The 252155-nt window shown below is 41.2% G+C and overlaps 3 protein-coding genes across 5 annotated transcripts; 1 reads left to right on the top strand and 2 right to left on the bottom strand.

Moving 5' to 3' along the window:
- Positions 1 to 63626: 63626 nt before the first annotated feature.
- On the bottom strand, positions 63627 to 155519 carry CHD1L (chromodomain helicase DNA binding protein 1 like). Its single transcript, XM_070938354.1, has 23 exons — positions 155412 to 155519; positions 154250 to 154362; positions 154047 to 154150; positions 151480 to 151594; positions 149569 to 149600; positions 149107 to 149188; positions 148329 to 148491; positions 140776 to 140931; positions 138436 to 138528; positions 132208 to 132304; positions 130372 to 130445; positions 125026 to 125136; positions 108978 to 109092; positions 106152 to 106305; positions 98615 to 98777; positions 92379 to 92524; positions 91667 to 91830; positions 89621 to 89823; positions 80631 to 80729; positions 80231 to 80301; positions 79760 to 79874; positions 66205 to 66313; positions 63627 to 64256 (listed from the first exon to the last, which is right to left on the bottom strand). The coding sequence occupies exons 1-23, from the start codon at positions 155506 to 155508 to the stop codon at positions 64193 to 64195; spliced, it is 2640 nt and encodes an 879-aa protein (XP_070794455.1). The 5' UTR covers positions 155509 to 155519; the 3' UTR covers positions 63627 to 64192.
- A 1348-nt stretch (positions 155520 to 156867) lies between these two features.
- Positions 156868 to 211238, top strand: LOC139313033 (uncharacterized). Its single transcript, XM_070938359.1, has 20 exons — positions 156868 to 157104; positions 158768 to 158824; positions 160036 to 160073; positions 179988 to 180128; positions 180700 to 180762; positions 181613 to 181733; positions 181943 to 182035; positions 183495 to 183655; positions 184333 to 184418; positions 184580 to 184663; positions 185153 to 185215; positions 187731 to 187808; positions 187911 to 187999; positions 188235 to 188271; positions 189328 to 189476; positions 190858 to 190920; positions 194945 to 195020; positions 205076 to 205160; positions 206824 to 206911; positions 210463 to 211238. Exons 1-20 carry the CDS (start codon positions 156940 to 156942, stop codon positions 210571 to 210573), a joined length of 1848 nt encoding a protein of 615 aa, XP_070794460.1. The 5' UTR covers positions 156868 to 156939; the 3' UTR covers positions 210574 to 211238.
- A 4580-nt stretch (positions 211239 to 215818) lies between these two features.
- On the bottom strand, positions 215819 to 250867 carry TMEM39A (transmembrane protein 39A). 3 transcript variants are annotated; one of them, XM_070938356.1, is made up of 9 exons: positions 250685 to 250867; positions 245002 to 245186; positions 235159 to 235381; positions 222260 to 222343; positions 219621 to 219775; positions 218869 to 219217; positions 217623 to 217810; positions 216339 to 216459; positions 215819 to 216129 (listed from the first exon to the last, which is right to left on the bottom strand). In XM_070938356.1, the coding sequence occupies exons 2-9, from the start codon at positions 245112 to 245114 to the stop codon at positions 215896 to 215898; spliced, it is 1467 nt and encodes a 488-aa protein (XP_070794457.1). In that variant the 5' UTR covers positions 245115 to 245186; positions 250685 to 250867; the 3' UTR covers positions 215819 to 215895. The 3 variants fall into 3 exon arrangements, with proteins under 3 accessions (XP_070794457.1, XP_070794459.1, XP_070794458.1); XM_070938358.1 differs by lacking the exon at positions 250685 to 250867 and having other exon boundaries at positions 245015 to 245062; XM_070938357.1 differs by lacking the exons at positions 245002 to 245186; positions 250685 to 250867 and having other exon boundaries at positions 222260 to 222436; positions 235159 to 235234.
- Between the last annotated feature and the right edge of the window lie 1288 nt (positions 250868 to 252155).

Raw genomic sequence — 252155 nt, 5'->3', positions numbered from 1 at the left:
CTACAGAACCGGCAAATACCGGTAGTAAAAAAATTTGGATTTCACCACTGGTCTTTCCCTTCGGCACTTACCAACTTTACAAAAATTGACCTTGCAACATTGTTTTCTGCCACATTTCCATGATGTTGCATTTGTCTTATCCTGGAAATTTCTCATGAGTGACACATGCTTGTCATCTTTGCTCTACCAATGATAGTGTTTCTCCATTTATTCTGTCCAAGGAAAATGTCATGATGTGCTATGATTGATAGCAAATTTCATGTTTGATAGATGAATTAATACTTTAATTCAGCAATGGGGAAAGTCCCAAATATAGGGTCACAGAATATGTTTCTTACAAGCTTTTCATCACTCTTACTGGTACATTGAAATTATTAGTTGAAATGAACTGGAAAAAAATGGTTTTTCAAAATGCAGTTATTTATTCACCCAACTTCTTGATTTCAGTCTAAACATCTCATACTTATTTTTAAATGCCTTGGGGTTTGCCTCAAAATGTTTTATGACATAGCCCTATTCTAATTTCTCCAAAAGGGGAAGTGAGAAAGGATTGTATTGTCAGCTTGGTCTGTAGTGCTGTCCATGCTGTTCGTATTATTTGATTCATGTATTGTATGTTTAGAAAAGGTCACCTTTCTCAATGCAACTTTATTGCTTTGCCATGTGATTGGATCTCCAATTGTGCAGGGGTTTCAATTGCATTAAACATCTGCAGCCGATAGGTGGATGGGGGATCTGAGTTTGATCCAATTCCCCCACCCACAAATTATATGGTAGTCACTAAGTGGGGCACCACCATGTTCAATTTTATGACGTATTAAGTAAACAATGCAGTTGTTAAAAGAATGCTGCAGTCATTAAGCAAACCTGGCAGTTGTTAAGCAAATCTGTTTTCACCAATGGGCAATTTTGCTGAAAATTGTAAGTAAATACCAGAAACCAGCAAAATCTGCCAAAAATTGCAGTGATGTGATCACAGGATACTGCAAACAGCTGAAAATGAACTGGTTGTTAAATACCCAAAATGTGATCCTGTGACTGTGATAGGTGACGCAGGTCATAACTTTGAAAATGGGTTATAAGTAGCTCTGTGGAGATCTGTCATAATTTTGAATGATTGCTAAGTGACTGGTCATTAAGTGAGACCTACTTGCATTAGTATTGTTCTTGGAACATTACCCTGAAACTGTTAATTGCACTGAGTCAGCACCTGAGTCAGCTCATGGCTTATGATTTCTAAGCTTCAGCCTCTTTTTTCATACCATGAACTATGTTGAATCAGGACCAGTGAATGAGATCCCAGTTCAGTGTTTTCTTTTACCAGCAGTCATTAATCAAGAACACTGCTGCTTAGCAAATATTGGACATTGTGCCCACAGGTCTTCAAAAAGATAGAAGTTATGACTATTCAGAAGAAAGAGAAGTAATGCCTGTTTGTCCTGTTCCCTTGCTTAAATTGGTTTGATATTGCCGGTGAATAAGTTCCATCAGGATCCTACTTTTGTTTGGTTTTCGTACAAGTGATATCAAAAGCACCTTGGCCGTGAGGATAAAAGAGTGATGCTCTTTTATCCTGCTCTCAGCTGTACCCATGTAACACAATCCTATTGTCCCAGGCAAATGTCAAGTAATTTTGATGCCCAAACATTAACAATAAGCAAGTACTGCATTTAATGTCATTGTATTGGATTTTGATTTGTGAGGCACTGTGCATTGTTCAAATTATCATCTTTGAATGTCATTTACTTGGACACAGATAACTTCTGTTGAGAGTTACACACTGTGCTGAGCCATAAAATGATTGCAATTTTAAGGATTAGGGAACATCTGAGTCCAGTTAATTGTGGCTTATGCAAGGTTAAGCAAACCATATGTCTTTGTGCTATTCCATCATTCTCCCACAGGTATTTTTTCTTAACATAATGCTGCTATAAGAACTATGAATCTGATTTTCATATATATATGGTTGTCAAAAATCTGAAGTATTATAACTTCACACATTGCAATGAAGATCTAAAAGAAGAAAATATGTTTTGATGCTTTATGACAAAGGAAGTAGTTGTAATCAAGAATTTCCTCATTGAACTATGATATTTGCAGTTCTGTTTACCGTGGCTAATTCTTGCTCTCATTTTTCTTAGATGTGATTAGAAAGTATGTTGCAATATTTTCAGGATCAGACTCAATAAAATTAGTGAGAGTTAAAGGTTTAAATATACTTCCTTTTATTTACAATAGGCATTCTATATTCGCTGAATATTCACAGATAGAAGCAAGGAAAAGGGTGTAGGTGGCTCCTTATATATACAATGGGTGGAGCTATAAGTGGGAGTGGTGAATTATGAATACATTAAGAAGTGAAGAATAAGTTAACCCCTGATATCCCATTCATATACTATTTACACATTAGAGAATAAGGCATTTACATCTGACAAATCCCCCTCTAAATGCCGATTCGTTATACAACACCAATTACATTCTGATTCAGGACAATACAAGACATACAATTTAGATGTTAAATATTTGTGTTGCTTAGAAGGTAAAGGCTTTGTCAATATGTCAGCTAATTGTTCTGAAGTATCACAATGCACTGCTTTAATAAATCCATCCTGAGATAATTGCCTCACATGTTTAAATTTTATATCTATATGCCTGGACCTTTGCCCAATGGCATCAGATCTAGATATTTCAATGGCCGCTTTATTGTCTTCATGCATAACAAAAGGCAAAGCAGGTTTTTTCCAAACATCTGAAATTAAATCATTAAACCATACAAGGTTATTTGCAGCTCTGGATAAACAAACATATTCCGCTTCTGTCGTTGAAGTGGCTACTAGTTCTTGTTTACCAGTATACCAGTAAACTGGACAGTCATTTAAGAGAAAAATATAACCAGATGTACTTTTTCTGCATGATGTGTCTCCAGCCCAGTCCGCATCTGCATAACATGCAAGCTTTGGTTCTTTATTATCACTAGGTTCCAATACCAAGCAAAAATCTAGTGTACTTTTCAGATATCTTAAAATTCTTTTAACAGCTTCCCAGTGATACATTGTTGGTTTGCTGACGTGTCTGGATAATAAATTGAGTGGTAAGGCGATATCTGGTCTAGTCCAATTAGATATATAAAGAAGTGAACCTATGATTGATCTATAAAACGTGTTATCCTTGAATTCAGGGGAAGATTCATCAGTATTTCTAAGAAAATCAGTTTGCATAGGAGTATCACAGGGTTTGGCATTGTTTAAATTGCATTTATTTAAGAGTTCTATAATCTTATCTCTCTGAGTAAGTTTGAATCCCCTTCTAGTCTTATTAATTTGAACACCAAGATATTTGTTCACTTTACCTAGAGATTTCAACGAGAAATGTTCATTTAACTTATTTACAAAAGTTTCTCTTCTCTCTTTGTGTTTTCCTATATATAAAATGTCATCTACATAAATCAACACAAATTCAATGTGATCATCACCCTTTTTTACAAAGAAACAGTTATCAGCAGTGGTAGCGTTGAAATCCATGGTCTTAAGTACTTTTACTAAACAGTCATACCATCTTTTACCAGATTGTTTTAATCCGTATAAACTCTTGTTCAACAGCCAAATTTCATTTTTGTTGGTGTATTGACTGTGAGGTGCTCTTACGTATATTTCCTTATCTAGTTTTGCGTGTAGATACGCAGTCTGTATGTCATATTGAAATACATCAAGATTGAGTGCTGATGCTACCACTAGAGCTGTTTTGACACTCTCTGTTCTTACAGTGGGGGAATACGTGTCAGTATAGTCCTCCGGATATTTCTGTGCATAACCTTGTGCAACTAATCTAGCTTTATATAGAGTATTGCCTCCTTCTAAGTTCTTAATTTTATATATCCACCTGATACCAATAATTGTTTTATCTTTGGGTGCAATTGCAGGTGTAAATACATTTAATCCTTGTAAACTTTCCATCTCTTTTTTCATAGCTAATTCCCATTTTTCTTTTTCTTCACGAGGGAGTTTTAACATTTCCTCATAAGTATTAGGTGTTATTGGCTCACCATCCATATGCATTATGTAATCTCTGTATTTATTTGGCATTTGATTTCTGTTGTTTCTAATGACTCTTTCAGGTTTGCTATTGTTATCATGCAAATATCTTGCTTCTTTTTTTGTTAGTGTGTCTGTCTTTATTTTGTGTTGGCTATTTGTCCAAGTTTTGGTTTTGCTTTTATATTTGTTGATATCCTGTTTTTCTATGGTCCCTTTCTCATGAGATTTTGTATCTTTACATTTATTTGGAAATATTTCATTAAGATGTAATTTAGACCAGTTGGCCTGTTCATGGAACACAGCTGTTCTGGAAACTATAAATTTGTTATTATTATCAATGAATCTGTACCCTTTGGTGCCAGTTTCATATCCCATAAATCTGAGTCTTCTGGATACGTTTTCTCCCTTTCTTCTCAACTGCTTAGGTATGTGTACGTCTGCAGTGACTCCAAATATGTGCATGTGTGCTAATTTTGGTTTCCTATTATACATTACTTCATATGGTGTCTTATTTACAATACTGGACCAGGTTCTATTTTGTGTGTAATTTGAATAATGTAAGGCTTCTGACCAAAATTGTTTGCTTAAGCCAGCATCCTCCAATGTGCATCTAATCATGGTTTGTAATGTGGAATTCTTTCTCTCTGCAATCCCGTTCTGAAACGCAGAAAATGGACTAGACGTGTAATGTAGCATTCCTCTATCCTTTAACCATTGGGAGAATTCTTTAGACATGAATTCACATCCCCTATCTGTCATAATTTGTTTTATTCTGATATTGTGTTGTGTTTCTATGCGTTTGTAAAATTCCTTAAATTTTTGAAAGGTTTCATCTTTGTGTTTTAATGTATAAACAAACCCATAACGACTATAATCGTCTACTATTGTCAGGAAGTAACGTTTTCTATAGGTGATTGATGGAGTTAATGGGCCAACTAAGTCCATGTGTACTAAGTCAAAAATTTTGTTAGTTGATCTAGTAGATTTTCTTGGCCTGGGAGTAGTTTTTAGTTTTGTAGATTTACATACTGAGCATTCCAAATAGTTTTCACAATTTTTTATTTTGACACCTTCTGCGTGTTCAGTCATTTTTTGTACTACAGGAAAACTGGCATGTCCTAACTTCCTATGTAAGATGTGAGCACACTCATCATGAATTGGTTTACCTATTTTTGGTTTTTTTTCATTGTGTGCATCTGCGTGATCATGAGATATTTTACATTCATCATTGTCACTGTTACTAATATTTTCATCATCTGCTTCAATACAATCTTCCATATTTGAATCAATGTTATGTAACCATTTTTCCTTCGTTATCAGGTAAGGTAGGCCTCCTTTAATCATCACAGTGCCTATATTTATTTTATTCTTCTCCAAAGTCGCTTTTCCCTTTGAGAAAACTATATTAATGTCAGAATCTCTACTTAGTTTTATGGCACTTAGTATGTTATGAGGTATTTCAGGTATTAACAATACCCCCTCTATTTTTCCTAGACCAGGCAAGGTTACATTTCCTCTGCCTAATACTTGAACCTTTTCTTGGTTAGCTACCTTTATTACAAATTTATCTTCTGTAAATGAAGACAATATATTTTTGTTATTAGTGGTGTGATTAGTTGCTCCAGAGTCAATAAGCCAATTATTGTTCTCATTTTGCTGTATTTTAGTGTTGTCTTGTTTATTTAATCCATTCAGTGAACCAGATTTTCTATCCTTTGAATTATCTCTGCCCCCTCTATTCTCTTTGTAATTTGGTGGGCTTCTATATCTATGTCTATCTATGGAAGACTGTCTATAATTGTATTTGTTCCTATATTCTGACCTATGTCTTTCCTTTGAAATTTTGGGACAATCTCTTCTATTGTGTTCCCTGGATCCACAATTGTGACATTTAAATGTTTCATTATATTTTTCTTGGAAAGCTACTTTCCTATAAGGTTTGTGTTCTGTGTGATTGCTAGAACGATTTCTTCTTGAATTGTCTTCTGCTATCAATTTATTGGATAGACTTTCTATGGATAAATATCCTAGATTGATAGTGTCTAAATGTGACATAAAACTGTCCCAAGATGAATCAAGTGAGTTGATAATAACACTTTTCATTGTTTGGTCTGAAATCACCTCCCCCCTCAATTGCAGCTCAGCTCTTATTTTGTTTAAAGATATTAAATGCTCACTTATGGAAACCCCTGGTTTCACTCTAGATGAAAAGAAATCCTTAGAGATTCTTGTGGTGGTAGCCACACTATCGCTGTGAAACAAATTAAACATGCATTGAATAATTTCTGAAACAGTCAGATTAGGTTTGATGCTATGATACATTGCAGGAGACACACTAGATATTATTAAGAAAAATGCTCTATGGTGTAAACAATCTATTTTTAAAGTCCAAGGTCTTTGTGGGGGACTAGTGATAAAAAATAGTAAATTTTCTTTCATAAAGACAACCTGGAGCTGTTGATACCATTCTTGCAAATTAATGCCATCAACCCTTAGTTTTGGGAAGTCACTGGGTAAATTTCCGACATTATTTTGTCCATTACTTACGACCTGAGGTAGTCCGTGGTCTCGCAAGTGTAGAAAATTGCAAAACGGCATGGGGATGCTTGCTACGAGTCTGCGTGGTTCTCTCGCCAGTTCATGTCTTCCCGGACCGTTTGCGTAGTTTCGCGCATGCACGTTGTCCATTTCTTCTTTGGAGTCGTCGTGGAAGGTTCTCTCCATTGCGGCTCGCTCGCTCTGCTCTGCTTCAGACGAGTCGGTCTCTGGTTCGGCCTTGGGAGTTCTGACGACGGCGGCTGCTCTTCTTTTTCTTTTGGGGGCGTTGGCACTTGCTTCGGTCTGTGGTGTAGGGCGGAATCGACAAGGCTCTCTGGGTTCGGGCGTCGTCGCTTTCGAAGTCAGGATGGGAGCGGGCAGGTCTTGAGGTATCGGCTTGCTCGCTCGCTTCTTCGGTGGCTCTTTGGTAATTTTTAGTTTTGGCCCAAATGCAGCAAAAAGTGTTTTCATTGCTGATTTTATTTGGGATTTTGTTGAGTCATCTTCACTTTCTGATTCTGATTCTTCTGAGGAATTCGAATCTTCTTTTTCATTTTCGTTGTCTGATAACGTTTTTCGCGCCAGAAATTTTGAATTGAGCATTTTGATTGGCTCTGCTTCGCTCACCTTGGAGGCCTGTTGAAACCAAGATGGCTGCCATTCAAAATTTCGCGCGGGATCACTGTTTTTCTTCTTCGTAATGACTTTCTCTGCGGTCATATCACTCACTATTTTTGGGTCTTTAGACTTCTCATTAGTGATGTTTTTCTCTCTCGCTGCTCCGCTGTTCTTCAGCATTTCTTGGAGGTTCGCGATGAGGCTTTCATCATTCTTCTGGCTTTTTAATAGTTTTAATATCTCTGACCTGAGTTCATTATTCTCTATTTCGATTTCCTCCTGGTCATCATTTTCGTCTATTATTTCTTCGTCTTCAGTGGTGTATTCTTCGGATTCTCTCGAAATTGCGTTTGTGGATTCGTTGATTATTTCTTGTTCTGTTTCCATTTCTTTGCTGTAGGCCCTGGTGTTGGGCCTATCTTTCTTAGACATTTTTTAAGTTTTTTTATTGAGTCAATTAACCATCCTCTGCTACCAGCTTGTTGCAATATTTTCAGGATCAGACTCAATAAAATTAGTGAGAGTTAAAGGTTTAAATATACTTCCTTTTATTTACAATAGGCATTCTATATTCGCTGAATATTCACAGATAGAAGCAAGGAAAAGGGTGTAGGTGGCTCCTTATATATACAATGGGTGGAGCTATAAGTGGGAGTGGTGAATTATGAATACATTAAGAAGTGAAGAATAAGTTAACCCCTGATATCCCATTCATATACTATTTACACATTAGAGAATAAGGCATTTACATCTGACAAATTATGAAGCATGTCACTCATCTCAAGTGACTTTTGGTTGATGGAGGGTATACATCTAAGAATTATGCATATGCGGCTAACACACACATTTCATTGTTTCATTATTTGACAGTTATTTTAATATAATAGGCCAATACAGTGTGAAATACATCCAAATGGGAATTAATATTACATATAAGAAGAAAAAACTTCTGGATACTGCTAGGAAGTAGCCATGAAGATATTGAAAGGTATTTTGGCCTGAAATGTTGTCATTGTGTCCTGATTGCAATGTTTTCATGGTAAATTCTGCACAATTACTCTGAGAGGTAGCCAGGTAGAATTTTACTTCACAGAAACATACCTCTTCTTTTTTTTTTCTCTTTAATTTATATGCCGCCCTTCTCCGGAGACTCAGGATGGCTTACAATGTGTTAAGCAATAGCCTTCATACTTTTGTATATTTATACAAAGTCATCTTATTGCCCCCACAATCTGGGTCCTCATTTCACCTACCTTTGAAAGGATGGAAGGCTGAGTCAACCTTGAGCCTGGTGAGATTTGAACTTGCAGTAATTGCAAGCAGCAGATGTTAATCTGTTAATAACAGTGCTTTAGTCCACTGTACTACAGACTCGTTCTTAAGGCTGATACAAAAGTTTGATACAGCAATATACTTGGCTGTAGGAAAATGTGGTTCAGATACTAAACACTATATTATACCATGATAGAAATGGGTAAAATGACTGAAAAGTGATTATGATAATTTAGGTGAAGGTATCTGCAGTGGGATTTAAGAGATACTGTATTTCAGTGGGTTTGCTCCAATACTTACAATACAAGAATAGAACAGTGGCTGGAAGAGAACTGATTTGGCTCCTAGCATTTAACAGAAGAACAGAATAATAGAGGTGAAAGGGACTGCGGAGGTTTTCTAGTCCAACCCTCAGGCTTAAACAGAAATTCCTATACCCGTGATGGCGAACCTATGGCATGCGTGCCACAGGTGGCACACGGAGCACTCTCTGCGGGCATGCAAGCCATCGCCCAGCTCAACTCCACTGCGCATGTGTGCGCACTTCCCGCTGGCCAGATGATTTTCAGGTCTCCGCCCTGCAAGTGGGAGACGCACCCGCATGCGCAGGGGGGGCTACCTTTCTCCTCACTTTCTGCTGCCCATGCCTTCCCAGAACTCCAGAGATTCCCCTCCCAATGCTGTTTTGGGAGGCAAGGCTTTTTCCCCCTCCCAGCCATTTTGGGACGTGAGGCTTTTTTTCCTCTCCCAGCTGTTTTGGGAGGCGAGGCTTCCCCCCCACCACCACTGTTTTGGGATGTGAGGCCAAAAGTGGGGGTTGCATGCACATGCACAGGGGGAGGGGAGCACGTGTGTGTGTGTGTGTGTCTCTCTCTCTCTCACCAACAGACTGCAGCACGAAACGCCGGGTGGCTACTTCTGGCCTTTGTTGGTGCTGGACACACCTCGGTCGCTCAGGGAGATGCGCAACCTGCTCTCTGCCCCAAGACACTGGCTCGCCCTGTGCCACAGCCAACGCCGCTGCTGTTGCCACGGGCGAGTGGGGCAGGGTCGCATTGTGGCTCCATGTCGTAATGGGCTCCAGGAGGAGGGGGACCCTGTCTCCCCCATTGTGAAGTGCGTTAAATTTCACTGTGCTGTGCAAGGCGCTTTGAGAGCAGCGGGCAGACCATGGAGGGGGCAACAGCAATGGCATCGGCCGCTTCTCTTCACGGCAGAGGAATGAAAGGAGGAAGCCTCAGCAGAGGGTTAAAAAAGCCACATGTGGCTCCAGAGCCATAGGTGGCTGCCCCCTGCGTTATACCATCCTGGTCAAATTGTTGTCCAGTATATTTTTGATATCAATCTATGTCTGACTGTCTAACATCCATATGTATCTATATATATCTAACCTTGACTATCACTAAGAGTTGTATCTTTTTATTCTTTATGAATGTATTTTATTCTCCTTATGTACACTGAGAGCATATACACCAAAGACAAACTCCTTGTGTGTCCAATCACACTTGGCCAATAAAGAATTCTATTCTATTCTATTCTATTCTATTCTATTCTATTCTATTCTATTCTATTCTATTCTATTCTATTCTATTCTATTCTATTCTATTCTATTCTATTCTATTCTATTCCAGCAATGAGTTTCCAATGAAGATGGTCAACTAAAGACTACAGGACACGCCCAGACAGAGATCTCAGTGGCTCCCTGAAGTATTTTTCCCTGGACTGTCTCTTTTTCAACTTATTAACTGAAGGAACCGGCATTCCTTTAGTTTATATGACTCTCCTAGGTTAGGGAGATTCCTAAAATCATCCCACAAGATCCTCCATACAGCAAAGGTCTGCAAGTAGTTTTAGGAGCTGTGCTTCGAAGCAGCCTGCATGCTGACAGCTTGGGGGGGTGGGGTGGGGAGCTGTTTGTTTGTTGAAAAAGCAACAATTTTGGAATTTATTTTTTCAACTGACAGTAAATTATGCCTTAGTTTCTTCATCATTTTAAAGAACTATTAATCCTTATTAAACTAATAGGGGCTCTCTTTAGCCACAGCCTGTTAGTCCTTTTTGAAGATCTGTGCCATTTTGAGGATTTCTTCTTCTTCTTCATTTCTTCATTAAACAACAAGGAAGAAGGCTGCTGAAGAAAAGCTAAAATAAGGAAGTGTGGACAAAATGATAGAGAAATATAAGGGTAGAAAGTTGTGGTTCTAGTTTATTATTTTTAGTTACTTGTAGCTTGGTCTGCTTTGCTGTAGGTGGCTAAAACTTTTTAATTCTTATCAGAAAGTTAAAACAAAAAAAAGCTACTCTTTGACTAAAGCCCAACAGTTCATAGACCAGCTATGCTCCAAGGATGTTAAAAAAAAATACTCAAACTACTTCAGAGAAGCAATTATATGTAGAAAGTTAACAAACCACCGAAGCAATTTCACAAGTAGCTGACAATGTTAATTTTGTTTGTCAATTTTGGAATATATATTTATATTTTGGAATATATATTTATATTTTGGAATATAAACTCGACACCAATCTTTATTATGATGGTTTAAATATAAATCTCCCAATACAATTGAAAGAAGAGTTCCAAGAAAATCTGCAACTTTCAAAAGGACTGTCACAAGTAAATGCCTTATTCTCAATTATGTAAATAGTATATGAACGGGATATCAGGGGTTAATTTATTCTTCACTTCTTAATGTATTCATACTTCACCACTCCCATATCTAGCTCCACCCATTGTATATATAAGGAGCTGCACACACTCATTCCTTGCTTCTATCTGTGAATATTCAGTGAATATAGAATGCCTTATGTAAATAAAGAGAGATATATTTGAACTCTTAATTCTTAAATGATTTATTGAGTCTGATCCTGAAAATATTGCAACAAGCTGGTAGCAGAGGATGGTTGAATTGACTCAATAAAAACTTAAATATGTCTAAGAGAGATAGGCCCAACACCAGGGCATACAGCAAAGAAATGGAAACGGATCAAGAAATAATCGATGAGTCCGCAAATGCGATTTCGAGAGAATCTGAAGAATACACCACTGAAGACGAAGAAAAAGTAAATGAAAATGATGACCGAGAGGAAAACAAAATAGAAAACAATGAACTCAGGTCAGAGATATTAAAACTTTTAAAAAGCCAAAAGAACGATGAAAGCCTCATCGCGAACCTCCACGATATGCTGAAAAACAGCGGAGCAGCGAGAGAGAAGCACATCGCTACTGAAAAGCCAAAAGATTCAAAAATAGTGAGTGATACGATTACGGACAAAAACGCTGTGAAGAAGAAAAACGGTGATCCCGCGCAAAATTTCGAATGGCAGCCATCTTGGTTTCAACAGACCTCCAGGGTGAGCGAAGCAGAGCCAATCAGAAAACTTGATTCAAAATTTCTGGCGCGAAAGACATTACTAGATAATGAAAATGAGAAAGAAAAGTCCCATACCTCAGAAGAATCAGAATCGGAAAGTGAAGGTGATTCAACAGACACACAAATAAAGTCAGCAATGAAAACGCTTTTTGCTGCATTTGGACCGAAACTAAAGATTACCAAAAAATCAACTAAAAAGCAAGCAAGCAAGCCAACGCCTCAAAATCTACCCGCTCCCATCCAGACGACGAGAGCACCGACGCCTGAACCCAGAGAGCCCTGCAGATACCATCCCACACCGCAGATCGATGCAAGGACCAACGCTCTCAAGAGAAGAAAAAGAACAACCGCTATCGTCAGGACTCCCAAGATCGAGCCGGAGACCGATTCATCTGAGGAGGAGCAGAGCGAGCGAGCCGCAACGACGAGAACCTCTCACGACGACTCCAGGAATGAAATGAGCAACACGCATGCGCAAGACCACGCAGACGGCCCAGGAAGACATGAGTTGCTAAAAGGATCGTGCAGACTCGTTGCGAGCATTCCCACGCCGTTTTGTAATTTCCAGCATTTACGAGACCACGGACTACCCCCGGTTGTAAGTAATGGACCCAATAATGTCGGAAACTTGCCCAGTGACTTCCCAAAGCTGAGAATAGATGGCATTAATTTACAAGAATGGTATCAGCAGCTCCAGGTTGTCTTTATGAAAGAAAACTTACTGTTTTTTATCACTAATCCCCCAAAAAGACCTTGGACTCTAAAGTTAGACTGCTTACACCATAGAGCATTTTTCTTATTAATTTCTAGTGTATCTCCTGCAATGTATCACAGCATTAAGCAAAATCTGACTGTCTCAGAAATTATTCAATGCATGTTCAATTTGTTTCACAGTGATAGTGTAGCTACTACCACAAGAATGTCTAAAGATTTCTTTTCTTCTAGGATAAAACCAGGGGTTTCCATAAGTGAACATTTAATATCTTTAAACAAAATTAGAGCTGAACTGCATTTAAGGGGGGAGGTGATTTCAGACCAAACGATGAAAAGTGTTATCATCAACTCACTTGACCCAAAGAACACAATAGGAGAGATTGCCCCAAAATTTCAAAAGAAAGACATAGGTCAGAACATAGAAATAAATACAACTATAGACAGTCTTCCATTGATAGACATAGATATAGAAGCCCACCAAATTATAAAGAGCATAGAGGGGGCAGAGATAATTCAAAGGATAGAAAATCTGGTTCACTAAATGGACTAAACAAACAAGACAACACTAACATACAACAAACTGAAAACAATAATTGGCTTATTGATTCTGGAGCAACTAATCATACCACTAATAATAAAAGTATATTATCTTCATTTGTAGAAGATAAATTTGTAATAAAGGTAGCTAACCAAGAAAAAGTCCAAGTGATAGGTAGAGGGAATGTAACCTTACCTGGCCTAGGAAAAATAGAGGGGGTATTACTAATACCTGAAATACCTCATAACATACTAAGTGCCATAAAACTAAGCAGAGATTCTGATATTAATATTGTGTTTTCAAAAGGAAAAGCGACTTTGGAGAAAAATAAGATAGATATAGGTACAGTAATGATTAAAGGAGGTCTACCTTATTTAATAACAAAGGAGAAATGGTTACACAACATTGATTCAAATATGGAAGATTGTATTGAACTAGATAATGGAAACATTAGTAACAGTGACAATGATGAATGTAAAGTAGCTCATAATCACAAGGATACACATAATGAGAAAAAACCAAAAATAGGTAAGCCAATTCATGATGAGTGTGCTCATGTTTTACATAGGAAGTTAGGACATGCCAGTTTTCCTGTAGTACAAAAGATGACTGAACACGCAGAAGGTGTTAAAATAAAAAATTGTGAAAACTATTTGGAATGCTCAGTATGTAAGTCTACAAAACTAAAAACTAGTCCCAGGCCTAGAAAATCAACAAGGTCAACCAACAAAATTTTTGATTTGGTACACATGGACCTGGTTGGTCCACTAACTCCTTCAATCACTTATAAAAAACGTTACTTCTTAACCATTGTGGATGATTATAGTCGTTATGGATTTGTTTACACATTAAAACATAAAGATGAAACTTTTCAGAAATTTAAAGAATTTTACAAACGCATAGAAACACAACACAATATCAAAATAAAACAAATCATGACAGATAGGGGATGTGAATTCATGTCTAAGGAATTCTCCCAATGGCTGAAAGACAAAGGAATGTTACATTACACATCTAGCCCATTTTCTGCATTCCAGAACGGAATTTCAGAGAGAAAGAACTCAACATTACAAACCATGATTAGATGCACATTGGAAGATGCTGGCTTAGGCAAACAATTCTGGTCAGAAGCCCTACAATATTCCAATTACACACAAAATAGAACTTGGTCCAGCATTGTAAATAAAACACCATATGAAGTGATGTATAATAGGAAACCAAAATTAGCACACATGCACATATTTGGAGTCACTGCAGATGTACACATACCTAAACAATTAAGAAGAAAAGGAGAAAATGTGTCTAGAAGACTTAGATTTATGGGATATGAGACAGGTACAAAAGGATACAGATTCATTGATAATAATAACAAATTTATAGTTTCCAGAACAGCTGTGTTCCATGAACAGGCCAACTGGTCTAAAATACATCTTAATGAAATATTCCCAAGCAACAACACAGGTACAAAACCCCAAGAGAAAAGAACTATAGAGAAGCAAAATGACAACAAACATAGAAACAAAACCAAAACATGGACAAACAGTCAACACAAAATAAAGACAGATACATTAACAAAAAAGGAAGCAAGATATTTGCATGATAATAATAGTAAACCTGAAAAAACAATCAGAAATACCAGAAATCAAATGCCAAATAAGTAGAAGGATTATATAATGCATATGAATGGAGAATCAACGACACCTAATACATATGAGGAAGTGTTAAAACTTCCTCCTAAAGAAAAAGAAAAATGGGAATCAGCAATGACAAAAGAGATGGAAAGTTTACGAGGATTAGATGTATTTACACCTGCAGTTGCACCAAAGGACAAAACTATTATTGGCACCAGGTGGATATATAAAATTAAAAATTTAGAAGGAGGCAATACTCTATACAAGGCTAGATTAGTTGCACAAGGTTATGCACAGAAATATCCCGAGGATTATACTGACACATACTCCCCCACAGTAAGAACTGAGAGTGTCAAAACAGCTCTAGTTGTAGCATCAGCACTCAATCTCGATGTATTCCAATATGACATACAGACTGTGTATTTACACGCAAAATTAGATAAGGAAATATATGTAAGAGCACCTCACAGTCAATACACAAACAAGAATGAGACTTGGTTATTAAACAAAAGTTTATACGGGTTAAAACAATCTGGTAAACGATGGTATGATTGTTTAGTAAAAGTACTTAAAACTATGGATTTCAGTGCTACTACTGCTGATAACTGTTTCTTTGTTAAAAAGGGTGATGATTCCACAGAATTTGTATTGATCTATGTGGATGACATTTTGTACATAGGTAAACATAAAGAAAGAAGAGAAACATTTGTAACAAAGCTAAATGAACATTTCTCACTGAAATCTTTAGGCAAAGTAAATAAGTATCTTGGTGTTCAAATTAGTAAAACTAGAAGAGGATTCAAGCTCTCTCAGAGAGATAAGATCATAGAGCTCTTGAACAAATGTAATCTAAGTGATGCTAAACCCTGTGACACTCCTATGCAGACTGACTTTCTAAGGAATGCAGATGAATCATCCCCTGAGTTCAAAGATAACACATTCTATAGATCAATCATAGGTTCCCTTCTTTACATTTCTAATTGGACCAGACCTGATATTGCTTTACCCCTCAATTTATTGTCCAGACATGTCAGCAAACCAACAATGTACCATTGGGAAGCTGTCAAAAGGATATTAAGATATTTAAAGAATACCTTAGATTTTTGTTTGATATTAGAGCCTAATAATGTCAAGGAGCCAAACCTCACATGTTACGCAGATGCGGATTGGGCTGGAGACACTTCATGCAGAAAAAGTACATCTGGCTATATATTCCTCCTTAACGGTTGTCCAGTTTACTGGTACACTGGCAAACAAGATTTAGTGGCCACATCAACAACAGAAGCAGAATATGTTTGTCTATCTAAAGCAGCAAATAACCTTGTATGGTTTAATGACTTAATTTCTGACATTTGGAAAAAACCCACCTTGCCTTTTATTATGCATGAAGATAATAAAGCGGCTATCGAAATATCTAGATCTGACGCCATTGGACAAAGGTCCAGACATATAGATATAAAATTTAAACATGTGAGACAGTTATCTCAGGATGGATTTATTAAAGCGGTGCATTGTGAGACATCAGAACAATTAGCTGACATATTAACAAAACCTTTGCCATCTAAACAACATAAATACCTGACTTCTAAGTTATATGTTTTGTATTGTTCTGAATCTGAATGTAATTGGTGTAGCATATCGAATCGGCATTTAGAGGGGGATTTGTCACAAGTAAATGCCTTATTCTCCATTATGTAAATAGTATATGAACGGGATATTAGGGGTTAATTTATTCTTCACTTCTTAATGTATTCATACTTCACCACTCCCATATCTAGCTCCACCCATTGTATATATAAGGAGCTGCACACACTCATTCCTTGCTTCTATCTGTGAATATTCAGTGAATATAGAATGCCTTATGTAAATAAAGAGAGATATATTTGAACTCTTAATTCTTAAATGATTTATTGAGTCTGATCCTGAAAATATTGCAACAAGGACAAAGTTTGAACTTTTTCTTCATGGGCACTAACACGGTTGAGAAATCCTTGAGTAAAACAAAAGTTTATAACTACTTGATACACATTGCAGAGAAGGAAATGGTTTTACTTCATATTACTTCATAATAAGTCAATTGGCATTAGGATGGATTTTTATTGGTCTGATATTTGTAATTGAAAGGAAGTTTTAATGTAAAGTGGATTTGAAAATGCATTTTTTACTTTATAATATTTAAGTAATTTTTAAAGTTGTTTTTTTTTAAAAAATTTGATTTATATGCCGCCCTTCTCCGGAGACTCAGGGCGGCTTACAATGCGTTAAGCAATAGCCTTCATACTTTTGTATATTTATACAAAGTCAGCTTATTGCCCCCACAAACTGGGTCCTCATTTAACCTACCTTAGAAAGGATGGAAGGCTGAGTCAACCTTGAGCCTGGTAAGATTCGAACCTGCAGAAATTGCAGGCAGCTGTGTTAATTACAGGGTGCATTAAACCACTGTACTACCAAGGCTCTTTTAAAACATTACTGACTATTTGAAAGAGAAAGTTAAAGAAAAGATGTCAGAGAAAGTTAAAGAAAAAGATGTAGCAGCTTAAAGAAAAGTTTAGAGTTTTAAAAACGATATATATAAGAATATTTTTTTTATTTTATGAGGGTAACTCGAAGAGAGTGATTTAAATTTAATGAGTTAATTGGTGTTAGTTGGAATTTTATTAGTCTGACTGTAAGTGAACTTTAAAGTATGTATGTTAAGAGGAAGTTTTTTTAAAAAAAGAACTTTTTGATCTCAGACATGTTTTTAAAGAAAAGCTTAATGTTTTAAAATGGATAAAAATATTTTTCCCTTTAAGGTTAAAGAATCTGAAAGAATACAGTGAATTTTGTTAATATAAATGGTGATAGTTTATAAAGATTAAGTGAAAAGAGATATATGTATTTTCATAGCGAGGAAGAAAAAGCAGAAATTGTTAAATTGATTGCTTTATTCAAAGAGGAGAATATATTTATGTTTTTCATTTGGAAATCACTTCTGGATTTTATGCTTGTGATTAAAAAAAATGAAATTTAGACTTTGGTTTTGCCAATTAGATAGATTTGATGTTATAGAAATGGCTAGTTATATACCAATGTGTAAAAGTAAAAAGTTGAGACTGTAATGTTATCTTCTACTGTGCTGAAAAGAATCTGAAGTCAATGCTTTTTTTTCTTTTTTCCCTTGTGCTCCATATTTTCTTTTCTCCCTCTTTTTTTCCTTCCCCTAATTTCCTATTTCTATTTTCCTTTATATTTTATATTTCAATAAAACAACAAAAGTCAGAAATACAAAGATATTCCAGCAATGGAGCACCGACAACTACGTGAGGCCAACTATTCCATTGATTAATTATTCCCTCAAATTGGATCTCTCTTTAACAAGCTTCTACTCATTGTTTCTGCTTTCTGTCCTGCCCTCTGGTCTTTGGAGAATAAGCCAATCCTCTCTTCTCTGTGGCAACCGTCATATACTGGAAGACAACTATCATATCATCACTAATCCTACTTTCAATAGGCTAGACATACCTACCGTAGCTCCCTCAACCGTTCATCATACAATTTAGCCTCTGGATTCCTTTTCATGTTTGTTGTTGTTCTCTGCACTTTCAAGGTTTTTTTTTTTTGTATTGTTGTAACCAGAATTGGATGGAATATTCCAAGTATGACCACACAAGTGCTGTATAAAATGGTACTATTACTTCTTGTGATATTGATGCTATCTCTCTGTGGATGCAGCCTAGAACTGCATTGGCTTTTTTGGCAGCCACAGTATACTGCTGGCTCATAATTAAGTGGTGGTCCATTAGGACACCTAGATCCCTCTTACAATAAGTACTGTTGAGTCAGGTACTGCCTATTCTATACCTGTGCATTTGGTGTTTCTTGTCTGCTTTTCTCACTACTGAATTCCATCTTTTTGGATAGGACCCAATGCTCAAGTCTGTCAAGATACTTTTGGATCTTAAGTCTATCTTCCAAAGAGTTAGCAATTCCTCCCAGCTTGGTGTCATTGTAAATTTGATGAGTTCCCCTTCTATCCCCTCATCTAAATCACTTATGAAGATGTTGAAGAGCACTGGCCCCAAGACAGAACCTTGAGATATCAGCCTTAGCATAAACTGTTCAACTGTACTATGATTCTTCCTAGAAAAGTCTGAGTTATCTAATGTCCATTTTGAGGAAAATAATAATGTACAGAGCTGTGTATGATAGGCATTTAGAAAGTCATTTTACAATGTATTTATTATATACAATCTTTATTTCCTGGATTATAGGTACAAGTGATATTGGAACTCCACAAAGAACTGCATCTAGGTGCTTCAGGGCCCTGCTTTTGATGTTTAAAGATACAGTAGTTAAATGAAAGTCTGGGTCCTGGCCTTGGGAAAGAATTCTTGCTTCTGTTTGTGTTGTTTCTGAGAACTCATCTCTGGGTATTAAAAGTAAATTTGCTGTCTTCCCAGCTTGCTTTTTTATTGGTAACACACCTTTATTGTGAGTTTTCCAAATACTGATCTAGTGAGGAATAAAAGGCAGAACAAAATTGCATGACGAGTTACTGAAAGTTAAGAGGACTCCCTGATTGTATTGAGCAGCTAACACATTTAGACATCCCAAATCCCCATGATTAATGTTAGGATATGCTCAAAGCATGAAATACTTCACATGTAACTATTGCTAGTGCTTAATGACCTGCTGTAATTTGAAATTTTCCTAGGAGTAAATATCAGATTTAAATGCTATTAGTTGCATATTAATAATAATTCAATCACTAGGTGGAATATAATTGATATATTGTACATACTTGTGAATAAGCTGAGAATTTTAGGGTCCACATTATACTGCAAAACTTGGGTTTGGCTTATCCTTCAATCGGTTTATATATGAGCATATTCAGTAATACTTTTTTTGAAGTATCCATATATACTTAAGGATAAGCCCATCCATGGATATGCTGATCCTCAAAGTTTTCACAATTGGCTTATCAGATATGGCACATTTTTCATGGAATTTGGGTTAGAAAGTTGAGTGTTGGTTTATCCACAAATTTATACAGTATTTGTAATAATTTTATGGAATAGACAGACACAAACAGTCCATTAAGTAAAGGGAATATTACAGTATCATGTGAAAACAACATATAAAATTATCAAAACTGAGGAGGCTATTATACATGATAGTAATTTCAAGAACATGCAGTGGCTGCATGCACAGAGTTACATCTGTATAAGTGGAAACTTCCATGTAAGTACTTGCCCCAAGTTCTATGACAACAGTGTAGTGTGTTGAAGAAGAAATGGAAGGCATTGCTTTAGCTTATATGGCATGGCAAGGGCAAGGAAGAGGGAAAACTGTAAGCTTTGCACAGAAATATTCAGATCCAGCTTTGCTTATGCTGTAATTGCTTGACTTTCATAAAAGTGAAACTTTCATTTCCAAAATGCTAACTTGGTACAAGCCTGACAAAATGTTAACAACAAAAGTGTTCCCCATTCTATCCTTCCTGCAATTTACACTTCCATTTATTCATGCAAACTCTTGTATGTCAGAAATACAAAATACTGCAACCATATTATTATTTTTCTCAAAATGCAAATTCTTAGTGTCAACTTTGTTTTTTATAGAACAAATAAGGCTGGTTATACCCAGATGCATATGTGAAGATGGATCTTTTCTGTTTTGTAATGATTGCTAATTCAATCACATGGCCATTCTGGGCAATATAAAACCCTTTGGCCGCCATCCACTCTCCACAGATGTCAATCAGTTCCAATCATTGCCCCTATTATTCAGTTGGCTCCTGGTCAAGGAGTGAAACATAGAATGGTGGCATTTGTAGTACAGACTGAATTTTCTTTAAAAATGAAGCCTGATAAAATAAATTATTGACAATTATATATATATGGCTTTTTATGACTGGTGTGCCAAAAACAATTGGCTGGAAACTGTCAAGGCAAATGAAAGTGTCAAATATACACAGTGTAAATAAACATGGGTAAAATAATCTTCATTTTACTTACTTTAAGATGATGAGGCTTAAATGTCTGAACTGCTCAACTATCGTATCTAGAAAAAAAAGTTCAAATGGTGTATGCCTACTTCACTTGCTAATGGAGCTACTTGGAGAAGGTTCATCCAAAGGAAGAATTAAGGCCAATCCCAATGCAAATGCCCCCAACTTGAGGAACTCCAATTGGCAGCACTTCGGTGGCAGTTTGAAGACCTGCTGGCCGATCGAAAGGCCAGGGATCACATAAAGACCTTGTGGCAAAGGCACAGGATGTGGCAGAATAATGGAGGAATTTTGTGACCTTATGTGCCACCTCAAATGGCCAGCAGACATCATCGTGAACTGCTTCAAAGTTGGGCTGAACGATGACCTGCATATTGCTTGTATTGCAACAGGGGCTCTGGCCCGCTTTCATGACTGGTGCGTGCTGTCCGAGGAAGTGAAGATTGTCCAAATCCGAAACAAGTACCACACAGCCAAAGTCTGGAAAAAGTCACCTCTGGAAAGGAAGAGGGACGCGGCCAGAACTCAAGCCCTGCAAACGTGATCCACTGCCTGCTTCAAATGTGGCAAGGAAGGCCACCAAGTCATGGAATGCAGAATTAATTGTCCAGTCAAGAAAATAGATCAAGCCCCTGGGGAGAAAACTCCCAAGATGCAACCTCACATGAGAGAGATGGCACTGAAAGGAGTGGGGGTCGTGGTGCTCACTCCCTCACCCAAAAAGACGGAGGAAACTCCAATCCCACAGGATGATGACCAAGGGCTAGCTGATACCAATGACGATGATGACCCCTTGGTAAGTGGCTTAATCACACCTGTGACTGTCCCCATAGAACTCCATTTCCCAGGGTCAGGACTGGAAACCACCCTGAGAGCCTTACTAGACTCAGGCTGCACCAGGTGCTTGGTGAACCCAGCTGTCAGAGTTCCAAGTAACACCCCCACTGAAAGAAGACTCTGAGGCTTGCTGTTCCTCAAAGTTCCATTTTATTAGAGATGTCATATTGGCACATCTGGGAAACCCCAAATCTGAAAGCTTCCAGGTTTTCCCCACCCAAAGGAAAGTCCAAGTCCCTGCCCAGCACCCACAAGTCCATCACATGGCCCAATCAAAGCACCATCCCAACTGGAGATGCCTCCCAGTTCCAGCCCTCCAGGTGTAGGGCAATAAGTCCTTGACTCTCTGAGAAAAGAATGTTGTTGTAACTATCCCATCTCCCAGTTTCCCACAGTAGTAAATGTGGCAGGCCTGACAGCCACCCCCCATCAGAAGATCGTGTCCTGCAACGAGACTAACACGGGGTTAATTCAGAAGACTAACCACCTCTTCCCCTCCCCCCCCAGGAGGATCTTTGGGCTTATCAGGGTATTTATCATGGAATTGTTTTACTAGTCTGTCTGCTTTCACATCCCAGCTCTTTACCCAAGTAGCTTCAGACAAAGGGTACCCCTTCCAATGTACTAGATATTGCAATCAACCTCTATATAATCTGGAGTCTAAAATCTATTTTACTTTTACTTCGTAATGGGTTTCCTCTTGCACCAACATAGGCTGGGGGTGGGGGTGAGCCTGCAGTCTTAATCTGGACCCTATGGCTGGCTTCAGCAGACTGCAGTGAAAAACAGGATGCACTTTCCCTAGAATGCAGGGGAAGTTAAGTTGAACTGTTACTGGGAACGGACCTAAAAACTTAGTTCCTAGCTTCTTACTAGGCAGCTTTAGTCTTATGTATTTGGTCAATAGATAAACCGGATCTCCCACATGGAAGGGAAGTTGAAGAGATTGGTGTTTGTCCACTTGCTTTTTATATGCCTCAGTGGCCTCTGCTAGCACTTTTTTAGTGTTCTCCCGCCCTTACTCAATGACTCCATCCGCTCAGGTCATGGAGGAGGGGGGTTCTCTGGGCAGTTCAGGCATGGGTACAAAGTCCATGCCACTGGTGACCTGGAAGGGGGTTAATCTGGCACTGCTGTACATGTCATTGTTATAAGCCACTTCTGCAAATGGCAGCAGGTCCGCCCAGTTCTCTTGTTGATAATCCACATAGCATATATTGTTCCACCATTGCATTCGCTTGTTCCACAGCTCCATTCATACTCAGATGGAAAGCCAAGCTAAGTCCTTGTGTTGATCCTACCGATCTCAGGAACTCTCTCCAAAATTTAGCTGTGAATTGGACTCCACGGTCTGAGATAACTGGCGGGGAGTTCCGTACAATGGGTAAATCTGTTTGATGAACATGTTTGCCAGTTTCTTTGCTGATGGTAATCCGGAACAGGCTGTGAAGTGGGCTTGCTTTGAAAGTAAGTCGGTTACTGTCCAAATGACTGTATTCCATCTCTGGGAATGCAACTATGAAGTCCATTGCAATTTTTTCCCAGGGTTGGCTAGGGCTGGCTACTTGCTGGAGGAGCCCAGGAGGTTTACCTGGTCTCATTTTTATGACAGCACATGTGGAACAGCTTTTCATGTAGTCCTCTACATCAGCTTTCAATTTTGGCCACCAAAATTGTCTCCTGAGCAGGTGCAGGGTTTTAAAGAATTCGAAATGGCCAGCCAGTCTGGAATCATGGCTGTGCTGTAGTACTTCCAGTCTCAAGCCCTTCCAAGTGAGTCCATCTCTCATGGTCAAGATATCCCTATTCTCTATGAGCCATGGGTCAATTGGAAGCTGTTTTCAGTGCCGCCATCAGCTTGTCTCGGCTGGGATCAGGTTGTCGTCTGTTTTGACCTCTAGTGGTGACTTGTGCGGCTGATTGTGAGGGGGGAATGATGGCGTGGACGACTTCTTCCATGCAACTATTGAATTGGGGTTTTCTCAATAGGGCATCAGCTAGTAGATGTTTTCCCACTGGGATGTATTTCAGCTTGAATTTAAACTATCTGAGGTACTGTGCCCAGCAGATTTGTTTCGGAGATAGTTTTCTGGGGGGGGGGGGGTTAGGGCTTTGAGGTTTTTATGATCAGTCCAGACCTCAAAGGGCATTTCACCCCCTTCCAGAAAATGCCTCCAGAAGAGGAGAGCCCAGCGGACTACGTAGGCTTCTTTCTCCCAAATGGCCCACTTCCTTTTGGTCTCAGTGAGCTTCTTGGACACATAGGCACAGGGTAGAAGCTGTCCTTGTGGGTCCTTCTGTAGGAGCATGACTGCCATGGCTATGTCACTGGTGTTCACTTGGATGATGAACTGTCATTCTGGGTCTGGGAGTTCGAGGATTGGCGCCTCAGCAAAGAGCCATTTTAATTTTTCAAAGGCTCTTTGACCAGGCGAGTGGTTGGTTCAGCTGTGGTGCTGCAGGAGGAGGCCCTGTTTTTAACAGTTCTGTTAGGGGCAGGGTGACTTCTGCAAAGGCTGGAATAAATTGTCTGTAAAAGTTTGCAAACCTTAGGAAGCTTTGAAGCTTCCTGCGAATGCGTGGGGCTGCCAGCCTATCACAGCTTTCACTTTTCCTGGATCCATTTCCACCCCTCCACTGGATATTCGGTAGCCTAGATAATCTAGAGAGGTTTGATGGAATTCACATTTTGACAGCTTTCCATAGAGTTTTGCAGCGAGGAGTTTTTTCAGCACTTGCCGCACTAGCTTTACGTGCTCCATGAGAGTTTTGCTGAATATGAGAATGTCACCCAGGTAAACTAGGACCCCTTTGCTCATGCAGCACTTCATTAATTAATTGCTTGAAGACTACTGGGGCTCCCTGCAGGCCAAATGGCATGACTTTGAATTGAAAGCTGCCAAGTGGATAGTTAAAGGCTGTCTTCCACTCATCTCCTTCTCTGATTCATATGCAATAGTAGGCTTCTCTCAAGTCCAGTTTGGTGAACACCTTGCCCTTGGCTAAGTGGCTTAGCATGTCCTTCATGAGGGGGAGGGACAGGGGCAGGGGTGAAATCCATCAGGTTATAACAGGTTCTGGGGAACCGGTAGCAGAAATTTTGCAGTTTGGAGAATTGGTAGTGGAAGTTTTGAGTAGTTCGGAGAACCAGCAAAAACCACCTCTGGCTGGCTCCAGAGTGTGGTGGGAATGGAGATTTTGCAATATCCTTCCCCCAGGAGTGGGGTGGGAATGGAGATTTGCAGTATCCTTCCCCTGCCATTCCAACCAAGCCACGTCCACCAAGCCACATCACACCCACCAAGCCACTCCAACAGAACCGGTAGTAAAAAAAATTGGATTTCACCACTGGGGAGGGGGTAGGTGTTGTCCACGCACACGGCATTAATTCTGTAATAAATGTCCACAGCAGTCCTTGTGTACCTGGATGACTTCCTTATTTTCACAGAGACCCTAGTGGAGCACATTAAATTGGTGTGCCAAGTGCTGAAAAAACTCCTTGTGGCTAAGCTATCAAAGTGTGAATTCCACAAGACTAACCTAGACCCTATCTGGGCTACCAAGTGTCAAGTGAGGGCGTAAAAATGGACCCCCACGCACACGAAAGCAGCTTCAGAGCTTTTTTGGGGTGCCAACTTCTACAGGCAATTCATCCCCTCCTTTTCTGAAATTGCCCTGCCCATCACAGAATTATTAAAAACAGAGAGGGGGAAGGGTCACAACTACAACCAAGCCAACCCCTAAAATGGACCCTTGAATGCCAGCAGGTGGTATCTAGCCAGATTAGCAAAGATGTTCCCCAACATGCACCCAAATTGCTGGAAATGGTCAGGGCACCTTCTTTCACATGTGGTGGACATGCCCTGAAGTGAAAAGATATTGGAGTAAAATTTGGAGATGGTCACAAGAAATTATTGGAGAAGATATTGAATTGACACCGGAAATATTTCTCCTGGGAATAGTAAAGAAGGGGTATGGAAAGAAAATGATTCACCTATTAATACATATAACCACAGCTGCCAGACTGGCTTATGCACAATACTGGAAAGAGAAAGCCCTGCCACCAGAAGAACCTATAATTAGGAAAATACTGGAGTGCGCAGAGATGAGCAAACTAACCCATGAAATAAATAATGATGAGAACTCAGATTATTATACTGTGTGGGGAAGGTGGTATGAATGGATAAATGATAAAATAAAAGAAGGAGTAAAAGGTGTGGTAACTAAATAGCAATAAACAGCACAAATGACACCAGGTACATATCATGTATTTATGTATAAACAATGCATATCTGACGTTAAATAGAAATGTTACTATATTTTATGTATGTATATAAAGTCAATAAACTATCGACTTCCGGTTGGCTCCGCGAGCTTTGCTGACACGCCTCTGTGGGTGTCCGATCCCCGGCACCGTAAAAGCTGCCAGAACAGCCAAAAAACAGCTGTCTGGCAGCTTGGAAACCTCTCCCCGGGCAAAGGGGAGAGAGGAGAGCTGACAGGCGAAGGTAGAGCCCCCCAAGTGCCCTAGGAGAAATCCTGGGGCGCGAAGGGTGAGAGCTCCCTAGAAGCCTGTCAATCTGCTCCGGACCTGGGACGACTCCACTAATTAGCGGAGCTAGAAGCCGCGACCAATTTCTGCTGAATACAAATGAGGGATTTATATCTTGAATTGCTGCAGGCAGAACAAGCCAGGAGAAGTTAGACTGCAAGTATTTACACTTAACTCCAGTGTTTATAGCCTCCTTCGGAAGTAACAATTAAGCAATTAAGCAATTTGCAACAAAATGGCGATTGAGGCTTGAAGAGGCATGGATAGTGAAAGTTACAGGGAAGTTTCGTTTCGCTGGCAGCCTCTTGCCTGATAAGAACTTTTGTACTGAGAGAAGGAGGACTTTAATACGTTAATTTATGATTGGGGAAATCCTTTGACTTTGAGGAACTTTTCTTTTTGGCTTCTGACTAAAATATAAAGACTAATTTAAACTGAAATGGCCTCAAAATCTGTAAAGACTGTTCCTATTAAAGGAACTGGGAGCGCTGGAAGCTCCCCAGCTCACACTTCTAGATTACAAGCCTCTGCCCCCCCAACAGACCCACAGACTCTAATGTTTGAGATGATACAAGCAGCCCTACAAGCCACACAAGATAAAATTGCTACTGTGATTAATGTAAAAATTAATGAAACCAATGAAAAAATACAGGCTGTTTCAGATGAAATCTCAATTTGGAATCAGGAAATTAGGGAAGATATATTACTGGCATTCAAATGTTTGGCAGGTGATATTGAAATGATGGATGATAAAGTTCAAGAAATTAAGCAATCCACGGAAATTTTGGACAATAAATTAGGAGAAACTCAGAACAGAATTGAAATGGCTGAAGCTGATGTAATGATGATACAATACAGAGATATGGAATTTGCTTTAAGATTTAGAGGGGTGAAGGAGAATAAACAAGAGAATTTGAAAGAAATTATGTCAGAGGCATTAGCTGACAAAAAATGAGCTGGGTTGGCAGATTGACAAGGCATACCGTGTTAACTCTTGGGTGGCCAGACAGAAACATTTACCAAGAGACATTGTAATATATTTTACCACAAGGAGACTACGTAATGAAATTTTACAGGCTACTTTTAAAAACAAGCTTCAGGTTGAAGGCCAGGAGGTGATGACAATGAAAGAAATCCCCCCCAAGATCTTGAGAGCCAGAAGGGAGTATGCTTTTCTGGTGGATGAATTGAAAAAACGCCAATTACAGTATAGATGGGAGGTGCCAGCCGGCCTAGTGGTGACTTATTCGGGAGAGAGATATCGGCTTAACATAATATGGAAAGCAAGAGATTTTTATACCAATGTATTAAAGGCTGTGATACCCAAATCACCAGAAGGAAAAAGAAAGAAGGAAGTAATGGAAGGAGAGAGAGAAGAGCTACTGACAGTAGTTCAGGGGGGAGCTTCGACTGGTCAAGAAGAACTGTTACAAATCCAGATGGCTGTTCAAGATTTGGACTTAATTGACATATTAGAAGAACCAAAGGATCAAAGACAAACCAGAGCAGCAACAGCTAAGCGCAAGGAAGAATTAAGACAGCAACAACTTCAGATGGCAACCCAAGAAACTACCAAAACAGAAGCTGTGGGGGGAGCAAGACCTAAAGGTCAACTGAGGCAAGACCATCAGAAATTGCTCCAGATGCTTCAGAGGCCCAGAGATGGGAACTAGATTTTTGACCTGGAATGTCAATGGTTTGAATTCTCCACAGAAGAGAAGGAAAATATTTCACTATCTTAAACAATTTAAGAATGAAGTAATTTGTTTACAAGAGACTCATATCAGGATACAAGATCAAAAATATCTGATAAATTCAAGATTAGGTACACATTATGTAGCAGCAGCACCAGAGAAGAAAAATGGTATAGTTATATATTTGAAGAGAGACTTAATTTCTAAATTAGTTGAAGCGGATGATCAAGGAAGATTTTTAGCAATTGAACTTTTAATAAAAGGAGAAAAAATACTTGTAATTGGAGTTTATGCCCCGAACCAACAACAAGAAAAATTGTATAATTTACTACATTCAAAGTTGACACAATGGGGATATAAAACTTGCATCCTATTGGGGGACTGGAATGGTGTTTTGGACGTAAAGAAAGTCAAGAAGGGACCCAAACAAAATGTTTTAACAAGAGCAAAATTGCCCAAACCATTTTGGGAGATGATGGACGACTGGAAGTTGAGGGATATTTGGCGTGAAAGAAACCCAGAAGAAAAAGATTTTAGCTTTTTTTCGGATAGACATCAATCTTTTTCAAGGATTGATTTTATATTAATTACTAATGATCTCTTATCTAGGGTGAAGAACATGAAGATTTGTTCAAGAACATTGACAGACCATAGTCCAGTCTGGCTGGAATTGGAGTATGGAAAAGGGCCTAGGAGGTCCTGGAGGTTAAATGATAACTTGTTTAGATATGAAGAAAATGTAAAAGAGTGTAAAAAATTTATGAAAGAATTTTTTGCTATGAACATGCAAAAGGGTACATCTATGGAAATGGTATGGGATGCAAGTAAAGCATATATGCGAGGAATTTTGATATATTTGAACAATAAATATAGAACGAAACAGGGGGAAAAAAGAAAAGAATTAGAAGATGAGATTAGTAAACAGGAACGGGCTTTAATAGCCAACCCAACAGATAAGAAAATTAAAGAGGCAATTAATTTATTGAAGGGTCAATTTAATATGTTAATAGCAGATCAAGTGGCAACTAATTTACAATATGCAAAACATAATACTTTTTGTAACGCTAATAAACCAGGCAGGTGGTTAGCATATTTGTTAAGGAAAAAGCAGAAATCAAAGACAATAGAGAAAATAAAATATAAGGGTAAAGAGGTTTATGAGCAAGAATTGATTAAAAAATCTTTTTTAGAGTTTTATTCAAGGCTGTATACTGGTGATAAAATTAAAGATATAGATATAGATAGATATCTGCAGAAAGAGAACATTTATACAATTTCAAAAGAGCAGAGGGATAGTTTAAATCAATTGATAACCTCCAAGGAAATTTTGTTTGCAATTAAGCAGTTGAAAGTGGGTAAAGCTCCTGGAACGGATGGTTTGACAGCCATTTATTATAAAAGCTTACAGGAAGAAATGGTGGAACCATTGAAGGAATTATTTAATAATATACAGCAGGGAGGAGGGCTACCTCCAACTTGGAAGACAGCATTTATTTTGTTGATTCCAAAAGATGGGCAAGACAATACAGATCCTAAAAACTATAGGCCGATTTCACTTTTAAATACAGACTATAAGATTTTTGCTAAAATTTTAGCAAATAGATTAATGACAGTTATGCAGCAAATGATTCATCATGATCAAACTGGTTTTATAAATGGGAGACAAATGAAAAGTAACGTAAGACAAATTGTTAACTTATTAGAGTATTTGGGAAGGAACAACCAGGTCCCCGCAGTGCTAATTTTTTTGGATGCTGAAAAAGCCTTTGATAGATTGAATTGGCAATTTTTATTAAAATTAATAGAAAGGATGCAACTTGGAGAACATTTTGTACAATCTATTAAGGTAATATATCAAAAACAAACAGCGCAAATAATAATTAATGGTGGTTTAACAGATATTTTTAATATAGAAAAAGGAACAAGGCAAGGCTGTCCCTTGTCTCCGTTATTGTTTATTTTGACGCTGGAAATTTTATTAAGTAAAATACGTGGGACGGATACAATAAAGGAAATTAAAATTAGACAGCAGGAGTACAAGCTACGAGCATTTGCGGATGACCTGGTTATTACCTTAGCCCAACCGGTACAATTGATTACAGCCTTGATGGATATAATCTGCTCATATGGATATGTATCTGGTTTTAAAATAAATACAGCTAAAACAAAGGTAATAGCTAAAAATATGGTTAGAAGCCAGAAAGAAGAGATAGAAAGGTTAACAGGATTTGAAATAGTTAAGAAGGTTAAATATTTAGGGGTTTATATTTTGACTGCAAATATGAAATTGTATCAGTATAACTATGAACCGTTATGGCAAAAAATACAGAAAGAGATGGAAAATTGGAAAAAATTACAACTGTCTTTGCTGGGAAGGATAGCCGCTGTAAAAATGAATATTTTACCAAAATTTTTATTTCTTTTTCAAATGATACCTATACTTAAGAAAGATGAAAATTTGAAGGAATGGCAGAAGGGCATAAACAAGTTTGTGTGGGCAGGGAAGAAACCGCGAGTTAATTATAAGATAATGCAAGACACCCGAGAAAGAGGTGGTCTTAAAATGCCTAATTTAAGATTGTATTATGAAGCCGTGGCCCTCTCAGCAATTACAGACTGGATAAATTTAACGGAGGAAAAGATATTGAATATTGAAGGATATGGTCTGGTCTACGGCTGGCATGCTTATTTATTATATGATAAGAAAGTAGATAAGACTTTTAAAAGTCATATATTAAGAAATGCTCTATTGCGTGTCTGGAAAAAATATAAATATAAATTAAATGATAAGTTACCAATATGGACAGTACCCAGACATGCGATAGAGAGCATAAATTTGGAGCAAAAGCAAGATAAGATTACATACTTTATAAGGAAGGAGTCAGATTACAATTAAAATCTATGGAGCAATTAAGAGAAGAAGGAATTATTAGGACTTGGTTTCAGTATGGACAGCTGCAGGCCAGATGGAGAGAAGATCAAAAAACTGGTATTTTGCAACAGGATGAGAATTTGATAAAGCAAATAAGAGATAAAGGTCAAATGCATATAAAAAGGTTGTATAATGTATTAGTGGAAATAGATTCAAAAACAGAGCTAGTTAAGGATTGTATGATAAAATGGGCACAGAATATAGGTGAACCAATAATGATGGAAACATGGGAAAAGATATGGGTTAGAAATGTAAGATTTACACAAGCTCAAAATTTAAGAGAGAACTTTTATAAAATGTTTTATAGATGGCATTTAGACCCAAAAAAACTAGCCTGTATGTATCCAAATTTACAACCTAAGTGCTGGCGATGTGAGTGTGAAGATGCTACATATTTTCATATATGGTGGACATGTAAAAAAATTAAGGCTTTTGGGATAAAAATATGGTGGATTATTCAAAATATTTTAAGGAAAAAAATTAAATTTACACCACAGTTCTTTTTGCTGGGAATAGTTACGGATTGTACTGTAATAGAGACGAAATTGGTTTTGAATTTAATAACAGCTGCCAGATTACTGGTGGCACAGTACTGGAAGAAGGAAGATCCACCCACCATTGAGGAATGGACACTAAAAGTTGTGCATTTGGCTGAGATGGCAAAAATTTCATCATATCTTAAAGACCATTCAAATGAAAGATACATATCGGAATGGAGAAGATGGATTGACTATATACAAAAGAAGTATCCGAATAAGAAGATTCATATAGCTTATGAATGAAATATTTTTAAGTAGTTTATGTTTATAGTTTTTTGAGTTATAAGGAGTTAAAGATCTAGGGAAAATATGAATGCAATAATTTGTTAGCATATTTTAGTTTTACGTTTGTGAATGTCTATACCCTGTGCTTGTTCTGGGAAGTCTAGGGAGGGGGCTGGGGGGGGAGGGGGGGAAGGGTGGGGGGGAGAAAATGTTTGTATTTCTTATAAAACTTTTCAATAAAAAAATAATAAACTATCTATAAAAAAAAAGGAGACAGGCAAAGTGACAAGTGACCATGGGGGGGGAGGGGGGGAGGATGATCCAGAAACTAAAAGATGAGCTAGCATCGAAGTCTGACATTACTGCTGTTTGCTGAGGTGGCATATAATAATGTGGTGCATACCATGTTTCCCCAAAATTATGACATGTCCCAAAAATAAGGCCAAGCCTGATTTTTGGGGTGGGCATAAATATAAGCCCTCCTCTGAAAATAAGCCCTAGTGAAGGGGTGGGTGTGGCCAGCACAGGAGGCAGCCCTTCCCTTCCCTGGTCACCACCTGGAGGTTCAGCCCCATAATTGCTGCCTGCTGATCAGATGAGCCAGCGAGGGCTGTGCAGCTCAGCCCAGATTTCCAGAGCACCTCCCCAGCTGCCGGCCTCCTTCCCCTTTTCCTGCCAATCTTTCTTTACTTGGGATCGCAGCACAGACACACATCCCCAAAGTGCTTCATCCGAAGCCTTTTGTCTTGAAATCCTGGAAGGGGCATCTGTACTGCGATCCCAAAGAAAGAATGGTGTGTGTGTGTGTGTGTGTGTGTGTGTGTGTGTGTGTGTGTGTGAGAGAGAGAGAGAGAGAGAGAGAGAGAGAGAGAGAGAGAGAGAGGGAGAGAGAGAGGGAGGGAGGGAGGGAGAGAGAGGAAGAGAGAGAGAGAGAGAGAGAGATCCGATCCAACCTTGGAGAGTTATCCAGGGCTGGCACAATGTTCTCTCCATCCCCCTTCCCCCCCAAACCTCCCAAGGCAGCCACATCCCTTCACTAACCTGCTTTCCAACTCCGTTCTCCACCGTCACATGCAGGGCAAGAAAAGTACTGTATTTTTCAGAGTATAAGACGCACCTGAGTATAAGATGCAGCTTAGTTTTTGGGGAGGAAAACAGAAAAAAAAATCTGCCTGCCAGGTATTCATCTGACTAGCGTCCTTAGTTTGGTCAGTTTCAGCACATTAGTTTGCTGTTTTTTTATCCTCTGCTTGGGGATAAAAAACAGCTTCTAAGGCACAGCTGAGAGGAAGCAGCAATGAAAAATACAGGCAAAGCAGGGGGGGGAGGAGATCGCTTCACTCAGCGAGCACCTAGTTAGGGCTGAAAAAAAGCTTCTAAATAACAGCTGAGAGTCAGAGCAAAGTATGGAGATCACTTCACTTGCTAGCACCTCGTTAAAGCTTAGAGTCGAGGGAGCAGGCAAAGCTGGGAAGATTGCTTGCTAGTGCCTCATTAGCACCTCATTAGGGCTGAAAAAGAGCTTTGAAAAAGCTACATTTGGAGTATAAGACGCACCCAAATTTTCAGCCTCTTTTAGTAGGGAAAAAGGTGTGTCTTATACTCCGAAAAATATGGTAGTCTGTGAGACTACGGTAAAAACACCTTCCAACTTTGCAAGATTTTTTTTTCTTCATGAGAAGTTAGAAGGTCTGAACTACTGGTATTTTTTTTTTAACCCTAATCCAACAGACTACTTTTCTTATCCTGAATGTGTAGCAGAGAACGGAGCTGGAAAGCAGGTTAGTGAAGGGATGTAGCTGCCCTGGGGGGGGGGAGGGCTTGGCATGGGTGGCTTGCTTGAAGGGCCTTCAGGTAAGCCAATGCAGGCCCTTGGGGCAGCTCTGCAGCCTCTGCCTTGCTTTGTCATACACACACACACACACACACACACACACACACCCTGCCTTGCTTTGTTCTTTTTTGCAATGTGCAGCCTCTCACAGTAAGGAGAATTGCCTGCAATTCTCCTTACTGTGCGAGGCTGCACATTGCTTCTGGGCAGGGAAGGCTTGGTCCTCTTATCCAGTTCTCCTCCACTGTTTCTCTTTTTCTCTCTCTCTGTCGCTCCCACACACACACACACACACACACACACACACAGATATTTGATCTCTTGAACTGCTGCACTTTTCGCCCAGAGGGAGATAAAGCAGGTGAAAAGTGTTTGGGCACCTGATAGGCACCAGCCTGCATTGTCAAATGTTTGGGCTGCTGAGCGCCGGCCTGTATGCCTATTTGGTGTTGCAGGGGCTGGCCTACAGCTATGCTGAGCCAGGCACTTTTCAGGCTCTGGCCTTGGTGGCCACTGCAACTCTTGTGCCAGCTCTGTGCACAGCTGGCCTGAGAGCTGCAGCACCCACCAGACCCAGGATTGTAGCCTGGCACCTGCAGCACCAAGTAGCCCAAAGGAGACGCCTTCCTGCCAGAATTTCGTGTCCAGCCAGGGAGTGGTTCCCAGGACTGCCCAATTCTCAACCAGCTGGCTGCATGGTAGGAGGGGGCTCCCTGCCCACCTGAAAGAGAGGCTGGGTTGCGTAAAGGGGCTTTCCCCCCAAGACCCTCTCAAGCGCTCGGCTGCGGGCTCCACCACAGGGAGCCTCAATCGGGGCCAAGCTCTTGGCAACCAATTAAGATAAGACTGTTCTTGAAGGGGGCACGAGACACGTAGGGCTTCCTGCTGCTTTTGCAGCCTCAATCGGCTGCAAAAGCAGTTGTGATTCTTGCCGTCTCTTCTCCCACCCCACTCACCAGGCATGGCAGGGCTTCCTATCCCTTGCTTCTTCCCCTCCCCTCCCCACCTGCCACCCCCAAATTGTGCCCCAAAATAATAAGACCCCCCTGAAAATAAGGCCAAACCATTATTTCGGGGTTCAAAATAATATAAGATAGGGTTTTATTTTTGGGGAAATATGGTAGCAGCACCGGCCTGACCCCTTTCCAAATCACCAGTGGCATGGAATTTGTCCCCATGCCCGAACTTCCCAGGGAACTCCCCTCATTCATGTCACTAAGCGAATGGATAGAATCATTGAAGGGAAAATACCAAGCACACTTTGCGAGAAGTGGCAGAATCCTATAAAGTGCAAGCCGACAAATGTTGCAGTCCCCAGATGCCATTCCAAATCGGGAATAAGGTTTACCTCTCCACAAAGTACTTAAAATTGAGGCTCTCTAGAAGAAACTAGGACCAAAATTTATAGGGCCTTTCCCTATAGTGAAAGTAATCAACCCAGTTACGTTGAAGCTTAGATTCCCCCGCTTGTTAGGGAAAGTGCATCTGGTCTTTCACAGCGCTTGTTAAAGCTGGCAGATCAGGTCTGTAGATCAGGCAGCCCCAAAACCAATAGTGGTACAGGGGGAAACACACTACAAAATGGGTGTCAAACTCAAGACCTGTGAGCCCGGCCTGGAAATATCAAAGGACTAGCCCATGTTTCTGGCCTCCATGGTCTCCATGGCCTCCTGCAGCACTCTGCTACCAAAAAACGGTCTGTGGAGGCTCCACAAGGCCCCTGTGTGGGCCATTTTTGGCTGGCAAAGTGCTACAGGAGGCATCCATTCCAGCTCCCCCCCCACACACACACTTAACTGCCACCGGTTCGCAGAGGAGAACTACAATGCTGATCCAGCCCTTGAAGAAATCCAGTTTGACACACTGGCACTATGAGGTAAAGAAAATCCTAGACTCTAGGCTACATAGAAACTGGTTGCAGTATTTAGTACACTGGAAAGGGTACCCACTTTCCGAAGTTACTTGGTCAACAACTGGGATTGGAAAGCAGATAGGTTAGTCATGACAAATACCCTCAGAAACCCAAAAGTTTCCCCCAAAGGGGGAGAGGGAGGGGGGTAAGTTGAGTCTTAACTAACTTCTTTGTAATTTCTTTCCTTTGCAGGAGGTCATTTTCAATTAAGGGGGGCTGCCTGTCAACCCTGAAGATGGCCTGACCAAGGCCATGTTGTGAGCTTCAGTGTTGCCACACTGGAGCTGAGGGATAGGGAGGGGGGAATAGAGATAGATGGAGTTTGTAGCCAAAACAAAATACTTTCTCCTGGGAACCAAGGACATTCCCACAGGTGGTTAGAGAGAGGAGGAGTGAAGTTACTAGGCAACTAGAAGACACAATGATTGGACCATGTGACTGATTGTTTGGGGAAGGGGAAAAACCTTTTACTTTTAATTAGGTGAACAGTATTACTTGGAACCCAGACAGGTGGCAGAAGGGAGAGAGAAAGATGAAGCTGGGAAAGAGGCTCCCTCCCCCAGCAAGAGTCTTTGGAGAAGCTGTACAACAGAGAGTAGGGGGAGGGGAGGCCGAGAATTTGAAGGCCACCTTGGAGCAGCTGCCATGGATTCTGTTCAGTTCTAAAGAGTACAGAGACCTTGAGAGGTGTTCAGTGAAAAGAATGCAATGTCCTATCTTCCCATCGTCCTACTGACTGCGCCATCAAAATCCTGCTGGGAGTGAAGCTCCCCAAGCCGAAAATGTACTCTATGACCCAAAAGAGATAGAGGAACTACATAGAGAAAAACCTAGCCTGGTGCTTTATTCAGCTGGCTAAATATTCAGCTGGTTCCCATGCGGCAGCCCCAGTTCTGTTTAAGAAGGATGGGTCAATGAGGCTGTGTGTGGATTTTAAAGAAATCAATGAAATATGTGTAGATAACATATACCATACTTTTCAGAGTATAAAATGCACTTTTTTCCACCCTAAAAAAGGGTGGAAATGTTGGTGTGTCTTATACACCGAATATAGCCATTTTTGGCTTCCCGAAACCTCACCCCACGAATCCCGTTTTTGCCAAAAACAGGCCTGTTTTTTGTAAAAACGGGATGCACAGAGGGTTTGGGAGGCCTGCAGAGTGCTCTTGGGGGCTGAAGAGGGCAAAAACACGATGGGTGGGAGGGTTGAGAGGCCAAAAGCAGTCCCATTTTTCATGAAAAGCAGGCCCTTTTTCACAAAAATGGAGGCATTTTTTGCCCTCCCCAGCCCCCAGGAGCACTCTGCAGGCTTCCCAAACCCTCTGCGCACCCCATTTTTGCAAAAAATGAGGCCGTTTTTATGAAAAACAGGCCACTTTTGGCATCCCAAACCCCCCACGAGTCACGTTTTTGCCCTCCTCAGCCCCAGGAGCACTCTGCAGGCCTCCCAAACCCTCTGCATGCCCTATTTTTATGAAAAACATGCCCATTTTTGGCCTCCCAAACCTCCCACACATTGCATTTTTGCCTTCCCCAGCCCCAGGAGCACTTTGCAGGCCTCCCAAATCCTCTGCATACCCCAGTTTTGCAAAAACGGGCCTATTTTGGCCTCCCAAACCCACCACGAGTCACGTTTTTGCCTTCCCCAGCCCCAGGAGCATTCTGCAGGCTTCCCAAACTCTCTGCATACCCCGTTTTTGCAAAAATGGGCCTATTTTGGTCTCCCAAATCACCCATGTGTTTTATTTTTGCCCTCCCCAGCCACCAGGTGCACTTTGCAGGCATCCCAAACCCTCTGCATACCCCATTTTTGCAAAAACGGGCCCGTTTTGACCTCCCAAACCACCCATGTGTTGCATTTTTGCCCTCCCCAGCTCCCAGGAGCACTCTGCAGGCCTCCCAAACCCTCTGTGTGCCCCATTTTTACAAAAAAGGAGTCATTTTTGCAAAAAACTGGCCTGTTTTTGGCCCCCCAAACCACCCATTCATCATGTTTTTGCCCTCCCCAGCCCCCAGGAGCACTCTGCAGGCCTCCCAAACTCTCTGTGCAGCCCGATTTTGTGAAAAACAGGCCCGTTTTTTGCAAAGGCCTGCAGAGTGCTCCTAGGGGTTGGCGAAGGTAAAAACTTTTTTTTCTTGTTTACCTCTTTGAAATCTTGGTGCATCTTATACTCCGGTGCATCTTATAGTCTGAAAAATACGGTACCCACTTCCAGTGGTGGAATTCAACCAGTTTGCACCACTTTGGCCGAACTGGTTGTTAAATTGCTGGGTGGCCCCTCCCCTCCCCACCCCTTCCGGAAGTCCCCACGTGCCCCATTTTGGCTCCCAGGTAAGTGCAGGGAGGCCTACTAGGCCCAGAACAGGGGGCAGGGACACAGCGTGGCCCCCCATGGCCCGTTTTTGCTACCAGGAGGCTGCAGGAGGCTGAGTGTTGCCTGTCACACCCCCTGGCCATACCCACCATGGCCACACTCACTCATCTGGTCATTAGGGCAGAGAACTGGTTATTAAATTATTTGAATCCCACCACTGCCCCCTTCCCCTAATGAAGGACATGTTAGGTCACTTGGCCAAGGGGAAGATCTTCACCAAATTAGACCTGAGGGAGGCGTATTATAGGGTGAGGATCAAAGAGGGCCCCTGACCTTCTTTCCTTCCATCGCGAGCTGAAGACGTGGCTCTTTCGTCAACTCAACTGATCCGTTTTGGGATACACTGTCATAATTTTAAACTGTTTTTAATAGGGTTGCTGATTTTAATTTTATTTCATTGTGATTTGTATTGGAATTTGTCATTTTGTAAACCGCCTTGAGTCCCTAGGGAGAAAGGCGGCATATAAATCGCAATAATAAATAAATACTGAGAAAACCACCTTCAGTTGCCTGTTAGGGAGCTTCCAGTTCAAAGTGATGCCAAAGGCGGTCACCCCAGAGACTGTTTCACATTGGAGACAAAGTGTATCTATCCACAAAGTACCTGAAGCTGAAGCTGAAGCTGCCCTGCTGAAAGCTGGATCCAAAATTTATAGGGCCTTTCTCCATAGTGAAAATCATAAACCCAGTGACAGTAGAGTTAAAATTGCCATGTCTGCAGTTTGCTTAAGTCAGTGGTAGGGTCAGAACTGAGGTCAGTAGCCAGGATAGCTCCAGGTCCAATCATAGTGGTGATGTTTTAACATTAAGATGTTAAAAGGATCCTGGATTCCAGGTTATACAAAGGAAAACTCCAATACCTAGGATATCCAATGTCAGAAGCTAGATGGGTGAAAGCACAGAATGTAACGGCAGATCGATTGATCAGAAAGTTTCTTGCTTGCTGGGCATAGCTTATTGTAATAAGATAACTTTGAAATTAGACAAGTATATGTACAAATGTAAAGGAACTAATTAAGCTTAGTTGCACTTGCAACTTGTTTTGCTTTTTGTCCGAATAACACAAAAATTAAAAAAAATTGGCTAACTCTATTTTAAAAAGCTTCAATTTTATGACATAATTGGCATAGTTGGCAGGATTCTTGGTTTGCATTCAGGCAAGAACAATGGCAAGCGGGTTCTTGTTGGGAAAAAGGAAAGACAAAGAGAAAGACAATGTTGCGATATTGTGAAGAATAAATTAACCCCTGATATCCCGTTCATATACTATTTACATAATGGAGAATAAGGCATTTACTTGTGACAGACAAGAAAAGAAGGAAGGGAGGCAGATCATTTGGGTCTTACCTCCTGATGATGAGGGACAAGCTGGTTGTTACGATGGTATGTTGCCTAGTGCTCAGCAGGGTTTAACTGGAACCCAGGAGGCAACAGAGATATTAGAGAGAGGTAAATCTTCTGAGTCTATTGGTATTCTAATGAATGAAGTAAAGTTCATTAGTTGATCCTGGAGAGACATAAATCTCCTGCATCATAAAACTATTTGGACCCACTTGACATGGAAAGCCATGAAGAAAGTAAAGTTTTGTTGTTCTTCCCACGAACATGTAAGTTTAGCTTGTCTGAATTGGAAGTTGGAATATTGAATATTCAGATAATTTGGATGTGACTTCTGGTTTGTTGATGTGTCTCTATGATAATTTCCTTGATGTTAGCAGAACTGGAATTGAATTGAATTAAATAGAATAGAAAAGGAGATAAGGCTTGTTAAAATTTTGTGCACATGTATGGTCACCTGAAGGTACCTTTGAATATGTTTACATAAAAAATTCTTTACCCGTATATAATTTCAATTAGGCAGCCGCAAACAAAACAAAACAAAATGAAAGAAAAGAAAACAAAAATGAAAGAAAAGAAAAAAATGTTGACATGTTTGGCCAGCCAACAAATTAAAAATTGGGCTTCTTGACTTGGCTTAAAGCCAAGTGGGGAATAGGCAGGTACTAGTTAATCCCAGGGATGGGATTGAAAAATTTCAGTAACCGGTTCACTGCCTGGTTGCTGGGTGGGCATGGCCATGGAGGTATGGCCTACTCGGCCTCCTGCACCATGTTGGGGGGGCATTTTCACCCTCCCCAGGCCCCAGAGGCTTTCTTCAAGCCTCCAGGAGGGCAAAAACGGCCTCCCCCAGGCTCCAGAGGCCCTCCGGAGGCAGGAAACATGCCCATTTCTGGACTTCCAGTACTTCCAGTAGGTCCGTTTTTTGCCCTCCCAGAGCCTCTGCGTGAGCCCTGTGCTTACCTGGCATCTAAAATGGGCCACCTGGAGACTCCTGGGAGGGGTGGGGTGGGCAGGGTCAGCCAGTCCTTGGAACAACCAGTTCAGCGAACCAGATTAAAATTAACATCCGAACCAGTCCAAATCAGCTGAATCCCACCCCTGGTTAGCCCCCACCATCACATTTTTATTGGAACCACTCCTTGTATTTTTCCCGTTGCCTGGGGAACAAGTCACAAGTTGCCTCAGGAAAAGTGGAAATTTAAAGGGACAAAACCTCCACAGGTCTGGAAATGATTTTAAAAAGTGTGTGTGTGTGTGTGTGTGTATGTGTGTGTGTGTGTGTGTGTGTGTGTGTGTGTGTGTATTTTTGTATTGGGTCATTTCTAAGACCTGGGAGAGCAGACATTCTAATAATACTATACAAGACACAACAAACAAACAAACAAACAAACAAAATAAATAAATATAATAATAACAATAATAACAATAACAACAACAACAATAACTTTATAATGACAATTTTACATGGGCATGGCTTAAAATGGGAACCATCCAGAAAGAAACGGAAGGTTTAATACTTGCTACTCAAGAACAAGCACTACAAACTAATGCCATGAAAGCAAAGATACAAAAATCCACCGACAATCCAAACTGCTGACTTTGCAACAACAAAGTTGAAACTGTTTCACATTTAATATGTGAATGCAGCAAAATCGCACAAACTGATTACAAAGCTAGACACGACCGGGTTGCTAAATTAGTCCACTGGTCATTATGTTAAAAATATGACTTTCTTGTATCCAAAAAGTCATGGGAACATAAAGTGGAAAAAGTTATAGAAAATGAGAAGGTGAAGATCTTGTGGGACTTTTGAATACAGATGGATCATCACTTGAAACACAACAGGCCAGATATCACAGTTGTTGAAAACTGAAATGTACAATTTATTGACATCGCGGTACCAGGAGATGCCAAAGTCCAAGAAAAAAAGCTGGAAAAAAAATCACAAAATATTGCTACCTGGCCATCGAAACTACACGACTATGGATGAAACATGTAACAGTGAAACCCATTGTCATCGGGGCACTTGGTACCATGTCCAAGAATTTTATAAGATACATCAGCAAATTGCAGCTTCCTGCAATAACACCAGTGGAACTGCAAAAAACTGTGCTACTTGGAACATCATACATCCCAAGCTACTCGACGTGATAGCCACGGTGGCAGTTGATACACCCAGGCTTATGGTCATGGGTGATTTCAATCTGCCGTCCGTTGGTGAAACGTCAGAGATGGCTCGGGAGTTCATGGCTTCCATGACGGCCATGGACCTGACCCAGTTAGTTCATGGCCCCACTCACAGGGGGGACACACGCTGGACCTGATTTTTGTCTCTGGCCAGTGGTTGAGTGGTCTTATTATAGGGGATATAGACATGAAACCCTTGTCATGGTCAGATCACTCACTCCTTCGTCTGGACCTTCGAACCGCTACACCCCGCCGCAGGGAGGCGGACCCAATTAGATGGATCCGCCCCAGGCGCCTGATGGATCCTGATAGGTTCCAGACGGAGCTTGGGCCAATTCCTGAAGATCTGGCACACGACTCGGCCGAGGACCTGGTAGCTGCCTGGGATCGGGCGGCTGGTGGGGCCTTGGATCGAGTCGTGCCTTTGCGGCCTCTGACCTGGTGTCAATCCCTCGCGGCTCCTTGGTTCACCGAGGAGCTGAGGGAGATGAAACGCCCGAAAAGACGCCTAGAGAGCGGTTGGAGGGCCAGTCGCGCTGAATCTGACCGAACACTGGTAAGGTTGCATATTAAGACCTACCTAGTGGCGATAAAGACGGCAAAGTTTAATTACTTTTCCGCCTCTATTGGGTCATCAGGGAATCATCCGACTGCCCTGTTCAGGGAAACCCGCTCCCTGCTCCATCCGGGAGCGCGGGAGGATCCCTTGGAAGGCAGGGCGGAGGATTTCGGACAATACCTGTATGACAAAATCGCTCAGATCCGGGGGGATTTGGACTCTGACTGGGTAGATCAGGGCAGGGTGACAAGGAATAGTCTTGAGAATGTTATCTGGGAGGAGTTTGATGCTGTGACTCCAGATGATGTGGACAGGATTTTGGGGAGACTTAGTGCGGCCACATGTTTACTGGACCCGTGTCCCAGTCAGCAGAAGTAGCTTGCAGTACTGCACTCTAACCACTGCACCACTATAATCCTATTATGTCTTGAGGAGTCATGTCTTAATCCCATCATCCTGGAGCTGGAGGTCTTTTGTTGATAGGCTGGCCCAATCTTTCTCAATGAACAAAAATAGCTGCTGGGGGCTATTAAGAAAGATTTGGGGGCTGCTTTCTGTCTCCAAGAACACATTTCTCTATTTTTCCTTTAGGGAAATAAAATATTCTGCCTTTTTAAAATTTCCTAAAATATTTCATTCTTCTAGAATGAAGAGGTGGGTGCTAACTTTCTACATTATCTTTTAGCCAACTCACTGGTTACATAGTATTTGAGATCTTTTCTGAAGGAATTATTTTCTATCCTCCCTTTCTTAAATTAAGAAACATCTGCATTATGTTTGTGGTGATTTTATTAATTAATTAATTAATTAATTTTATTTATTTGTCAAATATGTACAAGATAACAAGTATAGGTAAGAACATAAACAAAGGAAGTAAATACAAATAAATGGGGACAGTAAGACAGGGACGATAGGCACGCTGGTGTGCTTATGCATGCCCCCTTTAGGGACTTCTTAAGAATGGAGTGAGGTCCATGGTAAACAGTTTGAGGTTGAAACTGTGAGGGTTTGAGGCTGTAACAACAGAATCGGGTAGAGCATTCCAGGTGTTGACCACTCTGTTGCTGAAACAGTATTTCCTGCAATCAAGTATGAAGACATTTACCTTGAGTTCGTATTGATTGTTTACCCGTGTACTATTGTGGTTGAAACTGAAGAAATCGTTGACAGGCAAGACCTTGTAGCAGACAATTTTTTGTACTATGCTTAAATCGGACCGCAGGCAGCACAATTCCAAATTGTCCAACCTCAAAATATTAGGCCTGGTGGCATAGGGAATTTTATTGTGAGTAGAGGAGTGGAGACCTCTTCTCGTGAAATATCTCTGAACCCGCTCAATCATGTTAATGTCTGAAATACAGTGTGGGTTCCAAGTGGACAAACTGTATTCAAGAATTGGTCTGGCAAAGGTTTTGTATGCCTTAGTTAGCAATACAATATTACCGGAGAAGAAACTTTGAAAAATTAGGTTAACAACTCTTAGTGCCTTTTTGGCAATGCTGTTACAATGAGCTCTGGGGTTAGATCATTTGAGATAAGTACTCCTAAGTCATTGACAGAGTGAGGGTCATCTACAAGATTGCTTCCACCCAACTTGTATTTGGTGTTCTGATTTTTATTGCCAATGTGTAGGACAGAGCATTTATTAGTTGAAATTTAGAGTTGCCAATTACGCAACCATTCTGACACAGTCAAGGTCGTTTTGTAGGGCAGTAGCATTGTCAGTGGTGTTAAATAACACTCCTCCCCTCCTAGTCTGAAAAACGTCCATCACAGTCAATCAACAATACGTAGTCACACAGGTAGGCGGGACGCCTGGTGGTTCTGGATGACCTGCGCAGTTCACACTGAGCTTCGCCGCCGACCTGGGCAGGCGGGGCTTCTGTCCTCTCCGGCCCCCGATCCGGGGTGGACTGGAGTCCGGCCGTTGAGTGTGCGGGCCCTGTCCCAGCACCTCCGGCCGCAACATCTGGAATTACCCGCTGGTGTCTCTGGTCCTTTCCCTGACCGGAAACTCTGGAACCTCACGGCTGGACATTGCTGACGATCGGTGGGTGCCGACTGATGTCCGGTAAGTCCATTGGTTTCCCTTTGCCTTTCTGTTGATGTTGGGGTCGCAGCTGCTTCTGCTGCTGTTGTTGTTGTTGATGATGTTGTTGTTGTTGTTGATGTTGTTGTTGTTGCATCTCCGTCTGCGTGTCGGCTTGTCATGGCAGGTGGCCGACCCCGCCGGGGGGGGTCTTCCGTCTGTCTTGTCAGGTCCGTGCAGGTCGACCTCACCGGAGTGGTGTTGGTCGACCCTGTCGGGGTGGTGGTGATGGTCTCCCTCACTGGGTGGTTGCAGGCCAGTCTTGCCGGGGCATTGCGGGCCTCCCTCCTTGCATTGTCCCCTGTCTACCGTGTGGCGGCTCGGGTCTCCCTCACTGGGGTGTTGTGAGACCACCTCGCAGGGGGTGTGTGGCTCTCCCTCCCTGGGTTGTCCCTGGTCTACGTTGTCATTGAGGTGGAGGTCTCCCTCGCTGGGGTGATGGCTGGACCCCTGGTCAGCACGGTGCGGACTCCCCTCTGGCTGCAGGTACTGGTCTACTTCCCTCGATCGCCGATGGCTCGTCTCACTGCGGTGGTGCCGGTCTATCTCGTCCAGGGTTGACTGTCCTACCTCGTTGGGTTGTGGCAGACCCACCTCGTAGGGTTGGGGCAGGCCTACCTTGCGGGGTTGAGGTAGGCCCACCTCGTAGGGTTGTGGTGGGCCTACCTCGCCGGGGTGTGGTAGGCCTACCTCGCTGGGCGGTTGCAGGCCTACCTCTTCGGGGTGTTGTAGGCCTGCCTCGTCGGGTTGGTTTCGACCCATCTCCCTCCACCTTTTCCGGAGCTGGTCGATGTGACGTCTACAGACCTGTCCATCTTCCAGCTCCACTCTGTAGGACTTCGGGCGGTTGTGCTCTCTATTCTCCCCTTCAGCCACTTCGGAGAGCCGTGAAAGTTTAGCGCAAACACCGGGTCTCCTATGGCGAAGGTGCGAAGCAGGTGGCTGGCCATTGCTGACACTTCAGGGTTGTACTGAGGGTGTAGCCGGTCCAAGGGTGACCTCAGTTGTCTGCCCATCAACAATTCGGCCGGGCTTTTTCGGGTGGTGGCATGCGGCGTGATGTGCTGGGTGAGGAGGAAGTTGTCTATTCTTTCCTGCCAGTCGCCCATGCCCATCTTGGTCAGTCTCACCATTCTTTCAGCTTGTCCGTTGCCAGCTGGCCTGTAGGGGGCCGAGAGGGCATGGCGGATGCTCCATCCGGCCAGGAACTCCTCCATGGTCTTTGAAGTGAGTTGAGGTCCGTTGTCCGAGACCAGGACATCTGGCAGCCCGTGCGTTGCGAATAGGCGCCGGAGCGCCCTGATGGTGGCTTCAGATGTGGTAGATGCCATGGGGATGACCTCCAGCCATTTGGAAAACGCGTCCACCACTATCAGGAGGTACTGCCCTTGCATTGGACCCACAAAGTCGATGTGTACTCTTGCCCAGGGGCTGCTCGGCGTCTCCCATTCCGACGGCCGGGTTTGGGCTGGTGCTGGGCGCACTTCCTGGCACGGGTCACATCTGGGACCCATTCTTCGATGTCTTTGTCCAGGGATGGCCACCAGACGTAACTCCGTGCTAGCCCTTTCATTCGCACGATGCCAGGGTGCCCGTTGTGAAGTGTTTACAACGTCTTTCATTGCAGGGAGCTGGGAATCAGCACTCGGTCTCCCCATAGCAGACAGCCTTTCATAGTGGACAGCTCCTTTTGCTTCCGTGTGAATGGGCTGAATTTTTCTGCCGGTTTCTCGGTAGGCCAGCCTTGCAGGACCCAGGAGGTGACCTGTTTGAGGATGGGGTCCCTCTGCGTGTGGGCTGCCACGTTAGCTGATGTGACTGGACAGTCTCTGTCGGTGTCGATGTGGAGCAGGCTGAGCATGGGTGCGGGGTCTTCCACTGGCTCCTTGGATGGGCATCTGCTCAATGTGTCTGCGTTTCCGATGGACGTCCCGGGTCTGTGGATGAGTCGATAGGCGTAGCCAGCCAGGAATATTGCCCAACGTGTCATTCTGGGTGACATGAATGACGGGGTGGGTTTGTCCCCAGCCAGGAGTCCCAGTAATGGTTTGTGGTCCGTTACAATTGTAAAAGTCCTGCCATATAAGCAGGGCCGGATTTAGATGAAAAGAGGCCCTAGGCTATTCCACTTATGAGGCCCTTTCACCTCCCATTTTTAAGTTTGTAAATTACATGAGAGATAATAAAATACATCATTACTTTGATATATATCAATATGTTAAATGAAACATGTTGTGATTGGTACTAACCTTTATAAAAAATGTGGCACGGATAATAAATAAAAAAAAGTCGAGAACACTTATTTGGACATTTATTCTCAGCACCATATATAGTACTTGTAACAATAACTAATCAAACATAACACACAACATTTACAAAGAAACAAAATTCAAATAATGAAAATCTTTGACTACAAAAATAAAATGCGCAATAAAAATTATCATATTTTCTATCAAATTAAATTAAATATATTCAATACATTGAAGATTAAACCAAATTCAATTCAGATAAATTTATTTCATAATAATTCACATTTAAAGTTTAAGTATGAATTATTATGAATTTTAAGTCTTAAACTAAACCAAAAATGGAGCTTTATTCAAACAAAATCCAGATCACAAAAAAGAAAATATCAAATTGTATATCATATTAAATTTTATGTTAATAGTTATTTTATTTAAGAACTGATTCAATCCAAGTATACATTTAAAACGAAATAGTAGATTAGAAGAATTTCTCTCTAAACTTTTTCACACAGAATTCTTCTATAAGTTCATATAAGTTCTATAAACTCTCTCTCCCTCCATCCCTCCCTCCCTCCCTTCCCTTCCTCCTGAAATGCCAGCAAAACCCACCACTTTGCTCCTAAAGTGGTCTAGGGCAGGGGTCACCAATCTTTGCAGCTTTTAGTCTTGTGGACTTCAACTCCCAGAGTTCCTCAGCCAGCCTTTAATGTGTCCCGCTTCCCTCCCCAAAGCCCTCAAGGTGGCTGCAGGAGGGGGGAGAAAGAAAAGAAAAGGCTTTGAAGGGGTGTGTGTGTTTGGGAGCGCTGAAGTGAGCCACGCGATCCTGCCACCTCTGCCTCTTCCTTCTCTCTGCCTCCATAGAAGTCGGAGGGGAAAAAGCAGTTGCTTTGCTGAGCACTTCTCCATGTTTCCAGTGAGGGCGGCTGACTTGGGATGAAATGCGGAGAAACGCTCCTTTTTCCTCTCTGACTTCTGTTGGCAGAGAGAGGCAGAGGTGGAGGCAGCAGCGATCGTAGCCGGCGTTGTTACCCAGCGGGCTCCCTTCACGTGGCTCACTTCAGTGCAGTCAAACACACACACACACACACACCTTCGAAGGCTTCAGAAGCCAAGGGTTTTTTTTTCTTTTCCCCTCCTGCAGCTGCTTGGAGGGCTTTGCGGCGTGGAGGACGCCGCCTCCCAAGGTTTGGGGAGAGAAGCAGGGTGCATTAAAGAAAGCTAAAAGGGAAGCGGGGTGGGGGTGGATGGCAAGCTGGGGACACCTGGAAGGCAGCCTGGAAGGCAGGCAAGCATAGCAGAGCTTCGGGGAAGGAAGGAAGCTGCTAGCTCTCTTCCCCACAGCCGGGTGGCCCTGCCATGCTTGCCTGCTTTCCCGGCGGTCCCGGGAGCCAAGCCCGCTTCCCTGCCTTCACAAGCTGGTCTCGGGGACACTGGGAAGGCCACGTGGAAGGCAGGGAACCATGGCAGGGCTACGGGCTGTGGGGAAGGGAGTAGGGGAGGCAGGTTGGGATGGTGGGGGCGGAGGGGGGCCAGGGGCAGCTAGGTAGGCCGCGACTCGCAGGCGCAGTACTTCAGGCAGGCAAGCTGCAAGCGAGGACCCACACAGGATCAGTGAGGAGTGACTGGGTGGAGGGGGAGGGGTGAGCGAGCGTCGGGCGGCTGGGGCGAGCGAGTGGGACCGGTTCGGGGGAGGGCCAGCCAGCAGCAACCCACCACTGCTGCGAGGCCAATAAATTAAAAAAACACCGAACCGTTTGTTAAATTACTGGCTCGCCCAGCCCCGCCCCCACTATTTATTGGCAAGGGGCGGGGTGAGCCAACAATTTAAGAACTGGCAGAATCCCACCACTGTGTAGGCCCCTCTTGATCTTGAGGCCCTAGGCTGAAGCCTAGTTAGCCTATAGGAAAATCCGGCCCTGCATATAAGTATCCGTGGAAGCGTTTGGTGCCCGCCACGATGGCCAGTGCTTCCTTGTCCAGCTGACTGTAGTTTCTCTTGGCGCTGGACATGGTCTTTGAGAAAAATGCAATAGGTGCTTCCGTGCCATTTGGAAGTTGGTGGCTGAGGACTGCTCCAACTCCATAGGGTGATGCATCGCAGGTCAGCAGTAGTGGGAGCGTCTCATGATTTTGAATGAGCACGCTGTCTGAGGAGAGTAGCCCTTTGACGGTCCGGAAAGCTGTTTCCTCTTCCTTCCCCCATTTCCACGGTACCGCTTTCCCCAAGAGGCGATGGAGTGGCTCAGCAGCTGTGGCCTTCTGTTTTAAGAAAACACTGTAGAAGTTCAGCAGTCCCAAGAAGGCCTGAAGCTCCGCTTTATTTTTGGGGGCTGGAGCTTCGTGAATTGCTTTTACTTTAGATTTGGTAGGGTGTATGCCAGTGCCATCTATGAGATAGCACAGGAACTCGATCTCCTGGACCCCAATGATGCATTTGTCTCTCCTGACTCTCAAACCCTTCTCCTTAAGGCGCTGGAGGACTTGCTTCAATCGCTCAAGTAGCTGGGTTTTAGAGTGTCCGGAGATCAATAAATCATCAAAGTATGGCACCACCCCTGGAATGCCTTGGAGAAGGCGTTCCATCATTGATTGAAAAATTCTGGGGGCTGCGCTGACTCCAAATTGGAGATGGTTACATTTAAAAGCGCCCCTGTGGGTGACAATTCTTTGAGCCTCCGCAGTTTTTTCGTCTACTGGCAGTTGCTGGTAAGCCTGGGCCAGGTCCAGTTTAGCAAAAATTGTCACACTCCCTAGTGAATGCAGCAGATGTTGCACCACTGGAATTGGGTATGCGCTCTGCTGCAGGGCCTTATTGATGGAACATTTATAGTTGGCGCAGATGCGCACACTTCCATCATGCTTCATGGGGGTCACAATGGGCGTCTCCCATGTCGCATGATTGATTGGCTCCAGGATGCCTTGGGCTATCAGCTTTTCTAGCTGAGCATCTACTTTGGGCCTCAAGGCAAACGGAACTCTGCGGGGCTTAAGCCTAATTGGTGTAATTGCCCTATCAAGATTAAAGGAAATGGGCTTTCCCACAAATTTCCCCAGCTTACCATCGAAGACTTCCTTGAACTCTTCGAGGAGGGTGTCGAGTTCATCCTGCCGGATTTGGTTGATCCCTTTGATTTCGAGCCCTAGTGGCTTGAACCACTCCATGCCCAGCAGGGTCGGTCGGCTGTGGTTGACGATGGTGATGGGGAGGTCGCCTTGGAACTCACGGTAGGAGATCTGTAGTGAAGTTCTTCCCAGGACTCCGATCGGGTTTCCTCCAAAGTCGACTAGTCTGGAGCGCAGGGGCTTCAGGTCTTTTTTGCTGACGCCGGGTTTGATGTGCTTGAGCTGCTGCCAATCCATGATGAAGTAGATTGAACCCGAATCTACTTCCATGGTGCAAGGTGTCTCTTCCACGTGCACGGTCCCATGGCACTTGGTGGCGGAGTCGTTGTCGTCGGAGAAGTCGATGGTCGTCTGGTGGACCGCTCTCCTCCAGTTCCTGTCGCTCTCGCCGCGTCTGGACTGGTAGGAGGACCGTCTGGATGATCGCGCGTTGTCCTCCCAATTTTCACGTGGCCGGTGGCTGGATGGCTCTGGGGCTGGCTCTTCGGCTCTGCAAGCTTCAGCGATGTGACCCCTCTTGTTGCAATGTCTGCAGGTCACATCCCTCCACTTGTAGTTAGCCCTGGCATGGTCTCATCTGCAGCTGGCACAGTGCTCCCCCTGGTCGCTTTTTCAAGCGGTTTCCCGCTTCGGGGGTCTGGAGACTTTATGGACAGCCTCTTTTTCCTCTGAGCCCGATCCAGCTGTTGACTCTTCTGTGGATGACTGCGGGGATCTGTGGATTTTGTGGATCCCCTTTGCCCGGAGCATCGTGGCTGCTGCTTTTTCGGACGTTTCGGCAGCTGTGGCTTCCTCCACGACATCCTTGAGCACTAACTTCTTTCTGCTCAAGAATTTCTTCTGTAGGGCCCTGTCCCTCATGCCAAAAACAATGCGGTCGCTGATTGCGTTGTCCACATTGTCAAACTCACAGTTGGCAGCTATTTGGCGTAGGGCAGCCACGAATTCTTTGATTCACCTTCTTTTTGATCTCTCTGGTGGAAGGTGAAACGATTCGCCACCGGCATTCCCGTCGGTGCGTAGTGGTCCTGCAGGATTTGTTGCAGGTCCGGCCACGGCATCTCCTTGATGTCCCTTGGCGATACGAGGTCAACGGCCATCTCCAGGACTTCGGTGCCACAGTGGGCTAGGAATAGCCCTCTTCTCCGGTCATCGTCTACGTCCTTGATGTTGTTGCCTCTCAGGAACTGCCGAAACTGGATCATGTAGGATGACCACTTCTCCCTTCCTGGCCGGAAAGGGGTGAGGGTCAGCAGCGCAGTCTCCTGTGATGCCATGGTCTGGTAGATTGATGTGTGACTTCAGCTCAAAGTGATCAGCTCTTCTTTATTGGCTTCGTGCCACGAGGTTTGTCACTTGGTTCTTTTAATCCTTCATCGCCAGTGTTAGATCGGCGCAGGGAAAGAAAGACGCGACCAGCACTTCAGACAAATGTTTATCCAACATCTTCTTAAAACCTTCCAGTGTTGGAGCATTCATAACTTCTGGAAGCAAGTTGTTCCACTGATTAATTGTTCTGTCAGGAAATTTCTCCTTAGTTCTAAGTTGCTTTTCTCCTTGATTAATTTCCACCATTGCTTCTTGTCCTACCCTCAGGTGCTTTGGAGAATAGCTTCACTCCCTCTTGTTTGTGACAGCCCCTGAGATATTGGAACACTGCTATTATGTCTCCCCTAGTCCTTCTTTTCATTAAACTAGACATACCCAGTTCCTGCAACCTTTCTTCATATGTTTTAGCCTCCAGTCCCCTAATCATCTTTGTTGCTCTTCTCTGCACTCTTTCTAGAGTCTCCACATCCTTTTTACATTGTGGTGACCATAACTGAATGCAGTATTCCAAGTGTGGCCTTACCAAGGCATTATAAAGTGGTATTAACACTTCACATGATCTTGATTCTATCCTTCTGTTTATGCAGCCTAGAACTGTGTTGGCTTTTTTGGCAGCTGCTGTACACTGCTAGTTCATATTTAAATGGTTGTCCACTAGGACTCCAAGATCCCTCTCACAGTTACTACTATTGAGCGAGGTACCACATATCCCTCAATACTTTCTCATATAGCTTCCCAGCTTTATAAGATTTTATTCTGGAAATTATCAAAAAATTGGAAAGTATTAAATACTATTGGAGCTCAAGTAATGGCCACTCCCAATCTTGCCTTAGCTATAGGCAGCTGCATATAGTCCTATCACAGCATGGAGCCTGCTCTGCAGTTATGCTGATATGCCAATCCCTTACTAAGAGGAGAGGAAAAGTCTGCCTAGCATCTTTGTCTTACGTTGCATGGTTATGTACTTAAATCTAACAGGATTCAAGGGCCAACTATGGTGAGTTAAGTTCAACTAAGTTTGGATTCCCCCCCCCCCCGCCCCATCCTTAACAGTGAATTAATCTGTTTGGACATTGAACCATTACAGGTATTTTGCCAACAAGGTAAAAGGAATATGTGGAATCATGGCAAAAGGAAGGTGGACACTTCAGGTTCTGATGAACTGTGGCTTGCACTCACTGTACCTGTGACTTCTCGGGCACCTGTGGCAACAGGCTGATGTCCAAATTCTTACCAAATTCAGAGGCTGGAGACAGCCCAAGTCAATTATGGCATTTATTATTTTTTGTAAGTTTTTTTTTTAACAGCTGATTTGTCTCCTGTCCGACCATGGGTCAATCAAGGGGAGCCGGGCATCTCACCTAGTTTATGCAACTGAAACCCCCAGGGAAGAAGGTTTGCATACCCCATGTGTGGAAGGAAGAACCTGATTTCCTGCTGTTGGACACAAAACAGAACTATAGCAACAGAACAGAAAATGCCTGATAATATCAATATGGAATCTGAGTGGAAATACCAATAGATGTGTGGGTAGTGCTAATAGAACCCTGGTTTCCTGGAACTAATGACTAGTGATTGTCTTTTGATTCAGTCAACTTTAATAGGAACCTCTGAGGAGAAACTACAGCCACTTTGGGAAGAGTTGTCCACATTACTGAAAACTATACAACAATGGACTTGGTTACATTTTCCTGCTGATCACTACAGATGGTGAACAGACTGATTAGCATTTCAGCTACAAGATTTGCATCACCGCATTGCCATATAATGGACTGACTTTGTTTTAGGACTGATGCTATATTAGCTTCATGGAACAGTGGGATGGTGGACATTTGAGTATTGATTTGTATGTATGTAACTACCGTGTTTCTCCGAAAATAAGACATGTCTGGATAATAAGCCCAATCGGGCTTTTCAGCATGTGATAATATAAGCCACGCATGCAAAATAAGCCCCCCCACCAACTACTTACACGCATGTGCAGCCAGTCCCGCCATTTCTTCTGGTTGCTTGCCGCACAACCAAAATGAGTTGAGATGAGGCTGGGGTGGGGAAGGGGGGACACATGCTCTTCCCTCCCTGTTCTTTGTGCTGACTGAGCAGCCCAACACATCCCACCCCACCCCAATGGCAACAGTAGCCTGGCTGCTTCCCTTCCCTGCCATCTCTTTATTGAGAGGGGTGGCAGATGGGGCGGGGGAGAAGCAAGATGCAGGGAGCAAGACGTGACTTCCCTTGCTGTCTTTTCTCCCCCCCTCGCTGGGCATGGTAGAGCTCCTGTCCCTTGCTTAGCCACCCGCCCCCTTTAGGGATGCAATTTGGGGGTGGCAGGTGGGGCAGGCAAGCAAGACACAGATCTTACCTTTCAAGCTCTGTCACTTTCCTCGCTGTTGTGTCCAGGGAAACACAATCAAACTTCTTGAACTCACGATAAGGCTTTCTTTTACAGCGTGTTTCCCTGGACACAAAGGCAAGGAACATGACGGACGTCCTGCTTCTCACCTGTCCTACCTGCCACCCGAAGTTGCATCCCTAAAGTGGCAGGTGGCTAAGCGAGGGGTAGGAGGCATGTCATGCTTGCCAAGAGGAGGGAGAAGCAATGGCAAAGGGAGCCACATCTCGCTCCACGCATCTTGTTTCTCCTCCACCCCACCTGCCACCCCTCTCGATAAAGAAATGGCAGGGAAGGGAAGCAGTTGTTGCCATTGGGGTGGGGTGGGACGTGTTGGGAAGCTCAACCAGCGCAAAGAACAGGGAAGGGAGGTGACACTTGCCACGTCCTGCACCCCCCCCAAATAATAAGACCCCCTGATAATAAGGCCAAGCCCTTATTTGGGGGGGTCAAAAGAAAATATGACCCTGTCTTATTTTCGGGAAAACATGGTACTTGTATGATTTCATTGCTTGTGTGTATTTATTGTTGATGTTCCATGTATTTAAAATGTATTTATAGACAAGCTACATCTTAAGAGAAACTCCAGCAAGTGAATCTCCAGGGAATACTGTGGAAGATTGGGTATTGCAGATTATGAGAGTAGTAATTTGTGGGGATAATTGACCTTGTATTTATGTTTTCTTTCTACAAAAGGATTTCCATAGCACAGAGGGGCTGCAAAGAATGGAATTTGCTCAATTAGATGGCTGATATTACACCAAGTCACCTATTGACTTTGAAGGCTAATTTTTTTTATTCAAATGTCCTCTAACCTTGCTGTACATTTAAAGTTGGCAAATTTCTGATGCCATAGGTGGTATGTATATACCACCTATGGAGTGCATCCTTTTTTCAATATTGAAATTCAATATTGAAATAAAAATATAAAAACCAATAAAATCCCCTTTAAAAAACCTCTTCAGTCCAATCCGGCCAGGGCAAATAGCCATGTTTTGAGGTCACAGCGGAAAGAGCGTAGGTCAGGGGCCATCCGGAGCTCCAGAGGGAGCTGATTCCACAGAGCTGGCGTGCCCACAGAGAAGGCCCACTCCCTGGGAGTCACCAGCCAACACTGTCTGGCCAACGGGACCCCAAGGAGGCCCTCCCTGTGAGAGCACACCGGGCGATGGGGAGCTGTCGCTGGCCGCAGATGGTCTGCCAGGTACCCCGGGCCTAAGCCATGTAGGGCTTTATAGGTGATTACCAGCACCTTGAATCTCACCCGAGGGCAACCAATAGCCAATGCAGGTCCTGCAGGAGGGGTGTAACATGAGAGTGTCGGGGCACTCCCATCACTACCCGCGCGGCCGCATTCTGCACCAGCTGAAGCCTCCGGGTTGTCTTCAAGGGCAGCCCCATGTAGAGAGCATTGTAGTAGTCGAACCGGGAGGTGACGAGTGCATGAGTGACTGTGCGCAGGTCATCATGGTCCAGGTAGGGGCGCAACTGGCGCACCAGACGAATCTGAGCAAATGCCCCCCTGGTCACGGTCGTAACATGGTCACCCAGAGTCAACCGTGAATCCAGGAGGAAGCCTAGATTGCGCGCCCTTTCTACAGGGGACAACACCGCACCCCTTATAGCCAACGATGGAATATTCTCTTGGAACCGCGATGCCGGTATCCACAGCCACTCCGTCTTGGCAGGGTTAAGCCAAAGCCTGTTCCTCCCCATCCAGAGCCGCATCACTTCCAGGCACCGGGACATCACATCGAGGGCATCACTGGGCTGATTCAGGGTGGACGGATGAAACCATGGATGATCTCCCGCAGCGGCTTCATATAGATGTTGAACAGAAGGGGAGAAAGGACCAACCCCTGAGGGACCCAACACGTGAGGGGCCTCGGGGCCGACCTCTGTCCCCCCACCAACACCACTTGCAAACGCCCCGAGAGGTAGCAGGAGAACCACAGTGTCTCCCACTCCCAATCCCTCAAGGCGCCGCAGCAAGATACCATGGTTGATGGTATCAAAAGCCGCCGAGAGATCTAATAGGACCAGGACAGAGGAATAACCCTTGTCCCAAGCCCTCCAGAGATCATCTACCAGCGTGACCAATGCCATCTCCGTGCTGTATCCGGGCCTGAAACCCGACTGGTATGGGTCCAGATATATTGCTTCATCCAGGGCCAACGGGAGTTGACGTGTCACCACGCTCTCAACAACCTTCGCAATAAAGCGAAGGTTGGAGACAGGACGGAAGTTATTCAAAATAGCTGGATCGAGGCGAGGCTTCTTGAGGAGGGGTCTCACCACCACCTCCTTCAAGGCGGCTGGGAAATTCCCCTCATCCAAGGAGGCAGTTATCATTGTCTGGATCCAGCCACGTGTGACCTCCCGGGCCGAATAAATGAGCCAGAAGGGGCACGGATCCAAAACACACGTGGTGGTACTCAGCTTCCCCATGATCCTGTCCACTTCCTCGGGAGTAACAGGATCAAACTCGTCCCAAATCACCAGACCCATCGCCACCTCCCCCATCGACTCTGGCCAGTCAGAGTCCAGCCCCTCCCGAATCTGAGCAATCTTATCCCGCAGGTGTTCACTAAATTCCTCGACCCGCCCCTGCATAGGGTCATCCTCTGCTCCCTGATGCAAAAGGGAGCGGGACACCCTAAACAGGGTGGCCGGGCGATTCTCTGCGGACGCGATGAGGGTGGAGAAGTGAGCCCACTTCGCCGCCTCCATCGCCACCAGATAAGATTGAGTAAAAGATCTCAACTGTGATCAGTCAGATTCGGAATGGCTGGATTTCCAACAGCTCTCCAGACTTCTCCTCCAATGCTTCATCTCCTGGAGCTCCTCAGTAAACCAAGGAGCCAACCGGAATCTGCGTCAGGTCAGAGGTCGCAAAGGCACAACCCGGTCGAGAGCTCTGGCAGCTGCCTTTAGAGTTAGTTGTTTTTGTAGATTTTAACTTAGGCTATGTTTTATATTGTAATATGTGTTGATGCCTCTTTTCCCATCATTTTTAAAAATGAAATTTACTCCTTCTTGGTTATCTATCTTGACATAGTTGGCATTATTTTTGGTTTTTTTTGATTGATACATTAGGGGTTTTGCTTTGTTGTTTCTTACTCAGGGTGTCTACTCAGTATTATGCCATTTTTGTGAGCGGGTTTCCACAAGGCTTCTATTATTATTTTTTGGATGGTTGAAAAATGTATTTGTTGGAATTGTTTTTCTGATATTTTTGATTTTTATCACTTGTTGTATTCATTGTTCAAGTAGACCTAACAATCTCAGATTTTTCTACTTATTCCTTCTATCCTGATGGACCATATTCAAGTCAAGTTCAGTTCTCAATTAGGCAATAAGGCCAGCTACTTCCTTTTCTTCAGAGGTTAGAAGGAAGAGAAAGGAAAGCATCTCAAAATAAACTCATACTTTCTGCCTGACTTCCAGTTTGGCGTCGGATGAGATGGTCGAGGCTAGAGGGGCTCCACAAATCCTGACCGATCCTTCTTCATGAGGAGGCCCCAAGGGGCTAAAGTCACCCTGGAGGGATGACAAAGAAAAGAGAGGAGCCTTGTCAATCGTGGGAGAAAGGCAGCTCTCCTGCTGGATCTGAGGCACCCTTCCAACCAACGAAGAAGAGAAGGCCATTATGGTCGGACCAAAGCTGGGACAACCGAAGAAGCACTTACAAGCTGTTGGGGAACAGAGTATTGGAACTGGGTGAGACGATTTTCAACTTCTACTTTAGAGACCTATCCCCAAATAAAATAATTTTTGAAAGGTTTTCCAAAACGTAGAGAAAGCGGTGAATTAATACGGAGGTAAACTACGGACCCAAAAGAGAAATGAAACTTTAATGGGACACTATTAAGTTTTAAAATATAGAACAGTGATGGTTAACCTTTTTGGCACTGAGTGCTGAAACTGGAGCATGCGTGTGCATATGCACCAGAACCAGGAAGAGAGCAGCTGGCCAGTGGGCATGTGCGCCAAACCAGCTGGCCGGCATGCATGTGTGTGATGGAACCTGGAAGAGCAGCTGGTGACTGCGTGCATGCCCACAGGGAGGGCTCTGCGTGCTACCTCTGGCATGCATGCCATAGGTTCGCCATCACAGATATAGAAGGACCGGACTGGAATTTACAGTATTGTGAAAAGTGATTTAAATTAGCAGATAACATTATTTGACTATTGGAAGAAATTCCACAAAGAAAAATGAACTTTTTGACTGCTTGACAATCAGCTTTTATCTAACTGTTTTAACTCGACAATCGAGTTAAAACTGTTAGAACTGGGATGACACCTACTGGTGAAAAAAGATATTCTATTATATAATTGGAAAAGATCTTGAAAGGAAGCCAGGATTGATAAGAAGAAAAATAAAGTGAAGAAAGGCAAACAATATCTGGGACAATGGACTATTTTAAATAGAATTCTGTACAAGTGGAAAGAGAAAGAATAGGGAGAACAACTATTGGCAGACAAGAGAAAAAAAAAGGCACCCTGCCCGAGCTACTCGACGTCATTGCCGGGGTGGCGGTCGATACCCCCAGACTTATTGTCATGGGGGATTTCAACCTCCCATCCGCGGGTGAGGCATCAGAGGTGGCTCGGGAGTTCATGGCTTCCATGACGGCCTTGGACCTGACCCAGTTAGTTCAAGGCCCCACTCACATAGGAGGACACACTCTGGACTTGATTTTTATCTCTGGTCAGTGGTTGAATGATCTTGGTAGAGGGGACCTAGATATTAAACCCTTGTCATGGACAGATCATTCACTCCTTCAACTAGACTTTCCTACTGCCTGCCCCCGCCGCAGGGAGACGGAACCGACCAGATGGTTCTGTCCCAGGCGCGATGGATCCCGAAAGGTTCCTGATGGACTCTAACACACGACTCGACTGAAGAGCTGGTGGCCGCCTGGGAGAGGGCGGCCGCTGGAGCTTTGGACCGCGTCATGCCTTTGCGGCCTCTGACCCGATGCCAATCTCAATTAGCTCCTTGGTTCTCCGAGGAGCTGAGAGAGATGAAGCGTCGGAAAAGACGCCTAGAGAGTATTTGGAGGACTAGTCAATCCGATTCCGACCAGACACAGGTGAGGTTTTATATCAAGACCTACCTAGTGGCGATAAAAGCGGCAAAATCTAACCATTTTTCCGCTCTTATCGCATCTGCAGAGAACCGCCCAGCCGCCCTGTTTAGGGTGACCCACTCCCTTCTTCGGGGGGGGAGTGCGGGAAGATCCCTTGCAGGGTCGTGCTGAGGATTTTGTGCAATTCCTGCACGATAAAGTCGCTAAGATTCGGGATGGCTTGGACTCCGATTGGATGAGTCTACGGGAGGAGACCGGGGCAGGTCTTGAGAATGTTATCTGGGAGGAGTTTGATCCTGTGACTCCCGAGGATGTAGACAGGGTTCTGGGTAAGATTAGTGCCGCCACGTGTTTATTGGACCCGTGTCCCTCCTGGTTGGTACTGGCCTCCTGGGAGGTTACACGAGGCTGGCTCCAAGGGATTATAGGTGCTTCTCTGAGTGAGGGTGCCTTTCCTGCCGCCTTGAAAGAGGCGGTAGTGAGGCCTCTCCTCAAGAAGCCTTCCCTGGACCCGGCTGAATTAGCCAACTATCGTCCAGTCTCCAACCTTCATTTTGTGGTGAAGGTTGTTGAGAGCGTGGTGGCACGACAACTTCCCCGGCACCTGGATGAAGCTATCTATCTAGACCCGTACCAGTCGGGCTTCAGGCAGGGGTACAGCACAGAAACGGCATTGGTCGCGTTGGTGGATGATCTCTGGAGGGCTTGGGACAGGGGTTGCTGCAGCGATTGAGGAGGTTAGGAATAGGGGGCACCATTTTGCGGTGGTTCTCCTCCTTCCTCTCCGACCGCTCGCAGTTCGTGTTGGCAGGGGGGCAGAGGTCGACCTCGAGGCGTCTTGCATGGGGAGTGCCGCAAGGGTCGGTCCTCTCGCCCCTCCTGTTCAACATTTATGTGAAGCCGCTGGATGAGATCATCCGTGGTTTTGGGGTGAAGTGCCATCTGTACGCTGATGACACTCAGCTGTACATCTCCACCCCAGACCACCCCAACGATGCCCTTGATGTGATGTCTCGCTGCCTGGAGGCCGTGCGGGTCTGGATGGGGAGGAACAGGCTCAGACTCAACCCCTCCAAGACTGAGTGGCTGTGGCTTCCGGCGCCCCGATATAGTCAGCAGGTGCCATTGCTGACTATTGGGGGTGAATCTTTGCCCCCCACGGAGAGGGCTCGCAATCTGGGTGTCCTCCTGGACGCACGGCTGTCTTTAGAAGAGCATATGACGGCCGTGGCCAGGGGGTCCTTTTATCAGGTTCGCCTGATTCGCCAGTTGCAGCCCTTTCTGGATCGGGACGCCCTGCACACGGTCACTCATGCCCTTGTTACTTCCCAGTTGGACTATTGTAATGCTCTTTACATGGGGCTCCCCTTGAAGAGCACTCGGAGGCTCCAACTGGTCCAGAATGCAGCTGCGCGGGTGGTTATGGGCGCAACCCATTGTGCCCATGTGACACCCCTCCTGCGCGAGCTGCACTGGCTCCCAGTGGTCTTCCGGGTGCGATTCAAGGTGTTGGTTACCTTTAAAGCGCTCCATGGCATAGGACCCAGGTACCTCCGAGACCGTCTTCTGCCACCAATAGCCTCCCACCGACCAGTTCGCTCCCACAGAGAGGGTCTCCTCCGGGTGCCATCGGCCAAGTTATGTCGGCTGGCGACACCCAGGGGGAGGGCCTTCTCTGTGGGAGCCCCAGCCCTGTGGAACGAACTGCCCCCGGAAATTCGTAAGATCTCCGACCTCCGGGTGTTTCGCTGTGCACTGAAGACCCTGTTGTTCCTCCAGGCCGGACTATCAACATAATAGTTTTAAATTGGGGTATTTAAATTTTTGGGGGTTTTAAATCTGAGCCAATTTATTTAATTATTTTAAATTTTATATTGCTGTTTTGTCTGTGTTTTTAAATAGGCTGTACACCGCCCTGAGTCCTTCGGGAGAAGGGCGGTATAGAAATAAAATAATAATAATAATAATAATAATAATAATAATAATAATAATAATAATAATAATAATAATTATTATTATTATTATTATTATTATTATTATTATTATTATTATTATTATTATTATTATTATTATTTGCTTCCTGACTGTTTAGGAGTAAATAGTGAGCTTTTTGAAGATTTTCAAAGTAGTGTGAATTGTAAACAATACGGTCCTTTTTGGAACTGCCTTGAATTGCCCTTGAGACTGAATAACTGACACTGGTGGATTAATGAGATATGAGGGAACTTGATGGGCCATCCTGGACTATAAATACTATTTGATAGAATATTTTATGAGGCAAAAGAATAAAAGTTAAACAAGACTTACAAATTTGGACAATTTTGAGGAAGTAAATTGGTAAATTCTGAGGACCTTAAATATAGTTGATTCTGAGGAATGGTTCCGGGAGTGAACAAAATCTTCTCCTATTGGCTGTTTGGTGTTCTGGACAACTGGGACATTGGGGTTTTGGTGGATTATTGAGCAATTTCCAGCCCATTAAATCAAATTAAGATGTCACAACAGGGAAAAACAAATATATTTCCAAAAGAAATACAATTGATGTTTCAATATATCCAGGAAGCCATGATAAAGAATCATAGAGATGAAGAAACAAATGCATGACATAGATGTGAGATTAGAAAACTCACAGCAAATGACAACAAAAAATGAACAAAGAATCCAGAAAATAGAGGAGGAATTAGAAGGAGTGGGGGAAAGAATAGAGTAGATAAATCAGCAACTGATACAAGCTGATAAAGATTTGGAAAAGCAAGGAATAACTCTTGAAAAGGAGAGGGCAGTTTATTTTTTAAGATGTCAAAACATTGATGACGACAAAGAGGAAGATCTGCCAGAAGAGATGAAAGAATTATTGGTGGGTGCCCTTGAGACTGGAACATGAGAGGTAGACGTGGAGGCAGATGAAATACTTAGATTAAATATGAGTGATGTGAGGAGACATAAGGTCCCAGGGGAGGAACATGTGAAATTCATTAAAAAGTCAATAAGAGTCAAAATACTAGAAAGAGAAAGAGATGACGGATAGATAACAGAATACTTCTTCATGTGAGAATTGTTTTATTAATGGTTAGAAAATAGAAGTAGAAATTAGAAATTGGGAAAATATTATGTATACTGCTACATAATACAAAACATTATTATTACTACTATGTATACATAAATATTAGAAGTTGAAAGATTATTACTATGTATGCGTAAATAGTATCATTAGTATTATTATTATGTATAAAGTAAATTGACCCAGACAATACACTGTTCACCAAGCACCTATGGATGTTAAAGAAAAAAATGTGTGTGTGTGTATGTATATGTGTTCTGATTGGGTGGAGGTGTGTTCTGATTGGTTGGGGATTTGGCTGTGCTCTGATTGGATGGGGGGTTGGCTGTGCTCTGATTGGCTGGGGATGTGTTCTGTTTAGATGGGGGCTTGGTTGTGCTCGGTTTAGTCTGAGTTGCAGGGGGATTTGAGCTGGTGAGCTGCATTGCTGTTGTTTGGCTTCGCGTTCGTGGTCATGCCACATCTTCATGGTGGGTGTCAGTTTGCTTCATGTATGGATTAGAGGGGTTTAAAGTGGCTAATGATGTAGCTGTGGTCTGACTTCTGGTTTGTGGTCGTGCCTCATAGGTGTGGGTTTGCTTTTTGCGTAGATGTGTGGTGGTGGCATCCTGTGTGGTTTTCGTGAGTGTGGGTCTGGTGTCTTTCTTTGTGTTAGGGACTCGTTTGTCAATGAGGGCGGGTTTCCAAATGGCTGGTAGGCCGGAGGTATCATCTCGTTTATTCATGCTGTGTGGGCGTTTTTCTATCTCGATGGCTTCTCTGATTATTCTGTTGTTAAAGTGTTCAGTTTTGGCAATAGTTCTGGTCTTTTTAAAGTCAATATCATGTCCTGTAGCTTTAAGGTGTTGGACCAGGGAAGAAGTTGGTTCCTCTTTTCTGACTGAATTCTTGTGTTCTTCAATGCGTGCACTTATTCTTCTGTTGGTTTGTCTCATGTATGTGGTGGGGCAGGCGGTGCATGGGATTTCATATACTCCTTGATTTTCTAACTCAATTTTGTCTTTGGGTTTCTTAGGATGGTGGATATTTTTTGGTTTGTGCAGAATGCTGTCTTGATGTTGTGTTTGCTGATTCTGTCTATGGTGCCTTTTATGTATGGGAGGAGGGCTTTGCCGTTTTCTTGTTCTCTGTCTTGGATTTTAGTGGGGGTTTCTTTTTGGATTAGGTTGGTAATCTTATTTCTTTGGAATCCGTTGGATGTTAGTACGTTAGTGAGAGTGTGTAGTTCGGTTTTTAGCTGTTGTTCGTCAGCTAAGTGTTTTGTTCTGGAGATGAGTGTCTTGGGCTACTGAGTTGATCTGTCCTGGAGTTGATCTGACTTCATCGAAACGTTGCCAAGACACTTCCAATTTTACGCGGGAGAAAACCCGAATAACCAAACACACACACACACACACACACACACACACACATATATATGTGATATATATATATATATATATATATATATATATATATATATATATACACACACACATATATACATATATACATACATACATATATATCTCGTCGGAGTATTAAACTACCATTACACAATACACAGCTAATTACAAATGGGAGACAGCTGGAAGGGCCTATTACACGTGCAATGGCAAAATTGATTAATGGCATATAAAGGTAGAGATCTCTGTAATGGTAGTTTAATACTCTGATGATGTCAGCAGATGGCTGATGAAAGCTTAGTAGAATTTTAAAATTTTAAGTTCTGGAGCTGGCAGAATTTCTACTTCTTTCTTTACATGCATGCACGCACGCACACACATATAAGATGTATTTCCAAAGGTAAAATAAAAAATTAAAAAATAATCATACTTCCTAAATAGATATCTGGATTCTTAATAATTAAACCTTTCCTATCAGTGCTTTCTTCAGTGAATAGATGTTATAGCTACTGCCTAGTAATTTTGGATGCAAACAAAATGGATGCACCATTTATTGTTTTCCTGCTGTTGGGTCAAAAAATCCACATAATTGGCACCATTTAACTGGTAGGTGCTTATAAATTTTGATGTCAGGCGTGATCCCCCAGGGCCCTTGATTGTTGGAGGCCAGACCCACTATGAAGTACAGCGAGTTCTCGATTCGAGGTGGCACAGAGGGCGCCTCCAATACTTAATTAAGTGGAAGGGTTACCCCTTGTCAGAAGCTTCCTGGGTGAAGAGCACAAACATCCAAGCTGACTGCCTCATAGCTAAATTCCATGCAGATCACCCGGACAAGCCGGGAGGGGGTGGGGTACACCCTCGGACGGGGTAAGGTACTAAATTTATCTCGTGCAGGCCTCATGGAGAGAGTGAAGGGAGAGGGGCCGGATGTCAGTGTTTCAGTGCTGACATAGAAAGGGAGATAAGCCCTGGACTTTTGCCTGCTAAATCCCTTTGAAGCTCAGTCTCCGTGGAAATGAAGAGGAGGGGGGAACATTCCTGTGAAATGACAAGACAAGAAGTCAGGAGAGTGACTTGGAAGATAGCCAATAAGAAGCAGAGAATTGGGGATCGGAAAGGGAGGGATTGGGGGGCAAAAGGTCAGTCTTGTCTGCACGAGTCATGATCTGGTTGCTGTACTCGAATAAAGAGAAGATTTCCTTAAAGATTGGCAGTTTGGAAATTCATTTATTTTGAGATAGCATTGAAGTCTGACATTTGATTTGATTTATTGAATATTGAAATAGCTGTGGGTCCACAGCATTTTAATTAGCCTTCAGAAAGAATAATGCTTGTAAACTACAACACTGCCCTTCCTAATACACTTGTAATCTATGACAATGTATATTATTTAAAGTATTTTAAATATATACTCTCCATTTCAAATGAGCTAGAGCTTTAAAAATCCCTGAAGTAACAGTCACGCACACTTGAATAGTAAAACTTAAAGCTCCAGCAAATCATTTAAATGCTAATTCTATATTGGTTTCAGATAATTTTTTTATTGTGTAATCCCTCTTTTTATCAAATTTCACTTAACTCTTCATTTTTTCAGATCATCTCTGAAGCTTTGGATATTTTTTCTAAAGCATAATTTGCCCCATTAATATAGAAATTACCTATAACTATAAAATACAATTCTAATTAAAAACAAAAATTAAGAAAACTAAATAAAAGTATTTAATTCAGTTTATCCACTGAAAATGTCAATTTCTGTTTAATTGTTGAAAAACTTTAAGATTGTAGTATTGTGGATTCTTTTGAAGAAGACGATGCTTTAATTCTTGGAAAGTAGTATCTGAAGAACATAGTTAAGGAATTGCCAATTATTATCAGCTTAACTCAATCAGTAAATTGCTCTCTTATATCCCATGCCTGTCATAGAGCTAATTTGAAAATAAGCTTCATTTAATGTTGATATTTTTTGTTACTGTTACAAATATTAGAACAGGGAAAGATCCCAAAATATTCACTAGAGTTTGTTCTTAGCAAAGGTTGTTAAAAGGCCTTTTATAATCCCCATGTTATATAAAAAATAAAGAATCAAATGATTTTGGAAGGCAGAATTTATATGTCATCTTTTTGCATCCAAAAAGAGAAATATCTTTCTGGAATGCCTTTGGGAATGCTTCAACTAGGTAATATCACATAGTGTTGCTATTCCCAAACCGATAAATACTTCCATGTTCAATTTGTACAGTAACCATGTCATCCAGCAGTTTTGAGTTTTTAAAGTATAATTTTTGTTATATGCTCCATTATTTTGCCTCAATGTTTGCTCTCACTAGGAAAATAGGAGAAAAAATCAAACCAGACAAGTCTTCTGTGAATACATTTGCTCAATTGTAATTAACATTTATAGGAAGACTTCACACTAATTAAAAGAATCGGAATACACTGTTGTTTTAGATCTGCAAGCTGAAATACGTTTTTGCATGAAAAACCTAAAAGGGGAGGGAATCATTTTGGATTGTCTATAGCAGGGGTCTGCAACCTTAAACACTCAAAGAGCCATTTGGACCCATTTCCCACAGAAAACACCGGGAGCCACAAAACCTGGGTGGGTGTGGTCAACTCGTCACTCCCACCCAGTCACATGACCCTTCCAGCCACGCCTACCCATATTTTGTGGCTCCAGGTGTTTTCTGTGGGAAATGGGTCTCTCTCTCCCCCCTCCCTTTCATTTCTGTTTTTCTTTTTCCTTTCCCTTTTTTCTTTCCCTCTCATTCTCTCCCTCCAGCTCTCATTTCTGTTCCTCTTTTCTCATTTCTCTCATTTTTCTCCTTTTCTCTCATTTCTTTCTTGTTTTTTTCCTCATTCTCTCCCTTTTTCTCTCCTTTTCCTTATTCTCTTCCTTTTTTCTCTCTTTCTCTCTCATTTGTTTCTCTTTTCCTCTCATTCTCTCCCTCCATCATTTTCTCATTTCTCTCTCCCTTTTTCTCTCTCTCATCTTTCTCTCTTCCTTTGCCACCCAGAGGACACTTTTCAATAGCCGGTGGCATCACTCAGCTGGAGGAGTAAAGAAGCTCAGGGCAGCAGGAAAAGGGAACTGGCCCCGCCAAACCTCACACACCCATCCAGGGGATCAGGCTCGGAGAAAGCCGGAGTACTCTCGCCAAAAATGCTAGCCCATCAGCTGGTCAACCCGCCCGCTCCGTGTGCCTTTGCTGTGCTTTGGCCAAGCCCAGCTGCTCGCTTGAGGCTATCCCCACTTGTGCACATACTCCTGGCCTCACAACAGCTGGCCAGGGGGTTGCGTGAGGAGGAGGAGGGTGGTCTTTGGAGAAGTCGCAGTGGCAGCTCGTCTCACTCTTCAGCTGCGGCCTGTCCCCCTTTCCGTTGTACTCTCCTCCCAGATCCCATTCCCACCCTGCCAGCCCTCGTGTTAGCGAGGTTAGTGTTGGCCCCGGCCAGGTTGGGCCAGTGTCTCAGAGTGGAGAGCAGGTCTCATGACCGGGTCAGCAGGGAGCCGCAGGAGAGGGGTCAAAGAGCCACAGGTGGCTCTGGAGTTGCGTGTTGCCAACACCCAGTCTATATCATCAAAATAAGCAGTTATTCATGTCTCAACAAATGTCTCAAGTCTTCACTCATCAGTTCTGTTGTTTCAATAAACATCTTTGTCTAATTTCCTTAGCCTGTTGAGTAAGTAAAAGCAATTCATTGTAGTGTGGTTCTTGGAAAGTCTTAATTCACTGTGAAATACAGAAATATAGTTATTTTCAGCAGTATAAGATGTGTAAGGATACACAAATGCAGGAATTCCTCTGGATCCCAAGTATTTACGAATGAGGCGTTCTGTTCCATACCAATTAAAGCCTTTGGTTGAATATCCAATGCGAGGAAGATGAATGCTTGCTGAGGTAAAGAATAAAGAGAAAATATCTGACATGCAGCACCAATAACAATGTATTGGTGTAGAAGGAATTAACTAGTAAGTTATAAACAAAATGATTTATTTTCATAAAAAGACAACACTTGGAAGCTCATTTTGTTGCAATGTATACTGTAACAGAGGCTAATGTTCATTTTAAATCTATTCCAATATGAATAGTAGCAGAACTTTTGACATTTCCTCCTTGTTATATATTCCAACTGAATAGTCAGTAAAAACCAAGTTGTGGTAACATGTAAGTAACACCTTCAGATTTCTCTGGTGAAATTTAACACCAAAATGATTAAATTTAAGCTGTATAATTATGGCCTGTTCTTCAGTGGTGCTTGTGCTCTTAAGAATGGAAATGGAAACAGTTTGAAATTGTCAGACCACACAGTCTTACCCTATCCTTAAAAACAACAATAAATAGGCTGTCCCAGCATTGGACAAGAGTCTTCTCTTCTTCTGAAATCTTCCTAGATCTTCTTTCATTTAAAATGTTAGCCACCATTCCCAGTTTTGTGCCATCTGCAGGCTGTAAATGTCCCATCAACTGCCTCATCAAGGTTACTGGTTAGCATAGGGCTCAAGGCAAACTCTATGACACTCCACACAATACTTGCCTAACTCTTTGGGTGCCAATTGTGAATCCACCCAACAATAATATCATCTAGTCCTTGTATTAGTTCCCTAGCTTAGAATCATAGAGTGTTAGGTCTGGAAAGGACCTCCGAGGTCTTCTAGTCCAACCCTCTGCCCAAGGCAGGAGACCTTATACCATCCCAGACAAATGACTGACCAATCTTTTCTTGAAAACCACCAGCAATGGAGCATCCATAATTCTAGAAGGTAAGCTGTTCCACTGATTAACTGCTCTCACTATCAGGACATATCTCTTTAGTTTCAGGTAAGATCTCTCTTTAACCAGCTTCCACCTTTTGCTTCTTGTTCTGCCCTTACGAGCTTTGGAGACTAAATCAACCTTCTCTTCTCTGTGAGTGCTCCTCAAGTACTGGAAAACTGCTATCAAGTCACCCTAATGCTGACACCCTAACAATTTAGCATTAGTGGACTCATGGAGATATATAAATGGAGATGCCAGAGAACATACCTTCTTTGGAAGACATAAATCTTTTTCAAGGATTGATATGATATGGATATCTAAAAATCTTGCAAATAAAATTCTGAAAGTGGGCACTCTGCCTAAATCTTTCTCAGACCATAACCCAGTGCTTTTGGTTTTAAGAGGAAAGAGCTCAAGTTTCAGATGGAAACTAAATGAAGCTATTTTGCAAAAGGAAAGGATTGTAAAAGAGTGTAAAAAGAAATTGCAGGAATACTTTGAGAATAATTTGGAAAAGGGACAAGTTTAACGACAGAATGGGATGCTAGTAAAGTAGTCATGAGGGGCTATTTCATACAATACAATCGCCTAGAGAAGAAAAAAATCCCAGAAAAAGATGCAAAGGATAATGGATGAAATTAGACAGAAAGAAATTCACTTGCAAAAGACACCTATAGATACTAAAATTTTACACCATATTAAACTGTTATGGCAACAATTATCTATGTTAACTGTACAGGAAATAGAAACAAAATTGAACTATGCAAAACAAAGACATTTTGAATTTGCTAACAAACCAGGCAGATGGTTAGCATATAAATTAATAAAAGAAAGAGAAAAGACAATAATTGGAAAAATTTGTGAAGGCAGTAATGTGCTAACAGACAACATTAAAAAGTCCTTTCATAACTTTTATTCAAATTTTTATAAAAGACAGGAGATTGACATATTAAAAATAGATGAATACCTTTCAAGACAACAGTTACCAAAATTTTACAAACCCAGAGACAACTGATGAATGATCTGATAACGTTTTTTGAGATTTCAGAAGTTATTTTAAAAATATGAGGCCAGGAGAGGGACTTCCGGTTTGGCATTGCTGCAGGACAGTTGTAGGGAGCGGGGCTCCGTGGACTTAGGCTAAACTCTCTTTATTGGGGGGCCCTTAATGGGCTAAAGTCACCTTGGAGGGGTGACGAAGAAAGGAGGGATGACTTGCAGTTCACAGAGAGTGACAACTCACCTTGTTGATCCAAGGCTTATTCTCCTACCCAACACCAAAGAAGAGAGGCGGCCATTATGGCCGCCATGAAGCTGGGACAACCGAAGAAAGAAATGTGTTGGAGTGGTGTGTGAACAGTGGACTGGACAGTGGACTGGAGCTGTCCACTCAACTTCTTTACCAGAGACTAAACCCCAAAGAAAAAAAAATTCAAAGTGTTTAAAGTGTTAAAAAAGCGGCGAATAAAGATTTAGGGAAAGATTATAGATCCGAAAGAAAGTGAAATCTAAGAGAGAATATAATCCTTAAAACACAGAAAGAGTGGACTTGAATACTTTATTGGAAACTTTTTGAAATAGCATTTTAAAATGCTGGAAACATTGGGCTGATTATTGGAAGAAACTGAAAGAAATTATTTGAAGGAAATAGGAATAGATTCCTAGCTGTCAGATTGGGTACAACGTTGAAATTTAGGCGATGGTGCCATCTACTGGTGAAAGAAAGAAACTACACTATATTTTAACAAAGCTGGGAATGTCCTTGGAATAATTATCTGCAATATAGAGTCGAGGTTAAAAAACATATGGAAGACTGTTCTTTTCTCATGCATATTGTCTAATACCTATTTGTTTCATGACTAAGGAGAAAAATCTTTGAGACTTTTGAAGATTGCTAAATAGAGGGTTCATAAACATTTGGAATTATCATTGGAATTAAAGTCCTGACTATGTCGCTGATAAAGACAAGGGAAACCTGTTGGATCATCTAGGAGTATAAACGTCTGATAACAGCACAAAGAGGTGAAAGAAGTAAAATTAAAAAAAGAAAAGAAAAAAGAAAAAGGCTTTTTGGAAAGCTTGGAATGAGTAAACTGACTGGTGGAGGACTATAAATATTGTGCATCTTGAGGAATAATTCTGGGACTGAGTGAATAGTTTTAATATTAGCTTTTTGACGTTACAGACAATGAAGATTTTGGAACCTTGATTAAGTAAGTTTTGGATTTATTAAAATAAGACAAAATGCTTCAACAGGAGAAAATAAGTATATTTCAAAAAGAAATGTCACTGATGTTTCAAAGCGTCTATGAAACTATAACAAAGAACCACAGGAAGTTAAAGGGTTTGGTTGTTTTAGTTGCAAGACTAGAAAATGTCCAGCAAACAACAATGAAAAATGAACAGGAAACCCAGGAAATAGAGGAGAAAATAGAAAAAACAGAGGAAAGGATAGAGCAGATAAAACAATGAACGAATTTAGAAGACAAGGAGAAGGAAGAGATAATTAAAATGAATTAAATAGATCAAGTTGACTATACATTAAGAAACTTAAAAATAAAATTGGATGAGCAGAAAGACATTCCTAAAGTGAGGATAGAGACATTGATAGGTATGTGAAGATTTGGCAGCGAGAAGCAGAGGCAGTGACAGAGGTAACATTTAGACCAAATATGAATGATACATGGAGATATAAAATTCCAAAGGAGGAATATGGAAAACATGCTAAAATTGACTTCCGGTTGGTGAATCCCAGCGATATGGCGCTGTGACAGCGATCGCTGCTTGCAGCGCCACTTTTTTGTTGCGTTTTGGGGTCCCTTCGAGGCGTGGGAGCTCGGAAAGCTCCGCGGACGATAGCGGGGTGTCAGCAGGCAGAGCGGTGAGGAGCAAGCACTCTCTGCTGGACCGACTACCGCTGTCAAACTAACGCGGCGCGTCTGCTTTAAATGGCAGACTTGAAGCTGTGATAGCCAACAAAAGACAGGAAGCAAGAAGATTTCGGTGAAGTTGGTGCCTATGATCATTCGTACTACTCTCCCTTAAACACGCTCGGAATGAGTTCAATTGGATTGTGCTGGCTGCGTCGGATAAGAAGGATCCTGGAAGGAATTGGCGGCGATTGTGAGGTTGGAGGAGATTGGTGGGAGACGAAATCGCAGACGTGCTGGTGAGACTGAGGATACTTTTAGAAAGGGAGACGGAGCCTTCAGTGGATTGGATTGATACTTTGTTTTGAGCAAACAAACTTTGGAAAGTTAAGAGTGTGGAATAGACTAATTGAATAAAGGAACTGGATTTTGGAAGTGCGGTAGCTGTCAGGACTAATAATAAGACTGTCTTGAGCTGAGAGACTGAGAAGGAGCACTTGGGGAAGATAACATGGCTGATGAAATCTGAATGACAATGCAAATAGAGAGTGATTGAACTTAAGAGCAACGCGAAGCAGATCATACAGCAAAGCGTGCCTGCTGCATCATTGTAAAAGAATTTTTTTATATTTTTGATTGCTTTTCCCCTTTGCTCTTTTATGACTGAGTGAAGTTATTGAGCAATTAATCAATTAATCAATTAATTAATCAACGAGTTGGGCAAATAACAACAAAAAAAAACATTAGAAAATTTATATATCTACAAGTATATATCTATATTAATATTATATATATTACATATTCCATTTTAGATAATCTAAATTAATTGTGAACTTATTTAAAATTTATTAAGTACTTTTTAGATTTTTTTATTAAGGAATTTATATACGCTATAATCTTTTATATTCTATAATTGGATTTTTCCCTTTCTTCTCCTCCTTTCTTCTTTCAATTATTGATTCTTAATTTTGATTAGCTTTTTATAACTTAAAATATTGAATATTGAGATTGCATAATTAATTATCTATATGTGTACTTAGATTGCTCAAGATATATTAGAAAGTCATCAGTGCTTAAGTGTTAAATAAGAGTAGGTAAAGATAATTTGCTTAAGTAGTGGTAGCAGGTGAGAGGGTTATCTTAGTTCAAATTAGTTTAACTATTAATTGATTAATAAGTGACTTATTACAAGATAGGTTTGTGCAACAGATAAAAATTTGAATTATTGATTTATTGTATTACTAAACAATATTGAATAGAACGGAAGGGAACGATTTAATATAAATTCATTTGATAGAGGCAGTTAAATATTGGTGGATGACAATTTGGAAAAACATTGAAAATATAACAAGAAAACAGAAAAAGGTATTAAAAGAGATGATGAGCTTCTCATCCACGGTGACAAAAACAGGAAAGAAAACATCCTCAAATCCCACAATCACAACGACATCACCTGCTACACAGAAATTGACTGAAGGTTTCTCTAAAATGGAGAAATCAGGAATGCTACCCACAATGCAAGCAATGCAATCAACATTGACAGCAATACAGGACACGATGATTATGTTACAAGAAAAAATGTCTAGTAACCATACTGAACAGATACTAAGACAGATATTAGGGCATTAGATCAAAAAATGATTGGTATACAGGAATCGATACAAACTAATACACAGAAGATTAAAAAGATGGAAGTTAAAATGGAACAACAGGAAAAAAATTTAGATACGGTTGACCAAAAACTGATGGAACAGAACAGGGAATTGGCAGACTCAATTACCCAATTGGAAATGGATTGAGCCTCCTTCTATCTCCGTTTCCAAAACATTGCGGAAGATAAAGAAGAAGATCTGTGCCAGGTGATGGCAGAATTAATTGCTGAGGTGTTGCAACAAGATAAATTGGATATTATAAAGGAAATTGACGAGGCGTACAGGGTCCAGACAAATTATGAACGAAGAAATAAATTGCCAAGGGAGGTGCATATAAGATTCGCAAGGAAGAAGGTAAAGAATATCCTCTATAGTATGGCAAGAGATGAGCCAATCATGTATAAGGGAAAGGAGGTGATCATACTGAAACAAATCCCAAGGAGGGTAAGGGAGATAAAGAGAGATTATAGGTTTTTGGCTACTCAATTAAACAAAAGAAATATTCTCTTCAGGTGGATCTTACCAGAAGGCATGTGGATCACGTGGCAAGGGAATAAAGTTAAGATAGATAGCTTAGTAGCAGCTCAAGAGTTCCTGGATCAATTACGAGCGTCTGAAGAGGATCAAAGTAGTAAAGAGGAGTTAGAGGCGGAAACATCGAAAGAAGAAGTAACCTAGCAGATAAGAGAGAAAGAAGGGACATCGAAGGAAAAGGAGGAGGAAGATAAGGATAGTAAGGAGACAAAGAAAGACCAAAGTCCACAAAGAGTCACACGTGCCAAGAAGTATTAGGATAGTATACAAAAATTAAGAGATGGTTGATTGGAAATTGATATCAGTTAACGTAAATGGCCTAAACGATAACAAAAAGAGGAAATTTTTTTTTACAAAATTAGCTAAACAAAATATGGATATAGTGTGCCTTCAAGAGGTCCATATTAAAAAGGAAAATCAAAAATATTTGGAATATAAGAAATTGGGGAATCTTTATGCATCCCTAGCTGATAAAAAGAAAAGGGGAGTAGCATTGTACATCAAGAAGGAAATAAAAGCCGAACTAAAATATGCAGACCCGAAGGGAAGGGTATTAATAGTGGAAGTTAAAAGAGGCAACTGTCCAATCTTATTAACAGCAATTTATGCCCCGAATGAAAACCTAGGAGACTTTTATAAAAAATTAGGAGAGAGATTAAGCATGATGGATGAGTAAGATTTGCATAATTGGCGATTTTAATGGGGTAATAGATTCAAATAGAGATTATAAGGGGACCAAAGGTAAAAAGAAAAAGAGGAAAAATTTACCAAAACCATTCTTTGATATGGTAGAAGAACTCAATCTAGTGGATATTTGGCGGGTTCTGCACCCATATCAGAGGCAGTATACATATTATTCTAATCCTAAGAAATCTTGGTCTAGGATTGATATAATGTGGATAAGCAGAGATATAGGGTTAGATATTAAGTCAACAGAAATCATGCCCAACATTTGGGCAGACCATAATCCATTAGAGGTTAAATGGGAATGTACGCACAAGAGAAGAAATACAAGATGGAGATTAAATAATCAATTTCTAAAGGACAAGCAAAATGTAGAGAAAGTAAAAAAAGAATTAAATCTATTTTTTGAAGTAAATGAAAAGGAAGCAACATCTCGAGGTATCATATGGGATACAATGAAAGCGTACATAAGAGGACTAGCAATATCGTATAGTGCACACAGGAATAAGGAAAGAAGAGAGAGGCAGAAGGCACTGATAGAAGAATTAGGGAAAGCCGAGAGGGAACTACAACATAAACCAGATAATAAGGATGTTAAAGAAAATTGGATGGTTATACGGCACAAATTAAACGTAATAGATCAAGAGAAATTGGCGTACAAAATGAAACGAACCAAACAATATTATTTTGAAAATGCAAACAAACCGGGCAGGTGGCTGTCCTATAGGTTAAAAAAAGAAAAAGAGAAGGGCATAATTCATCAATTGGAAGACCCGGAAGGCCACCTCAACAATAAACAGGAAGATAAATTGGAGATTGCCCGAGAGTATTATGCGGCTCTGTATACGGAAGAACAAATTCCTAATGAAAAGGTGGTCCAATACTTGTCAAAAGAAAGTCTTCCAAAAATCGGGGAAGAGGATAAAGAAATACTTAATAAAGAAATAACGATGACAGAATTAAGGATGGTAATATCAAAACTTAAAAAGAACAAATCCCCAGGCCCAGATGGACTTCCAGGGGAATTTTATAAAAATTCGGATTTGGGAGAAATTTTGTTACCAAAGTTGTTAGAAATTTATAATGAGGCCCTAACAGAATCCAAAATTCCAGAATCATGGAGAGAGGCGTATATTACTCTCCTCCAAAAAGAAGGAGAAGACCCAAAATTAATTAAAAATTACAGACCGATATCCCTCCTGAATACGGACTACAAAATCTATATGGGTATTTTAGCAGGAAGGCTAAAAATAATTTTGAATAAATTAATACACAGTGACCAAAATGGATTCCTCCCTGGGAGGCAAATCAGGAATAATACAAGGATGATAATAGACATATTGGAATACTATGAGGAACACCCGAACAAAGAAATGGCATTGGTCTTTGTCGACGCCCAAAAGGCATTCGACAATCTTAATTGGCAATTTATGAAACAACAAATTATCCAAATGGAATTCGGATTAAATTTTGTCAATACGATATCCACAATCTATCAAAAACAAAAGGCTAATATATTACTGAATGGAGAACTAAGGCTTTTCAAATTAGAAAAGGGGTCCGACAAGGGTGCCCTCTATCCCCACTTCTATTTATCTTAGCACTAGAAGTATTCTTGAGAAAGATTAGGAAATAATCTTTCTCAAGAAATAAAGGGTCTGACAATCAGAAAAGAGATATATAAGACACAGGCATTTGCAGATGATGTGGTATTAATCATGGAAGAACCATTAGAATCAGGCACTAAAATTCTGGAAGAATTGGGCAATTACGGGGAGGTAGCAGGCCTTAAATTAAATAAATCCAAAACTAAATTATTAACAAAAAATATGACGGAGGTAAGGAAAAAAGTACTGGAAGAATCAATGGAGATCCAAACCGCCAAGAAGGTAAAATACCTGGGGGTCTGGATTTCATCAAGGTGCTCGGCCCTCAGAGAGGATAATTATTTACCATTGATTAGAAATATTAAACAGGATCTGGAAAAGTGGGGAAGACTACAGATATCATTATTAGGCAGAATCGCGGCAATAAAAATGAGCATATTACCCAAGTTATTGTATCTATTCCGAACGGTCCCTGTTAAATTAGATAAAAAATTCTTTCTGGAGCTCAATAGCATCATCAGGAAATTTATTTGGGAGGGAAAGAAACCAAGAATAGCAATTAGGAATTTACAGGACAAGAAGGAAAGAGGGGGTTTCGGATTACCTAAATGGGAGTTATATCAAAAAGCTGCAAACCTAGTATGGCTGAAAGAATGGGCAACCCTGAGAAATAAAAGACTGTTAACTTTAGAAGGGTATGATCTCCAGAAGGGTTGGCATGCATATCTCTGGGATACTGGGAAGAAGATAAAAACTTACTTCCATAGACATAAAATAAGGGAGATCTTGATACAAATATGGGGAGAGATGAGACAGAAGCACTATAGGAAAATTCCGAGATGGCTTTCCACCATGGAGGCTATAATATATCCAAATGTATTAGAAATGGGTAAAACGGTCAGATACAATGAATTATTAGATGGGGGAGGGAACCTTAAAACAAGGGAAGAATTGATGGAACAAGGTATTTCTATAGACTGGTGGCCATATAACCAAATTAAATCCAGATATAAAAAAGATAAGGAGGAATTTGGCATTGAAATGAGCATAAATGGATTTGACAAGATATGGATGGGTACGGACGACAAAATTCTAGCTAAATTATATAATTACTTATTGGAGTACTATATGGCAGAGGAAGTAGTTAAAGAACCGATGTTAGCATGGGCCAAAAATATAGGACAGAATATAAATCTGAACGAATGGGATTCAATATGGAATAATAACCTTAAAATGACAAAGGCGACGGCTTATAAGGAAAACCAATACAAGCTGTTTTATAGATGGCATATGGCCCCAGCTAGGATAGCGAAGATCTACCCCAATTCGAGCCCTAAATGTTGGAAATGTGACCATCAGCAGGGTACTTTTTATCATTGCTGGTGGACATGTAATCAGGCACAAAAATTCTGGAGGATGATATGGGTGTGGATTAGAGAAATAATAAAAGAAAATTTTGATTTTGACCCAAAAGCTTTTCTCCTGGGAATTTTGAAAACTGAATATGCAAAAAAGAAAATGTATTTAATTATACATATAATTAAAGCCGCTAGAATTTCCTTTGCCCAGTATTGGAAAGAAAAACAAATACCACCTCAAGAACATGTTATTGGAAAAATATTGGAGTGCGCCGAAATGAACAAATTGACTTCAGAAATTAATGACAGAGAAGATTCAGAATTTTATAGCGTGTGGGACATGTGGTATGAATGGATGGGGGAAAGAAATAAAGAAGGTAATAGAGATTAAATATTAACTAATTAACAAAATCTATATGAATAGTATTAGATTTAGTCTTAGAGAGTTGAGCACTATTATCTTTAAGTGTTTGAAATTAAATCTAGCTTTAAGAAACAATATCAACAAAAGACAAGCAATAATGCATGTAGATGTATATATGTATATAATTGCACCAATGAACCGAAAATGTACCGATTGTATCACTATATGTTATAATAAAAATCAAATTAAAAAAAAAAAAGGAAAACATGCTAAAAAATCAGTAAAAATTGAAATATTGAAGCGAACAAGAGATGAATTTCCACCAATATAAGATTTGTGCTATCAAAACTTAGAATAGAGGTAGGAATTAGAAAGAGGGATAATATTATTTAATAGATTCTTATATAATGCCTTAAAATTAGTATGTAGAGGAAAGGATCAGAAGTTGAAAGATTGTATTATATACTCTTAAACAACAGTGTTAAGGTTACTATGGCTATTAGTATTGTGTAATAAAATATTGGAAAAATTAAGATGATCAGGGATTAGATATATGGTGGAGTAAATATAATGTTAACAATGTTAATTGTAATATTTATAATGTTATTATAATGATGTGGAAAACATGCCAAAGGGAAAAAAAAATTAACAAGAACTGAAATACTAAAATGGAAAAGAGATGAAGGATAGAAATAGAGTACCTACCAATATAAGATATAGAATAGAGGTAGATATTAGAACGGGGAAAAATATCATTTTGCATATTTCTATATAATATGTTAAAATCAGTATGTAGATGAAAGGACTAGAAGTTGAAAGATGATTGCATTATGTACAATGTTACTATAATGATGTGAGTATAATTAATGTAATTAAGGCTATCAAAATTATTAATTTCATCATTATTTGGTATCATAATTAATGATACTCAGATGCCACACTGTTCAAGTATTTAATACTGTTTCCCTGAAAATAAGACATGTCCAGATAATAAGCTCAATTGGGCTTTCGTGCGCCATGTGGTAAAATAAGCCCCCCCCAATACTTAGACACATGCGCGGGGGGGGGGGGGGGAAGGGAGAGGGAACATCAGAGCCACTGCTGCCCGACATCAGCAGGCCAGAAACGGTGAGCCGGACGCAGTGCTGTCACTTGGGAGAAGAAGAGAGAGAGGAGGTGCTGCAAGAGCACCCATTTCTCACGTTTTCCTCCTCCTGGGCAGCGGCAGCGAGTTCAGCTCCCCAAATCTGGCTTGCTGATCTCGGCTAGCGAGGGTCAGTGGCAGGTGGGGTGGGGGGGTGGCGGAGAAGCAAGAATTCTGCCGTTCACCCAAACCCCAGATCTCCTGTTTGCCCTGCAAGCTCTTCAAGAGGAAGGCGATCGAGCCAGTCCGTGGCTTTTGCAATCCAAGCCAGCACTTCTTCTCCTGCTCCCCTTTCTCCCCCCTCTCCAGCGGTGTGTAACTTGAGAACCAGCACCTTGGATTCTCTCTTTTAAACTCTTCCTGGCCATCCTTTTGTTCTCTGCTTCGGCTCCAGGAGCTGCAACCAATCCCCATCCCAACCCATCCCTGGCTGGGGGTGGTGGTGCTCAGGAGAACTTCGGCAAGGCTGGCCGAGCGACCCTTGGGACGGAGACCCTCACCCCGGCCCCCTTGGCCACTTTGAGAGCAGCTGTGCAAGCCCAACCCAGCCCAGTCCAGTCAGCCTCCTTGGTTGGCAGACGGGGGGGGAGAGAAGGTCCAAGAAGACCCCTGGGCTGCCCTGCCGCGCTTCTCCTGCCCCTCGCCCTCCTTTCACATATTGCCTCGGACAAGACCCCTCCCCAAGCCACTGGCCCCCTCAAGCTTTCTCCAAAAGCTTGCCAGAGCTTGCTTGCTCCCAAAGCTTGTATGGAGCTTGCTCGCATACAGGCTTGCCAGAAACGCCGCCTCCTTCCTGCTTTGTGCTCCATAGCCTTTCTCGTCCAGAATGCTGTGGAGCCCGGTCGAGCTGGCCGGAGAGGCGCTGGCTGGCTATCAGCCACGGGCGAGTTGTGTTGTTGGCCTTCACGCCCTGCGCCATGTGAGCCCCGCTTGCTTCCCTTTTGACCTGCTCCACACCGGGCACTGCCTCAGCTCGGGAGTTGGACTCGGGACTCTCCTTCGGGGCATCCTTCCACCCAACTGAGTCCTGCCAACTTTACAGGAGTGGGGGATGTGTGTAGAAGAAAAGTTTCCGGGCATTGGGGAGCTGCTACGATTGCTAAAGGCAGCAGCCTTAGCAGCACTGGCAGAGCAGCTGGTCGGCGCTCCTGCACCAGTTCCACACCAGTATGGAAGAGAAGACTATCGTGTCCTGAATTGTTTTGCTTTCCTGCCCAGTTGCTTATGGTCTCTGGTTGTATCGTTCATCCAAACATGAAAAAGAAGAAACAGATAATAACCAGACGGCTTGATTATTTTGGTAAGTTCTCTGTCACCTTTGACCTTAGCTCTAGGGAGACAAATTACCTCCCTCAACAGATTATCAGGTCTATAGAAGTTCTGCCCCAGCTACGGACCCTAAAGAACACAGCACACACAAAGTCTGTACAAATCTTAGTTTACTAAATTAAATCAGTCTTTTTGAAACAAAGGCTGTTAATTAACTTTCTTAACAGCCTAAAAGAATCCAAAGAATAATAATTGTAATCTTACTATGGTTGGCAGAAAGCCCAGAAGCAATTTGCAGAGAACTAAGATCCAGACGCGAAGGAGAGTGAGCAAAGTTGTTCCCTGCAAATTGCCTCAGTCGTCATCCTTCCTTAAATAGGCTAAGGGAGTGGCCAATTAGCCCCAAGCCTTACTCTCGAGAAGACCTCCTTCTGAGGAGCCACTCCTGCCTTTTGGCAGCTCTGTGTGCCCGTGCATCGAGAAGAGGCTCCTCCTCTTCTTCCTCTTCACTTATGGGAGCTTCTGAAGGCCCTGGCAGAATCCCCGCCTCTGGCACCACATCTTCTCTAGCCTCCTCATTGTCTGACTCGAGTGCCAGCTGCACAGGCTGCTGGCGCAGCACCACATCAGCTTCCTCGCTGACAGAATCAGTTACTAGCTGCACAGGCCGCTGACAGGCCACAACAATAGACTGCTGATTCTGTTCCTCTAAGAAATAAGTCACCTATCATCAACATAAGTCTTTTTTACTCCAGGGAAGACTGAGCTACTGGAACGCTTGAAGGGGACTCTTCTGTCAATGTTTGCATGTTTTCCTTCGGGAGGAGATTATAAAATGATTGTTCAGCTTCAGCAGTTGTGGGGACAGCTGTTATTTTTTCACCTGCAGCATATAGGCTAGCTGTTCTTTTTTCGCTAGAATAGTAGTGGTGCCATTAGTTCAATCCTAGGTGGAAGCAAATTTTGCTTCGGTGCTATAAAGCAATCTTACCCAACATGTTCATTTGCAATATCTATCACCCCTGTCAAAATTCAAAATTTTGTATACAGAGAACTATCAGATTTCTTCTGTCTCAAAAGCCCTGCGACAGGCATGCTTACCGTTTCTTTTCTTGGCTTCTTGATAAATTTTCTTTAATCCTTTTTCTAATGCAGGAAGCTTAATTCCAGATAAATTGTTTGAATGGTCCCGGTGCTGAGCTACAATAAGAGCTAGCTAGAAAGATATTACATTTTGACTAGTGAGCAAATCAAGTACACAGAATGGGTTGTCCAAAAAAAAAAAAAAAAATTCTCATCCCTTTTTACAAATGCTATGTCTTCTGAACTTTGAACTAATCCTGAACTTTTACTGATATTCAGCTATGCATTTTATAGGGTTCTATCTGCATAGAATACAATTTAGAACTACTTAAAGAAAAATATATGTTTGTGCAGCTACCAAATCTGTCCTTTTCCCCCTAGATTTCTTATTATCAATGCAGAATATCAACTACATATTTTATTGAGTTCTTATTTGTGTAGAATGCAATTTAGAATTATTTTAAGAAAAACATATTGTTATGTAGTTACCAAATCCGTTCCTTTTTTTCTGGATTCCTTATCATCAATGCAGAATAAAAGAGTTCCTCCTAATGTCAGGTCTGCAAAACAATTAACAGGGATGGAAACATTTAGTCCTATTTAGATTTAAAATGAGAGAAAATTTTTATGAATAGCTGAATAATGAAGATTAAATTGTCATATTCTTTTTCATTTAGCATTATTATGACTTTCCTTAGATAAGGAAGTAGCAGGCAAAGAAAAATAGCTTCCTGCAATATTATATATGGGCAGGGATTATGTGCTTCTTTTAAACTCATTCCTGTGTAAAAGACTGGCTGGAATTAATATTTGAATAAGTGGTGGCAACTCAGCCTTTGGATTTGCAAAGCTGGGTGTCATCTACTAAAATAATGAAAAAGTGACTTACCTTTCATCTTTCCTGCTAGTTCATATATTTTCTTTGGTTGGTCAGAACGATTCCCGAGAGCTGTGAATAAACCTCCTTTTCCCCAGTGGCCAGAATCATCTGAAAAAAGAATTGTTATGTTAAGACGTTTCACTTAAAAGTTCAGGAAAACTATTCATTACTTATTTGAAATAGAGTGGTATTTTCAGAATGGTTTCTTTTTATTCTTCAAGGAAATTGCAACAACAAATGCAGACAATTTAACAGTTCCATTCGGAATTCAAAAGATAGGAAACAGAACCATTATACTGATAAACTGACGGCACAGTAATTTATATTTTTGAGTTCCCTTCATTTAAATTAGCTTTGATAAGTAAATCCCCAATTCTGGCTCCTTATAGCACAGTAGTTTGCCTGCACTAAATGTTATAGCTGATTGAATTTGTGCTCAATATTAAGATATAATTTCTGACTATTTGTTTGCATTTTCTCTCCCATTTTTTTCCTTCTGTATATTTTTTTCTAGACTTTGAGAATAGTGATTATCTTTTTTATATAAATTATTTATTTATTTATTTATTTATTTGTTTAAATTTCTATACCGCCCTTCTCCAATGTAGGACTCAGGGCGGTGAACAGCCAAAGTAAAAACAAGACATATATACAAAACATACAAAATCTAAAACTGTTTAAAATAATTAAATAATTTTGGCCGTAATTAAAACATTCCAATTTAAAATCCGTTTAAAATTTGGCTCAAGCCAGCCCAGCTAGTTGAAATAAATGGGTTTTCAGGGCCCGACGAAAAATCCGGAGGTCTGTTATTGTACGTAGCTCTGGGGGGAGGTTGTTCCAGAGGGCGGGCGCCGCCACAGAGAAGGCTCTCCCCCTGGGGGTCGCCAGCCGACATTGTCTGGCGGACGGCACCCTGAGGAGGCCCACTCTGTGGGAGCGTACTGGCCGGTGGGAGGCTATTGGTGGCAGAAGGCGGTCTCGTAAGTACCCCGGCCCTAAGCCATGGAGCGCTTTAAAGGTGGTCACCAACACCTTGAAGCGCACCCGGAAGACCACCGGGAGCCAGTGCAGCTCGCGCAGGAGAGGTGTCACGTGGGAGCGCCTCGTCGCCCCCAAAATCCCCCGCGCGGCCGCGTTCTGGACCAGCTGGAGCCTCCGGGTGCACCCCAGGGGGAGCCCCATGTAGAGAGCGTTGCAGTAGTCCAGGCGGGAAGTGACGAGTGCCTGAGTGACTGTGCGTAGGGAGTCCCGATCTAGAAAGGGGCGCAACTGGCGTATCAGGCGGACCTGATAAAAAGCCCCCCTGGCCACAGCCGCCAAATGATCTTCTAACGACAGCCGTGCATCCAGGAGGACGCCCAAGTTACGAGCCCTCTCCGTGGGGGCGAGTGATTCGCCCCCAATAGCCAGCGATGGCGTCAGCTGGCTATATCGGGACGCCGGAAGCCACAGCCACTCGGTCTTGGAGGGGTTGAGTTGGAGCCTGTTTCTCCCCATCCAGACCCGCATGGCCTCCAGGCACTGGGACATCACTTTAAGGGCATCATTGGGGTGGCCTGGGGTGGAGATGTACAGCTGGGTGTCATCAGCGTACTGATGGAACTCCACCCCGAAGCCACGGATGAAGCCAAATTATTCTAGTTTGGTCTGAAAATGGATGATATATATTACTAAAACTCTGTTTATTTGTGCCCTCCAATTAATCCAAATAATCAGTGGTGAAATGCACTTACCTTAGTTACCGGTTCGGGAGTGTGAGCGTGCATGTGCCTCTTCTGCGCATGCGCAGAGGGTAAAAAACGGGACGTAATGATGTCCCGGCGGGTGGGCGGAGCCTCCCGCTGCCGGTGCTACTGGTTTGCATGAGCCGGATAGATCCGGCCGGATTTCACCACTGAAAATAATGTATTATGCAACAACAATTTTTGAACTTTAAGAATGCATAAAAAATCTGGGACCCATTACTCCTCTGGAATTGAAATTTCCACAGTGGTCAGACTACACTTTTATTCCCAAAATTCAGACTGTTGCAATATTCCTGCAATCATGAGATTATGATTTCCAATGCTCCCTGCTAGCTTCCCACAAGTAAAGTCTATGGGGAAGCTGGTAGGAAGTCAGAAGTTGCTCCTGCTGCATTATATTGCAATAATTTTTCAATCAAGCCACCTCAAATCCACTTAATCATCCACTAATCATCACTCCTGTGGAGTTGAAATTTCCACAATATTCAGACCAGTAAAGTTCTAGCCGTTGCAACACCTCTGCACTCATATGATATAGATAATCTTCTGACGTGATGACTCAGGGTGAAAAAATAACATCACCCTAATTATGCTATGTGTTAAGGTGGTGGTGGGGAGGAAATATCTGCACTGCCTTTTTCTCAAAGCATGACTCAATGGATCATAGGTTGTCCTAATGAATTAAAACAATTAAATATACCATATTTTTTGCTCCATAAAACACACTCCCCTCCCTCGCAAATGTGCATGGTGCCCGTCCTTTGGTGAATAACAACCAGGCTGTGGTGGCGGGGTCCTTTTACAGTGTTGAACCTTGCCTCTTCTGTCTTTGTCACTACCCGTCTCTTCTGTCTCTTTTCCGTAGTGCAGGAGTCAATAGGCAAAGCTGGCACATGAGATGACACCTATCTGCGGTCCTCTCAGGCTCCGCCTGATTTTTTTTCTTGTTTTCCTCTTCTAAACCTAGGTGTGTCTTATGGTTAGGTGTGTGTTATGGAGCAAAAAATACAGTAAGTATTTCATTTGATTTTAAAACTCAAAATACCTATGCAGTTTACCAATAATTATAGGACTATACTGTAACTTAAGCTAAGCTCAAACTGTGTATTGGCATTCAAAGCATAGTAATAAAAAAATAAAAATAATTGTGGCCATCTCCCACTCTGTGTCAAGGGGACAATTTCACCTCCCTCTCCTCTCCCAATTCTGCAAACGTAATCTATATCAATATTTCATTAAGAGGGGGAAATCTGTTAGCTTAAAATATAAATTAGGTAGTATTTCTATAAAGTATTTGTATTTTCATGTTCTGGAATTCCGTGCAGTATTTAAATGGAAGATGTCCACCGAATTCAATATTCTGCAGTAACCAATGATGTCTAGCCAGATCATGCTACCTAGCTGTTTAGGACAGATATACTTTATTGTAATTAACAATCCAACTGAATGTGATAAAGCATGACAATGTTATACAACTGCTATATTTTTGCTGGTGTCCTCTATATTAGAAGTGCCCAACTCCCACGTTACGGATCAGCACCAGGAACCGAGACTCACAAGTGAGTGAAGCCCCACCTGAGCATGTGTGGGATCCAACCAGTGCCCCCCCGGTTAGAGGTTAGAGGTGGTATTTAGCTGGTTTGGACCAGTTCAGGTGAACCGGTAGCGGAAATTTGGACTGGTTCGCCGAACTGGCAAATACCACCTCTAGTTGGCTCCACTCCCACCTGCCTGCCCCGCCCAGTCACCCTTCACTGTTTATGGGTCATCGCTTGCGCATGCATACAGCCTCTGCTCTAAGTTGTCTGCCTAAGTTGCCTTCCCACCCGGTGCGTGCCTGCTGCGCCCCAACTGAGCGGCGCTGATCTGCCTCCTCCTGCCTACAGGTAAGCCTGCGAGTTGCGGTAGCTCCTGCCTCAATGTCCCCGGAGCTTGCAGGCCCCCCCACTGTCCCCGGAGCTTGTCTTGCTGGCTTCACTGCCGGCATGGCTCCATCCCAGGTGGTAGCACTGGCTGCTGCCTAGCTAGCTGCCCTGCCCCCCACTGTCCCTGCCTGCCTTCCCCTACTCCGTTCCACCCGGCCCGCAGCCCCGCCATGCTTCCCTGCCTTCCCCGTGGCCTTCCCGTTGGTCACCAACTCCCCATGGCCAGGCCCGCTGCCCACACACCTAGAGAACCCTGGCCAGTGCCCTGGCCTCAGTGTTCCTCCCTCCCCCGGGTTGAAGCAATTTACTCGGCCTGTGGCCTATCACGCTTGGCCGAAGGGCTGCGGGGGGGGTGGCATGGTCTCAGATGGGCTGAAGCAGTCTGGAACCTACCTTACCGAACCATTTGTAAAGCGCTGCACAGTGAAATTAACTTTAGCAACCGGTAGTTGCCACTTTGGGTTCCTCCTGTAAGTCCCACTCATATCTGGAAAACGCTGCAGGGGGAAGAGAGAAACAGGTGCTGGGTGCTTCTTTCTGCCGCCCGCAGCACTTTCCCGATGGGAGTGAAGTTGGACCCAAAGCTAAATTTTGCTGTGCTTCACAAGATGCTTTCTCAGCAAAAGCATCAGGGGAGAGAAAACAGGTCGCCGGAAAACACGTGGAGCAGCTCCATGTACTCTCCAGGTCAGCGGCTGCTTCTCTCAGCCACTGCTCTTGCTGTCAGTACCCATTTCTCTCTGCTGCCCGCATTTTCTGGAGTGGGACTTAGAGGAAGACCCAAAACAGCAACTCCTGGTTGCTAAAGTAAAGTTTGTGGCACGGGCTGGGGAAAAATTTAGAAAACTCATCTTCATAAATGGGAAAAAACAAACCAATGGGGAAGCAACGTGCCAAGCATTAAAAAAAAAAAAAAAAAATCCTGCGCATGCGCGCCCCGGGGTGGATGGACATATACCATTTTCCCACCTCGCGAGGGTACGAAGTGAGGCGGTGCATGCAATGATGGAGGTTTCCGAGTGGTTGCTTTCACCACTCCCAGAGTTGCCACATCGGTTGAGTTGCGCCTGCGTGCTGAGAAGTTAGCCGGAGCTTGTCTGGGAGCCGGTAGCGTGGAGCAGTGGGAGAGTGTATGCGACGGAGAAGCGTGAGCGAGGGATGTGCATGCTCGATGGTTGTTGAGGAAGGGGGAGATGGTGAGGCGGGAAAAGAGGGAGCTTTTGCGGTCTAGCCCTGTTATCTGCTTTCCCAACAGAAGGTGCACTCGCTGGGTAGCAAAAGTGCCTCTGACCATGTACAGAGCGCCTTCCTTTCCTCAGATTTGACCTTGTCCTCACTAGTGCCTCGTGTCGTTCCTGATTGTGTGAGGGGGAAATTCGGAAAGTTTCTGCTGAGCAGCCAGGCAAATGCCGCAGTTTGGGTTTGTCCGGGATTCCTGCGGGGTTGGAGCGGAGCTTCGGTGAGGAGGAGATGCTTTCCCAGCAAAAGCAGCAGGGGAGAGAAAACAGGTCACCAGAGAACATGTGGAGCAGCTTCACGTGCTCTCTGGGTCAGTGGCTGCTTCTCTCCACCACTGCGCTTGCTGGGAGAGTGAGAGCATCTTTTGCAGCACAGCGAAATTTAGCTTTGGGTCCGACTTCACCCACTTCGTGAAAGTGCTGCGGGCGGCAGAAAGGAGCACCCAGCACCTGTTTCTCTCTACTGCCCACAGCGTTTTCTGGATGGGAGTGGGATTTACAGGAGGACCCAAAGCGGCAACTCCTGGTTGCTAAAGTAAATTTCACTGTGTGCTTCCCAGGGCCCCAAGGGCCGCTCTCTTGGAGCGCTGCTAGCATCGCTCTGGAGTTCTCCTTCCATCACCGCTGCCATATCACTTTGGAGCTCGCCTTGGGGATGGATCAGTAAGTTCTTGCTTTGTTCCCCGGGAAGGCCTCCGTCGTGGAGGGCTGTGTGACCAAAACAAGGGAATTTGCTTAAATTGAGTGTGTGTATGTGTGTATCTTGGGTTGAATAAGCCGGATGCAATGACTGGTTTCATCCAAAGGAGTTTTTTTTTCAGGTGGATCTCACTCTCCTAGCCTTTGAAGGAGAGAGGGAAGGAGGAAGAGAAGGGAAAGTAAGAGAGAGAGAGAGAGAAAAAAAAGAAAGAAAAAAGAAAGAGAGAGGAGAGAAAAGAAAGAAAGAGAAAGAAAGAAAGAAAGAAAGAAAGAGACAAAGAAAGAAAGAAACAAAAAGAGAGAGAGAAAGAGAGAGAGAGAGAGAGAGAGAAAGAAAGAAAGAGGGAGAGAGGGAAGGAGGGAGGGAGAGAGAGAGAAAAAAAGGAGACCACAAATCCTGGCACTAGAAGATGCTTCAGAAGACACTTTGAAACAGCACAGCAATCTAGGGCTGGAAGGGATCTTAGAGGTCATCTAGTCCAACCCCCTGCTCCAGCAGGAGATCCTTACAGAATAACAGAATAGCAGGGTTAGAAGGGACCTTGGAGGCATCTAAGCCAACCCCCTGATCCAGCAGGAAACCTTATATGTCTGGATTATTTTGGTGTCTCTAACAGAGAGGAAAATTGCCAGAAAGGAGAAGGAGTTTACTAGGATAAGGCAGAGGAAGGCCGAGATAGTCCTTGACTTATAACCACAATTGAGCCCAAAATTTTGGTTGCTAAGCAAGAGCGTAGTTAAGTGAGTTTCACCACATTTTACTCAATCCATGACATCTCCTGGCTCTAACAGTCATGTGCAGGCTAGGGAAGAACATCTGAAGGTGTGTGTAATGTTTTAATGTACAGAAGTTATAGTTAAATGTGTGGCAGAAAGTTGACTTGTGTTTGTGTTTTTCCAAATGTAGTAACTGAGGTTGAATGTGTATAGTTTTAGAAGAGCTGTGTGTGTGTGTTTGTGTGTACATACACATAGAATATATATAGTAGATAATGTATCTTTTTGTGTGCCTATACACACTCTATACTATGTAATATATATGTACACATATGGCATATATACATAGGATTAAATGTATTTTGGATGTTCAGTAGTAGTAAATAAATAGACAGGGAAATTGTATCTCGTTGAGGCCTTTGAGGCGAGGAGAGGCCAGGCAAGGCACCCGTTGATGTGAGTGACGTCAAGTTGGCCACGCCCACCTAATCACATGACCACCCAGCCACACCCACTCCAGCCACATGACCACCAAGCCACGTCCACAGAACCGGTAGTAAATTTTTTTTAATCCCATCGCTGCCCCCGGTCTGCGGAAAAACTGTTCCCAACAGAACTGGTCCCTGGTGCCCAAAATGGGGTTTAGGACTTTTCACCTCCTATCCTTGGCCGTGCCTCCTTCTCTGCCAGGCTTCCACCCCAGGGGATTCTCCTCTAGCTTTTCTCCTTGGCTGACACACCCCTGCCCATTTGGCAATCCAGGGTTGGAAGGGACCTGAGGTCATCCAGTCCAACCCCCTGCTCCAGCAGGAGACCTTATATCATCTTAATATAATAAGATGTGCCTCTAACACAGAGGAGAAATTCCCAGAAAAGGGAAGGAGTTTACTAGGCAAGGCTGCCATGCAGAGGAAGGCAGCCTTGATAATCGAGATAGTCCTCGATTTATGACAACAATTGAACCCAAAATTGTGGTTGCTAAGCAAGAGCATTATTAAAGTGAGTTTTGACGCATCTTACTTAATCCATCCTTAACTTATGACCGTCATGGCCAGCCGTCACCGATGTTGTATGTCCGTACCTAAGATTCTGCTCTTTCCCCACCCCAAACCTGATCCTGCAGATGGGCTGCTGTAAAAAAAAAAAAAGTTGGGCACTAGAAAAAGGGACTTATGACTGTTTTTCACACTTAATGACTGTTGCAGCATCCCCATGGCCAGGTGATCCAAATTCAGATGCTTGGCAACTGACTCTTACTTATGACGGTTTCAGTGTCCCAGAGTCACCCGATCCCCTTTTGTGACCTGACCAACTAAGTCCACAGGGAAGCCGGATTCACTTAGCGATTGTGTGACTCACGAGCTGCAACTACTCGCTTAACAACAGTGGCAAGACTGGCCGTAAAGTGGGAGAAAGCTCACTGAACAGCTATCTCCCTTACCAATGGAGATTCGAGGCTCAATGGTGGACACACAGTAAGTCAAGGGGTACCTTTACCCTTCTCTTACCAGTAATCCGGCAGGCCTTTGCTTTAAAATTCTAAATCTGGCCCACAGTGATTGACCTCCACTGTTGGAGGATGGACTGAGTAAGATGTGTCAAAACTCACTTTGCTTAGCAACCAAAATTTTGGTCTCAATTGTTGTCATAAGTCGAGGACTATTTTTGCCTTCTTCTGCATGGCAGCCTTGCCTTGTAAATTCCTTCCCTTTTCTGGGAATTTCTCTGTGTTAGAGGTACATCTAATTATATTAAGATGATATAAGGCTCTCCTGCTGGAGCAGGGTGTTGGACTGGATGACCTCGGAGGTCCCTTCCAACCCTGGATTGCTGTGCTATTTCAAAGCATCCACTGAAGCTGTGTCTAGTGCTAGGGTTTATGGTCCTTCCTTCCTCTCCTTTTCCCCTCCCTCCCTCCCACCTTTCTCTTTCTTTTCTTTCTTGTCTCCCTTCTCTCTCTCCCTTCCTCCTTCCCTCTCTCTTTCTAAGGCTAGGATACCCACCCAAAATAAAAACTCCTTTGGATGAAGCCGGCTTCTGGCTGCCAGCATTGGCAACTAGCCAATTGGCTGGAGGCTAACTGTCCCAGGAGGCGAAAGGTCTGGGACTAACAGTGTGGCGTCGAATGGGCTGTGCCGAAGCATGTGGGACTGAGGGGCCGTGGCGAATGGGTGGGGGCGTGTCAGCCGAGGAGAAAAGCTAAAGGAGAATCTCCAAGGCGGAAACCTGGCGGAGAAGCAGGCGTGGCCAAAGGTAGGAGGCAAAATGTCCCATTCCGCTCTAGATGTATGCAATGTTACAACTCTCAGAATCTCCAGCTAGCCAAATGCCACAATAATATGAATCTAGGAACTAATGTAACACGACTTCTGAAGAAGAGTAGAATAGAGAAAACTGCTGCAGAGAAATGGCTACTGTATAAATTTCACCTTTTACTTCAAGCTAAAATACTATTAAAGAAATTTCCAAATATTTAGACCTTTTTTCCTTTCAGGTAGTTATAGAGGAAAATTATGATAGATTCCACATGCAAATTTCTCTCTCAATAAAGCAAATAATAAATAAAAATATGTTTTTGGATCTATACTTGCAAAAACATTCAATTAATCCACTGAATTAATTAACACAATGCACAAAATATAGGCTTTTAACCTAAAGTTTACTTAACTTACCTACACAGTGAACAATTATGGCATCCTCATCTCCTACTATGGGATGGGTAACATCACCCATAATATACTTTATAGAAGTCTGCTCAGGGTCTGTATATTCTAAATCCAATAGACTTTTTTCCTCTTCTTTGTCTTCTTCTTCACTGCTTTCTTCTGACTCAAGGCAGCAAGACTGATAGTGATTGGCTTCCCACAAGGCTATCCTGAATTAAATGAAAAAAAAAATCCCTTTATTTTGTATAAATAATGCAGTGTTTATTTTAAACTTAAACATCAGCTGAGTTTCAATCCTGCTTCAGCACCATTGAAACAGTAGTATGAAAGCAGCCCATATTCTACAGAGATTCTAGATCAGGGGTTGGCAACCCACGGCTCCAGAGCCACAAGCGGCTGTTTGGGCCCTCTGCTGTGGCTCTTTGGGCCCTCTGCCACGGCTCCCTGTCTCATCACTGGTTGGCCCCGCCCCTTATTTTTTGGGGGGACTTCAGCCCGAAGTGGCAGGAAGCAAAGGCTGCCTTACGCACAAATGTGGCATGAAGGCAGGTACAGGGCAGCTTCGCTCCTGCACTCTCCTTCTCTTCTTGTGAACTCCTGGCCGGCTATGGCTGAGCTGGGAGCGTGCGCACACGTGGGGAGACCCTCCTCAAGTGAGCGCCAAAGCTCAGGAAAGGCATGTGTGGGGCGGGCAGCGGCTCGCTTAAGGAGGGTCTCCCCATGCGTGCGCATGCTCCCAGCTCAGCCACAGCTGGCTAGGGGTTACGAGAGGAGGAGGAGGGTCACCGGAGAGTGCAGGAGTGAAGCGGCCCTGTAGCTGCCTTCATGTCAGGAAGCCTTTGCTTCCTGCTGCTTCAGGCTGGAGTCCAAAAAAGAAATAAGAGGGGCGGGGCCAACCAGTGATGGGACAGGAATGGAAACTCCTCACTTTGAAATGGCAATACAAATCCCCAAGGTAATTAATTACTCCTTATGTTATATAAGAGAGAGAAAGTAAAATATTGCTTTGCCAATTCACATGACTTCCTAATATGCCACTATTACATATCCACATCAGGGATGAAATGCTCCCGGTTCGGACCGGATCAGGCGATTCAGTAGGTTAATAGGTTGTAATAAAATGCTTTAAAAAAGTAAAAAAAAAAAGAAAATTGGCCACGCCCACCGTCACATTACACCCCCACCACCAAGCCACGCCCACAGAACCGGTAGTAACAAATTTTACATTTCACCACTGATCCACATGAACTTTTCAATTGCCTCAACACAGTTAGTTACTCCCTCAGGAAAGACACATGCATGTTCTCTCTCTCTCCCTCCGCGCTCGTCTGAAGAGCTGCTGGGGGTGGACAATGACATGGCAAGGCGATGACCGGAGCATTAGTGCAGGAGAGAAGCAGCGTCCTGTTAAGACCCTCCTTAAGCTAGCAGCCGCCCACCCTGTGTGCGCTTTTGCTGTGCTTTGCTCCCGGCCAGGGAGTTACGAGAGGAGGGGGGAAGGAGGATGGTCGCCTGAAGGGAGGGGAGGGAGAAAGACACACACATATACAGAGAGAGCAAGAGACATAGAGACACACACAGAGTGATACACAGAGAGACACATACAGAGTGATACATGGAGAGCAGGTGAGAGAGGGGAAGAGAGGGAGAGAGAGAGATACAGAAGGAGAGAGACACAGGGAGATAGAGGGAAGATAGGGTGAGGAACAGACACAGAGATACAGAAATGGGGGGAGAGAGGGGAGAGACATAGAGAATGGTTTTGTGGCTGGGTACGTATGGCTGAGTGGGACTGGGTGGCTGGGTGGGAGTGAGCGACATCGAGTTGGCTATGCCCACCCAGGTTTTGTGGCTCCCGGTGTGTTTTTTTTTCTGTAGAAAACGGGTCAAGTGGCTCTTTGAGTGTTTAAGGTTGCCGATCCCTGTTCTAGACCAACAGAGTATAGAGAAATGAATGGCTTCTAGTAACGGTATGCTAATTTTAAAATGCTCTTTCATTGAAGCCCAGAACAGGGTCAACAGCTGAGGGAACAAAGCATGCAAAAAACTTACTTTTTCTGCTGTTCAGTCTCTGCTGCCCTCTGCCTCTTTTCTTCTCTGAGCCTTACCCTCTTTGCTGCTGCTTCCTGCAATTTTTTCTGCTGAACTCCCAGCTCTTCTGGGCTCAGTTTACGCCTTTTTTTACTAGGTCCCATATCAGCGGTCAAAAGAAGAACCTAGAAAAATAATCTATGGGATATAATCTTTTTTATCTCAAATTGCTTTTATATTCCTCTTCATCCAATACCATCAGAGGTTCTTCTGATCAACTCCCAGATACTTTTTCAAAACAACAAGAACACGCCACTGCATTGACCAATATAAGACTTTCCAGATTATTTGGCCTGAAAATTCAACTGAATATTTATAAATTGCTACCCAGTATCTATATTTGTTGAGATTTTAAAATTCTGGTTGACTAGAAATTGATGGATAGAGTATCCATAGAAACTGGAGAATAAATCCAGTCAAACAGGATAAAATTTGGCTTGATCTTTGCTGTAATTTAAAATATACAGATTGATCCATAGCTAGATTTTTTCCCCAGCATGACTCTTTTTTCAGTTGTCTGCTTGGTTATATACGGTAATCTAAAGGGCATACTATGGAAGTTGACAGTAAAAATTATATTTCCTTCCTACTTCCTGTTATGTTTGTATATAAACTTCAAATAAGCTTTTTCTGGTACACTAATTAAAGTATCAAAATGTCACATTATTCTTACGTTTTCTTTATTTCGGAGAATTCTTCCTCCTTGACTGAGGTCTTTAAGGAGAGCTTTCTGATGTTCTAGCAAATGATCATATGCCTTCTTGTCCCCTTGGCTAGTTTCCTTGGAGTAGTCTTTGCCCTCAAATATGTACATATGGCCTTAAAAACAAAATGAACCATCACATATGACATACATTTTAACTTTAAGATTAGCTCCAGCATTCTAATACTTCTTACAGTGACCCTCTTCTGAGAAACTATCCCTTCATGATCTTAGCATCCTATGGAGAAAAAAAATACTGCTGGACTTTAATTCACTATCTATATTAAACAGGAAATCTGTACCATCACCAACCTGAAAATAATAATAATAATAAAAATTTAATGAGAGACATATGTAAAAAAGAAATTTATTCTTCAATGTCCTATATTAACTCTTTTCTAATCAGCTTTTTTATTTTTGAGACAAAGAAATGTACTGTAAGAAATTCATGAGCGATTCTAATTCTATGAGTGATCTAATTCTATGGTATTCAATGGTATTAGATTGGAGGATCTATTTTCTACAATATTATTTTGCTGTTTCATGCTCAAGCCAAGTTATTTTAAAATGTTTTGCCATTTAAGAATTCCCCAGTTATTGATAAATGTCCTTATCTATCCAATCAAATTTTGATATACTTTACTTGAATAAATCCATAAATCAGAAGAAAATTTATTTATTTTATTTTATTAGTCATATTTCTATGCCGCCCACTCTCCGAGGACTCTGGGCGGCTTACACCAAAGACAGTATACTAAATAGCATATTGCCCCCAACAATCTGGGTCCTCATTTTACCCACCTCGGAAGGATGGAAGGCTGAGTCAACCTTGAGCCGGTGAGATTTGATCCACTGATCTGCTGAACTAGCAGTCAGCTGAAGTAGCTGTAGTACTACACTCTAACCACTGCGTCACCTCGGCTCATTAATTTAGATACATAAATGGTAAAAATTCAATAAAAATACTTCCTTCCAATTTTATTTCTATACTCAGTGCATCCAGTTATCTTCTAGTTGTACAGTAGGTGTGATGGGGCAACTTACATATTTTTTTTGTTTCTGTATCTGCTCTTTTTGTAGGGTGGAAGGGGAGAAAGAAGCTGTTGTATTATAGGGTATTTTTTTAAAGATAAGACTACATTGGAACCGCCAGTTCACTTCAAATACAAGCAAAAAATTAAGTTGCAAAAAACATTTAATTAGGGCTCCTGAAGGGCTCAATTCCAAGTATTATTTCTTTTAGCATCCCCTCTTTCTATGAGTTAATGGCAGTGTACACAGTATTTCCACTTCCAATTTTCTTCAGTATAATCACATGTAGTATGATGGGCTGGCCACAAATCCATCAACCAGCCATGGCTAAGGGTCAGATCAGGTCTCCTTGCTCCCAGATCAACACTTTAACCACTATACTACACTTCTTCTATATACTGTACATCAAATGTTAGAAACTCCATGGATTTAATCCACTATGCTAAGCTATAATATTGCTTGCTATATTTAAGCGATGTGCAAACCCCACTAGTATTATTTATAAAAAGCAGAATTTCTTATAAACAGTTTTAAAGTCAGGAGTAGCATTTAGTCTTAAACTGGCATGAGAAGTGCCATACTCTGAAAACTAGATCTTGTAAAGGTATTTACTAAGATTGATTTAAACAAATATGTTTCCTCTCCATGTACTTAATGATAGCCTCCTTCTATTTCATAAAAAATACTTAGCATCAATGTCAGCAGCAGCTTTGATAGCCTCACCCAAGGCATTCAGAGGCTGTGTATAATTCAGAGGTCTCAGGCTCCATGTAGTTAGCTTGGTCTAGTAGTTAAGGCATCAGGCTAGAAAGGAGACCGGGACTGTATGTCCCACCTTCACCATGAAAGCCAATTGGGTGACTTTGGGCCAAATCATTCTCTCTCAACTCAGCCCACCTCATAGGATTGTCATTAGGGAGAAAATAGAGGAGGGAGGTGTGTTGGATATGTTCACCACCTTGAGTTATTGGTAAAATAATAAAAGCGAGAAACAAACAAATAATGAGTAAAGCAGACCATCACAGTTTATTCAGCAAAATGAGAGAGATGGCATGCAGCGAAGAGGGGGTTGAGAGGTTTTTTATTTAAATTTTTAAAGAAAATTTTAAGGGGACCCGGGAGGAAGGGAGGGGGTTGTAAAAGTGGACCTGGGGGGGGGGTCCAGATAGCTACTGAGTGGGGTGATAGGTTGATTGGCTGCAGCAGAGGGGTCAGGAAAGAAAATTTATCCGGGGAGCAGGGGGATAACAAGAAGGGCAATGCAATTGTAATAATGAGTGGGAGGGGCAGGTATGACGGGCGCAGGGGACCATATCATGTGTCGGGGGTGTGCATACGCTGTTTACGAGCAATTGCGCACTCCGGCCCCCAATGCGCGACTCGTGGCCTGGGTTGTGCAGAGTCTCAGGCCCAGGGTCCACGGCTGATGTTGTGTAATGCCAGGTCGGTTGTTAATAAAGCCCCCCTCATCTGTGATCTTATATTGGAGGGGGGTGCGGACCTGGCAGGTATTACAGAGACCTGATTGGGCCAAGAGGGGGGAGGTCCCCCTCGTTGAAATGTGCCCACCAAGTTTCCGTACATTTCATCAGCCAAGGGCCCAGGGGAGGGGTGGGGGAGTGGCGGTGATTATTAGGGAGAGTCTTTGTCCGAGGGAGACCACTGTTCCTCAGATAGCTGGATGTGAGTCCCTCTTTGTGAAGTGGGGCCGTGGGGTGCAGATGGGTTTGCTGACTGCGTACCTGGCTCCCTGCCACATGGCAGCAACCCTACCCGAGCTACTCGACGTCATCGCCAGGGTGGCGGTGGATACCCGATTTATTGTCATGGGGGATTTCAACCTTCCATCCGCGGGTGAGGCGTCAGAGGTGGTTCGGGAGTTCATGGCTTCCATGACGGCCATGGACCTGACCCAGTTAGTTCAAGGCCCCACTCACATAGGGGGACACACTCTGGACTTGATTTTCATCTCTGGTCAGTGGTTGAATGATCTTGGTAGAGGGGACTTAGATATTAAACCCTTGTCATGGACAGATCATTCGCTCCTTCACTTGGACTTTCCTATCGCTTCCCCCTGCCGCAGGGAGACGGAACCGACCAAATGGTTCCGTCCCAGGCGCCTGATGGATCCCAAAAGGTTCCTGACGGAGCTTGGGCCCTTTCCTGAGACTCTGACACACGACTTGATTGAAGAGCTGGTGGCTGCCTGGGAGAGTGCGGCCGCCGGAGCTTTGGATCGTGTCGTGCCTTTGCGGCCTCTGACCCGATGCCGATCTCAATTGGCTCCTTGGTTCTCTGAGGAGCTGAGAGAGATGACGCGTCGGAAAAGACGCCTAGAGAGCATTTGGAGGACTAGTCATTCTGATTCCGACCGGACACAGGTGAGGTCTTATATCAAGACCTACCTAGTGGCGATAAAAGCAGCGAAATCTAACCATTTTTCCGCTCTTATCGCATCTGCAGAGAACCGCCCAGCCATCCTGTTTAGGGTGACCTACTCCCTTCTTCAGGGGGGAGTGCGGGAAGATCCCTTGCAGGGTTGTGCTGAGGATTTTGTGCAATTCCTGCACGATAAAGTCGCTCGGATTCAGGAAGGCTTGGACTCCGACTGGGTGAGTCCGGGGGAGGAGACGAGGGTAGGTCTTGAGAATATTACCTGGGAGGAGTTTGATCCTGTGGCTCCCGAGGATGTGGAAAGGGTTCTGGGTAGGATTAGTGCCGCCACATGTTTATTGGACCCGTGTCCCTCCTGGTTGGTACTGGCCTCCCGAGAGGTTACACGAGGCTGGCTCCAGGAGATTGTAACTGCTTCTCTGAGTGAGGGTGCCTTTCCTGCCGCTTTGAAAGAGGCGGTGGTGAGGCCCCTCCTCAAGAAGCCTTCCCTGGACCCGGCTGAATTAGCTAACTACCGTCCGGTCTCCAACCTTCGTTTTGTGATGAAGGTTGTTGAGAGTGTGGTGGCACGACAACTGCCCAGGTACCTGGATGAAGCTATCTATCTATCTAGACCCGTACCAGTCGGGCTTCAGGCAGGGGCACAGCACAGAAACGGCATTGGTCACGTTGGTGGATGATCTCTGGAGGGCTCGGGACAGGGGTTGCTCCTCTGTCCTAGTCCTATTAGATCTCTCAGCGGCTTTTGATACCATCGACCATGGTATCATGCTGATCTGTCCCCGTCCCCACACACACACACACACAGCCAGTCGAGGGTTAAGGAAACACTTTGGAACGCACCCAGTTCTTATCTCCGACTTGGCAGCGATAGACACACCGTCTGCCAAGTTACTTTATTTTCACAAACAGACAGATAAGATACGAACGTTCAAGAAAGTCCAAACAGAAATAATATTCCTCCCAGCAGTTCCGGACGAGGCTTTAGTGACTGTCCAAGGTTTTGCTTTGTTCGTCACAAAAGATCCTTGACTACCACTCTCTATTATATAGTCTCTGGGGTGTGGTCTCTGGGGTGTGGTCCAGTGACTCAGTTCTAATCCCTAGCACGCCTCCCAAGCTGCTGCAAACGTTTATCACGCCTTCGGAGGCGTGCGTCCAGGAATGATGTGTCATTATCACTTTGACTCGAATCAGCTGTCTCCTCTCCCTCGGCCGGCACTTGAGACAATGCCAGAGGGGAGGGGCCTGGAGAGGGAGGCCTGGCTGACTCCTCTTCCTCATGCTCGGAGCTTTCTTCCTCCGATGGGACAGGCTCAGAGGGCGGGGCCACAACACATGCTGCAGCGGTTGAGAGGGTTAGGAATAGGGGGCACCGTTCTGCGGTGGTTCTCCTCCTTCCTCTCCGACCGCTCGCAGTTCGTGTTGGCAGGGGGGCAGAGGTCGACCTCGAGGCGTCTCGCATGGGGAGTGCCACAAGGGTCGGTCCTCTCGCCTCTTCTGTTCAACATTTATGTGAAGCCGCTGGGTGAGATCATCCGTGGTTTTGGGGTGAAGTGTCATCTGTACGCTGATGATACTCAGCTGTACATCTCCACCCCAGACCACCCCAACGATGCCCTTAATGTGATGTCTCGCTGCCTGGAGGCCGTGTGGGTCTGGATGGGGAGGAACAGGCTCAGACTCAACCCGTCCAAGACCGAGTGCCTGTGGCTGCCGGCGTCCCGATATAGTCAGCAGGTGCCATCGCTGACTATTGGGGGTGAATCTTTACCCCCCACAGAGAGGGCTCGCAATCTGGGTGTCCTCCTGGACGCACGGCTGTCTTTAGAAGAGCATATGACAGCCGGGGCCAGGGGGGCCTTTTATCAGGTTCGTCTGATCTGCCAGTTGCAGCCCTTTCTGGACTGGGACGCCTTGCACACGGTCACTCATGCCCTTGTCACCTCCCGGCTGGGCTATTGTAATGCTCTCTACATGGGGCTCCCCTTGAAGAGCACTCGGAGGCTCCAACTGGTCCAGAATGCAGCCGCGCGGATGGTTATGGGCACAACTCGTTGTGCCCGCGTGACACCCCTCCTGCGCGAGCTGCACTGGCTCCCAGTCGTCTTCCGGGTGCGATTCAAGGTGCTGGTTACCACCTTTAAAGCGCTCCATGGCATAACTTCGAGACCGTCTTCTGCCACCAATAGCCTCCCACCGACCAGTCCGCTCCCACAGAGAGGGTCTCCTCAGGGTACCATCAGCCAAGTTATGTCGGCTGGCGACACCCAGGGGGAGGGCCTTCTCTGTGGGAGCCCCAGCCCTGTGGAATGAACTGCCCCCGGAAATATGTAAGATCTCCGACCTCCGGGTGTTTCGCTGCGCACTGAAGACCCTGTTGTTCCGCCAGGCCGGGCTATCAACATAATAATTTTAAATTGGGGTTTTAAACTGGCCAAATCTATTTAATAATTTTAATTTTTAATCATTGTTGTGTCTTGTGTTTTTAAATTGGCTGTACACCACCCTGAGTCCTTCGGGAGAAGGGCGGTATAGAAATAAAATTATTATTATTATTATTATTATTATTATTATTATTATTATTATTATTATTATTATTATTACATAATACCAACTATGGTTTAGCATAATGTGCATGTTCAAAAGAAACTTTGGCAAAGAGAATACAAAAATATGGACAGCTTATACATAAGTAATGTTAATGTTCAAAAATAAATTTGAATGTCAAGTGAGGAGTCTGATTTCTATTGTATTTTATGTTAGATTCATCAACTTACTTTCCAAAGTATCTTCTTCATTTATTTCTGTGATTGATTGCACTGGATCCATTGACCATATTCCTCCCTTTGTCTCTCCAAGAATAGTTTTCAAGTCTATATCACAGACAGTACTCCCTTCTGATGACAATTTGTCCAAACCATACTTCAGGTTTTCATTTAGCTTTTTTTAAAAAAGAAAATATAGTGGCATTTAAAAGATCTTACTCTTATTTCCCTATTTTTTTTAGAAAGTTGATCTAGACCAGTGTTTCTTAAAGTGTGGCCTGAGGACCCCTAGGGATCTCCTAAGATCCCCTCAGTAGTTCATGAAATTATTTGCCAGTTTATGTTGACAAATAATACATTAAGACCCTTTCAAACAATTTTGAGAAATGGTAGTGGCAGCAGTACATCAATTTTAATTTTTAATATGGTAAATATTAATAAATATAACCCATACAAAATCTATTTTGCAGTCCTCTATAATTCCATAAAAGTAGAAAGGGGTCCTGAGAGAAAAAAAGTTTAAGAAACACTGTTATAGAGTAAATCAAAGCATTCCTTATTATATTACTATACTGTAATATACTGTGGGACATCACATTTATTTAACAACATACTGGAATATAAATATAAATATGCTGGTAAAAACACTTAGGAAGAAAGGACATGTCAGGATGAAGATGATTTGTCCCTATAGCAAATTAAATAAGGATTCTGCCAACAGGATGGAAAATTCACTTGCTTGTGATGCAGAGAAAATGATAATCAAGAATGGCAATTTTAGATTAAGAAATGGAAGGTTATAGAGACAATTTCTTATCAAAGATCAAGCTTAGAATATGATGAATAATTATTCTATATAGGCACATTTTGCACAGGAATTAGAAAAAAGAACCTTTACAGGAAATTAAGCAACTTTAAATCACTATTAGATTTAGAAATAAGAGAGTTTGTGATGCGTACCAAAGATAACCAAATGTTGTATACTTCATGCACAGAATTTTGATACTTTATAGAATTAAAAAAAAAAAATACAGAAACACCATTTATTTTTATTTTTTTAAAAAAAATAGAATATTTTTTTAATATTTAATTGAATATTTTACATTTTTAAAACCAAAAACATAATAGAAAAAGAAAAAAAAGAAAAAAAAAGAAAACATACATATACACCAAATCATAAATAACATTATATAATATTTTACAACTTTCTGCATCGACAATTATCTTTACTTTAAAATTCAATCTTCCTAATTATTCTCTTATTCTTGTGTAACCATATTGAGCATTCTTATAAGCAAAATTGTTTATATATACTTACATCCTGTAAGTATATATATATATACTTACATCCTGTTTATTAACATAGTCAGTTTCTTATCCTTACCAGTATTCAATACTCTTAGATTCCAATTAATCAAATTTCAATTTACATTCTTATTTCTTGTTTTGATTTCTATTTTCTAGCCACATATAGAATCTGTTCCATACTTTACAGTAGTCCGAATCATCTCTTTCTTTAATCTCCATTGTCATTTTATCCATTTCAGCACATTCGAGGATCTTTTTAATTACTATTTCTTCAGGTGGTGTATTAATCTGTTTCCACATTTGCGCCAGAGCAATTCTGGCTGCCATTAATATATGTAATGTTATGTAGTACAGACTTTTCTCCATTTTCTTATCAATCATTCCTAGAAGAAACAACTCTGGTTTGAAATCAATCTTTTGGAGTGTAATCTCTTGTAACCACCTTCTGATTTTATACCAAATTTTTTTAACACTGGGGCACATGCACCACGTTACTAACTAATTGGAATGTTCCTAATTTATGGCCACATCTCCAACATTTAGTTGATAGGTTGGGGTGCATTTTTGCCAATCTCGCTGGTCTAAATGCCATCTATAAAACATTTTATGGATGTTTTCTTTATATGTTAGTGCTATAGTCAATTTATAATTCCCCCCCCAATTTTTCCCATTTTTTCAATTCTATAGTGTGTCCAAAATTCCTAGCCCAACTTATCGTTTCTTTCACTGTTCTTTCTTCCAATTTGTATTTTAATAGGTAATTATAAATATTTGTAATCATTTTTCTCCCCAATCCTAATAATATTTTATCTAGTTCCAGTTGTTCCCTGTCTATGCCAAATTGTTCCGTATCTTTTTTAAATCTAGTTTTGATTTGTAAATATGGCTACCATTCCAGATTTAATCCTTGTTTTTTCAGGTTTTATACTGATTTTAGTTCTCCTTTTTTGTCTAATAATTCTATATATCTCACCATTTTGTCTAAATCTGTGATATTTGAATGTATCATTGCTTCCATTGTAGACAACCAAATTGGGACCTTCATATAGTGATTCTTTTTAATCTTTTCCCAAACTTTCAGTAGGGCATCTCTTAACATGTGTCTTTGAAAGTAGGTATGTGATTTATTGTTCCCAACCCAGAGAAAGCCATGCCAACCAAGTTGGAGGTCATGGCCTTCTATCATTAGTATTCATTTATTTTTAAGTTGTACCCAATCTTTAAGCCATGTTAGGGATGCCGCTTGGTAATAAAGTTCCCATTCTGGTAAATCGAAACCTCCTTTTTTCCTGCTATCTTGCAGTAATTTGAATTTGATACGCGTTTTTTTCCTTGACCATATAAATTTTGATGTCATTTTATTTAATTGTTCAAAGAATTTTTTCCTTAATTTTATTGGTACCATTTGAAATAGATAAAGTAACTTGGGTAATATGTTCATTTTGCTTGTCGAAATTCTGCCAATTAATGATATTGGTAATTTAGTCCAATTGTCCAAATCTTTTTGTATTTGTAATAAAAGTGTATCATAATTATCCCTCTTTATTGTGGTACATTTTTTCCAAATTCCTAAATATTTAATTTTCTTTGTTCTAGAAATTCCCAGCTTCTCCTCTAGTTCTTCTCTCTGTCTGTTGGTTAAATTCTTATCCAATTTTTTGGTTTTGTCTTTATTCATTTTAAATCCTGCTACCATGCCAAATTGGTTTATATCTTGTAATAAACTAGGTCCAATACCAAACCGTCTGCGAATGCTTGGACCTTATATTCTTGTGATTTAATTTTTAATCCATTTATTTCTGAATTATCTCTAATTTGTGACATTAATGTCTCCACAGACAGAATGAATAACAGATGTGATAGGGGGCAACCTTGTCTTACTCCTTAAGCTATCTCAAAGCTTTCTGTTTGCTCCCCATTTATTATTATTCTTGCCCTCTGTGTAGTGAATATGGCTCTAATCATTTCTGTAATTTTTTCTCCAAAATTCATTATTAATTGGTTTATCATAAAGTCCCAATTTAAGTTGTCAAAAGCTTTTTGTGCATCCAAAAATATCACAGTTACCTGTTTTCCAGGGTGAGCTTCATAGAATTCTAAAGCATTGATGATAATTCGTATGTTATTTTTTATATGTCTGTTGGGTAGGAATCCATTTTGATCCGAATGTATAATTTTGTTTAATATAATCTTGATTCTATCTGCTATTATAGCCATAAATATTTTATAGTCAGCATTTAGCAAAGAGATCGGCCTATAATTCTAAATATTCTGTTGTTCGTTATTGTTTTTGGGGATGAGAGCTTCCGTCCAGGATTCTGGTATCTTGGCCTTTTCCAGTACTTCATTATATGTTTCTAATAACAATTGTTCTAATGGTTCTTGAAATTTTTTATAAAATTCAGCAGGGATTCCATCCGGGCCTGGAGTCTTTATTATTTTTTTGCTTTTGAATTGCTCTTTGTAACTCCAGTTTCGTTATTTTCTCATTTAATACTTCTTTGAAGAATCCTTTTTTGGAGCCTTTTTGGAGCTTTGAATATCTTTCCCTTCAATTTTTTCTTGACTGTATAATGTTTGGAAATAATTTACTGCTATGCTTTTCTTTTTTTCTTTCTGGAAGTACATCATCCCGTCCTCATTCTCTAATTGTTTTATTAATTTCTTCTCCTTTTCTTTAATTTATGGGCCAACCATCTTCCAGGCTTATTGGCATTTTCAAAATAATTTTGTTTAACTGCTCTAATTTTTCCTTCTGCTTGGGTTATTAGTTGTAATTTATGTTTAATTAATTCTTTTTCTACTTTGATTTCTTGATTTTGGGGTTCTTTCTGTGATTTAGATTCTAATTTTGCCACTTTTCCTTGGAGTTCTGTAAAATATTTCTTTTTAATTCTGTTTTTCCTTATTATATATGCTATCAATAGACCTCTTACATAGGCTTTCATTGTATCCCATAAATTTTGCATGGTAGTTTGTTCATTCCAATTTTCTTTTAGAAAAGGGCCTAATTCTTTTTCTATATGTTGAATAAAATTCTTTTCTTTCACTATCCTTTGGTTCATGGTCCATCTTCCTTTCCTCCTGACTTCTCCTTTCCATCTGGGTTGTGGTCTGCCCAGGTATTAGTTGCAATTTCTATTTCTGCAATGTCTTTCCTTGTTTCTAGGTCCATCCACGCCATGTCTATTCTAGACCATGAATTTTGGGGGTTAGAGAAGAAAGTATATTGCTTTTTGGGGGGATTAATTTCTCTCCATGTATCTTTTAAGTTAAATTCCTGGGCCAATTCAAAGAACGTAGTTGGTAATATTTTCCTTTCATGGTTTTTATTTTTTCCGGTTTTATAATCTTTTTTGGGATCTACCACTGCATTGAAGTCACTTAATATGCACAGGTTATCCGCCTCTGATTCTATTAATTTTTTATGTAATTTATTATAGTACTTTCTCTGATGTGTATTAGGTGCATAAATAACTAGAATTAATATTCTTTTTTGTTTTATTGAAACTTCAATCATTAGTGTGCTTCCCTCATTATCTGCATAAATTTGTTTGGGGTTTATAATTTATATAAACTGCTATCCCTCTTTTCTTAGATTCTGCCAATGCTACAAATAATTTTCCTAATTTGGGGATTTCTATATAGCCACTCTTTCCTTTTGGGATATGCACTTCTTGTAAGCATACTATTTCCATATTCAGTTTTTGAAGTTTAGTAATTATTTGTCTTCATTTTATCGGTGCATTCAATCCACTTATGTTAATTGATATTAAATTCATCTCCTCCTCCATTAAATTTCTTATTTGTCCTTCTTGTTTCCTTTTTTAGTTTTACTTCTCTTTGCTGTCTTGTTCTTACCTCTTCTCTGTCTTGACTTTCCATATCTAACTGCTCTCTTGATTCTCGGGCTGGTTCATTTTCTTCTATCTGTTGTTCTTCTTGACTCTTTGTTTCTAACTCCTCTCTACTGTCTAATTTTTCCCCAAAACATTGCTCAAAAAATTCCTGGGCCTTTTCTACCGTATCCACTCTTATTTTTTTATCTTCCGAGATTATCAGCATACCTTCTGGTATTAACCAGCAGAACATTATTCTATGTTTAATCAGTTTAGAAGAGATAAATTGATAATTCCTACGTTGATCACAGATTCTTTTTGGTAATTGTTTAAGTATTATAATTTCTTTTCCTTTATAAGTCAATTGGTCTTCTCTTGTCTTTCTGTAAATTTCATCATATACTGATTTCTTTGTGAACCTAACATGAATTTCACGTGGTAGTCTGTGTCGTTTCGCGTAAGTTGTGTATACTCGATATACTTTGTTAATACTGTTCCGTAGTTCCTGTTTATCCATATTCAGAGGCTCTGCTAGCAATTCCACCATGAGTTTATAGAGATCCTCCTCTTTATTCTCTACTATGTTTTGAAATCTTAGTTAGTGGGAGGATCTCTTTAACTCAAGATGTATTACTGTCTCTTCCAACTCCTTATTCGCCGCTATCAATCTCTCCACAGCTTCCAATTTCTTTTCAGTTCTTTCTGCTCTTGCCTCTACTACTTTTATTTTTTGTTCATTATCTGCTATTGATTCCTGAATCTTTTCCATTCTGTCATCTAATTTCTTTATGTCTCCCTTCACCTCGCACATTTCCCCTTTCATTTTTTCATGATTATTATTAATAGATTCCTGCATTTTCATCATGACCTCTTGAATCATGTTCAGTGAGGTTTGCATGTTTCGTACAGTTGATGCTGATCCTAATTTTTCAGTGGTTGGCATATCTGTTATTAATTTCTGACCTGCAGGTGAGGCCGTCATGGAAATTATCTTTTTTACTGTTTTTTTGACAGCAGTTGTATTTTAATTTTTTGAAGGAGACTATTCCAAAACACTTTATATATCTAATTTACTATTCCAGTCTATGTCTATATCTCTTTCTATCTCTAGTCTTTCTTCTTAAGCTTATTAAATACAAATACAATTACAACATAATTTATCACTTTAATCCAACTAATTGTATCAATCTATTTTCTACATCCAATCAATTATATAAAGCACCATTCTGTATTTACTATTTATATTCAATATTTACTTAATCAGTAATCTCAGTCCACAATTATTTTCAAATCTATAATAGTAAGAGAAAAATAGATGTATTTCCTATTATTAGAGTATTTAAATTATTTAACAATAGCTATAAAGAAAAAAGATGAGACCAATAAGTAATAAAAAAGAAAGGGAAACCACAAAAAGGTAACCGAATGTATAACTATGCTTAGTATTATTTATATTAAATCTTAAATATCAAGTTCCAAGATTATATTAAGTATTAAATCTGAAGTTTCATATAGATCTCACAGGGGTAGGTTAAAAATCCATTACCAATCCATATGCATGATTTGTTTGATGTCTCCAGTCCATAAATCTTCCTCCAAAGTACCAATATTCTTTCTTTCTCAGTCTCAGTTCCTTCCCCCCCTCCTATATCCCGTTCTCCAAGCTTGAAAATGGCAGCTTCCTCTGATTTGCCCAGTCACTGTCCCTTTGCTGCACTTCCTCCATCTCTATCTCCAAAAGTAATTATTTTCTTCTTTCTCTGATCCGTTCACCACCTCCGCACACCTTTAACACTTTCTCAGTCTCAGTTACAACTTTCTATTTGATTTTCTCAACAATTCAATCCCTCTCACCACCGCTCGTAAAAGCACTTTCACTCTCTATTTGTCTTCCTTCTGTTCCTACCACTAAGGCACTGCTTTTTGCTCTTTGGAGACTCACTTTATTCCTTGTCTGCAACCTCCACAATTTCACTGAGATAGTTTGGATATTTCACCACTTATAAAACTCCTTTCGCCAATGCTTCTTGTTGCTTCTCACTGTTTTGCTTCCTCATTATACATTCGGGCTGTCACGTCTCTGGACCTGGCTCTGACAGCTGGTCTCTTTCACGCTGGATTTGGGGGGTTCCACCCTCCGTGGTGGGAGATCGCCTTTCTCCTCACCACCTCTGACCTATCCCCTTTCAATCGCTGTCCTCTCCAAGGTTCAGCTTTGCCATTACTGGCTTCTAAACGTGAAAAATCGGACAAGAGAAGCGGAGCCTCCGATTCCCTGCACCACACCAGCGTGACGGTAACCCTGGAAATCTCAGAAACACCATTTAATCTCTAGGATTACCCATCTGTATTTCCTCTGCTGTTCTCTGAAATTTGTGAAGGTGCTTTTTGGCATCTCTTACCTGAACATCTGATATATCCCGAGTTTTGTGTGCTCCAAGTGCAAACTGCCCCCCTTCAATAACAGTATTAGTTAATTGGAGTTTTGATATTGCTCGTCGGTAGATAATTTCTTCTACAGTGTCTCTCCCAATCAAGCGGATGATTTTCACTGGTCTTTAAAAAAGTACAATAAGATTTATATTAATATAATAATTTGTAATCGTGTATTGCAGCAGGTTATGGCAAATATCTCTCAAGTCTCATTGCTTCAGGATTTTTAGTTTTGCTTCCACAATAATGGAGGCAACAGGTTTCCAAAACAGAGATGGGACTCTGTGGCCCTCCAGTTATTTTTGCACTCCAACGTCAGTTACATTGAAGCATTTTGGACAGTAAGAGGACAAACTATGTATTTATGTAAATTGTAAAATACAGTTTCCAAAGGTGCTTTTTTCAAGAGGCAACTGGACTTTATTTTTCTTTGAAGACATTTTGCTTCTCATCCAAGAAGCTTCTTCAACTTTGACTGGATGGTGGAGAATGGAAGGATTTATACTCCTTGCAGACAGCTGGTAATTTGCATTATTTTGCGAGTTGTTGAGGCCACCTATGGGTTTATCTTCAAAAGAGTGGCCTTTGTCTTTTAAATGTAGATGGATTTTTGAATCTTGTCCTGATGTGTTTATTCTCCTATGTTTTCCTCACAGACACAGAATCAGCCATCAGGAACAATAAACTGGCAGAACCAGAGGCAGAACAATTAAAAGTGAAGGTATCTGCAGCCCTTGCCAGTGCCAAAACACCCCCTTCCAACCTCACAATTCAAGAAAGGAGAGCAGTGACATCTTTGGGAAGAGACCCAAATATCACCATCCTGCCAGCTGATAAAGAAAGACGCACAGTCATCCTGAACACAGATGGCTACAAGGCCAAGGAGAAGGTTCTTCTGCAGGACACTGCTATATATGAGACAGCAGTTACAAGAAAAAGGTCATTGATTTCTTGCAACACCTACTGAAGGACAATGTCATCGACAATATTATATCTGCATTTCAAAGACAAAGGCCACTCTTTTGAAGATAGAAAAGTCCACATTTTGGACAGAGAGGACCGCTGGTTTGAAAGAGGGTCAAAGAGGCCATCTGTGTCAAAATTGAACAGTCTTCTCTTAACAAAGGGGGAGGGATACGACATCATCTAATTTCAGCGTACAACACAGTCCTTTCAACAGTTCCAAGGTGGCTCCATACCCATTTGCACTACTCAGGTGACCCTGATGACATAGATAAACCTCCAGGTGGCCTCAATGACTCACTACAAGAATGCAAATCACCAGGTGTCTGCAAGGAATATAAATCCTTCCATTCCCCGTCATCCAGTCAGAGCTGAATAAGTTTCTTGGATGAGAAGCAAAATGTCTTCAAAGAAAAACCAGAAAGTCAGTTGCCTCTTGAAAAAAGCACCTTTGGGACAACCATCTGGATGACTGAGAATCTCCACTCTAACACAGTTGATACTTTTTTGAATGTTTTCGAATTTTAACTAATTCCATCCAATATACCACTGAGATAGGACTACAAAAATTGTAGCTCAAATATGGCTGTTGCCTGCATTCTTTTCTTCAGGCATTAGTGCTACTGCATTTTCTTCTTATTTCCTCCATGAGTTTAAGGCCAACTGAGACCATTTATAAAAACATTCATAAAATATTTTTCAAAAGATTCAAAATGATAATTTACAAAGGTAAAATGACTGAAAACAGTAATCTTGTTGGACACATATCCTTGCAAACATTTAAAACTTTGAAGCTTATTACAATAATTTTCTCTGTCATAGATTTCTCCCCAGTTTTCTTGATAAGTCCATTTTTGGAGCAAAGATTTTTATAAAGAGAATTAGTGAAGTCTCCTAAACAGTTTGTGGCACATGGTCATATTGCTGATAACCAGAGAGCACTGTATGGAATACTTAAACGAAATACTAATGTTACACTGTTTCTTAATGTGCTTCAATGAGTGTTACTAGACAGAGTGTTCATAATAGTTTCTGGATATCACTTTCAAGCCTACAGTCTTGTGAGGTGCCCTCACAGTCACATAAACAAAATTCAGATGCTTGGCAACCAGTTGGCACTTATGACTGGTTGTAGCAATGTGATCATCACTGCCAACCTTCTCTGCCATCTGCCTAAAGTAAATGGGGAAGCCAGCAGGAAAGGTCACAAGTTGCTCAGGTATGTCTCCCCAATCTTCCTTTGCACCCACCAGTGCTCTCCTTCTCCCTTTACTCGCTTCAACTCACCAGTGGTCTCAGTCTCTGGGCCTCTCTGTGCTCATACACACCAGCATCCTCTGTTCCCAGCCTCCCTGCTCTTGTACATGTGCACTCTATGCTTTTTTCCTGACTTGTCTGAGCTTGTGCTGCGGTGCAGCACCATTCCTCAACTCATGCCCAGCCAGTGTGGTGCCCCCCTTGCAGTACCCCCATGCTTCTTACTTGGGACTACCTTCACTTCCTGCTTAACGACGACCCACATGTCTTAGAGTTAACAACAACAGGGACTGCCTGGATTGCCATTGCTAAGTAATGTGGCCATGTGATGTTGCACTTTATGACTCCATTGCTTAGCAACAGCAATCCTAGTCCCAATTGCCACTGTAACTCGAGTACATTAACTAGTGCTATACTCTGAATCGAAGACATACCTTAGCTGTAAATGTGCTTTTTAGTGGTCTGGGGAGGGACTGCAACAATGTAGCAGGATTTATAAAATGTGCCCTTATGAAAAAAAAACAAAAAAAAACCACCCACACATTTACATGCAGAAGCCACCCATTTTTCCTCACTTCTTCTGGCCAATCCTATGGGCTCTGGCTGCTGCTTGCACATCATTTTGTGGATTAAAATCACTGTCAACAAAAATAACTGTATCTGCTGCTGTAAGATTGATACCAACTCCACCTTGGAAAATAAAGGAAAATATTTATAAATTTTAATAAAAAAACCCCAGCCATTCTGTAGCCTTAATTCAAGTGAAAAGTATAAAGATTAATATTTCATTTGATAAACAATAAAGTACAGGTCTGTATTATAAATGGGTAATAATATTTTCATATTCCACTTAATTAGATGAATAGATTATCTGGTCTCAAAGAAAAGCATCCTATTCTGGATTGTATTGGGCACATACTTAGATGAGCACATTCTATCTGGGCTCTAGGCCAGTACAGATAGTCCTTGACTTACGGCCACAATTGAGCCCAAAATTTCTGTTGCTAAGTAAGACAGTGCATGTAAAATTGTTAAGTGAATTTTATGATCTTTCTTGCCACAGTTAAATGAATCATTGCAGGAGTTAAGTTAGTAACAGAGTTGTTAAGTGAATCTAGTTTCCCTATTGACTTTGCTCATCAGAAGGTCGCAAAAGGTGACCATGTGATGCTGGGAACCAGTTGCCAAACATCTGGATTTTGATCACGTGACCATGGCGATGCTGCAATGATCATAAGTGTGAAAAATGGTCATTAAGTCACTTTTTTCAGTGGTGTTGTAACTTCAAACAGTCACTAAACAAACTTCTGTAAGTCAAGGACAACCTATAACGGCTTTCTTTTGCCTTCAAAATATAATCAGAACTTTGAAACATTGACTTTTAAAACCCTCCATACAGTGGTGGGATTCAGCCAGTTCGCACCACTTCGGGAGAACCGGTTGTTAACTTTCTGAACAGTTTGGTGAACTGGTTGTTAGAATAAATCATTAGGGCAGAGAACTGGTTGTTAAATTATTTGAATCCCACCACTGCCTCCATACTTTGGCTCTTCTATATCTCCAAAAAGTATTTTCTTCAAGCAGTCTTGATTCATCTGACACAGATATCCATTAAAAATGTTAAATGATCTCATTTTCATAATTAAAAAAAAATGTTTACAGGGACTGCTTATCTATTGCTGCACCCGCTCTGTGCAATAGCACCTTTTTGCGATATGATCAGACCCCCATTGTATTAGCATTATAAATTGCTCATAATGGAGTTATTTAGAAAAGTATTTGAGGCGATTGCTGTTGCCTATTTATTTTATTAATAAAATTTGAAATTTGTTTTGGGTATTTTATATAAGATGATAGCTCTAAGATGTAAAGTCTTTTGACTGCAGAAGATAACAAATTCAATTCAATCCATTCAATCAATAAACTATTCATTCAACATTTATGCAGTATTTCATCTTTCTAGTTTTGTTTAGCTATTTCAAGCCCTTACAGAATTGCTTAAAATTCATATGGAAAGTATGTAATCACAAAGAAAATAAAGTACCATGTTTCCCTGAAAATAAGACCCTGTCTTATATTTTTTTGAACTCTGAAATAAGCGGTTGGCCTTATTACCATGTGCTCTAAAATCCGATTGGGCTTATTATCAGGGGATGTCTTATTTTGGGGGAAACAGGGTATTATTTTAGAAGACAGACATTTTTATTCCCATAATTTAATATATATATTTACTTTGTTCTTCTTTCTTCTTCAAAATATGGAGAATCAAAAAGCAATAAAATATTCAGTGTAATTTCGTTTGCTTTGCAGCTTGGTATAGCATTCTTATCTTCAGCTTATACTTGAGCCAACTTTCCCAAATTCCAAGGACAGAAAGACAATTGTTTCTTTTACACTGGGAATGAATTTTGCCAACAAGCTGCTTTTCATTTAGCTGAAATAAATTTTCTTCCTTGTGGCATTAAAATAATTAGTTTAAATGGAAATTCCCACTGATAACAAATCTTGTTCTACATAAGGTTTTCTGTAAATGATTTAAATTATTTTCTTTTGTTACAGCATAGCATGCCAATAACTTGGAAAAATACTCCCACCATCCTATTTGATCTTCACAACCTCACATTTTTCTATAATTTTATCTTTTTTGTTAAAATAGCTGGCTTTTGGCCAAAAAATGGGACTTAACAAATATAATTGTTACAGGTCCGGTTACAGCATGGAGACGGCATTGGTCACGCTGGTGGATGCTCTCTGGAGGGCTCGGGACAGGGGTCATTCCTCGGTCCTGGTCCTATTAGATCTCTCAGCGGCTTTTGATACCATCGACTATGGTATCTTGCTGCGACGCCTCGAGGGGTTGGGAGTGGGAGGCACCGTTTTATGGTGGTTCGCCTCCTACCTCTCGGGTTGTACGCAAGCGGTGTTGGCAGGGAGGCAGAGGTCGGCCATAAGGCCCCTCATTTGCGGGGTGCCCCAGGGGTCGGTCCTCTCGCCCCTTCTGTTCAACATTTACATGAAGCCGCTGGGAGAGCTCATCCGTGGTTTTGGGGTGGGGTATCATCAGTACGCTGATGATACCCAGCTTTTTATATCCATCCCGAACCAGCTGAGTGATGCCCTCGACGTTATGTCCCAGTGCCTGGGAGCGGTACGGATCTGGATGGGGAGTAACAGGCTTCGACTCAACCTGGCCAAGACCGAGTGGCTGTCGATACCGGCATTTCGTCCCGAGCAAGAAGTTCAATGCTGTCTATTGGGGGCAAGGTGTGGCGTGCAACTTGGGCGTCCTCCTGGACTCACAGCTGAGTTTGGAGGGTCATATCATGGCTGTGACCAGGGGGGCGTTTGCCCAGGTTTGCCTGGTGTGCCAGTTGCGCCCATACTTGGACCGAGATGCCCTACATACAGTCACTCATGCACTAGTCACCTCCCAGATCGACTACTGCAATGCTCTCTACCTGGGGCTGCCCTTGAAGACTACCCGGAGGCTTCAGCTGGTACAGAATGTGGCCGCGCGGGTTGTTGCGGGAGGGTCCCGATACTCCCATATTACACCTCTCCTGTGCGGCTTGCATTGGTTGCCGGTTGCCCTCCGGGTGAGATTCAAGGTGTTGGTGTTAACCTATAAAGCCCTTCATGGCTTAGGCCCAGGCTATTTGTCGGACCACCTGCAACCAGCGTCAACTTCCCATCGCCAGGTGCGCTCTCACAGAGAGGGCCTAGTCAGGGTGTCGTCGGCTAGACAATGTTGGCTGGCGACCCCCAGGAGTAGAGCTTTCTCTGTGAGCGCCCCCACCCTTTGGAATCAACTTCCCTTGGGGCTCCGGTTGGCCCCTGACCTTCGCACCTTCCACTGTGAATTGAAAACCTGGCTATTTATGTCCCCCAGCCTGGACTGATGGGGTAGTATATTTTAATTTTTTAAAAAAAAATTAAAAAAAAACTTTTTTATATTTTTTGTGTATATTTGATGATTTTAATAGTTGTTGGTTGATTGTTGTGTGAGCCGCCCTGAGTCCTTGGCGATAGGACGGCATACAAATTTTATAAATAAATAAATAATAAATAATTAAAACACCCCCTAGGCTTCCTCATGAATAAATCTAACGATTATACTGATCTTTTTATATTACTATACAATATCAATATTATATGATATTGAACTTTTCACAATAATTTTGGACCAGAGCAAGATAAACAGTAATTTCTGTAGTCTCTGGAATTTCTTTAACCCTTAAATTATCTCTGCTATTATGATTTTTTATATCTGCTAACTCAGTCTAAATTTCAGAAATATTCTTTTGAGCTTTGCTTATCTAAAGAGCATTTTTATAGCTGTATCATAAGCTTTGCTGGACAATTGAACTCTTATTTGCTATTTGACATAGCATTTTAAAAAATTGTTCATTCATTTGCTCTGATATGCACTTTTAGTTGTTTTTTTAAATGTATAGTTAAGTCCATATCAGGCATCTGTGGGCAGACCTTTCTTTCTCTATTGTGTCTTCATTACAGAATATGCCTATCTATTCAATCAACTGTCTTTTTTTCCAGTAAGCTTTAATCCTCTTTCATAGAAGACTCCTTTCCAAACATCTTGCTTTAATAATTTTAATACCTAATCAAAAAGCTACCAGAATCGTATATACATTCCACTTTTCCTTAAATTTTCAGAGCAGAAAAATTCAGAAGTTAAATTATGTCCTGCCCCAGTACCCTGAGTTTTACATGACTCCAAGTTTCATTATTTTTATTACACATATATCTTGTGTGGAATTTTTAATTACATTGACTACCAGGAGACAAGATGAGACCAATTTTATTGGGGCTCCTCAGATATGAATAACCAGATATTAACTTTTACTCACATCTGAGGAGTCTCAATGAGGACCAAAGTGATCATGTGGTGCCTCCTAGTAATCAATGTAACTTAACTGGCTTAAAGAAAATGCTGTGTTTGGGGGGAAGAGTAGAGAGCTCATTACATCATCTTCAACAGTGGTTAGTTTTTGTACATGACAACTGCAGTGAGGTTATTATATCATCAAAAATGGAAAGGTCCAACGCTACCCACAATAGAAGAATGGTTGGTAAAGGTGATGAAACTTGCAAAGATGGATAAAGACAATAACTATATTAATAGCTGACTGGAAATCCCTTGCAGATTTTTTAAATGAGTAGAAAGAAATGCACTTATGACTTATGATTTCGATGATCAGAAAAGAATATAACTAGAAAAAAGTGAGCTTTTCTTTTGTTAAATTAAAAGATAATTTTGTAATCATACTTCAATTTGCTGCAAAAAAAATTGGAAACTTTTAAAAATTCTTTTTATTGCACTTTTCTTTTTCTTTGTTTTCTTTATTCTGTATTAATATTTGTTAACTTTTATCTTCTTTTTAAAACTTTTAATAACAATTTATAATAAAAAAAAACCAAAGGGCCCGAGATGGTATTAAGAAGCAAACATGGATATTTGATCTAGGAAAAATCAGTGTTAATTCTTAGGATGATTTGGGATAGTTAAGAAGCTGTGGTACATTTTCTGAATTGATTACAATAATGATAACTTGTTGACAGGGTTTTCTGAAATTTTAATCTTGTCTTTTTATTATTATTGTTCTTCTTGCGAACTATTTTGTAATTAACATAATATATAGGTTACAGGTTAAGAACTTGCAAATAGAATTAGTAGTTTAATAGTTTAAAATTCTTTGGGCCTGTTTCGTAAAGGATAGGAAACTAATATTGTTGTAATATATAAATTAGTATTCAAATAGGGGGGACATTATGTGTATATGTATTAATTTCTATTGCACTTTTTAGATGCCTTTATTTTATTTATTTTCTTTGCTTCTTTAAATTTTTTTTGGTGTTTTGTATTTTAACTTTTTCTGAATAAAATAAATAGATTAAAAAAACTTCCTTTGATTTGGATTTGGATTTACAAAATGACACAAAACATCATAAATATTAAAGGACATCTTTGAAGAATGTATCCAGAAATTAGTAGTTACAATATCAGTTATAGCTTCTATAGATAGACAATGTTTAAATAATGTTAATGAAGGAATGACAGATGTGAAACAAAACTTGCTTGATGAAGAATCAGAGTTAATCTGTATTATGTTCATAGACCACCACAAAAATTAAACATTAAAATAAATATTCTCTAAAATTATTGGAAAATAACTAAGCAAAGTAGTAATATGAATAAGGATCTTTAATTCTTTAGGTGTTTTTTCCTTATTATCATTGCAGCAACACAAAATTTTACTACTTCAAGAATGGTAGCTGGATTTGAATCCTGAAGGAGATGGTGCATTTAGAAATTATCTGATTTCCCTAGAAATATCTCCAATAGAGGGAGGATATATGTTGATCTGATGTCCCTGTAGAACTTGCAGCACAATAGGACACGTGAAATATCTTCAACTTCCCCATTGCCACATGTACACATTTGCTCAGCTATTGGGGTTTTATCATACCTGCCCTGAAGAAGTGCTGAGGGGAAAATATTAGGTCTGGCTCTAAAAAATGCTATTCTGCTTTTAGGAAAAGTCATGTCTTTCAGATACCTTGCTGGTTTCCACACACCCCATTTAATCAGATTTCTGCTGTGGAAAGATATCCTGTTAAGTTCTAGCTGGAACTCCATGTCTCTTATTCTATTGGTAACTACCGTACTTGCTTGTCTTGATCCTAGGGATATTAACAACAGTGGAGAAGGTCCATAGAAGGCCAGTTTATGCTCTATTCCCATGATGGCAAACCTATGGCACATGTGCCCAAAGTGGCATGCAGAGCCATCTCTCTGGGCATGTGAGCTGTCGCCCATTGCTCTTCCGGGTTCTGGTGCGCTGGGTGGCTGCTCATCCAGTTTCAGGCGCACGCATGCAGTCCTCCGGTTTCTGGCGTGCATGCGTGTGCGAAGACCAGCTGGCCGGTGCGCATGTGTGCACCAGAAACCAGAAGAGCAGCCACCCTGCACGCACATGTGAGCCGGGCGGCTGCTCTTCATGTTTCCGGCATGCGCGCACGCTCCTGTTTCGGCACTTGGTGCTGAAAAGGTTCACCAACATTGCTCAATTCTATCACCTGTCTCCATGGAGAGGGAAAGTTGTCTATCAGGACTAAAGGGGTCAAATCCTCTGGGAAGAATTGAATTTTCAACCAGTAAATTATCGTCATCTTCCAGGCCCTTACTTTAATTTGAGGCATTCCTGTTTCAACTGTCAACTGGGCGTTTGATGTCCCGCTAGGTGCAGCTAAAATGGATCTGAGGAATTTTGTTTGTATGGTTTCTAAACTCTTTCTTAAAAAAAAAAAACACACTGTTTTTGCCCCATACAGAATTTGTGTCAGTGTTGTAGCCTCAAAGAGTTTTAAGACTACGAAGACTAATTGTCCTCCACCTGTGTGAAAAAAGCATTTAATAGCATTTGAGGACCTAACGGCTGATTGCATGGTGTGGTTTAGATTTGCCTTCCAAATACTTTTCGTATGGAAAACCATCCCAAGGTATTTGAATGTATTGGCCTGTTCTAGATTGTGTCCTTCTACTTTCCAACAATATGTTACTGGGGAAGAGCAGAGGGCTAGTACTATAGTGCCAGAAAGAGTGAAGTGACTGGGCCAAAGCCGAAAGGACGCTCAGATGTGGATGTATCTGGTGGTGAAAGGAAAGTCTGATGCTGTAAAGATCTATTCTCCATCAGGACCTGGAATGTAAGATCCATGAATCAAGGCAAGCTGGACGTGGTCAAACAAGAGATGACAAGACTGAACATCGACATCTTAGGAATCAGAGAACTAAAATGGACAGGAATGGGTGAATTTAATTCAGATGATCATCAGGTATACTACTGCGGGCAAGAATCCCTCAGAAGAAATGGAGTAGCCTTCATAGTCAATAAAAGAGTAGGAAAAGAAATACTGGGATACAATCCCCAAAATGACAGAATGATCTCAGTTCAAATCCAAGGCAAACTATTCAATATCACAGTAGTCCAAGTCTATGCCCCAACCACTGGTGCTGAAGAAGATGAAATTGACTGGTTCTATGAAGCCCTACAGCACGTTATAGAATTAACACCAAAAAATGATGTCTTTATCATCATGGGGGATTGGAATACTAAAGTAGGAAGCCAAAAGATAACCAGAATAACAGGCAAGTTTGGCCTTGGAGTACAAAATGAAGCAGGCACAGGCTGATAGAATTTTGTCAAGAGAATACGATGGTCATATCAGACACTCTTTTCCAACGATCCAAGAGACGACTTTACACATGGACATCACCAGACAGTCAACACAGAAATCAGATTGACTATGTGCTCTGCAGCCAAAGATGGAGAAGCTCTATACAGTCAGTAAAAACAGGAACAGGAGATGACTGTGGCTCAGATCATGAGCTTCTCGTTGCAAAATTTAGGCTTAAATTGAAGAAAGTAGGGAAAAGCATTAGGCCACTCAGGTATGAACTAAATCATATCCCTGATGAATATACAATAGAGGTGACAAATAGATTTAAGGAATTAGATCTGATAGACAGAGTGCCTGAAGAACTATGGATGGAGGTTCACAACATTGTACAAGAGGTAGCAACTGAAACCATTCCAAAGAAAAAGAAAGGCAATGTCACTGCATTTTTGTATTTACCAGATGAGCTTTTATTTTTGGACTTTCAGACTTACCATAACTTGCCAAGTTTTTATCAGTAACTGATACTGCACATGTCTACATTCTGTCACTTTCTTCTAACTCTTTTCTTTGTTCTCCGGCCAAGAGAGGTCCGGCCGGGAAAGTTTTGCCAAGATGTAACTAATTAGACTAGTGAGATGTTTTATTTTCTTTATAACAAATAAATGAGTTTTTCTTAGAAAATATATCTTCGGGTTTATTTTCTTAAAGTATGCTTCAAGGGAAAAGCCTCGATCCACTTCTCTAAATCAAGGTGCAATTACCCAAAAGCAGAATGGGATTAATTAGCACTCTGACAGGCAAGAAAGCAAAATGGCTGTGAGAGGAAGCTTTGCAAATAGCTGAGGAAAGAACGGAAGCGAAAGGCAAGGGAGAAAGAGAAAGATACACCCAATTGAATGCAGGATTCCAGAGAATAGCTAGGAGAGACAAGAATGCCTTCTTAAATGAACAGTGCAAAGAAATAGAAGAAAGCAATAGAATAGGGAGGATCAGAGAAAATTGGAGATGTGAAGGGAACGTTTCATGCAAAGATGGGCATGATAAAGTCCCAAAATAGCAGGGACCTAACAGAGACAGAAGAGATTAAGAAGAGGTGGCAAAATTACACAGAAGAACTATACAAGAACGAGCTTGACATCCCTGATAACCACGATGGAGTGGTGGTCACTGACCTTGAGCCAGACATCCTAGAATGTGAAGTCAAGTGGGCCTTAGGAAATCTGAGCAACAAGAAAGCTAGTGGAAGTGACAGTATTCTAGCTGGGCTATTCAAAATCTTAAAACAATGCAGTAAAAGTGCTACACTCAATTTGCCAGCAAATTTGGAAAACTCAACAGTGGCCACAGGATTGGAAAAATTCACTTTACATTCCAATTCCAAAGAAAGGCAATGCCAAAGAATGTTCAAACTATCTCACCATTGCACTCATTTCACATGCTACTAAAGTTATGCTTCAAATAAAGATTTTGAAGAGGCAGAGAAACTAGAGATCAAATTGCCAACATACGCTGGATCATGGAGAAAGCTAGGGAGTTCCAGAAAAATATCTACTTCTGCTTCATTGACTATGCTAAAGCCTTTGATTGTGTGGATCACAACAAATTGTGGCAAGTTCTTAAAGAGATGGGAGTACCAGACCATCTTATTTGTCTCTTGAGAAACCTATATGAGGGTCAAGAAGCAACAGTGAGAACTGGACACGGAGCCACTGATAGGTTCAAAATTGGGAAAGGAGTCCAGCAAGGCTGTATACTGTCGCCCTGGCTATTTAATTTATATGCAGAGCACATCATGAGAAAGGTGGGGCTAGATGAATCAAAAATTGGAATTAGGATTGCTGGGAGAAATATCAACAACCTCAGATATGCAGGTGATACCACTCTAATGGCAGAAAGTGAAGAGGAACTAAAGAGCCTCTTGATGCGGGTGAAGAAGGAGAGTGTAAAAGTTGGTTTGAAACTCAACATGAAGAAAACTAAGATCATGGCATCGGGCCCTCTCAATTTCTGGCAAATAGATGGGGAAGAAATAGAGATAGTGGCAGATTTTATTTTCCTGGGCTCCAAGATCACTGCAGATGGGGACTGCAGCCAAGAAATTAAAAGACGCTTGCTCCTAGAGAGGAAAGCTATGGCAAATCTAGACAGCATACTAAAAAGCAGAGACATCACCCTGCCAACAAAAATGCGTACAGTCAAGGCTATGATGTTCCCAGTTGCAATGTATGGCTGTGAAAGTTGGACCACAAACAAGGCTGAGCGCCAAAGAATTGAGGCCTTTGAACCAGGGGTGAAATTCAAAATTTTTCCCTACCGGTTCTGTGGGTATAGCTTGGTGGGTGTGGCTTGGTGGTCATGTGACTGGGTGGGTGGTCATGGCCAACTCAATGTCACTCCCACCCAGTCACATGACCACCACCCCGAGCCACACCTGCCCAGGTTTTGTGGCTCCTGGTGTTTTCTGTGGGAAATGGGTCATGTGAATGGGTGGGCGTGGCCAACTTGATTGGTCTCACCCTTAGGAAATTTCTTAGTCCAACTCACAATAAAATAGCACAATAAAATAGCACAGTTCCGATATTTAGAATAGAATAGAATAGAATAGAATAACAGAGTTGGAAAGGACCTTGGAGGTCTACTAGTTCAACCCCCTACTTAGGCAGGAAACCCTACACCACTTCAGACAAATGATTATCCAATCTCTTCTTAAAAACGTCCAGTGTTGGAGCATTCACAACTTCTGGAGGCACATTGTTCCACTGATTAATTGTTCTGTCAGGAAATTTGAGGGGCTCCTGCAAAAATGAGGTAGATCCAAAGTGCTATTTTCCAAAGCACCAAAAGGCACAACAAGAAACAATGGATGGAAAGTAACCAAAGAGAGAAGCAACCTAGGACGAAGGAGAAATTTCCTAATGGTGAGACCAATCAACCAATAGAATAGCTTGCCCTCAGAAGTTTTGGGTGCTCCATCACTAGAGGCTTTCATAAAAAGGGAAGTACACCCCAAAAGGACAGTGCCACTAAACAATGCAGAAAACTTAAAACAGCCATTCCCCTTTAAAAAAAAAGTCAACCCCAAAGCAACTGCAGCAGCTGAGAGGGAAACTAAGAGCAGCTCCTCAGGCTAACTGAAAGCCTGGGTGTGCTGCCAAAAGCCATTAACCCTTCCAACTCTATTATTCTATGTTCCCTATGTTCTAATACATGTTCCCTATGTTCAATACAGCTGGCTGGACCACACATGCATTAAATTCACGGCCTGTATGATTAAGCTGCATCATTGTCCCCTCCTGTATCTTTTCCCCGAGGAAGAAACAAGAAGTAGCCAACATTGCAGCAGCTATAAAAAGTCTTGGGAAACTCCAGGGAGTATCAGTTGATCACAGAAGTGTTACTTAATACTCTTTATAATGAAAATGTTTGTAATCTTGTCCTTCTTCCTAAAGGGAAGAGGTTAATCCCATCCCTAGATGGGTGATTGATGGGTTTTCCTGCCCTAATCCTGTCAGTTTCTATTGTTTATTGACTTGATTCAGTATGTATTGGCTGCATTCCAGCTGCAACTGTTAAGTGGAGCTATTAACCGAAGGGAGAGAGAGAGAGAGAGAGAGAGAGAGAGAGAGAGAGAGAGAGAGAGAGAGAGAGAGAGAGGGAGAGAGAGAGGGAGAGAGAGAGAGAGAGAGAAAACCCTCTCTTGCACTTTATTTTTAACCGGTTCTCTGAACTGCCTAAGCAATTTACTAACGGTTCAGGCGAACTGGTGAGAACTGGCTGGATTTCACCTGTGCTTTGAACTATGGTGCTGGAGAAGACTTCTGCGAATCCCTTGGACTGAAAGGTGATCAAACCGGTCGATCCTAGAGATCAACCCTGACTGCTCTTTAGAAGGCCAGATCCTGAAGATGAAACACAAATATTTTGGCCACCTAATGAGAAGGAAGGACTCACTGGAGAAGAGCCTAATGCTGGGAAAGATTGAGGGCAAAAGAAGAAAGGGACGACAGAGAATGAGGTGACTGGATGGAGTCACTGAAGCAGTAGGTGTGAGCTTAAATCAGTGGTGGGTTCCTCCCAGTTCGGCCCGGTTCTCCCAAGCTGGTAGCGGTGACGATATGATGTCACCGAACCAGTTCTGCCCCCCTGCCCCCTGCATTATTCTTACCTTTTATTTGGCCCCACCCCCAATCTATTGCTGCCTCCTGAGTCCCAGCTAATGGCTAGAGGGAAAAAAACTGTTTAAACTCTTGCCGCGGGGCTTCAAAGGGCCGCCCTACAGCTGATCAGTGTTAAAAGAAAACAAATGAGTAGACCAGTGCCTGCAAAAATACATGAATAGATCAGTGCCTGCAAAAATAAATGGGTAGACCAGTGCCTGCAAAAATACATGAGTAGATCAGTGCCTGCAAAAATACATGAGTAGATCAGTGCCTGCAAAAATAAATGGGTAGACCAGTGCCTGCAAAAAATAAATGGGTAGATCGGTACAGCTCTGCAAGCAGTTAAAAGCCTGGTAGACCAGTACCTCTGCTAAATCCTAAATAATTGTCACATGACCATCAAGCCACTCCCATAAAATAAGCCACGCCCACAGAACCAGTAGTAAAAAAAATTAGAACCCACCCCTGGCTTAAATGGACTCCAGGGGATGGTAGAGGACAGGAAGGCCTGGAAAAATGTTGTCCATGGGGTCGCGACTAACAACAACTCTCCAAGAGTATTGAACAGCTCTTTTAGCAAAAACTAGAATTTTAAATTTATCGAAATTGAAGATTAGATTGTTTTGTCTACAGTATTATAATCTTGCTGAAATAGCTCTCTTGAGTCCAATAGGAGTTTGTGAATTAATAGCGGCAGTATAAAGAAGTATTGGTATTTTGTGTTGTGCTAAATTTCCTGATTGCTTATTTGTACCCTATGACTATCATTAAGTGTTGTACCTTAGAATTCTTGATGAACATATCTTTTCTTTTATGTGCACTGAGAGCATATGCACCAAGACAATTTCCTTGTGTGCCCAATCACACTTGGCTAATAAAATTCTATGGTTTTATGGAAGGATGGGTTACGCAGAAGATCAAACAGGAAATTAATATAAAGTTTGAAAAGGAAAGGGCCCAAGATACATCCCTGGCGTACTCTTCTTTGTACACTTATTGAGCCAGATATAGTCCCTTATGGGTTACACCTTACTTTGAAGGTGGAGTTAGAATATAGTTTTTGTATGAGATAGGGGAGGCGTTTATCAATAGTAGTACTTTTTAGTTTAGTCCAGAAAGTACTTCTGGATATCTAATCAAAGGCTTGTTTAAAATCAAGGAAAGCCACAAAAAGAGAGGATTTCTTTTTATATATATATTTTTGTACAAAGTGGTGAAGTAACAAAATATGATCAACTGTTGATCTCCCTTCCCAGAATCCAGCTTGTTCGTCTTTAATTATGCCGTCTGAGATTATCCAGTCTTGCAGTTTGTGATTTAAGTGCTTAATATACAACTTGCTAACAATGCTCAGCTAGACTCATAGGCCCATAGTTACATGGATCATTTTATTGCCCTTTTAATAGCTTGGTACTATAACTGTCATTCCCCAATCTCTTGGCATATACCCAGTTTGATCTATAAATGTAAAGAGAGATGGTAAAGGGGATGTCCACCAGCTTTTTAATTATTTTTGGGAGAACCCAATCAGCACCGGAAGCCTTATCAAACTTAAGGGATCCAATTTATTTCAAAATAGAGAATATATTTAAAGTGGAAATATAAGTAGCAGGCCAAGAGAATTATCTGGATAAAAAATCTTTTATGGATATACAAAAGAAGCAGGTTGAAATTTTAAAAATTAAAATAATATATTTTTTTAAAATGCTCAGACTCATTTCTGATTATATAAATTACATAAATTTGATAAATAAAAAATTAAAGAGAAACACAAATGACAAACCAAGAGAATGAACTGTATATCTACAGTGGGGCAAAAAAGTATTTAGTCAGCCACCAATTGTGCAAGTTCTCCCACTTAAAAAGATGAGAGAGGCCTGTAATTGTCATCATAGGTAGACCTCAAGTATGAGAGACAAAATGAGAAAACAAATCCAGACAATCACATTGTCTGATTTGGAAAGAATTTATTTGCAAATTATGGTGGAAAATAAGTATTTGGTCACCTACAAACAAGCAAGATTTCTGGCTCTCACAGACCTGTAACTTCTTCTTTAAGAGGCTCCTCTGTCCTCCACTCATTACCTGTATTAATGGCACCTGTTTGAACTTGTTATCAGTATAAAAGACACCTGTCCACAACCTCAAACAGTCACACTCCAAACTCCACTATGGAGAAGACCAAAGAGCTGTCGAAGGACACCAGAAACAAAATTGTAGACCTGCACCAGGCTGGGAAGACTGAATCTGCAATAGGCAAGCAGCTTGGTGTGAAGAAATCAACTGTGGGGGCAATAATTAGAAAATGGAAGACATACAAGACCACTGATAAGCTCCCTCGATCTGGGGCTCCATGCAAGATCTCACCCCGTGGGGTCAAAATGATCACAAGAATGGTGAGCAAAAATCCCAGAACCACACGGGGGGACCTAGTGAATGACTTGCAGAGAGCTGGGACCAACGTAACAAAGGCTACCATCAGTAACACACTACGCCGCCAGGGACTCAGATCCTGCAGTGCCAGACGTGTCCCCCTGCTTAAGCCAGTACATGTCCGGGCCCATTTGAAGTTTGCTAGAGAGCATTTGGATGATCCAGAAAAGGATTGGGAGAATGTCATATGGTCAGATGAAACCAAAGTAGAACTGTTTGGTAGAAACACAACTTGTCGTGTTTGGAGGAGAGAGAATGCTGAGTTGCATCCAAAGAACACCATACCTACTGTGAAGCATGGAGGTGGCAACATCATGAATGGGGCCATGTATCGTGAGACTTTGAGTGCAAACCTCCTTCCATCAGCAAGGGCATTGAAGATGAAACGTGGCTGGGTTTTTCAGCATGACAATGATCCCAAACACACCGCCTGGGCAATGAAGGAGTGGCTTTGTAAGAAGCATTTCAAGGTCCTAGAGTGGCCTAGCCAGTCTCCAGATCTCAACCCCATAGAAAAACTTTGGAGGGAGTTGAAAGTCTGTGTTGCCCAGCAACAGCCCCAAAACATCACTGCTCTAGAGGAGATCTGCATGGAGGAATGGCCCAACATACCAGCAAGAGTGTGTGCCAACCTTGTGAAGACTTACAGAAAACGTTTGACCTCTGTCATTGCCAACAAAGGATATATAACAAAGTATTGAGATGAACTTTTGATATTGACCAAATACTTATTTTCCACCATAATTTGCAAATAAATTCTTTCCAAATTAGACAGTGTGATTGTCTGGATTTGTTTTCTCATTTTGTCTTTCATAGTTGAGGTCTACCTATGATGACAATTACAGGCTTCTCTCATCTTTTTAAGTGGGAGAACTTGCACAATTGGTGGCTGACTAAATACTTTTTTGCCCCACTATATATGCAAAAAAGCTTAATTAAGGCCTTGAAAAAAATCTAAATGATGGGACAAAGAATAATTAAAAAGAGATCAAATCCTACAACAATATTTAAATGAACTAAAGATTAAGATTTTCAGAAGTAAAAGAAAGGAATATAAAGTTGATGTCAGCTTTGGAAGCCATATTAGCCCCAGAAGCTTCCACGCTGCCACTTTCTTGTTGTGTGGGAAAGTAGGAGGAAGGATTTAGTAGAGGGAATATATTTAAACAAAATAGCATTCTTCCTTTCGGTCAAGGTCAGGACAATCCTGCATCTGGAGGAGTGGTTGGGATGATGTCTCGAGATGGGACGGATGGTGATTGGAGCATGTGATGGACTGATGAGTGAGGAGATGGTTTTTGGAGGTTTTGATTTACTGAGGGAAAATCTGGAACTCTCAGATTCGGGTTTTCCCAGATGTGCCAGTATACCTACTCTAATAAATGGAACTTTGAGAAAATGCTTGCCTCAGAGTTTTTAGTTGGAGTTGGGGTTTTCTGGAACGCTGACAGTTGATTTTATTTGATCAAGGTTAAAATAAGACATATTTTTAAATGAAATTTTGGCAATCCTTTTAAGACTATTTGCTGATACCAGGCCTGAAAAACTGAAGTTTTATGGATTTGTTTATAAATAAGGGAAGGGTTATGAGAAGAAGAGATATTGTTTGTAACCTTATGGGGAATAACGAGCTACCAAACATGTTTATACTTGTGATGAAGATTGGAAGACACACACAGCCCTCTCTTTCCTTTTCCTTTTCTTTCTTCTTTTCTAACTTACTTTCTTTATATTTTTACTCATTTCAGAATACTACTAGTAGCCCATTATTAGTTTTCAAATTAACAGAATATCAAGCATAGTACATAGAAAAGCCTTGGTTGCTCACCTGCCTTGGTACTCAGAAGGAAAACAAAAATAGGCTGCTGAGCAAAATTGTTAATGGCAAGATGTCTTTCTTCACCTCGGACAGATCCATCCAGGCGCTCATAGCTGTAACCTTTTCAGTTTTTAAAAGAAACATTAAACATTCATGAGAGATACATCATTCCTGTTTGAAAAAAGTATATAGCAAATTATTAGGAAAATATGTGCTTAGACAGGAAAACGGGAATATTTGTATAAGAGGGAGGGAACGAGAAACAGCTTTCAATATTCTGTTATTTATAACTTATATCAACAAAGTTCTAATATTTCTTGTAGTATCTGCTTTCCGATTTGAAATCAAGGGATCTGATAGTATTTTTGCCGACTATCAAACTTGAACTCAGAAATCGTGTAAGGTCTCCTGCTTGGGCAGGAGGGTTGGATCGATGACCTACAAGGTCCCTTCCAACTCTGTTAATCTGTCAATACCTTGGACTGATTAAAGGGCATAAAGCATTAGTGAGCTGCAATTCATTTCATCAGATGCACAGAGTGCTCTTCCACTGAGAAAGAGGTTGTTGCTGAATTCACATACATCAAAAGACATACCAAACAAAATAAAAAAAGGTCTTAACAATACTTTTTTAACACATTACAATAAGGCAATATAACCTACATCTGCACAATTAATCTATCTTCCCTACCTTTCTCCCTGCTCTACTCCAATTTAAAGTCTATATCAGTATACATATTCTATGCATCTGATGAACTTATGCTTTTTAATAACATTTGTTACTTGATATTCAAGACTTCTCCAGACTTTTGGCCTGACATTCTCCCTCTTTTTTTCACATTAAAAGTTTTGCCAAAAAATGTTCCAAAATTATTTTCTGCTTTTTACTTGAATTATCACATAATACTTCCTGCTTCAAGTCTGTTCAAAACTTGACATCATTGGTTAAAAGGCTGTTGATTTTGCACCTAGACCAGAAGATACTATTACATTAGAAAACCTGTTTATTTTTGGCTTTCACAGCCTACCCTGAGCACTTTCTGATTAATTACAACCAAGTTTTATTTCAAGTTGGCCAAACGTTGGGCCTTCTCCTAATTTGTCCTCATTCCACATTAAGCAATGCTGGAAATCTTTCTCCATTGCATTGCTTCTCGAGCTATGCTGGACAACTATATAGGTTCAGATTTTTACTTTTACGACAGCATTTATAAAGATAATCTTTGTTTCCCAAGGGATGTAAACTTTAGAAGGGCTGTCTCAAAGGTGCTTTTTTAAAAAGGCAACTGGACTGTTTTTTCCCTTGAGGAAGAAGTTTTGCTTCTCATTCATGAAGCTTCATTGGTTCTGGCAGGATGGTGGGAAGGATGGACAGATCATCCCCACCAACCTGCCAGAACCAATGAAGCTTCTTGAATGAGAAGCAAAATGTTTGAGGGGCTATTACAGAGCCCTTTTGCTTCAAGGGAAAAAACAGTCCAGTTGCCTTTTGAAAAAGCACCTTTGAGACAACTATGACCTGGATGACAAAGAATCTCCATAGACTTTAGAAGGGCTATCATCTGACAACAACAAAGAAGTATCAACCATGTATCTAAATTAAAGAGACCTATAAATGCAATTATTAAGTATATGTGAACTCACACAGCCCACTTACTTCATCTCAGATAATTTCTCTGTCATTCAAACCCATTTTGGTGACTTTAGAAACTGAAGGGTTCAGCAATAGCTATCTCTAGTAACATCCTATATGTGGGATCAAGGTTCCCACCAAATGATAGTCTATGTTTTAGAAAATCCCAAATGGGCTGTCCTATGGATGCATACCAGTAATTCATGTATGGGAATTCAAACATGAACATGCAAAGAACCCACAATCATAGGTAAGAAACCAGGTTTATTTTAGGATTTTCCAATACAAAGTATTGTTTTATTCTCAAGAATAGTAACTCTGAAAATAAATCCAGCTGCATCATAAAACATTTATCATTTGAAATTGTTTGGGATGCGAGCAAGGCCTATATGCGGGGGGGGGGGGGTACTGATTTATATGAACTCTAAACATAAATCAAATTGACAAAGAAAAAGCTTAGGATTGGAAAGGGAGATAAAGAAAAAAGAGCAGTTGCTTATAAAAAATCCAACGGATGAAAAATTACAAGGAATTATAAAACTTTTGAAAGATCAATTCCACATGCTTACAGCGGAATAAGCAGCAACTAATTTACAATTTGCGAAACACAATACATTTTGCAATGCTAATAAACTGGGCAGGTGGTTGGCTTACACATTGAGGAAACAGCAGTGTACTCGGACTATTGGTAGCATTGAGTATAGAGGGAAGGAAGTATTTCAACAAAGACTAATCAAAGAAGCCTTCTTAGATTATTATACTAAATTATATGCCAAAGATGATATACAGAATGAACTTATAAATAAATACCTAGAAAAAAAGAGAGTTATAAAAATTTCTAATGATCAAAAGGAAAGAACGAGTTTACCAATAACAGCCGAGGAGATTACAGTTGCTATTAAACAACTGAAAACAGCTAAAGCTCCAGGAACGGATGGCTTAACTGTGGTGTATTATAAAACTTTACAAGCAGAAATGATTGAACATCTTAAAGATTTATTTTGTAGCATACAACAAGGGGGAAAAATACCCCCTTCATGGAAAGCAGCTTTTGTTTCTTTGATACCGAAAGAGGAGGCAGGTTCTACAAAACCGGAAAACTTCAGACCAATATCTCTCCTGAATACGGATTATAAAATTTTTGCGAAAGTATTAGCCAACAGATTAATGCCAGTTATTCAAGAGGTGATTCATCATGATCAAGCAGGATTTATAGAAGGCAGATATATGAAGGATAATGTTAGGCAAATTATAGACTTATTGGAATATCTTGAGAAGAATAAACAGATCTCTGCAGTGCTGGTATTCTTGGATGCGGAGAAGGCCTTTGATCGAGTGAATTGGAATTTTCTATTAAAGACTTTAAAAAAGATGGATTTTGGGGATCAGTTTGTACAGGCGGTCTCAGCAATTTATCAAGACCAAACAGCACAAATTATTATTAATGGAAGTTTAACTACTAATTTTAGTATAGAAAAAGGCACAAGACAAGGTTGTCAGTTATCCCCGTTGTTGTTTATTCTAACTTTAGAAGTCTTGTTGAATACAATACGGGACTCGAGCATTTTGAAGGGAATAGTGATAAGGCAAGAGGATTACAGAACAAGGGCATTTGCAGATGATCTGGTTGTTGCCCTAACACAGCCGATGGAATCAACAATTCAGATGAAAGACATTATAGAAGAATATGGTATGGTATCAGGATTTAGACTGAACCAGAAAAAAACCAAGATGATAGTTAAAAATATGACAGTTGATCAAAAGAAGGAACTGGAAAGGAAGGCAGACTTTGAAATAGTATCAAAGGTGAGATATCTAGGAGTTCAAGTTGCAGACTCAAATATAAAACTGTTTCAAACCTGAGATTGTATTATGAAGCAGCAGCGTTTACACAAGCAAGTGATTGGTTTGGCAGGACAAAGACTGGAATATTGAATATTGAGAGTTATGATCTTGAATTTGGTTGGCATGCATATTTATTTTATGAAAACAAGGTGGATAAAGTATTTAACAGCCATATACTTAGAAGCTCCTTGATGAGAGTATGGAAGAAGCACCGACTCAAATGGGATTATAAAATACCGTTGTGATTGGATCTTGGTCACATTATACGGAATATAAATATAAAGTCACTCGGGGGGGTTTTATACAAAGAAGTACTTTTTAATGATGGGGGCAGATGGCAACTAAAGACATTGAATAAATTGTTGGAAGAAGGGATTAACTTAACTTGGTTACAGTATGATCAACTTCAACTGAGATGGAGAGAAGATCAAAAAACTGGCCTAATGTTGCATGAAGAAGAATTGGTTAGACAGATAAAAGAGAAAGGCCCAATGGCTTAGGACCTGGTTATTTACGGGACCGCCTACTACCACCAATAGCCTCCCACCGGCCAGTACGCTCTCATAGAGAGGGACTCCTCCGGGTGCCGTCAGCCAAACAATGTCGGCTGGCGACCCCTAGGGGGAGAGCCTTCTCTGTGGGGGCACCTACCGTCTGGAATGAGCTCCCCCCAGAGATACGGAGGATCCCGGATCTGCGCACCTTCCGCCGCGCTGTGAAGACTCTTTTATTCCATCAAGCAGGCTTGGCCTAATCTCCTCCCTCTTTTAATACATAAATTTTAAATCTGTTCTTAAATTATTGGGGGGTTTTAATTTGTCTGGGCCAAAAAATGATTTAATTCGATTTTAACTGGTTTTTTAAATTTTTGTATTTATGTATCTTATTGCTTGGCTGTTCACCGCCCTGAGTCCTTCGGGAGTAGGGTGGTATACAAATCAAATAAAAAAAAAAAAAAAAAGCATATTAAGAGGGTTTATAATGTTTTGTTAGAAAGAGACTCAGAAAATGAATTGGTTAAAGATTGTATGATAAAATGGGCGCAAAATTTTGGAGAACCAGTTATGATGGAAACTTGGGAAAAAATATGGGTTCAGAATGTTAAATTCACACAGTCGCAGAATTTGAGGGAAAATTTTTATAAAATGTTTTATAGGTGGCATTTAGATCCTAAGAAATTATCATGTATGTATCCTAATGTTCAACCGAAATGTTGGAGATGTGATTGTTTAGATGCTACATATTATCATATATGGTGGACCTGCAAGAAAGCGAAGGCTTTTTGGATAAAAATTTGGTGGGTTATGCAAAATGTTTTGAAGAAAAAAATTCAATTTTCTCCTCAATTGTTTTTATTGGGTATAGTTAAGGGTTTTTCAGTGGGTGAAACAAAATTGATATTGTATATGGTGACAGCAGCTAGGTTATTGATTGGTCAATATTGGAAAAGGGATGACATGCCTACAATTCAAGAATGGACTTTGAAGATGGCCAGTTTTGCAGAGATGGCGAAGATATCAGCATACTTAAAAGATCGGACTCAAGAAACTTATGCGTGGGAGTGGAAGAAATGGATAGATTATGTGCAGAATAAATATCAAACTAGGAAGTATCAGATAGCTTTTAGCTAAATGTTGTGTAGAAATGTATAGTTTATAGGGGGCAAAATAGCTTATTGTTATGTAGAATTGTATACTACACAGGGGGGAGAAGGGAGGGCTGGTAAAGTGTGATATAATATAATGTGGATGGATTTCACCTTGGGGAAGTCATGGGGAGTGGGGAGGGTTTGGGGGGGTAAGGGAGGGATGGGGGAAAAAGGGGGGGAAAATTGATGTTTGTAAAACTTTTTCAATAAAAAAAAATAAAACATTTACCTCTATAATCCATGTAATCTTGCAGAATATCTAACATTTGGGTCATTTGTGAAAACAACAGAACACGATGCTTACTGCAATAAAAAAAAAGAGAATATTTTGACCTTGGTTCCACCTTCTCACAAAGCACATTCAAAATAGATACTGTATCATCTCTATACATATCATCCTCTGAATTCAATAAATATAGGATATGAGATACTATTATCTCCATGCTACACAGAGATGCCTGGGATTAATCATTTGAGGATAGGGGAGATAGCCCATTTTATTACTGGCACTTTTGTTGTGATATTCTTTGGAGAGAAGTGACTAAGCCATAAACCTGTTTTCACAGTTTGTACTAACTCTGCAGTTAGTACAGTTAGAAAGAGAGTTGATCTTTATTTATTTCTATGCTTTATTGGCTTCATGGACACCAATATCACTACCGAGACTGGCTCAAATTCTTTTCTTGTCACTGGATAGCATGTTTAAGCCACTGAGACTGAGTCAGAGGGTGGGATGGGTAAGGACTGTAATGATTTTTTTCCATTTTCTGTTTGGAGGCTGATGCAAAACCAAAACCTAACAGGAAGAAAAGATGATAATCATGCTGAATCAGGGCTGAATGATCTATAATGTTATTTTGTTTATCTCTCAGGAAGTCTTGGGTGAACATGAACTCATTACAGAGAGACAGGATATAGCAGCCAGAAACCAGGTAATTTCCCAGCAGAATTTAGAGTTGGAGGAGACTTTGGAGGTCTTGTAGTGCAACACTCTGTTTAAGCAGGACACCCTATAACATTCTGGAGAAATAGTTGTCCAATCTCTTTTTAAAAATCTCCACTGATGAAGCCCCAACTTCTGGAGGAAAGCTGCTCTACTGATTAATTGTTCTCACTGTCAAGAAATTTCTCCTTAATTCTAGATTGGATCCTGTCTTTGATAAACTTCTATCTGTTATTTCATGTCCTGCCTTCAGGTGCTTTGAAAAATAGGCTGACCCCCTCCTCTCTCTTACTGCCCCTCAAACATTGGAAGACTGTTACCATGTCACCACTCATCGTTCTTTTTGTTAGACTAGACATTCCCAGTTCCTGCAATCATTAATCATATAGTTTAGCAGTCCTGCCTTTTGGATTTAGGATTGAAGGTGTGGAGCCAGAAGGGCCAATACTAAATTGCCCATTTTTCTTCCTCTGCAGTATCCTGCTCTATCCTTCCCTCCACAATTTCTCTTTGTTGTTACTACCAAGATCTGTTCATCTTTATTTTTTCCTTCCCTGCACTTAGAGGCAACTTCTAGTATCTGCCTGCAATTATAGTCTGCTGAGATTGCTGCAAGGCTGTAATTGTCGTGAGCCATACTGTTGTCCTCCCATTCAAAACCCATTTTGCATTCACAATCTGGTGTACAGGCAATCTGGCCAAGCTACTCAAGTTTGCTTGAAGCTATCTAGTATAGCTTCTATTCATATTACATGTCTCATACTCAATTAACATTTCCTTGTTCTTAATGTTTTGAGTTTTAGGGACCCTAGGGACCAGTTTAATATAGCAATTAATATGTGGAAAAAAACCAAAGCTTTACATGTAGGCAGGAAAAACCAAAAGAATTCCAAGCCCTGATTCCAATAGTATGAATTAATAATGCATATACATTTTTCATTAAGGTAAGGAAAACATTTCCAATATATGTTTTCTTCAAATAATGTCTTTGAAAGTCTCTACCTTTCTCTAAAATTGTTCTTGTGCTAAATTATTCCCTCACATTAATCAGTTTTTTTCTCAAATGCTATTGTTTAAGTTTAAAAAAGTAACACTTCATAGAATAGAAACTATAAAACATACCCATCATACAGGAAAGAAAGAAGTTTATCCAACAAGTTCAATTTACCACTGGCTTCAATGAGATGATCTCCAATGACAAAGGGCTCTGGTTCAATACCTAGAAAGAAAATTAATTATTATGAAACACCTCTATTAAAAATTGTGTCTAAATATGCATTGTAACAGAAAATACTCCAGTAGTAGTTCCAAACAAACAGAAGGGACCTAGGCATATTGTACTGATTAATCCCTTTCACATATTAGAATAGGTTTACATATGGTGACCTGGATCTGAGACTACCAGCAGAGAGGTGAAAGTACATTTGTTCTAGAGCTAACTTGAGGGCAGATTTTGAATTGATCATAGCCTTGTAAGTATGGCTTTTACTCAAATGTAATTGTTATTCCAAGAAATAAGTAATAAAAAAGTAATAAAACACAAAATTTCTATAAAATACACAACCTCAAGATAAAATTAGAAATAATAGTGCATCTACTGTAACACTCATTTCTCTTGGGTTTAGATATTCTAAGCCATTTGCGAAAACACTAGGAAATAATATGCTAAAACATCTTCCTGAGAAAGAAAATCTAGAGAGAGAAAAAGGGAACAATCAAAGTCATTCAAGACCACATCATGTATAGTTTTTTCCCATGAGGGGGAAAAAACCAGAATAACAACAAGATGAGGCCACCAAAAAGAACAAGAGAGAATTATTTCAAACAATCTGAGCAGATTTAAAACCATAATGCCATTGCTTTGTAGCAAGCTAAGAAGCAAATTAATAACTACTGCTTATCCTTAAAATCTAATGCTATATATTTTTCTGGACCTTTAAAGATGCATTCAGGATATTTACTTAAATGTTTACTTAAATGGTACTTTAATTAAAAAAAAAACAGATTTCCAAAACATACTTAAAATTGCTTATATTAAGCTCAATGCAGTGACCAGTGCCTGTGTATTCAATAGGAAATCCTTTTTTAATCTGCAGAAGAAACTACATATTGTAATTACTGTACTTTTTAGAGTATAAAACGCACTTGCTCCCCCCTAAAAGTGGGGGGAAATTGTGGTGCATCTTATACACCGAATGTTGCCAAAGCCCTACCCGCCCACCGGTCATTTTCAGCCTCCGAGCATCACGTTTTTGGTCTCCGCACACCCCTTTTTAGACCTGTTCCAGGCTGTGGGGATCACCATAGCACATCACTGCTGATTGCCTTCTCCATGTGTCGCGTTTTTGGCCTCCGCATGCCCCATTTTTGGCCTCCGTGCGTCACATTTTTGGCCAGTTCCAGGCAGTGGGGAGTGACAGCGGCGGCGATCCCCGCTGCTTTTTCATGGTCTAGAAAAAACATCTGATCCTAAACAACTGAAAATGCTTTCTAGAACTACTACAAATGATCTTAGCAGATTTTGTACCATTCTGGGCATTAAAAAAAAAAAGGTAAAGAATTAATTGCACCCCTTCTAATCACAAAGGAAAGTTTTTCTTCTACAAAAAAATATAGGAATTATACTGTATATAGTAGTATTGGCAAGATTACTGTACTCACAAATATGGAAAAATAATGAGATGCTCACAATAGATAGGATTGGAGGATGGAGCTTGTGGAAATGGCAAAGCTGACCAGTTTGATCAGTGAAAAGTTTGATCAGAGAAAAAGTTTGATCAGTGAAGTGCCTTGGTAGTACAGTGGTCTAAAGCACCCTGTTATTAAGACCAGCTGCCTGCAATTACTGCAGGTTTGAATCTCGCCAGGCTCAAGGTTGACTCAGCCTTCCATCCTTTCTAAGGTAGGTAAATTGAGGACCCAGTTTGTGGGGGCAATAAGCTGACTTTGTATAAATATACAGATATATATATTTTCATCAGGTTCGCCTGATTCGCCAGTTGCGTCCCTTTCTGGATCGGGACTCTTTACGCACGGTCACTCATGCCCTTGTCACCTCCCGCCTGGACTATTGCAACGCTCTCTACATGGGGCTCCCCTTGAGGAGCACCCGGAGGCTCCAACTGGCGCAGAGTGCGGCCGCGCGGGTGGTAATGGGAGCGACATGGCGTTCCCATGTAACACCTCTCCTGCGCGAGCTGCACTGGCTCCCGGTGGTCTTCCGGGTGCGCTTCAAGGTTTTGGTTACCACCTTTAAAGCGCTCCATGGCTTAGGACCCGGGTACTTGCGGGACCGCCTACTACCACCAATAGCCTCCCACCGGCTGGTACGCTCCCATAGAGAGGGGCTCCTCCGGGTGCCGTCAGCCAAACAATGCCGACTGGCGGCCCCCAGGGGGAGAGCCTTCTCTGTGGGGGCACCTACTATCTGGAACGAGCTCCCCCCAGAGATACGGAGGATCCCGGATCTGCGCACCTTCCGCCGCGCCTTAAAGACCTTACTATTTCACCAGGCCGGCCTGGCCTAATTTTCCCCCTCTTTTATAAAAGATTTTTAAAATTTTAAATATCTTTTAGTATTTATATATTCAATTTTAAATTGGTTTTAAAAGTTTGGGGTTTTAAATTTGTCAGGGCCAAAATTATTTAATTTGATTTTATTCTATTTTTTAAATTTTGTATTGTATGTGTTTTTATTGTTTGGCTGTGCACTGCCCTGAGTCCTTCGGGAGTAGGGCGGTATAGAAATCTAATAAATAAATAAATAATAATAAATAAAATAAAAGGATGAAGGCTATTGCTTAGCACATTGTAAACCGCCCTGAGTCTCCGGAGAAGGGCGGCATATAAATCAAATTTTAAAAAAAAGAAAGATTTTTTTTTTAAAAAACTGGAAGTCTCATATAGACCTTATGTTGAAAGAAAAAAAGTCTGAATTGATGATTTATGGATCTGGGGATTAAAAAGGGTCAAAGAGGAAGGGAAAGAATAAGATGGCAATTACTCAAAGAAAGAAGAGAAGAAATCATAATTTTCTTTTCTTTTTTCCATTCTTTTCTTTGTCTTATTTTGTATTTTTTTCCTTCTTTCAATTTTGTATACTTTTATTGTGCAGAAAAATTCCAATTTAAAAAAAGAAAGGGCTAAATTTTTGCATCTGTTAGAGAAATATTTCATCTTTGATGAGTTCAGCTGCAAAACACAATTTAGTAATTACATTTAGTAATCATAATTAAAAAAAGCAAGAAAATGAATCTTGCATATTCAAGTATGTGTATCCTAAAAATACAATAAAACCATGGAACAGTAATCTTAAAAAACTTGATAGAACTGTTAGAACCATCTTCTGGTGACCAGAATGGCATCTCATGGAAAATGCTGTTCTCTCACAGAAAAGAGGCAATAGAAAAACAATATACCAAAGTTAATATCCTGGGTGGGCCACTGTAATAACTTCTGAAGGACTGTGTAAACTACCTGTTCTGTGATTCCCCTCACAATGAGATGAAAAAGAGTGCCTCCTAAAGGCAGACCTACTGAAGAGAGTAGTTTAGCACTTAAGTGCCCAAGCCCTTATGCCAACAGTCAATTGCCATAATAAGCTAGACATGAAGAGAACCTAGTGTTTCCTTATTCCAAACGTGCTCCTTGGGATGGCTAGGATTTGAACAGAAATTAAGTAATACTATGCTCCCCTTCCTTAGCAAAGGGCTCTAAAATTGGACTCACTTGCTACTCTCAAGTACAAAACTGGGTAACTGATTGCTGGCATAACAACAACAACAACAATATGGGCATGGCTTAAAATGGGAATCATCAAGAAAGAAACAGAAGGTTTAATACTCGCTGCTCAAGAACAAGCACTACAAACTAATGCCATGAAAGCAAAGATACAAAAATCCACCGACAATCCAAACTGCTGACTTTGCAACAACAAAATTGAAACTGTTTCACATTTAATATGTGAATGCAGCAAAATCGCACAAACTGATTACAAAGCGAGACTCGATCGAGTTGCTAAATTAATCCATTGGTCATTATGTAAAAAATACTTTTTATCTGTATCCAAAAAGTCATGGGAACATAAAGTGGAAAAAGTTATAGAAAATGAAAAGGTGAAGATCTTGTGGAACTTTCGAATACAGACGGATCGTCATTTGGAACACAACACACCAGATATCACAGTTGTTGAAAACCAAAATGTACAATTTGACATTGCAGTACCAGGAGATGCCAGAGTCGAAGACAAAGAACTGGAAAAAATCACAAAATATTGCAACCTTGCCATTGAAACTACCCGATTATGGATGAAACATGTAACAGTGATACCCGTTGTCATCGGGGCACTTGGTACCATGTCCAAGAATTTTGTAAGATATCAACAAATTGCAGCTTCCTGCAATAACACCAGCAGAACTGCAAAAAAACTGTGCTACTTGGAACATCGTACATCTTAAGAAGGTACTTGGACACTGGCAGCAACCCGTATCAACCATTACCACCAGCTAATGGTATTTGTGATGCATTTTTTAATGTTCAGTTGACTGACTTTCATGTTTAATGAATAAAGTATATAATCATCATCATCATCTTGAGCACGTAAATGCTAAAATGGCCTCCACTATCCTCTCCAGTAGTCCACTTTCAAGAGTCTGTCTGCCGCTGGCCCCTCCAGCAGCTGAATCAGACGAGGAGGCGTTGCAGTCAGGGTCAGCATCAAGGCAACCCGAGAGCTCAGAGGGTGAAGAGGGAATGGAGCTGTCAGGGAGGGAGAGAGAGAGAGACAGAGGTGGAGCCTGGGCTGTCCGTCAGCCTTCAGATGGAGAGTTACAAGCCCTCAGGTCTATAGGTGGCTGATGAGGAAGAGGAGGAATAGCCACTGCTGCTAGCGAAGCCCCACCCTAGCTCTGGGGATAAAAGGCAGGAGGCAGAGATGAATAGATGTGGCAGACAACTATTCATCTTCCTGCCGGACAGACTTGTTAGCCTGCGTTGAGAGAGAAACTTTTTGCTGGAGCTGCTGGTGCTCCTAATAAAGGAATCATTGATTTAAATACAGAGGGTTTATCTTGTTTGGGGAGCTGGGTCAGAACACCCTGTTCAAACTGAAGACTGTCCAAAATATTAACAATGAATTGCACTATTTTGGCAAACTTGCTAAATGGTTCTGTAAATGTTTAGAATACAACAAATCTTTAAACAATGCACATGCCTAAATCATGCCAGAGGCTAGCACTGAGACTCAATTGTTCAAGGCTGCTTTCTCACAGGACCAACTGCCCTATGTTCAGTTGAGTCCACTAGAATCTTACCTTTTTCTCTCTTGACCACCGCTTTGATAACAAGAGATACAAAAAGTTCATTGCCTGGAAGTCAGTTTGATGTGGCAGTTAAGGTGCAGGTCTAAAAACCAGGAGACTGTGAGCTCTAGACCTTTCTTAGGTGTGAAAGCCAAATGGGTGACTTTCAGTGAGTTGCTCTTTGCTTTCAACCCAACTTCCTTCATAGGATCTTTGTTTGAAATCTAAAAGCAACACAGGCCATCCCAAGCTATTCTGTATACGATCAGGGAAGAGATTCCATGTCGTACATACTGACAAAGAGGGAAGGGTCTTATAGTTAGTTAGATCAGCCGATTCCTTCTTAGTAATTTCTGTGAAAAACAACTGGAAATGGAATCTTCAGATTAGTCCTAAATATAGAAATGAAACCCACTGCCAACAAAGTGATCCTTGAATTTCACTGTCGTAAGAACAAATGCAATCAACATCCTGCTTGGCCCAAATGGAGCTAAGAGGAAAAACCCCTTAGTCCTTTTTTTTTTTGGGGGGGGGGTTAAGTTAAAAAGTTTATCCTTGTTTCTGACTGGGAGGGCTGAAGTAAATCCTTTCTTGTTGGATCGGTCCTCAGTGAAAGAGATTTTGGTGATCTAAGACTGATAAGAGTGCCAGTTTAAGGTAGTGGTTAAGGCATCAGGCAAGAAACTGGGGCACCATGAGTTCTAATCCCACTTTAAGCATAAAGCCAGCTGGGGGATTTTGGCCCAATCACTCTCTTCCAGTCCTAAGAAGGAGGCAATGGCAAATCACTTCTGAAAAATCTTTCCAAGGAAATTGCAGGGACTAGTGCAGGCAGTTTCCAGTAACTTGAAGGCATCTCTCATATAACTCAGCCAAAGAATAATAATAAAAAAGATAGACAATCAGAATAATTGTTAAGATCTAAGTCAGTGTGTCTCTTCCTTCTTTTATTTGACTGAGATATAGGATCTGCTTAGCCTACTAATAGAATTGTTATGCCTACCTCACTTAAATTAGTAGCTTCAACAATGCTCCTGTTCATAATTCTTACCAATGAATAGATATGGGTGTGCTACACATTTCCGTAGTTGAATCAACACATTTTGGAGGTTAGCTTTCTTTCCCGACTCATTTTCAAATGCATCTGAAAAAAAAATATGAGACATTTGCTGCTTTTGATACATTTAGATATCAAGACTTAATCACACAAAACAGCAGGCAAAGAATATTTGAATTAAAATTCAACATTATAGTATCTTCAATTCAATATCTATGCTTTAATAGAAAGAGCAAAAAAAAAAAAAGCCATTGCTAACAATTGTTAAAGGTCCTTAAAGTTTTAAAATATATTATTTTCTTATGACCAATTACATTAAATGGCAGACAGTGCACTGTGATACTAAAATCCTGAAGTTGAAAGTTCTAACAATTTAATTTCTAATCTCATGCCAATGTTTTGGTCATCTACTGCAGAGATGAGCAGTCTTTGACAGACACCATCATACAATCTGACAAGATGTTCTAAATATAAAAACTAACTAATGTGTAGACAAGATGTTCATAAAAATTATGTTAATTGATAAGGGGTTCTAGTAGCTTTTAGCAAATACTGTTTTAAAACTGATCCCCCTAGGAAATGAACCTTCTTGCAACATTTCTGACCCATCCTTTCTTGCAATTTCATGGAAAGTTCAAATAATTAAACAAACAATGCATAGAGTATTTAGATTCTGAGATTCATTTAACTATCATCCAAATTATACTAGCCCATATCAGCATGTGTTTGTTTTTCAGTAGTTTCTCTTACAGATTAGCAGAACCAAAGTCCTGTACACAGATGAGCTGCAGGGCCAGGAGATATGTACGCTTGACAGATGATTTGACAATTTGTGACAACTATATTGAATATAACTTGTCTGCCGGTATCAAAACTTGCAGTTCTAATGAAGGAGGAAATGGCAGTTGTAACACATGATTACACAGAAATGAGTAATTAAGACTGGAATTCTTATTTGCATTTTCAGAAATGTTAATCATTCCAACCATAGCACTGCGGCGGAGAGAAGTGGCCAGGTCTGATTCTCCGGCACCTCATATCTTGCTGGGTCTTGCTACCCAGCAGTCAGGTTTTTGCAGCAGGAAACGGGGTCACATTATGTCTCGGGGTGCAGAGCAGGTTGTGCGTCTCCTTGAGTGATTGAGCATGCCCAGCTGGACAAACACACGCCAGAAGTACTCGCCCACCATTTCCTGCTGCAAAAATCTTTTAAAAAACCCTGTCTGTCAGGCAGTGAGACCCAGCAAGAGATGAGGTGCCGGAGAATCATATCCAGCCACTTCTCTCTGCCGCAGTGTTTCCTGGATGTGGCTTACAGCTCTGAGCCTGAAGCAGCAGGAGCTGAGGGCTGCCTTGAGTGCAAATGTACCGCGACAAAGGTAGAATGCTGTTGCCGCGCAAAGGCAAATACAGTGGCGCTTCGCTCCCACACTAAGGCTTTGACCATCACCACCACCACTTTGGCCACTTGCGCCACCCCACCTTGGTGTAACAGCACCATTACCTGATTCCAGCCGGCAAGGGCTACGCTACTCCTTGCACCACTTCTTGTACCACTCTCTACGGCGGAGATTTCCAGCCCCACCTAGAGCGGGTCTCCCTCCCCCACTGTCGCCCTTACCTTCTCAGGCCAGGCAAGGAGTGACTGGGAGGGGAGGGGCCAGCCAGTGGTGGGATCAGCCAGTTTGCCAAACTGTGCAAAAAGTTAACAACCGGTTTGGTTGAATCGGTGCGAACTGGTTGAATCCCATCACTGACAATGACTATATTTTACATATTAATATTAGAAACTGTCCAAGTCAAAATGAAGTGCAAATCACATTAATTTTAAAATGAGAAAACATAACTACCTGAAAAATTCAAAACTTCATGAACAGAAAAAACAGGATACAACTATTGCTAGGTAAAATTCTCTGGAAGGGAGAAAGAAGAAAAAACTACTGTCTTTTATAAGAAATGCTGCCTTTATATTAATGATGGAAAGTTCAAGTACTAATTCAATCAACTAATAAAATCCTCAGAATTGCTAGGGATAGAAATATAAGAAATGTAAGAAAAATCAAATAATGTTTTGGGTTTACTTTTTCCTTCCTAGCATAACAAGCATAGCCTTAATATGGAGAAAAATCACAAATGTGTCCCACTAGGGTGAAAATGTAATTAAAAAATTGAATAGGATATACACTGAGATCAATGGGATTTGATAACTAAATTTTCATTATTTGAATGGTTTTCAAAATATGATTCCGCCTTAAAACTTCGTGTCTCAATTTACCAACCAAATTATTACCTGACTTAATGGCCAGTGCCAAAATCTATTCGTTTTATTTTTACCTAGGTCTTTCACGAGAAGAGCCTTATAAAGTTTTTTCTGCAGTGCTGACATTCCATGGTAGAGAACCACTTCTACCTTCTTTGGAATTTCTTCTGAAACTTCTGCCTTCACTCTCCTGAGCAACAAAGGCTGCAACAGACTATGAAGTTCTTTGACTTAAAATAGAAACAGAAATATCCAGTTAAATGTAAACAGGATGAAAAAAGTGGACAAGTTATGATTCCTAAAACTGAAAGAAATTTAAGAGGAACTAGGTGATCTACCCCTTAATTTACAATCACTTCACCATTTAGATGGTTAATGCTTTGGGTGTATGTTTGTAGGAAAACTTGTAAATCTTCCCACAGCTTCAAGTAATAGAAGCTAACTAAAAATGGATCTATGTAATATACACATCTTAATGAATTCTAGTAGAGATAGTTAAGAAATATTGTAAGAAACAATTTCCCAACTTGAAGTAGAAGGTGAAAGGCCTGACCATTTCAAATAAGCCATCAATCATCCACAATCAGTCTATTCAACTGACAAGAGAGAGATGTATAGTAAATGAAATAGATGTACAGTATATAAGATTGTCATATCACATAATTAGATTAACAAATCAGGGCACCAGTATTACAATAATGTATTTATCTTTTATATTTTCTACATTTTATATTTCAGAATATTGGGCATTGGTCTTACCTTAAATGCCAGATTTCTTGAGGGGGGTGACATTGTCCAGATGAGGGTTGTATCAGTCGGATCTGATGCTGGCTGAGTCATAATTTTTGACCACTCCCCTTGCTCCTCCCCTTTCATGCTCAGTTTTGATGAAGGAAGGCCACAAGAAGGATCTCCAAGAGGAACCACCATGGTCAGGAGGAAGTAAACCGGTCCAACGGGACAACTGGAAAAAAACTACTGAACAAGAACAATAAACCGTACAGGCACTGAGACAGAGGGAGGGGCTGGACAATGTCACCCCCCTCAAGAAATCTGGCATTTAAGGTAAGACCAATGCCCAATTTCCTTGATGAGGGTGTGACATTGTCCAGATGAGGGACATACCAAAGATTTGGCAGTCTCAAGGACGGGATGTTGAAGGGCCTGGAGAGACCCTCGCACGATGCACCTGCTGCAAAACCCTCCTGCCAAATGACGCTTCAGCAGAAGCAAAGGTATCTATCTTGTAGTGACGAATAAATGGCGAGGGGGTAGACCAGGTGGCTGCCCTACAGACCTCCTCAAGGGAGGTCTGAGTCGCCCAAGCTGCTGAGGTAGCAGCACTCCGAGTGGAGTGGGCAGTAATGCTATTGGGAACAGGAATTTCCTGGGCCTGATATGCCGAGGCGATGCAAGCCCTGATCCATCTACCAATTGTGGCAGAAGAGACTTTGAGCCCTAGGGAGCCTGGCAAAAAGGAAACAAACATGGCCTCTGATTTCCTGAAAGGAGTAGTCCTTTTGATATAAATCTTTAGGGCCCTTCGTACATCTAAAGTATGCCACCTTCGTTCCAAGGCATGAGAGGGCCGGGGACAGAAGTTGGGCAAAATAACCTCTTGGGCCCTGTGAAAGGGGGAATTAACCTTGGGAATAAATGAAGGGTCCAATCTCAAAATAACTGTGTCCAGCCGGAAAACACAGAGATCCTCCCTAACCGAGAGGGCTGCCAGCTCCGAAATGCGACGGGCTGAAGTTATGGCTATAAGGAAAACCACCTTAAGGGTGAGAAAGCGAAGATGAACCGTGCGGAGGGGTTCAAAGGGAGCCTCAGTTAAAGCGTTAAGGACCTTGGGCAAATCCCAAGTAGGGTATTTATGAATCGAGGAGGGCCGCAAGAGCCTGGCTCCTCTCAAGAACTTTTTTATCACAGGGTGCTGAGTGAGTGGCCGTCCGGATGGACTGGACAAGGCCGTAGACAGGGCCGCCACATGTCTCCGGAGGGTACTATGGGCCAGACCACGGTCAAACCCATCTCGGAGGAACTCCAGGATCTGGGCAGGTGAGGCTGAAACAGGATCTATCTGTCGGGAACGGCACCACCTATAAAAAGCAAGCCAGGAGATATTGTAGAGTCTGACTGTGGATTTACGTCTGCAGGCTTGAACAATGTGAATCACCCTGTCTGAATAATTGTCCTGCCTTAGACGGGCCCCTTCAAGCGCCATGCAGTCAGTTGGAGCCACTGAGGGTCCGGATGAAGAAGGTTCCCCTGACGCAGTACAATCTCGTCTGGTGGAATCCTCCAAGGGTGAGATGTGGAGAGACTGACCAGGTCTGCGAACCACAGACGGCGTGGCCAGTGGGGAGCCACGAGGATAATTTCTGCTCTGTCGGCGATGACCTTCCGAATCAGGGCCGGAATCAGAGGCAGCGGCGTGAAGGCGTAGTGAAACCCGGCGGCCAGACCCGGCGTTGACCCCTTCCGTCCCTGGCGTCGGGAACCTCGAGAAGAAGCAAGGAAGCTGATTGTTCAGGTGTGTGGTGAAGAGATCTATGGCTGGGATGCCGAACCTGTTGCACATCTGATGGAAGATGTTGGGATGAATCTGCCACTTGCTGTTGTCCACCTCTGTCCTGCTCAGGAAATCCGCATGTGTGTTTTCCGACCCCGCAATGTGGTCCGCTCTGATGGAGAGGAGGTGTTGTTCTGCCCACTTGCCCAGGCGAAATGATTCCTCCATGAGGCGCTTTGAGTGGGTGCCCCCTTGATGGTTGACATGTGCCTTCGCCGCCATATTGTCTGTCAACACCAGAACATGACTGTTTTGTACAAACCGGTGAAAGTGCATGAGAGCGAGACGAATGGTCTTCAGCTCCAGCCAGTTGATAGGGTTGGCGAGGTCTGATGCAGACCAACGGCCCTGAGCCACGTGTGATGCGAGATGAGCCCCCCATCCATGAAGGCTGGCGTCTGTAGTGAGTACAAGTCGGTCGTGATTCATGAAGAGACATCCCTTGTCGAGAGAAGGCGATGTCCACCAACATAGTGATCGCCTGACTGAGAGTGGAACTTTGACTGTTGACATGGTGTGAGCTTGGCGTTTCCTTTGAAAAGGAAGCAGGAACAACTGCAAGTGGCAAGCATGAAGGTGTGCCCATGGAACAATCTGAACGCAGGAGACCATCTTGCCTAAGAGCTTGGATAAAGTGGCCAATGGAACTGATGGAGTTCTGCGAATGTGAGCTACTATGTCCTTGATGTCTGACCGTCGTTCCAAGGTTAGGTAGACAGTCCCTTGGGCTGCGTCTATGATGGCGCCAAGATGGGTGATCCTGGTGACTGGCACTAACTGACTTTTTTTGTAGTTGACCAAGAACCCATGGTCGTTCAGGGTTTGAATCGTGAGGTGTAGGTTGTGTAAGGCTTGTTCTTGAGTGTGAGCCTGAATCAGAATATCGTCCAGGTAAGCCTGGATCCTTACCGGTTGTTGTCTCAGGTGAGCCGCCACGACCGCCAGGACCTTTGTGAAGACTCTTGGTGCAGATGCCAGTCCGAAGGGAAGAGCCCGGTATTGAAAGTGCTTTCCTGTGTAGCTGAATCGGAGATACTGTCGATGCTTTGGCAGGATGGGAATGTGAAGATAAGCCTCCATGAGGTCTATGGAAACTAGAAAATCATTGGGACGAATCCCTTGAAGAATAGAGGTTAGTGAACACATTTTGAATCTGCGATACACTATGTATGAGTTGAGATTTTTTAAGTCCAGAATGGCTCTTCACCCCCCTGACCGCTTTGGAACTACGAACAGGATGGAATAATACCCGTTTCCATTGATCGTGGGGGACCTCCTCTATGGCATGAATCTGTAGTAGGTGCTGAACTGCTTGGTTCATTAATTGACGTCTGGATTCGCTTTTGGAAGTTGGACATTGAAGAAATGTCCAGGTTGGAGGCCTGGAGAGAAATTCCAGGGGGAGGCCGAATTTCACAACTGAAAGAACCCAAAGGTCTGATGATGACCTTTCCCACTTGTCCGCAAAGAGGGACAGGCGACCCCCTATTGGAGGATTTGGTTGGGAGTCACTTACGACTGCGGGACTGGCGGAAGCCAGAACCCCGAAAGGACCGTTTGGGCTGGAATTGTCTGTTCCTGTCCCGAAAATATTGACGGTCCGAGGATCAGTAGGATCCCTGAAGATATTCCTGCCTGGAGGGACCACCCTGGGGGTAGGAACGAAAGGAAGGCCTTCTGTAATATGGAGAGGGTCTTCTTTCAGCCCGTTTGTATGTAAAAGGTAAAATTTTTCGCTTATCCCGGGTCTCTACAAGAAGAGGATCAAGTGATTCCCCAAATAATTTGTTTGCAGAATATGGAGCTGCAGCCAAGCGCCATTTGGCCTTAAGGTCAGCAAGCCATTGGCGAAGCCAGAGCATTCTGCGGGCTGAAACTGTAGAGGCTAAGGCTCTGAATGCAAATTTGGCTGAATTCAAGGTTGCATCAGCCGAAAATTGAGTGGCAGCAATGATTTTATTAATATCCTGATGAAGGCGAACCTCACTGGGGGGGTACCCTTGCCTGTAACTGTTGAAGCCAAAGGATGGTAGTTCTATTAAAAAATGAGGCTGATGAAGCTGATTGAATTGCCCATGCTGAAGCCTGATGGTTCTTTTTAAACAGAAATTCTAACTTTTTGTCTTCTGGCCTTAGACCTTCAGAAGTATCCCCAGCTACGTATGAAGAAGAAGAGGAAAGGGCTGCTACAGGGCTGTCTACAGGTGGAACTTGTAAGAGTTGAGCAAACTTTGGAGCAACAGCATAATATTTCTTATCTGAACCATGTGCAGATGCCATGGTTGCAGGCCCAGCCCACTGTTTCTTTACCACGTCTATGAACAGTTGTGGAGTTGGTACATAACAAAGTTTGGGGGGGGGCTCAGAAAAAGGTCCCTGTAGTCCACCCTGCTGGGCCTCCTGCATCTCTTTAAAATATTCATCTTCCTTTAAGGTGGCTATTAAGTGAGCCTTATGCAATAAAGACTTGAATTTATTAGGGGGAAATAAACCTGTAAAGGCAGGTTGATCTTGGATTATCCCCTCATCATCTGATAGGCCAGAATGTCTCTCTTCCTCAAACACAAAGGCTTCACTAGGGGTCATTAATTGACTTGCAAAGGGGTTTTGCAAATTGCTTTGGTCTTGTTGAAGAACATTACCCTCTCCCTCCGAAGACCAGGCCTGGCTAATAGTTGAAATGGGAGGAGGGGGGTAGATGGGGGGGGGGTCCCTTTACCAGGCTCAGTAGCAGGCACATCGCTAATTTGCTTCTCTAGAGATTTATGCCTCTTTGTTAAATCCTTCTCCTCAGGCTTAGAAAGGTGCTTATGTTTGGAAGTTGATTTCTTCCCAGTGTACATAGTATTTTCCTCCCCGTGGGAAGAGCGATCCGCCATCTTTAGTATACTCACTGTGACCACGATGTTGACTGGAGAAAAAGCTTTTAGTTTCGCCACGTGAGTTGTAATTTGAGATGGCAACGACTCTGGCGTTAAACACAATGGCTGCCAGGTCACACTGAGCAGGAGGAAACTCTGCTCCAGAGGTATCTGTCTAGGCAAGCCTAGAAACGGACCTCCTCAGCGCCTCCGCAGCCACGATGAGAAAAATAAGTAAATAATAACTAAACACTGGCTGGAAATGCCACAGGGAGAGGCAAGAAGAAACTTGCCACTCTCCCCAAACTTGCAGACTCGTTGGTGGCAAAGCGGCAAAAAACTCCTTTTAAAATTGCTGCGGCGCTTCAATTAACCGCTCTACAGCTGATCAGCGGTTTCGGGATAGCTGTAGTGTGGGCGGTGGCCCGATTTGGCGATTTCCCTTAAAATTAGGGAATCGCTATTATTATTGGTGGTATTGTGGTCTAGGCCCCCTTAAACAATCGTTGGTGGGATAGATCAAAAAAATCCCCCCCAAAAAAGACAGGGAAAGAAAAAAGGAAAAAAGTTCCCTTTTAAAACGGGGCTTTCAAAATGGCCGCCGCCAGGAGCATAGCAAAGCCTGGAAGCCCAAGACGCTCTAGCAAGGCAAGACCGGCAGGCTACAATAGAAAGGGGGGAAAAAAATATAGCCTGGTAGACCGGTACCTTAGAAAAATTTAAAGGGGAAGTAACAATTTTAAATTAGAGAAATAAAAAGGTGGTCAAAAAGACTTACAATTCTGTGATATTGAACAGACCTGGGCTGTATAGCCAGATCTGTAGGAGATGTTTCTCTCAGGCCGACTGAGTCTAAACTGGGCATGAAAGGGGAGGAGCAAGGGGAGTGGTCAAAAATTATGACTCAGCCAGCATCAGATCCGACTGATACAACCCTCATCTGGACAATGTCACACCCTCATCAAGGAAATAATGCCAGTATCATTAGGTTAAGGCTAGGTTTAGCTAGTTTGGCTACATCTCCTGAGTAATGTTGCATTTGATTACAGGTAATTACAGGTAGTTGACTATGTTGGATTTTAGGTTGTTTATTTAATAATTACTGACCTTAACAAATGAGATTATGTAATTTGATACTTTAAAAAAGAGCTTCATATAATAAATATAGAACTCATCACTATAATTGTTGTGATTGAAAACATAATCTTATTTAAGGATAAACCTACTAAAATTAATAGGGCTAGAGTTATCAAAATTAACAATTTCCGTAATTTCAATTGGTCAATTTAAGAATTCCATGATTCAGCAGCATGACATAAGACTGAGGAAAGCTGTTGTATGGGGAACAATGCATGTTGTTACTGCAAATACACAAGTGTCATATTACAACATATTCAATGTGTCATTTAAATTCCAGGCACTAATTATGCATGCAATGATGATCCATAACCTTACTGGAAATTGAACTCTTTTTCTCACATATGCACCAAATTCAGTACCTTTTAGAAAAAAACTTAAAATTATATGTGGTTCTTGGGACCTAGCCAGTCCTCAAAATTGCAATGTTCACCATGTCCCCACAATCATGTGATTGAAATTACAACAGTTGCAATGTGTAATGGTTGCACGATTACCATTTGTGACATTCACTGCTAGCTTCCAGTAAGCAAAGTCAATGTGGGAATCCGCAGGAAGTCACAAGTTGTGGTTGCACAATATTGTGCTTTGTATTCTGCATAATTTGCTTAATAATTGCAACCAGAATTGCAGTTAAGTCAGCATGGTCACACAATATTTTGCTTTAGGACCATATTGCTTAGTAACAAAGTATTCAGTGCCAATTACTGTCATTAAATGAGGATTATCTATACTTAAAAATAAGATTGCCTAAGAGACTTTGCATTTCCCTGGCGCAGCAATTGTATACAGTTGTATATAGCTACATAAGTTAAAAAGTAAAAAAAAAACCACCCTAAGCATATATACATCTCTTACAACATTATTGAAAAAAAACACAGCAAAAAGATGAGGTCCATGATATCATAGGACACTGAATTCTTAATTAAAAATTGGAATGTTTTTGGTTCAAGCACAGGCTATACACATTTCTTTAATAACAGTAGCATAATCAAAAAAGAAACCTGAATTCCAACTGTTCACATTCTGCAATGAATCTCAACTTTCTACTTGCCTATTTCAGTGTCTTTTTCAATTTCATGGTAATAGCAAACAAATTCATCTGCAAGTTCCTTGGGAAATATAGCTGGTTCAATAAAAGTAAGCATGGAATATAACTCTTGAAGATTGTTCTGAATTGGAGTACCAGTCAGCAGGAGACGGAAATCTGTTGAATACTAAAAGATGTCCTGTAGTTTAGCATTTATTTTTTGCATTATTTGTTAGACAATCAGGGATGAATCTATTTAAAAGTAGCAAAATTCTATTACATTATGTGCAACCTTTATCTACAAATGATCACCAATTGATGTTATGGTTAATTTTCCTTTGTATGTATCAAATATATTTTTTATTGCTCAGTGATCAAAATAAAAGTTTCTGTGTGTAGTTTAGACACTGCTGAAGGGAAGAATTTGATTCATTGTATATAACTGTTAGACCCATACATGATTCGGAACTTTGCGATATTATTTTGCAATTAGAGGTTAGGATCCATTCCCTTTTTAGTAAAGTTGGAAAACTTGTGTCTTCTGAGAAAATTGTGTTTTTATTCCAGAGATAAATTGAATATTTTAAAGTTAATATTAATGTTGCTTTTCTTATTGAAGAATAAAAGTGCCAATAATTTATTTTAAACTCAAATTGGATGTCTCCTCACATCAAACTAGAAATAGTTTGTTGAACCCTTAAAGATAATCAAGAAACTGAAATCTCCCCAAATGACCAAGAAGGCAGTTAGGAAATATTCATCCTCTAAAATTTGAACAAAAGAAAATGTACTATTCTTTTACCTCAGATAGTGTTTTATGAAGCAATGAATCCTGATTCTTCAGTCTCTGAGCTTCATCCACAATAAGACAAGTCCAGTTAAAACTGAACATAAAGAAAGACCAGAAATAGGATGCATTCAGATCTATTATTTGCTTACTTTATTCACATAGAGGAATTGAGATTTATTAAGGTTTAAGATATTAAGGTTTTATTTAGTAGCTCAGAATTAGAGACCTTGAGAAATACTATATAAGGTTTCCTTCTCCTTGGTCATATTTGAATGATTCTCTTTAAATTTCTTAGATGTTACATTAATGTGTACCACCTGTCTTTTCTTCTCCCCAGTAACTGATTCAAATAGGTAAAAGCACAAAAAGGAGACAACCTTTGTAAGAACAGGCTTCATTCTAAAAACTAAAACAACTCCAAGGTCCAAATAGCTTTTATGTTGAAAACATGATATTTGTACTCAATGTCCTCACCGTTTTAGAAAAGCTGGATCTTTGAGGCACATCTGTAACCAAGTGAAAGAAAAGTTTTGTTTATACTGTAAGTTTATATGTTGCATATGAAACTCAACTATGCTTTATTAATATAAGCAATATGAATAGTAAAATTAATAGAAAAAGAAAGAAAGAAAGAAAGAAAGAAAGAAAGAAAGAAAGAAAGAAAGAAAAAGAAAGAAAGAAAGAAAGAAAGCAGGCCAATGCATAGGCTCCATCAACAGAGGGATAGCATCAAAATAATGAGAGGTGACAGTATTGCTCTATATTATACTAGTGAGGCCACACCTGGAATGCTGCATCCCATTCTATTCACCATGATAAAAAAAAAAGCTCTAGAAAGAGTGTAAAGAGCAGCAACAAAAGGGGTCTGGAGGCTAAATTGTATATGGAACAGCTAAGGGAATTAGGTGTCTAACCTAATGAAGAGAATGATTGGGGTGACATGATAGCTGTCTTCTGGTATTTGAGGGGCTATCACAGAAAAGAGGGAGTTGACTTATTCTCCAAATACAGGAGGACAGGACAAAAAGCAATGAGTGGAAGTTTGTTAAAGAGAAATCCAATCTGGAAATAAGGAAGAATTTCCTAACAGTGAGAACAATTAAATCAATGAAACAATTGTGGGTGCTTCATTGCTGAAGAAGTCCTGAAGAAGAGATTGGACAGCCATTTGGGATGCAATAAAGTCCCTTCTGTCTTGGGCAGGGGGTTGGATTAGAAGACTTCCAAGGTCCCTTCTAGCCCTGTAATTCTATGGTCAAGAGGCATGAATGACAATGTTCCTAAATAAACCTTGAAGTTGTATACAATCATTTTCCATTCACCTCCTCCTATAGTCAGGAGTTTGTTACATTTGGTGTGACTTTCAAAGCATCAGAATTCTAGCTTTATATTTCATTTCAACCAGAAATTATGGTTTATTAATAATATAGTTAAATAAAAATAAATTGATTAATTAAATAATTCCAATCATTATTGCCTGGGTTCACATACATCTGTGTGAATCCAGCCATTTTTGGCCTGCATTTATATTTCACTACTATTAAAATATCCTGCCCAGTATAATGCGTGAATCTAAACTACTGCTGGCTAGATTAGAAACCAGATAGTTATTTTAAAGTTTAGTTTAAAGCATACTCAACTGAAAGATTCTTGAAGAATTTTTTAGAAAAGGTTTAAATTGAACAAACCAAACTTAATAACCTATATTCTATAATCTGGTTTCAACAAACTCATAATCTACCTTTCTGAATATCTGGATGTTTTTCACAGCCATCTATTTCTGTTATACTGGAAAAAGAATATACAGAGCTTTTCCTTCCCATCAATCTACTTGTACATCTGGCCTTAATTAGATGAATATAAAAATAAAACAATTTATCAGACCTTAATGAGTGAGTGCAGGAAAAAGACTCTACAGAATAATTTCAACTGAGGACAAGTTTAATTTTCAGAGAAACTATTGCAGAAATAATTTTTATCTATGGAAGCAGAATTGCCAGAATGGGCCAATCATTTGCTCCCTTCCTCCTATAGGATCTTCATATTTTGCAACGTATCTCCTCCAATAGTTGTCTTTTTGCATTTTAATTTAAACTTGCATAATTACAATCACAGGTAATAGTTGTATGGAAGAAAAAAAACTTTCCAGTACAAAAACTTCCAACAGATCAAAGAAACCTACCCACTCACAGACCTTGAGATACAGAGTCAGTCAATCAGTCAATCAATCAATCAATCAATCAATCATTTTTTAGCACAGTCACAGATCATGAACATTATGATGGACATGGAGACTGGTTAAATAAGAATAGTCAAATGCCCTGTCAAAATATTAATTAAAACATATATATTTATACACAATATTAATTAAAACAAATGATATACCTCATAAGTAGTCAGCAAAATGTGGAAACAATGATTTGACATCAAATCCTGTTGTAGTTCAGCTCTTTCTTCTTTGCCTCCCAAATATATGACAGTGGAAAGGTTCGGAGAAAACCTTTTTTGAATATTTAAAAGAGCTATTGATCAATATCTCTCTTCTAATCAGAATTATAAATTTACAAACTGCATTGGTTCACTTATTCCAACACAATCTATTCTGTGATGTCAGACACAAAACTTGACATTTTGTGTGCAAACTACCTCTTTTCCTAATGTAGCAAATTTCTGAAAATAATTATCTTATAGAGACAGACATAGGTAATGGAATGCTATGGCTAAATTTGTAGATAACTGCATTTAAAAGAAATGGGTTGCACTTCATTCTGCATCATTTTTCTCAATCCAAATTTTACTATATTCTTTCTTATAAATAAAAAAAAAATCAGAGGAAGTATGGGCAGCACCTTTTCCAACTAAGAAATGTTAAAAAGCTTAGCTCAATTCAGCATATATTCACTTCATCATAGACTCACACACTTCATCTACAGTTGCAAGAAAAAGTATGTGAACCCCTTGGGATTACATGGAGTTTTGCATGAATTGGTCATAAAATGTGCTCTGAACTTCATCTAAGTCACAATAATAGAAAAACACAGTCTGCTTAAAATAATACTTCACAAACATTAGATGTTGCCATGGTTTAATTGAACATAACATGTAAACATTCACAGTGCAGGGAGGAAAAAGTATGTGAGCCCCTAGCCTAATGACGTCTCCAAGAGCTAATTGGAGCCAGGAGTGAGCCAACCTTGACTCCAATCAGTGTGATGATATTGGATGTGTTGCTGACAGCTGTCCTGCCCTTTAAAAACACACACCTGTTTTGAGTTTACTGGTTTCAAGAAGCACTGTCTGATGTGAACCATGCCTCACAGAAAACAGCTCTCAGAAGACCTACGATCAAGAATTGTTGACTTGCATGAAGCTGGAAAAGGTTACAAAGTATCTCCAAGAGCCTTGATGTTCATGTGTCCACGGTAAGACAGACTGTCTACAAATGGAGAAAGTTTAGCACTGTTGCTACTCTCCCTAGGCGTGGTCGTCCTGTAAAAAAGACTCCAGAATGCTTCATGAGGTAAAGAAGAATCCTAGAGTGTCAGCTAAAGACCTACAGAAATCTCTGGCACATGCTAACATTTTTGTTGACACATCTACAATAAGGAAAACATTAAACAAGAATGGAGTACATGGGAGGACACCACGGAGGAAGCCATTGCTGTCCCAAAAAAATATTGCAGCACGTTTGAAGTTTGCAAAAGAGCATCTGGATGTTCCACAGCACTACTGGCAAAATATACTGTGGACAGATGAAACCAAAATTGAGTTGTTTGGGAAGAACACACAACACTATGTGTTGAGAAAAAAAGGCACAGCACACCAATATCAAAATCTCATCCCCACTGTAAAACATGGTGGAGGGAGCATCATGGTTTGGGGCTGCTTTGCTGCCTCAGGGCCTGGAGGGATTGTTGTCATTGATGGGAAAATGACAATGACCCAAAGCATACAAGTAATTCAACAAAAAAATGGCTTCAACAGCACAGAATACCCCTTCTGGAGTGGCCCAGAGTCCTGACCTCAATCTGATTGAAATGCTGTGGCATGACCTTAAGAGAGCAATTCACACCAGACATCCCAAGAATATTGCTACACTGAAACAGTTTTGTGAAGAGGAGTGGTCCAAAATTACTCCAAATCGTTGTACAGGTCTGATCTGCAACTACAGGAAATGTTTGGTTGAGGTTATTGCTGCCAAAGGAGGGTCAACCAGTTATTAAGTCCAAAGGTTCACATACTTTTTCCTCCCTGCACTGTGAATGTTTTACATGTTATGTTTTTTTTTTTAAATTTGATTTATATGCCGCCCTTCTCCAGAGACTCAGGGCAGCTTACAATGCGTTAAGCAATAGCCTTCATACTTTTGCATATTTATACAAAGTCAGCTTATTGCCCCCACAAACTGGGTCCTCAATTTACCTACCTTAGAAAGGATGGAAGGCTGAGTCAACCTTGAGCCTGGTGAGATTCGAACTTACAGTAATTGCAGACAGCTGGTGTTAATCACAATGCTATCAGTCTGCTGAGCCACCAGGCCCATGTTCAATAAAACTATGGCAACATCTAATGTTTGTGTAGTATTATTTTAAGCAGACTGTGTTTTTCTATTGTTGTGACTTAGATGAAGTTCAGAGCACATTTTATGACCAATTCATGCAAAACTCCACATAATCCCAAGGGGTTCACATACTTTTTCTTGCAACTGTATACATCTGATAAATGTGTTACACCTCACAAAATATTTTAATAAAATATATTAGTTGGAAATATGCTACTAGATTTCTGATTATCAACAGGCATAACATACAGTATATGGTAGTTTGTAATAATGCCACCAATTCTGTATTTAGGCACTGTCTAACTCCAAATTGACTCTGGGCAGCACACAAATTACATTTGAAACTTGCCAGAATGTCCTTCACGAAATGTAAAAACTCTAGAATGTTTACCTTTTTAATTCATCTTTCCAGCTGTTTAACACAGAGAGAGGGCAAATGATCACAAAAGGTCTCCTATGAAGCTTCCCACTCAAAAAAACAAGCAGACAAATAGTCTGAAATAGATTTTAAACATATTTTGGATTTATTTTAATAACATTCATTTTTCTTTTGACAATTAGGAAATCATACATTTCATAAAGACAAAATAATACCTGGCAAGTCTTCCCCAGTCCCATTTCATCACCCAGAATACAGCCATGCCCAGTTTCATAGCAGCTTATCATCCAATTTATACCTTCTATCTGATAGGGATACAGATGAATAGCTAAAAATAAGAAAGGGAAACTATTGCATAGGAACTCTTAACTTACATAAACAGCTGTTTGAAATACAATTAATCTAAAGAATTAGACATTATACTTTGATTATGCAAAAGGAGTTATCGTCATTTTCTTAGAACTTATTTCAAGATAGCTATTTTCACTGACATTCTAGAAGGGGAGCAAATACAGTGCAGCAGTTTTCTCAAACCTGGTGCCTTGTTTTAATTGGCATTTCAAGATATGTGTAAACACAGAATTATCTTTTTGAAGATATTTCATTTTAACGCATATTTAATACATTTGATTATTACCCAAAGGGTAAGAAATTATACCAAGCATTAAGAAGTTACCATTACTATTCTCACAATTCTCAGCCAACATATCCAATGGGAATTCCTGGAGTTAATTCTAGCAAGTCTAAAGCTGGTAAATTAAGTGGTTTCACATCACATATAACCTGTTACATTGATTCCTGTATTCATGGGATTGCAATGAGAGCAGCTACAATTTACATACTAGTTGTAAGTTGTACAGGACAGACAATCTAATTTATGGAATAGCATAACTATTCAAGAGAATTTACTTTTTAAATCCAAACATAGGAATGTCAGTGTAACAATATATTTGTTATTTTTTAAGACAAGGGATTTTAAAGAAGATATCTTATACCTCTTCCCTCTGAACAAACAATATGTAAATTCTTGATTTGGAAAACTACATAAGTATCTGAACCACTTAATACTGAATTAATAAGGTACTTATTCATTTTAGGTTATCTTTGCATCATCTGGCTTTTTGAACAGGCAATGAACCAAAGTACTTTGTACATTAATCCTATCAAGCTGAAACTAGTTTTTAATATACAGTACTTAATTACCATTGCTTGCTTTTTATACCTTTTGCATTTTGATAGTTTTAAGTAAAAACATGCTCTCGTTGAATTAATTCAATTCCCTGGCTGCCCCCAATACAAACTAGCTTATCAATAGATCCTAAGTAAATTAATCTATGGATTCCATCTTTAGGAAAAATGGCTCCAAACGAAATTTACCCGTCAATCCCCATTGGAATAATTGTTCCTCTATAATACTTTCGCTTCCCTGTCTGGATCTGTATTTGTTAGAAAGAGTTTGGAAAAAGCAAGACATCACACAGGCCTCAAAGCACCAAGCTCCAATTCCTCTTCCTTTCGCAATTTTCACTTTCCAAAACAGTTACCGGAAAGAAAGCAATAGGCAGGCTTATATGGATTGGCTGGTTAAGAAAGAACATTGCGCCGTAATTGGCTTTTACGGGAACCTGGGCGTGTTCTAGAAAGAGCATCATTCCGTAGGACAGTGACGCTGCTCACACGGGCCTTTTAATATTTTGTCTGCGGTGGTGTTTTTACTCTGCATTGCGTTTTCTTGTTGGACTAAGTCGACAGACTGTATGCCTATCTGTATACAGTATAATATTATTGAATTAATAACCTTAAAATTAATCCTATCTAGAACTATGTAATATGATTAAGATTGTGGGTTTTCCCCCCAAGAACAACGACGCGTCCTCTAGCAGATTTCCTATTGGATCGATTCCCGCCCAAAGTTGCTGTACATTTTTAATAAAAATAATCGGCTCTCCAACCACATTTTAGCTTCTTATGTCGAGTGAATCCAGGCCGTATGGATTTATTTTGTAATACTACCACCACCCCGCCTCACCCCAAATTCAAGTGAAGTGTTGGCATTTATCGGTCATCGATAAATGAACAAGTGAAACTAGGTGGGGACTTATCTGAAGAGCTTGAAGAGAGCAGCGTAACAGGACAGAATGAATGTCCTGTATTAAAAGTAAGATCCGCCTGTCATGTCCCTAATTACGCTAGCTAGACTAGTTCCTTTGCTCTGGCCGTTCCGCCCTGCCCAGTTAAAGATGGTCCGTTTTGCCATTCTCGGACTTCTATAATAGCAACGTCCCGCTGCAGGATCAGAGCGGAATTGTGCGGGACTCAGTTAATATTGCCTATCACTTAAATTTTGTCCCCTCAGACAAAAATGTGCCTGCAGAAAACAATTGCCTAGCAAATCAAGCTGCTACCACTAAACCATTAAAAAAAAGGTAATTTATGACAATCCAATTCTTGCTATTCTGCTGTATGTCGGCGAACCAGGAATAAAGAGTTAATTGGAGAATCCATGGGTAGCTTGGTATGCTAACAAATCATTGTCTAAATGAAACTAAAAAGGCCGCAAAAAGAATAGAAAAATATAACTTCTGTTCTGTGCATCTTTTAAAATCTCTCAGGGTTTCTGTAACACAAATCGCTTCTCCTTTGTAGTTTCAGAGTGGTGTCTGTGGAGATCTCCTCCATTGGCGCAAACATGCGATTAACCGAAAGCGAGGCGTTGGGCAGGTGGCTATTCAGGCATGTTGCCCGATGGAATTACGGAAAAATACCAAGATGAGGAAATAGCTGCTTTCATCAAGCTCCGCCTCCAACCCAGTAAAAATCTGCGAGACGGAGGGAAGCATTTTGTACTCTTCTTCGGCTTTCTGCTGATCTTCTCGTTTTCCGTGCGGCACCGGCCACCTGAGCCATGAGGGACGAAGGCTGGCAACTATCGACGATCGCCTGGGGAGCTGCGCTTTTCGTTTTGTTTTATTTAGGTTTCTTGCGGCGTGTTACTGGTGCGGCTGGCACAGCTTTTCACCGCCGGCGGTCGGACCGCTTCGAAAAATCTTGGCGACCTCCCGTGGACGTGGTGAGTGAGGTCGTAAAGACAATTGTACAGTTTAGGGACAATATTCATTCATGCTATTTCTGGAAGCATGGATTATCTGCATGAGAGGAACATGGTGAGTGGTGAGCTGTATAGTCGCTGAGATTGGACACGGCTGAATGGCTGGGGACGACAACAGAGGACACTTACACAAGCTGGTACTTTTCGCTGTAGCCATTATAGGAGAGTTGTGGTGGCAGAAAATCAGAAGTGTAGTTAACTTCCAATTAACCCATTTTATGGAACCGCGTAGGCTTTCCTGGGTATCTGATGAATCTCAGGAAAGCTTGTGCGTTTTTATAAATTTTGTCTTCAGGACAAAAAGAGCAGATATAAATGGGCATTTTATCTGGAGGTCATTTTGAACATGAGCAATAAAACATGTGAGGTGGGCCCCTTTGCTGTCCCAGGAACTCTTCAGCAAAGGAGCCCTGGAATACTTTCCTTGGACAGTAAAGGAGACAAACAAGCAAGTATTGGAGTATATAAAACCAAGCTGGAAGGCAAAATCACAATGACACCTTACTTATTTCAGCCATGTTATTATGCAAGCAAACTCATTGGAAAAGGCAGTTAATTTGGAAGAGTCAGACCTCCAAAAACATGATGGGTATAAAATCAAAGCTGACATAGCATAACACAACTGAAAGAAGCTGTACAAAATTGGAAAATGTGGAGAGAGCTGGTCCATAGAATTGCCTACAATTGGGCATGATTGAATGGATAGTATCACTAATAAAGTATGTGGTGTACTTTATGGACGATCATGTAGTGTTTCCTTTTCTATAAGAAATAGCAAAGATAAAAAAGTAGATAAAAAAGCTAGTAAGCCTGTGTAAATTAAATTAATGTCTACTTAGATCATACTGTTTTCAGCTAATATTTAATACATAATGTATGTCTTCAAAACACACACATTAAAATGACATTCTAAATCTATTGGTAAAAAGAAATTGTGACCACTAACAAAGGGCGGGGGGATGGAGTAATAATATATGTGAAAAGTTTACCATAGACTCTCGAAAAAAAAAATCAGAGGGGAAGAAGATTCATAATAGTAAGCTTTCAGACTGAATCTGGAAAAATAACAATTACAAGTACCTCAGTTTGTGTTAACAAAATTATATAAAAGACATCAAAGTAGATTTCTTTATCCCTGAAAAAATGAATGACTTTTTCCCTACATGTAGATATAATTATTTGATCTCAAAGGATTTCCAGCAAATTCCCCTGAACACTCCTAACTCCCTCTCAGCCTGTATGTCATTATCATCGTTTTTTGGATATATGGAGATATCTTACATCTTACAGAGAGGGAATATATTATTTTATATAGAATAAGACATTAGGTTAAATACTTAGGAATTTATTTGACAAACATGATTTCTTTAAAGGATTTCTTTAAAAATATACACAGAGCTGAAAAAATGTAATTTCTAGTTTATCAATGCCAAATTATTTTTAACTCTGAACTAAATTGTATTTAAGATTTAGATTAGATTTAGATATCTTTGCAATTACAATCATATGCTGTGGTAATTATTTTGGAGGGGCAGCAGTATTAATTTGATTTAAAAACAACAGCTAATGGATTTATGCTGACAATACTTTTGTAAACCAGTATGTTTTTTCTCTTTATTTCTAGTGGTCCCCCAGACTATCTGGCTTTCCTCTACAGCTTTGCGTGCACCTGGTCAATACAGTAAGTATCCAGTCTTTTCTTCCTCCTCCTTCTTTACTTCCTCTTTTACTGCTTCAGATGTCGAGGGAGATACAAAGTTCTAGTGGTATCAGCCATTGTTGCACTTCTAGTGGCCTCAACCATTGCTATTTGATGTTGTTGTTATGTGTCTTCGATGCCTCTCCATCTTTTTCTGCGTCTGCCTTGTGTTCTTTGGCCTTCTCCTCTTTTTGTATATTTCTTTTATAGCATAGAATCCCAAGACCAATATGTTTAAAAGTTGTACTCTACAAACTACAACTTCTATATCTATAGCATATCTCTTGATTTTCAGTAAGGATTATCAAAGGTAAGCTTATCCATTTTGTTGAATCAAATAACTTACCAAGTTCCATCAATAAACAGGGGAGAGAAGATGGATTATGACCCATGGGTACAATGGAAGGTCTTCCAACCAAGTCCTTGTTTGGCCCTTTTTATAATGTTTCAGTACTCTCTACTGTAGTCTACAGTACTTTAGCCTCCTCATTCATTGTTGTTGAGCCAGATACTGTTTCATGGGATGGGATGTTTAGCTGCTGGCCAACTTCCTGCTTATTCTGGAATCTGTAGTTTTTATATAGCCAAAGCTACATTTTTTGGGATGCCTTTTGTTGTTTTATTCATTTTTTTACTTGGGTTATTGTTTCTATGTCACACTATTGAGTTCAGATGGAGTCCATCATTTTTGTAACTTCCTCTGTGCAACATGTTAGACTTCAGTTAGGAATAATGCCAGATTTCTCTCCACTGGCTAAGGAAGAAACAGGCATGATTTAAACTCTATGAAAGAATTCCCTGAGATGTTATGTATCCAGTACTATTTTTAGTAAAATAAAAGTTTATTTTATTTATTGATCAAATTTATATGGCTGCCTCGTGGAAAATGTCTCTGTGCAGCATACAACAATTACTGTACCTGTTTCCTACCGTGTGTGGTGTAACAGGTTTAAAGCCACTTTTGAGAACGGGGGAAATGATTTTTGCTATAACTGATTCACTGTACCAGATCAATATTGTGCAGTCTGGCTTTGGTGAAAGCAGAATGGGTAAGCCTTAAATTCAGTCTAGAGAAAGATGCTATCTGTATGTGTTTTCTATTTGGCCCTTTAATGCCCAATTATGTTCAGTCTTTGTTGAAAGAAGACTCAATATAGAACAGAGAAATAAAAATTCTTTTTTTTTCATTGTAGGCTTTTGGACAACTTTTTTTAGTGCCATTTTTAATGCAGTAAGTACTATTTTACTAACTGAATTACATAATAGAGGCAAAGTGCAAGCAGAGTAAAATGGAGAACATGAAAAACAAACTCAAATTGAATGAGTCATACACTGTATGGGAGACAGAGAGCTTTTTCACTGTAGCACTAGATTTTCTAGGCTAACAATCTGTTCTCTTAAACAATACATGTGGGAACATTTCAATTTTACATACACACCAAGCAGTACAGTTTCTACAATAGCTTCTTGATGTGGTTTTGTATTGTGTTTGGGGTGTAGAGTTAAAGATCTATGAAATATTAAAAAGTTCAAAATTTGTATAACATTCAGTAGTTGAACATACCGTTCATTCAGCTAGGCCAGTGGTTCTCAACCTGTGGGTCGCGATCCCTTTGGGGGTCGAACAACCCTTTCACAGGGGTCGCCTAAGACAGTGGTCACCAACTGGTGGTCCTTTGATGGTCTGCGGAGAAATTTTCGTATTTTTGCATTTTTGCAGGTGGTGCAATACGGAAAAAGGAGTGTAGCCCTCGCCATCTGGAATGAATGGTGCTGTTGTAGTGGTGGGGGAAAGAGCGGCAGAAGTGGGAAGAAGCAGTGTTTGCGATGGCTGGAAGCTGTGAGAGCGAAGCACTACTTTCATTTGCACGGCAACAGCATTCCGCCTCAGTATATTTGTACCAGCCAGTGGCCCAAGGCAGCCCTCCTCTCCTGTCGCTTGGGACTCAGAGCGGTAAATGGCGTCTGATCCGAGGAGCAGCCGGATTTTGCTCTCTAATCCGGACGCCAGATCGGCCCCCTGCAAGCTCTCATCTCTCGAGGAGCGCTCCCTTAAGCGGGGCTGGAAACTTTGGTCAGTCTCCTCGAGAGACGAGAGCTTGCAGGGGGACGACCTGGTGTCTGCAATGAAGAGCAAAATCCGGCTTCTTCTCTCCGCTGTAAGTGCGGCATCAGGATTCCGCCTTGGTATATTTGCGGCACAAGGCAGCCCTCATCTCCTGATGCTTGGGACTTGGAGAGGTAAATGGTGACTAGTCTGGGGAGCAGCTGGATTTTGCTCTCCATTGTGGATGCCAGATCGGCCCCCTGCAAGCGCTCGTCTCTCGAGGAGCGCTCCCTGAAGTGGTGCGGGAAACCTTGGTTGGGCTCCTCGAGAGACAAGAGCTTGCAGGGGGCCGATCTGGCGTCCGCAATGGAGAGCAAAATCCGGCTGCTCCCCGGACCAGTCACCGTTTACCACTCTGAGTCCCAAGTGGCAGGAGATGAGGGCTGCCTTGCGCCGCAAATATACCAAGGCGGAATCCTGATGCCACACTTTCAGCGGAGAGATGAGGGCTGCCTTGGCCACCGGCTGGCGCAAATATACCAAGGCGAATGCTCATGCCGCGCAAGTTCAAGTAGTGCTTCGCTCCCACACTTCTTCCGGCCCTCGGTCTTTCAGGGAGATGTTTGACTTCCTCTCAGCCCTAAAACACTGGCTGGCCCATGAGATGAGAGAGAGAGAGAATGAGAGAGAGAGAGAAAGAGAGAGAATCAGAATGAGACAGAGAAAGAGACGAAGAATGAAAGAGAAAGACAGAATGAAAGAGAATGAGAGAAAGAGACAGAGAATCAGAGAGAGAGAGAGAGAGAATGAGACAGAATGAAAGAGAAAATCAGAATCAGAGAGAATGAGAGAGAGAGACAAAATGAAAGAATCAGAATGAGAGAATCAGAAAGAGAGAGAGTGGGGGAGAGAGAGAAAGGGGGAGAGAAAGAGAATTGGGGAGAGAGAGAAAAGGAGAAAGAAAGAGTGGGACAGAGAGAAAGAATAAGAAAGAGGGGAGAGAATGAGAGAGTGGGGGAGAGAGAGAGAAAGGGGAAGAGAGAAAGAATGATAAAGAAAGAGTGGGAGAGAGAGAAAGAGAGAGGGAGAGAGAGAGAGAGATAATGAGAGAGAGAAAGAGATAATGAGAGAGAAAGAGTGGGGGGGAGAGAGAGCGCCTGAAGGACCCCATCCCGTCATTGGGAGTCCAGGTGCTTCAGCAAGCGGCCCACTGGATTCGTATTAGTGGTCCGCAAAATTTAAAATTATGAACTTGGTGGTCCCTGAGGTCCAAAAGGTTGGGGACCCCTGGCCTAAGACCATCGGAAAACACATATTTTCGATGGTTTTAGGAATAACTTCATGGTTGGGGGTCACCACAACATGAGGAACTGTATTAAAGGGTTGCGGCATTAGGAAGGTTGAGAACCACTGAGCTAGGCCTACACTGACACCAACGATTTGCCATTAATCTGAAACTTCTGAACATATGGAAGATGCTTAAGATACTGCAGATAGTCTTTGACCTATGACCGTTTGGTCAGTTACTGTTCCAAGTTATGATGTTGTTGCACAAATGGTGATTATGACTGAATCTTGGAGACCGGCTGTTCCACTATCTCCACAGTGATCATAGTCTGGGTGTTTGACAACCTTTTAGCACTTACAATTGGTTGCCAAGTATCCTGCAATTACATCAGAGGTGGTATTCAGCCGGTTCAGACTGGTTTTCCCGAACCGGTAGCAGAGATCATGGGTTGGCCTGCCCCCCCCCCCGCCTGGCGCTATGCCGTCCTATGTAGGCACATTTTCGAGGCTGGGTGCATGCGCAGAAGGGCCGCTCTTGTGGCGAACCAGTGGTAACAATATCTGAAACCCACCGCTGAATCACATGATCTCTACTTGCTCAGAAAGTCAATGGGGAAGCTGGCAGGGAAGATCACAAGTCACTGAGATAAATCTCCCCCATCCGTTCACCCTCAGTCAGCCCTCTGCACTTATGCAAGCCATTCATGCACTTTTCCCCATCTGTGCTGCATCTCTGAGCACCCGCCCAACCCTTGTGGCACCTCTTGCACAGTTCATTACAATCTTTCTGATCTGTGACATGCCTGTTGCACAACTCCATTGCTTAACAACATAAATTCCAGTCCCAATTGCTACTATAGGGACAGCAAGGACTACCTGTCAAGGACCTGTTAAGCTTAGCATATGGTTTCGACACGAAAGGTAGATTTGGTACTGTTATTATGTCCCTCTTTTCATCCTTTGAAGAAATGAAAAGCTTCCTATTGAAATTACACCTTTGACAGTGGCTACTATTTAAACCAAGCCATGATCAGAATCTCCTCATGTTTTACATATGAAAAAAAAAGGAAGAAAAGAAGAAAGAGAGCCCCAGAATTGCTTCCTTCTCATTACTTACTACTAATCCATAGTTTTGAAACTGGTTTGTAAGTAGCCTGGATGCTGAAGGCAAATGGTCAGCTTGCTCCTTTCACTCTGCCTGATCAAAGGACTCTTTTTTTTTTTTTTTTTAATTTGATTTATATGCCGCCCTTCTCCGGAGACTCAGGGCGGCTTACAATGCGTTAAGCAATAGCCTTCATTCTTTTTGTATATTTTTTTTATACAAAGTCAGCTTATTGCCCCCACAAACTGGGTCCTCATTTCACCTACCTTAGAAAGGATGGAAGCTGAGTCAACCTTGAGCCTTGGAGAGATTCGAACCAGCAGAAATTGCAGGCAGCTGTGTTAATAACAGGGTGCATTAAACCACTGTACTATCAAGGCTTTTAAATTCTAATACTTGCATTACAGATAATGCAAGAAGAATACTAGATTTACCACCATTCATTCAGTGACTATTTGATGTTACAATGGCACTACCCTGTTTCCCCCCAAATAAGACATCCCCTGATAATAAGCCCAATCAGGCTTTTGGGCACATGGCAATAAGGCCAAGCGCTTATTTCAGGGTTCAAAAAAATATAAAACAGAGTCTTATTTTTGGGGAAACACGGTATATGAAGGGACTTAAAATCAGTCTCTACTGGCAGCTTCAGAGACAAGGTGAGATGGCTGGCATCTTGAGAGACAAAGTCAAGGGGGAAGCCAGCAAGTCATTAAGAAAATCTTGCCACCATCGTTTTTCATTCATATGCACATTTTATTCACATTTTATTCTCTCCTTTGTTCACTTGCAGTCACCAAAGCGCCTTTCCTCCAGTCTCCCTACATTTGTGTCAAGAGTTTGCAGCAATCCAACCAGCACACAAGTAAACAATTCAGCACGATTCATTTATAGAAGAAACTTATTTATATACAATAATATAAAACATGATGCATGTATACAATACCCATGCAGCTCTTGCAACGTGGTAGCAAGTACAAGGACAAGAAGCTAGAATCTAGAAATCACAGAAGTCACAGAATCACAGAAGCTACTCTTAAATACAGACCAGTTAAGCTAAGCCGCACCCAGGCTCTGAGCCATCTCCCATGGTTCACAACAACTCCTGTTTCTTAGTCACCAAATAGTTCCCGTTGGCTGACTTGTTGTTATGGCTATCCCAGCTCATAATTTCTTATATGCTGACACTCCTCCCTTTATGACTGGAATAGACATAAAATCAAATAACTGTCAGGTTCCGTAAACTATGGGGAAAAAAAAAACCCTCAGCATGTAAAAGCAGTAACCAAGTTTGTTTATCCTGATATCGGTACTAACTGACCACCTTAAAGTGTTACAGAAAGGAATCTTTGTTGGAGCCGACGCTCCGTGCTGCTCCTTTAAGCAGCATACAGCTCCACCCCAGTGCAATCACTCAATTACCTAATTAACCCGTATCCTCCCTCTCTCTCCCCAATCCATTGCAAGTTGCTCCAGTTCCGTGCTGCGCTGTCTTTCTTTAAAGTGATGGGAAGTAATATTCTTCTGAAGAACAGTGAAGCAAGCTAATTAATTTATATTTGATGGCTTCTCTTACATTACAATATTTAATATTCACGTGCTTGCTTTCCTTAAAGTGATGGATGGTGAGAAACTGCTTCAGTGCATGCCCCTGAAGTCATCTAGCATGTGGCTGGGGAGTCGAAGTGAGAGGTATGCCTCGAGGCTGACGACCCAGCAGGGCAGGCACACAGGAAGGGTCATCAGCGAAAGCGTGCAGCAGCGGAATGGCGATCTCCACACGAATGGTGGCCCCAAGTACCGTTGCAGGGCTGGGGCTGACATGCGGCCCCCTCTACCATGGAGACGGTATCTAAAATATAGGAACAACAGTGAGCGATTTAAGAAGATAAAGGCCCCAACTTGTCTGGGTACCAACGGTGGTACTTGGCAACGAGCCATGGGGCGGTTACATCACCCTCCCAAACCCATGAAACCTCGGACCAGGAATACCCTTTCCACAAAACGAGGTATTGTAGGACCCCTCCCCCCCCATGCAGTCTGGTGTCTAATATTTCCTCTACCTCATATTGTAGGCCACTGACAATAAAATGAGCCTGCTTCGAAAATAGATCTATGACAATCCATATTACATTGTGACCCTGACTGTCTGGTAATCCCACAATGAAGTCCATCGTGACCTGCTCCCACAGTTGTGTGGGGTTAGCTACCAGCTGTAACAATCCAACAGGCTTGCCAGGTCGACTCTTCTTGGTAGCGCAGATAGTACAGCTCCCTATATAATTTTCGATATCCCGCTTCATGGAAGGCCACCAAAATTGGTGGTTAATTAGGTGCAACATTTTTACAAAACCAAAATGGCCCGCTGAACAGACATCATGGCACTGGGGTGAAACCTCTAATCATACTGATGGGTACATATAGTTTGGTACCCTTCCAAACGAATCCATCTCAATGTGTGAACAGAGCCCGGTTCTTCTGGTAGAACTCATCTTTGACTAGAGCAGTGGTTCTCAACCTTCCTAATGCCGCGACCCATTAATACAGTTCCTCATGTTGTGGTGACCCCCAACCAGGGGTGGGTTCTAAATTTTTTTACTATCAGTTCTGTGGGCATGGCTTATTTTGTGGGTGTGGCTTGGAGGTCATGTGACCGGATGGCCATGGCTATGTGTATAGGGACTACTCAGAGGGCTGAAAAAAGTCATTTCTGACAGATCCTTGCACTTTTGACTGGTCCTCATACTTATGACCATCCTCACATTTATGCCCGTGCAGCATTCTTAACAACCATGTCACCCATTTCACAACTGCTTCTCTTCACCATGGTGATAAGATAGGGCAAAAAACGTAAAATGTGAGGACAGTCGTAAATTCGAGGACTGGTCAAAAGTGCAAGGACCAGTCAAAAATAATTTTTTCAGCCCTCTAAGTAGTCCATGTGCACAAAAGGACTACCCAGAGGGCTGAAAAAAGTGATTTCTGACAGGTCCTCGCACTTTTGACCAGTCTTCGCACTTATGACTGGTCATCATTTATGCCCATTGTAGCATTCTTAACAACCATGTCACTCATTTCACAACTGCTTCTCTTCACCATGGTGACAAGATAGGGCAAAAACCTAAAATGTGAGGACAGTCGTAAGTTCGAGGAGTGGTCAAAAGTGCGAGGACCAGTCAAAAATAACTTTTTCAGCCCTCTGAGTAGTCCATATGCATAAAAGGATACAGCAATAGAGAGGGATGAAGGAAGGGAAGGGAAATTAGAGTAGGAGTGAGGGTAAGAGGGAGGAAGAGAGGAGGAGAAGGAGAAAGGAAGAGGAAGTAGGGAGGAGAAGAAGGGGGGGAAGAGAAAGTAAGAAGGAAAGAAAAGAGAGAGGTGGTAGGTTTGAGGAGAAAGATTGCTGTACAATAAAAAAGATGAAAGGGAAGAAAACCAACCCCAAACAAATATAAAGATATTAAGATAAAGAATGAATTGTTAAACTTTAAAGAATAAAAGAGAACAAATATGAATAAATAGCAATAATTAGAAACACACATACAAACATACAATGCATTTTCTTTGAACAGAGTATTTGGCCGTTTAACAAATTTAAACAGTGTTTAGTCATTTCAATTAAATTTACAATTTCTATATTTCCTTTTTGCCATATTTATTCCTCATCTGTTTTTTTAAAAAACCAATATTACCCTTCATCCTCATCTCTAATCTTAATCAAATTCAATTTTTCCCTTCTATATTATATCCCTTCCCATTGTCATCTATTTTTATATCCATCCTCACATTGGGTAATTATGTAATTATGTAATACAGTTGTTTAATACAAATTCAACATTTTAATATAAATCAATTAGTTATATAACTATCTTTTTTGTATATCAATCAATATGAACATGAATATTCCAATTATTTCCATGCAATCCAATTTCTTACAAATCAATTAATTATATTTACCAATAATAATAAACCAAATAATTTCCCCCATATATTCCTCCAAACCACAACTTAACCATTTCTGCTTTCAACACAATATACAATTAATAGTATCTCAATGATTACAATTCCCTAGTTAAATAGAGCTTTTTTTCTTTTGTGTTTTAAAATCTTGAACCTCCTCTTTTGCCCTAAATTTCCCATTGTTTGCAGTTTTGCACCTACCTTTTTTGGTGAGGAAAAAGAAAAAGAAATCTCTCTTTGCCTCATTTTGTCACGTTGCAGCAAAGACCCTTACTTTCAGTTTCGGTTTTTCAGCGTAGCTAGGGGGAAAAAAAATCTGCTCCTCTCTTTGCAGCTAGCAACAGAGCCCTCCGCAAAACAGCTGAGAGCAAATCAGCTGAGAGTCCGGAGGCTGATCAAATCAACTTATGGTAATTAACCTATGCTGAAGCTGAAAGGGGCTGTTTTTTTTCTATTTTTGCAGGCACCGGTCTTCTCATTTGTTTTCTTAACACTGATCAGCTGTAGGGTGCCCCTTTGAAGCCCCACGGCAAGAATTTAAACGGTTTGTTTCCCTCTAGCCATCAGCTGGGACTCCGGAGGCAGAAATAGATTGGGAGTGGGAAGGGTAAGCGAACGGCGAACGGCGATCCAACAGAGGCAGAGGGTGAGGGTGAGTGAAGGCGTGGGGGGGGTGAGAGAGGGCTTTGGCGACCCCTGTGAAATGGCCGTTCGACTCCCAAAGGGGTCGCGACCCCCAGGTTGAGAACCGCTGGACTAGAGCAATCTGAACTGCCTGGGCTACATCAGTAGATGGCTTCGTGCGAGCTACCCCCAGTTTCATGAAAATCCTACCCTCCTCTAACTGGGCCAACATGTCGTTCATGAGTGGCAGGGGATAAGGATGCTCTACACAAACTGTATTAAGGCCCCTGAAATTCACACATAAGCAAAATCCTCCATCCTTTTATTCCCTGAACAGGACAGGAGCTGCCATCCTGGACCTGGTAGGTTCAATAAACCCCCTCTTTAGGTTTTTGTCAATATAGGCCCTCATTTCTTTCATCTCCTGGGCGGGTCATTGAGTACATTTTAGGTTTCAGGAGAACAGCCACAGGGAGGATTTCTATCCCACAGTCAGTGGCCCTGAGGTAGGTTGTCACACTCCTGTTTATTGAAGACCGCTTGCAGGTCTTTGTATTCCACAGGGTAACCGACTTCCATGGTGGTGTTTACTGGCGCCCTATTCCTCTCCCCTTTGGTGATTTGCTCTGGGGACAAACATCTGTCTTCATGTGCCGGTGGTGTGGGTCCTATGCTGAGCCTCAGATGCCTGCAACCACCCTCTCACCATATAGTGGTGATTTGATGGATTTCTGAGCGATACTCTGCTTCAGCCTGGGAGTTCTGGGTGATGGTCTTGTGGCCGTCGTAGTACACTCTGCTGCCTGATGCCCCGGCTTCCCACAGCGAAAGCATGTGAGTTGTGGCCTGGCTGGAATATCTGTCCCTGTTCTCGTAACCAGAGCCTTGATTCCAGGGGCTGATTTACTACTGGTTCTTTAGGCCTAAATTTGGTCCCGGACCCTGAAACCCAGCAGCCCCATACATTTCTTGCAGGACCTCAATGGTCTGGCTACCCACAGCCGTGGAGTAGCTCCAACAATCTGTCAGGTTCCGTAAAGTATGGGGGAAAAAAACCCCTCAGCACGCAAAAGCAGTAACCAAGTTTGTTTATCCTGATATCGGTACTAACTGATCACCTTAAAGTGTTACAGAAAGGAAACTTGGTTGGAGCTGACGCTCAGTGCTCCCCATCACTCTTTAAGCAGTTCCAATCCAGTGCAATCACTCAATTATCCAATTAACCTGTATCCTCCCTCTCCCTCCCCAATTCTTCGCAAGCCACTCCAGTTCCGTGCTGCTCTGTCTTTCTTTAAAGTGATGGGAAGTAATATTCTTCCCATGTACACTCCACTCAATAGCTTGGTCATATCTGCCAAATTGTCTTCTGAAGAATAGTGAAGCAAGCTAATCAATTTATATTTGATGGCTTCTCTTACATTACAATATTTAATATCCACATGCTTGCTTCTATTTTTTACTGTGTCACTTGTTGCCATTTTAATGCAAGCAGCATTATCCTCAAACACCATTACAGCTTCATTTACATTTACATTTAAATCCTTTAACAGTTGTACGTATCAAGTTACCTCTAAACAAAGTTCAGGTAGAGCAATAAATTCTGCCTCTGCTGTAGAAATGGCTACAGTTATTTGTTTTCTGGACTTCCAACCAATTAAAGCCCCTCCAAATAATACCACAATCCCAGAATTGGACTTTCTGGTTTTTACATCATTGGCATCATCACTGTCAACATAACATTTCAACTTCAATTCTTCAGAGATCTGTATTTGAAGACCCAAATTCACAGTTCCCTTCAAATACCTGAGAATCCTTTTTACACCCATCCAATGCAATTGCGTTGGTGCGGCAGTAAAGTGACTTAAGATGCTTACTTCATTGTTGGATAGTACTTCCTTTTTGTACATACACTTACATCCTATGGCTTTCCAATCTTGTGGCAAAATCATAGATGTGAACATTTTACGATCACCCATGGATTTCATTTCTTTGTCCATGGCTTCTTTCCACTTTACTTGTTCAATTTTGGGTAATGTCAATACTTCCTTATAGTTCCTTGGCTCATACCACACATTACACACCTTTACTTCACTAGCAGAATACCTCTCAGGTGAAATCCCTTTGTTCCATCATTCTGACCTGCGTAGCATTGACTGCTTTTGTGTTTCAACCCTTTCTTGCCTCTATCTGAGTCATCATCTTCTCCTGACTCCTTTTCTTGTTCTTTTTCAGTTTCTCCTCCCTGAACGCTGACACCATCAGTGAGTTACTGTCACTAAGTGGATCATTCCAGAAATTTGCATCAATTCTGTTCCAATTTTGCTCTGCAAACCTAGCAGACCTGGAAATCACTATTCTTTAGCTCCCATCTTAAAGCGATAGCTGTTTGAGTCAGGATCATAGCCCGTAAACCTGAGCTTTTTAGCCTTTGGTTGACCTTTTATCTTTTTTTTTAATTTTTTAATTTTATTTTTAATTTGATTTATATGCCGCCCTTCTCCGAAGACTCAGGGCGGCTTACAATGTGCTCAGCAATAGCCTTCATCCTTTTGTATATTTATACAAAGTCAGCTTATTGCCCCCACAAACTGGGTCCTCATTTCACCTACCTTAGAAAGGATGTAAGGCTGAGTCAACCTTGAGCCTTGGCGAGATTCGAACCCTGCAGTAATTGCAGGCAGCTGGTCTTAATAAGCTTAATAACAGGGTGCCTTAAACCCCTGTACTACCAAGGCTCTTTTTTGCTTTTGGAATTTGCACCCATGCTTTGCTTCCAAACACCCTTAAATGTGGCAGAGATGGCTTTGTCCCATATAACACTGCATAGGGAGTATCATTAATAGAGGAACTCCACAGCCTATTGATTAAATAATTAGCAGTCAACATGGCTTCACCCCAGTATGATCTGCTCAGACCAGAATCCTCCAGCAATGAGTCCTTCATTATTTATAAGACACCATTCCGCCTCTCAGATATACTATTTTCAGCTGCTGTGTACGGATTTGTGCGTCTGTGTTTATTCCTAACTGTCCCAACCACTGCTGAAAACTTACTGGCATGAATTCTGAACCTCTGTCAGTTTGCAGCTGACATACCTGTTGTTTATATCTCCTTTCTACAGAGCTTACCCATTGCTTAAATTTCTGTAGCACCTCTACTCTTCAAGTAAATAGCAGAAACCAAATCTGCTGTAGTCATCTACAATGACCAGCACATACTTTGCTCCTCCCAAACTGGTTTGCATAGGGGCCCAACCAAATCTGCATGTACCAGCTCCAGCGCTTTTGTTGTCTACCTTGTGCTACTCCTGCTTACTGGGAATGCTTTGGACTTTGATGATTTATATACTGCACAGTCCAAGCATGCCTTACACCCTTTTAAGTTTAACCTTTGTCCAAACTGTTGCATATTTTGCAAATTTCTGAAGCTGACATGGCCAAGGTTTCTATGCAAGAGATGAACACATGAATCATGTTGTGCCACATATCCAAATGTTTGGGCACATTGAACCTTTTGTCCCTGCAACACATAAAGATTATCCTGTTTTATGCCCTGTGCGCATACACTCCCATTTCTTTTTATGAGACATCTCCCATTTGCAAATATTGTTTGTCTAGACCTTGTTTGTCTAGACTAGAGACACTCAGTAAATCATGCTCCATTTCAGGCACACATAATATGTTACTAAACTTTTCCTCCGGACGTGGAATCAGCACACTGCCTTTTCCTGTGACTTTAGCTTTCTGGCCATTTGCTAAGGCTATTGCATCTCTTCTGGATGATTCAGAATGGAGCTGGATCCATTCTGAAAAACTATTTAGAATTATTAACAATTGTTTGACTTGCCCCACTGTCTATTAACTATTTGTCTCTGCTATTAAAATAGCTAACTTTTGTAACAGCAGCTTGTCCATCTGTTGTTTTTCTTCCTTGCAAACAATGTTTCTTTAATTGAGTCTTACCTAGTGGTGGAATTCAAATTTTTTTTACTACCGGTTCTGTGGGCGTGGCTTGGTGGGCGTGGCTTGGCTTGGCTTGGCAGATATGTGACTGTGGGCATGACTTGCTGGTCATGTGACTGAGTGGGTGTGCTGGGTGGTCGTGGCCTTAGACGAAACAGATTTTCTTGAGTTGCTGGAGTCAAGTAGCATACAAATTTAATAAATTATTATTATTATTAATTGCATATATATTTCTCCATGCTTGGTGACAAAAAGGCTGCCTGCCTTAACTATTCAGAGGCTTTATTAACCATCATTTAGTTTGGAAGTAGCAGAGCAACTTCTGTTTGAAATCATTTTACCCTCATTAACCACCAGTGGTGGGATTCAAACATTTTTACTACTGGTTCTGTGGGCGTGGCTTGGTGAGTGTGGCAGAGGAAGGATTCTTTAAAATCTCCATTCCCACCCCGCTCCAGGAGAAGGATACTGTAAAATCTCCATTACCTCCCCACTCCAGGGGAAGGTTACAGCAAAATCTCCATTTCCTCCCGATCGGTTGGGACTCAGGAGACAGAGAATAGATGGGGGCGGGGCCAGTCAGAGGTGGTATTTACCAGTTCTCTGAACTACTCAAAATTTCCGCTACCGGTTCTCCAGCAGGTGGTCAGAACCTGCTGAACACCAACTCTGTTAACCAGAGACCATAAAGCCAGAAAAACCATTATATATGTCTGGTGAGGGTGCATTTGATAGAGTTGGCCTTCAGGAAAGGAAAATTATATGTAAACACTGAAATGAACAGCCAAAGAAAATTTGTGTCTTTTCCTGTCCTGACAGTGACTAAACCTGGTGGAACTACTTCAAAATCTTATCATCAGAAATGCTGCAAACATTTGGTTTCTGCCTTTGCTGCTAATCTGGTAATCCTCAGCAAACTACATGTAAATATTTTCTTACTATGCTTGAATAACAAAAGTAATTGGAGGTTTTGGTGAACCATAAATTATCCAGGCATCCCAAAGGAAGGTGTTAAATGTCTAAATGACAGGTAGGCCTCAACCTATGACCAAGATTGGGACCATAATTTCCATTGCTAAACAAGGCAGACAAGTTGTTAAGTGAGCCACACACGATTTTACAACACTTTTTCCCATCGTTGCTAAGCTATCCCTGCAGTTAAGTGAATCATGCAGTTGTTAAGTGAATCTGGCTTCCCCTGTTGACCTTGCTTGTCAGAAGTCAGCTGGGAAGGTTGCAAATAGCAATCACGTGACCCCAGGATGCTGCAACCATCGTAAATACATGCTGGTTGCCAAGTGACAGAATTTTGAATACGTGACCATGGAGTTGCTGCAACAGTTATAACAGTGGTGGGTTGCTACCGGTTTGCCCCAGATCGGGTGAACCAGTAGTGGCAGCGGGAGGCTCCACCCACCCACCCGGACACTTCTGCGCATGCGCAGAAGTGTCACGCACGTGAGTGAGCGCACACACGCACACCCACAAGCAAACTGGTAGCTTTCACTTATGACCCCTGATTCATAAGAGAGAGGATCAATCATAAATCACTTTTTTCAGTGCTGTTGTAACTTTGAATGGAGGCTAAACAAATGATTGTAAGTCAAGGACTATCTGTATCTGAGGCTTTAACTTTCCAATTAGCATCTAACTAGATTTCAGCTGCATCTTTGCACCAGGCACAATAGGATAATTTCCTTATTCCCAAATGCACTGTAAGCCGCCCTGAGTCTCCGGAGAAGGGCGGCATATAAATCAAATTAAAAAAAAAAATTCAGAGAATAACCCAGGCTCACAAGAAGTTGTTGTACTTCTGAATGTTTTTCAAGCTTAGCAACTTCAAGACATGTGGACTTCAATTCCCAGAATTCCCCAGGCAGCATGAAACCTGATCATTTGATTACTCTCAAGTCAGTAACATGAAAGAATTACCAACTTTAAAGATACTGAGCATTGTATCTCTGTATGAATTGATTTAATAAGATTCCATATTTATCACGCTCGTGTCTCTGCTTGGACAGAACCATCAAGGCACTTCTACTGGATTGCCCCTTGTACCATTTTGGGAGGGTCTGATATAATATTGCCTCCTCCTCCTCACTAAATGCATGGATTGACCTCAAATGGATGTTACCTATTTTCCACTGGTGGATTAATCTATCAAAATGTAATATAAACTGCCCCTTTATCACAAGGACACAACTTTAATCTGTTAAAGAGTAAAAGTTTTTTCCCCCTGAATATCTCTTCTAGGATGGCTGTTCCTAGTCCATTAAAATGTTCTAGGGTTAGTGCTGTCTTAAATTTAGAGATAGGTATTTGGTTTAATTATATTACTAGGGTAAAACAGCAGAGACTGACTACTGAAAATCATACCTAGGAAGGCTAGCAAATCTAATTGCCTTTCTACCTCCATAACATAATTTTAAGGCTGAGTATTACCTGTTTATAGCCCCATCACAAGCACTACATCAAAAGAAAAGCCATAACACAGCAATTTCGAATGAATTAGTCAATTAAATAATAATTTTAAACTACTTTCTCTCCTGCAATCTGGGCTGAAGCAGAATTAAACCATATCTGCTCCTTTGTGTTTTCTGAATGGATTTTATAGTGTAAGGTCCCAAAATACACTTGAGTCACCAGAATGCCAAAGAGAGAGAGACTCAAGACAAGGCTTGCAAAAAAACCAGATTTTATTTATGGCCAAAAACAAAATACTGGGTGGAACTATAACCAGAACATACAGATACAATGCATGCGAGGAAATAGCCACACCTTGGGGAAGGTATGGCGTCCTTTTATACCCTTATGTTCTCATTCTAACTTGGAGCTTGTTTGTAACGTGTTCCAGTGGGCTAACATAGCCAAATGGAGAACACGGGCCAATTCTTGTTACTAGGTTATTTGTTCCAAACAGGCTACCAGCATGGTTGCCCATTTTTCCCAGGGGATTCCTTTCTGTCAGCTTGAAGCCTGACAATACTCTCTTTCTTCCTGAGGAGATTTCCCACACCTTTCCATCGGTGCGAAGCCTAACCAAACCCTCTCTTTTTCCCTAAGAGATTTCCCAGACCTTCCCTGCAGGTCCGAAGTTTGGTCAGAGCCCTCTCCTGCACTACATATTCTTATTCCAACAGTCACACTCCTTTCAAAGCGATCGTCTCTGGCTGATCTCCTCTCGGATAATCAGAAACGCAGATTGGATCTCCGCACATCGCTTTGAGGGCAAACCTCTGAGGAATTTCCCTCGTCTCATTCACACACTCACAAAGCAACACTCCCCAAGAGAAAAAAAAATTATACTCACCCAGAAGAGCTGAGTTCCATAACCCCCCACAGTGCAAGCCTCTTCGTTAGGTGTTCAGGGCAGGCAGGATCGGAGCCTGCCAGCAAATGACCAGATCAAAGTCACTGGATAAATTTTTCCAGGAGCGCTCTTGACTTCGGTACTGGTCCAAGCTGGTTTCTTCCATCTGCCTATAATGAAGGCCACCAAGCCTCAAAGCGGCTCAATTTGTGGGAAGCTGAATGCAGCCACCTCGAAGAAACTTTGCCTTCAAGTCCCTGTTCGGGCACCAGAAATGTAAGGTCCCAAAATACACTTGAGTCACCAGAATGCCAAAGAGAGAGAGACTCAAGACGAGGCTTGCAAAAAAAACCAGATTTTATTTATGGCCAAAAACAAAATACTGGGTGGAACTATATCCAGAACATACAGATACAATGCATGCGAGGAAATAGCCACACCTTGGGGAAGATATGGCGTCCTTTTATACCCTCAGAGACGTCAGCTTAGTATCCAATTCTGGCCTCCTAATTTAGGTTTGTGTATTCCTTGTTGCCCTGCAGAGGAATCTAAACTTCCAATTAGTCTTACCTTAAGCATTTCTTTGTTTACTTAATTGGCTACTTAGCCCCTGTCTCTGGAAGACCAGATTTTATCCAGATCAAGCATAAATTAGGACTGAGGTGTAAATTATCCCTTTATTGATGGCTGTGGTTTCAACTGAGATACGTACCATGCTTTTAGATGGCACAGAAAGAGATTGATATGAGTTCAGGTCAAATGGCAGGGACATACGTTTGACAAATACCAGATACATTTCAGAGGCTTAATGACAATATGTTTGTAACAGGAGATACAAATAGAAAGGAATAATATATGTGATACAAATACAAAGGCATATATGAATTACAGGAACCTAATGGTTACGGAATCTAGTATACCAGTATATCATATTCTAGTATTATTTATTATATCCTTATTATTGTTTCCCTTCAATAGGAAGGAGGCTTAATTTCACATCCAAGCCCAACAGCCACTCGATCTACCTCATTTAGGAAGCATGGAGGAGGTAGTCAGCAAAAGCAAAACTCAATATCTTCCAAATGGGATAGTCGCAGATGGGGTGGGGGGGGGGGGTGAGAGAGGGAGGGATTCTTGCTCCAGGCTACTTTAAAATGCTTTAAAGCCTGGCTGTTCAGCTCCAGCAACTGTGGCTTCCTGGAACTTCTTCTCCTTGTAGCACTGAGCTCCTTGGCTTTTATTTTGAAATCCAGCGCTCTTAGATTTCAAGAGTGCTTGGGCTCAGCAGCAGTGCTGGATTTAAAAAGGCAAGCAGCTCAGTGCTACAAGAAGTGCTGGCGTGGCTGGGAGGGGCAAAGGGCGTGGCCGGGTGTGCAGTGTTACCAGTTTGGGCGAACTGGACAGGACACCGGCTGAATCCCACCACTGGTCTTACCACCACAGATGAAACACTACTGTTGTTGCTGTTCTGTTTCTTTCTTCTTAGAAAATCTTAGCTGGGCTGTAATCTGATCTCTTCTATTACTCTGGTCTTTGCAGACATCCTGTCTGTTTCTCTCTCTGCTCCTTGGGCCCCCACCTAAGGAATTTCTCCTCATGGCTTCTTCTAAAATGGTGTTTGTTTTCTTTAGAAATCAAACAGGCTTTAAGGGCTTTCATTGCACTCAAAAACGGCTGAAACAATGTCCCACGTTTTATTAAGACAATTTAACACCAACAGCACCTTCTGAGATTCAGGAATCTGCATTCCACGCTGTTCCAACTCAATAAATAAAGTCTGCATGTGTAGCAAATGCTTCTCTACACTCTCTTGTGGTAGCCGGGCTCTGTATAATTGTCTCGATAATTGCACAATATTTCATGCTGATGCACTCACATGCACGCTTCTCAATTTCAGCCAAACCACCTTTACAGTTTTTAAATCAGCTATATTCAAGAATTGTTCATCTTCTAAAGTTAAGATTATGTAGGTCAGTATCTTCTCATGCTGCCTTTTGATCTGCTGCTGCTAATGGTGCCTGGGGTGGATTAATAACAATATCATTAGCCTTCAGGAAGCATTCCATTTTTGCAGCCCAAATAATATAATTCTTCTGTCCCAATCGAGGCAGAGAGCTCTCCTTGAACTCAACAGCCATCCTGCAAGCCTTCTCAGCCTTGTTCTCTTTTTCTTATAACACAGGCTGTCCTTCAGCTTAATTACAGTTCAGTCTTACTGTGTGCTTCGTGTGTTCTGGGCCCAAAACCTGTCAGAGTTTGCAGCGATCCAACCAGCACACAAGTAAATAATTCAGAAGGATTCATTTATAGAAGAAACTTGTTTATATACAATAATATAAAACACGGTGCATTTATACAATACCCATGCAACTCTTGAAACGTGATAGCAAGTACAAGGACAAGAAGCTAGAATCCAGAAATCACAGAAGCACAGAAGTCACAGAATCACAGAATCACTGAAGCTACTCTTATATACAGACCAGTTAAGCTAAGCCATGGCCAGGCTTCTAGCAGTTTCTCATGGCTCACAACAGATTCTGTTTCTTAGTCATCAAACAGTTCCCATTGCAGAGGTGATATTAAGCAGATTCAGACTGGTTCGGGCAAACCGGTAGCGGAAATTTTAACTGGTTTGCTGAACTGGCAAATACCACCTCTGGCTGGCCCCGCCCACCCGCAGCTCACTCACCCACCTGCTCGCCCTGCCCTGCCCTGCCCACTCCTCCCACTCCCACCCCATCCAGCCACCCTATATATGTTGTCTTCTCCATGTGGCCCAGCTAATTGCCTCGTCTTGCCTCTGCGCCTCACCCACTCTGCTCACCAAAGGTAAGCATGCCGCCCGCTCGCCCTCGCCTCAGGTCGGGGCCCAGGGATGCGCCATTCCCTGAGGACCCAGACCCTCTACCTCCTCGCCATTTGCCTTGGCCGGGTCAGGGAACCTGCCATTCCTTGGCTCTGGCCTTGCTTCTCTGCCTGCTTGCTGTTTGCTTTGGCTGGGTTGGGGAAACATGCCATTCTCTGGCCTCGCCCCAGAGGCCCCGCCTACTTGCCGTTTGCCTTGGCCGGATTGGGGAATGTGCCATTCCTTGGCTCTGGCCTTCCCCGAGCCGTCCGCATGCCGCCCACCCCGCTCACCCTCCACCTTGCCCACCTTCGTCCACACCTTGGGACTGATGAGGCTTGGTTGGCGAGCCTCCAGCCGCCGGTAGTTTTTGGTTGCCTTTCAAGTAGCTCCGCTGCGACACCATCCCTCCAGCTCAACAGGCCATTCTCCTGGCCGGGTCTGGCTGCAAGCAGCACCAGCAGGCAATGTTGTGAGCGTGTGCAGCCGGCGGGAAGAAGAGGACTGCAGTGACAGAACTTGAGGCCTCTTTTTTGGCCTGTAGTTTTCGGCACAAGAAGCCTGCAGCCGCTGCCTCTTTTTCGGTGCGAGAAGCCTCCAGCCACCGCTCCAGCAGTGGCAGTGGAGGCTTCTTGCACCGAAAATCACAGGCCAAAAAAGAGGCCTGTCAGTGCGTGTGTGCGGTGGCACCCCATTGCCAGACCTGGCCAGGAGAACGGCCTGCAGTGCTGGAAGGACAGCATTGCAGCAGAACTGCTCAGAAGGCAGCCGGACTCTAGTGTCCCTTTAAAGTACTTCGATGCAGATGGGGAAGACACCCTAAAGGGACAAGCTGCAGGAACTGCCTTTTCTCTGGTTCTGTGGGTGTGGCTTGTGGGGGGTGTCACCCCATCATGCTGTGAATGATGGTGAGTTGGCCATGCCCACTCAGTCACATGACCCGCCCACCAAGCCACGCTCACCAAGCCACACCCACAGAACCGGTAAAAAATTTTGAATCCCACCATTGTCCCATTGGCTGACTTGTTATGGCTATTCCAGCTCATAATTTCTTATACACTGACAATTCACACACAGACAAGTGGCACCCTCTTTCCTCAGTCTCCTTCGTCCCTATGCTTGCACACTCAGAAGCATGCAGTTCCTTCTTTCTCCATCCTCCTATGCTCACATGTCTATGCCCCACACCCTCTTTTCCTGGTCTCCCCAAGTGTATGCTGCATTCCTATACCCCAAATATGCATGTGGCCTACACCAGGTCTCCTGGGGATTCTTCCCCCACAGCCTACCCCTTTGCTCCTTACCTGTGTCTCTCTCTGCTTCCTGCTTAATAAGCCACATATCTTGGGGTTGTGATGACAACCAGGTTCATCTGAATGATCACTAAGCAATGTAGTCATGTAATAATCGCAATTAATGAGCACATCACTTAGCAATGGCAATCCTGCTCCCAATTGCCAATGTAGTTGAAGGACTACCTGTATATGTTCTGGCTGACTTTTTTCCTGCATTTCTTCACAGAGGAAAACATAGAAGTTATGTATATAAATTGATCTTCTGGCTTTCACAGCTGATATTTGTTAAGCAGTTTTGAGTTTCAGGATTTAGTAACTGTGCTTTAGACAACAGATTTCCTGACATTTTACTGGCAACTGTGGCTGGCTCCTTCAGATTCAAGGTGGTCCCCCCTAAATGTACCGTACAGTTGCCTTTTGTCTGCATAGCAGACCACTTTCTTCTGAGGCCATAGTTGCTGACACAATATTAGGAAATCTATTGTCTCTAGACCATGGTGTGCATATCTGATCAGTTCCAGTAATGCAACTTTTTTGACAGCATTTAGGATACATTTAGCATAATTTTATTAATCGAAAACTTTGCCGGAAATGGCAGTACATTAAGGTGGGGGGAAAAAGCTATCATTAGAAAACAATTTTAAATTAGTGCTTGACTGAATTTTTAAAAACTTTCTCAAGTTAATGTAATGATAATGCACTTTTTCCAGGATGAACAATTTTACTGCTCTACGCTACCTTGATATTCCTGAAGATCCTACTTTCGTGCCATTGATGGCTTCAGAAAGAAAAGAGCACAAGTCAGAATCAAAAAATGTCTCAGCAATTCTCCAGAGTTTGATGGAATCAAGGCATGTGTGTAATTTAAGGGGTAGGAAAGATATAGTTGCAAACACTTGAAAGCAATGGCTCTGTAAACTTCAGTTGTGGGAGTGCAATGTATCCACAAATTATAGCAAGTATTGAGCATTCATAAAGGGAGATATGTAGTTTTCTGTTTCCACTGCATTATTGTTTTAAAATTAATGGAACTCTGGAATTCCTGATTGGAGTCTTAAATGTTGAACAAATTGTATATTTTGAATTCAGAATTGGAAATGAAAACATTTTTTCCATTGTTGTTCCTAGTGATTATCATTTTTTGTTAGGAAAACGAAATGATCAAGGAAATGATAGGAAAAATGGAATTGAGCAGTATGGGCTTCTGCCTCTCTTCACAACAGCTCTCACCAGTAGGATGTGGCATTTGAGAAAGAAATGGAGCCATATCCAGCCAAACTGGATGAGTAATAATGAAAGATTACCAATCTTAGATGGTTGCTGCTAAAAGGAAGATTAGAAAAGGGCCTTTATCCTTTTCAGTTGACATTTTACTCTTTTCAGATTATCCATGAATCTTTATTGTTCCTTTTTATGTCACAGTTCATGTTCTGCAAGTTCTGCTTTCAGATTTAAAGGGATTCAGGACTACTTGAAATGCTATAGGTAAGGAATTCAATACTTTTTTTTTAAAAAAAGAATATGTTTGTTCTTGGGTTTTTCTTTTTCTTGATTGACAAAACAGTAGCTTGGGACCAATTTTGTTCATACTTTTCACTCCATTCCAGAACAAATGGAGAAATATAAGCATTGTTTGTATTTTCCATAAAGATACCTTTAGCATGAGCAGGTGTGACTGTTTCTGTTGTGGAGTTAACCGTTTTTCTTTATCTTTGTTCATGCACATAATTGAATAATCATTTCCAATTTCTCCATGCTTCATATGTTTCAGGCAAACTATGGTTCTTGATTTTAAATTTACTTTGGAATACCATTCCAGGGGTGAGGAATGATTTTGTCATTCATATAGGGGCCAATCAATTATTATTATGCATAATCACATAAGATGGAATAAGATCATGTTTTTCCTCAGTCTGATTCAAGAACATATATCTGGTCGAAATTAATTTAATTCTCACATTTCTCAGCCACTCAATTCCCAAATAACTGAGCCAGCTAACTGATATGGTTCACTCATCCTAAGAATCATAAGTAAACAATGCCAGAATACCTGAGCCATAATGTGAATTGATTGGCTTTACTTAGCATATTGCATGAATGAAAACATAGCTGTTTTGTTTGGTTTGAATGGTTACATGGCGTAACCATTCTGGTTCATTACAGCACAAATGATTCAGTAGTATAGGACTCAGAAAGCCTTGATTTACTAAGCATTCCTTTTAAAGAACTTGGGGCTGTGCACTTGAAATCTTACCATTCAGGGTTACTAGTGACATCAGCATGAACCTGACAATAGAGTGGAAATGCAACAACTTCCATTTTGACTGTTCACTAGATCTGGAATGGTAACACCCCGACAAGTTGCCAAGAACATTGTTGCTGCTCTGAAAGAAGTTGGGAAAGTTGATCCTAACCTCCAGGCAATTGCTCAGTGGAATGAGGAGGAGATAATCAGGGTGTGTTCAGTGAGAGGAGTATTACTTGTTTCTTGAAAAAGGTATTCTCTAAATTGTGTTATTACAGGGTTTGGAGAAAGAGTCTTCTGTCTTGTGCTGAAGTTCTCTGATTTGGATTTCAGAGTGAGATTCTTTGTAGTTTACTTGTTTAAAGTACTATTTCTATAGAATAATTATGTGGTTTATTTCACAAATCTCTCTTTGCTTAGATGGCTGAGGAATCCACAGCTCGTTACAGAAGCAAACAGCCTCTCTCACTCTTGGATGGAATTCCAGTGTGCTTAAAAGAAGAAATTAAAGTGGTATACACACTTCACTTTTTTTATGCTCAGTGTTGTTAAAAAGAAAAACAAATATCATATTGAGGGTATAGGAAAGAAATATTAAGAAAGTATAACAGCACCTTAATACTATCAGTTGTTTTGTACCTTGCATTAATATCAATACTATAATATCTGTATACTAAAATACAATGCAAGAAATTTGAAATACCATGTATCGTTCTTGCTACATCTCAAGATGTTGAAGAACTAGAAAGGGAGCAGAAAAAGGAATCCAAAATGATCAAGAGAGTAAAGTAAGTCCCTTATGAAGAAATGTTTCAAAGTTCATTTTAAAGCAATAAAGAATACAGATGTATTCAGATGTATGAAAATGCTGTTTTATAATAGTGAAAATCAATATTCAATGAAGTCGAACAGAGGGAGACTGATAAAAAGTTCTTCATACAGCAGTATATACTTAAATCATTGGTTCACAGTCATTTTGGTTTAATGGCTGTATTTCAAAAAGAGGATAGAGATGAGAACGGCTAGGACAAAACCTCTAAATTTTATATAATTATATGCTATTAATAGACATTTGCTTCATCTATATAATGTTCATTTTTGCCATATTAAAAATTAATGATAACCAATTTGTAGAAGCTCTATGCCTTACATAGGCTCTGAGGCATATTGTGAAATTTGCTATCAAAAGATGTAATGACAATCACCAACTTGAAGAGATTTTTTAAAAAAGAATTCATGGAGGATAAACTATCAATGGTTGCTACTTATCATTGTTATACACAGTTATACATTAAGAGACTGTCAAAATAATATGCTGCACATTACAATGAGTTTGCTATGTTGTGGAATTCGGCAAAGTAGGGAGCACAACACTCAGGAGAAGAACCATGTTTGTTGTAATGATCATTGCATGTCTGCTTTACAAGATGGATTTTGAACAATGGAAAAGTAAAGATTTTTTTAATAGAAATTGTTGGATGCAAGGCAAGAAATCCTAGAAATCTCATTAGCTGGCCAGTTTGGGAAAGTTACGCACATCCTCATCTGAGTGAGGTCCATTAGGCAAATTGGGCCTTTCATGAGGGCAAAAGAGCTGGGAAATTAATTGTGAACAAGGTGAAATGGTGAGATCACCAGCTGATAAGAAGATGGAAAGTTTGAGTTTCACTAATTTCCTTATAAGGGTGGCCCTTGGGCTAAGCTGTGAGTGATAAGGAGACTTCTGTTTTTTAGTCTAGATGGGATTGCAGGGGGGCTTTCAGATGGAGGGGGGTCAATTTGGCTTGAGAGGAACTTCTTCCCCAAAGAGAAGAACTGGGCTTGATTATAAAAGAATGCATTTTCTTATGAAATTGTGTTCTGTGTGGTTTATTGCCATTGGATTCCCTTGAGGCAGGAATAAACGATCTATAGTACTGGGTTGTATTTATAAAGAATCCTATCACAAAATACTTTTTGGTATATTTATAAGGTGCCCTATCACCACCGAAGTGGAACTGTATACTTGGGCACAAAGCCGGAGACTGAAGATGCCACTGTGACAAAGAAACTACGGGAGGCTGGTGCCATTATCATTGGCGTCTCGAACATGCATGAATTGGGTATTGGGACCACTGGATGTAATCCCAATAGGTAAAATAGTATGTATTCACTAAATGCATTTTCATTCAAACTGTTTCTTGTGAAAGCTAGAAAAGACAGAAAAATGATTAAGCTTTTTGACATCTTGAATGCTAAAATAGTGTAATGAAAGCTTATTGGGATGGGAGTATGGAAGCATGGAAGGTGAGAGAAAAAAGATTTAAAAGTACCACTGAGTAGTTACATTGTTTCCAGAGAAAAGAATAAGCATGGCAACTCTTTGAATTTTTGTGCTGAATAAGCTTCCCTGAAGGATACTTTCCTTCTTTTTTGGTAGCAGTAGTGCCTTTCTGAATTGAGCTGTCTTTTCTGTGTACCTATAGGCAAGCAAAAGAGAGAAATGCGGCTTTATAATGCTAAAAGAATGGAATTATAATAGTTTTGGAGCAATCAGTAACAGTACAAACTAGACTTGACTGCTTCCTCCTACTCTGATAGTTTGCCAGTGCTGTGTTTTCAGTTCTGTACTCAGGATCTTTTTCTCCAACTCTCCTGTCTCCATTACTCCTGCCCCTCCTCCCCTCTCTCAGACCTGGCAGCAGATGCAATTTTAGTTTTGCTTGTGGCAGACTGCAGTCTAATTTCTTTAACATATAAAGATACTTTCTTCCCTCCTCACCAGCCTTCATTACGATGGCCTTCAAAATGCCTATTTATTTTATTTCTAGATATCATGGCACTACTAGAAATCCATACAATCCCCAGCATTTTACTGGTGGTAGTTCTAGTGGAGCAGCAGCAGCAGTGGCTGCAGGTAAGACTAGTATTACAGATGAAAGCATTGAGAGTGGAGTTGAAAAGCCAAACCAAATTACAGCAACATTTCAAGTTTTTGTTCAGATTAGGCAGTGGGGAAAATGATGGAGAAAATAATTTTATTTAATGGAATTTTCTCTTAATTCCATTTCTCTTTAGGCCTCTGTCCATTGGCTATTGGTACAGATGGAGGTGGTTCTGTGAGGATCCCAGCTTCTTTCTGTGGTATTGTGGGACTAAAAGGTAAATTCTGAAAGAAATGTGAGGAACAGCTAATTCTGAGGGTCATATTCTTGAAAATGAAAAATAATATCAATTTATTAGAATCACTTATACAAAATTGAGGGCATAAAAAGGGAAAGAAATAAAACAGGCAAGACAGCAGCTGCAGTGTTGTGATCAAAGTACCATCCCTTTGTATATGTGTTGACACATGTACAAAATGGGCAGGACTTTGTGATGCTGTGGCCCTATGTGTTGTCTGTTTCGACTGCCACGTGGATGCTACTGAATGTACTACTGAAATACAGCCATCTGAAATCTTCCAAATCCAGTTCCTATATTTAAGTTTAAGTTGAATTCATTTACTTGACTGATGCTTGAGCTAAGAAAAGGAAGCGCTAAGCTGGATTGGTCACTTTTTCTCTTAGGCAGTATCACTCAGCACTCTGCCTGAAGTATTTCTGACATTGGCGCTGTCATTTTAATTATTTTGTTCTATGTTGTCTGCAGGTACATTTGGACGGATCAGTGGATTTGGGTGTCATCCTCTCTCATATTCTACTGTTAGTCTTGGTAAGAGGTCTCTAGCTGTATATAGATACTGGGTGTCCTTGGGAGAAAAAAAGAGAAGCTACTTTCTATGTCATTAATTTAATTTAAGTGACAAATTCTTGTGTCTTGGAAATACTTCACCTGTTTAAAAATTGATGTCAAGGTTCCAACTGACACACCCAACCAAGCAATTACAGTCATGACAAACCAAACTCTTCTTGCAAAACTTTATTGAGTACATAATTTTGTCACAGATTAAGGCAAAACCAGCTTTAGCTAATTCCCGTGCAATCTTGTATAATTAACTTCTCCCTCCCCCTATTAGTACAGGTCACATTGTCCAGTTAAATGTTGTTGAATCTTTATGAGAAAGTGTTTCTAAGGATTTTAACTACCTGGTGAAGTGTCCTTGGCTCTCAAGGTTTGTCTTCTTGATGTCTGGAGACCTCCCCACTAGTTTATTGGCAACCTGAGAAGCGACAATAGTTGCAACAGCATAAATGCACTTCGAACTTGACAATTGATATGTGAATAGAATAGAATAGAATAGAATAGAATAGAATAGAATAGAATAGAATAGAATAGAATAGAATAGAATTATTTATTGGCCAAGTGTGATTGGACACACAAGGAATTTGTCTTTGGTGCATATGCTCTCAGTGTACATCAAAAGACAAAATACACTCATCAAAAATCACAAGGCACAACACCTAGTATATGAGAAAACATTGGGAATGAATCGGGGTGAAATGCTCCCGGTTCGGACTGGCTTGGGCGAGTAGGTAGCGATGGTGGCGGGCAGTTCGGAGAACCGGTAGCAAAAATCCCTGCCCCCGTCCCCCATCCCCAGCTGAGCTGCATGATCATCAGAGCCTTTTTTTTCTTTTAAATGGCTCTGACGAGCCAAGCTCTGACGATTCCAGCTGAGTTGCCTGCTAATCAGTAGCAAAAATCCCTCCCCCTCACCCCCTCAGTTTGCTTACCTTAGCTGCTGGTCGCAATGCCTTGCTGTAATCCCTGCAATCCATTGCATCAGCAAGCAACTGAATCTCCCTGCCTGCAATCAAGCAGGCAGGGAGTTGTGGACTTCAACTCCCAGAATTCCTCAGCCAGCAAAGCAAAGCTGGCTGAGGAATTCTGGGAGTTGAAGTCTACAAGTCTTAAAGTTGCCAAGGTTGGAGACCCCTTTTCTATTGGGTAAGTTTTTTCCCCTTTGGGAGCTTTAAAAAAATTGTTAATTGGGGTTTTTTTTAGTTGTTCTTGTTTTAGACTTAGCCATTTAAAGTTTAGGAAGTTTTAAATTTAGCTGCTTTTATATAAAAATAAAAATAAATTAAAATAAAATAATATTTGTGCAGCTTTCTGAGATTTAGTGTGTTCCTGTAGTGTTTCACTCTAACTACACAAACACACAAAATCTCACAAAGCTGTATGTGGAATTTTGTATGTGTAAAGTGTGAAAGTTGGTTTTTTGGGCTTTTTGTGGCTGTGTGAGGTTCCTGCTTGTTGCAGGGGCCATTTTGGGTCTAGCACAGCTGCTTTTACATTGTGGGTGAGCCAGTTGTGTTGTGTTGTGTTGTATGTGTGTAAAGTGTGAAAATTGTTTTTTTTGGGCTTTTTGTGGCTGTGTGAGGTTCCTGCTTGTTGCAGGGGCCATTTTGGGTCTAGCACAGCTGCTTTTATATTGTGGGTGAGCCAGTTGTGTTGTGTTGTGTTGTGTTTTGTAGGTTAAAAAAGGGCAAAGAAGTGCCCTTTGACAAAGGGCAAAGAAGTGACATTGACTTGGCCGCGCCCACCTGACCACCAAGCCACGCCCTCCCAGTCACCTTACCACCAAAGCCACGCCCACTAATTAAGCCACGCCCACAGAACCGGTAGCAAAAAAATTTAGATTTCACCCCTGGAATGAATGCATGATAGGCAACGTAAAACTTTTACAGTAGGTCCTGGTATGTCTTTTCCAAGATGCTTCATTTTTCCTTCCTAGGAAAAAAAATAAAAGCTAGTGCTTTCCTTCCTTCCAATCACATACTTTATCTATTTATCTTCCATAACAATAATATGTTTTTATCATTATGTGAGGGGACACATGTGGAGGAATGCATGTAATCTTTGGAAACTGCCTGCGTGTTTGATAGCTGATAAAAGAAAATTGAGATGTAAGGTATGCTTAGAACCCTTTCAAAAGAGTAGTTTACTGCATTATTGAAATAGTAAAGTTTGAAGATGGTAAAGAATGAAGTGCCACACTAATTATTTGAAAAGAAATCCTATTTGATTTTTATTACTGTTATTGGCAAAAGGAAGAATTATTCTTGGATGTTGCCATTGCACCACATCAGAAATATCCTCCACAGTAAATTACCTGGTAGAATACTCCCTTATTTCACATTCCAAAACAGGCAGCAATGTTTTAACACTTATTCTGCTTTCTCCAACAATCTAAGAGGTTATAAAGTTATCTTAAATTCAGAAATGATTGGAAAGTATAGGACCACTAGAAAAGTGAATAACCTGTTTTTTAAAATTTTGCCAGGCCCTCTCTGCACTTCAGTTGCAGATGCTGCTATTGCTTATGCTACCTTGGCTGGGTCAGATTTACAGTATCCATATGGTGCGTATTGCTACTTACTCACTTGAAACACAAGGAAGGAGTTTTTTAAAAAAATTATATGAAATGTCTGTGTCTATTCTTACTTCTTTAAACCCATTACAGGATTGCACCAACCTGAACCATCCTTCTCAGAAAACATCAACACTGATCTGAATGGTTTAAAATTGGGAATTGATTGGAGTTTCTTTAAGGTACCTGTTTGTCTTTCTATTTCTTCTGCATTAACATTTTATACATGGTCAATCAATATTTTAGGGGCAAACTTTGATCCTTATATCAGTTTTAAGACATGTTTGCAATAGAACAGAGAGTTGTGTCATGATTATGTGAAATGGTGAAAAACATGGGAGGTAGTGAGTGTTTTGCAATGATTCTGGAAAAATTAGAAAAGACACTAACTACATTTTGTTTTGTCTTATCTGCAAGGCATGTGATACTGAAATCTTAGCTGTCTGCCAAAAAGGTAACATGCAAGTGATCATTATTTTTTGCTGATCGGTGTTGTATCCTGGCCTGCTTAGTATTTCTTGCTTATATATCTTGAAGATCAAAACTGCCTTGCAATTTCCAAATCACTGCATGACTGTTTGAGGAGTGAAAGTGTTTTAGAAGCTGTACTGTGTTCCTGAGAAAATGTAATGTAAAGAAAAATATGTGCATATTTTGATCTTTCACTATTAATTATTTATCACAATAAAAAAAGATCATTAATACAGGTGAGTGGAAAGGAGGCTGGGATGATAGCACACTGAAAGTAGCCCAGTGAGTTCAGGTTGCAGGAAGAAAATACGTGCTGCATCAAAGGTGAAGTGATTGGAATTTCCTATTCTTTTTTGAAATGAAATGCAGCCAGGACAGCTACGTTTTGGTATGTTAATAAGCCTCCATTCCCATTGCAATTTTTGATCCTCCAGATCAAATTTGGTTTTGGAATCTTTTCCTTGTAGAGCAAAAGCAACTTTGATTAATTTAAACAGTTCAAGAGGCGGTGGTCATGGATTTTCCATATTTATGGGAAAGATTGGAGACTTCTAATTTACAGGTTTACGTCTTGCCAACACTATGGACCAGTCATCCATGAACTACAACAAAATAGACCTCTTCTTAGCAAACAAAAATTCATTGAGTATATATAAACTGATGCCATGAATTGCTAGCATCATCCAGTAGGGTATCATGTATATATTTTATATTCGTGGAAGAAAGCTAATTAAGTTGCAAAAGATGGATTAAGGAAACCAGAAGCATGATTTTGCAAGTGTGCGTTGTGCTTGGATGTGTTCTGTTTGGACAGTTTTAGGATGGTCAGTGAGGAGTTGTATGGAATTTTCTATATTTTTACATTTTTGCATCATTGTTGATATCAAAGTACAATATAAAGGCTTCATATAAGTGGATCTGGATTGGATTATAGCACAAAGATTGTTTTAAAATGTGAATTTAGAATCCTGGCCTCTCAAGATTTATTTAAAAGTGAAGTTTATTTTTCTTCTTCTTCCTGCTATCGCTGTATGTTCAGCAGTGGAGTTCCTAGCGGACTTAGGAGCCTCAGTAGTTGAAATATCTTTGCCAGAGATAGAAGAGGTTCGTGTGGCTCATGTAATCTGCATTCTCAGTGAAATGAGAGATTTCCTGCAGTCTGACTTCAACAATCAGTTTGAACAAATGGTAAATGGTGGTTGGGATCACTGTATCCATTGGTATTGTTAACAAATCATGTCAAAGGTCTGCATTTTCTGCCCTTTGTATTCACAAGAATCTGTGGTTGGGTTGCTGGTTCCTGTCTGTATATGAAATGCTTACATCAGTATTGCAATGTATCCTCATATTAGCTTGGGGCATGATGGCTCAGTGATTAAAGACACTGAACTTGTCAGCTGGAGAACTGGCAGCCTGAGTTTGAGACCTGAGCTCCATGCAATAAGGTTGCAATTCTAAACCATGCAAATGTGAGTAGATAAATAGATACCACTTTGATGAGAAGATAACAGCGTTCTGTGGGCTTCTGGCATATAGCTATGCTGGCCACATGGAAATGGTCTTCAGACAACACTGGCTCCCTCAGCCAAGAAGATGAGCACCATCAGACATGACTGACAGGGAAATCTTTACCTTTTACCTCACATTAGATACCATTCCAGTTGCTGTTCAGATTGATTTTAAGATGTAGATGTAGATAAGATCAATTTTAAGATTGATTTTAAGATGATTGCTTTTAAGATGCAATATGATTGGGAAATTGGGAAACTTCCAAACCTATGCATGAAATTGTCTTTGGCCTCAGGATGATTTTATTCAAGGAATGTATAATTCTTGGAATTCACAGTATAGTGTCAGAGTCTTGGACCTCCCCCTATATCAAGGCTCCAGATCCACTAGACCTCACTAATCTGTTGCCTTCCTTTGTTAAGTGTGACATTGATTGATTTGAAGCATCAGCAGGGACTTTTGTTCTACAAAAAAGTGGGGTGTTTGCTTTTTCACTTGCTTATTCTTGGGGCTTCTTAAGTGACCAGTATAAGTAGAAGAGAATTTAGTTTTCAGAAAATCTTTTCCAAAAATGCATGTTATTTTAACCAGTTTTCTCATGGTAGTCTTTAGACATTTATTTATTAAACTTCTATGCCACCCATCTTGCTGAGATGGCAGTTTTATTCAGTATAAAACATTAAAACAATAAAGATAATAAATTTAAAATTCAGTTAAAATCCATTTGACCAAGATTTGGAGGAAGGGAGCAAAATGTGGGAAAGAGGTGGGCTCTATCAGGCAGAATTTAAGGTAGGGATATAAAAGCATAATTATTTATATAATTTTTGTCTTCTGCTTCAGTTGAAAAATGTTTTCTAAGAAACTGACACTTATTTCTATTTATTTCAACTATTTCTATTTTTGAATTTTCTTCCGATATTTGCCTAAATATGGGTGTATTTTTAGAATTGTTCACTCCACTGCTTTACAGCTTTCCTTGTCTATTCAACAATAGTTCTACTTTGCTTTTGATTTTCATTCTATATGGAATACTTACTGAAATGACTTTGTTTTCCAGAATTTGGAGACTCGTTTGAACCTTGCAATAGCTTCTCAAATCACAGCCCTGGACTATATTAAGGTGAAAAATAAACTGCAGGAGTGGGAGAGCTGGGGTAAAAAGCCATTGTAGGTCAATAATATTCTCTCTTTTTTTTATTAAAAAGTTTTATCAAGTATTACAACAATTTTTCCCATCCCACCTCCCCCATCCCTCCTCCCCCTATTCCCCCATCCCTTCTCCACCCCCCCCATCCCTCATCCCCCCTCTCCCTCCAACCCCCTTCCACCCACCACCCACCCTGGACTTCCCAGAGCAAATATAGGGTATAATATTTAACAAACAAAAACTAAAATATGCTAACTTTCTGTAATGTCCAAACTCCCTCTTGCTTTTTAACTCCCCTTTCTTCTAACAAAACATAATTCAAAAAGAAAATTTTGGTTTCATTCATAGGCTGTTTGAAACTTTTTAGTCCGATATTTGTTTTGAATATAGTCAATCCATCTTCTCCATTCCGATATATATCTTTCATTTGAATGGTCCTTCAAATACGCTGAAATTTTGGCCATCTCTGCTAAATTCACTACTTTTAGTGTCCATTCTTCAATAGTAGGTAAGTCTTCCTTCTTCCAATACTGCGCCACCAGAAGTCTGGCTGCTGTTATTAAATTTAAAATCAATTTAGTCTCTATATCCGTACAATCTGTAATTATACCCAACAGAAAGAACTGTGGAGTAAATTTTATCTTCTTCTTGAGAATGTTTTGGATAATCCACCATATTTTTATCCAAAATGCCTTAATTTTTTTACATGTCCACCATATATGATAATACGTAGCATCATTACATTCGCATCTCCAACACTTAGGTTGCAAACTTGGATACATACAGGCTAGCTTTTTAGGATATAGATGCCATCTATAAAACATTTTATAAAAATTCTCTCTTAAGTTTTGGGTTTGCGTAAACTTTACATTTCTAACCCATATTTTTTCTCACGTTTCCATCATTATTGGTTCCTCAATATTCTGTGCCCATTTTATCATACAGTCCTTAACTAGCTCTGTGTCAGGATTTGTTGTTATCTCAAATAAACTTCATTCTCAAACGCAAAGTCTTTGATGAAACTTTTCTTTATTTAAGAATTAACTACGTCATTCCTGAACTCTTGTGCAGCCAGAACTGGCATCTCCTTCCAAACCCCTCCCTTTCCGCTCTTTATTCCCCAATGTCTCATTGGCCATCGTGCAGATCCATCTCTCTGTCCCAAGCCCTTTCCAGTCACAGGAATTCCCCCCTCCCTCTATCACCTAAGTAACGTTATCTACCAAGGAGCAGGAAACTAAGTGAAAGTTCATCTCAGCATTAAAGCAAGGCTTCTCTTTCTCTCATTCATGTCAGCGCTGGGGAAAATCATAAATTGGAACGCTGACATCCTGTTTCTGAATCTATTTCTATTAATGCATTATACAACTTTTTAATATGCATTTGACTTTGGTCTCTAATTTGTTTTACCAAGTTCTCCTCATTTTGCAAGATACCAACTTTCTGATCTTCTCTCTATCTAGCTTGCAACTGTCCATACTGAAACCATGTTTGAATTATCCTTTCTTCTCTTAATTGATTCACAGATTTCAGTTGTAGTATATCTCTTTCCTTATTAAGAAGCTCCTTATAAGTAGTCACATCTTGTTTTTGCTCTACACTTATATTCTCTATCGCGTGTCTGGGTATTGCCCACATTGGTAACTTATTGTTTAATTTATACTGATACTTTTTCCAGACACGCAATAAAGCATTCCTTAATATGTGACTTTTAAAAGTCTTATCCAGTTTCTTATCATATAATAAATAAGCATGCCAACCGTAGACCAAATCATATCCCTCAATATTCAATATTCTTTCTTCTCTTGAATTCATCCAGTCACTAATTGCTGATAGAGCAGTTGCCTCATAATATAATCTTAAATTGGGCATTTTGAGACCTCCTCTTTCACATATATCTTGCATTATTTTTTGCTTTATTCTCGGTCTCTTTCCTGCCCAAACAAAATTATTAATACCCTGCTGCCATATCTTCAAATTTTCATCTTTTTAAAGTATTGGTAGCATTTGAAAAAGAAATAAAAACTTAGGCAAAACATTCATTTTTACTGCTGCTATTCTTCCCAACAAAGATAATTGTAATTTTTTCCAATTTTTCAACTCTCTCTGTATTTTTTGCCACAACAGATCATAATTATGCTTAAATAATTTTGCATTTGATGTCATGATATAAACCCCTAAATACTTAACTTTTTTTACTATTTCAAATCCTGTTAGTCTTTCTAATTCATCTTTTTGATTTGTAGTCATGTTTTTAGTTATTATCTTCATTTTCCCTGCATTTATTTTAAATCCAGATACTTGTCCATATTGATTAATTATATCCATTAAACCTACAACCGACTGTAATGGTTGGGTTAAAGTAACAACCAAGTCGTCTGCAAATGCTCTTAATCTGTAGTCGTACTGCCTAATTTTAATTCCACTTATTTTATCCGACCCACGTATTTTACTCAACAAAAATTCCAAAATCAAGATAAACAATAATGGAGACAAGGGACATCCTTGTCTTGTTCCTTTTTCTATATTAAAAGTATCTGTTAAACTACCATTAATTATTATTTGCGCTGTTTGTTTCTGATATATTGCCTTAATAGATTGTGTAAAATATTCTCCAAACTGCATTTTTCTATTATTTTCAATAAGAAATGCCAATTCAATCGATCATATGCTTTCTCCGCATCAAGAAATATTAGCACCGCAGGGATTTGGTTGTTCTTCCCCAAATACTCTAATAAGTTAACAACTTGCCTTACATTGCTCTTCATTTGTCTACCATTTAGAAAACCAGTTTGATCCTTATGAATCATTTGTTGCATTACTATCATTAACCTATTTGCCAGTATTTTAGCAAAAATCTTGTAATCTGTATTTAAAAGTGATATAGGCCTATAATTTTTTGGTCAATAATATTCTCCTTGTACACAAGGGAAAAAAAGTGGGAAGAATAGTAAAATGTTGGCTAAATTACAGTCCCTTCAAAAAAGCAGTTAAATAATTTGGCATACTACTAAAAATAACTTTTGAAGTGAGCATCGAATATGAGTGGATTTCATTAACCCAATTTTTTCAATCATATCTTTTATTTAAAGGCTAGACAGATGAGACAAATGTATGTTGTTACTTTTATCTTGATGTTCAACATTTTTGCTAATAGAAAACAAACTAGGCATTATATATTAATTTTACAGTTGTTCCAGCCATTGACCCTTTCTTTGATTAGAGAGCTCTGTAATGTTCACAATTAATCTGAGAGATAATTTTATGACAGTGTAGTTTTTATATTGGACAAATGAGAGTGTAATATTTCCATGTATTTCCTCTGTTTTACTTTTCCTCTGACAAAGCAAGAAGGAAAGATTTGAAGTATCTGTTTTCAATTTAAACCTCCTACATTTCTTACCGCATTGTAATAATTAGCTTAATGAAGTTCAATAATTTTGGACTGGCTTGGAATTTTCAGAGTTTTTCAACATATTTGGAGAATGCTAGTTGGAGAAGGATAGTTTAAATGTTAGTTTATAGAAACAAATTAGAATCAAACTTTTACTACCATAACTTGACCAATGTAGCTTGTTCAGCTCAGACTTAACTGCTGCTCATTCAAATTAAAATCTTTCTTCTCCCTCTCCCACTCTTGATATTAGGTTTTAAAACTAATACTTTGTTGGATTGCATGCCCAATTATGATCATAGCTTTCTTGCATAATTTTTAAGAAATTGTTTATACTTCAGTATATTTTGATAGCTAAACTGGTAGTGCATAGTTTCCTCTTTGTGGCCAATTAATTGTTTCATTTAATCAAATATTGTTATGTCTCATATATCTACAGAATTTCTGTTAGGCATTATAAAAATAGTCAGTAATTTTACTGTGTTCTGGGATGACTGTAATATTTAGATTGTAAACATTTAACTGTGTTGACTTATGCTAACTATAATATTTATAGATCTCCATTGAGTTTGTTTTACTAGCTTGAGTTTTGTCTATTTGCAGGCAAATCGGCAGCGGAGTCGAAGCATGGCTTCCCTGAAAGACATATTTTCCAAGGTGAATTGTCTCCTTACACCAGGTACTTGAAAGTTAAGAGCAACCATATATATTGTACTAGGCTTAATCTGATGCTAACCACGTGGCAAACTACAATCAGTAAAAGGTTGGTAATCCACAACTTTGGCTTGCATTCGAATCAACTTTGTGCTATCTTGCTAATATTCATGATGGTTCATTTTGTTTGGGTGGTTTTTTTTAGCTTTACAAATATGAAACATTTTCAAAACACCTGATGATCTGAAGAACTTTAGAATCATGGCAGATAAAATGGGAAAGAATGAGACACGCACACTCCTTTGGGGAAGCAGAAGAGACCCTATAGTTAGAATGATTTTATGTCCTATTGTTTCGCCTATTTATTTTTCTATCCAAAAATGGAAGTGAGGGGAAGCTAATGGTACTGTGAGGTAGATTAATGACCATTTTGAAGTTAAGACGTTCAGAAAGGGTGCTTTATGGTCCACAAAGCATTTCCGGCCATCATAAAATATCATGGGCCGCCCATCCCACAGTCACACGATAGTGATCTGAGTGCGTGTGTCAGCTAGCTGGATGCTTGCTGCCAAAAAATAGTGGGGGAGAGAACTGTGGAGAAGTTTACATTGCAACTTTGCAACTGTGGTTACTCTCAAGGCCATGTCAGTTTGCTCTGGTATGCAGTGGCCTCCGGTTGCCTAGCTACAAGCTGGGCTGTATACTGTATCTGTATCTTTGCTGATCCCGCTCTGTGCCTCAGAGCTTGCTTGAAACTGTTTGCATTCAGTTTGTTCCTAGTAAAAGTACTTTTCTCTAAATCTATGGAACCAAGGATTTTTCTTTCCTAGGAATTGAACAGAGGCAGCCCTGACAGCTTGGCAATCTGTTTGCACTTAACAACTTATACCAAACACGCCATGATCACATCTTTCAAAAGATGCACCACATCTTTAAAAAATCGTGGAACACTGGGGAACTACCAGAGGACTGGAAAAGAGCTGATGTGGTTCCCATCTTCAAAAAAGGAAAAAAAAAAAACAGACCCAGGAAACTACAGACCAATCAGCTTAACATCAATACCCGGGAAGATACTGGAAAAGATAATTAAATTAAAAAAATCAGATCTGCCAACACCTAGAAATGTGTAAAGTAATAACTAGCAGTCAGCATGGGTTTGTTAAAAGCAGATCATGCCAAACCAATCTTATTTCATTCTTCAACATAGTGACTAAATTAGTGGACCAACAAAATACTGTGGACATAATATACTTAGACTTCAGCAAGGCATTTGACAAAGTACAACCTACTTCTTTGCAAGCTAGAAAAAAGTGGGATAGATAGTATCACCACCAGATGGATTTGCAGCTGGCTGACAAACCATACTCAATGAATAGTCCTTAATGGGTCTAAGTCTACATGGAGAGAAGTAAGAAGTGGGGTGCCACAAGGTTGTCTTAGGCCAGTACTCTTCAATATCTTCATAAATGACTTAGATGAGGGAATAGAAGGGGAACTCACCAAATTTGCAGATGATACTAAGCTGGCAGGAATAGCTAACACCCTAGAAGATAGGCTCAAGATCCAGATGGATCTTGAGTGACTTGAACACTGGGCCCTATCTAACAAAATGAAATTCAATGTAGAGAAAAGTAAAGTCTTACACTTAGGTAAGAAAAACCAAAAGTACACATATAACTGGGAGAAACCAGGCTTAATAGCAGTGACTGTGAGAGGGATCTTGGGGTCTTAGTGGACAATCAGCTAAATATGAGCAAGCAGTGTGCAGTGGCAGCTAAAAAAGCCAATGCAAGCCTAAATTGCATTAACGGGTGAATACAATCAAGATCAAATGAGGTACTAATACCACTCTATAAAGCCCTAATAAGACCATACCTAGAGTACTGCATCCAGTTTTGGTCACCACACTATAAAGAAGATGTTGAGACTCTAGAAAAAGAGCAGAGGAGAGCAACCAGGATGATTAGGGGACTGGAGACTAAAACATGAAGAACAGTTACATGAACTGGGCATGGCTAGTCTAGTGAAGAGAAGGACAAGGGGAGACATGATAGCAGTGTTCCAATATTTGAGGGGCTGCCACAGAGAGGAGGGGGTCAAGCTATTTTCCAAAGCACCTGTAGGCCAGACAAGGAATAATGGATGGAAACTGACCAAGGAGAAATTCAACCAGTGGTGAAATCTAAAATTTTTTGCTACCGGTTCTGTGGGTGTGGTTTGGTGGGCGTGGCTTGGTGGTCATGAAACCGTGCGGGCATGGTCAACCTGACGTCACTCATGTCACTCACTCTTAGAGCCAGGAACTGCACATTCTGAAGCACATTCTGCCCTTCTGAAGCCCCCAGTGCTTTGAGTTTCCCTCTGGCTTGACTGCCCAAGCGAACCTCGGAGCCTTCTCTTGCTCCGCTCTCCATTCTGGAGGGCCGCGCATCCCCCCCACCAATCCTCCTTACAAACCGCCTGCCCTGCTTCTGCAGAGGCAGAGCCTCCCCTTTGCAGGGCGATCCAAAGAGGGGAGAGAGATGCTGCAGAAAAAGCTGCCTTCCACTGGGCCTCCTCCTGCAGCCAAACGCGCCCAGCCGTGCGTGCCCTTTTCTCAAATGGGCTGTGCATGGGACGCTTGGAGAGCAAGTGAGAAAGGGAACTTTCCAACCTCTGTTTTTGTGTGTGTGTGAGGGAGGGAGGGAGCAATCGTAAGCCGAGGCCAGCCCTGCTCCATCCCCACCATTGTGCGGCTGAGCAAGGAAGCCGCTGTGACGCCACTCCCCCTCACTTCCCTGAGCGCAGAGCTGAGGCCATGCGCTTCCTCACTGGGGAAGCGAGGGGGAATGGCGTGACAGCGGCTTCCCTGCTCAGCCGCACAATGCCCCATGTGCAGCATTGCCCAGCCACTGGTGGGGACGGAACAGGGCTGGCCTCGGCTTCAGATCGCTCCCTCCCTCCCTCCCTCCCTCACACACACAGACAAAAACAGGTTGGAGAGCTCTCTTTCTCGCTCTCTCTCTCCAAGCACCCCATGCACAGCCCATTTGAGGAAAGGGCATGCACGGCTGGGCATGTTTGGCTGCAGGAGGAGGCACGATGCAATGGGGTTGTTTTGTTCACTGCGGTGGTGCTTTGGGAGGACAGGTGGACGTCTGCAGCTGACAACTATAATGAATATGTCTGCCTGCTCTCCTAAAGCACCGCCGCCATTCGCTTTTGTTCCGTGGCAGGAGAAGGAAGAAAGTGAATGGCGGTGACACGGCGGTGCTCCAGGAGGGCAGGCGGATGTCTGAAGCCAGGTGGGGAGGGAGGGCGGTGAGAGCAGCTGTGACCAGAGCAGCGGCAGCAGTTCCTTCCAAGCGTAGCGTACGGAGGCAGCGGACAAGGCGGCCCCGGTGCGCCTGTTGAGTGGGTGATCGGGTAGGCGGGGGCAGGGCCACCAGAGATGATTGCTATCGGTTCGGCGAACCAATGGTAATAATAGCTACCAGTTCAGCCAAACTGGTCCGAACCAGTAGGATTTCACCCCTGAATTCAATCTAGAAATGAGGAATTTTCTGACAGTGAGAACAATCAACCAATGGAACAGCTTGCTTTCGGAAGTTGTGGGAAGTGCATCACTTGAAACTTTCAAGAAAAGATTGGATTGCCATTTGTCAGAAATGGTATAGGGTCTCCTGCTTGAGCTAGATGACCTATAAAGTGCCTTCCAACTCTGTTAAATCTGTTAATCATGTGATGGCCATTTGTAATCTACTCTGATGGCTTCCCCAGAAAGTCAGTGGGGAAGCTGGCAGGGAAGATTGCAAGTTTTTTGCCAAAGGATTTCCCCTCCCCTCCATGCGTGGCTCAGGTACATCCTTTGTCAGGCTGCAGAAACCTGGATGTTTGGGAGAAAAGAGATTATTCAAAACAGTTTTACATAGATAAAGACCAGATTTACTCTAGATATTTGGAAATTTTATTGCCAACAATATACTACTATGAGGGAAGATGAGTTTTTATTGAAGGACCTTTGTGCTGGTTTGTCAGTGTGTTCTTTCTTTTAAGAGAAAAGAGATTATGTGGGAAAAAGGCAACAACAGGTTTTCTCTCTGGTTCACCATATAGAGCAGTGTTAGCGCACCTTTTCGGCACCTAATGCCAAAACGGAAGCCCGTGCGCATGCCTGCCAGAAACATGCGTGCATGGGAAGATGACCTGATTTCCGGCACGCGCATGCTCACCGGCCACCTGGTCTTCCAGTTTCCATCCTCCGCCCATGTGAAGACCAACTGGCTGGCATCCTGGAACCCCGGAAGAGCAACAGGTGACGGCTCACGTTCCTGGAGAGATGGCTCTGCGTGCCACTTACGGCACACGTGCCATAAATTCGCCATCCCGTATATAGAGTCTTGCAATACCAAGAATTGAAAATAATTGAAAAGTTCTTTAGTAGCAAATAAAATTAGAATCAATATTGTAAACTAGAAAGAGCTTTAAAATGTAAGTAGTGCTCAACTTACAATAGTTCATTTAGTGACCGTTCAAAGTTACAACAGCACTGAAAAAAGTGACATATGACCGTTTTTCACAGTTACAACTTTTGCAGTGCCCCCATAGTCACGTAATCAAAATTCAGGTACTTGGCAACTGACTCATATTTGTGACAGTTGCAGTATTCTGGAGTCATGTGATCACCTTTTGTGACCTTGTGATAAGCAAAGTCAATGGGGAAGCTAGATTCACTTAACAACTATGTTAGTAACTTAACAACTGTGATTCCTTTAACAGCTGTGGCACAAAAGGTTGTAAAATGGGACAAAATTAATTTAACAAATGTTTGAGTTAGCAACAAAAATTTTGGGCTCAATTGTGGTCATAAATCAAGGTCTACCTGTATTAGTTTTAGAGGAGGAAACAAACACGAAATCAGATTTTTGTAAGTTTAATTATTTCCTTACTGAACCTATTGATTTGTTACAAAGATCAGTAAACAGTGCAATTCGATAGGAGAATCATTAAAATTGTTTTCGTTATTTTTTTTAGTTTTTGTGTGTTTTTTGTATTTTGTACTTCTATAATTTTTCTTTTTTTTTCTGTAAACCTAGGTAAGAAATGAACAAGAAAAAAAAGAGAGAAAAGGGCCTTTGTGCTCACTGTTTGCCATTATTTTCTTCAGAAGAGGAGGAAGGGAAGGCAGATGGTTCTCTGACTGGGCTGGGGCTTCACATCGCTGTCTGCTGAAAATAAGATTCTGGAGGTCTTTATATGTCCTCTGCATTATACAACAGAATTTGTGCTGGCCTGTCTCATCTACTTACATCTTCCTTTCTCCCTTTTCCCACTGTCAGGGCTGCTTCTGTCCAATCCCTAGGAAATAAAAACCTTTGGCTCCATAGATTTAGAGAAAAAGTACTTTTACTAGGAAAGAACTGAATGCAACTTAAGTCAAGCAAGATCTGAGGCAAAAATGTGTGAAGTCCAAATTGAAACAAACCTTAGAGGTCAACCCCTTTGTAGCTAGGCAACCTAAGGGCAAGTACCCGCCAGGAAATGTTTTGAGAAAGACTTTGATTCAAGTGCATTGTCTCTGGCTGTTGAAATGACCTTGTAGAGATAAGCAAAACCAGACTGGTAGTTAAAAAGCTGCAGAGGAAACTGGAAGCATTGCGGTGACACTGGCTGGGAAATAGTGAAGCTCCGTTGAGCTTCGCGAAAACCCAGGCAGACAAACCACTATTGCGGTGTCTTTGGGCCAGAACCTTGTAGGGACGGGGGGGGGGGGGGAGAGAGAGAGAGAGAGGCGCCTCGGAAGACCAAAGAGGAACAGGCAAATTCCTTGAACGGTCGGAGGCAGCTCTTTGACCCGGCGGTGGGGCAACTGGACTAAGAGATGTGCAGGAGCGGAGTTTTGAACAGAGCATTGTTGCCGGGTGAGTAATTGGCCAACTCACAGGTAAAAAGGAAAAAAAAACCTTTTAATTGCTTAAAGAAATCCCAGCGATAAATTGGCAACTAATTGGCACGGAGGAATTTAAGCGGAGGGGGAAAAAAAAGAGGAACTTTAAAACCAAACCTAAAGCCCTAAAAGAAATCTTCCACCTGGACTTAAAATTGGATTTCGAAAGAAAAAAAAATAAGACAAGGAAAAAGGAGGCAGAAAAGCATTTTTTAAATAATAAAAGGATTTAATTTGGAAAAGAAAGTAAGCGTTTTTGTGGATTACAAAATGGATACTTTGTTACTAGAAGATTTGTGAATCGGAGAAAGACATCTGCTGGCGGAAAGAATGTGAGAAAGAGACAGAGTACATATTCGTGCAGCTGAAGCAAGATTAAACAGAAGTGAAGGATAAAGATTGAAATTGTGTTGGCTCAAGTGAATATTTGAATTGGACATTTTTTAAAAAAGGACATTATATGGACTTTGAAACCTGAAATATATGTAAATAAAAAGAACAAATTTAAAAATTCTAGCCTTTTAAATTGAAAATATGGAGAATTGGGAGGATGAATATGAGATACTGAGGGAGATGTTTCAAAAAATAAGAGAAGCATTTAAGGGAAATAAGGAATTAGAGGATTGGTTAGAATGCAAAAAAAAAAGAGAAAAGATGAATGAGAAGCAAAAGAAATGAGATAATACTGAAAAGGAAACAATTGAAAATAAAGATAAAGATGATTACACTGAGTTTATTAGTGACAGAATAGAAATAGATAAGGGAAACTACATCTCAAATATGAAAAGGAGAAATAAATGGGTAAAGATTGAGAAGGAAAATTAATAGAGTTAAAATTAAAGAAGAGAGGCTGAAGGGGAGAAATAAGAAAAGGAAAAAGAAGAAGGTAAGGGAATGGGAGAAAGGAAGGAAAGCATCAAGAAATGGAACTGTGGAGAGTCTAAGAGAAAATGGTTGAGTCAGTGAAAATGTTAATTTGTTAATAAAGAGAAGGATCTTAGTTGTAGAAATTATATGTGAAAATGCTGTTAAATGGAAAATATACCAGTAGATGCAATGTGAAAGAAAGAATGATATTGGAGGAAGCACTAAATGGAGAGAAACAAATAATAATATAAGGATTAATTGAAACTAAGACGGAAAATTGAAATTGAATGTAAAATTGAATGAAATTAAAATGTTAAAAAATGATTTAAATGTCATACTTGTAAGGGAATGGGAGAAAGGGAGAAAAGCATCAAGAAATGGGATTGTGGAGAGTTTAAAAGAAAATGGTTAAGAGTCAGTGAAAATATTAATATGTTAATGTTAGTTGTAGAAATTATATGTGAAAATACTGTTTAATGTAAAATAGATCAGTAGATGAAACGTGGAAAAAAATGAACTATGATGTTGGAGGAAGCACTAAGTGCAGAGAAATAAATTGAAATTGAAATGTAAAATTGAATGAAAATGAAATGATAGTAAATGATGTAAATGACAGACTTGTAAGAAGTAAAACGGAAGAAATACATTGTTAAAGGGAAAAAAGCAAGGGTTGGAAGATTATTTTAACAAAGGTTTCAAGGAAAAAATACACTTAAGTTGAAATATTTGTTAATTAAAAAGAGGAGGGGAATTTCGAATAATATTTTTAATAAATGAGAAAGATCGGGGTTGCCTGGACACCATAGTGGAAAATATTAAATTGAAAATGAATACAGCAATAGAAAGAGATGAAAGAGGAGTAGAGAGTAGAGAGATGGAAGATAAGGGGAGAAGAGAGAGGGATGGAAGAGAGGGGAGGAAGGAAGAGAGGGGAAATTAGAGGAGGAGAGGAGGAGGAAGAAAGGAGAAGGAGAAAGGAAGGGGAAGTAGAGAGGAGCAGGAGAGGAGGGAAAAAGAAAGTAAGAAGGAAAGAAGAAAGGGAGATGCAGGATTGAAAAGAAAGATTGCTGTACAACAAAAAAGATGAAATGGAAGAAAGGCAACCCTGAACGTATATAAATATACTAAGGTAAAGAATGAATGGTTAAAAAACAAAAGAGAATAAATATGAATAAGCAGGAAAATTAGAATTTGAGGGTGAATGAAGATGCTGTTTATATAAGTAAGCAAAGAAATATTGAGATATGATTAAAAAAAGGGAAAAAAGAAAATTGTGGTAAAATTGTAATTGAGTAAAATGTATTTGAATTTGATAAATTGTATAAGATAAGATATGGCCAATACTCTGTTCAAAAAAGATGTGGGTGAATGTGGTGGGGAAAAAAACCAATAAAACTTGTTTTTTTAAAAAACAAAGCTGCAGAGAAAAAATCTCTACTGAGCCTTCCCCCCCCCCCCCAGTTCTATAGTAGCAAGCAGCAAACTAGCTGACACCCACATATGAACACCCAATAGACAAAGATGGAGCTGGGTTGAATATCTTCCTCTTCTGCAGAAGGTAGAGCTAAAACTGAAGGGGAAAACCTATTCATAACCAAATGGCAAAAGTATAAGCCCTGCCTTCTAGGCTGCAGAGATGGAATCAGTCTGTGGTTCCATCTTCAGTTGGCTTTCTTCAAATAATTTATTGGAAGTAAATATGGCAATGGAATTGATACTTGGAAGTATCAATTTTTTGATACTTGGAAGATCTCACTAAGCCAAATATTAGAAATTCATTACAAGAACATTAGTGTTTGTGTCATATAATAATGAGGACATGCTGCTCCACCCCTTGGCATCCCTGCACGTGGACAGGAGCACTTGTGTTCCTAGGTTGCATGGTTTTGTCTTGGAAACAGGTGCCATTTTCACAATGGCCACAATTCATTGCAGCCGCTCCAAAAATGGGACCTGCTTCCAGAACAGAGCTATGCAGCCTAGGGATGCGGAGAAGTGGAATGGCCTGCTCTCTTTTCCCAATGTGAGCACCAGAGCCCTCCCAGAGGTACGTTTGTGATGGGTGATAGAGGGGTGGAGTGCAGCAGGGTGAGAAGTAGACTCAAAGCCTGTGGGGACCCATCATGGGGGAAAGCAGGCATAAGGTGTGTGGGGACCTAGCAGGACAGGATGGGAGAGAGAGAGGCTGGGGAACTGCTGCAGCATCCCTGCAGTCAGTATCCCTGCAATTAGTTGTAAGGATGAGTGACCACAGAGGCGCTGCAGTAGCTATAACTTTGAAACTGGGCCATAAGTAGTTTAGGGTCTGTCTTAGGTTTGAACTGTCACTAAGCAACCAGTTGTTAAGTTGAAGACAACCTGTACTGAAAAATTCCTTAAAGCTGATACTTTGATTGAAGCATGGTGAGTTTGCTTAGCAAGTGTTTAGATTGACGCTTGCAGCAAGTTTGCAATGAAAACCTTGAAGTATGGTTCTAGCTAAGGACTTCTGTGTTGTAGAAAGAAGAAGAGTTTCCATTATTGGTCTTACTAAATGACTCAATGAAAAACAAGGAAAATTGGTTTATGAAGTTAATGTCCATCATTATGCATATATTAATGCTCAGATTAAGAAAAATAATGTAGAGGGGATTTTGCTGTCACAGAGGATGACAAATTAGAGAAACTTATATAGAGAAACTTGAGATGAATCCCTTGAATGGAATACAATGGCTGATGGATGTAATCTGTTTAAAAGGAACAGAAATGGGAAAGGGACAAGTACGGTACATTGTATATATAACATACTCATTCCTACTCAGAAATCCAAGTGAGTGGACATGGTAATGTCTATCGAATGTTCTTAAAAACAAAAGCAAATTGACAGGAACCACTTACACAAATAAGTGATGGGCTCCTGTTCATCGGCTATGTCCAAGCAGAAGTGTATAGTTCAGGATACTTAGATTTGATTTTATGAAAATATGTTATATTTTAAAGGTAGAAAACTCACATCATTGGGAGTCAGATGGAATATAAATATGTACATGTACCTAAATTTATGGAATATAAAGTTATTTGCTAAAGCCATGCAGTTATTTATAAAACAATTATAAATTTATAAAGATGTGTATATTTTAAACAGGACGTTTGAATTTCCAAAGCAACATAGTCAAAATGGTTTTGTTAAAGAACTATTTCAATAGATTAATATGATTTTTCATTCTATTTGAAAAGTTCTGTATTTAATGATGCATAACAGCTGTAGAAATAAAGGCTATAACTTTGTAATTTTTGTTTTGCGTAAGGTACTGCATGTTGTGCCCCAGCGATCCATGAATCAGATCTCTTGACTGGATGTAGTGATGTTCAGACAACTCTACGGACCATGAGGTGAGAACAAGATTGTGTGCAATAAAAAAACCAAATTAATAAACAAGAGGGGAATGAAATCAGGCTTCTAGGCCAGGGGTGTTAAACTGGCAGCCCGTGAGCTGGCTGCGTCATGTGAAAGCCACACCCATCTCAGCTCTGTGAATGGAAAAAACATTGCGAAATGTCACGTGACAGCAATGTGACACAGCAAGTTTGATGCCCGAGTTCCAGCCAATCTTTTTGGTTGTTTTCCCCAATCAAGAATAATATGTGGATGATATCTCCAAAGCCAGATTTCATATCTTCAAAGAGACATGAAATCATTAACACTTCAGTTCGATTTTTTAAAAATAATTTTATTAGATTATAATTACAACAATAAAAACTAAAAGAATAGAAAGAATAACAAATGCAAAAATAGGAAGGAAAGGAAGGAAGGAAAGGAAGAAAAAAGAAAGAAAGGGTAAGGAAAGGAAAGGTAAAGAAAGGAAAGGAAGAAGGAAAGAAAAGAAAGGGTAAGGAAAAGAAAGGAAAGGGAAGGGAAGGGAAGGGAGTACTGGTACATGAGAGCAGGTATGATATAGTTGCCATTACTGAAATTTGGTGGGATGAAATGACTGGAATGTAATGATGGAAGGATATAAAGTATTCAAAAGAAAGAGACCTAACAAAAGAGGAGGCGGAGTTGCATTATATGTATGAGATCACTACATCTCTACAGAAATGTGTTGTTGTGGTCCGCCAGCAGCCTGCGGAGCTGGCAGCAGAATTGGACAGTGAGGAGGCTGCTGAGGACCATGGGCCAATCCTGGAGTCTGGGGAAGGCTCAGATGAGGGCTCTGCATCAGAGGCAGAGAAAGGGCCATCTGGGAGGTACATGCTGCCTCCAGAGTCTGACCTCAGCGAGGCAGAGGAACAGGGGGAGCCTGTTCCCAGTGCGCGCATGCGCAGAGCTGCCAGAAGGCGAGAACAGCTAAAACAAAAGGGATAACTCGGGAATAGGGCTGGGAGATCATTGGCCCCTCCCATAAGACTTAAAAGAAGAGCAAAAGCACATGGGCCTTTGCAGGAAGCAACGTTTGTTCATTCAGTTCAGCTTAAAGCCTGAAACTCTGTTTGATTCTGGACTCTGTGTGGCTTTGCCAATTAGGTCTTTGGCAGCGTGTCAAGGGAGATAAAGGTGGGTGATTATCCAGAAGGACAATTATAACTAATTGGGACTCATCTGTGAATGAACAGAAATTCACAGCTGTTGCAATAAAAGAGATTTTTGGGACTATTCATGCGTTTTAATGGCTCAGGAAGCCTAGGTCAGAACATGCATAAAAACAAGGGTGAAGGCCTCCTAAAATGCATATGAGTTCATGGAAAAGGAAAAAAGGATGACATAGCCATAGGTATTTCCTCTGGTGGATGTGTAGAAAGTATGACATAATTTTGGCCTGTTTATCCTTTTAACATTCTTTCCATTTAAATGTATTTGTTGGCTCTTGGATTGATACTGCTTGGCTGTACAGCAGCTATTAAAACCATCTCTGTTGGTTAGAATTGTAAGAAGAAAAATGTTCTTTGTGTCCTGCCAAATACGTTCAAAGAGGCTTAGATTTACAGAGAGAGAAGAATGGTACTTCTTTTCCAGAATTTTTCACATTATTAATACTGTTTCCATTGATCTTTCCAGATACATGCAGTTGGCCAACTTGACAGGCATTCCAGCCCTAGTGGTACCAGTTGGATATACAATTTCAGGACTTCCCATCAGCCTTCAGGTAAGTTATTACCTTCTGTAGTTTGGTGTGAACTCAGTGAACCCAATTAAGAATAATTTTCTTTCTGATTAATTCATCCACTTATATCAGTGATGGTGAATCTTTTAGACACCGAGTGCCCAAACTGTGTGTGCGCACATGCCCAAACTGAAAGGTGCGTGCACTCGCAAATGTGTGCGAACATGGTGTATGCATACATGGACATGCACAGCAGAGACCAGAAGACCAGCTGGCCGGTGGGAGGCGGGACATCCCAACACTGGCAGTGCGGCAAGAGGTAAGATCTTTTTCTTTTGTGAGCTTCTGTTTCGGCGTCTGCAGGGAAACAAAAGCTTGCGAAAGAAATGCCACGGAGATCTGACCTGGGGCGACGGCGCACGTGCCAGCAGAGAGGGCTCTGCATGCTACCTCTGGCATGTGTGCCATAGGTTCGCCATCACGGACCTATATTCATCCAATTTCTTTTTTTTTCAATTTCTGAATCTTCCTCAGATGTGGCCATATTCCTTCCTAGCCCTTGTTAGGCCAATAATCACAGATGGTGGGAATACCATATTTGGTATATTTGGTATATTTCTACCAAATCCTACTGAAATTCACATAGATCTTCCATCTTTTGCAAATTCAGGGGAGCAAATAAAACTACATTATTTAGTCAAGTATTAAATACTGATGCCTTTTATTTAGAATGAGACTCAACTATTCTATTTGTTTGCTTAACAACTTTTCAAAATAGAAAGATGTCTGCTTTCTATTACAGAAGTTTATAGCTTACAGTAATGATATTGAGGTATTCTGTGTCTTATGTGGCAGGTTGCTTCTAAGTGTATCCTATTGTGTAATAAGAAATCTTTTTAATACAGTATGGATTTCGAAAACGGGAAATTGGGAAGTTGTCCATCACCTAGAAAGGGAGTTAACATACCATAGCATTCCTGGCATTCCTAATGTTTTGACAAAAGTACCCACTCAAACATTCATGCATAAGCTATGACCAATTTTGTTTCAAATATATACTAACAAAAGTTTATAAGTAGTCCTTATAGCCCGTTGCTTAGCATTCATTCGAACCTACAACCAATTTTCCCAAGGCTATCTGTCCAAGACTATTTGGATTCAAAATTCTGACAGTTGGCTGCCCACCACTCCTTGCAGTCAAGTAATTGCACTTTGGACATCTGGCAACTGGCCCACATTTACAACCATTTGCAGCATTATGTGACTGTGGTTTATATTTTTTGCCAGAAACTGGTATTTCCAGTTACCAGCAAAAAACAGCCATTGTAGACAAAGGATTCACTTAATGATTGTGATTATTGATTGATCAATAACCACTGCAAAAACATTGAAAACATTGTAAAATTGGTCGTGGTCATGTTGCAGTCCAATTAATTATTAGCATGACTTACGACCATAATTCTGTAGTTGACTACATGTATATGCATAACCAATCCCATCTTGGCCTGAGCTATTGGTAATTTCCAATATCAGATAATCTAGGATCCAATGGCTTTGCATTGTAATGAGAGTGAGTTTGGTCTAGTGCAGGGGTATCAAACTTGTGGCGTCATGTTGTAGTCACATGACGTATGTGACTTTTCCTTCACTAAAATGGGTGGGCGTGGCCAGCGCGTGACGCATCCAGCCCAAGGGCTGCAAGTTTGACATCATTGGTCTAGTAGTTAAGGTGTCAGGCTAAAAGGTGGGAGATCAGAGTTTTAGTCTTACCTTAGCCATGAAAGCCAAATGGGTGATCTTGGGCCAGTCAGTCTCTCTCAGATCTACTCACCTCAAAGGTTTGTTGGGAAAGTAGGAGGAGGAAGGTGTATTGGTTATGTTCACTGCCTTATTTGTAAAAATACTAAAGATGGGATATAAATAAATGAAAATTATATCAGGGCTTCCACCTTTGATAGCATTCCAACCATCTATGCAGTAGGTAGCTAGTTGTCATTTCTTTATTTTTTAAGTGTGTGAATTGATCAGGTTAGAGCTATCAGACTGGAAAAGGATGGGAGGCTTAGACTTTTCCTTTTCTGTTTTCTTAAATCCCTGGTTTACTCTTTGGGAAGTAAGAATTTTAAAAAGAACAAATAGGCTACACAGAGCACCTAGAGGAGTCCTATTTTATAGGATATTTTCAGTGGTGGGTTGCTACTGGTTCGCCCTGGATTGGGCGAACCGGTAATGGTGGTGGAAGCCGCCCAGACGCTTCTGTGCATGTGCAGAAGCGTCATGCGCGCTCATGAGCGAACCGGTAGCGATGGGTTTTGAAATCCGCCCCAGATATTTTATGCTTTTCTCTCAAAATAAATCTCTGTTCAGAGTACATGATACACACCAGCTGGACTAAACTAATTAACATACAATTGAACTTCCTGAGTGTGGGACTTTTACAAGATTGAAATCTGGAAATCACTTTGCCTCTATTGTGTAAGGAAGGGTGTTCTGTACTTATTATAATGCCTTTAAAGAAGGTCCAATAGTTAGTTTTCCAAAATATAACTGTGGAAATTCCAATTGAAATAAGGTATTCTGATTATATTTTGGTGACTTGGTTTGGTTTGAGCCCTGAGAAAAATGTTGATTTTAATCCATACACTTTTAGAAAACCTGGGCCACTGGTTCCTAATGCAAAGCCTCCTTTTGTTTACCCACAAAACATTTCTTCTAATGCCCTTATTCTGGAGCCTGGAAGATGATTTAAAAATAAAAAGATCTCTATGTCTTTCTCCAGAATTCTGCTTATTAATGGGACAGCTTGCATGAGCCTCTTATTTCAATAGAAGACCTATTTTCCAGTTATTTTTGCATTTCCAGTTTTGAAAAAAATGTTGGTTGCCACTGAAAAACTTACCCCTGTACATGCTGATGTAATAAATATACTGTATAGCCTGTGAATTTTAAATTGTGTGCTTTTGTTATTGGTTAAAATATATAATATGTGTAGTACTCAACTTATGACCACAATTGAGCCCAAAATTTATGTTGCTAAGTGAGAAATTTGTGAGTTTTGCCCCATTTTATGACTTTTCTTGCCACCTTTGTTAAATGTATCACTGCAGTTGTTAAATTAGTAACATGGTTGTTAAGTGAATCTGATTTCCCCATTGACTTGTCAGAAGTTTGCAAATGGTGATCACATGACCCCAGGCACTGCATCCGCCATAAATGTGAGTCAGTTGTCAAACATCCAAATGTAAATCATATGACCATGGGGATGCTACAATGGTCATTAATGTGAAAAGTGGTCATAAGTCATTTTTTTCAGAGCTGTTGTAACTTTGAACGATCACTAAGCGAATTGTTGTTAGTTAACAATTTCCTGTACTTTGAGAAAGCACTTTTGTAATTGTTCCAATGAATAATTGTAGTAATTATTTTCAAGGTTGTCTAATTCTCCTTTGGTCCTACTTGTTTTACATCCAATGTCTCTTTTTACAGCCAGAGATCAAATGAGCTTATAGCAACTCTGCCCCTTCCCACGCATATTCTGATAAGGTACAGTATCTCAGCAGTTTTTCATAGGTATCTTGCTGCTTTTTTCACAGATGATGACAAAGTGGTGGAATGAAGCGTTGCTGTTCCAAATAGGCCTGAAACTGGAGCAATTTCGTGGTACGCCAGCAAAACCAATAATTTACTATGATATTCTGAGATAATATGGCTAGCTTCAAAATTCCTTAACATTTCCAGTTCCAATACAGTTGTCTGTTTAAAGTATGAATGGCTTAAGGGAAGACAGTTAGAAAGGTTTTCAGGACAGATTCACTAGCTCCCATTAAAAAATGCAGAGAAAATTAAATTGGAACGAAACAGTAACTTACTAAAAGATGTACAGTGCTGTAGGTGTCTGCAGTGTTTATAGTTTATACTGATACCAATACATTCAGATATTGCAGAGTTTTGTGATTGAGCAGATTCTATTCAGATACAATTTGTTTGAATGCATTTTAAATACTGTATGTGACATTTGCATTCAGCATGTATATATAATGGCATAGTATTCTTGATATGTTTCTTGCATGGAAAATACTTTCTTAGACAGGGTGATGGACATTTACAGATTTTTTTTAAACCCAACTGTGACAAAAAACTAACAATATATACCCTCTAGTGATATTGCACAATTATATTTCTTTATACTTCAACAGAATGTTAATTTCTTGTGCCACAATGAAAGCAAATCATTTTACTAGGCTTGTGCATCCATGCTCCTTTTCAAAGTGATAGAAAGCAATTGATTCAGAAAATATGATGGAAAATATTGAGATGCCTCTTAATTGGCATCACCATCATTAATACAAAATTTCATGCAATGGATTTGTTCATTTATCCGAGTTTGAAATAAAATTAATACAATATTCAGAAAACTCTGGAAAATGCCATTTCTTTTCCTGATCATGTGAATGTGACCATTCTCAGGATTGATGTGGCAGTTTTCCAAAGATTTAATATTCTAAACTTGAAGTTTGGACATGCCTCAAAATAGTATTTAAGAAGCCATGGAAATAACATACACATTATCATTCTAAACCAAGCTATCCTTAGGGCAAACAATACTGAAGACATGATAATTTTTTTCAGAAATAATCTTAGGATAGTTGCAATATTGTCATAATAATCACCAGATTAGGCTGACTTTTGGTTTTGAAATTATCGGTGGATAAACCCTGGATTTGGATATGGAACCACATTCTCAGTAGATATTTCACTGAATAGTAAAAATAATAGAAACTAGTGTTTTTTTTCAGCCTTACCTCATACAACAGTATTCAATGAATGGGAGGAGGGAATACAGAGATTGTGCAGGTTTTCTTGAGTTTAGGAGCGGTGGTCTCAAATTAATGTTAAATTGAACAATATGAGGGCATAAACTTCTGTAAAACCAAGTAGCTATCCTCCTTTATCCATTCCTTTGTAATGTTCACAAAATTTGTGACTGATTGACAAGCTGGTCCTACTTGATAATGGTATATTGTTAAAATGATAAGAGTAAGACTCGTTTCCTAGAAAAGCCTTTCTGTTCTTCAACCTAACTAAAGTATTTTGGTATAAGGTAAATATAAAGCCCTTCGTATACAGGTAGTCCCCAACTTACAACAATTCATTTACTAACTGTTCAAAGTTACAGTGGCACTGAGAAAAGTGATTTATGACCATTTTTCACTCTTATGACCATTGCAGTACCCCAATAGTCACATGATCAAACTTTGGATGCTTGGCAACTGACTCATATTTATGATGGTTGCAGTGTCCCGGGATCATATGATCACCTTTTGTGATCTTAAAAGCAAAGCCAACGGGGAAGATTCACTTAACCATGTTACTAACTTACCGTATTTTTTGGAGTATAAGACACACTTTTTTCCCCCCTAAAAGAGGCTGAAAATTTGGGTGCGTCTTATACTCTGAATGTAGCTTTTTCGAAGCTTTTTTTCACCCCTAACGAGGCACTAGCGAATGAAGCAATCTACCTCCGACTCTTAGCTGTGCTTTAGAAGCTTTTTCAGTGAAGCGATCTTCCCTGCTTTGCCTGCTCTCTCCGACTCTCAGCTGTGAAGCTTTTTTTCAGCCCTAAGGAGGCACTAGTGAGTGAAGCGCTTTGCCTGCTCCCTCCGACTCTCAGGTTTTTTTTCAATCCTAATAAGGCACTAGCGAGTGAAGCGATCTCCGTGGTTTGCCTGTTTTTCTCATTGTTTCTCTCTCCAAAGATCAGTTGTGCTTTAGAAGCTGTTTTTTTAATCCATAAGCAGGGGATAAAAACCAGCAAACTAATGTGCTGAAACTAACCAGATTAAGGACGCTAGCCAGATGAATACCTGGTAGGCAGATTTCTCTCCCCCCCCCCCATTTTCCTCCCCAAAAACTAAGCTGCGTCTTATACTTCGGTGCGTCTTATACTCCGAAAAATACAGTAACAACTGCAGAGTCACTTAACAACTGTGGCAAGTGTTTGCCTCATAAAATGAGGCAAAATTCACTTAACAAATGTTTCACTTAGCAACAAAAATTTTGGGCTCAATTGTGATCATAAGTCGAGCACTACCTGTATTAGAAAACTTAAGAGTTTTTTATTATTGTCGAATTTTGTAAAAGTACTGGGACAAGGGCATCCAGAAAGGATTCTCAATCTCTTACAACATTGTTTTTTCTGCTCTTTTACGTATTTCAAGTGGTATTTCTGTAGGTTTTTGTTTCTGTGCATGGATTTTATTTTGTACTAAACATTTTGGCACAATGTAGTATGGTGGCCAAGAATATACCCCAGAAAAAGAAGCAACAGAGCATCTATAAATAAGTAAAAGCAATTATTGTCACGCTTGTCATTCCATTAAAGAAAATAAATAAGATTAAGATTTTGCATACATAAACTACTATAGAGGAGGACTTAATCCTCATTCCCAAGTTGTCTATATTCTTTTCACTTTGGAAAAAAATGATAAGATGCTTAACATACTCCTGTTAGAAAAAGCTGTAGTTTAGTTCTCATATGTTGCTCTGCAGTTCTATAGGGCTCATATTCTGTGCACCCTGTCATCTGTCCAAAGTCTAATCTTAACCAGAGACATGTAAAAAAATTCATTAAAGCAAGGGAGAGGCAACTGTTATGTGGCAGAAGGTTTAGCTGGCATTCTAAGACAGGTTATCTGATCCAGGCTGTAAAATCTGAGAGGCTGAGGTAGGAGTGCTATCCAATTTTGTATTGCCATCTTGTAACCCTCTACATGTTCGCTGTTCACATTTGGTAACTCTTAATTCACAGAACTGACTGAATGTTTTCACAAAATAGCTGTTATGGTCAGTCACAAAACATTCAGATCACAGAATGCTTTCATCCCTATTTCTGGGCCTACGGATATACCTTCAAAAAGAGGGACTAAACTTGCTTTCTTAGATGCCTTAAGAGTGTTGAACATTCTTAGAAGTTACTCAAGGCTAGTAGTTTGCAGAGGCCAGTCTCATTTAATTATTTTTAATTAAAAAAACTGCCAACGAAAATGACCATGTGCCCCACTTGGGTCACTCTGCTGCAGAACGAAGTATTAAAAACTTGTGTTTATCTGTGATTATAATAAAAAAAGGAAACGACCAGTGTTTTAAAATTCCAATTCTATATAAAATGTAAAACAGCCTTTAAGGATGCAGTACAACATTGAAATTCTGGGTACTCCAACATTGGAGGATTTAAGAGACTGGACATTTACCTGAAATGGTATAGGATCTCCTGCTTGAACAGGGGATTGGACTAGAAGATCTCCAAGATCCTTTCCAACTTTGTTATTCTGTTAAATACTAATATAAAAGGTGTGCTAAATTATTTTATCTTTCTTCCTTGCCTACTAAGGAATCCCATGCAAGCTGGACATCACATGTCATTTGAGAATACAGGTAATCCTCGAGTTTTGACAGTTCACTTAGTGACCATTTGAAGTTACACCATAACCCCCAAGCGTTTACAACAGTCCTGAAATTATGAATGTTGCAGCACCATGGCAGTTGTTAGCCCTTACGAATGACTGCAGAGGCACTGCAACTTTCATCCTAACCCACCCACCCCCATGCCGGACCTTGCAAAGATCTGTCTCCTGTCTATTGTGGTTTCTTTGCCTTTAAGAGAGAGGAGAGCAGGAAGATTTCGTTCCCAGCATCTGATTGGCTTGCAAATGCTTTTCATGCTGAGAGTGGAATGTTCTGGTGGCCATGATCTTGTGCAACTTCAGGCACCCATCCACTTTTGCAGAGAATGGGTGCCTGAAGTCATGCGAGATCACAGCCCCCAGAATATTTCATTGTTGGCGTGAAAAGCACTTGCAAGGTGATCGGACGCTGGGAGAGAAATTGCGGTGCTTTCAGCATCTGGTAGGCTTGCAAGTGCTTTTCACGCTGGGAGTGAAATGTTCTGGGGGAGTGTGATTGCATGCGACTTCAGGCACCCATCCGCTTTTGCAGAGAAGTTGCATGCGATAACCTTCCCCCCCCCCCACCCCCTCTCCAGAACATTTCACTCTCAGTGCAAAAAGCATTTGTAAGCCAACTGGACGCTGGGATGGAAATCATCCTGCTCTCCTCTCCCTCAAAGGCAAAGAAATTGCAGCAGAGAGGAGACAGATCTTTGCAAGGAATGTGAATCCAGCATGGCAGGATGGAACAGGGGAAGCCTCCCCATAGCCTTCCCTACCCTGAGATACCATGTGCACTTAACGACCCACACATTTGATTAGTGAACGGGTGAGCAAAAGCAGGGAATGATCATGCTCAAGTTACGTGATTCACTCCTACGAATCCTTGAGTTATAAATGTAATTGACAGACTCCATTACTTTTGTAACTTGAAGTTTACCTGTATAGCTCAATAATGTGCAAAACATAATTTTGGCTATTGCACCATGTGATGTTGAATAATATTTTATTTTATTGCTCTATGTGCTTGAAGGTGTTACTAAAATTATTCTTTAAATGTGAGGGGGCTGGAGCTTTGTCATGTAAAGAAGTTTAAAACAAACTGAAGCACACCATTACCATTTCAATGCTTTAAACATAACATTTTTGGCAAGGTTTTTTTTTGGTGGCATGATCTTTTAAAAAAATCAGTGACCATAAAAAGGGATCCAGGAAGTTGCCCATGTCTTGTCCACAACTGTAAGCAATGGCCACCTTTGGTTGGATGTATAGCAAATAGGTAAGTCCTATACATAAAACTGCTGGTTTTATGATGGCTAACCTGCATGCACAGTAGATAAAGGGACCACACATACAATGCTCTTGCTTCACATAGATATATGTTGATATACAGTATATACACAATGATGTCTTTATATAAAATAACCTTGTTTATAAAGTGACATTTAACTGCCACTTGGCCCTTCCCTACCCCGCAAAAAACAGTAGTATACAAAATATAAAATATTTTTTAAATATTTATAAACAGTTGCAAGGAAAAAAATATAACTGTATGAAAATATCCTTCCCTTCCTCAGATGACTAATGGGCTTTTAACCCATAGCTGTTGAGTGGATAAGAATAGGCCTTGCCCAATACTATTCGGTCTCTCAGGAGTTTAAATAAGACATAGTAGTTACAGAAGAGTATCAGAGCCATGGAGAGTGTATGGTTCCACTTCTCTGAGCGAAGCAGGGAGTAGAGCTGATAACAGACCACACTGCCTTCTATGAGAATCAGCAGATTGAGAAGCCGTAAGGGATGGTGGAAGAGGAACTAGAAAAGGAAACAAAGTATGTATTTATAGAACTTATTAGTAGCATTATCTCTGAATACAAGAAAGAATCACATTTTATTTACAAGACATTAAGTTCCTCCAACCTATGCTAGTCATTAATGATTTGTTGTAAAAGAACAGAAATCTTTTTATCTCATGGTAGGAAGTATTTTCTTCCCAGACCCTCAATAATCCACTATATACTTACATAAAAGCGAGCATGAGAGACATCTGAAGGCACAGCTACGTTATAAGGTCCCACCGCTTTATATAAACATCGACTATGTCGTACCAGCACTCCTTGTGGCCATATTGTGCTCTCAGACCAGCTATGGACAAAGAAAAAGATTTCATTATTATGAGAAAGCAAAACCAGATGAATACTTTCATTAAATAAATGTGAATGCCTTTGTATATGCCTTATATTTAAACTTCTCTAGTTTTAGAACTTTTATCTTTGTTCAAGAAACATAGCAGAGATTTCAGTAGAAATGGATATCCTAAATTAGGTAGGCCAGTAGACAAATGACACCTAGTATTCTAACTCAAATTAAATTAAACTAGGAGTAACCACTCCTGTCTGTTCACTGTTAAGAAATCACTGAACGTTCCTTCTTTGAGTGTTAAATGTATTTCTCTCATTCAAATTTGATAAAAATTCTCTACTACCAGTTGCACTATGCAAAAATTCTTGGTAACTTATTAACGTTTTATAATGATATTTATTTTGCATGCTTTTTAAATATTTTAAACAATGGACAATCAGCAAATCCAACTGCTTTCAATTAAAAGCTTCTACTATATGCTCAAATTATGGTTTCCATCCCAGGAATCTATTCAAGCCGTAGGAGTTTCTTTTAGGGGTGCATAGAATTTGTATGGTTTCCCCCCGTAGTATGTACCTCAGCCCTCCCCACAATTTTTCTTTTAACTTACAATACTTTTCTTTCTTTTTCAACAATCGTTAAATATTTATAAGAGACTGTCCTTTAATGAACAAATATCCTGCCTGCCTGAGTTTGCAGTCAGGAAGATGACTGAGCCATTCCATTCAGTTGCATGGAATGTTGGAAGGCTTTTATGGTGATTGCAAGGATAAAATTGCTGATCACTCAAAGTTTGAAAGTAGGTAAAGTTGAAATTGGATCTGAATGATCAAAATGCAAGAGCCATGGAGTGTTCTTGGAGTTGGCACTGGTCTTCTAAAGTGTTTACTAGAAAGAGTGTCTTTAGCAGTTTTTGTTTGGCATGTAGACCTAGAAATTACACTATTTCTGCATTTGAACTTTAGTAAGCTAGCTAACTTTGTGAAAAGTATGACACAAAAACCTATCAAAACCATGTTCTGCTAGCAGTGAATCTTATATATGAAAATGCAACTTATAATAAGAAAACATAAGCCTTGGAAATGTCAATAAGCACAGCTTACAAAGATAAGTCTTTCTGAAATTCCTACAGCCCTAGAAAAAAAGTGTTCTGATCACAAACTCACATGTGTTGAGGGGCATTACTATATGAACCATGTTCCAGCTTCTGCCACTTGCCCAAGTGAGCAGCTGATCTGTGTAGCAAGTCACAATACTTGGGAGGAAGCAGTTGTGTGGTGAGCATGACAAAAGCATTGATCCAAACCATAATGAGGTGCTCACATGACCAGCGCATATCGTAATACTGAGTGCTCTGTAAGAAACCAGAGAATAAATTAATGAGAGCATCCCAACTATCTCAGAAGCAATGGTGTTCTGCAATAATACACACGCATAAAAATTCCCTTCTCACTCCTATGGGGGCAGAATTTATTCTCAATCTCGGGTCCTCTTCCAGAGATTTTGGAATGTGAGGGTTCTTCACAGTATCTTTAAGTCTTCCTAGCACTACACTCTCCTGGGGAGAGACCTCTGATGTTGTTCCTGGGATCTGTTGGAACCACTCTCCCAGTTTAGGATTTACAGATCCAAGTGCTCTCTCCTACCACCACTAGTACCAATTTGGCTTTTCCTTTCCACATACTCTTCAATTCCTTTTTCAGGCCCTGGTACTTCCACGATTCCTTATAAACTGCAAGGCTAGTAAGTTAGGGGAACTTGGGCATTTCCTTCTGACTATTTTAATGCATTAGATACATTCTCTGCACACTTTCTTGTGTTACAACTCCTATGTAATTTCCTGAGCTTTCTAAAAAGTGCTCACATAAATGTGTGCTTATGGATTCCATAGTAAAATGATAGATTCAACATACATTGTTATTCAAAAACAGATCTAAGTTAACTGTAAGTCATGTATTTCTGCCTTTAGAATTATATTATTCTGAATAGTTTCTGAAATCTATGAACTGATCCCATTAGTTTGCCCAATTCTAATTGGATTGATTTGAAGTCTTAGTGCTGATAATCTGGATATTGTTCAATTAGGATCTCAATTTAGCACCAAGTGTATATTATGGCACAAAATAGAATCATGTTATAATTGTCTTGAAAAAGGGGACAGGGTTAGTAAATGGGATGGAAAAAGGACTGGGAAAACCACAGGGGCACTACATGTATGGCAATACCTATCCTCCAACGGGGAGCAATACTAGGGCACTCCAGATGCAGCTACACTCCGCCATCCAGGCTGCCAAAGGGGAGACAGAGAAAAGGGGAATTAACCAGAAGTCCATTGCCCCAACAATCCACAGGCAAGTTTCAGGAGGTGGAGTGGCACTAATAATAATAGTAAAGTAATCCAAGAACAGCTACCTTCACAAAGCATAGTGGCAGAAATGCCACATAGTAGGCACTGAAGAGGGAATTGAACAGAACTTCCTTGATTCGGCGGTTAAAATCTGCTTTGAGGCCCTCCACTTCATTGCGAATGAGATCTGGGGACAAGGGACAGCTGTGCGTCGGAGTGGTCACAGAGGGGTTGAACTGTTCTTTGACAGATTCTCTCAGGAGAGAAAATAAATCTTTGGGCTTCACAAGACTGCCAACCCCTGAGGCACTATCATCCACTAGTTGATCCTGCACTAAATAGCTGCAGTCTGTTGAAAGAGGCTGGTTTCTACTATCTTGGTGGAAGCAGCACAATGGAACATAGACACCAAATCTGAAAAAGAAAAAAAAGACAGGGTAAGATTATAACCTGTGACACATCTCATTTATGAATATCAGACAGAATTTTCTATTGAGAATTGTAGCTTCTCAGATAATTGTTTATCTCATTTTTCTATTCAATTTGATATGATTCTTCCTCTTGTTCATCCAGATCTTGTATGAAGTTGATGGGCTGAGTGTCTCCTGATTAATTAAAGTTTGATATATAAAAGACATTAACAGGAAAAATTGTTCTGAAACAGACAAATCTTCCCTTATGATTTTTCCTCAAAAATTCAAAAAGTAGCTTTGAAGCTACTGTTCTATACCCAGACTTCATTTGTCAAAATAGTTTCTTGTACCCTCTCCAATACAATTGGAATTGTTCATTCAGGACAAAAGGTAAGGATACTTACGGGTAGCCAAGAAAGAGGAGATTGAGGACAGAATGGCTGCGGAAAAGGTTGACCAAGGTCCAGCAGAGCACCCATACACAAAGGGTGAGTAGAACTAGACGTGCCAGAATCAATGCCATATCGTGAATCATTGATGAAGTACCCATCTGCGAGGCCTGCAGTTAAACCCAGAATTTCATCAGCTCCACAGTCTTCCCTCACATATCCCACAAATGTTTCAAAGATGTTCTAGTTCAGAGTCAAAAAAAAAAAAAAAAAAAAAAAGCAAGCTGGACATGGAAATGTATTCCTTCAGCTGCCAGCAACAATTTCCTTGCTTTGTCCTTCTCTTACTACTAAAACTGAATCAGGTTTGCCTCTACTGTACCAAAGCAGAACAGTCCTGCTTCATTCTATCTACAGACCAAAACGTTCAAAACATACATGCTTTGAGTTTGGGCATGGACCACCTGAAACCAATGTACCTGGAACAATTTAATGTTTTAAAGTTGGGGAGGATATGGGAATTTAAGTAATAGAATAAATACCATAAGAATCCCTTAAAAAAAGAATACTGGCCAATTTCTTCCATTGAAAAGCAGAAAACCCCCAAAGAGTTCCAAATATTTCAGTCCTGGCGAAGTCAACACTTTAGAGCAGGGGTGTCAAACTCAATTTCATTGAGAGCCACATCAGGATTGGGTTTGATCTTGGAGGGCCAGGGGATGTGTGGGGTGGCCATGGTAGGTGTGACCATGGTGGGCATGACACGGAACTGTACCTCCGCAGACATGGTTTTATAAACTTATAAAAATAGGGAGGCGTACATTTCTGTGATTTTGGTCAATACTCCCTCTCGATGACTCAAGGGAAATGTTCTCTGCTCTTCCTCTCTAGGGTGTCATTTCACAGACATGAAAATAAAAGATCTACTTGATCACCTTATGAGAGAGAGACCAGATCAAGAAACTGACTCCACAGGAAGACTAGAATTATAAATTATTGATATAGGCTAGTAGCAGAATCCTGCAAGCCTGAAAGGTAAAATATTTTACTTTTCCTCCCTTTTATAACCTTCTGAGTCAAGGAAAGCCTCCTGCAGTACTCTGGAGGCCCCGTTTTGAGCCTGGACAGCCTCCTGGACCACTCTGGAGGCCAAAAGCTGTTGGGGGGGGGGGTGTTGCTCTGCCTGTGCCCCGTTTTTGCTAGCAGAGGCATCGTGGGCCAGACCTTTGCTATTTCCAGATCGGCCCCGCAGGCCAGATGTAAGCACCCCACAGGCTGGATCCGGCCTGCAGGCCTTGAGTTTGACACCCCTGCTTTAGACTGAAATGCCGTGCAGATTGAAGGCAGGACATTGTATCCCACCCTATCCCATAAAAGTATTATCTTCAAGCGAAAACTATTTCTGCTATAAAATGAAATGAGATTCAAGTACTGCAATTGTGATAGACAATATATTCAATCCTATCTGCATTCTAGGTGGCTTGGATTTGTGGTATGAAGCCCAACTCAAAATGCTTGTGCATACAAATAACTTTTCATATAGACCTCTAGGAGACACTTTCATCCTTACCAGAAGAACATTTTATTTCTAGTCTAAAAAAAGTATCTTTCTGTAAACATGATGAGACTTAAACATTTATTCCTAAAATCAATTTAATATTGTGCACAATCAATATAAACTAAGAACAAACCCCACTCTTTACTAGCACTGATGATGTTACCTTTGGGTAATAAAACATCTTTAAGGAAAGAACCAAGTTCAGAGAGCACCAAGGACCCCTGCAATCAATCTTGCCTGAAATAACTTTTAACTTTGCTCAATATGCTGCTGTAATAACATGGAAGCTGAGGGCATTGTCTACTGTATAAGTTACAATCAGCTATAACTCTGGGATACTTTACAAACATTTATCCGAAGCAAAGCAGCTTCATAAGTAATCCGGTAACTTTAATTTTAATGCAGGCTTAATTCTTGGTTTATGTCCATTTGTTCACTGACACAGTTGAGTTACAGCGGTGTTGAAAAAAATGGACATAGACCAGTCCTTGAGGTTCTGCCTATCATACCACCCTCACAGTGATGTAATCACAATCTAAGTGCTACATTACAGGGAGCCGCTGTCATGACTGCCATTTGTGACCTTCCCTGCTGGTTTCCCACAAGGAAATCAATGGGGAAGCTGACAAGAAAGATCACAAGTTGCTCTGGTAAGTCACTCCCACTTTTCTTTTGCCCAGAGCAACCCCTCTCCCCCCGTGCAGACCCTGCTGGCTCTCCCATGACTCGTGCATGTCCTGAACCCGCTCTTCCAGGACTCCCATACCCATTGCATGCATACTTACCTGAGATTCTTGCCTCTTCTCTCTTTAACAACTCATTTGTCTTGGGGTTATGACAGCAATTGTGAATATCTAGAATTGCTGTCACTAAGTGATGAGGTCACATGATGTCATGCTTTATGACTGAACTGCTCAGCTATGGCAATCCTAGTCCCAATTGCTGTCATAACCCGAGGACGGCCTGTAACATTAACACAGATGTTTTATTGAAGGTGGATAGGTGAAAAGAGAACTACCAAAAAAAAAAAAAAAAAAGACGGGACATACTAGCTCATTTAGAGTATCTTGAAACTGAAAAAGATCATCATCATTACCTCAGAAATGAGGGCCCATACAAGCCTCCGTGCCAACATCACTGTGATGAATGCGGCCAGGTGATAATCAATGAGGTGAAAGTTCTAAAGGAGAAAAGAAGAGGGTATTCACCAGGGTGAAGGAGAGGCCAGAAAGGCAGGAGGTGCTGAGCTGATATAGTAGAAGCATGGAAGTTCCTATAGGGAAGAATCAGGAAACACTGTGAATAACTGCTAGCCAGCCAAAAAAACAAGGAAGAGAAAGGGTCATGTTAAGCATATTCAGATACAAAGGAAGCATTAGACTTACAAATACTGCACAGAAAGGAGAATACAGAAATGGGCATTCTATATATATATGTATACTTCCACTCTTTAAGAAAAAGCAAAATACCACAGATAAAAACACCCATCAGTTTGCCATATAACTGGGTGAGGAGGAGGAGCTCATCCTCCCACATCTCCATCCCAAGAGGCTACAGTGAACTTGCCCAAGATAAAAAGAAAAATAGCAAAGAAAGACTTATTAAATTGCTATAATCTGATGCATTCATTCCTACTGCAGGAAAACTTGGGGCAGGCAGATGAGGAAAGTTTGTTGAAGGCAGACTGAGCTGCCTTTACTTCTTTTAATAAGCATAGAAGTTAACAGTTCTAGAAGAAAAAAGACCAATTGAAAAATTACATGGCTGCATGGCAGAAAGGATTCAGGGTTGCTCCAAAGCTGTGCAGCACATCATCTTTGCTTATTTATTGTTTCTACTTTTAGAAAGTGTTTCAAACACATCATTTCACATTTCATCTTTTTATTATCATAAACATTGTTTTATTATATTATTGTATTAAATGTTACAGTGTACTTTTTAATTTTTTAAAAGTGCTTTAATGTGATATAAATAAATAAATACATACATATCATTCTGTGGGCATTTAAGGGTAGGGATTCAAGGGTAGCTTTACCTTTAGCAAAAAGGTAAAAAAGGATCTCAATAAATGATTATTCCAGAATTATCTGCCCCATACTTGTTATCATCCAAAGGCTGTTTGAGGAAGAAAAAGGTTTTTTAAACAATATCTCATAAAAGAAATACATAACAAATCAATGTATCTCCTCTTGTAAAGCCTTTCTTAGAAATTAACACAACCCCTCCTCCGATGAATGAATCAGGATGCCTCTGGAATTGACAAAGTGCTTGAAGTTTTACATGCATTATTTCACTAGTACAGTTTTGGTCACCTACTGCTCAAAGCCACATTCTTGAAAAAAGAAAAGAGTTTTGCTATTCAACTTTATATACCTGGAAATCATTCAGTATCTGCCATCTCATTCTAAAGCAGAAAGAAAAATAAAGCTGTTATACAAAACTAGGACATAATTTTTTTTTCCTCTGAGTCGATAAAGTTCCTTTTCCAGAGGGACATAAAATTATGATGTATTTCTGCATTGGTAATGAGATCTCTAATACTGTATTTAAAAATGAAGCCTCAAGAAACTTAGAGGTATATTAGATTTCTATGCAGCATTTCAATGCACCTTGGGCAGTTAGAAAAAGATAAAAAATTGGAAAGAATTTGCAGATACAGAAGTCAATGTCTAATGAACTGAAATTTGGAATGTTCAGGCTATACCACTGTATGCAAAAATTCAGACACTCCATAGTCAAATTGTATGTTTCAATAAATCCTTAGCTAAACAAACCAACAAAACCATTATGTGGTATATTTATCTGCAAATTTGAATGCACATTATTTTTTGTGTACACAATTTGAATAACTTGTACATATGTTCCCAACTCTGTTCACAAACTCTGAATATGAATATGATAATTTAAAAAAAAATTCTAGTCAATACTTTGTGATATCTCCTTTCATAGAAATATACTTTTCAAAGGTTTCCTATAGTTAGTTAAGAGCAGTTGGGATTGTACTCTTCACTATAGAGCTCTTCTTTCTCAGAAAAACTCTGTTCTTCTGGGTCACTCTGAATGTTTGAAATCCCCCATGTTCAAGTCTATGGACTTGTTCAGTCTCTTTTTTTTCCTGTAAATACTTTATGGTATGTTTTAGATTACTATCTTAAATATCCAACCTATTTTCAGCTTCAATCTCTGATTCTGAGCTTTTAGGACATGGTGATATCCATGGTGGAATCTAGTCTTTCTTCTGCCTGCACAATATTTCTTTTGCTACAGCTCACCGTACAGCCCCAAACTCCCATCTTCATGCACAAAGCTTGGCAAGGGGTTCATTTTTTTCCAAATCCTTCATCCTGCTTTTTCCAAATATATTTCACCAAATATATCAATTTTTGTTTCACCTCTGCCAAGTACTTTATTCTAAATATTTTTAAATATGTAAATTTTAATCTGTTTTTAAATTATTGGGGTATTTTAATTTGTCTGGGCCAAATAATTTAATTTGATTTTATCGGGTTTTTAAATTTTGTGTATTTATGTATTTTATTGTTGGCTGTTCACCGCCCTGAGTCCTTCGGGAGTAGGGCGGTATACAAATCAAAAATAAAATAATAAAAGCTTTCTAGTTAAGCAAGGGTTATTTTTGCAGACAATTTTTGTGATGATGTCAGAGAAAAGATTCTCTTCTCACCATTGATGATCTCTGTTGGAGTTCTTTTTAGTAGTCTTCCTCTGCTTTCTAAAAGTTAGTTTCATTTTCAAATGGCCAGCTGCCTAGAAAATACTATCATGATCATGGTATCTCACCTGCCAGCAAATATACTAGCATTGTTGGGAGTTTCAGCTGAAAGCAGGCAAAACAATCATTACCTGAGAGGTTAGAAATTGTATGTTTACATAACAGCTCTGGTTTTTAGCAAAAGAAAGAGACAATATAGAACAATAAAAAGGATAGATGATTTCTAAAAAAAGTCAAAAGTTTGCTGACTGGACTTATCAGCTCATAAAATATGTGTATTCCAGAAGCAGAGATCACAGAGAACTTCCAAGAATTTTGTTCAGCTGATCTTCTCACCCTTCCAGTTCATAAAATGTGACTAGACAAGAATGGTGATACTATAGAGAGCATCTGGATTAAAATAAGTAGAAGAATGTCTAACACTCATTGAAATAATCCACTCCAAACAGAGAATAGATAAAATGCCAAACAATTGGAAGAAATAAAAATAATAGCTCCAAGGAACTCCACATCAGTTAATTTGACATTGCTCACTATAGCTTGAGAGATCATCATAAAAATCTATTTTTAAGCTTTTGGAGGAAAAAATTCAAGAGACAAGTCTATTGAGTCTTCTTACCTCATTTTTCATTGGTAGGTTCCTTAGTAGACTGTGGAAAATGTAACTACAGGTATCTAGATTTCAGGAAAACATCTGACAAGCTACTTTATTACATACTGACTAGCCAGTTAGTAAGTATGAGATGTGCCAAGGAAGTCCACACAAAACTGGAAAGAAGAACGGAGTATGAAGCTGTATGTTTCAATCCTAAATTGAAGAATCTTCAACATTTTTATTAATTACTTAGTTGAAGAGGTGGAAGGAATGTTTTTCAAATTTGTTGAGGACACAAAATTAGGAGAGAACACTAATATTGTGAAAAAAATAAAAATATGCTACATTAAATAATAATTAAACATATACCATATTTCCCTGAAAACAAGCCCTACCCCTAAAATAAGCCCTAATTAAGCGCCTGGGTCCCCGCCATTTCCTCTGGTTTTATTTATTTATTTATTTTATTTATTTGTTCAACTTGTATGCTGCCTTTCTCCAAAGACTGAAGGCGGCTTACAATGCATTTAAAAACTATATATATAAAACATTAAAAGTTAAACCATTAAAAACAATTAAAACCCATTCAAACCATTCATGGCCGGATCTCGCCAGATCGCAACAGCAAGATCAACGGCCCCAGGCCTGCTGGAAGAGCCAGGTCTTTACTGCTTTTCGGAAGATCAATAGGGTGGGGATGGTCCGGACCTCAGGAGGTAACTGGTTCCTGAGAGCTGGGGCAGCCACAGAGAAGGCCCTCTCCCGCGGGCCTGCCAGTCGGCATTGTTTAGCTGACGGGACCCTGAGGAGACCAACTCTGTGGGATCTTACCGGTTGCTGAGAGCTATGCGGTAGAAGGCGGTCTCGAAGATACCCTGGCCCTGAGCCATGTAGGGCTTTAAAGGTAATAACCAACACCTTGAATTGTGACCGGACACCATTAGGGAGTAAGTGCAGCTCGCGGAGAATTGATGTAATGTGGGTGTACCTAGGTGCACCCATGACAGTTCTCGCGGCTGCGTTCTGGACCAACTGTAGTCTCCAAATACTTTTCAAGGGTAGCCCCATGTAGAGCGTGTTGCAATAATCTAACCGTGAGGTGACAAAGGCATGAGTGACTGAGGAGAGCCTCCTGATCCAAGTAGGGTCACAATTGGTGCACTAGGCGAACCTGTGCAAAGGTCCCCCAAGCCACAGCTGACAGATGTTGCTCTAATCTTAGCTGTGAGTCTAGGAGGACACCCAAATTGCGAGCCTGTTCTGAGGGGGACAATTTCTCCCCCCCCCCCGAACCAAGGATGGACAATCAGCATGGTCTTTAGGAGGCAATACCCACAGCCACTCGGTCTTGTCTGGGTTAAGTCTGAGCCTGTTGACTCCCATCCAGACCCTCACAGCCTCCAGGCACCGGCACATCACATCCACCACCTCACTGAATTGACGTGGGGTAGAGATATACAACTGGGTATCATCAGCGTATTGCTGATACCTCACCCCGTATCATCGGATGATCTCACCCAGCGGTTTCATGTAGATGTTAAACAGGAGGGGAGAGAGGACCGAGCCCTGAGGCACCCGGCAAACGAGGGGCCTAGGGGTCGACCTCTGTCCTCCTACCAACACCGACTGTGACTGACCAGAGAGATAGGAGGAGAACCATCCCTCCCACTCCCAACTCCCTTAGTCGTCCCAGAAGGATACCATGGTTAATGGTATCGAAAGCCGCTGAGAGGTCAAATAGCACCAAGATGGAGGAATGACCTCCATCTCGGGCTCGCCAGAGATCATCCATCAGTGTGACCAAGGCAATTTCCGTGCTGTAGCCAGGCCTGATGCCAGACTGAAAAGGGTCTTGGTAATCCGTTTCCTCCAATGACCACAGGAGCTGAAGTGCCACCACTTTCTCTACAACCTTTCCCACAAAGGGTAGGTTGGAGACTGGATGAAAGTTCTTTAATTCTGCTGGATCCAGGGAAGGCTTCTTGGGGAGGGGCCTTACAACCGCTTCTTTTAATGGTTGCGGGAAGGCCCCTTCCCTCAAGGACGCGTTAACTAAAGCCTGGAGCCAGCCTCGTGTCACTTCCCTGCTGGCCAAAACCAGCCAGGAGGGGCATGGGTCCAACAAACAAGTGGAGGAACTTATCGCTCCTACAGCCTTGTCCACTTCCTCAGGAGTCAAAGGCTCAAATTCATCCCACACAATAGGACTAAGACCTGCCCCCGTCATCTCGGTCGTAATTGCCCAATCAGAGTCCAGGTCCATCCGAATCTGAGTGACTTTATCCGACAGAAACTGCACAAACTCCTCAGCTCTACTCTGCAAGGGCTCCTCCACTCCCCCTGCATTGAGGGAGCGAGTCACCCTAAATAGGGTGGCTGGGCGCGAATCAGCGGATGCAATAAGTGCGGAAAAATGTGAGCATTTTTGAGCCACTAAAATGTGAGCCACTAAATAAGTCCTAATAAAGTCTCTTAAGAATGTTCGGTCAGATTCAGAGTTATTGGTCCTCCAGCGTCGCTCTAGACATCTCTTCTGGCGCTTCATCTCCTGGAGCTCCTCAGTAAACCAGGGAGCTTTCCTGGATCCACCACCATGGAGAGGTCGCAAAGGCGCAATCCGGTCCAGTGCCCCAGATGCTACCCTATTCCAGGCAGCCACCAGGGACTCAGCCGGACTGTGGACAAGGGAGTCAGGTATCTCCCCTTCAGGGTCCATTAGGCGCCTGGGGCGGAACCACTTAATCGGCTCTGCCTCCCTGCGATGGAGGAGTAGCGTCCTGCAGTCTAACCTCAGCAGGAAATGATCTGACCACGACAAGGGAGAAGCATCTATACCCCTTAATTACAGATCATATCTCCACTGCCCCGAGAGAAACACCAGGTCAAGTGTGTGTGTCCCCCCCTATGGGTCAGATCCTGAACTACTTGGGTCAGGTCCATGGTTGTCATGGAAGCCATGAACTCCTGAGCTGTATCTGAGGATTCGCCAAGTGACAGCAAATTGAAGTCCCCCAGTACCATAAGCCTGGGGAACTCCACTGCCAGCCCAGCTACCGCCTCTAGCAGCACAGGCAGGGCTGTTGTAACGCAGCTGGGAGGCAGGTACGTCAGCAACAAGCCCAACTGAACCCCTGAGTCCAACCTCAAGAGGAGAGACTCGCACGAAACAATCTCAGTGGCAGGGATCCTGCGAGGGCAAAGACTTGATTGCTTGCCATGCAGATAACACAAGGTGAGGAGGCGAGGCCGGAGGGGGGAGAAGGGGGGGAGGAACATGCCCCACGCGCCCCACATGCCCTTACCTAACAGTTGCACCTGACATCCACGTGGAACAACCTTGCGGCAGCCGCTCCTACAACCTTAGCCACCGGCCCCTTCTTCTGTTAATGACGGCTGCAAAAAGAGCATTAGGCCCAGCGACTCACCTCGCACCCTCCTTACCAAATGGTGTGATGGTCGCAGCAGGCCATCCCACCGTCCACGAAGCAGCTGCTTCACAGGAGCCTTTCAGGCTGCTGCCTCCAGCAAGCGTGGCCAATTTTGCAGCCACAAAAGTGGCAGGAGGCCAAGCAATGCGCCCCACGTGTTGCTTGGCCTCCTTGTTGCTTGCCGTGCAGACAGCACGAGGTGAGGAGGCGAGGCCGGAGGGGGGAAAGGAAGGAGGAACGTGCCCCATGTACCCTTACCTAACGGTCGCACCTGCCATCTACACAGAACAGCCCCATGGCGGCCTGTGCTACAACCCTAGCCATCGTGCCCCGTCTGTTAATGGCGGCTGCAAAAAGAGTGGTAGGCCCAGTGATGTGCCCCTCGTGCTCTCCTTACCTAATGGTGTGAGGCAAAGCGATGCGTCCCACACGTTACTTGTCCTCCTCGTTGCTTGCTGTGCAGACCACACGAGGTGGAGGCGAGACCGGAGGGGGGGGAAGGGGAGAGGAACATGCCCCACGTGCCCTAACCTATGTCATATTTATGACTGTTATAATCTGGGGTCTTGTGATCCCCTTTTGCGATCTCCTGTCAGACAAGGTCAATGGGGAAATCCAGACTGTCTTAACATCCATGTTGTAGCTTAACAACTGCAGTGATTCCCTTGACAACTGGTAGGAAAGGTTGTAAAATGAGGCAAAACTCATTTTTTGCCTCATTGCAGGTTTTGGATTAATGGATTTAATGATCTAAAATGACTTTTATTTTGACCTCCCGACGAGTACAAAAAGAAAGGAATCATAGAGGATTGTCAGGGCAAGAATCTGACAGCTTTCTGCAAAGAGAAGATATTGGATCTCTGTGTGGTCCGCAAATGGAGAGCAGAGTATGATAAACTCAGTCAAAAGATGCACGAGGGAAATACTAAGAAGTGCAGGTGTGAATCAGGTTGGCAACCATTATTTCCTGAACTTGAAGACAGCATCTCTGAATGGATCGCTGACAGGAGAGCAAAGGCTTTTGTTGTACGCAGGGCTGATATTCAAACATTTGCCCTTGCAATGGCACACAGTTATTCCCCAGGAAGAATTCAAAGGAAGAATTCAAATTCTCCAGGAAGAATTCAAAGCCTCTCAACAATGGCTGGATGGCTTCCTTCAGCAATATGAACTGTCTCTAAGGAGATCCACCTCGCTGTTCAAGCTGGAAGATGCTGAACTTGTGCATTTGCATTGAAGTCCTTCGTTGATGGCATTGATTTTTCCAAATACCAGCTCTCCAACATGGTTGCCATGGATGAAACTGCAGTGTTTATGGGCCAAGGAGCTCAAACAACAATTGATCAGAGGGATGCCACATCAATTTATATTCGCTCCACTGGATATGAAAGTGTACGTGTTACCTGCATTTTGGCAATTCGCCTGGATGGAAGCAAAGTCCCACCTCTAATCATCACCAAGGGCAAGAAAGAAAAGATTGAATGTGTTTCAGGGATTTATGTTCTTGAAACTGAAAAAGCCTGGTGCACACAAGGAGCTATAAGGAAATGGGTCGAGTTAATGCTGCCACTTGTTGTGCAAGGTGGCCAAAGAGGTATGGTAGTCTGGGATTCAGCCAGCACTCACCGTGCCAAAGACATGAAAAAGTTTCTTGCACAGAGAAGAATTGACAAAATAATGATTCCTGCAGGAATGATAGCCTACAGACACTAGACATTGCAATAAACACGCCATTCAAGGACCATCTGCACAGCGAAATCAATGAGTACATTGAGAATAGAATGGTGAGGAACCAGCATGGAAACTTCATGAAGCCTAGTCTGCCAGAGCTTGTGACTTGGGTCAAGAATGCATGGGACAAAATCAGTGACATCTTTGTTGCCAATGACATACAAGCAGGAGGTACTCTTTTAAGGAGACCTCTATTGCTAGACATCAGCGTTTGGGACCAATGGTTTTAAACGAAATAGAGTCACAAGAAACTCAGACTGGAATTCAGGGTGTGGAGAGTTTTGACGATGTTCTAGAAGAAGATGACATGACTTTATTTGAATAAATTGATTGTTGTACCATACACGAGCATTGTGGTTTCCGTGTGTGGGTTTAGGGTTTGCAATTGTGGTTGCCCTGGGTGTGATGATGGTTGGGATTTGGCATTGTTGTTGTCCATGTGTGTGTGTGTGTGTGTGTGTGTGTGTGTGTGTGTGTGTGTGTGTGTGTTGGAATTTGCAATTTTTGCAATGAGGCAAAAAATGAGTTTTGCCTCATTTTACAACCTTTCCTACCAGTTGTCAAGGGAATCATTGCAGTTGTTAAGCTACAACACAGATGTTAAATCAATCTGGATTTCCCCATTGCCTGGCAGGAGGTCTCAAAAGGAGATCACAAGACCCCAGATTATAACTGTCAAATATGACATAGGTAAGGATATGTGGGGCAAATTCCGTCCTCCCTCCCTCCCCTGGCCTCTCACCACCTTGTGTTGTCTGCATGGCAAGCATATAGACCACCTGGGCAAGTCCTTCTGTGTCTTTCAAAGAAGCATGGAATTGTGATGATGGGGAGATTTCAATTATTCTGACATCTGCTGTGAATCTAACTTGTCAAGAGCCAGAGGTCCAACAAATTCTTGTCCTTTCTTGTTGACTACTTTTATTGTCAGAAGACAGAAGAAAGGGAGTCATGCAACCCTGTAACTAATCCTCATGCCATAAAAGTATGACCTGATAAAGTTATGTTTATATAACATTCTAAAATCACAAACTGAACTTGACAAAAGATTTTATAGTATAGGTATATGTCATGTAGATCAGAAAAGTAACTTAAAACGATAGTAAAGTTAACCATGGGTAAGCATGCAATGCAAACTTGATCTGAATACACCACCTTTAAATAACTCTCAAACTACTGATGGCATCTGAGGACATTTCACAACCAGAAATCTTTGCCTTCCACAATCCTCTTCACAGACCATTGATTATGCCCACTGATTTTTGAAAATGTTTGCGTCTTAATGGCATATTTACTTCAGCTTGTCATCTGATTTTCTTCTATCAAACCAACAGATTCAAATACATTTCTGATACACTTAATAATAGAAAGGATATGGCATATTTTAAATGAAGAAACTTTCAAGACAGAAATACTTCCTGGTCTGCTGTGTCAACAATTTGTTTTATGTGACAAAGAAGCAATTACCAAAACCTGATTGGGCAAGGACAATGACAGTGGCCTTTCAGAGATATGCTTTGGATCCTGTAGCAATGTTTACAGGCATGTTCCATGCCCCTCCTTAAAGATGTAGATGCAACAAGTTAATAATGTTCTTAATGATTTTTTTCAAGAATTTATTTAAATTAATAAATTGGTTTATGTCTATTTTTATACTATAAGTAATCCTCGATTTATGACCACTATTGACCCCAAAATTTTTGTTGCTAAGTGAGACATTTGTTAAGTGAGTTTTTAAGTGAATTTGCCACAGTTGTTAAGTAAATCACTGCACTTGCTAAATTAGTAACATGGTTATTAAGTGAATCTGGTTTCCCCATTGACTTTGCCTGTCAGGTCACAAAACGTGATCACATGACCCCGCGACACTGCAACATCATAAATATGAGTCAGTTGCTAAGCATCTGAATTTTGATCACATGACCACGGGGATGCTGCAACGGTTGTAAGTAACAGTTGTACACCATAAATCAATGATATTGTAACTTCCAAGCAGTAACTAAATAAACTGTTGTAAATCAAGGATTACCTGTACTCTAAAATACATTATTCTGTGTCTTACATTCTAAAATGGGACAGAAAAGATTTTGAATTAACGGAAAGAGGACTATCATGGCTTTCCTCCATTAATTGTCTTTTCTTCTCAAGATTAGAAATGCCCAAATGTTTAATCTCATCAAATGAGATTAAATACTTAGTTTTCAGTCTATTTGCTCTGAAACCTGCTGTTTGAGTCCTTTGTTGAAGTGTGATGCTCAAACTTGTACACAGTTCTTTGATATGGGGCAGGACTAAATCAGATAAAGGGGCAGAAACTGTGCTTAAAAGAATTCATGCTAAGAAAGTAAAGGGATGATTTCAAACATCACTAATCAAGAGCAGGTAGATGTCTCACTGCTTTCCTTACCTGTGAAAAAGATATCAAGCCCTTCTGGGAATAAGATTCAAAATAATGGATTCACTCATAAATGAAGTTGGAAGCCTTGCTTCTTCAGTTTCTAAAATTCTGTATTCCAACATACTATTTATTGACATTAAACTTAATTAATGGAACTCTATGTGATTCTTTCTTCCCTGATCATATTCTGCTGTCAAGGGATGACAATATTCTCTGCTGACACAACCTAAAACTGCATTGCCTTCTATCAACTATATTGCACTGCTGACTAATAAGGAATCAAATATTATTCCAGGATATTTTTCACAAGTACATTACAAAGTCATACATACCATGTTTCCCTGAAAATAAGTCCTAGCCTGGTTTTTTGGGGGTGGGCCCAATATATAAGACCTACCCCAAAAATAAGGCCTGGGGAGATGGGTGTGGCAAGCACAAGACGAGTGCACAGGGGGCCGACGGTGTCTGGCAGCAGCTGCAGCACGCCAGCCCCTTGGTACAGCATAGATAAGTCCAAGCACGGAGGCAGAGGCAGGGGTGGGGGAAACAGGCGATCCAGATGTGCTGCGCGACTACCTGCCTCACAGCAGGCTTGCACAGCAGCAGGCGGAGGCAGAGGCACGGGGGGAGGCAGGCGACCCCAACGCACTGCGTGGGTGCCTGCTTGGCGCTGGCAAGTGGAGAGACAGTGGGTGGGATGGAGAGGGTGGCGCATTGGGATCGCCTGACTCCTCCTCATGTCCAAATTGCACTTTGCTCTGTTCTCAAGCGTCCCATATGCGCCCAAACACTTTTCACCCAGATGGAGAAATGATGGAGACTCGAAGCTTCTCCTGCTTGCAAATGGGAAGCTTTGAAATGGAGTGATTAGCTCTGTTTCAAAGCACCCCATTTGCAAGGAGATGAAGCTTCGTCTCCCTCTGGGTGAAAAGTGCACAGCGGAGCCAGAGGTATAAGGTGGGGGGAGACAGGTGATCCCAACACGCTTAGCTCCGTTTCAAAGTGCCCCATTTGCAAGCAGATGAAGCTTCGAGTCCCCATCATTTCTCCGTCCAGGCGAAAAGTGTGTCTGCCCTGGGAAGCCCTGTAAGTTGTTGCAGCCACAGGCAAACATGGTAGGAGGGAGAGGGCGGGCAACTGCAAAATAAGACATTCCCTGAAAATAAGACTTAATGGGTCTTTTGGTCCCCCCAAAATATAAGACCTAGTCTTATTTTTGGGGAAACACAGTACTCTCCAGATATCCTAACATTTGATTTATGTTTCTTAAGAGAGGAACTTTGGATTTCTATTTACCTTATTATTTTAACTAATTTCTCTATTCTAACAAAATCATTTTGAATTTTGTTTCTACTTTTTAAGATATTTATTAGTTCAATTTATATGCCATCTTTCTCCGGAGACTCAGCAATAGCACTGGTTTATATATCGCTTCACAGTGCTTTACAGACCTCTCTAAGTGGTTTACAGAGTGAGCATATTGCCCCCAACAATCTGGGTCTTCATTTTACCCATTTCGGAAGGATGGAAGACCGAGTCAATCTTGAGCCTGGTGAAATTCGAACTGCCAAATTGCAGGCAGTCAGCAGTCAGCATACATAGCCTGCAGTTCTGCATTATAACCACTACGCCACTGTGGCTCGTACTAGCTCTCTTACCCAATTTCTTGGGATATGCATATCTGAGGTAACATTCCAAAAACCCTGAATATCAAGACATTTTTTTCCTATGTTGACAGGGAGGTATTTTTCAGATCAAAATGAATCAAATTCTACAAAGTATCAGGGATAAATAGTCTACCGATTACAACCTTTCTTTTTGTATCATATGTTGATATCATAACATTAAATGCCACATTTACTGTAACTCTCCCAGACTGGAATGTAAGAAAAAGGTTGTGTGTCTCAAGAGTGTTTGAAACTGGGTGGAGGGGAAGAACTAACAACCCATAAATGTTGTCCACAAAACTGAGATACAAGGTTCTTGCAATTCCTTCTTTTTTCTGCCATATGATTATTGGAAGTATTGATTAGTGCTTGATGATATACATATATTTATTAATTAACTACAGACACTCATTAATCCTGGGATGGGTAAGCAAAGATTAACTCACCAGTGATGTACAGGAGGCAGGGTGGTTATATGGATACCACCAGACGGTCTTGTAAATATTAATATATTGAATGAAAAGAGACACCAGCAAATAGATGAAAAAGAGGAATTCAAATAGAAGGTTTCCATCCACAGGGAGCTCTGGGATTCGGCAGTGCCTCACAGGCTCAGGAGTAATCAGGGCGGTGATAGGAGGAGCAGAAAGACTGAGAGTACTACCATTCCTGAAACCAAAAATAATTGTTACCCACTGGTTGAACAGCGGTATTTAGTATTTAGATGTTAAATTGTTTATCAGTTTGATTACAATAGATCAGATTTGCAACAGATTTTTAAAAACCCAATAACATAGGTTAATGTAATGAACAGTCATATGGAGATATAAAGATTAATAACATTATGGCATAAGTTTTATGGATGATATACTGCATTATCTGATTAAGTTTTCCATTACACAGTGTATTAACTGGAAATTTAGGAATTCCATTTTTTCCTAGTAACAATACTTCAGGTTTCAGATGCTTCTATTGATGCTTCCAAACGGAAGATGTTTTAGCTGAATATATAGGCATTTGGCAATTGCAGGCAGCCCAATTTTTTTTTTTTGTGCAAAACTTCAAATGTTTTAAAAGACTGATTAACAAACTACTTATGAAAATTATATAAATTTTCCTCCCTCCCCAAAACAGAAACAATTTGAAAAACTAAACTGTCCACTTACATTACTGCCTGTCTATTGGAGCCTTCAATCCCTTCAAAAACATGCAAGTTAGACCCCAGACATCAAGGCTGTCCTACTGTGGTCATACTGAGATGAATAAGGTATCATAACAATACACTGAACACAAGGCAAAAGCCTCCCTTAAAAATCAAGGTTATTATTGGGAGAATCCGGAAGCGACATGGCGTGACTGGCTGGGAAAATGCCGGGCTCCGATGAGCTTGGCAAAAACCAGCCAGACGAACCGACACCGGGGGGGTCTTCGGACAGAAGCTGTCCTGTAGGGACAGTGAAGAAAGAGAGGCAGCTCAGTGTCTAAAGAGGGACAGGCAAGTCCCTCGGATAGCCCGAGAAACTCTCTCCGAGCCAGTGACGGGGGGCGGGATATATCGCCATGAAGCTGGAGCCTCTGGAGCAAGCGATGTGCAGGAGGGAAGATTTGGATAGAGTGCTGGTGTTGGGTGAGTGATCGGCTAGCCCACAGACAATAAAAAGAAAATTCTAAATATTTTTAACTACTAAACTATCACTAAAATTACCCCGGCATGGAATTTGTGGCTAAATAGCGGCGGGGGGAGATGGCGGATGGAAAGAGAAAGTGAGAATGACAAGCATGCCATAGAAGAACCCGAATAAAGAATTAAAAGGGATTGACAAATGTAAATGTAAATCTGGAACTTGGATTCAAACTGGATTGGATTATAAACTAATTGGTGGTATATAAAGGTGAAAGAAGATGTGAAAACTGGCCTTTTCTCTTTTATGACTCGGTAAACATGGATGTGGATTATAAATAAAATGGCGATTTGTTAATTAGTCGAGTGGAACTGTGGATTATAGAGAGACATCTGCAGGAGAAGGAAGAGCATGACATGGAATTGTCTACTTTGAGAAAACTTTTGAAGAAACGAGGGGAAAAAAACCCTTGAACTTTTAAAAAGATAACTGGCGAGAACTAAGGAGGATACGTTTTGCCTACAAGAGGATAGACTTTGATGATTATAAAAGAAGGACCTTGATGCAACTTAAACCTGGATTAATATCAACCAGGAAAGAATAAAATGGAACAGGAACTTAATGAACTGATAAAGACGATGTGTTTGGAAATAAAGGAAATGATTATAAATGTGCATGGAAAATCGAAATCTGAGAAGGTAAAGACAGAGCTAGAATGCACTGAAGAGAAGGAAATGACTAATGAGAAACAAGAAAGAGAGCTGGATAATGAAGAAGACAAAGACAAAGAGACTGACTATGGAAAATTAAACAATTGCAATATCAAGTATGGACAAAAAGAAAAGAAACAAAGAAGTAAAAGAGGGTGGAATAGGAAAAATATAAAAAAAATAAATGATTACACTGAGATTTATAGTGGAAAGATAAGAAAGAGGGAAAAGAGATGCAAAATAATAAGAAATAAAGGACAAAATAAAAGATTTTATGATTTTAAAATACAAAATAAACATACTGGGATTAACAATGAAAAGACAAAAAAGGAAAGAGAAAGGAGAAACAATGGGAAATATAAGGCACAATAGGAGAGTGCAGAATTTTAAAGTACAAAAGAAAGGAAGAAGAAAGGAAAACAAAAGGCAAAGAAGGAAAAGAGGGCGGAGGAGATGAAAAAATACTAAAAACATAAATGATTACACTGGGATTTACAGTGGAAATATAAGAAAGAGGGAAAAGGGATGGAAAGCAATGGGAAATAAAGGGCAAAGATTTCATGATTTTAAAACACAAAATAAGTACATTGAGATTAATAATGAAAAGATACGAAAAAGGAAAAGAAAAGTAGAAACAATGGGAAAACTGTAACAAATGTCACATGTTCAATACTATTGGAGTATAGAATGATAAGTTTTAATACTATGAATAAATCAGTAGGGGGAAATGTAATAACTGAAATATTTTAAACTATATATTTGAAATATAATTAAAAAGAGAAAAGAAGACAAATTAAGAATATTTTAAGAACTAATTGGATTGGGTAAAATGAGAAATGATTAAGATGCACTTTATAAATATATACTTGAATTAGTGGAAATATATTGTTAAGATGTTTTGAGAAATATATTCAGTAATTGAAATTGAATGTAAAACTGAATGAAATTGAAATGATAAAAATGATTTAAATGTTATACTTGCAAGAAGTAAAGCAGAAAAAATATATTGGTAAAAGTAAAAAGATAAGGATTAGAAGATTAGAAAAATATTTGAGTAAAGATTTAAAGGAAAAAAGAGAACAAGATGAAATATATTGTTAATAATTAAATAGACAAGGGATCGGGGTTGCCTGGACTCCACAATGGAAAATATTAAATTGAAAATGAATACAGCAATAGAGAGAGAAGAAGGAGGGGAAAAGAATTGGAAGGGAGGAGAAAGGAGAGAGAGGGATGGAAGAGTAGGGAGGAAGGAAGGGAAGGGAAATCAGAGTAGGAGAGAAGGTAAGACGGGGGAATGGACGTTGTCTTACCTGAACGTCCCTTTTCTGGGCGCTGCGTACACTATCCATGCATGGGTTAATCCTTCAGTGCTTGGCAAACAACTGAGTGAAAACAAAAGACTTTTCCTCCCCTTTCCGGCTCCCAAGCCACGCCTCTGTTCCCATGATCCCCCAGTCTGAACGAAGGCGCAGCAGACAAGAATCCACACTATGAGTAACTTATAAACTCAACTTTATTAACTCAAATTAACGTAATGGAAAAAGGACTAGTCTCAGTCATAAGCAGGGGGCAGGCAGCCCTAACGGGCGGGATATGGATAGTGTACGCAGTGCCCAGAAAAGGGATGTTCAGGTAAGACAAAGTCCATTTTCCTGTGCGCTGCTCCCACTATCCATGCATGGGATATACCCAAGCCTAAACTACCTGGGTGGGAAGCTGACTGCCTCCAGAGTCCTCCTCCGTCAACACTTTCTGCAGTACTCTGCGCCCAAACGATGCCTCAGCCGAGTTGAACACATCGATCTTGTAGTGGCGGATGAACGGTGTGAGGGACGACCACGTCGCAGCTCTGCAGATGTCCACGACCGAGGCTTGGGTGGCCCAGGCCACCGTGGTGGCCGCGCTGCGAGTCGAGTGCGGTAGGATCTTGCTGGGACCCAGTTTGGAGGTCAGGTCATATGCCAGGGCGATGCAGGCCTTGATCCATCTGCTGACCGTGGCTGCTGATATCTTCTGACCCATGGACTTCGGGTTGAAGGAGACCAGGAGACCCTCCGTACGACGGAAGGGAGCGGTCCGACGAATGTAAGTGCGGACGGCGCGTCGAACGTCTAGAGTGTGCCACCTCTTTTCTCTGGGGTCACGAGGTGAAGGGCAGAAATCTGGCAGGATGAGCTCCTTGGCTCGGTGGAACCACAAGTTGACCTTCGAGATAAAGGCGGGATCCAGGCGTAGCGTCACGGTTGAATCGTGGAAGATACATAAATCCTTGCGGACTGAAAGAGCTGCTAGTTCTGAGACCCTCCTTGCCGAGGTGATCGCCAGCAGGAAGGTCACCTTAAGTGATAGGTACTTAAGAGAGGTCGAGTCTAGGGGCTCGAATGGGGGCCCGGTCAGTGCCCGCAACACAAGAGGTAAATCCCATGAAGGGTAACGGTGTACTGTGGGGGGGTCGCAGGGTGGTCGCCCCATGCAGAAACTCCTTGATGCGCGGGTGGTGCGCGAGGGATTGGTACGGCGGGCATGTGATGACTGTGGACAACGCCGCTGTCTGTCTTCGTAGGGTTGCAGGGGCCACACCTTTTTCTAGGCCAGCTTGTAGGAACCGCAAAATGTCCCGAATAGTCGCTGACGTGGGGTCGATATGCTGGTGGGCACTCCAGCGACAGAACGCCTGCCACGAAGACTCGTAGATGCGGGTCGTAGACGGACGCCTGGCCGCCTGGATAGTGGCAACTACCTCGTCTGGCAGGTTATCCTTCTTCAGGATGACCCGTTCAAATGCCAAACGGCTAATTGCAGCCACTGGGGCTCTGGATGCGTGTCTGCTCCTTGACACAGAACTAGCTGCTGTGGTGGGATCACCCATGGCTGTTCCACGGACAGTGCCACCAGGTCGGCGAACCATGGTCTCCGGGGCCAGTTCGGGGCTACCAGGAGTAGGTCTGCTTTCTCTGCCAGTAGCTTTCGAATGAGGCGCGGGAGCAGCGGGACTGGTGGAAATGCGTACAGGAGGCCCTTGGGCCACCTGCAGCGTAGCGCATCGTGGTCCTCCGCTTGTGGTGTCGGGTAGCGAGATATGAAGCGGGGAAGTTGAGCGTTGGCCGGAGTTGCGAAGAGGTCTACTGCCGGGTTTCCGAAGTGCGAGGTGAGTTCTCGAAACAGCTGAGGGTGGAGCTGCCATTCTGCTTGATCTATTGTTTCGCGGCTGAGCCAGTCCGCCCTCACATTGGTTGCGCCCGAAATGTGGTCTGCTCTGATCGAGAGTAGGTGTCTCTCTGCCCAGCTGAACAGCTCTGCGGCCTCCCGCATCAGGGTACGAGACCTCGTGCCCCCCTCCCTGTTGACGTGCGCTTTGGCCGAGATGTTGTCGGTCAGGATTAGGATGTGATGCCCCTGCACCGTCGGCTGGAAGTTGCGCAGTGCCAGTTTGATCGCCCGCAGCTCTAGGAGATTGATGCTGCATTGCCGTTCTTGAAGCGACCACTGTCCTTGCGTGACTAGGTTGTGGAGATGGGCTCCCCACCCCCGAAGGCTGGCGTCGGTGGTGAGTATCAGACGGTCCGGCTCTAGGAAGCTGGACCCCTTGAGGAGCGATGGCGATGTCCACCACCTGAGAGACCGGCGGACCTGGGGAGTGAGACGAACCTCCTTTTTGGAGTTGGCCCTTCCCGCTCGTTGGAAGGGAAGGAGGAACCACTGCAAGGGTCTCGAATGTCTGCGTGCCCACGGTACGATGCCGAAGCAGGATACCATCTTGCCGAGGAGGCTTGAGAGGTGAAACAGGGCAGCTCTCCTCCCCATCAGGGTCTGCAGGATCAGAGTTTGGATGCTCTGGACTCTGTCCGGTGATAGGAACACTTGGCCGCTGGACGAATCTATCACCGCCCCTAGGTGAAGGAGCCTGGTGGTGGGCTGAAGCTGACTCTTTGCAAAGTTTATGGTGAAGCCGTGATCCTGGAAGGTCTTCATCACCATCTTCATGTCTCTGGAGGCCTGGTCGGGCGAGGACGACAGGACTAGAATGTCGTCCAGGTAACAGAGCACCCGGATCGGGACGGCTCGGAGCCTGGCCGCCACCACCGCTACCAGCTTGGTAAAGGTGCGGGGGGCCGACGAGAGTCCAAATGGCATCACGCGATATTGGTAATGTCGGCCCGCATACTCGAACCTCAGGTACTGACGGTGATGCGGGTGAATGGGCACGTGGAGATAAGCCTCCTTGAGGTCGACCGACTGAAGGAAGTCGCCCTGTCTCACCCCCGCTAAGATGGACTTGAGGGAGTGCATCTTGAACCTGCGGTATTGAACGGACAGGTTCAGATACTTTAGATTGAGAATGGCCCTCCAACCCCCGGAGTTCTTGGGTACCAAAAAGAGGGTTGAGTAGAAACCTGAGCCCCGCTGACTGTGCGGGACCGGCTCTATGGCTTCGACCTCCAAGAGGTGGGTGATCTCCTGTGACATTAAGTCCTGAAGCTCCGAGGATCGAGGGGCTGGGCAACGGACGAACCGGTGGGGCGGCTGACCAGAAAATTCGATGGATAATCCTGAAGAGATCGTATGCCTTACCCAGGAGTCCGAGGTCGAGCTGGCCCATTGTGGATGAAAGAGGATGAGCCTGCTCCCTATGGGTCCCGTGGGCCCGGAGTCATTTTCCCCTTCTGGCGGGCTTAGGGCCGGCTCCACGGAAGTTGCGCTTAGGCTGCTGTTGTCGTCCTCGGTCTCGGAACTGCTGCCTGTCGTGAAATCTGTCTCCTCCCTGGTATTGGGAGCGATGAGAGAAGGACCCCCTGGGTCCGGCGCTGGCACGAAAGGGCTGCTGGAGCGGGTAAGGCGTGTATCTGCATTCCTGGCGCCGGTATGTTGAGGGAAGGATCTTCCTCTTGTCTTTCCCCTCGACCAGTAGGGGTTCCAGCGCTGCTTCGAACAGCTCTGACGCTTTGTATGGGGAAGTGGTCAGCTTCCACTTGGCTTTAAAGTCAGCTTTCCATGGCCTAAGCCAAAACAGCCTCCTAGCGGTAAGGGTTGAGGCCAGAGCCCTAGAAGCGAACTTGGCTGAGTTCAGAGAGCTGTCGGCTGTGTATTCAGTGGCAGCTATTATCTTGTTAAGATCTTGATGCAGCCTAGTGTCCTCAGGCGGGAGTCTGTCCTGGAGGTGCCGGAGCCAAATGAGGGACGCTCTGTTGAAGAAAGACGATGCGGTCGCGGATCTGATTGCCCAGCCTGCTGCCTGATGAGCCTTGCGGAAAGCCCCCTCCATTCTCTTCTCCTCTGCTTTGAGAGTGTCTAGCGGGTCGGTGGAGACCAAGGAGTTAGAGGATAGCGTTGCCACCAGTTGGTCTACTGAGGGCAGCGCCAGGAGGTCCTCCAATTCCGGGGCTGAGCAGTAGAGTTTCCTCTCCAGGCTGCTGGGCGTTGCCAGGGAGGCCGGCTGCACCCAGGGGTTCTGGATGACCTCCGTAAAGAGCTGAGGGCAAGGGATGAAGTCCTTTTGTGGCTTTGACGATTGGAAAAGTGCTTCATGAGGACCTGCTGTCTGCGGGGTGGTAGTTGCGACGTCCCCTGGAACTCCGAGGTTGGTTGTGAGCCGCGCCTTATGGAGTAGGGACTTGAATAGCGCCGGGCGAAAGAGGCCTGTAAACGCCGGGGTGTCTGGTGCCAGGCCTTCGTCCTCCGATAGCTCCATCTCCTCAGGCCCCTCCTCCGCTTGGTCTGATTCTTCAGACGACAAGTCCTGCCCTTGATCTGGGTGAGGACGGGGTTGCGGGTGATGCTGCCGTGCCTGGGCCGGTGCGGCTTGTACCTGTGCCTGGGAAGCCTGCTGCATGCTTGCTGTGAGGAAAGACGAAAAGGCCGAGAACATGGCCTGGAAATCCATTGGGGCTGTCACCCCTGCCCCCCCCGGGGCTGTTGGTCTGCCCTTGAAGGGGTGGGGGTTGCCTCCCTGGCCCGAAGTAGCTGGGCTGGGGAAGGAGTCATTGCGGCCTCCGGTCCGGTCCCTGGGCCTGTCTCGAGACGGGGGGTCGTGTGTCCCAGTCTGGCCAGATCTGGGGTTCTTGGCGTGACTGCAATGTCAGCCACTGAAGTAAGTCCCAGCTCTATGTCCCCTGGGGGGGCCTGTGCTGGTCCCAAGGGCCCAGACTCCCTGGCTGGGGCTCCTGAAATCGCCTTGTGCGCTCTCTCCCACTGCCGCTCGAGTGCATTGTGCCTCCTTAAGGCGTCCCTGTCCCGGATGGGTAGGGAGCCTTCTGATGCGGCCCTGCTGGTTGCGCTCTCGTGTCTCCTCTTGGATTTCTTTTTCCCCCCCTTTGAGGTTTTGCGTGGGGGGGGTGAGCTCCAGCTCCATATCCGAAGACGGGGGGGGAGCGAGACATTGCTGCTTCTGCGACGATTGGGCCGGCCTGGAGCTGCGCTGAGCCTTAACCCCAGATGAAAAAACTCCCCTCAGATGTGGAGTGATGGAGGGGGGGGGGTTTAGCCGGCTCCCTGGTGGTGGAGGGAGGCGTAGGCTTGAGGCTCTTGCCAAAATGGCGGCCCGAGGGTCCGTCAAAATGGCGCTGGCACGTGGTGCGATCACCCGCTGTGCCAGTCTTCAGCGACGGACTCACAATGGCGGCCCGAGGGTCCGCCAAACGCCGCGTGTTTCCCCTTGCAAGCTTTTTCTGTAGTGCAGGGGCAGGCTGCTTGCTTTCCGGCGCTCCTCCTCTTCGCGCTTCTGTCCAGTGCCCTTCCGGCGAAGCGCGGCTCCAAGGTAGCGCTGCGGTCTGCGCCACGTGGTCTGAGGCTCCGGCTCCGACGCCCAGCTGATTAGCGCGAAACCGCTTGTGAGCGCAGCGCGCGGCGTTGCTGTTGTGAGCCTGCCGGTCAGCTGGGGAGCGCGAACGAGAGCGGCGGCGCCGAGGCGGGAAAGGAGCTGCCTTTTAAAAGTAAGCCAGCCGAGCTAGCGGCGTGGGCAGCTTAGCTCCGCTCCCCCCCCTTCTTCTGATGCATGCAGTAGCAATCTGTTAAAGTAAAGGAGCCGCGAAAAAAACAATCTATTCAAAAGTAACTAAAAAGCCTAGACGCCCTAAGGAAAGGGAAGAATAAAGAAACTAGGAAAAAAGGGAAACAAAAGGGAGAACTGTCCCCACAGAGGTACAATACCTTCCTGGAAAACTGTGGAGCTCCCAAAATCACTACAGTGTTTGCCAGCAACTGAGTGAAGACTGGGGGATCATGGGAACAGAGGCGTGGCTTGGGAGCCGGAAAGGGGAGGAAAAGTCTTTTGTTTTCACTCAGTTGTTTGCCAAGCACTGAAGGATTAACCCATGCATGGATAGTGGGAGCAGCGCACAGGAAAAGAGAGGAGGAGGAGGAGAAGGAGAAGGGAAGGGGAAGTAGAGAAGAAGAAGGTGGGGAAAGAAAGTTGGAAGGAGAAGAGGGAGAAGGTAGGTATGAGGAGAAAGATTGCTGTACAATAAAAAAGATGAAGTGGAAGAAAGGCAGCGCTGAACAAACAAATATAAATGTATTAAGATAAAGAATGAATTGTTTAAGAATAAAAGAGGATAAATATGTACAAATAGTAAAGTTAGAATTTAGGGATAAATGAAGAAGGTGTTTATGTATGCAAGTATAGAAATACTGAGGCATGTTCAAAAAAAAAAAAAAGGAAAAGGGGGGAAGACAATATTGGTAAAAATTGTAATTGAGTAAAATGTATTTGAATTTGACTAATTGTATAAGATAAGAAACGACCAACATTGTACAAAAAAAAAAAAAAAGAAAAGAAAAGAAAAGAAAGATGTGGGTGAAGGTGAGGGAGGAGAAAAAAAACCCAATAAAACTTGTTTACAAAAAAAAATCAAGGTTATGGACAAATTATCAATGGCTGGTACTTTTTTGGACATAACAATATCCAATGATAACAGGGAATAGATTTAGAAGCACAATGCTAGACTTAAGACTTTACCTATTTCTCAGACCTGTTCCGTTGCCACAGTTCCCACCAACTAATGTCTGAAGAGAAGGCAAAGCTGAACGGCTTAGTTGCTGCCGGCTGGGTCCCCTCCTTCCACCGGGCATGACCAGGAAGCAATCCACCTCTTCCACCTCTGGCACTTTTTGCCCTGATTCTTATGTAACAATTTCCCAATTCTACAAATGAAAAGGAAGCAAATTATGCCACAGCACCTTTTAAAACAAAGGAAAGTGCAGCAGCTGTTCATCATATACACTTTGCACAGACAAAAGCAATAATTAAAAGTAAATATACTTTTAGGAAAGATCATAAAGGAACAATTTTAAAAAGATGCTGCATGTGTTTTTAAAATATTATGCTTTAATATTAATTTGTTAAAAACAATATATCAAAATTTCATTGTAATATACACCAAACCAGAGGCAAAAGAACTATTAGGACAGTGGTTTCAGATTATAAAATTTATAATTTGGAATACAGGGTTAAACTATTTCAAACTGCAAATGAGTGTGCAGCCTTCTTGGAACTGGGGGAAGAACTGTGCTATAGACTGGAGATAGAGGATGTCCTATTCCTGTTCAACAGCCTCTCTCAACAGAGTGGGAGGATTACAACATCATCTATCTCCAGTCTACAACATAGTCCTTTCAGCAATTCCAAGAAGACTCCACTGTCAGTTTTGGAAGACAATTTTCCTTTTTGCTTCCTAACTGCCACATATTTTAGCCTGGGAAATTGGGAGGGGGTTTTTGTTGGAGCGGTAGAAAGTTAGTCATAACAACATTCTGTATTCAAGGACACTTTTGCCTGCACCTGCTGGAGACTGCCTGGATTGTATCCAGTTGAATGTGAAGAGTTGATTGGACTATGTGATGAACTTGTAGGTGTGGGGTAGGGCTCTGAACTGTTAGCTGGGTGTGGAAAACCTGAAAGCTTTCAGATTTGGGTTTTCTAGATGTGCCAACATGACATCTCTAATAAATTGGAACTTTGAGGAACCTCAGGCCTCGGAGTTTTATTTTGTTCCTTGGAACCCTGACATCCACACTCATTTGCACTACTCAGGTGACCCTGAGGAGACAGATAAACCTCTAAGTGGCTTCAATGACTCTCTAAAAGGATGTAAATGACCAGCTGTCTGCAAGGAATATAAATCCTTCCATTCTCTTCCATCCAGTCAGAGCTGAAGAAGCTTCTTGGATGAGAAGCAAAACATCTTCAACCCCCCCCCCCAAAAAAGTGCAATTGCCTCTTGAAAAAGCACCTTTGGGACAAAGTTTGTACAAATGATACAATATATACATTAGTAAAAAAACTGCAATAAACAACCCCCCCCCTCAATTGCAAGCTAAACTTAAATAACAAATTAGAACAAATATATGACTTTGGGTACCATGGTAAATAGAAAATGAAGATGTTTAAGATATAATGGTAAAATGGCAGAGTGCTCTTTTCCAAACAATGAATGTTTCTCAACAAAAATAAGAATAGCTCTAAATAAGAATGTGCTTCTGTTCAGTTTGTGGAAAAGAGATAGTATATCGAGAGAAATATTCAAAAGCTGAATAAAGTAGGATGCACTGTGACCAATACAAAAAGAAGTTCATTGAGTTAATTGGTCATACAGAAAGAATGAATGAGGAATGAGCAAATATTTATGAATTTATGTATTTTACAGTATTTATAACCTCTCTAAATGAGTCTGGCTGTGTACAATATCACCAAAAAGAAAACTAAACATAATGTCAATCAAAACAATATAAATCAAAAACAAACAAAAAATAATAACAAAAACTCAAAAAAACCTAAGATAGGTACTCACAGCCAGCAAAAAGTACACTGAAATAAAAAATGTAACATGTTTCCAAAATTGCAGCAAGGAGGGGACTACATATATTCTGGGAGAAAACATTCCACAAGGTGGGAGTTATGACAAAGGCCTGTTTTGTTAGCCACATCCTGCAGGTGTCATGAAGGCAGGGAACTTTTACCAAGCCCTCTTGATGACCAGATTAGACAGGCAGATTCAGTTCTGGAAAGGAGCCTCATATATCCTGGTATGATGCCATTTTACAGCTTGACAGCTAATGCCCAGTACTTTTTATTTTTTATTTATATTATTTATACAAATAGCTCAAGGCGATGAACATATCCAACACATCTTCCTCCTATTGACCCCACAACAACAATCCTGTAAGGTAAGTTGGGCTGAAAAAGAATGACTGCCCCAAAATCACCCAGCGACTAGAACTCATGGTCTTCCACTTTCTAAACTACTACTTTAATCTCTAGAACTGGTTCTGAAATATTTTTTCCTAAGGGAAAAAAAATGGAATCAGCAAGCTACAGACCAATCAGTCTGATATCAATACCTGGGAAGATCCTGGAAAAGATAATCAAGCAACGAATCTGCGAACACCTAGAAACAAGCAAAGCTATTACTAGAAGCCAACATAAGTTTATCAAAAACACCATGACATACAAAACTTATTGCATTCTTTGACCAAGTGACAAAATTAATGGACCAGTGAAATTCTTTGGATGTAATACACTTGGACTTCATTAAGGCATTTGACAAAGTAGAACACAGCCTACTTTGGTAAGATTGAAAAAATGTTGTATAGTTTGCATCATTACCAGATGGATTTGTAATTGGTTAACCAACTGCACTCAACATGTAGTTCTTAATGGAACTACATCAACATGGTGGGAAGTATGTAGCAGAGTACCACAAGGCTTTTAGTCCAGTACCCTTCAACAATTTACATAAAGAGATAGAAGGAAACTCATCAAATCTGCAGATGACACCAAGCTGGGGGAGGAATAGATGATAGTCTATTTATTTATCCATCTAGACACTTTAGAAGATAGAATCAAGATCCAGAAGGATATTGAGAGACTTGAAAACTGAGCCCTATCCAATAAAATGCAAATCAGTGCTGTGAAAAGGAAGGTTTACACTTAGGCAAGAAAAACCAAATGCACAGCTGTAGTATAAATGGTGCCTGGCTCAACAGCATTATTGTGAAAGGAAACTAGGAGTCCTAGTGGATAATCACTTAAGTATGAGCCAAAGTGTTCCACAATGGCCAAAAAGGCCAATGCAGTCGTAGTCTGCACCAACAGAGGGACAGTATTAAGATCACGTGAAATATTAGTACTGCTTTATATTGCACTAGTAAGATCACATGTAGAATACTGCATCCAGTTTTGGTCACCATGATACAAAAAAGATTCGAGACTCTAGAAAGAGTGCAGAGAACACCAACAAAGATGATTAGGGGACAGAAGGCTAAACCATATGATGAACAATTGAAGGAACCAGGTATGTCTAGCCTAATAAAGAGAACTAAGGGTGATATGACAGCTGTCTTCTAGTACTTAAGAATGTGCCCTAGTGAAGAGGAGGTAGATTTATTCTCTAAAGCACCTGAGGCAAGACAAATGCAATGGGTAGAGAAGATCATTAAAGAGAGCTCCAACCAAGAATTGAGGAGAAATTTCCTGTCAGTGAGAACAATCAGTGGAACGGTTTTCCTCTAGAAGCTGAGGTAGTTTTAAAGTAGAGATTGGACAGCTGTTTGTCTGGAATGGTATAGATCTCCTGCTTGACAATGAGTTGGACTAGAAGACCTCTCGAGTCCTTTCCAACTCTATAACTTTGAACCTTTAAGCCTATCAGCAATCAATATTTAAAACTAATACAGCTATTAGATATAGGTACAATTCTATATTGGCAGGGCCAATAATCTTGCCACTACTTTTTGTATCTGCTACTGCTTCTATATCATCTTTACAGCAATCTCATATACATTAGCCCAATCAAGTGATTTAAGGAATGAATTACTGAAAATATGAAGTGGAAATGGAGTAAGACAAAAATGAACATCAAGAAATGTTGTGATAGAAGGTGCACCTGGAGAAGCAGTGGAGTCTTGGCAACACAAGAGCTTTTGCAGGGAGGACATGGTACATTCCAGAAAGAAGCCCAAATTAAGAGACTGCCCAGTCCTGAGCTAGATAGGGTTCAGGGTAGCCACATCCTAGAATCACTTTTTGTTACGGTAGAGTGTTACAGCTGTAATATTGGGAAGATCTATCCATTAGGTATAAGAAATAAAGGATTTGATTCAATTGAATTTTACTGTGTTATCCTTAGGCTTGAGTTTGACAGAAAGTCATGGTTGAATGAAGTTGATGAGATCTTCAAAGGAACTAAGGAATCTAAAGAACAAAAGGCAATCAATCCATTTAGTTTTTTCTTTGAAAAATCTTTTAAATTGGCTTTACTGAAATCCAGAGTTTATGTTCAGGTATGCATTGTTCACATCCATTGCAATATCAATTTTAAAGATTCTGTATTGTAATATTCTGAATCCCATAATTCTTCCTTGACATGGATTTGTTTATGTAACTCCAACTGCTTGTCAGTTCTATACTTTTAAATATAATACACATTCAAGTGGCATTTCCAGCCATAATGAAAGCAACTATGTTAAGCCAATAGTAGTAAAAATTGCTTATACCGTGTTTCCCCAAAAACAAGACCCTGTCTTATATTTTTTTGAACCTGAAATAAGCGCTTGGCCTTATTGCCATGCGCTCAAATGCCCGATTGGGCTTATTATCAGAGGATGTCTTATTCTGGGGAAACAGGGTAAGTACTTTTGTATTTGAAAAGGAAAGAACATAACATACATAACAAGTAAACATAATTTACTTCAGAAAAAAAATATTTATAGCTCTTTTGTTAATTTGATTATCATTTACAATAAAGTAAATGTTATTTTAAAAAGCACATGAACATTTCTCCATAGAAAATAAATAGCTCCTTGTTAACATCGAATGGCCACTAAATGAACTATTGTAACTCGAGGACTACCTGTATTCAAAAGTAAACCTCATACTCTCAAGGATATGTATTCTGTCCAAATGTCTACAGGTCACATAACTTTTATACAAACAATTAAATGCGCGTGGCACTACTCAGTGGAGCCACATCTTGCAAGTTTGGATTTCTAAGAAGTTTAAGCAGACTCCAACAAAAGCACATCATACAGTAACAGTAATATTCATTATCAACAATAAACGAAAGTAAATCTCTTTCAAAAGGAACCCAAATTCTGCTACTTGATAATACCACAGAAGCAGCTTGTCACTGTCTTCTGTCGGGATGTTTTTTCCACTGTCTAAATTTAACCCGTAGCCCTCGACTTCCCATTAAGTCCTACATCCAAGTACTGACCAGGTCCGATCTTAGTTGCCTGGATAAACGCAGTTAGATGTTTCTAGGTAAGACAATGTACTTCCTACAGAAGTATTTCATTCTTCTCAACAAAAAAGTTGCTTGAATGAGAGCTAATGAAACACAAGAGGGGAAGAAAGAGCAAGGAAAATCCTAAAATGTTTGCGAAACGGGAAAGCCCTGAAGAAAGTGGGAAGGTCAATAACTGAATAGAGCAACTTGTTCACTAACCCAACGCGACGGATAAAGGGGCAACGGGATAAAGCGCAACTCTCTCAGGCGACCAACAACGACAGAAGCAAAGCACGACGGCGGCCTTCACTACACCAAGCCACAGGGCCGTGCTTGGTTACAACGGGGTGTCTCGGTTACACACCATACACCACGGAGATAGATGAGAAGGAGGCGGCCATTCAAAATCCGACTCACCGCCTCTCCAACAGCACCATGAGCAGGGCGCCTTCACCACCAGCCCGCCAGGCCGGGGAGCCCGCCAGGCCGGGGAGAGGGCGTAGCGCAGCCCTCCCAATTCTCTCCGGGTCGCACTTTCCCCGCTGTGGCCGCGGCGGCTGCTGTAAATGCTGCTGCCCTGAAGAGACGTGGCAATGAGGATTGATGCGTTCATCAGTGCGCGACGCAGGGAGAAGGCGGTATCTGCAAACGCGCTGACCAACCGGGGAAAGGAAAAGGGGGAAGAGTTGTGGCAGCCATCTCGTGAGAGGCAAAAACTCGGAAACGCGAGAAAGCGTGAGGTTGCGTTCTCATGATGCAAAATTACAACCAGCCAACGGTAATTTAACCTAGTCCGCCTTGAGTAATTTAGTCGGTGGGATTCCCAGTTCGTGGTTCATCGGAAGCCAAACGTATCCTTTTGCCTACTAGTACCTCAGGAACTTTTCTCTGTTTCACGCTCACGCAAAATACGTAAAATATACAGTTAAGTCATAAATGCATAGCGGACCAGATACTTTCCCGATTCATAGAGAAGTGTTTATACCGCGGTTCTGAATGAAGGGGACAACAGCGAATGAGTGTTATATACGACCCTGTACTCGTCTCTGCGCGGCCGAGAATTCTCTCAACGCCTTTTTAGTGTGAGCGCCCATCCACCACCCGTGGGTCAGGGGACGAACCCGTTTCCCCACCTCCAGGCAGCGAAGTCACGATTCAGATTTACTTTTTAAGTGAGGCGTCCGGACATAAAGCAAGCGGATTGTAATAGTTGAGCTAGTGCCCTGGCTTTCTTCACCCCCAACATGGGGAGAATAGCTTTAGAAACGCCGTTACAAAAGCGGTGTTAGCTTATTGAAGACTAAACTTGGCTTCCGCCTACCGAGCTGTGGGGATGCCTGTAAAGCAGCGGTGAAACGATAAACGAACCCACGCTTCCGTCCGGGGATGGGGCACTCGGTGTTTTTTCATTCGGTTTTTGTTTCATTATGGAATTACTTCAGGCACTGTAAGGTGCCAGTATGATCCTTGGGTGTTACCTGCTCTTGGATGTTCAATCTCACTGCTCTACATTTTATGTATGATATAATAATGAAGCTTGTCTAGCCAAACACACTACAATTAATGTTGCAATTCAATGAATACTTTCTTCGTTGCATTCAAGAGTAGGCAATAAAAAGTTATCCCTTTCCCTGGTTAACTTAGTAATCATTTTTAAAGATTAATGTATTAATTCTCAATCAATTGGGTTATTACACAAAGAGGTAAGAAAACTCCAAGAGAAATGCTGTTATATAAACATCCCCAAGGAACAAAAAATAGTTTATGTAAGGTTTTCAGTCTTTACACTTTATATCCTTAATAGTTGGCTTGTTTTTTTATACCCTACCTTTCCTCTAGGAATTCAAAGTAATATATATCACATTCTCTTTTCTATTTTTTCCCAATA

The sequence above is a fragment of the Pituophis catenifer genome, unplaced genomic scaffold, assembly GCF_029215685.1.
Source record: "Pituophis catenifer annectens isolate HBS135680 unplaced genomic scaffold, rPitCat1.0.hap2 SCAF_2, whole genome shotgun sequence".
In the NCBI taxonomy this organism is placed as follows: Eukaryota; Metazoa; Chordata; class Lepidosauria; order Squamata; family Colubridae; genus Pituophis; species Pituophis catenifer.
The sequence above is the reverse complement of the archived record's forward strand: the minus strand, read 5'-3'. Positions and strand labels throughout refer to the sequence as shown.

What these genes read in the sequence shown, in the direction of transcription:
- CHD1L (XM_070938354.1), bottom strand. Translation starts at nt 155,508, where the DNA reads ATGTCTTGCTTTTTCCAAACTCTTTCTAACAAATACAGATCCAGACAG. An exon ending in ACACCCATATCTATTCATTG is followed by an intron (nt 132,305 to 138,435) that starts GTAAGAATTATG and finishes TTTTCTTTCTAG; the next exon opens with GTATTGAACCAGAGCCCTTT. An exon ending in GAAAAAAAGGAACGGATTTG is followed by an intron (nt 79,875 to 80,230) that starts GTAACTACATAA and finishes ATATCTTTCTAG; the next exon opens with CTAGCTCTTATTGTAGCTCA.
- LOC139313033 (XM_070938359.1), top strand. Translation starts at nt 156,940, where the DNA reads ATGAGGGACGAAGGCTGGCAACTATCGACGATCGCCTGGGGAGCTGCG. An exon ending in TTGATTGGAGTTTCTTTAAG is followed by an intron (nt 188,000 to 188,234) that starts GTACCTGTTTGT and finishes CTTATCTGCAAG; the next exon opens with GCATGTGATACTGAAATCTT. An exon ending in GACTTCCCATCAGCCTTCAG is followed by an intron (nt 206,912 to 210,462) that starts GTAAGTTATTAC and finishes CTTTTTTCACAG; the next exon opens with ATGATGACAAAGTGGTGGAA.
- TMEM39A (XM_070938356.1), bottom strand. Translation starts at nt 245,114, where the DNA reads ATGCCCGGTGGAAGGAGGGGACCCAGCCGGCAGCAACTAAGCCGTTCA. An exon ending in TATGGGCCCTCATTTCTGAG is followed by an intron (nt 219,776 to 222,259) that starts GTAATGATGATG and finishes GTTTAACTGCAG; the next exon opens with GCCTCGCAGATGGGTACTTC. An exon ending in AGTAATGCCCCTCAACACAT is followed by an intron (nt 216,460 to 217,622) that starts GTGAGTTTGTGA and finishes CTTTGTCCATAG; the next exon opens with CTGGTCTGAGAGCACAATAT.